Source organism: Manduca sexta, chromosome 2, assembly GCF_014839805.1.
Source record: "Manduca sexta isolate Smith_Timp_Sample1 chromosome 2, JHU_Msex_v1.0, whole genome shotgun sequence".
Lineage (NCBI taxonomy): Eukaryota > Metazoa > Arthropoda > Insecta > Lepidoptera > Sphingidae > Manduca > Manduca sexta.
The window spans coordinates 3,391,556-3,648,062 of record NC_051116.1 but is presented as its reverse complement, the minus strand read 5'-3'; the positions used below and the strand labels follow the sequence as shown (position 1 = coordinate 3,648,062).

Below are 256,507 nucleotides of genomic sequence, written 5' to 3'. Positions count from 1 at the left end.
ATAAATTAAGCTCTGTATTCATTTTTATTACTTATCCTCAAAACCATTAACTATGGCTCTTATTAAGGAAAATTTAATTTGAGAAGGAGAACAGGAACAAGAACCCTTAGTGCTTGATTTTTTAACTTTTTAACTATATGCGATGTTGGCTCTTTGTATAAATATTTAATTACTTAAAGTTGTTCATAAGTGTTTATATATAATACATACACGCATGACATCACGCATTTTCTCTTATCAGAGTGAGCAGAGGTGTAACACTCCAACATTTCGCCAGCTTTGTTCGGTTCTATGTAATATGAAGCGAGTCGTAGCACCATTTATCGGGAACAATTGCACACTCTGGAGTGATACTGAGTAAAATACCCAATATCCCTTTGACCGACCTGGGATTTGAACCCGAGACTACAGCGGAGTAGACATATCGCGCACACAATACAATTACGCCATTAGACCGTGCAAGTGTCAATTAGTTTTTTTTTATGTTTTTGATACTACCCTTTCTTTATTTTATTTCTGCCTACCTTCCTTTAACCCACTTCAATGTGAGGAGCAACACACATGTTACAGTGTACAGTAAGGCTTAGTGTTTACGACTAGCCGTCCACCACACCTCCTCTGAGGATTCCAGTTCTAAAATGATGTCAAAATAAAATAAAAGGACCTAGCGAGGACACCATAGTCAGTACCCTTGGGAGTTATAGTAATAAACGTTTTGCTACAAAGCAGAACTACTGCCTGAAGTATTCTTAACCCGGCGAGCGTGTGGCGGGGTATGTCATACCCCCCATGTTAATTACTGGCGTATATTTTTTGTGCCTGACTTTCAAACTTATAGTCTCTTTGAGTAGCTGGAGTTACAGGGTTGCGGAAGGTAATAGTGGGGTGATCACAGTGTCGCGGCAACCTGCATTCGAGTTACACGCTTGCAAACTGAGTTCGGGTACGTGATACCCCGCCTCATAGCTGGTGTGACAAAAACTAAAATTGCTTTTTCTGCTATTTTAACCTATTTTCTTTGTTTAATTGTAGATTTTAATAGAAAATGGATGTTGAAAATAGAAAAACAACTTCGGTCTATGATAGAAGATGTACTTACTAGAACAGGGTTTCGCAAACTTTTATTTAGTGCGGACCACTAATGCCACCTTATGCGACCTTTTGCGACCAAAGTCGTAATGTTTGGGTTGATGTTGTTCAGTTGGATTCTTAAATTTGTTTTACTAGCAGTTTACTTCTGTATTTATTTTTAGATATACAAGAGTGCAAAAGCGTGCACTTTATAGTTTTTCTTTAACTTTTATTTTACTTGCGGATCCCCTGAGAGGGGCCCACGGGCCCCAGGGGTCCTATGTTTCGTGAAAATCAGGGCAAAGACACTAAATGGACCGATTTCATCCGTAACTTAGGCTTGGCTTTAGTTTACGAACACGTGAAGATGTGAAATGACAAAAAATATATATTTCGATTTATATACGTCAGAGAATTTCTTCCCAGATCAACGAATCACTTTCATCGACTCAAAATGTTCCTGGTCATTTTATTAGATGTAGAGATTACCCCAACAAAAATAATCATAAGACAAAATACTCATGAACAAGCTGAGGAAAGGCTATTAGTGTGGAGCATGCAATGTTTTTTGCAAAAACTGCACAGATTTTATCTCCAGTTCCTAAGATGTTCTTAAATTGTTTTGTGATTTTTTTAGTTTATAAAGATAATTATTTCATATTCTATCATACGATTAAGTTTTTTTTTTATCATAAAACTGGTTTTACTTTAGTTCCTTTTAGTTTTTAAGAGACTGAAAGTGTTTGTTTGAAATTCAAAGTGACTTATACTATTACTTAGTAAAAAAATAAAATTGTTAAAATGGCGCGATTGTTTTATTTCCAATGCGTTATGATGGTATTGTCTTATTATACCAAAAAATAAATAGTATAATACTTCTTCAGAAACAAGTTTTATAGCCAATTTTTTTAAGTGGTATGTCATACCCTGCCTCATACTTCTTGTTACATTTTTTCACCACATGCTCGCCGGGTTAAGGAGCTTTAGATTACGTTGTAAGTCGTCCTTGAACGGTAGACACATCATCCAACACCTTGAATTACAAAGTATTGTTTAGTATTCCAATGCGCTCGCCATCCTGAGACATGAGATGTTAAATCTTATTATGTCCAGTAATTACACTGGCTACATGTCCTTCAAATCAGAACACAACAGTGACTTCATACTATTGCTTGGCGGCAGAAATAGACATTGCGGTGGTACGTACCCAGGCAGACTCTCACATATAAGAGACCTATCACCAGTAAAACTAACTTAATAACTTTAGGTAGCGAGTATATATACTTGTTTAGTATATATTTGGACTATGTTGTACTTCAAATACTTCAACATCAGTTCTGCGCAATAAACATACCATACCATTTTAAACTCTAATACATACTGATAGAGTCGCTACTATCTACTGTCCTTAAACCATTTGAAATGCTGTTCAAACTGTCCGTCCGTATGTATCACAAGATAAGGTACATCTGCAGAACGTCGGCCCGGCGGCTTTGTGTGCTTTGCACTGCATAATTTATTTGATATCTACCATTATACAGGGACATGACTCTAGCCAGTGTTGTTTGACCTAACGTCAAATGTAATGAAACCTTTTAACTGGATTACGACACGAGCATTGATTGAAGGCCCTATAGATAAGCTGAGCTTTGTAAAACTGCATTTCAGTAGCTCTAGAATATCGAATGTTAAGTCTCCTAATGCACGCTATATATAGTGATATGTGTAAATGTTAAATTTGACTTTATTAACCGCGACGAGAAAGCGGTGTTTTATAAGTTTAACCTGTGTTTCTGTGTTTTTATATGTCTCTCTGTGTCCTCTTAATTCCTAAATGAATTTACCTTATGATATTTTTTCTCGTTATTACTAAATATAATATTTTGTGAAAGATTTGTGACCATGTCTGGATTTTCGGTCAAAGGAAATACAAATATGCTATGTTAAATATATATAAGTAATCTTAATCCCTGAAAATACACGGCTAATCTTTTTTATAGGAAAAGAATTTGATGTACAAGAAGCTGCCAACAACAAATAGACTAATAAGATTATTCAATCTCTGTTTACTTTAGGAGTACACAAAAACAAAAAAATGAATTTACGACTTAAAAAATAACGTCAATTTTAGCAACCTCTTCCTTTTTTGCACACATTCACGTTTTATATCCACGAGGTGGTAAGTAGAGATCAACTTTACCACTTTTCGACGTGTGTCTTTCGGTCCATAATATAATAAGGGGAAGCATAGCGCCATATCAGGCAATTTAAGACACCGAGTCTATTCCAAGCAAATCTAATATTATTCCTTTTTTTAAATTGGTTAAAAGCTGCCAGACGATCAAGAGACAAGATAGCGCTCTACTTAATTCAAATAGTAATGAAGTCAAATCGCTAAGGAAGTACAAAACATTTCGACTACGACGCAGGAACACATATAGAGCTGATACAACTAACTGCTTTGTAACACGCGGGTCATTCGTACTAATAGAGTGTTTGTAGAGTTGGTTTGTTCTATTACGTAAGATCGAAGGGGTATTTGGTTTATGGGTTGAAAATATTAAAATTAAGCAAGTGTTGGTTCAAAAAATGATTGATCGCTGTATTCTAGGAAGATAATTTACGTGGTCTAGTACCCAAGTAACAAATAATATGAAAATAAATATACCAATTATTACAAACACATAATTTTCGACACCTAAAAGCAGAAACGGAGAGATTTTGTGCTTAGCGACTGATACGGAGACGTCTTGGTTATAATAATAATATGTTCATTGTAATTATATTATAATATGAATTCATCATACTTTCAATCAGATTCCCTGGAGACATTTTTTTAAAGTAAAACTCTATATCAAAATGAAAAGAAAACGTGAGTTAATTTTAAAAATGAATTCAAAGAGCTCTTTAAGCACGTTAAAATGAAAAAAAAATAATTATCGTCCAACGACCTAAGGGTAAAGAATTAGGGTTTACGCAGACTATCCAAGATTTAGTGCAAAATTGAATTATTTTAAGAACAACAAATAAAAAAAGGAATAATTTATTCTTATGTAAAGTAGTATGAAAAGTCGTACTCGTAAAAGTAATAGGAATGCATTTTCATTGAAATAGGTTTTTTTTTCCACTGGAAAATTAGATAGACATATTTAATTCGTACAGAAATAAAATCTACATTGAAAGTAGATAGTTTAAATGAGAACGTAAAGAGTAATATGCTTACTTGATAGTAAGTAGAATCACTAACCGTAATAGAAGTAATTAATAAAACTTCGGACTATAAAGTATATGTACTGCGCTAACCCGCCTGAGACGGCCTTTTGGTTGTAAAGGACATTATAAAATTAAATTAATAGGTAGAGTTGTTATTAAATATATTATATTTATTAAATTCTGTATGAGTGGTTCACTATTACATTCAATTGTAAAAAATAAAATAAAATGCGTGTTCGAACCGTCAAACAAAAGAAACGTATGCGGCATCTCTTAACTCCAATATTATTTTAGTCGGCTAATTTCATTTGGGACTGATATTCCTTCACTTAAATTTCAATTTGACGTTAGTTTTATGACATCATAATAGTTTAAATTGAAAAATTACGAACAAAAGCTTTTGAAATTGGTTTTAATTTTCTTTTGAAGTACAAAATTATTTTAGAGACCTTTTAAAATCAAAAAGAAAAGGTTATTTTATAATTTGTTTATCTTACATGGACGTTTTGATTACTAAGCATAATAAATCCGCCGTTTTGCACCACGTGAATGATGTATTTGGTATAGTAAAATAATTTATTAACTCCATATATTTTATTTTTTATCGTAATATTAGATATAAAGTTTTTATACCCCTTTTGTGACCCCATCAACAACATAAAACTATTTTAACTTAATATTGTGGAATGTTCTTATCTGCCCCTGACAATAATATTTTTACTTTTTGTTTCAGGTATGAAAACCTTTCATCTCCAACGGTTCGTATAAAAACAAGAGAAATGGCCAAAAATAGATTGAGTGGTAAAAAGCTACGTCAAATGACAAATTGAGTACACTTCAAAGAAATAAGATTTGATAAAATCGTGATATGCGCCTAGACGAAAACTGCGAGCAAAGTTGCTTCTAGGTTTATTTGCTAAGATTCTTGAAACGGCTCTACAGATTGAGGGATAGAGCCATTGTTACGCTGAAGGAGTGATTATATTCCTCTCTCGAGAATTGTTTCTTTTCTTCGGACAAAAACTATCTGCTTTAGTGTCAGTTTGTTCAAAATCTCGTGTCAGAATGTCCAATCCACTCAATTTTATTAAATGATTGCTTATCGAGTACCATTGGGAGAGATGGCGTACAATATTTTAGATTATAAATTGGATAATTCACTCGATTCAAATAGACATCATGCCAATTGGGGGTTCAAATAAGTAATTTTATGATTGACGGTGATGCGTGTTCAACTTTGTTATTATTATAACTTTTAATTTAGTTTATTGGGATTGATGGTTTGTAGTGTGGTTCAAATATTAAAGACTAGAGACATACCGAGATAGTCGCTAGGACGATGCCGGCCTTTGACTCCGGAGATTTTTATATAGTAACTGACGAATTTTCCATTTATACTGTCACTCCAGGTACATATTACACCCTCCAGTTTCCAGGTGTTTCAAAATTGCCAACCGTTTCGCCAGTATTTTTAAATAAAATCCAAATAAAGCTGGAACTGCAAAATCTACCTAAAGCGCCGTATATTGTTTTATTTTTTTCATATGTACGGAATTTTGCACTGTAATAGAATCTAGCGCGCCGAATTCAATGTTCTATATGGCGCCAATGAGAATGGTATAACAATTTTGTTGAATTCAACTAAAGCTTTTGTGTTTCGTAAAAATATTCGATATTGTTCTATTGAATGAGCTTTGTAAGTTTAGATTTTAGTGTAATTGGTCGTAAACAAAGAAAATATCTCAATTTTCGATTTAAAAAACAATAGGTTCTGCATTTGTCAAATTATACTACAATTTTTATTCATAATGCTCGGTTATATCCAAACAGATGTTTGATAAAAAAATACCTATGAGTAGAAATGCAGTCCTTTGCAGAGATCCATTTGTAATTCAAAATTGTAGTTTTCTACTTAGTTAGTGGCAGTGTATATGGGGTTTCAACGGGATGGCATATGAGATAGCAATACAGTTATGGGATATTCTTACTTGCCTGGAATTGAACTAGCTATAAGAAACTAACATCAATTAGGCCGGTTGTATTTAAACCAAATCATTTCTACAACATGCTTAAATTATGATTTCTTATGTTAACGCGTATATTAGACATTAAGATAAAGATATTTTACGGATTTTATCATTAATCAATTTTATATAATTGTAAAATGTAGGTAAATATCGTAACTGACTTTTCGGATGACCAAACACCCCAGTCCTCCCCGTGAGCATGAAGACTGCAAAGTCTTCGAAACGTCGGAAGAAAATTATAACATAAAACCGCAACAAAATCCGTACAATAGTTTTATTTCAATATTTTAAATTAAATGTGTCATCCCACATCAGAGTGGGATAAATGAGGCAAAAAAAAGATGATGTAAGATGTTTATTATTTAGGTTAGTGTTTATTGAAAATCGTATAGCATACCATCATATATGGCACCTCACTTAAAAAAGCATCTCTATCTAGCCTCTACATAACTAATCTTAAAAATTACATCTTTGTACGCCAAAATATCTCCGAAACTGGGTCACATGCCCACTCTAGCCTTTAAAAAAGCGTTGCATAATGTCCAACACTCGACATTTCGTCGACTCTACATATATTTTTAAACATAACGATACTGGGGAGCAATTCTCGCGAAGTTGATTTTTATATCAAATTATATTTTTTATTTCACACGTGAGGGGCAAAGGCCTCACTGCAGTTAATGGTGATTGGAATGGGATCCAATAGTATATCGACTGATGAGAGATGGTTACCCCTTGAGTCGACACAATTATGCCCGGCAGTCGACACAAGAAGGCCGGACTGTTGAAACCAGATATACACATGCTGATCCCGGAACGCGTCACTTTCGTGGGCCACTATGGCCGGTTTTAACACCATATGTATAGTGGTCACTATCCAGGCGGATATAAAATATATCCTACCACCAGCAACTCTTGAGAGTCGACAAAATTATGCTTGTTGGAACCGGATACGCACAAGCTGATCCCGGAACGCGACACACTTACGTGGGCCACTATGGTGGGTTTTAACACCTTGTATACAGTGACCGCTATCCAGGCGGATATAAAATATATCCTACCACCAGCAAATATAATGGAAATATGTTTCATACATGAATTATTAAGGCAAATGAATGTTGTTATTGTTCATATAATTACAGACCGGGAAATAAATACTGCCTCGGTGGTTTAGTTGCATTACGTACGCTGTACGACTACCGAGGTTTCGGGTTCAAATTTCGCGTCAGGCAAAGCGGTATTAGAGTTACTGCACAGTATCAGTTTAAAGTCTTGAATTAATACGATCTATGACGATTGGGACGGGGTACCCATGTCGAAAAGTGATTATACTAGTTACACCTTTGCTTACCTCTTCGGAGGTAAAAGACGCGGATATATGTAACAAAAGCCTCATACGATATATTAATATAAGGTATCAGTTAATAAAAATGCCTACCATTTCATTCGTCTTAATACCGATGACATAAATATCTAAGTTGTGAGAATTGTCTCTGATGAAATATGTAAGGATGGTAATTTATGTGTACTAGTGTCTCTGAAAACAGTTTTTTTAACTGCTTTTCACTGGAGCCTTATATATCAGACATGTCTAACACATCAAGCTAAATTAAGCATTAAACCGTCTCTCACCTTAATAAATAAAATTACCTGTCTGTAATTTATAAATTTTTAAGAAGATATAATTTCAGATAGCTTTATATTATGTATATTAATAAATTAAATCTATACTATTATATAAAGCTGAAGAGTTTGTTTGTTTGTTTGTTTGTTTGAACGCGCTAATCTCAGGAACTACCGGTCCAAACTGAAAAATTATATTTGCGGTGGATAGCCTTTTGTTCGTGGAGTGCTATAGGCTATATATCATCACGCTATACCCAATAGGAGCGGAGCAGTAATGTCTTATCTCAGGAACTACCGGTTCGAACTGAAAAAATCTTTTTGTGTTGGATAGCCCTTTGTTTGTGGAGTGCTATAGGCTATATATCATCACGCTATACCCACTAGGAGCGGAGCAGTAATGGCTAAACTCAGGAACTACCGGTCCCAACAGAAAAAATATTTTTGCGTTGGATAGCCTTTTGTTCGTGGAGTGCTATAGGCTATATATCATCACGCTATGACCAATAGGAGCGGAGCAGTAATGTCTAATCTCAGGAACTACCGGTTTCAACTGAAAAATTCGTTTTGTGTTGGATAGCCCTTTATTTGTGGAGCGCTATAGGCTATATATCATCACGCTATGACCAATAGGAGCGGAACAGTAATGAAACATGTTGCAAATCGAGGAAAAATATTAGTTTTGAGAGCTTCCGTTGCGTGCGCTGCGTAAACGGTTAAAGTTATGCAACAATGATGTATGACAGGATTGTTCCTCTTAAAAGTTCTAAAAATATATTATAAAACAAAGTCCCCCGCTGCATCTGTCTGCCTGAACGTGTTAAACTCAAAAACTACCCAACGTATTAAGATGAAATTTGGTATGGAGACAGTTTGAGTCCCTGGGAAGAACATAGGCTCCCGGGAAACTACTACTTTTATAACGCAAAACTTTAGCCTGAAAAACTTTATAACGCGGGCGGAGCCGCGGGCAAAAGCTAGTAATTAATATAATAAATTCATAAATGAATTAATATACATTTTACAGAAACTAAAAAATTTTTTTTTTTGAAAGGATTGTATTTATGTCTAGATTAACCACCGAAATAGTTAAACTAATTTCACGAGCCTCTCATGCAGAGATAAAGGACTTTTCAGACAATGACTTAATATTTTACTTTGAAAAAAAAAAGACAATGCGTGGATAACCTTATGGTTATTTTTATTTAAATTGGTAGCTTTTGTAAATTTAAATACAAGCAATTAAAAAAGAATGTAACTATATAAAGAAAATGCCTTAATCCTATTTTCTCATTTAAACAAAATGTGGAATTCTCAGAAAAGGCAACGTAATATGGTATCGGAGTTACGTTAAGTGGATTCGGAGGATTTGTTTCGATACGAAAATTCTTATTACTATTTCAATATCACTTAGTTTACGTTTTTTTCAACCATGGCAATGACCCTACTTATTATAGGGTTTGGAGTGTCGACTGACGAGAGACTGTCCTCGTCAGTTGATATAATTATGCCGGCCTGAAAGCAGGTATATACAACATGATTCATGACACTTCTGTGAGCCTCTGTTGTGGGTATAACACGTTTTATATGTTGGTCGCTATCCGAACGGCAATAGCTGTTTAGATTATTTTTACTTGGCTAGCCTAATCGTCTTTGATTTATCATAAATAGTGAAAAAGGAATAAAACACAACACTGCGTAACATAGCACTGCACTAAGACATACGATGTTATGTCTTATTGCGTAGTAATTCGCTACAATATTCTACAAACACACAAATACTTACACACGTTGCTTGGTGGCAGAAATAGTCCTCGTTAAACAGCTTCTATTTTTTAAAATATTTTAATTAATTATCACGAATAAAGCTTTTATATATTTAACTAGCTTTTGTTCAAAGTTTTTTTCGCATGAAAGAGTTTTTCTGGGATAAAAGTCCTGTGTTATATTTTCTTGGGATAATAAGTAGCCTATGTCCTTCCCAGGGTCTCAGACTATCTCCATACCAAATTTCATAAAATTCCATTCTGTAATTTTTTAGTTTACGCATACAGACGCGGGGAGCTTTGTTTTATAATATGGAAGGATAAATAATATCACTGCTTATTAAATGCTTATATAACAAATTACATTAATAACATGCAACACACTACCAATTTATGGAATCCAAAACCTATGACAAGATTATTAAAGTCAAATTTCAAACACTCTGTTATAAACTTGATTCAGATTTAAATAAACATGAATTAATCATACAATACCACTCACACTCAACGCCTAATTTAATATTAAATCTAAGCAACTCGTGACAGCTAATTAAGTGAATTTTGTCGCCTCCAGGCCCTTAGATTAAGGGTCCTTAATGTCTAGCTGAGAGGGGCAAATTAAAGGTTTCGAGGTTTAGTATTTAGAGGGAAGCGTTGTTATATTAGGAATGGAAGATTGTTTTAAGTAGTGTAGTTGTACTGCGCAGTACGGCAGCGCTGTGAGGTCCTGGGTTGGAATCCCGGATCGGGCAATATGATATTTGGGTGTTTCTGCTCAATATCCTACCGAAGTCTGGAATTGGTGCCTGATACGGCACTGCCCCTATCACATCATAGGACGGAACACACTTGGCGAAAAGTGGGTGCCCTGATTTCGCCCCTGGATACCCCTTCGGTGATAAATGCGTGATGTGTGTGTGGAAGGTATTTAAGTTACGGTAGGTTGGTAGTCAACATAGTTTTAAGCCCATTATCGGTCTTTCAGAAGAAGTATTTTATAGAAATAGCATCACGCCTTTGTTCCTTTTTAGGGGTAGGCAAATGTGACCCCAATTCACCTGCTACGTTAGGTCCGACGTTATAAGAATATCGCAATTTACTAGACCAAATTCCAAATGCAAAACAATAATGTAAATAAGCTGAAACTGTGAAGCAATATTCACTATATTTATGACGCTATTAATAAATCATTTAATATTTCATATCTATTGTACCGACTTGTCCCTGAAGAGGTAAACTGAAGCGTAACTAATGCAGCCACTTTTCACCATGTGTTTTGTCGTTGATGTGATAAATTTACTGTTATCAATGAATTTAACTTCAAACGAATAATCAACAATCATTTAATTTTAAACAAAGTCTCTCATCTCGCCTCTGAAGGGTCATGGTAGCTGTCACCGGCAGGATGGTAAAAATACGCGATTCGATCGTCATTGTACGACGGTTTGTTTGAAGTGTTGTGGGAATGAAAGCTATTTTGCTTTAATTTACAATGAGTTTGAATGATGAGACGTGTGAGCTTTTTAATATTGGTACGGCAAAATGATCCCAATGCACCTGATAATAAATTTGTTTGATATTCAGTGATATGACAGACTCTAGTCTGTGTACAGTGATGTGTAATGTTGACCAGCAAGAAACTGCGTACCAGTTGCTAGAATTATGTCGGGCTGGCAGGTAATGCGAGGTGATTTAGGACTTGCATAACATGCTGTTGCTTTAGAGCAGCATATTACCCGTCCTTTTCTATTTTACAGTCCATGTCTTGGAGCAAAATAATTAAAGTACTTAAGATGCCGTTTAGCTATTTATCAAAGAGTGAATCTTATAACTGGTTCAATACTATAGTTAGTACAAAATATTCAAACTTCGCCTCATTAGACACATAATTTCGAAACCGCCAACCCGTATCTTTTCATAACCTAATGCGTCAATATGCCAAGTAACTCATAACCCTTTTCGTCTTAATCTCAACTTCCATGTGAGATCGCTTCATAACCCTGAGGAGAGGAAGGTGGAAGGGGGGGGGGGGGTTATACGGGATTAAAACTGCATAATCCGGGCTCGGTTTAACGGATTACATTTCGACTACACGCGAGCATCGACTTTCCGCGAGCATCTAGATGTGGCTTCTTTTGTACTAGAATAGATTTGGGTCGAGGCATCGCTCGTAGGTAGTTTTTCTGGGATAAAAGGCCCACTATATATTTCCTCGGGCTTAAAAGTAGCCTACGTCTTTTCCGACGTCTTAAACTATTTCCATAACAAATTTAATCGATATTCGTTTGGTAGTTTCGTGGAATTGGCAGGGAATTTTGTTTTATAATATGTAAGGATAGTAAATACTAGGTTTTTTGGGGTTTGCCAGGATTTAGATGAGAAGGTTGGAGTTAAATCAGTAGATTAACTGATGGTAAAATACATTGAGATCTTATGCAATATGGCGTCTTATTAAACGATAAGATTCCTTTATACTTAGTCTGGCCATAAATACTGTTACACTTAATTATAAAAAAATATTACATTTGAATTTCGAATCTGTCATTTTTATACGATTGTTCATTGTGTTTTCTCATTTTGGCGCCAATACATTGTAAAATATTTTGCGATATTAAAATGGTGTGGGGTGATAAAGAGAACCGAATCGCTGTGATAGCATTACACAAAGTAGGTATGGAGCCAAATGCAATTTTTAAAACTCTCCATACACTTGGTATTAGTAAAATGTTTGTGTACCGGGCTATTAATAGGTACAATGAGACCTCCTCTGTTTGTGACAGAAAAAGATCTGGCCGTCCACGTAGTGTTCGTACGAAAAAGGTGGTCAAAGCAGTAAGGGAAAGAATTCGAAGAAATCCTGTCCGAAAGCAAAAGATTTTATCTCGGGAAATGAAGATAGCACCTAGAACCATGTCGCGTATTTTAAAAGATGACTTAGGACTTGCAGCCTATAAGAGACGCACTGGCCATTTCTTAACTGATAATTTAAAGAAGAATAGGGTGGTAAAATCGAAACAACTACTGAAGCGGTACGCAAAGGGAGGTCACAGAAAAATTTTGTTTACGGATGAGAAAATTTTTACAATTGAGCAACATTTTAACAAACAAAATGACCGTATTTATGCTCAAAGCTCTAAGGAAGCTTCCCAATTAGTCGACAGAGTGCAACGTGGACATTATCCGACTTCAGTGATGGTTTGGTGGGGTGTTAGCTATGAAGGAGTGACTGAGCCATATTTTTGTGAAAAGGTATCAAAACATCGGCACAAGTGTATCAAGATACCATTCTTGAGAAGGTAGTTAAGCCCCTTAACATCACCATGTTCAATAACCAAGTATGGTCCTTCCAGCAAGACTCGGCGCCGGGTCATAAAGCTCGGTCCACGCAGTCTTGGTTGGAATCGAACGTTTCGGACTTCATCAGAGCTGAAGACTGGCCGTCGTCTAGTCCCGATCTTAATCCGCTGGATTATGATTTGTGGTCAGTTTTAGAGAGTACAGCTTGCTCTAAACGCCATGATAATTTGGAGTCCCTAAAACAATCTATACGATTGGCAGTGAAGAATTTTCCCATGGAAAGAGTGCGTGCTTCTATTGATAACTGGCCTCATCGTTTAAAGGACTGTATTGCAGCCAATGGAGACCACTTCGAATAAGCTTTTATATTTTTAATTGTTTTATATTTATGTATTAAACTGACACACTGTAAAAGTAATAAATGTTATTTGCAGTTAACAATTTTCTTTTTTCTTTATTACAATATTTATGGCAAGACTAGGTATAATATTATAATGATAAAATGTGTTTCCATCAGTCACAAGAACCAAAACCATTAACTGCTATTTAATTGTGATAAATCTCTTAAACTTTCCCAAACTTCTGTTTACATTAAACGTTTGCTATTAGAACAATTAAAATCGGCGACCGCAATCAGCCCGGAGCGAGCCGCCGCGCCGACCGCAACCGGCCTCTTCACAACGCTCTAACTCCTCGAGCACCAGCCTGCTCCCCTTCGCTATAGATTTATTAAATTTCAGACACTTACTCCCGGCTTTGTTGCCGCAACTCGCTCGGTTTATGTTCTGGTAATAAACTAACTTTTCAGCATAAAACATGCTTTATACAACAAGCTTCGAGTCAAACATAAAAGAGTACGCGACTCAAACTAAGCCGTCTGCACGCCCGCGAGCGCCCGTCTGTGCCACTTTACATAACTCTACAGACACTTGACGGTCGTCTACCACGTGACGACGCGACTCGCGCTCGACTACTAGCACGGGGCTGTACATGTCAGTGATACAGCGCGACTCAGAGCCCTCGTCTACTGCACCACACGCGACAGCACGCGCTGCACGCGCCGGTGACACAGCGCGACACAGAGCGCTCGTCTACTGTACCACACGCGACAGCACGCGGCTTTACGCGCCGGTGACACAGCGCGACACAGGGCGCTCGTCTACTGCACCACACGCGACAGCACGCGCTGTACGCGCCAGTGACACAAAGCGTATGCCAGCCTGGTGACAAAGCCCGCGCACCGCAGATTTAATCTACCAACAAGAGTTTAAATCGTCGCAGTCCAATAAAGCTCTGTTGCAGGCCAGTAATGGGCCGTTGGGCCATTTTCGCGGAAATTGCCTCTATCTCGACTAGTCCACTTACATACATTACCACGCGATCGATACGGGTCAACAGTTGACCCACTGCAGCTTGCATACGTAATCGCTAGCTTGCTTTATTTTACTTAAAATATGGAGAGATCATATACGTCGTTTGCTGACCGAGTTAGAGTTCGTGATGCACCCGAGGAGGTGAATAAAAATGAGCTTTGCGAAGATGTTTTAGGAGCGAAAATCGGTCTCGTGGTTGTTTATTTTCTTGAAGTTGGAGTGTTGACTTATAGAGATGATGACGTCACTGACACGCTGTCCATGTAAAAACACTTTGTTGCCGACAACAGTTTCTTCTTGCGTGATTTTCAAATAATGTTTAGTTTTGCCTTATAATTATCGCTTTATGATGGGTCTGCTACAAATAACATAGCTCTTGACTAGAGCTTTGAACATTTTTTATCCAATTAGAACACACTTTTATAGATGTGTAGCAAATTTCGTTTCCAATATTAAACAGCTCATGGTTCAAAATAAGACGATATTAAGTATTTGTAATTCCAATTCCCGGTACTATGAAAATGGACGTTTATTTTCGTTATTTCACAAATTGTTACTTCAGAGAATTCATTAACTATATCCTGAAATGTAAAAGTGAATCCCAAATGATGGCGCTACATTATTAATTTAATTTTAATAACCTTTGCTCGCGGCTTCGTCTACATTGATTTCGGCTAGTGGAAATAATAAAAAAATTATCTATGTCTTTAATAGGTGGTCAAGGTTAGTCGTTGAAAAAAAAATTTAATGGGACCAGTTGTTGCCGCGAAAGCCCAACAGACAAATAAACTTATTTTAACAATTAGAGAATTAAAATTTCCTTAATCCAGCATGAAGTTAGGTCTTGACATTGGCACTTTTAGTATGAAAGAAAGCTCGCACGTTAAAGCTGTAACGATCTAGCCAATAAGAATATAGGCATTCGTCACCTCGATAAATATTAGGTATTGTTTGGGTATATAAAATTTGCAATTTAGAAGACAGCGGGCAACTGTCGCTCGCAATCTGCCTAATTGATTAGTAAGTAAAATTCTATCTAATAACTTAATATAGTTACTTGAATGTAGACTACACCTATCGGTTCTCAACAATGTTTTACGATAATATCTTCTGCATACAAAGATTCTAATTTAGTTTTATACTATCACAAATTTATTACATTTTCAACTTTATTCTCATGACATAACGTAAAACAAATGACAAAATCTTTTAAGTTATGCATTTTCAGACACATAAAATAGTCAGTAATTATATCGACTGATTTTATGAAACGCTTTAATGTTTTTTGAATAATGATAATATTTTGTCAAAAGTAAAATAACAAAGAAATTAAAAACGTAACACTAAAACTCACGATCGTTTTTTATCAAAGAATAAATGACAAAAAAGAATTCATAAAAGAAACAAACGTTAAGCAAATAAAATTATATTAAAATTAATAATATTTTTGTGTGTGAAACGTCACGCCACGTTAAACTGATTAACGTAATATTTTCATTTGAACACGCACGACGTGACGCCGGAATCAATTAACACTTTTTATGTAGAAACGTGTTCGGTTACAGCGTGCCACACGAACCTGATCTATGCTTATTGCTTTGGATTTTCACGTTGTCACTTTATATAGCAAACATTGTGAACAGGAAATATTAAGTGTTCTATTAAAACTGTAAGTAGAAGCGTATTGAACTATATGTTTGTTTATGACTTATTATCGTAAATAAAAAGTTGCTACCTTACCCTGAAATGACTTAATTATATTGATACCCGTTTTTTATATGCTTATTTGAATTTGACTATGAAACGACTTCTAAATCAGGCATCGCTCCTCTATGCCTGTTTTAGAGACAGACCTACATTACATGATAAGTAATACCTTCATCGATATTTAAATGCGCAAGATGAACCTATGCTTACAGCTCGTGTTTAAAGGCTTGAGTAATTCTTTATGTAAAAAAAATATATATTTTACAAAGCATCTCACTATCATTATTACAATCACGTAAACTCTACACACATTCTTATCAAAAGAAATATATTTAAAAAATTTACAGACAAAGTTTGCCACGCTTGGCATGTCACGCGCGCGTGACGCGGTCGCCGCGCGGATTTCATTGTGGCACGTACGCGGGACATTGTTGAATGTGTTATGACGTGACAATTGTATTATATCGTGCTGTATTGCATTGATGTGTGAGTTTTTCATTATTTTTTATACCTCTGGGCTTTTACACCTAACTCGAGTGACGTGCAGTAAAAGAATTGTATGGTCAACGAGATTGCTGTCAAAATATGAACTTGTATGTAAATGTGAGCGGTTGTCAACATCAGAGGTTTTACACTACTTATAAAATACTTTATAAGATACGCCGAACTTATTACCACTTACTGACAAAAACCAATAATACTATGATATTTAAAAAGTAAAGCCGTTGTATAATTGATCGTCCTGGGATATAAGCCGATTTTTTTAATTCATAACTACGGCACCACTTAACCGCTGAAGCTTAACCACATACGCTAAAATCATTATTTGCCAACAATTAAACCGCAAAACCCTTTAAACCCAAAATAAATGAATGCAATAACCAAACATTCAATTTACATGTAAAATAAGCCAATATGCAGCGCTCTTGATTCAGGCGAATCGTTCAGTGCTTACTGACACTCGAAACCGTTAACTATCAGTCCGAACTGTCAGTCACCAGCACTGTTGAGCTTTTAACATTAATTGAGCTTGCGACGCGACGTGCTCAATTGGAGGGAGCTTTTTTTAGAACTTAACGCAGTTGACGTCACAGTTTACAGGAAACGGCCTATTGTGACTGCCTGATTGAACTGTCAAATTAAATCTAGACTCTGTAGGATAGTTGAGTTTCATAAATAACTCAGTATTTCGTTTTTGTTAATTTGTTATTGATGATATTGAGATTTTTTTTTTATTGAGTAGAAAATATTTTTTTCTTTATGCATCCCACAGGGTACAAAAAATATTTATTTATTTATTTGGAAAGACAGCCGTTGTTCTAAATAATATAATCATCCCATTTCAATGGTAATGTAACGTTAAATTGTAAGGTTGTGGATTGTGCACGGCAAATCGTCCCCTCTGCACGTGATGGTAAGTGGAGTGAGGTCCAATAGAATGCCGACTGACGAGAGAAGATTGCTTCTCAACAGTCGACACAATTATGCCGGCCCGTTGAAACCGGATATACACAGGCTGATCACGGAATGCGACACTTACGTGGGCCACTATGGCGAGTTTTAACACCTTGTGCACGGTGGTCACTATCCGGGCGGATATAAAATATATCCAACACCAGCAAGCCTGACATCAAAATAATATTATATAAGAATAGAGGATGCAAATCGAGACGTAGAAAAATAAATAACTGTAATAAGGGCTAATTTCGCAAGGTTCAAGTTTTTATCCACCAGTCAACGTATAAGACTATTAAAGCCAAATGCACTCTTTGTTACCATTAATTTGTGAGTGTAACTTATTTCACATGTATTTAATATGGTACCTTACCAAACTTATAGTGTGATATAGTGCCTGTATTACAATAATGTTAATTGTAGACAACAAACATTATATTATATAAGTATTAAAATCTTAAGGTTCATGAGGGTAGATTGTCCATTGTTGTTCAATTACCCCGGTTTTTAAGATATGTCTGTCAATCTGTGAATAAATGGTAAACGTAACGGATGTATTTTATTTATCTTAAATCGTAATACATACTTAATAGCTTGCTTGATGCTATGACCAAATTAGACGAGACCAGAAGCATCCACGATTCTATAAAAACTAATAAAAACAAACAACCATAAAGTTTTCGCTAAAACAGTTTACCGCGATCTGTCAACGCGGTACAAAACTAGTTCTACCACTACAGGAAATGTCAAACTATACCGAATTGTCGTGACAGTTTTGCCGATGATGTCCTTATGTTTAGAAGTCTGATTTATTTAGTCTGTGAGCGTTTAGACTGAAATTAGAGGACTTTATAGGATTTTTAATTTCAACCAGTTTTAATGTTCAAAGTAGGGGAAGTATGTAAGTATTTAATATGATTTTTAAATAGATGGTGCTGACATTGTATAGGTGACGGTATGGATCGCTGTTATATTGTGAATTTTAATTTTTTTGTAGTGGGAATGGTTTTATACGCTGACGAAGCCGTTTGCAACACTTAGTATCAGTCCTGTATTATACACTGTCCCTCTACTGCGCACGGGCCTCCTCTACTACTAAAGGGATTAGTGAGGCCTAGTGCGAATTGGTAGACTTCACACATCCTCAAAATTCCTATAGAGAGCTTCTCAGGTATGCAGGTATCCTCACGATGTTTTCCTTCACCGTTAAAACAAGCGATAATTCACAAAGAATTCACACATCATTTTTAGAAAAGTCATAGCCCTTGGTTTTGGACCTGCGGACATTCGTCTCGGCAATCTGTTCCACGCCCAACTAGGCTATCGCCGCTAATAGTGCAAAACTTAGTAGGAATTAAAACGAGAACATTTTTTTGGGACTCGAAAATTCACTCATTATACGAAACACAAGATCTCGCTTTGCTTAGATTCTCTCTGATACAGTACTTCTCCAGTTAGTCTATTTATTTTATAGAGAAGCTTTTATATGTTATTGTAATATCATTTTTGTTAATAAACATTTCGGTTTATCGGTTTTTAATGAGATCTATTCAACGCAAATCCCGCAAGGAATTGATTAATATTTTGTTTGCAATTAACGATCTGAAGTAAACAACTTTAATCACGATCATGTTAGTCTCGACACTAATGCAGTATTATCTGTTTAATGCTGTATTAATCAAAGTAAAATTATGTTTGAGTAAACGCCAAATGTCGAATATAATGTGACCAAATATAAAAGTCATGCTCTGAAATAAATAGTAAAAAAACAGTGCTTTCAGATTGAACTGCCTTATACGTTATTAATGGAAAATATTTACTTGAACATTGTAAAACAGGCCCTAAGCTAGGCCCTAGGCCCTAGCTTTTTTATTCGTGACCCCATTTCACCAGAAGTGAAGTTCAATTTAAATAAAATGTTGATTTGGGTTGATGACTCGCAAACTAGCACGCGTGATTATGACCAGGAAACTTTAGTATGGGATGACGTTAACCAAACAGAGCAATGATTCGTGAAATTCATTGAACTATTAAAACCAAAAACTATGATAACCGGCTCTTTAGGAAGTGATAAAAAAGTGCAACATTAAAAACACAACCTCAATACAAGTTCATTTAACTCCACAGGCTATTAATATAGAAGACAGTCCCAATATATCAACCAGTCCCCCGCCCCGCCCCGCACCGCGCCGCTCCGCACCCCGCGCCCAGCGACCCAGCGTATCATGCTCGGACATCATATGAGGCGCAATCTTCGTGAAAAATCACCCTCTCGGCGAAATCGTCGCTGGGAGTGCCGATTTGTCGACTTTTTTGTCGCGCCGTGTCGTGTCGCCGAGCGAGGGGAGAGAACCGAGTGCCGCCATAAATTATACCAAATGGGTGCCAGGGTGTGGGAAATTTGCTATTTGAAATGTTTGAAGAGCTGTAGTGGATAGGGAACCACTTCATGCAGGAATGGCTGGGGAATTTGTAGTTCCGAGTGGGTGATTCGGGACTGTAATGTATGTACGGTCGAACGGAACGCTAACTGAACACAGCAGACTGTGAGCGCTTTAATGAGCGAGTGCGGTGACCGAACGCGTCACGCGAATAGTATGAGAGAGAGAGAGAGACCAGAGATATGATAGGCTAGGAGCGAGTGTGTAACCACGTTCAGGGAGCGTGGTGTGACGCGCGGGCTGGTGGAGCGATGAGCTGATGGCAGTGTATGAGAGCTCAGGAGCGAGTGTGAGATCACCTAGGTACAGGGAGCGCGGTCACGCCGCAGTGGAGCGACGTAATAAACGAGTGTTTGAACACTCATTACCGGGAATTATAAAGCTTTATACAAAGTGCTTAGTTTAAGGGTGTCTCACTTCACAAAGCAATCCCTTTCATGTAAACATCGTCACAGGTCGGCGATCAAACACAAATTCCCTTGGTTCAAGTTCAAGTGATACGAGTACTTAGCGTGAAAACTCACGTCAGGGATCGTGAGTTATGTTTTGCTACAGCCTGTATATTATGCAAATGAGTAAAGGGTTAAGTGCTAGTATGTTTTAAGTTTCAAGTAGTTGCTAAGTTTACTTGCGTTAGAGCCAAACTTATGGGTCGGAGTTGCACGGCAACATAAATTGTGTTTGACGACATCTAGGGGATTATCGGAGTACTATTAAAGGGGTAATTGCAAAATCCAACCGGTGTTAAAGTTTCCTTGTTAGTACTTGAAAAACTCATGATATTTCTGGTCTGGTGAGCCTCGGTTGGTTGTTATGGTTGCTTTAGAATTTGAAGTTAATTTCGTATAGGAACAAGTTTGTTTTATTTCGGTAGTACATCGTTAGGCACAGCGCAGCCGCAATGTAATGTTCAACAACCGAAAGAAGTTGTTTATTTTTTAGAAAACTTAACTAAATGTATACTGCCTAACTGGTTAATTGCGACGCGATCGTTCGAAGTCAATTTACGAAATTCTTACCCATGGTCTGATATAAATCTCCTAATGGCGAATAACTCCTTGACGGTGTTTAGACCTAATGGTCATCAACCAAATAATTAATCAAAGGGATTCACATTAAACCCAAAAAATGCCGCTAAATCTAACTTAATCATATAACAGATATTAATACCCTAGATTAGTCTAATCAAGACGAAAAGCAGCTCAAAGGACGATGAATCAGAACCAGACAAATAGTTCTAATAGTTTAAAACTATCAGGTAAATTAATATAGTCGCTCGAGCAAAAGGACTCTGTGCCAGGATTTACTCTCTGAATACCTCCCGATTCAATTAATATCCCATTTGGGATTTGCGATTTTGCTGATTTTCGTTTGCTTATTGGTAAGATGCTGTTTATTTGTATTATTAGGCGGTACGTATTTACTGATGGTAGATCTCATATATTTGAGAGTCTGCCTGGGTAGGTACCACTGCAATGTCTGTTTCTGCCGCCAAGCAACAGTGTATAATCAATGTTGTGTTCCGGTTTGAAGGACATTGTAGCCAGTGTACCTACTGGACGTAATAAGACTTAACATCTCATGTCTTAGCATCGGGCGAACGGTAAGCTCGTCTCGTCATTCAAAGCAATAAAAAAAATGCAGATGCTGTTTTGCTGCGAAAAAAATAATTGAAGTTATTGATGCAATTTTCCGTTTCATAGTAGTGTAATTTGTCGGCAACAAGTTGACAACGTCTATTGTCCATCGTACGCCTTATTTCTTGATAGCAGCATACTTGGGTTGGAATCTGTGAGTTATAAAAACCTTACGTCAGGTTTTGTTTCAGATTTTGGGTTTGAGTTTAGTGACTTTTTTATGTAGTATGAGAAGAAGAAGTGTATTTTAGAGATCATTTTATAATTAAGTTGGATTATACAATCCTCATTATATAGATCGATTATTATCGATATTTAAATTTATAGATTTCCTTTAATCATAAATCCATTTCGAAATCTAACATTCGCCAACAAACAACTAGCCTCATCTAAAGAAAATGTAACTGAAAGAAACATTTTCCACGAGCTTGATTTATCGAAATGTTCCTTTGATAGTATTCTATTTGAGACGTCAGGACGGGAAATATTACTAAAAGAAAGCATTGATAGACAAGATGAGATGAAGTAATGATGAGCTATACAACGGAACAGGATATACACAAAGAACTTTGAATTACTACGCGCTTTGAACTACTGACTATGGTGTCGTATTACGGGCGCGATGAGATTACCGCTCTGGGGCCTTGGGTTCGAATCCCGGAGTTTTCTCAGTATCATTCCAGAATTATATCTGAAATGGCTATAGGTTTGTCGCCTATCATATTATGGGATGGAACCCACATGGCAAAACATGGGTGCATGAGTTGTGCCTCTACCTAGCCCTTCAGGTTAAAAGGTGTGTCTACGTTTATTACTGTCGAACTATAATTGTTAATACTCACCTAAAATGGTACTTGTTTTTAGAATAGTATGCAAATATTTACAAGAAAAGACTTTTTTTATAGAAGTTTAGGAACATGAAAGCCAGTGTTAATTTTATTATAATTTTAGAGTATGAATATACAAAAAAATAAATACCAAAAAATCTTTTGTTAATGATTAAAAAAATCTGTAAAGAAAGTTTCAAACCACCCCAATTAGAACTCTACATACACACTATCAAAAGTACCGCTAACTCAAAACTTCAATTTTGCGAAAACAAAATATTTGTTTAAAACAATCAAAAAGTTCAATTGCATTCGGCCGCTCGTTTGGGAACTTTTAATTCGCTGCAACGCAAACGGATTTGTTGATGCTTCGCCTTTACAAGTGTTCACAGATTACACTATGTTTCTCGCGGTTTCGCCCGCATGAAGCGGCTCTTTGGCTACAAATCTTGAAAACACTAAAGTAAGACTCCAGCGGTATTTATTTAATTTTTTTTAATTTACATTCTTTTCCATAAAAACAATTACCAGGATAAAGAGTGGAATATGTGTAAATCCAAGACAAGATATACTCGTGTGCCAAATTTCATTCACAGACATGTCGGATTTTTATTTAGAACTATTTAAAACAAACAATCCTCCGGTACATCATCTTTGTCTAACTCCAAAGGTTTAGGCAGCGTACGCCAAGATAGCAATTTATTTCCCCAACTTTCTTGATATTTATCGTTATATTATAACCAAATTACACAAAATCATTACATATTGTAGCATATGTGTTTTTTGATGTATAACCAATATGACTGTAAAGTTTCATCTAAATCCGTTCAGTAGTTTATTCGTGAAAGAGGAACAAACATACATGCATACATGTACAACCATACATTCAACCTCACAAATTATTGCATTTATAATATAAGTAGGATTATATTCCATACGTTTGAACATTCTTTCCAAATCTATACAACAAAAGACCTCAATCAAGATGACAAAAAATAACAAATTACATTCAATCTATCATTCCGAGATCCGTGGTGTTTTTTTCTGAGGAAGCACCCCCTTCACCGCGCTGTGCCATTACCTCACCGCGGTAATGGAAGAATTCCTGTGACGTCATGGGTCCCGGATTTTTCGGCATGTGTGTTTAGGATGTTTGATAAATAGGGATGATATTAGGATATGATTTTAACAAAATTGGTATGGCTTACTGGCTTTGTTTTGTGGTTTGTTTAAATTAAGATGGTGCTTGATTCGTTGATTTAAATTAAGAAATGCTTTGGATAATTCCACTGAGATTTTATTTGCTAGAGCGAGATGTCAATAAAGCTGATGGTACATAAGTCCCGTTCCTTTATATAACTACCTATATATCTGATAATAAGTAGAGTCTAGTCCAATTATAATGTCTACCAACGAGAGATATTCGCAAATAATATCAGTCAGTCAATTTGTTACACTAACTGACGTACCGCTACTGAAAACATCATGGCGTATTTTGTGTTATAAGTAAGATTTATTTATTAATTTTCGACTGTCGAGGGGAAATCATCTCCCGTCGGTCGTTATTCTATTGGACCTCACTTCACTTACCATCAGGTGCAATGGGCTCACTGCCATGCTGGTATAAAAAACAAAGAAAAAAAATGTAACCAGAGGTACCAAGCCAAATATATTCACATAATATAAACGAAACAAACTAGTATGTAAAAATAAAAAATATCTATAATTATTATAACATTCTCATAAAGAGTACCGTCTCGACATATATCTAGATTTATGAGCGTTCATAACAGAAAACAGTAATATTCCATTTCACGCCGATCAGTCATAGTAATGTTTATAAACGCTGAAATATTTCGAATTGATGTTTTTATAAATACATTTGTTTTATAAAGAAATATAGAAAAAATATTTAAAATGACCGTTGTTTACTATGTGCTTGTATAAATAAATTACGTTCCATTCCATGCACCATTAATGTACTGACGTAACTCGACTCATCGTTTACGTGAAACGGAACGTTGCTTCTGATTAATTCTGATGTAAAATTTATTACTAAGTATTAGTGTAAAAATATATTACTTTCATAGTTGATAAATGGCTTGCGTTGCGCGTACCACGAAAAATGCTGATTTATTTGTAAATATTTGTTTCTTTTTAAACGACGTTCCATTTTACGTTGTCGATTTATAATCAAAGCGTTAAAGTGATTTATGGTTTGTAATTTGGTTTGTAACTAGCATTTGCCTGCGGTTTTATGTGCCTGGAATCTGGATGTCTACTGTTTGATGTAAATGCAATTAAAGAGCAGTTCTGAGTTTCATGACACCAATCATCTTCAAATCAATACAATTTGAGTAAAGCGTTTCGTTTCACGCAGCAGAGCTGTGTCGCATCGCTTGGAGGGCAAAACGGAACGTCCTGATTAATTCCACTGGCAAATTTGAAATATAGACATTTGGAAGTTACGTTCCGTAAGCCGTGTGCTCGTGAATTTTGCTGAGCAGCGCTTATGCCTGTTTCGGTTTAGGGATGGGCAGGGATTGTTGTCGATTTATTTATTTTTTATCATTATTCAAGTTATCTGTCATTTGCATTTCTTATTTAACAAATTAATAAGCATTGTAAGGTTAAGAGTATGGTTCACAGTTTCTGAGTACATGCTATTCGTCACATAAATGTATAACCCGATCAAATACAAAAGTCACGCTCGAATTAATGCGACCAAATAAATGGTAATGAAATGTGTATTATCTACATTGGCTGTTTAATACGATTACTGTCAAACTTACTTGAAATTTATGAAACAGGCCGTTAATATTTAATTTCAAAGTTATGATTTACGCTTATATCTATTTTCATGCAATGAGGTTGCAATAAAACCATTAAATCGTTATACAACAATTTGTTTTTTTTTATTCAATAAGAATTTAACTACGCATTGTACCTGTAAACACGTGTTTCTCAATTAAATTTGAATATTAATAAGATAATTATTTACCCTCATTAATATTATTTTTGTAATAAAATAACAATGAACAAAATATTCTCAAATTCTTATATGTCTCGACAATGTAAGAAATATTAATAAATTATTATTAATGCCTATCAGCTGTTATATCAGATGTTGGCGTTTGATTCATGGAAACTTAATTAATATTAAATGTTCCACAATATGAAATTATTGTTTTATTGATAAATATAGAAGTATTGAACCAATGCATCGCGGGAGAAATCTTTCAACTGAAAATAAAGCTGTTAATATATTTTGAAATAGCTTTTGCTCGCAGCTTCGCCCGCGTCAAGTTTTCCGGGATAAAAGTCCCGCTATATATTTTCCCGGGATAGAAAGTAGCCTAGACCTTATGGGGGTCTTGAACTATCTCCATTCATTAAAACTGTTCAGTAGAATTTGAAAAAAATGATAACATACAGTCAGACATAAAAGAAGACTTTGTTTTGTAATATGTATATTTTACATGTAACAATTAAAACAAGAATACTCGTTATTAAACACAACTACTAAATAAGAAAAGCTACTCTCCTGATGGTTAGCAATACAACCGCCCATTAACAGTGGAACACCATTCAGAAGAGGTATTCCACTGCGCTCGTTACCCTAAAACATAAGACGTTAAGTATCAATACTCAGTAATTACACTGGCTAATTATATTCATGCAAATGGGAACACAATGGTAGATTCCTTGGCGACAAAAATAGATAATGCGGTACTCAGGAGGATTTCATCGTACAAGGGACTTAACAACTTTGTACAGTACATACATATATTTTTATACGTGCATGCACCTGATGGTAAGTGGAGTGGGATCCAATAGAATGTCGACTGACAAGAGATGATTACCTCTCGACAGTTGACAAAATAATGCCGGCCTATTGGTACTGAATATACACATGAACCCGGGACGCAACACACTTACGTTACACTACATATATTTTATATATTTTACCGACAGTCGAAAGAACGCCTCTATTAACAAATATTTGCACTTTTCCCAGTTTCTTAAACATCGATAGTGTCCCATCTCTACTGAGATTAATGTAAGTCCGCATGAATGCCAAACGCTGTTTGCGTACCAATTAGGGCGCGTACGCACGGACATAAAGGTCGGCAAACTGTCGCGGGCTTCTTACACACGGCCTGCACGGATGGCACACATCGGATTACTGTGTTTGAACAAGTTTTAAATATTTTTCGGTATTTTGTTGTTTGCTCTTTATTGTTTGTTATTACAACATGTATTCAATTAGGGTTGAATTTTAATATCATTGTATATGACCGGGATTTACAATTTTAAACAATATTAGTTATTTTAATATTAATATCATAAAGCTTATAATGATTTATCAAAATTATAAAATTATGCTTGTGTCCCTAAAAGGTAGGCAGAGCTATTGAGTATCCACTTCGTTCCTCTCGACGAGATTTATAAACTTTCATTTTTAATTGTATACATTATGCTCGGTTTGAGGTCTTCGTGATCTGTTACTAACAATAAAATATAATTCCTCACAATTAAGCGTGAAATAGTAATGTGACTATTAAATCCAACATTTATTAAGGTTTTACCCTTCTAAAGTATTTTACTGACTAGGGAATAAACTTATTACCGTATTAAAAAAACATTTCAATATAACACTAGATTAATTATTTAAATGATTACCACATCTGGTCTCAAACCCACTAACAAACGACTCTTAAATACACCGACAATAAACCATTGAAGTATTTATACATTATAATTGTGAGATAAAACTTAAAGTAAATTCTTCAAAGTAAAACACTCAAGACTTCAAAACAATTGATACTAAGAACAGATTAACATTAAGTAGTTTTAAAATGTTCATTTCACACAAAAACACTCATTATTTTTATAGTTACAGTGAAACAATTCCGAGAATGCAAACAGGATTGTAGCGTCGCGGAAAATGAATGAACGAATTGAATGAAATAAATGAACTATTTTGTTCTAGATTTAAATATTGTTTAAGATGAAAATAAGAAATATATTAAAAACTGAATGCTTTATGAATTCAATGTTTTAGCGGAATAAAGGTAGGAGAATTTTGAAGAATATTATGGTTAATCTTTTTTTCCTATTTATTTAAGGGGTTTTTTTAAATATTTATATGTCACCGCCATTATTGCTTCTAAGATTAACCGTAAAAGTAACAGTAATAAAAACACATAAATAACAAATACAATTATAGGCAACAATGTTAGCGCAACTTTAGACATTTGATGATTAATAGTTACTGTAATAAATATATGGAAAGGCGGGCAGTAGATCGGCAACTGTGTGACGAATAACTTTAAAATGGAATTCTAGTTTTATTTTGTCTTTTCATCAGTTGATGATTACTCTAATATAATGAATTAAAACATTCGAAGCAATACAATAAAAATACAAAAATACTGGAGGGAACTTACTTGGCTCAAAATAACTATTCGTTTATTAAAATTATTTATTTATAAAGCGATTTTTATTGTTACCCATAAACCATGACTAAAAATAGCCACAACATTGTCCATTTGTGTTAACAGTGTGTAGAATATTTAAATCTAGAAAATAGTTTTTGCAACGCTGCTCATTCTTCACGACAGTGTGTCTCAAGGCCTTCAACTTTTTGCTGGCCATCCAGTAAGTGCCGATACGTGTTACACTAAAGCGATAAAAAAATTTAATGCCCTTCGTGGATATTTTAGGGGCACTAATGGCAAAGGTTTTATTCAAACCCTTAGAATCTTTTATGTAAGTAAAGTGTTGACCGTTCTATTTGGAATGTTATAATAAGTTTTATTAAGAAAGAAAGAAAAAGATTTATTAGTCACAGTCACAGTGAAAAAACATAATGGTAGGCAACGGCTTGGCTGTGCCTCTGGCATTGCTTTAGTCCATGGGCGGCGGATGCTGTGTCCTAGGGAATGCGAACTCGATCTCGCGGGACCGGGATCTCGCGAGATCTATGGCCATAGGGCCACTATGGCGAGTTTAACACCTTGTGCACAATGGTCACTATTTCGGATATAAAATATATACGAAATTTTATCCACTATAATTTATTACATAATGAAATTGGACCATTCAGATTGCTTTGGTCGGAAACCAGTGCGACCAGATAAAGCTGCGCTGAACAAATTTTATGCGCAGACGCATACGTTCGCCATTCAAATGACGCGATTGTCAAAAAATGCGGACGCGTTACTAAGACTGGTGTGCAACTTTTGATTCTACAAAAGATATTTCACGCGCCGTAAGCAATTGCAAAATAAATCTCATACTTAACACTAATAAATACAATTATAATGAAAACAGAAATTAAAAATTTAAAACACATTTCAAACAAGCTCCCCGGCAATCCGGGAACGTCATTTAGTTATTAAAAACAAGGCGCAATAATTTTACAATTTGCGAGCAAAAAGGGCGAATGATTAAACACTCCGCGAAACAATTAAATGCGTCATCTCGTCTGAAAGCTGTAATTTGCTGGAGAACGAATTAAGTTGAGGAATCTCATCTATTATTGAAACTAGGTTACGACGCGGCTTTGGTTGTGTTGTTTTATACGAGTGTAGTAATTCTTGATAGTAACAAGAGAGTCCGAGTATCGCCTGACGACGGATCCTCGCAAGGCCGAGAGTTAAAAAAAGATATCAACTTGGGACCTGGTGGTAGTGTTGCCAACAATTCTTCGGTGAAATTTAGTATTTTTCAAGGCAAGGTATAAAAAAATATAGTACACTTATTTAGTATTTCATGAAAAAAGCAAAAAAATGAGAAATATATATTTGTTACTGATTTATTTCTATAAAAGTTCGCATACGTGCTGTCCCATCACTCAAAAGTTAATGTAAAGGAAAGTTCATATATTTTTAAAATGAGGGATTTTTATTAGGTTGTGGTGTTGAAAATATTGTTTGTTTTTTGCTTACTATATATTTCTTCAACAGTATATACTTCGCAGACCCAAAATATAGTACAAAACTATATATTATAGTACGGTTGGAAATCCTGCCTGGTGGTAAAGGGAGAAGGGTCTAAATAGAGAGCCGACTAAACAGGTTGAAGACTGCTCACCAGTCAAAATATGATGGCCTTTTTAAAGCCGGTTATACACATACTGTTCTCGGAACGCGACACATTTACATTGACCAGTGTGGCGGATTTTACACCTTGTAAATCGTGATATAAAGGCCAATTTTGATTAACCTCTAGTCTTTGTATCAAAACTTGACCGCAAAGGAAAACTGTATAAGACCGTATAACTAATATAATCAGTCCTGTGCCCGCGTGGTTCTAAACCAAAGTCGGCGGAAATTCATTGCGCGGTTTAATCGCGAAATTTCCGTTCGTTCGAAGCAATTGGGTGATGCTACTAGAGGCATTCACTAAGGACTATGAACTAATTATCAGAAATTTATGGCTTATTTTTGAGACTTACACTCACTACTTTTACCCCAAAAGGATAGGTAGGGACGCAACGAGCGCACTCACTTTTCACCGTGTATATTCCGACTCATGATGTGATAGGGAACGGGCTTAGAAATTATCACTATATCGAGCAATTTCAGACCCCGGCCTGATACTAATAATTTAATAATATCAGCCCTGTATTATATACTGTCCCACTGCTAGGCACGGGCCTCCTCTACTACTGAGAGGCATTAGGTCTTAGTCTAACTAAGAGAGGTTAAGTTCTCACACCCTCAAAATTTCTATAGAGAACTTCGTAGGTTTCCTCACAATGTTTTCCTTCACCGTTAAAACAAGTGATTGTTCACAAAGAAAAGAATTCTGGGCTGATATTAATTATATAATTTAACAACAGTTTTATTGATTTGTATAGCGAGAACCTTATTATAATAGCAAGCCCATTTTTTATATGATTTAAGCATTACTCATCTTTTTGATTAGTAAATATAATAAACAATGCGATACTATCTTTATAAGGTAAAACATTAAAAGTTGTTCAAAATGCCAAATTTCTAATTAACGAAACAGAGAGATCAAGATATTATTTTATGGGCTGAACATAAAAGAGTATCTTTTGTTTTATTAAATATTTGTTTACTTTTAGATTTGTTATTAAGGATGCTTTTCTTTTATCGGCTATGTTTCTTTTGGTAAGCGCGATAAAGTTCAAATACATTATTGAATGGCAACAAATGGCTATCTCATTTTTTTATTGCTTTGAATAACAAGACGAGCTTGCCGTTCGCCTGATGGTAAGCGATACGACCGCCCATAAACAGTACAAACACCCAACACCTTGAATTATAAAGTATTGTTCGGTATCCCACTGCGTTCGCCATCACATGAGATGTTAAGTCTCATTACGTCGAGTTACACTGGCCACACACATGCATATAGTAATTACAGTTGACATAATCATCCTAGTGGATTATAGGAAAGAAGACGCACGTCGACAAATTATTTCAATACCTGATGTTATAACCCCGGTTAGTGACTACTGTAACCAGGTTTAAAACCCGCCATAGTAGCCTATGGAAGCGTGACGCGTTCCGGGATCAGCTTGTGTATATCGGTGTCAACAGGCCGGCATAGTTGTGTCGACTCTCAAGGGGTAATTATCTCTCGGTAGTGCACATTCTATTGGCCCCAACCTCATTTACCATCAGGTGCCGGGTCACTTTGCCTTACTCGCATATAAAAAGAGACAATACTTAAGATACAAAATCTATATCGAAATGTATTCATAACTTATTAATAACTAGCTTTTGCTTGGTTTCGCTCGCGTGAAGGAGTTTTTCGGGATAAAAGTCCTTCTATATATTTTCCCGGGATAGAACGTAGCCCATATCATACCCAGGGTCTTAAACTATCTCTATACCAAATTCATAGCAACCCGTTTAGTAGTTTTGAGAGAATCGATAACATACAGATAGATAGAGAAAGAGACTTTGTTTTATAATATGTATAGATAAATCTGAGAATAACGCAACTCTGAACTTGACTTGTCTAAGCGCTCTAACTAGTCAACTTAATTAAGCGACGAGCAAGTTCTGAGCGTTAACTAGTCGTGTACCGCGGAGTCACGCGAGTCTCTCACGCGAAAACTTCTCTAATAAAAAGTTGTTAACAAAAAGGTCTGTGTTCATATTTATGTAGTGGATTTATTGGTTTGTATTGAGTACTTTGGGTTACAGTTAGTAATAATACTTGTTAATAAAAGAATGAAAAGTATATATTATACTTAATAATTATTAAAAGAAGTAGAAATACAATATGTGTTAAGACGCGATATTTTTTTATGTGTTGTTTTGGCTTGCTCATACCCAAAGCAGTAGGGCACGCCACTGATAGATATGCGGATTTTAAAATGTAAAAATTCACAAGTATTCAACCTGATAATCAAACCTAGAACGCCACGGATCATAGTTCACAATGCTGCCTGCCAACCTTTGTATATATTATACGTATATAATATTTATAGTTAAAACTGTGGAAAAGAGTAGAAATTCATATAAAATGTTTTAAATAGTCAAACGAAATCATTTTATGTGCTCAAATCAGTTATCAAAGGCTCTTTACCTTCTCTTGAAATTGGCTACAAGCAATATTACTAAGTTAACTATTCGTAAATCAACCCATTACTTCCAAACAGTTCTAAGACAAAAGTTGGGCATTAGCAGAAACGTCCGCCCACACATTATACGCTACATTAAGAGTTTAACCGCTACATAAATTGGCCGGTTATTACGCAAAGTTGCCAGTTTTGGCAATCGTCGCGACTTCGCGTTATGATTTAACGTTTGATGTCGTTCTGTTACGATGTTTTTAACGCTTTAACGTTTTAGCTAATGTGTAATGATCACAATAATATTGTTTTATATGTCTATTTAAATAAAAACGAAGACACATCACGCATTTATCTCCGAAGGGGTATGCAGAGGCGCAACTAGGGCAGCACCTTTTCGCTAAGTGTGTTCCGTCCCATGATGTGGTAGGGTATAAGTCTATCGCCATATCGGGCACAAATTCTAGACCCCGGGCTGATACTGAGCAGAAAAACCTAAATCACTTTGCTCGACACGAAATTCGAGCCCCGTACATTAATGCGTTACCGCACCGCGCATACAGTACAACTACGCCACCGAAGTAGTCTCTTGAATATAAGAGTAATATATAAAACTGAAGAGTTTTTTTGAACACGCTAATCTTATAAACTACTAAACCGAATTTGATTGTTTTTCACTTATAAAAAGCTATATTGCTCCTAAGTGTTATAGATTATTTTTATCCCGTAAAAGCTTTTTCACGCAGACGGAGCCGCATGTGAACTATCATTGATATATAATTTTTACAACTTCTTAGTAATTGCATGAGAGCGGAGTGTAAAAAACAACTGGGCTGATATAGTTGTACCGATGTCAAGTGACATGTCTTGCCGGTCGACTATTTCTTAGGCTTCACTACACATTACATCAGAATGAAAATAATTTCCCATAGTAAACGGAACAAAATCACACTATCTAAAGGGGTACTGGATTTATTTCTGACACCAAACACAATTTTTCTGCCTCAAACAGTGGCGAAGAGTGAAAGCTTACGAAAAGGAATTCGATACATTATATAAGCACTAATATATAAATGTGGTCTGCAAATCGATCTAATGATAATTAGATTTTAAGTAAATTTCTAATAGGAAGCAGGTACGAATCAGATTATATTCTCAGCCACTGGCATCTAGTTAGAAATATCTTGGTCAATGTTCGTATTTATAGGAGCAGTCCCATAAAGTACTTTAATTTAAATCTATGCGTTACTGTTTATATCTACAGCTCTGGGTTAGTTTATAGTAATTTGTGGTCGCCTAAGTAGGCCCTAAAAAGCGGTGATAGCCTAGTTGGTTGCCGAGACGAATGTTCCCTTCCACCTTTTGTTCAAATGCCAAGGGCACACACCTATGACTTTTCTTAAAAATATGTGTGTATTCTCTGTGAATTATCGCTTGCTTTAATGGTGAAAGAAAATATCGTGAGGCAACCTGCACATCTGAGAAGTTCTCTATAGGAATTTCGAGGGTGTGTGAAGTCTACCAATCCGCACTAGGCCAGCGTGGTGGACTAAGGCCTAATCCCTCTCAGTAGTAACGGAGGCCCGTGCCCAACAGTGAGACAGTATATAATATAGGGCTGATGATGATGATGAAGTTGGCCCTTATTTTTTAACACATAGAACTACAATTGGATAAAATACTCATGAATTTACATTGGCTGTAGAAAAAGTAGCATTGATTTCGTAGACCGTTGCCTCCGTTACCCATATCTATGTGAGGATTTGTCGATGACGTTTCAATTATCTATCTACGGCTAGATTAATGTGCGTGAATTTCATCAAGATTCGTTCAGCGATTTTTGCACTGACTTGGAACAAACATCGTAACCTTGAATCTATACTATTATTTAAATCTGGAGAGTTTGTTTGAACGGTATTATCTCAACAAATATTGGTTCGAATTGAAAAAGTCTTTTAGTACTGGATAGCCCATTTATTAAGGAATGCTAGGGGCTATATATAATCATGCTATGGCCAATAGGAGAAGTAATAAAAAATGTTGCAAAAACGGGGGAAAATTATTTCTTTTGAGAGTTTCCGTTGCGTGCGTTGCGTAAACAATTAAAGTTACGCAACAAATATGTAAAACAGAATTGTTCCTCTTAAAGAATTCTAAAATATATTCATAAGCATTGATAATAGAATAGCGAAATTCAAAATAATTCGCAATATTCCACAAAACCAATCTGTTTGAAATCGAATTGCAGTTCCAAACATTATCAGGTGGAAACTATAGCAAGCGAACCGCGTAACCACTTTTTAATATTGCAACCTTATTTAGATATTAATTGAACACATTGCGGGTGTTTCGCACTATAACCAACCATTATTATCCGAGTGGAATTTTAGCCATTTTATTTGTTTTTGACAATGTTAATTTTGACATCGTTAGGGATGATACAATATATCATAATTGATGAAAATTGCCAATTTGGATCTTCTTCTTCCTTACATAATACAACGAACTCAAAAGTACCGAAAGGATTTTGATGAAATTTAGTGTGAACATAGTTTGACACCCTTAGAAGGACATGATATTTTTATCTCGGGAAAATATATAACGGGATTTTTATACCCGAAAAACCATATCACGCGCGCGAAGCCGCTAGCAAAAAATAATTTGATTATCATCTTAATATTATTTAGTTTAAACCAAAGACTTTCCAAACTTTTTTTTACTCATAGACCCCTTTCAAAATTTTACAGGTTCCAGACCTTTTACTATCGAACCAAATATATGTTTGTGGACCGCCCTAACAATTTTTTTGGTCACGCCAACGTGGACCCCCGTCAAGTGTCCCGTGGACTCATGGGAGCAATCAGTGGTTTAAACTATCCCCTATAAAAACAATATCACCCGTAAGCTTCATAAGGAATTTAAAAACATTTAAAAGGATGTATTTTATACTTACACTCTTTTACTAATTGATCCCACTGCACCTGATGGTAAGTGAAGTGACGGCTAAATAGTGTGGAATGACGAGAGATGATTACCCTCGCTAGTCGACACAATGCCGGCCTGTTTGGAACCGATATGCATAGGCTGATCCGAGAACGTATTTACGTGGTCCACTATGGCTTTTAGACCTTTTGTACGTTGGCGACTATCCGGGCGGATATAATAGTACCCTTATAACTAAAGTGACCTAACTCAAAATTTATATATTTTCAGATTTTTTCAAAAACCGACCTTTCAAAACGTGCTCTATAACCTCATGACGATAAAAAGACAAAATAGAATAGAAACAGAGATTCTCACTTCGACGACGACCGCCCATTTTACTACCTTTTATTTTGTTTTCAAATCTTTTTTTTGTTACCTACAAATCATCTTTTTAAGTTAAAACACCTTAGTTTTAAGGGTGCGAATAATAATCTACCATTATTATTTGGTCACTAAGCAATTTTTAAACATATTTTCAGCCACACATGCAAAATAATAACAATTCATCATTTTATCGGTGCGTCATAGCACAGTTTGTAAATTGTGCCAATAATTTGCAGTTATTTAGTTTCTTCTCTCTCCATGGGAAAATTTTAAGACAAACAGATGCCGTCAAACTCAAAGCATTAATCCCGAAGTGAAAGTTGCAAATTCGCAATAAACCCTTTAGACGCAAAAAGTTAAGACAAACAACACGGACGCTAAACAAAATGTATTACGGTTGTAATTTGCAAAAGGTCGCTGTATAAAGATATTACAGGTTGTAATCTGTAATCCTTCGAGGCGACCGCAGGTCTACCCTTTTTGTTATTCAATTTGGGAAATTGTTATGCGAAGGTGTCGGATAGTACAGTTGTTTATCACTTTCAGTGAAGTTTCGGGTTGATACATTGTCAATTTGGTGTTATGATTTTAAATTATATAAATTTTCTTTAATTTTATTTGTGACACCATTTTTGACCGTCCTGCCTGGCGATCAACTGTCCAAGACTCGACTAAGTGACAGGGGTCATGATCCTCAGCTAGAAGGAACGATAAGAGAGAGAGAGAGATTGTTTTTATTTCATTCTGACACAGCGCCTAATAGTGTGAAAGAGTTCGTTTAAGTACTTGCAAAGTAAAGATAAAAGCATAACCAACAGAAAACATAAAATAATTTAATTATCTAAAATTTGAACAAAATATCAATTATTAGTACTAAGACATAGTAAGCAAAATGGGCAGACCCGTCCACACAAGCAACACCCGTTCCCGAGTATGACGCATGTGTTCCTATACCCAGACTCTCCCATACCACCTGACCCCAATTCTATTAGTAATTACCATGCTTCTCTCTGTATCGCAATAAAAATACACTAAAACATAACATCAATTCCAACCAATTTAACATCTCTTCAAAGTTAGAGCATAAAAACAGTATATTTCCGATTTCACCCGACGGCGCCCGAATGTGCCCGAACGCATAAATTTTCAGCCAATTACAGACTTACACGTTTATTGTCTAACTTCGGGCCTTAAATATAACTTTTTTATTGCTTTAGTTTTTAAAAGGTTGGATGTCAGAATATATAGTTGAACTATTTGAGGGGCATTAAAGTTATCGTTGGAGACTAATTTTATGGAGGGGGCGCTTGGAGACCAAATGATTCTTAATTTTATTGAGCATCACTTATATCTACTTTTTTTTGTTGTATTGCTTTAAATGACGAAAAGAGCTTATCGTTCGCCTGATGATAAGTTTTACCGCCCATAAACAGTAGAAGCACCATCAAACACCTTGAATTACAAAGTGTTGTTTGGTATTCCACTGCGCTCGCTATCCTGAGACATGAGATGTTAAGTCTCATTATGTCCAGTAGTTACACTGGCTACAATGTATATACTTCTATTACGAAGGTGCGTTTTGTGATGTCAATGCCCCGGTTTGACCAGAGAAACTATCAGTTAAAGTAAAAAACCCCAGTTTAAAAATGGTGTTACCCCAGTCGCAACTGCTAATCATGTTAAAAAAAATCCCATCCCACCATTTATGAAGACTCAAATTGAAAACAGCGCTAAATTGGGTATTTGACAAATTTTTGTAAAGTACTTTAAAATGTTCTAGAGTCTCTAAAGATACGCTTTACAATTATTTTTTTTATATTTAGAGCCATTTTAATAGCAAAAAGACAGTTTTAATAAATACATTTTGTGTTTCCCGCTGAAACGCTAAGTCACGTGACAAATAAATGGTGTGACGTCATGATGTAATAGTCTCAATGTAAACAATACGTGAGATTCGTTTATTATTCAAGATTATAAAAAGGCCAATACAATAAAATACCTTATAAGTAGCACACCTGATGGTATTATTAACTACATTTCTCCTGGTTATGGTGGCAGGATTAGCGATGTATGTTTGGTTGAAAATTGCAACTTTTTAGATCATTGGGAACCTGGTGCGATTATACTAGCTGATAGAGGATTCAAGCATATTGAGCAACTGTTATTACAAAAGAGATGTAGTTTAGTGAGACCGCCAAGTGTATCAGTTAAGTCCAATTAAACCAAAGTTGAAGTTCGAAAAACTAAGGAGATAACAAGTTTACTGATACACATTGAAAGAGTCATCCGACGTCTAAGGGAGTTTTCAATGTTAAGACCTTATTCAGTTGTCAATACAAATTTAATTAAGTTTTTGTACGATTGCATTGTTATTGCATGTGCCTTAATTAATTTACAAGGCTCCTTAATTAAAAACATTTGACGAATAAAAACAAAATTTAGAATAAAATGTTTTATTTTCCTATATTAAGTTATAAAAATAAGTTTTTACAATAGATTGTAAACATTATTCTTCCAAAACATTACAACTTTAGATAAAATACCATTTACTTTGATCTCATCATACTCTATTGATATTACATGGACTATTATTTATGATACATATATAATATATAAAACTTTTTTGGCTCATTGGACATTTAATTTCAATAACTGTGTCACTCTTTAAAATACCATCTGGCGATGCAGCTACCATTGGGAATTTTTGGCTGATAATAAAACCACATTCTGCAATCTTGCCATATTTTTTTTCCAACTCCTTTCTTACTACTTCTACCAATGATTTTCCTCTTTTTATGGTTGGAGTATCTGGTACTTTAGCTCCCATTATTAAGGCAACCAAGGATCCAACAGTTGTTTTGCATCGTGAAACATCAAATGCTTTTGATGCTTTTATTCCTGAAAAGAAAATTCATTTTTTTTAAATGTTAAACTAATGACTGCCTGGTGGCCACATATACATTTATATCCCCACTAGAATGCCCTGTAGAATGGGTGCCCAACACATATGAATGTGAATACAAACATCAAAGACTAGTAAAGCTACAAGACTAATTTACATTTTGAGATTGCATCTCAAATGGAAACATATAATTCCAATATATATTACTCTAAGACAGCATTTTCCAACCTTTCTTAGCTGTGGACCACTAAATGAGCAAAGATGATCACCACAGACCTCCTTAAATCACAATAAAATGCTTCTCTTAAGCACAACCTGAAACTTCATATAGCTTTAACATTGAAATCAGCCGACTCTAGATATGTCCACCGACCCCAAGTTAGGAATTTTGCTCTAGAACATTGATTTTAAATATCTTATTAGTTCAATCCTTACAGTATGAAATCACATTTAAAAGGGCAACATCACATTTAAAATACAATCAAATACCTATAAATAAATAATACCTAACTCATGCCATGCTTGAATTTTGTGTTGTGCTCGAGTCAGACTTTCCACAAAATTTATATTTTCTTGTGTAAAAACACCATTAATTTTGGCTAAAAACGTTTCACAGTCACTTCCTTTCTTATACTTGATGCTCTAATAATGTATCGAGAACTGAAGAATGTTGGGCACTTTGTAATCAGCTTGATGTTTTAGGATTTGAGTTAGCATATGAATTAGCATCATCACCATACAACTGTCTTGATGATCTGTAAAAATAGAAATAAAGCATCACAGATAGCCACAATACGAGAAACTTTTCGTTGAAAAGATTTTGCACAAATAACAGGTACCTAATCAGAGTAAGATTCCTCATAAGTTATGATTTTATTGGTAACGTAATAATGCATTATTTGTATTTATAGTCTACAAAGTAAACATGTACCTATCAAATGCATGACACAAAGGTTATTTTATAGCAAAAAAAAGGCTAAGTACATAAATCAGACTGTAATCTATTGTGAATTGAACAAAATATCAGAAAAGGACAGTTTTGTACTTACAATGAAGTTTCCGCGTTCCTAAATTCTGCCGAACAAAAGTCCGGGTTTGAGGCAAAGAAATTTGCGATCATAAAAGACTTAATTTTTGGCAAATTTGCACTGTCAGCTTTAATAAAACCAATTTCCATGTGTTTTTTCGGTAAAGTGCACCTTGGACACGAATTAATCATATAAATATTAATGAAACCTGTGAATGAAACGCGCCAAAATCTTTTTCGGAATGACAAGACCAAAAGACAAGACATTACATATAATACATCGTGACGTCACGTTCTCTAGTCTTGGTCGTTTGAGACGTTTCTTGTAAATGATGCACAGATTCAAAAACTCTTATTTTTATTTAGGAAAATAAAATATTTAATAATTTTTATTTGTAATTTAAGTCAAATATTCTTAATTAACACCTTAAATTATATAATCTTCAATACCAAATTTATTTATTTCTTTACTATGTCAAATACCCAATTAGCCTCAAAAGCGCCGCTCGCACAAAAGGATTGAATATTTTGATTTCGTTTTTGCAAACATACTTAAAGAGTTTTCGAGCTAAAATCTGTGAAATTAAGCTAAAATATTCAGCCAGGTTGTACGGCGGAGGCGCGGATTACGGTGCATTTTTCTCGCAACAAAATTACTAGTTGTTTCTGTGTAGCTTTAGACTTAAGCGTTGGAGAGAGGACAGGGTGGGAGCGGTTTATAATAATATATATTATTTCTAGATAAAGTAGGAGTGTGTTATATGTTCTCGAGTAAAAAATATCAGTTGGAAATGTAAAATTTCGTATAAAACACCTGATTAATTAGGTAACAAAAGCTGTTTTACAAGTATTATCTTAATAATTCTAAAAAATGAAAATAGAGAAAGAAAGAGTCAGCTTGGGTTAATTAACATTTTAGCAGTTGTATTAATTTTTTTTTCTTTTTTTTTTTTAACAGCCAACAATACATACTAGTGATGTAACGAATATTCGCATTCGCATTCGCGAATATTCGCATATTTTTGGATATTCGCATTCGCATTCGCATTCGCAAAATTTCTGCGAATGTTTTGCGAATGTCAATATCAGAAAAAAAAATATTTGACGATAATAGTAGACTGCCTCGGTCGCATAGTTCTACTGCATGTGCGGTACGGCAGCGCTCTGAGGTCCTGGGTTCGAATCCCGGATCGGGCAAAGTGATATTTGGGTTTTTCTGCTCAGTATCAGCCCGGAGTGTGAAATTTGTGCCCGACATGGCGATAGGCTCGCCCCTGTCACACTATTAGACGGAACACACTTGGCGAAAAGTGGGTGCCCTGGTTGCGCCTCTGCATACCCCTTCCGAGATAATATTCGTAATACTGTGTGTGTGTAATAGTAGGTTAATAAAATCAAAATCTAAACTAAAATAATATTCTTCTACAATAAACTATAAATATAGTCTAAACAAACAAACAAAAAATTATAGACTCTCAAAGAAAAATACCTCTCTTTCTGAAAACATACCAATTAATTAACTATTTTTACCATGTTTTTAAGTTAGTAATTAAACTTGAGTAGAGGAATATTAAACTTTAAAAATAAACAAAATTATTTCGTTTACTTTAATAAAGCTTAAAAATGTAATTCTCATTAGAACTTGTAACTTGTAAAAAATCTATTATACAACTGTTTATTAAAAAAAAAATGAAAGTTGTGAATTTTCTAAAAAAAATCTATCCATGACAAAAAATATAAAATTTTCCGCTATACGCTATCAACGCGTCGTCTATCTTAGAATCGTATTAACGCAAGCACACACGCCACGTGACGAGATAGTTATATTAGGATTATGCAACTAATAGCGGCTCACAACACGACACTTGCTTCTACAAAAAACAGGAAAATGTAGCATTTAAAATGTTTTGTACACATAATAGCTCGCGGCTGTACGCTCCGGTGACAGCGCTATACTACCTCTAATTTGATACAACCGGATTATTGTAAAATACCGGCCGGATATCCGGGTTTAATATTTGACACCCGATTATAATCAAAGGCACATTGTTCCTGGCCGTTCGGTAAACAATGGGATCCGCAGAGCTTTAAATAAAGCCGGTTCAGTAGTTAATTGAAGGGGATAATATTCTTTTTGGATTATTTAAAACGACGGGCTGGGGCGATGTTATCCCTAAGCTAGGTCGTCCAATAGACGAACGTTAACCAGGGTGTACACAATAATAAATGTTAATGATTAAGAAATAAGAGCATAAATCATTTGTCGCGACTTGTGAACTGTAAGCGCAGTTAAAATCTAGGGGAAAATGAGCGCCTCTCAAGCGCCTATGCCTCGCTTGAGCTTCGACCATCCGTCTGTTAGCGAACGGCCTAATGTAAAAACTTAAGCCCGCGTCGCGCCGTACGCCCGCTTCGCCCGGTTTTAAAGCGGGCTTTATTTTATTATCCGGATATCATTTTGCAGTCTTTACATGCCCATGACTGGTTGGTGTTTTTCACCAATTATCGTGTATTTTTTGCTTTACTCGGGTTGTTTTTATTCGGTTTTGTAAATTGATATGTAAATTAATATTTTTACCGGTTATTGAGTGTTTGCCTTGAATTTTCAAATGTAAAGTATAAATAATGACAATATATTCTTAAAAGATTTTTTGTCATTGCTATTTGTGGTTCTAAAGATCTGTTCTTTAATTATTAATAAGTCATAAATCAAACTTGTTTTTTAATTAATATATTTGTAAAGCTTTTTTATAGCTAAGTGACAAATACTTTATAGCCATGTCCGACAAACGCCATCTGGCTTATTGTCAATAGAAAGGTCAGTCCGCTGCAATTCGCTGGATAGGACAATGACCATGAAGACGCTAGCGTTAGCAAAACAAGACTCAGACTGTATGAATAAAAACAAATAACGTTTATTTAAACGGGACTTTCATTGTTTTGTATTGGATAATCTAGTTATTGCAATTACTTACATTAAAATTATATATTTAACATAAAAAAATAAATATTTTTTGACATCAACTAAATCTAGCAATACTAGTATTGTCACTGCTCTTCCACATACATTATAGATTATTATTGTATTTTAAAATTATTTATTGGATTTTTTTGCTCCGTGTCAAACAGTAGTCTGGAATTTGCATCTGATATGGCGATAGTCTCGTCACCTATTGAATGAATCCCTCCTAGCCGAATTTCGGCCACGGCGGTCAATCTCAACGGAGATCAGCCAGGTGCGCAAGATAATTATAGTGCACAAGAGTGTGTGCAATACACAGGTGTACTCTCTGTTACTTCATTCTCATAGTTCGGTGAGACGGCGATACGGCCTGACCGGAGAGAGATCAGGCACAGGACCAACGGCTTTACGTGCTTCCCGAGGTATCACACCGTCAACTTCCTGACTCTGAGCTGCGACTGAGTAATGTTTTAAGATGGAAAAACCCAGTCACAATTATTTTTGGCCCGACCCGGGATTCGAACCCAGGACCTGAGCGCGGTAGTCGTACTTGTATTGTGTACAATTACAACTACGCCACCGAGGCAGTCCCCTCTTACATGAGATGGAACTTACTTGACGAAGAGTGTGTATAGATCCTTGATGCGTGATTATTTTTTCCTAAACAATACTAAACCACCATACCCCTTGAAATATTCTTACATATTACCGATGAAAACAAAAAAAGTTTCACTCACCAAGCGGGTGAATGAAAATTAAAAGAGAATATGAGATTAAATGATATTTGTTTATTTCAGAGCACGCATCAGCGTTAGTGGGTAACACGGCGCGTCTCCGATGCCGCATCGACGGCAAGTCTTGCGGAGAGATGCACAGCATCAAGTGGTACAAGGCTGACTCCAGGGTGTACGTGTACTCTGCCTCCAAGGACTCGCCGATCAACCGGCCTGAGGGAGACATGATGGACAGGTGAGTGCTTTATAGTTCAATGAGCCGCTTTTGTTTTTAAATCACCATCATCAGTCGCAGGATGTCCACTGCTGAACAAGGGCCTCTCCCAAAGATTTTCAGATCGACTTATGAAAGCGGCCCGTGTCCAGCGACCTTCTGCGACTTATATGAGGAGATCTGTCCACCTCGTAGGTGGAAATCAGATGCTACACTTGCCAGTTCGTGGCCCCTACTCCAGAACCTTTGTGCCCCATCGGCTATCCGTTTTGCGAGTTATGTGTTGTGCCCACTATCACTTGTTTTCTTTAAAATTATATGGTTTAAAGAGTATAAAATGGCCTGATATTTTTAAGTTAACTGTTATATTTTGAGATGAATTCCTGCTAGAGTGGAGTTGTAAGTTAAGTATTAATTGTAAGTTCAGAATTACGAAACTACGACAATTTATTTTAATAGTGATGTTTAATATGTTCCAAATTCAGACATTTTGATCCCTTCGTTAAAATTTGTAGAAGTTATCACGCAAAATATTGTTAGTATATTTTTTAATGAGACTTAAATATTTGCCAGATTCGATAACGAATTTCCTTTGACGTTTTTGAGCCAACTATGAAAAAGTTTCAGTTCAATTTCACGTAGGTAATCATACACTGCATTAGATGATAAATGCAGTACTTCAAAATAAGGTATCAACTATCGAATTAAGAAAGATGATTATCTCTCGCCAATCGATACCATTATACCTACCGGCCTGTTCGAAAACACGAATACTATAGCAGGTTTTACATAACGTTTATCACCCTCTCTATAGAATAAGATTGTTCTTCACCTAGTAGACTAAATATATCAACCTAAAAATTAATACACTGTAATCCCAGCCTTATCATGAAAGGTGTAAATTCTTAAATAATAAAGCAGGTGATAAATTAACCCCATTCACAATAAACCACGATACAAGGAGACATTGTTACGTAATGTGCCAACATCTATGCCGTTCGTTGTAGGCGCTTACATACTGTGGCCTTTGTGTCTTGTGACAAGTGTAATTTACGCTTTATTGTTCTAAAAAGAGACAAAGAAATATTTTTATGAAGAAAATGGTGTAGTTTTTTATTATTATGGCACTGTAGTAGTAGTCGACGGTATTGTGCGAGGATTGTAGGCAAATACTACTTTGTTGGTTTATAATTCGCACTCTTAATAAAATAATGACCTATTTCAAAATTGTTAATTTGTGGCAGTCGTCGGAAAACTAATTTTTATTTGCTACCTTTTTTATGTTGCTCTAAAATTGAGCTTATTAAAAATAGGTAAAAAATTAAACCTATAGAATAAAAAAAAAGGGAAAAAACTAAAAGGTCACAAACAGAAATTGGTTGTTTGACGATTCCCACAAATTGGCAATTTTGGAATGGGTCATTATTTTACTAAGAGTGCGAATTATATTTGTTATAATCCTGATAATTATTGTAATATATTTCCGTTGTTTTACATAAATACTCCTACTACTAGTGGTAGGTCTCTCATATGTGAGAGTCCGCCTGGGTAGGTACCAACGCAATGTCTATTTCTGCTGCCACTGTTGTGTTCCGGTTTGTAGGATATTGTACCCAGTGTAATTACTGGACATAAGACTTAACATATCACGTCTCAGGATGGCGAGTGCAGTGGAATACCAAACAATACTTTGTAATTCAAGGTGTTGGTGTTTCTACTGTTTATGTGCGGTCGTATCTACTATCTGGCGAGTAACAAACTCGTCTCGTCAATGAAAGCAATAAAAAATAAAATAGTTGTCATAGATGGTAGAAAATCAGATGACACTCCAAATGTATAATATTTGAAAACAGTGTATAACTAACTAATATAATAAATAGTTATTATTAATTTTATATTATTATTTTCCGATTGCTTTTTGATTGAACTATCTTATTTATGTATTTTTGGCTTTTTTCTCACATACACTAAAATACCCTATTACAATTACGCTACCGTGGCAGTCAGTACGAAAAAATACATATTATGATATATAATAACCTAAAAAACAAATGCATACCTAATACCTTTCTTAAAAATAATCGTAAGGACAATTTATAGTTTTTTTTTCACGAAGGATTTATTTCTTTAGGATTTTTTTCACGAAGTTTCCATTACTGTTAAAGCTAACTTTAAGGTCAAAAATAGTCGGTTATTTACGACGAAAATAAATATTTTATTTTATTTGAATTTAAACAACCAAATACCCGTTTTAAAGAATTATTCCATTTTAAATGTGTATAAAAGCAGTTTCGTATTCAGCGAAATTGTTGAATTTAAATTGGTTTACTATTCGTGGTAGCATTTGTGAAATACCCGGGTATATGTTTTCAACTCTAATGATGTATTTAATGTGAAATTTATATGAAATTGGAAAATATATATCTATAAGTTATTTAATAATTTCTAAGAAGGTTTTGCATTTTTAAACGAATTCAAAAATTATTATTTAATTAATAGAAAACGAAATATAACTTTTTTTGTATGATATATTTTTTTTTCATACCGACGCGTCAAAATGATCCCTCTACACCTGATGGTAAGTAGAGTGGGGTCCAATAGAATGTCTACTGACGAGAGACAATTATCCCTGGGCAGTCGCCGCTATTATGCCGGCCTGTTGGAGTCGGATATACACGAGCTGATCCCAGAACGCGACACACTTACGTGGGCCACTATGGCAGGTTTTAACACCTTGTTTGCGGTGGTCGCTATCCGGGCGGATATAAAATATACCACCAGCATTATTCAACTGTTTCAGACTTCGTTCTGCAACACGTCTGTTGTTTTCCTTGCAATTACCTGGGAATTCCTTATTAGCCGTAAAGGCTAACTTGTAATGTTTTGTGAAGAACCCACTTTATAGCAAAGGGTAAATACGTTTCCGCGGTTATTTCAAAGACATCGTAACAATTTCTATGTCATTTTCTTGTGCATAATTTCGTAGGTATTTTATTAGGTGCATTTACACATATTTTGACAATAAATTGTTGATGAAGGACACAAGGAAATTAGCTGTATAGTTGCATAACTTTAATATTACTGATAAATGCTAGCACGTTGGAAAAGAGACATTTCATTAATAAATTTACAGAAATAGTTACTATTACTTATTCAATCGAGATAAGAATGTTTTAAAAATGTACCTAAATACTGATTTTTTTTTATTTTATATAACTTTGACCAAGACGGTGATGCTTTGCAGGCTTGCCCGAATTTGTATCATTGACGGTGAATGTACTGTATCAAAATTAGCTCATGCAAATGGATTGCTTTTTCTTTCTGGAAATTTTAAGGCAAGACGCACTGCGTTCTGGCCGGCCAGTCGGTCAAAACTATGAAATTTTATAAGTAGATTTTAGACATCGGTCAATGTCTCCATGTTCACTGTAATTAGCGTAGATCCATCGTAATTTGTCATAATCTGTCAAGGTAAGATTATTAGATTGACGGTATATGATCGCGTCATACTTCGCCATATTTTCATGTATTAATTGCATGTGGTTGGCTATAATCCCATTAGGTTAGGTTGATTTTACTGATTCAATATATTTTGTCTTAGGCCACTCCTTTGTAATGAAACATTGACCATAAAATAGTTTTGAACCATTTACATTACTACACGAATTATTTTTGAAAAAGACTATTTCCTCGTCCTATTTCGTAATCAAATTGAAAACTTATGGTTTACAAATAAGGAACAATTTCACTAAACCAAGATTGTCCAAGGAATAACTAAAATAATATGTTTTTTATTCTGAAATTGCATGACCATGTGCACTGACTGTCAAGACTAGAATATGTAATGCAATGAGCCGATAAAATCCCTCAGCGCTTCCCCGGGAAGCGAACCTGCACTAATAGCTTATATTATGTGGGATCGGAGACAGCGGCCGACTCGACATTAAACTAATAGAATGCTAAATGTACGTAGTGGGTATTACGTTTGGTCACATTGAATGTGTCGTTTTATTAAGAAAGATCATCCATTGGGCTAATCTCAATAATAATAAAATGTGTAATATAATAACATCAGCCCTTTATTATGGACTGGCCCACTGCTTGGCACCGGCCTCCTCTACTCAAAGATATAAAGCCTTAGTCCACCACGCTGGCCTAGTGCGGATTGGTAGACTTCACACACTCTCAAAATTTCTGTAGAGAATTTCTCAGGTATGCAGGTTTCACCGTAAACACCGATAACATATATTTTTTTAAAAAGTCAGGTGTGTGCCCTTCGGTTTTGGACCTGCGGACATTCGTCTCGGCAGTCCGTTCCACAACCAACTATGCTATCGCCGTTTTTCCATGAAAGGATAGATCATGTCCGTGATTAACATATTGGCTAACTTCTATCCCGGTAATTTTCTGCTGTAGGAAATAAATCAATTTTTAATCAGATTTTTAAGTAGTTAGGGACTTTTATAGCGAAAAAGGTTTTTACACGAGCGAAGCCGCGTGCAACGTACAGTTTATCATAAAATTACCCAAAGTATTTAATTTTATACGAATGAGTGACGAAATCTTGTCTACTTCGCAAGAAACCGTAAGAACACATAAAAGGAAAATAAAACGTCCCTAATTAAGTTAATTACTACAAGGTTCCTTTGAAACATTCTTCATTACGAGCGTTTCTAGAATGTACACGATGTTTTCTTTAATAATGTGATAAGGTTTTTATAGGAGACAAGATTCTCGTCTGATAGCTTTGGCTATCCATAAAAAACGTAAAAAAAACTGAGAATTTCGTATAAAGTAAGCTATTTTAAGCGATGATTGCCTAGGATGTGGAACGGACTGCCGACGAATAGTCGCAGGTTCAAAACTCAAAGGCACGCACCTCTGACTGTTCTAAAATTATGTGTGTATTTTTTGTGAATTATCGCTTGCTTTAACGGTGAAAGAAAACATCGTGAAGAAACCTGTCAACTTGAGAAGTTCTCTATAAGAATGTTGAAGGTATGTGAAGTCTACCAGTATGGTAGACTAAGGCCTAATCCCTCTCAGTAGTAGAGGAGGCTCATACCTAGCATTGGGATAGTATATAATACAGGGATAAGATTATGAAGAAGCCCGTACCCAACAGTGGGACAGTATATACTACAGAACTGATACTATTAAGGTATTTAAATAGCACACATTATCATACCAAACGGTGCAGGAAAATTTCAAATATTTATCTATCTGTCACGCAACCAAATTCCCGTAAAAAAACAAATAAGGAGTTGGAAGTTAGAAGCTAAACTGTCTCATAGGATGGATGGCTTGAAAACGATTTATTGGAAAGATTTATTAACCATGTCTATAGACGATATGTAGCCAATATTTTTTCCAAATTTTTTCCATCAGCAAAGTATAGTTTGTAACTTTAACTATCTTTCTTTTATTATTTTTAATATTTTTATTAAATATATCTATTAAAAGCAATCGCCATCAGTCAGTTCACACGTAATCCGACCCTCGCCGATTGGACATGTCTGGTATAATAAGTTCGCCGGGATTTATTAACGAGTGGTAATGGAAACGTATAGAGGTTTTTATCCATTGACATTCATGACACGTCATTTGAGGATCTTTTTTTTATTGATTTGAATAACAATTGAGTTTCCACTGTTTATTCATAGACGATTAGGCTAGCGAAAAAAACCCTCAACTTTTGTTTTTTATTATTGCTTTGAATAACGAGACGAGCTTGTCGTTCGCCTGATGGTAAGCGATTCGACCGCCTATTAACAGTAGAAACACCATCCAATAAATTAAATTACAAAGTATTGTTTAGTATTCCACTGCGCTCGCCATCTTGAGACATGAGATGTTAAGTCTTATTATGTCTAGTAGTCAACCGGTTACAAAATAACAGTAATGCAAGAGAAAGTGTTATTGACTACCGTAATGTTCATCTTTCATGTCAAGCCTTACTTTTCTTTATGAAAACTAATTTGATTTTTGTTACTTAAAAAAAGATGCGATAGCCTAGTTGGGTGTGGAACGGACTGCCAAGACGAATGTCCGCAGGTTCAAATCCCAAGTATGAACACCTCTGACTTTTCTAAAAAATCATGTGTGTATTCTTTGCGAATTTATCGTTCGCTTTAACGGTGAAGGAAAACATCGTGAAGAAACCTGCACATCTGAAAAGTTCTCTATAGGAATTTCGAGGGTGTGTGAAGTCTACCAATCCGAACTAGGCCAGCGTGGTGGACTAAGGCCTAATCCCTCTCAGTAGTAGAGGAGGCCCGTGCTCAGCAGTGGGCAAAAGTATAGAATACAGGGCTCATATTATTATTTATTATTATTACTTAAAGAAATAAAATCGTGTGCGAACGGAAACAGCCCTAAAACCCCCACACTTATAATTTCCAGTCCAAGATTGCATGAGGTTGTCTATTTGAAGCCTCCATTGTTTGAAACGTATGAGTTTATTAAATTTTCATGGAAACGACTCACGGCTTCTTATTACGGCTGTAATTCAGGATATGTCGGGAATAAATGAGGGACATTAGATTTTTTACCTTATGTTTTAAGGTCGTTGCTCTCAGGGGGGTGGGGTCGTTGGCCAGGGAACGTATGAAACGTGATCATTATTTTTTATTAACCTTTAAAATATGAAAGAATGTGTTCGCGGCTTCGCCCGTGTGATGCTCTTTTTTTAGCATAAGATTTTGATTGTGTATCTTTCCTAGCATACAAAAAGGCTATAAATTAATGCAAGACACAGATAGATAGACCTATCGCCAAATTCTATTTAATTTCGTTCAGATGTTAATTTCTAAATGTTTAACATTTAAAACAGTCGCATTTATAATATTAGGAAGATAAGATGTGGTAAGGAATTGCGCAGACGCTATCAATACAAAGAAACAACTAGTAAAACTGCCAGTTGCGTTGATTCAACTGTTGTCCTGGAAACAGCGTATCACGGCAGGGAAGTCGTATCACCTACTACGCGATAAAAATAGATTTAGAAATGAAAATCGCTGAAAATATACCCACTTTGTGCTTATTACATACAGCATACACATACACACACATGCGCCTACACATACATACACACGCACATGTGCGTACACATACGCACACACATACGTTTTATCACCAAAGGGGTAGGCAGAGATGTATCTAGTGCAACCACTTCGTCATGTGCACTTTGTCCCATGATGCGATAGCTCACCATATTGGGCACAAATTCCATACCCCGATGCTTAACAGAAAAACCGAATATCTAAAAAAATAAACATTAAATAGGTGCTAGACGCATCTCTTGCGTGTATCACGTATTAAATTGGCTTGTCGGTCCGCGTCGCACGCAAATAAGACAAAGATAAGTCGATTTGACTCGATTGTTATTTATTCGTCTGAAGAGGTTTGTGTTTATTCTTGGTAATGTGGAATTTGAACGATAAGGGACATGGTTTAAGGTTCTTTTTATAATAAAACTGGATTAATAAAGCATTGAACCACGCGTGCTGGCTTGCGGAACCACAGATTGCTGGTGGTTTCCATCTCGGCGCGAACCAAAAGATTCCGAAACTCATGCCTGTGCCGCACCATCAGGCTGTGGTATGGTTTGCCAGCATACGTGTTCCCTCCTTCCTATAACTTGGGATCCTTAAAGCGGAGCGTGAAGAAGCAATTATGCAGGCCGGCATGAATGTACCGACCGTCCAGAGATGCTTGTATCGTTGGACGGTCGTCACTTTCTATGAGCTTAAGTTCGCTTAACATCAGGTGCAGGGAAGCCACTTTGCCAAGCCACAATAATAAAAACCCTGAATGGTATTACGGTCTTTATTAATTTTTCTTTTTTTATGCCGAGACGAGAATCCTGCTTGACTGATGGTTAGCGATACGACCGCCTATACACAGTAACATCACCACAGAGACCTTTTAAATACAAACTGCGTGATACTGCGCTCGTCGCGAGACAGGAGATGTTAAGACTTATAATGTCGAATAATTAATTGGCTTTAACATCCATAATACATCGAATACCAGAGAATTGTTTGTTGTGTATTGTCCCACTGCTGGGCACGGGCCGCCTCTTCTGAGAAAGATTATGCCTTATTCCACCACTCTGGTCTTATGCGGATTGGTAGACTTTACATATCCTCAAAACTATTATAGAGAACTTCTAAGGTATAGAGGTTTCCTCGCGATGTTTTCCTTCATCATTAACCAGCATATTGTATCAACTGCCGAGAGGTAATCATCTCTCGTCAGTCGTCATTCTATTGGACCCTACTACTTACCATCAGTTGCAGTGGGATCATTGCCGAGTCCGAATAAAAAAAATAATTTCAAGAAGATATTAGTAGCCAGAATAACTACTGGACATAATTATAAGACTTAACATCTCGTGTCTCAGAATGCCAAACGATATTTTGTAATTCAAGGTGTTGGATGGTGTTTCTTCTGTTTATGTTCGTATCGCTTACCATCAGGCGAACGGCAAGCTCGTCTCGTCATTCAAAGCAATAAAAAAGGATAATATATGGTTTAATTTAGTAACGCAATGTCAAACAGACCCTGTGCAAGCAGAAACGCTGACTCGCTCGGCAGTCTCGAGCGTACGTGGCTCGGTTGAGCGTCACGTATCGCGAATTATCACCTAATGTGGCGATAGAGGCAGTTCACTAACGCTGCGGTTTACTTATTGTTTTAACACCGATGTAATATTATTGTGTAATCGTTGTTTGATTTAGGGCTGTTTCACAACTTCTAAATGCCACTCGTCACATTGTATAAGGCGACTAAATACAAAAGCCACTGTAATCTACGCTACCAAATAGATAAGTACTATTTACGTTAACTGTTTAATAAAATAACTGACAAATAAACTTATTTGAAACTTGTAAAACAATATACATTTTACTCACGGAAAAAGTACCCCACTGCACCTGACGGTAAATAGAGACCAGATAGAGTCGACTGATGAGAGAGAAGCCCTCGCCACTTCGATCAACAATACCACTTCGCTAGTTAACACTCTATCTGAAAAAATACCTCACATGTCTCCCATGTCATTGATCCCAATCCGTCAGTTTCACAACCTTCATCGCAACACGAAAGCCCTATCGTAAAGCTCTATGAAGAACCAGAAACATCATCAACATCCTGTTATCAACAGTACCTTCGAAATTAGTCCAAACAATAACTACAGTGGGCTTACCTACAAATTATTACACTGCTAATTTCATATCCCCGGAACGACACAACTTTGGGAAGCTTTTACCACAACATAGTACGTAGAGAAGGTTTACAACGAAAATTGTGTTTATATTATATGGTAGCGCTTAAGTAGAGACTAGCACAAACATAGAGCTCTGTTGTAGAGATTGTTATTTCGGGAAAATGTTTGAATCGTCAGATAAAAGTAATTCTTCAAATTAATTATAACCTGACTGAATATAGAAGTTGGAGAAATTGACAACTTTATGCATGCGACTGTCTTTTTTTATTCGTTTGTATTTTACTTTATCCTTCCAGGCTTAAAAGTTTTGTGCCAACTGCCGATCCATTTTAAAGTGGAGGAAAGATTCAGAATAGAAGAAGAGTCCTCTATATTTATATAGCTACTGGATATACAAAACTGTCAAAACGCGTATAAACAAATTAGATCCGAGTGCACTCGTGGAGTGCCCCATCTCTAACAATTCGCTTTTGCTACGCCGGGTTCAAACGGAGTTTTAACTGCGCGCCAGAGTCGCTAATTAGCTAGTAGTTAACCGGAAGTGGGCCAATTTCGCGCGAAACACACAGTTATTGTCCGCACCACTGGCGATGGGTTTATTTTCCGTGAAATTTGTATCGGTCGACCCGATAACTGGCTCTACCGGTTCTGCTAATGTAGAGGTTGACTCTATGAATTTGTATTGTGTTGATGGAGAATATATTGAAATTTTTGTGGGGAGAATGTATTTTTTTATTATATTACTTTACTAGTTTTTTCTCCTGTCTCTACTTTTGTGAAAGTCTTTACAAATAATCAACTTTTATTTTAAATTTTTCCGGAATAAATTAGCGTATATCATCATCATCAAGAAATCCACTGCTATACATACATAGGCCTTGCCTAAAGATTCCCAGGCGGCCGGTCATACACGATTCGCATCCAATGTGTTCCTGTGACTTTAATCAAGTCGTCTGTCCACCTTATAGGTGGACGTTTACTAATCTTCAAATTGATTCAAACTAATTAGCAAAATATCCAGATATGTTCACGTATAGTATAGAGTAGGAATAAATATATCAAAAGAAAAGTGCCAGATATATTTAACCATAGCAGTTGCGAAGGTTGATATTTTTCAAAAGGTAACCAAAGGCAAAAAATTAGCTTAGTTAACATATCGCGATCAGTTTGATAAAAAACAAAAACTAAAACGAACGTAAATAAACCTAAAAGGGAAGCCGGTAGGAATCTGTTTATATGGACGTCTCGCCACTGAAGCATAGTATTTGGTGTTACATAGTCTCTACGTATCCCCATAGAAAATGGATGTTCATTTGTTATATCTCAACAAATAAAAATAAAAGAACAATTTTCATCTTCATGTCTGGTCATCTAATTCGCCTTCAATGTTATTCTAAACACGCTCTTTTAGATTTACTCTAGACATATTTACTGAATTTATCTTTAGCTCTGATTGGAAATTGTTTAGATTCAATAAATAAATTATTTTTAACTGAATTGAATGGTTCTGAACATGTTTACTCACTTTGATCGAGAATAACTAGAAAAATACTGATTCACGAGCGTAGGATGAAAATTAAATGGGGGTGTCTTCGGCGCAGTAATCGACAAGTTTGAGACGAAAGGCAGTTCGATATATCGAGGTAAATTGTTTTGTTCATAATATTTTGTTTTGTGTGCATAATAGATGTCACCCTTATGTCTACTTATTGGATATGTACCGGTAGTACTTGTTGAACTCATTAAAATTTACTCACATAAACCAATGAAACGAGATTCACAATTGAGTAAGATCGCGTGTTTAGTCATTTAAAACTATATAATAAATAAATAAAACTAATTTTCGGATTTTATTACGGTTTTAATATTTTTATTTTCATCCGACGTTTCGAAGACTACTGCCTTCATGGTCAGGGGCGAACGGAACGAAAACTAATTTTATTTCAATGCCTAACATTCGCGTAAAAATAAGTCATAATCACCTAGTTATAAACCCTGACGTTGGTCTCTCTAACATTTATAATCTCAAATATACATTGAGCTAATATAGCAAACCTTTCCGGAACATAACGCTGACGAAGTGAAGTCAGCATTCTTAATATTAGCTCTCGCGTCAATGGCAGTTTCAATTATGTTATTGACAGACCGCCAGGTGGCGCTAGTGGTAATAAAATTAGAATTTTACGAGGGACGCGACCGACTTTCTGTGGGGGATTTTTAGAGATTTATAGGAAGGTTGGGGATTTTGGTTTCATATAGTTTTTTGTAGAGACAGTAACGTAGTGCTATCTATTGTCTTTCTCATGTAACGGTTAGGTTCTGTAACCGTCTAATGGGGTATATCATGAATATTTAATTGTAAGTATGAAACGTCCATTACCTGGCTATAGGCTCATATTTTTTTTAATAACGAAGTAAATCCATCACTAAGTTACTTTTTATACGTGCAGAACAAAGTGACTCCGCTGCACCTGATGGTAAGTGGTAGATGGTACAATAGAATGGCAACTGACGAGAGATGTTTAGCCCTCCACGGTAAAGACAATTATACCGGCCTGGTATTATCTTATCTTACTAATATTATAGATGTGAATGTTTGTTACAAGTATACGCAGGAAAAACTACACGGATTTGGATGTAATTTGGTGCCTGGCTAGACCATATCCTGGATAATACATAAACTACGTTGCATTCCGGTAGTTCGCTACGAAATAACGGTTTTTTAATATGTTGAAAGATAACGTGTACAGTGTTTTAGGGAATTTTGTAGTGGACAAATACTTTCACGCGAGCAAAGCCGCGACCAATACCTAGTAAGGCATAAAAGAATTTTATTTAAATCAAATTCTAAACGTCAATATCAGTCAGCTATTATTGATTAATATTACAAAGTTTTCAAATCCATGTCATGTTATAAACAACAAAAAAACTTTTAAGGTAAACATTGGAACATTATTACATTAGTATGCAGGTAACATCGTGATGTTTTCCTTCACTCAAAGCGGGCGATAATTAACAATGAATACAAGTTGGAAAAGTTAGGGGTGTGTACCTCAGGTCGGAAGCTCCCTTCGCATCGACAACCTATACTGCATGTTGTTGCTTGTATATTGGAAAGTTAAATTACCGGATGTATGCTTCTTTATTTACTTGCTTTTGCTAGTAGATTGGCGCCCGTGGAAATACAAAAAATATCAAAAAGGACCCTATTACTTCTTTGGATTTCAAGCATCGAAATTGATTCAGACTTCAGTGGATTGAAAGTGCAGACAGAATTACTTTCGCTTTATATTATTACTTTGAATATTGTCTTAGATAGCGTAATTTCTTGGTTTTACAATATGGTGTTAGACTCGCCCCTACCACGTTATGGGACGGAGTCCAAATAGTGTAAAGAAGGTCTAGTAGGTGTGCCTCTACATATCCGTGCAGGGTAAAAAATATACGTGCATGTCTCTCTCTCTCTCTCTCCCTCTCTCGTGCGTGTGTGTGCGCATATACGTGTGTAACAGTAACAAAACCAATTTTGGCACCTTTTATTGCAGTTCAATAACTAGCGTTCCGCTCGCCTGATGGTGAGCGATACGACCGCCCATAAACAGTACCAACTAGCAACATCATACTGTGCATTACAAAGTACTGCGTGGCACTCAACTGCGCTCGTCACCCTTAAGCAGATGATAAATCTCATAATTTCCAGCAAGTACCTCAATATCCGTCAAACTGGAATACAACAGCACATTCACACTATTATCTGCAGATAAAACTAAAATTGCGGTGGTACCCAAACTGCGCCTCGGATACAAGAGACTAACCATACATTCAATGTGCTTGTTGTCAAACTACCCACGCAAAAAACCACACAATTTTATTTTTTGTACAATTGAAGAATCAAAAGAAATAGTTTTGAATTTGAATTTGAAAAATCAGAAATATATCAGATTTGTTCGATACAATATTTATCCGAGAGTAACATTGATCAACGAAAATGGAATATATATTTTATACAAAAAATATATTAAAACAATGCAATTGACACGCTGACCTTACAAATGGTACGGATTGGCCATTTTTATTTTCCATTGGAGAGTCCGTCGGTTTAATTTATTGCCTTAATTGTCGCAAATCCCCGCGAGAGATTCGATTCTTGCTTCCGGGAAATATTAATATACGGCAGGAAAAGTTTTAAATAGGAAATTGGGAATTTGAACTCAGTGATGAAACGTCCAAGACTGTTTATTTAATGGATTAGGAATCAGTGTTTCATTTACGTAATGACCTTCATTCGATATAATATATATCCAATCCTGATGTAATTATGTTATATCAACAGGTAAATTCTATTTCGTCTAAATTGACAGAGAGTAATGGCCTCTTTCTATCGGAATACACTATTGAGTTATTTAAACTACAAAACTCGACATTCAATCCATTCTAGATCCTGCGGTGTCGATTTAATTAATTAAATCCTTCCAATACTAGTATTGATTGCGACTAATGAATTAACTAAATAGCTCCAATTCACTAGCAGATAGTAAGACAATGCAGCAATCGTCTCCAATTATATAGTGCACTAATACAAATGGACTGCTGGAGAGCGGCCTGTCCAGCCGGGATTAATTGCCGGCGTTCAACGGACCGATGTACAGTCCTACAGGAATACAGGGAATGTACTGTGACGGTCAAGTGAGCGACGAACAGGGAGTGTCGTGTGTGACGAGCTGACGGGAGTGTATGAAAGCTCAGGAGCGAGTGTGGGACCACGTGCAGAGAGCGTGGTGTGACGCGCGGGCCGGTGGAGCGTCCAGCTGATGGAAGTGTATGAGAGCTCTGGAGCCAGTGTGAGACCACTTACAGAGAGCGTGGTGTGACGCGCGGGTCGGTGGAGCGACGAGCTGACGGGATTGTATGAGAGCTCAGGAGCGAGTGTGAGACCACGTACAGGGAGCGTGGTGTGAAGCGTGGGCCGGTGGAGCGACCAGCTGACGGGAGTGTGTGAGAGCTCAGGAGCGAGTGTGAGACCACGTACAGGGAGCGTGAAGTGACTCAACGACGAGGTTTTCGAACGAGTTCAATAAATGAACTATTTTTCAAGTTGATTAGCCGGATGCCGGTGGGGCCGGGACATAAATCAGCGGCAAATCCCGCAGACTCGGCCGCCGGTTCTGCGCCGGTACTGTGCGCCACTTTGATTTGTACCGACCGTTACTGTTTTTAGGATGTCGGTTGGATTTTATTCACTGCAATAGTTTATGGGTTTAATTTTTATTTCTATTTGATTTGCTTTTGTTTGAATTTTTAGCGTTTTCTATGTTAATTGGTTTGATTAGAACAAAAATGTTTTTTCAAATAAATGTAATATTCAGTTTGAAACGAAACCCTTGCATAGATATTGTAAAATGGATTATTGGTTCAGTCTCAGAATCGAAAATGATATTGTATGATCGGGAAACCTATTTGTTTCTTTCTTTAAAAATAAAAATGCTTTATTCATCACGTAGGCGAACATAGTTGCACTTATGATAAGTCAAGGTACATGAGAATATTTAATTATTACTTAAATAAAGTACCTTATATAAACAAAGACAATTTATATTGAAAATAAAATAAATGAAAAATATACTTAGTAAACAAAGAAGCCAGCTCGGACTTTTCGGGTTTCATACTAACAACATATAATTGCACTTATGTTACTATAATTTTGTTTGCAAATAAATTATTATTATATTCGGAACCGAATCTCCTAGAACTCAAAACATACACTGAATACATAATTTAGTATAGGATGATAGCAAGTGGTAGCCTTATAATAAGATACAAGTTTTATCTGTTACTACAAAGACTGTTTCGGGCGTTTTGAAGACTTTATTTCTCATTAAGAATAACAAATTAATTCACCCACTGAGAAATTACATTATAACAAGAATTTTGCGGGCGTACAACAGATTATGCATTGAAAACGGGTAGATACAACATTTAATCCCAAAAAATATGGTGTATGAGTCTTAAACATTTGATAAAACAACGAAACCCCACAAGCTGCTAGGAAAATCCAATTCGGCATCAACATTTGCAAAATAAAATAAAAACTTCAAACAATTTCACAACTCAATTTGAATAAAGCGTGCAATCGATGTATCGCGGATTGTGGCGAATATCATTTGGTATAATATCGGTTTAGACGAGATTCCATATGCGGTCGGAATGTACAGATGTCAGTACGTCTGTTGCATCGTTTTTATATTTGAACATTTTATTATTTATTATTTGTATTTTTTATTTAACTCTGCAACACGAATTTTTAATAAAATCAACACACACATCACGCCTTTATCCTCGAAAGGGTAAGCAGCAGAATAACTAAAGCACCCACGTATTGTTGTGTGTGTACCCAGAATGTCATACGGGGCGAGTGTATCGCCATATTGGGCATAAACTCCAGTCTCCTGACTGATACTGAGCAGAAAACTTACGTAACATTTGACCCGACCCATATTTCGTACCCGGGACCTGACCAGTGTCGTACCGCCCACGCAACACTATCACCAAGGCAACATTTTCAGTTCATTTGAAGATAAATATTGATAGTGATATATGATAATTTCATGGTTATAATTCCTTCTTCGCGTTTTATTATGCTACCGATTAATAAGACGATCATTTTGCTCCCTGCTGATAAACTTCATGACGGCGAGTAATCATTATGCTCGTCTTTGTCGTCGTCGCGACGCGTCGTCTCGCTTGACGGTAAAAATAGACAATGCGGTGGTACCTGCCCAAACCGCCCATTTCCTTCTTTCTTTTCTTTCTAAATACACTTCTAAAAGCACCTACCACATATATTACGTACCCAATTCACCCAAAACCAAGAGCCATGCGTTTTTCACGCACCACTCATAAACGTACCACGGCCGTTTACGCAAGTAAATAATAACATTACTTGGCCCCAGTGACCCCAATTGCTGTGGAGCGGCCGAGCGGAAAATGTAGGGTTGGGCAGCGTCCGGCCGGTACAGCGGACCGATGCTGTAACCTCTGTATGAATTGTTCATTGCGGGCTTCAAGTGTATGTAGAATTGAGAGGTTATATAAAGAATATAGATTTTTTTTATGAGCACGCCTAATTGACCCCACTGCGCCTGATGGTAAGTGAAGTCCGATAGAATGTCGACTGATGAGAAATGATTACCCATCGGCAATCGTTATTATTATGCCGGCCTATTATATATTTACTAAGGGGTATTAAAAATTGCAGGCTACTAAATGGTCTTATGTAAATTTTTAGTAAACTTGCAAAAAATTTATGTTTGTAAAAATTTAAGTAGACAATAATTCATGGTTCCCACTTTATTTATTGTTCGGGATTAATGAAATTTTTCACTAAAATGACATAGATAGGATCAACCTGTATATATCCGGTTACAGGCCGGCATAATTGTGTCGCATGCCGAAGGGTAACCATCTTTCGTCACTCAAAACTCTATTGGAGTCCACTCCATTTACCATCAGGTGCTGTACATATTAAATAATGCACATATAAAATAATGAAATAAAAAATCTTCAATTCCATACTAAAGCTAACATCAAACTATAAACAGTCAATGCAATTGTAAAATTCCATATACTTCATACAAATATAAAGTCAAACAAAATGTCATATCGTTCTGTTAACACAGCGCATATCAATAGGTTTTGTAATAAAGTTCCAATAATGCGAGTCTACGGCAAATATGAAACGCAGCGATACTGCGACCTACATACGAGCAGGGTCTGCAATACATCGAGTGTGAAATTACACATATTTGAAACATTTGAATATATATTCTACCAGAAGTGGTAGAATGCGTCAGTGGAAGGCAGGTAAGAAGATACCTCTCTATCTTGTGATGAGAACAATTGGTCTAGAATGGTTATGAATGAGGATTCGAGTTCCAAGTCGGACAATATAAAATGCGAAGTTTTGGAGAAAGCAATCTTAGTTAGCCGGAATTTAATTTTGGAGGCAGGATAATTAGGGTCAAGCAGCCCTATTACATCTAATGGGTAAATCCGTCTATATGCAATAAAGAACTCTCTAATCGAAGGACAGCTTCCATAGACATTTAGGTAAATAACAGCGTATGTATAACAGTAACGTCTATGAAAGACAAAGATGGACTTTCCCCCGTAGAATAGGCCCCTATCTTACTAATAATATACTAGCCCACTCCTATGAAACTGCCCGGCTCTACGTACTACAGCTGTAGTATGTTATAGCTACAAACGCAACGTAGCTACACCCCTTATGCCAAGCAATATGCATCAGTCCATTTAAATATCATAGCTACATGTATTTTCTATTTCAAACACTATTGTGTTCCGATTTAAAGAATACTGGGAAGATAAGTGGGTAGTGGATAACTGGGTAACAGTTTTAAATTTATGTGACATATTTTATTTTATATTGACTCATTGAATTATCAATGTATAATAGACGACCGACCGATCATTTTGTTGCACCAGCCTTAAAATTTATAATCTTAATTATATTGACCAAGATCTGCGACAAAATATGAAATGAAAATATTATGTTTGTAAATGTAGGCGTATGCACGCTGTACACTGACTGTTTCATAGTTTTTATAATTTTTTAGTATTATTGTTTTTTCGTTAGTTTTAGTTATTGCTAAATACTTTTATGTGGATTTTCTCCGCAATTTTACGGTGATGTGCGTGTATTAGCTTATATAATTAATCAGACTTTGTATAGAAAAGACTTATTAAAAAATATATATATATTTAATAATTATATTATAAATGATTAGACAATTGATGACAATAAATAAAGCCCGGAGTTTCTTTCTGCCTTTCTTCTTCGGGTAGTCATCGCTTAGGTAGTTAGTGAAAGGCTGGTAGGTTAGCTAGGTTAGGGCTTTTATTGTCCTCACCGGTGAGGATCGCGACGCGTTTCTCCCTTATTGCTTATTTAAAAATACATACATACATAATTTTATTTTCTTCTTCCCTGCACAGCCCGAGCTGGCTTCTTTGTTTACTAAGTATATTTTTCATTTATTTTATTGTCTTTGTTTATATAAGCTAATCTAATTAAGTAATAATTGAATATTCTCATGTACCTTGACTTATCATAAGTGCAACTATGTTCGCCTACGTGATGAATAAAGCATTTTTATTTTTTTTTTTTTTAGTGGACATAATGAGACCCAATCTAGTTATGTGTTTTAATGATAAGTAAAGATAAAAATAATTCGTTTTTATTTTTATAAATATAGATTAACATTTTATTTTTTTTTGATAATGTGTACTTTATTTGATGTACTAACAAGCCTAAACGTTATCATTTGAATAATGTAGTTCAAGTTAAGGATGTTATATATTATTCTATTTATGGGTATATTATATGCTACCTACTATAACTGCCTCTATTACTAAAAGGATCTAAGCCTTAGTTCACCACGCAAGCCTACTGCGAGCAGACTTCACATACCTTCCAAATTCTTGTGGAAAATTCTTAGGTATGTAAGTTCCCGCATGATTTTTCTTTACCATTAAAGCAAATGATAATTGATAAACAAGACGCAAAATGTTTTTATAACCAACTTTAACATTACATCTATGAGTAAACAACAGCAACGCAAAATTTTCTAAAACCACAAATCACTTGAAAACAATAAAGGGACGTTTTAAATGGTGTCGGTATAAAAACCGTTCGTCTATTCTGACCGCGTTGACCAAACAGCTCGGCGGGTGGACGCGAGCCTGTTTATTGTCACCCAAGGGCGCGCCTAAATAAACCGACAGGGGCGTGAGGCATGAGCGAATATCCAAGACGAGAGGTAGACCGGTCGCACTTTCAATGCATTATATATATATTTTTTTTAATTCTTTTGAATGGCGAGATGAGCTTGCCGTTCGCCTGATGGTGAGCGAAACGCACATAAACAACAGAAACACCATCCTACACCTTGAATTACAAAGTATTATTTGCTATTCCATTGCGCTCGCCATCCTGAGACATGAGATGTAGTCGTATTAAATCCAGTAGTTACACTGGCTACAATGTCTTTCAAACCGGAACACAACAGTGACTACACACTGCTGCTTGGAGGCCGAAATAGATATTGCGGTGGTACCTACCCAGGAGGAACAATAAAATTCCTTTCATTGACAAAGTATTTTTTGGTTCAGAGTTGTAAATTTTTATTATGAAGTACAGTCAGCAACAAAAGCAACAAAACAAATGCAATATATCAATTTGACTAAACTTATGTCCGTATTCACAAGCCTTTTTTCTTTACTCAAACAAACTTCATAGGATTTACTTTATTTTAGATAAAGAAAAATAATTTTGATTAAAGTTAATTTGGAAAAACATTTAATTTTTTTTTAATGTATTCAGCTTTTTGTGGCAGACTGTATACACAGTAAAAATTAGATGAACTGCACAATAGAGTGTATAGGGATAAAACTGAAACTAAAAAAAATACATTACAAACTTGTTTATCTTAAATCCTCGTAATTCATTCCACTTTACGTTAACTTATTTGATCTATAAGGTACGGCAACCACCTTTATTTTCAACGCAACACGAGTCACTCATGATCACGTGACCAACTTTGTTTCCTACAAAAAACAGTAAACGTTCCTCTTCTCTTCCTCAACGATACTAGTAAAACACGCGTTATTACCCGGAAAACATGTAGTATATTTATTAAGTAAAACATATTTTCGTTCCTCATGACTTATATTAGCAGCACGTATACGCTATACAATAAACCTTCGCTTTCATAAGGCAGCCATAATGCTGTAACTTGCGGCGCGGGAACAGAACCTAAATAAATACCTATCCGCCTACTGAATACAGAGCCGCACTGTATTGTGCCGTGAAATACTGCTCTTTACCATATTTTTTGTCGACGTTTATATTGATATGGGCGGCTTTAGGCGCGTTATTACAAATGGATTTTTCGATATTGGTTCCTTCCATTTCTGTGTTATGAATAGCAAAAGTCGGCGGGTCGCGTGCGGGGAATTGTGAGTGGAAATGTGTAGGGGAACGATGAGACTACGTATAGTGAGCATGGTGTGATGCGAGGGCCGGTGGAGCGACGAGCTGACGGGAGTGTATGAGAGCTCAGGAGCGAGTGTGAGACCACGTACAGGGAGCGTGGTGTGACGCGCGGGCCGGTGGAGCGACGAGCTGACGGGAGTGTATGAGAGCTCAGGAGCGAGTGTGAGACCACGTACAGGGAGCGTGGTCTCACACTCGCGCGGGCCGGTGGAGCGACGAGCTGACGGAAGTGTATGAGAGCTCAGGAGCGAGTGTGAGACCACGTACAGGGAGCGTGGTGTGACGCGCGGGCCGGTGGAGCGACGAGCTGACGAAAGTGTATCAGAGCTCAGGAGCGAGTGTGAGACCACGTACAGGGAGCGTGGTGTGACGCGCGGGCCGGTGGAGCGACGAGCTGACGACAGTGTATCAGAGCTCAGGAGCGAGTGTAAGACTACGTACAGGGAGCGTGTACAGGCACGCAAGCCGGGGAAGTGACTCAATTCTGACATTCCTGTAGGACTATTCATCCCACGGGATCTTGGAGGCAGATAGTTTTCACATTATAAAATGTAAATACCTTATTGAATTTACCAAGTCAATATAAACTTTTAATATATTCGATGGAAAAAGTTGTCGTACAAAAAGGGCTGGTTTAACAACGGCGGGGCTAAGCACTTGAGCCGCGAATGTTCCTTAAATACCTTATCATTTATTCATGATATTTCATTACAGTTCTAATATCTTATATGATAATTGAATATACATCTCTGTTTCGCTTTGTCCTTTTCCGCAACTGGATTGAGTGGCTAGCCTGTGCGATAGTCGCATCTCCTACTTCAAGGAAATACTTAAAAGGTATAATATAATTATAATATTATACCTGATTGTATATCGAAAAACCACAAAAATAAACAAACAATCGAATGGCGTCCTATTAGCGAGAAATAAGTTTGGCCGCGTTAGGGAAGCAAATAACGTCTCTCATTGACTTATATTTTAAAGTTGCAAACACTAAAAAACTTCAAAGTGGAGTACATTAAACATCCATCTTAATATAAGCCTGCCTCGTTGGCGAAGTTATATTGCATGCAAGGTACAACAGCGCTCCGAGGTCCTGGGTTCGAATACCAGGTCGGGCTAAGTTATGTTTGAGTTGCTTAGTATCAGCCCGGAGTCTGAAATTTGTGCCCAATATGGCAATAGACGAAACACCTTTGGCGAAAAGTGGGTGCCCTGGTTGTGCCTCTACATACCCCTTCAGTGATAAATGATGTTTGTCATAAAAATAAGCTTGAATATTAACTTATACCTTACCAAACTAAGCTCACAGACGAAGTACTCGTAAAATAACCTCCCGTACAATTTTATTATGTATTTCAGAACAATACTTGCCGACTGTATAAGAAAAGGTTGCATTTTCTATCAGAGCACGTACAACATACAACTTTATCGCATTAACGCATACATATTCCATTGTGGCACCTTATATATTTGGGTCAATGTAGGCAAATGTTTGTTCAATTGTTTTTGTATTTGTGGATACTGACAAATATTTGATCGAATATTTGTTTAGGCTTATTGAATTTTCTTTGTAGGAATAAAACCAGATAGCTTTTGTTAAAACGTCAAAATCGACTATCCTATGTTTTGCTGGTATTTAAAAAGAGAAATTCTTCACATGTGACTGATGCAAACTGCCATTTTACTTTATAAAAGACAGTGGGACTACCTCAGTCGAGCTGTAGTTAAAACTGGCTATGATATCAGCACGATTACTATACAAATCTTAATTACATATTACTTAAATATTATAGACGATATTCATATTAATACCATCAAAGTAAATCATCATAAAGATGAACGGAAATATCCTAATATTGATGAAGGACAGAATCACGTCCAAATATTTGCACAAACATTGGCCCAATTATTTGATCAACATGGAGGTGGACGCGGCGACCGGAAGTAGATAAAAATGTTACGTGACTACGTTGGATGGCTTGGACTATACTAGGAATGGAATGATGAATTGTTTATACTATTATAGGAGATATCGTTTACGAACCAACATAATTTAGTTTCTGTTTTATGAGTTTAATAAAAAATTTATTAGTTTTAAATAAAAGAAAGCGTTACTTATTTTTTTTATAGTTTGAAAGATACAATTCTAAACTCTATGGTTTACTTTTAAGTTTTTTTTATAGTAAAAAATTGTAAAATATGTTATCGTATATAAAGATGATATTTTAGAGAATACATTTCCCCGGTTTACCCTCGATATTCAATTTTACTTTAGGTGAGAGTACGACGAAACAGAAGACTATGGAAGATTTTCTCATAATTCTGTAATAATAGTACATACTGCGAAGACAAAATTCTTTGTCACCTTCTTTACCAAAATCATAATCCCAAAAATTCAAATTAATTTATTTAAACCAAAAAAAAATTACGTGATCCGGAAATCGATTCCGCGAACCAACTAAAAATAACCACTAACCCACTGGCGGAAAATAAATAGACCTAGATATTTTTAGGCCTAACATACAATATCGTCGAACATCGGAATAGAGCTGCCAATCTAAATGCCAGATTGAACAGTGTGCCGCGGGATTAAAATTCATGACTGGCACAACTAGCTTTGTTCTCGATTAGATATGCTATAAAAAAATTGTCAATTCATTAAAAAAATGCTTTATTCATCACATAGGGAAATATAGTTGCACGTATGATAAGGTACAAGAGTATATTTAATTATTACTTAAATAAAGTCGCTTATGTAACGAGACTTAACATTTCATTTTATATTGGGCATAAATAAATGAAAGATTAACTAAAAAGGCATCATGGCTTTAAATATCTTCCAATACGTAGGTACTGATTACCAATGTAAAATATCTCTTGGTCTGAATGCATTTTTCTTGTTTACCATACATTTGGGAGTTTGACTTTTGAATTTGGTGTCTTTATATTAAATTCAACGATTAGCATTAGACATCCTGGAACAGGCTGTTTAAATCATAAGATGTTTTAATACATGTACAGTCAACAATAAAAGTAGCTGAATAAATTCAAAACTACAAATCACCCATACATGTTTCATTGGAACAAAAAACAGTGTGAATTAAAATAAAACAAATTTATTATTTTTATGTGAAAAAAGAAATTTGTTCAAGCTGTTATCCCTGAAGAGTTAGATAGAAATAATACTGGCACATACTTCACCATTATGTTCATCCCATGATGTGATAGAAGACGATATCATATCACGCAGTTTTAATTCCCAGCAGCTTAGATGCTATTTAGATTTCAAAACTCAAATACTTTTCCTACTTAAAACCCAAAACCACTCAGAAGCACATTCCTCCTAAACCAACATTATCATTTGCAGTTATCTACTTCACGTTAACCATCAATTCAACCCTATTGATCTAGACGAAGGCATTATCAATAGTTAGGCAAAAACGTCCAGCGAGCAGACGCGACGAGATTTATACTGGGTTTATCTTATCTCGTGCTTGGAGTTGCAGGTTATCGGTGAAATGGGTTTGGATTTCTAGTTAAATTTGAACTGGTTTTTCTGTTTAATCTGGGTAATGAAATAATAGTTTTGGTAGTAGAAGAAATTTGTACCCGATATGGCGAAAGGCTGCCATCACATCATAGGACGCAATAAACAAGGTGAAAAGTGGGTGACCTGGTTTCACCTTTCTCTAAACCTTCGGGAATTAAGGCGTGGCATTTGTTTGTTTTTTGGTTCTTTAAATAGACTTATTGATTTTACATACATAACATCACACATTTTATCCCCGAAGGGGTATGCAGAGGCGCAACTAGGGCACCCACTTTTCGCCAAGTATGTTCCGTCCCATGATGTGATAGGGGGCGAGCCTATCGCCATATCGGGCACAAATTCCAGACTCCGGGCTGATACTGAGCAGAAAAACCCAAATATCACTTATTGATTTTGTGATAGATATAATTGGATCGCTCGGAGTGAAGATTGCAGATTTAAAACCGAAAGCATATTCCTTACCTTTTGAAGTTACGTTACAATTCTTTATCCATAATTGCTTAATGGTAAAGAAAATCATTGCGAGAAAAACTTCTTAACAAGAATTTCAAGGGTATTTTAAATCTTTCTAGGCCAACGTCATAGAAGAAGGCCTAAACCCTCTCAGTAGTAAAGTCTCATGCCCAGCAGTGGGGCAATTTATAATTCAGGACTTGTAGTTTCTATAGTTAGATAAACTTCTATCACACTATGGGACGTATATGCATTCGATGTAAATGAATAACGAACAAGCCTTTATGAGATAGTAGGGTACTTATGAATAAAAACACATTATCAAACAAACTCCAATTCTTACTTAACTAAATCCGATAAGACTTAGATTTGTAACAATAACTAGATTCTTAATGCGCACTTACAAACGTAACATCTAAATGGGATCTAAAAGAAGCTGCAATCGGATCCTGGATTACGTAACGGAATCTAGATTGTGGTAGCAGTATTACTAACAAACAAGCGTGTGGGCCATCTGATGATAAATGATCGCTACTGCTCATAAAACAGGATCATGGATGATGCTGTACCGTCATTAAATGAAAGGAAATGTTTAATGTTTATGTTTCTTTTTATTTCTTTAAACACACATCACGCATTCATTCCCCAACGGGTATGCAGAAGCGTAACCAGGGCACCCACTTTTCGCCAAGTGTGTTCCGTTCTGTGATGTGATAGGGGGCGAGGCACAAATTCCAGACTCAGGGCTGATACTGAGCAAAAAAACTCAAATATCACTTTGCCCGACCCGGGATTCGAACCACAGACTTCAGAGCGCTGCCATACCGCGCAAGCAGTACAACTACACCACCGAGGCGTTTTATTTCTTTAAATACCTGTATTAGTTTATGTCTTTAACAAATTTTCATATTTTTTATCTTTTTACTATAAGAAAGGAACAGAAGATTCGTCTCACGAATCATTCAACCAATAGCAAGCTTTTGTCACTTAGATCGTCTGCTTTCAGCAGCAATAAAAAGAAGACTGTAGTACTACCAACTAAGCTGGACTGTCCCAGCGTCCATGCTGTAACAAAAACTACAGCTCCACCGTCACTATCCATTAGAACGACGTTCCAAATTTTAAAATGCTGATTCGATTAGCATGCCGGAGTGTCTTTAATTGTCCGAAAATAGCCGCGTCCCAGGAGAGGTCCGGGCGACGTGAAATCCATAATAGTCCACTGAAACGGGAATAAAAAATGTAAGCCTTTGACATGACCCGTTTAGAGCTCACGACTTTTCAATTGTTTTGGCTCATAGGTTCAAAACCCAAGGCATACAGCGATGAGTTTTTGAAGTGACGTTTATATTGTTTAGCTTATCTTTGTTTTAATGATGAAGCTGAAACGACAGCCTTGAAAGAATAATATTGACGCAAAAAGTGGAGGGTTAGCGCCCTTGTAGGAAACCACCGGCTAAATGAAGTAAATAAATCACTAAACGTCTGCAACTCAAGCTGCATGATGCAATTCACGCCGCCGATGATAGAACCAGATGAAGGGCGTTTATAGACTCAGCCTACTGCGGTCACGATCCTCAGCATTGAGGGAACTAGTGGATGGATGGATGGAACGGTGAAGGAAAACATTAGGAAATCTACATACCTAAGAATTTCTAAGGTATTTGAAGTCTGCCAATCCGGATTAGACCAGCGTGGTCGCTTTAGGTAGCTACGGCATAAACCCTCTCAGTAGTAATGGAGGCCCGTGCCCAGCACAGTATATATTACTGAGCTGATATTATTATTGGTGGATTTTATTTTCGTAGTATTAAGTAAATTTTAATGCGCCGCGCAGACTTTGTTGCGTTCTTACCGACAAACTATTATAAAACTGACAGTTGCAAAATTTCATTCAACTTCCCCAACAATAGTTTTGATACAAAACCCAATGTAACGATCCATCATAAAAACCTACTTATAGTTTTTAGGGTTAGTGTGACCTTGTTAACTTCGCCTGAACCAGTTCGGACGCCATTGTTCAGGACACAAAAGATGACCCGCTTCATCTCAAGCTGTATAAAACGAAGACTACAGTTAATAAGATAACAAAACTTATCAAAATATATGGAGAGATTTATTGATATTTTTTGAGCAGAAAAAATAATTTTGAAAGATTTGTTTTTGTTTGAAGTTTCATGGTAGCATTTACACATATACACATCACGCGTTTATCCCCAAAGGGGTTAAGAGATGTGCAATCAGGGTATCCACTTTTCGGCATGCCTGTTCCATCCCATGATATGACAAAGGGCGAGCCTATCGCCATATCGAGCACATATACCAGACTCCGGTCTGGCACTGAGCAGAAAAACCAATAACACTATGCCCAACCCGGGACCTTAAAGCGGTACCATACTGCCCACGCAATATGACTATGCCACCGAAAAAGTCATTTGTCGTAGCGTTCTCCATATAAAGGAGCAAAGCCATAGACATTTTTGTCTGTAGTTTGATTAAGCTAGCCAGACGAATACAATGTGCTGCCATAATAAAACCGTGACTTAAACGGTGTGGCTTCTTGTGCTCAAAAATATATTCAATGTAAACTTAATTTATTTATTTGGAGACATGCAAAGCACAGGCACAACGTTGGCACACATTACGCGTTTATCTACGAAAGGGGTATGCAGAGGCGCAAACAGGGTACTCACTTTACGCCAAGTGTGTTCCGTCATATAATATGTTAGGGGGCGAGCCTACCGCCATATCAGACGTTCCAGACTCCGGACTGATACTAAGCAGAAAAATCCAATATCACTTTGCCTGACCCGGGATTCGAACCCAGGATCTCAAAGCGCTGCTGTAACACGCATGCATTACAACTACGCCACCGAGCGAACATTATAATGTTTTACAAAATTTTGAATTGAAATCTTATTAATAATGTGCAACCTTTCGGTGGATGTCTACAGCACGATTTTACCATAATCGTGTCGTATGCTATAAAGGCAGATCAGTTGTTACGTGTTCGAACACTCGTCCGTAATTACACTCACTGTGTACCGATAGCAAAACAAACACGACTGCAATATTGATCTATTTAGAAAAAAAAGTCATCAAGCTCTCGACTGTATTTATTTCTGCCAATGCATGTTACTCACGTATTGTTTTGTTTTGCTTTCGTGGTAAGAATTGTGAGATGAGTACTCGATAGTTTTGTTGTAAATTGGGATTTTGAAACGCTGGAGGCATGGGTGTTATCCATGGGCGTAGTCGGTTTTCAACAAGAGGATAGTGGCAGATCTCAAATTTTGATCTGGGGTGGGCAAAGCGGAAAATTTTATATAGGTAGTGCCAATAATTCAATACAAGAACTTACATACCAAACTATCTACTTTTGTCGAATCCATGGGCAGGACGGCTGACGCTTACAATCAGACGAGCTGCTTGCTCGTCTTGTCATCCAGTGTCATGAAAGACCAGATGATGCCACTCGGTAATGAAGTTTAAAACAGGCACGTAAATACTGGTAGTAGGTCTCTCATATGTGAGAGTCCGCCTGTGTAGGTACGACCGCAATGTCTATTTCTGCCGCCAAGCAGCAGTGTGTAGTCACTGTTGTGTTCCGGTTTGATGGACTTGTAGCCAGAGTAACTACTGGACATAATGAGACTTAACATCTCATGTCTCAGGATGGCGAGCGCAGTGGAATACCAAACAATACTTTGTAATTCAAGGTTTTGGATGGTGTTTCTACTGTTTACGGGCGGTCGTATCGTGTACCATTAGGCGAACGACAAGCTCGTCTCGTCATTAACAGCAAAAAACGTACCCCACCTCATCGCGTTTATTAAAATAGAAATTGGGATTCAAAACATAATTCCACAAATATTTTAAGCCGGCTAATTTCAACAAGATAACGTAACACGGCCGTGTTATTTACACTGTTTTAAAGAATACAGCCTCAGCTAAAAAAAGGTTACAAAACGCCTTCTTTGCTGTCGGTACCTGATACCAATTGCAATTGATACGTCACAGTCACGTGCTAATTGTCTGGACTGAAGAATGTCGCTCGCAGCAGTCGAATCGCCGCTATTATGTCGCCACCGATCGACGTTTTTCAAAAGCCCATTGAGGAACTAGGCTTACAAATCCAGTGACTTTAGTATTTTAGGCATTTGAAGGTAAGAGATAACAACAAAGATTACTCTATGTTCAGAGGCTCACGACCCTCAGCTATGAGGAAAACGATGCAAGGAGGAGGAAGGTAGAAGCAGTGGTTTGAGGTAAGGTAGAAGATAGAAGATAGAACACTCTTTAATATGTTAGACATTATTTTTACGGTCTTTGTAATGTTCAAAGATGCTTATTAAGGTATTTGTTTTGATGTTTGTTAACGTTTAAAACAATGAATTTAGTATAGAGTTAATCCTAATATCTTACAGCCTTTTTGATTTATGAAAAATTTTAATTTTTGATTTTTATACCAAGGATTTACACGTAGGTATTTGCAGTTTCGCTAGAAAACCTATTAATAAAATATTTCGTCTTCTGAAATAAGAGGTATAATTGCTTGCACAATGTCAACCTAAAGAAAAATACCCTACAATTTTCAAAACATTAAACATACATAACCCAATTCCAAATCTTATACCAAACAATCTAAACAAACTCCAAACCGGAACAGTAACAACTGAGCCACGAGTGAAAGATATGAAACTAACAAGAAGACTTGCTAATCCCTGGTAGAGGCAAAAAGTTGGATGTGCGAGGAGAGGTGGGGATGCCTGGATTCCTTCCACGCGGAAAACTAGTTCACCGGGACGGAGTTACTATGAGTCGTCGTTCGTAACTCGAAATGTAAAAAAATATATTTTGATATGTAAATAAATTAAGGTTATTGAAATAAAGCAATTTATTAATGTGATCTTATGAAGCGGCGATAGCCTAGTTGGGTCTGGAACGGACTGCCAAGACGAATGTCCGCAGGTTCAAATCCCAAGGGCACATACCTCTGACTTTTCTTAAATCATGTGTGTATTTTTTGTGAATTTATCGTTCGCTTTAACGGAAAAGGAAAACATCGTGAGGAAACCTGCACATCTGAGAAATTCTCTATAGAAATTTCGAAGGTGTGTGAAATTTACCAATCCGCACTAGACCAGCGTGGTGGACTAAGACTTAATCCCTCTCAGTAGTAGAAGAGGCCCGTGCTCAGCAGTGGGCAAGTATATAATACAGGGCTGATATTATGATATTACATAAAAACTTTCTATTTATAGGCACAGATTTGGTTTTTAATTTATTTGCGCGAAAAATTAAAATAAAATGATACAAACAACATAGCCCTTAAAAAATATGAATTAAAGCAAAAATAAGCCTTCATATGAGATGCCCTGGCATAGCAAAAAACATGGCCGTCAACAATACTTACATGTGGGTTCTCAACTCATCTGCCCACACTCCGTAAGCATAAAAACCTTTGTAGTTAATATTTACAAAGGTATTAATTAACTCTACGCAAATAAACAAGTTGAATAACCAGATTCTAAATTTAAATACTAACGCAAACTAATTTATTACAATATTTAAATTCTTTTGTTAAGAGAATTATTAATTAAATAAAACGGCCAGGTCTATTTAGTTTTTAATGAAAATTAAATATGCGAAGACCATATCAAATATTATTATATGGGTTTGTTTGTTCGAGCTTTTGGTTTCAGGTTTGGAAGCGTTTTAAATTAAATCTCCTGAAATTATATTAATTAATAATAATTTTTATCCCACTGCTAGCAGTGAAGAAGAACAAGGCTTGTACCTGGGTACAAGCCTTCTCTACTGAGAAGTGGGGGCTTTAATCCGCGTACTTTCGAAATTCATATGAATATTCTTATTCGTTTATTATTCTTATATACACCCATTTATTATTGCATATAAATAGAGCCTCTTTCCCTTTTCAGGGGTAGGCAGAATACCACATTTTATTTGTTAGATTCCATATAGGAAGCGGAGATTTGGGGTGTACAATATTCATAGATCGCATATAATTCTGATTTCTAAAATTTCTACATATTACAATTTCTCAATATAATTTTATTGATACAAAACTTTCTAGTGAGTCTTGGTACCATGGTAGTCCCCTTGACAACTCAATCCGTACCAGGCAGAATACACCTAGTTACCAGTTTCCTTATTAACTACACAACATTTGTGTATAGAAATGTAATTAACAGCACACACGTGGGAAGGGAGCTTATTAACTACGTTAGGAAGTAGTACCTAGAGAAGAAAGGTTTTGAGCTTGAGAGCTTTGCTGACAAATTATTAATGTCAAGTCCAAATTTAAACCTTTTTACAAGGAGTTAAGGTCCCTTTTCGTAAGCTTCAATTTTTTTGAGTCAAATGTAATGGATTTTCTCGAGAATTAATGGCTTATTGTTGTCTTGTTATTGATATAATAAAAGGAAAACAAAATTTTTAAATATAAGTATATTCTGTTACATCAAAGTGGAATACCTAGTTTTCACGACTAATATAGATCGTTCAAGTTCAGCAGACGGGTAAATCTCTGTAAGATACGGTCACACTAAATAACAGTGACTTAGGGTCGACGCACATTAAGAAAATCACAAACTAAGCGTTATATCTTGAAGAATTTTATAACCATTGATACTAAGGGAGTTGTGTTCAGTTTCCTAAAATATCCTCGATTTCATAGCAACTACGATTATTCACTACAATGGTATATTTAATAATTCCTTGTACTCGTAAAGTTTCTTGTCAAGTGCGACTGGTAAGTGACTGCTTATATATAACACCACCATTAATTAGAAAGCAATACATTATATAATAATAATATCTGTCCTGTATTATATACTGTCCCACTGTTGGGCACGGACCTCCTCTACTACTGAGAGGGATTAGGCCTTAGTCCACCACGCTGGCCTAGTGCGGATTGGCAGACTTCACACAGCCTCGAAAATTCCTTCAGAGAATTTCCCAGGTATACAAGTTTCCTCACGATGTTATCCTTCACCGTAAAGCAAGCGATAATTCACAAATATATTCGTCATAAATTATCTAAAATAGACATGATTTAAAACCTAAATCTCTTTCCTTCTATTCAAATTACAACTCTCCAAATTTCACGGCTCAATGCAGTGTGCGTCGACCCTTAGCAACACACCAAGGACTGAGACCGCGCGCGTGCCGCGGTCTCTCAGCACGTATTACTTGCGAACTATTATCCCGTTAAAACTCCATCGAATACGGCTTAGCTTACATTGTTCCGAACATTGTACGCATGTTGCATGGGAATATAGACAGCTTAATCTTATCAACTTTTATTTGGAGTGATTTGGTTAGATTGATGTGTTTGTTATGGAGTCGATTCCTGGTCGGTTTTTTTGGTACAATTTGACAGCAGCAACACTGCTGGAGTAAGTTAATTATGACTAAAGATCTTAAATATATCAGTAAATGGATTTCATCACATCGGAATCGATTTTAACATACATAAACACGACTTCCTTTTAAGGGGTAGGCAAGGGTGTAAATTACTCGAATTGAGCCAGTTTTCAGTCTTGATGAAACAGAGGGCCAGCGTATTGCCATTTAGCATCTACAATTCCAGACTCCGAGCTGATATTAAGCAGAAAATATCACTTTCTCTACCCGGAGATCGAACCCTAAACAGCGCGGTAATCAGACTCCACACAACTACAAAAGTTAGGCACAAAGTTATAAGCCCTTCATAATCACTAATAAATTTAATGAATGCGGTTGCCGTGGCTTTCCGCCCACTGACCCGAGGGCCCGGGTTCAATTCAAATTGAAAACCAAACCGCGTGGAAATCGCAAATTTTGCGAATCATTTGATAAAAACTTGAACGAAGTCGGTATCCTTATTTATAGGAATTTTGTTTGTGGAAGTGTTTGAATTTTACAGTGATGGGGCGGATTGTCTTTTTAACTGTCTCGGTGGCGTAGTTGTATTGCGGTACCACGCACTGAGGTCCCATATTCGAATCTTAGGGCAAAGTGATATTGGTTTTTTTTTAGTATCAGCCTGAAGTCTAAAATTGTTCGTTATGGCGATAGACTCGTCCGCTATCATGAGACGGAACATGGTGGAGTGAGTGCCCTGGTTACACCTCTGCCTACCCCTTTGGGGATAAAGTTACGATATATGTTTTCGCCCCCTATGATGGATGGGACGAAACATGGTGAAAAGTATGTGACCTGGTTGCACCTCTGCCTACCTTTTTAGGGATAAAGGTGCGATATCTGTTTTAGTCTCGTTTACGTATTAGAGACATAAAAATTTATCTACAGAATTTATTTATTGACTAACCAACTAATACTACTCACAAGAACATTACCTCAATTCTATAGTATCAATAAATTTACAAGTTTAATATTTATTTTTTTATAACATGACATAAGCGGCATAAGCGGCGATAGCCCAGTTGGGTGTGGAACGGACTGCCAAGACGAATGTCCGCAGGTTCAAATCCCAACGGCACACACCTCTGACTTTTCTAAAAATCATGTGTGTATTCTTTGTGAATTTATCGTTCGCTTTAACGGTGAAGGAAAACATCGTGAGGCAACCTGCACACCTGAGAAGTTCTCTATAGGAATTTCGAAGATGTGTGAAGTCTACCAATCCGCACTAGGCCAGCGTGGTGCACTAAGGCCTAATCCCTCTCAGTAGTAGAGGAGGCCCGTGCTCAGCAGTGGGCAAGTATATAATACAGGGCTGATATTATTATTATTATAACATGACATGTTAAGTCTCATAATGCCCAGTAATTACACTGGATACAATGTCCTTTAAACCTGAACACAGTTCATGCACACTGTTGCCAGGAGATCGAAATAGATACTGCGGTATCTTCTCAGACGAAGCCTTACATACAAAAGATCTACCAACGAGAAGAGACCTACCATCGTTCACTAGTCTGAAAAAAATATATCCACAGTTATGAAAGAATTAAAGCAAAAAGCCCGTTCTAGTTAAAAGCTCAACGATAAGAATAAACTTTGAAATGAATTAGTAAAGCCTTAATCGTTTGCGTTCAAGAAAAGTTTTTAAATTAGAAAAATGTTATCTTCAAACAAATAATTTGAGTTTCATTTTGAAAATTTAATTTTACAATTTATTATCTTTGGTAATGGGTATTGTAGTGTAACAAGGCACTTTGTGATGAACTGAATACAGTGGTATGCAATGCAATGTAAAATATGTTTTAGATATAATTTTTTTTACGTGCGAGACAAAGTGATCCTACTGCACCGGATGGTAAGTCGAGTGCGGTCCAATAGAATGTAGACTAACGAGAGATGATTACCCCTCGACAGTCGACACAATTATGCCGACCTATTCGAACTGGATATACACCGGCTGATCCCGGAACGCGACACTTACGTGCGCCACTATGGCGGGTTTTAACACCTTGTGTACGGTGGTCGCTATCCGGGCGGATATAAAATATATCCTACCACCATAAAACTGTTTTTTTACTTAAAAGCGAAAGTCTTTTAAGACGTTTGAATGTTTATCTAATTAAGTTGAAACATTATCATAAACATTTGCATTAATAATACGATAAAATTCGTCTATAATGATAATGAAATTAAAATCACTTTATACTAAACAAACGTCATACAAAGCATAGAGATTTCGTAATATCTTTTAGTCCTATAGTACACATAAATAAACTGTTGTCTTATTTGAAAAGTGATAAGATTTCACAGCGTCTTTTGATAATTATTAATACAAAAATAACATAATTACAGAAAATAGGTTTAACGCTTTAAAAAGTGCAAATCACGATATGGAAAAATTTAAAATATATTACATTGGTGTTGGGCGCAATTTTTTTGTATAACAATCTTCCCAATGTCCGCAATATATTATAATCTTAGAGATCATTGTAAGATATAAAAGGAAATAACTAACATCGGTTACCTAACACAAATCAACCAGCCACCACTTATTACCTCCGCTCTAAACATTTCAAGGCTTTCCCAACTCTCGATTCCTTTCAAAAGTTATAATCCTCAAATTCCTAATAATTCCAATAGGACAGCAGTGAGAATAAAAGAGTATTTCAACACAATTTAGCGCTAACTTCGTCCCCTCGACTCAGAACAGTTTTCGAGTGACGTCTTTAATATTTGGCTATTAAACACCCCGGCCGTCTGTCACACTGACGCGTAATAACATATTTCTTTCTTGGTTTCTTTCTAATATTTATTAAAATACTAGTTGACCCGACAGACGTTGTCCCGCCTTAACTATGAATTTGTAGCGCGCATTCTGTCAATCGCTGACAGTTATTTCAAACTATTGACAGTTATATAAAATTAATATTTTGGTTGTTTTCTTAAATTTTCTAATTTTACGCGCAATTTTTTGAATTTTTTCTTTTATAAGAACCTTCTCCTGGCAATAACAAACACAATAAAAAAATAGGGGAATAGGGATTCATTATAATCGTAGAAAAATATCATTTTAAACAAAAAGCCTGTCACCCCTCGAAGCTATTTTGGTTCTTACATGTTTAACATTATAGAGGATAAATACTATTAATTATGCATTCTGCAGGGTCTATCAGCATATTGTTAAACAAATGTATTCAAATTATATTTTTGATTCATGACATCACAAGGGTGAATATTACATAATGCATTATAAAATTAACACAATTAATTTTAATAATATACTCAATAAAAAGTATCAAACATAAGCTTGTCAAACATTTTAATTTGGCATCTATGTCGAGCCATTTTTAATGAATTATATCCCTCGTAATACCACGGAGACTGTCTCACACCAATCACTTTGAAAACGAAATTTATTACCTCCAATAAAGATTTAACAAAGGAGAAAAAGTCATTTTAAAATCTTCAAATAACACTTATAATAACATCTGAAGATTAGATTCTTTAATGTCAGGTCCACACTAATTTAATATCGAACCTCCTTTATTCCAATGAATAATAAAAATACTACAATATCAAAATCTAATATCTAATCCTTAATGCTTGAAAATTACAATCAATTCGTACACTTCATGTCATTACAATATTCAAAGGGCCATGATTTAAAAATTTCATGAGTTTAAAAAATGTCTTTCTAATACTTATTAACAATGTTTACTTTATTTTGAAATGATCAAGTTAGAATTTAAGACAGTATTCAACAAAATAACGATGGTTTTGTAACAGATAAAATATAGCTTATTTAATTTATAAACTCATTGATCATGTAATTCTTAAAAAATGTGCGTAAAGTCTTAGTTCTTAGGACTAAACGTCTGATAGTCTGTAATACCCATAACTGAAGACTTATATTCGTCTGAGGTTTAATGTGACTGTTAATCGGCAAACGAGCATGCGGTTCCCTTGATGGTGAGCAACTTCCGCCGCCCATTGACTTTGCAATACCATTGCTTCTTATCTCGTTTCTTTTCACGAGTTTTATTAACCTCGTTTAATCGATAGTTGTTTCTTGTAATATATTAGAACCCAAAAAGTAAGCTGGGCATATTTGCATCCTTATTGCCTACCCTTTTAAAACAGAGGCTTGTTCATGTACAAACGGCAAAGAAAACTAGGTAACTAGTGCTAAACAAAAAAAGTGTTATTTTAATCATTCAGGCAGACGCCTTTGTGTCGCGTCGGTGTGAGAGAAGCAAAGAGGACAAACTCAGCGGTATTAAAAACTTTTTGATTTTTTTTTTATAAGAAAGATTTTGTGGGAAAATTTATTTTTTTAATATTAGTTCGCTGGCTATCTGAGACATGGTCTGGTTGGGAATATTTTTATAAATTTGGATATTAGTTTGTTCGAAAATCAGATTTGATTAAAGCGCCATCTTTTTTCATATACTGACATCAGTAAAGAGCAATACAAATGGTATATACGGTTTTTTAATCTCGTAGTAACTTGTTTTCTTTAGTCTATATCTATACTATTATATAAAGCTGAAGAATTTGTTTGTAGCGGAACATCAATGATAAATGTTGCAAAAACGGGGAAAATTTATTCCTTTGAAAGTTTCCGTTGCGTGCGATGCGTAAACGGATAAAGTTGCGCAACAAAAATGTAAAAAGTCTCTAAAAAGTTCTAAAAATATATTATAAAACAACGTCCCCCGCTGCATCTGTCTGCCTGTCTTACATGATATACTCAAAAGCTACCCAACGGATTTCGATGTTTGGTATGCAGCTGATGGTTTGAGATCCCGGGAAGAAATACAGTGGGACTTTCATCCCTAAAAACTAACGCGAGCGGAGCTGCGAGCAAAAGCTAGTTGGTTGTATAGAATACCTAGCTCTTACCTGCGGCTTCACTCGTGTGAATGAGTTTTAGTGTAAATATTTACCCGGGATAAAAAATAGTCTTTAGCATCCAGGAATAGATTAGCCAGCTATTTATCAAAAATCAAAATCGGTTAATTGATTTCTGAGCTTAGCGCGTTCATCAAACCCTTCATTACTATATAATAAAATTAAAATAAGCCCCCACATGACAAGTTTTAGATTTTTTTGCTTTGAATGACGATACGAGCATTCCGCTCGCCTGATGGTAAGCGATACAACCGCCCATAATTAATAGCAATACCATCCAAGTATTACAAAGTATTGTTTGATATTCCACTGCGCTCGCCATCCTGAGGCATGAGATGTTAAGTCTTATTATGTCCAGTAGTTACACAGGGTACAATGTCCTTAAAGCGAAACACAACTGTGACTATACACTGCTGCTTGGCGGCAGAAATAGACATTACGTTGGTACCCACCAGACAGACTCTCACATATGAGAGACCTACCACCAGTAAGATAGACCCTTCGATTAGTACTTGCACATAATTATTATTTAATTCGAAATCACACATACTTCCCAAGACCCTACAAAAATCTATAGCTAAAAAGACAATCTCGAAAATACAATATTCCCATTGATTTCTGTTACCGCCCTGCCCTGGGGCGAAGTCGATGACGTCACGAAACAACCCCCAATTTTGAACTGTAATCGAAAACATAATGGGATACGTGACTTTAAGAACAAACTTACTGAACCAATAATTTTGCTAAAATCAATCTTATTACGTCAAGGATAGGGGTGATTGAGACCGCGCGTGTGCTGTGCTGCAGACGGCTTGCATTACCAGTTTAGTTTGACCTACTGAGTTCTGTACAAGGGCTTGAACGTGGTTCTATTTGCGTTAGTATTTATACTGAAAAATTCTATAGCTGTTTAATACGAGTCGTACAATATTAAGTTATGAAACAATACGTTGTATTTTGAATTCCTTTATCTATACAGTTTTGAGTCCTAATGTTGTGGAATTCTGGTGATAGGATATATTTTATATCCGCCCAGATAGCGACCACCAAGGTGTTAAAACCCGCCATAGTGGCACCGCAAGTGTCGCGTTCCGGAATCAGCGTATATCCGGTTCCAATAAGCCGGCATAATTGTGTCGACTGCTGAGGGGTAATTATGTCTTTTCAGTCGAAATTCTATTCGACTCCACTCCACTTACCATCAAGTGCAGCGGAGTCACTTTTCTGTGTACATATAAAAAAATAAACCTTAACTGAATAGTTGTGTTGTCGCTCGGTAGCCTGGTTGTTTCGTTTGGGTAGCTACCGTCTCTTAAGTCTAAACCGTCAAGCAATATATGAAAATATTGTTGTTTCGATTAAAATTGAATTGTAGTTAATAAAATTATTGAGTTGCATAAAAATAATTGAGATGTATTTATAACAAACACACAATAATATCCGACATGTAAATCAAAATCTATACCTTATTTACACTTCAAGTCAAACTCTCCACGATGGCAAGGGTCATGACATTCTGGTCGCTACACCATAAACGCTATCCCTTCATGTTATTTACACTGATTAGATCGCTATGAGACGAGATGTCTATGAATATTTGATGCGATTATTAATATCAAATTCGTAACTTCTTACAACCATTTTTTTACAAAGGCATGGCAATATGACCCTACTTGATGGTAAGTGAAGTGATGTCCAACACAATATCGACTGACGAGAGATGATTACCTCTCAACAGTCGACAAAATTATGCCGGCATGTTGGATTAATATATACATAGGCTGATCCGGGAACGCGACACACTTACGTGGGCCACTATGGCGGGTTTCTTGTGGTGGTCGAAATCCGAGTGGATATAAAATATATCAACTTATTGCTTGCTCGACGAGCCTTGAGTTTCATAGCTATCCATAGCGTATTAGCGAATTTAATTCCATAGGATGTCAGTTTAATTCCTGTGTCGGGTAGTGATATTGGGCTTTTCTTCTCAGCTCGGAGTGTGGAATTTGTGACTAGCCTCTTTCACATAATGGTACGAAGTACATGGCAGAAGCGGCGACAGTATTTCCGCGACGCGCTGTATATATGCTACCTCCGAATGGCAATTGTCGAAGGGCTCGCGGCCGGTCATGCACAACATCTACCTGACGAGAGATCTTCTCCTTTAGAGGAACGCAACCATCTGTTTCTCTACAACCTATCTACAAGTTACAACAGATTCCTGCCCTTGACATAAAGGATGACTTTATACTCAACAATAAATCACTCACACATCTAACCAAAATATAAGATAATACTGTAAAAAGTTTTCGAACATTGAAAACACTCACGCGTGAAAGTTGAGAAACACCCTTAGTACACCCCCCTCCTTCCCCTACAATTGGCACGCGGCATAAATCACACGTACTGACACATTCCCAACGAATCGAAGGGACTCAATGATGGGACGGAGTTAGAAGGGCGGTGGGGGACAAATTATTATGTTATGATGTAATTTGAATAATCCTGAATACAAATTACAGGAATTTTACGCAGATCTTGTCGTCGACAAAAGCTACTTCATATTATTTGTAGGTAGGGTTGTAGGTCTTAACTCGTTTACTGATTTTATAAATTAACTAAACCATTTATTATAATTACAAGTTTGACTTTCTCACAGCTGAAAGAAACCACAGAACCAATTATTTGATATAAATTTCAAGTTAATAACCCCTGAATAAAAGGGGTCTAGACAGACAGACGAACAGATGGCTAGAGTCTAGACGGACAGCAACAAAGTGATGCTATAAGGATTCCTTTTGATGCACGGAACATTAAAAAATACTTCATTTTTTTTATTGTTGCCGAAGGCAGACGAGCTGACGGTCCAGCTGTTGTAAGTGGTTACCGTTGCCCATGAACGTCGGCAGTGCCAGGGGCACAACCAACCTACCGCCTACCGTGAAAAACTTATTTAAACTTCGTTTGAAAAAGGACCAATCAAATGTCGAGAAAACACGACGAACGAACGATGAAGTTCATTCCCGAGTGTACAAGTTCGTGGTAAAAATGATCTCTGAAAACGCACAGTGCTGGCATTTATGACAGTTATTTCACGAGAAGAAAATTAGTCGAATCGAAGAGCGTGCAATAACTTTAAATATATACACTAAGGACTTAAAAGCACTTTCAATACTTCAAAAGACTTTACTAGAACACTTTTAAAACCACTCTAGAAGTTTATCGCGTCAGTAAACTATTACTACTTACGTCTCCATTAGAAGAACGTAATCCCATCGTAAAAAAATAACTAACTATAAACTCTAAGTTAACTCATAAACACTAACTTCTGAAGTTAGTTATCGAAGATAAGTTACTGGAGGTGTCGATAGTTAAGAGCATAAATGAACTGGTAGTTCACGCATCTATTCTTAAGTTCGATGGGAACTACAAAGCTAAAGTTTTAGTGACTAAGAAATGTACGTATATAAAAATAATAAAGTTTAATACTTGACGAATGCGAAAAGTGTCTTATAATAAGCGTCGCAATTCTTAAAAGAAGGATTATAACACGAGCAAAATATAAAAAAGTAATGCGTGGTACTAAACTACTCTTACTAATTTCCAAAATTAGGCTTCAAGTCTATGGTATTCTCCAAACTGGATAACAACAGTAATACTTTGCTGCAAAAGTAATCCATGATAAATTCCCACCTTAGTCGGTGGTAGGATATCCGTAACCATTTGAATCGCGTTTAGTGTACACAAAGTGAAAAAACCCGCCACAGTGGCCCACGTACGCGTCGCGTTGAGATCCGCCTGTGTATACCCGGATTCGAACAGGCCGGCATAATTATTTCGACTGGCTAGGAGTGATAATCTCTCACCAAACGATACTCTATCTGGACCCACTTAAGTTACCATCAGGTGAAAGTCACTGCTGTTTCCGTAAAAAAATTTAGATATATTCTTGCTTAAAGGAATGTACCATCGAAATTTCTAATTTTACATTTTCCTCCAACCACAGCATAGAAATCAACATTGCTCAGAAACTACGCTCCACGCTATATGATTTAATTCATATGGAGCAACATAAGTTCGCGAACTATTCGCCGAGTGTGTACCGGGACCGCGCAAAACTTGTGGAGCATGATTTAGGACATGTTCAAATGTTTTACTGCTTTCATAATATAAACTTTTTGGTGAAGTCTGGTTATATCTTTATGGTAGTTTGTTAGGTGGTGGTAGAGATTTATAATATAAAAAAGGTTTATACAATGCTTGAACCCTAGATAAATATCTACAGCGTGAAAGGACCGCTCGGAGTAGTACCACTGTACTGCCGTGCTAAGCGCAATAGCGGAATATCAGGGAAACTTTATTTCGAGATAATCGAAGTTTTGTAAATATAGTTTTATAGTTTTGTATGCAAAACTGAGATAGAGAATAAATCTTTTAAGGTTTTTTTTAACCAGTTCTAAACAAGATACCGTTATTTAGGTAAGTTCATTGGATGGGTATTTCTTTAAGCTATTTGACGACATAACAATCAAGATTTTGATTTTTTTTGAGATACCTTTTTTGAGCTTAGCACGGCAGTGTATCCTTGCCATGGAGATCTTTGTAATTCAAAGTTTGATCAGCTAACCATTAGGTCAACAGATTAAGCATTTTATATATTCTTTACAAAAGAGCTGTCTTCGCTAATCCATTATCCAAACACAGTCCACAAAATTTGACGAGGCATTGCGGGTCAAGCCCCCACTGAGCCCGGCCTGTCAAGTAAAATTCCCACAATGTACGCGATAACCTGGTCGTAATTCATCGTCGGCCGATATTAGGCGCCGGATTTACATAGCACATTTCACGCGGACCTGCTCGCTGATTTATACCGCCTTTTCTCGCTCACAGTACACGCCGCAAGTTTGGAGATTTTGGCGGTTAAGTTTTTATATAGTACGTGTTTTAGTACCCATAATTCCAGATTGTGAATGTGCTGTCGGAATCAGAATAAGACTTGGTTAGGAGAAGGAAGGTTATAGGTTTTGATTCACTGCGATTTTTTTCTGATACACCAGAACTTCACTGATGAAGCCAGCCCTTTCATGCTATAAACAAATATGTGCAGTGTATCAAATAAAAAAATTATACCGCCTTCAAAAACCACTAGTTTACCGATTTTGGAGTAGGTGCATAATAAAAATTAAACATTGTTTTCCTATTATTGTTAATGTATTTATCTAGCGTAATTAGCAATTTTAATTACTAATGTTGTGTGTTATACAAAAAAAAACCCTAATCCTTCCCTAAAATCAGACATACATTGTAGCCAGTGTAACTCGTGGACACAATAAGACTTAACATCTCACGTCTCAGGATGGCAAGCGCAGTGGAATACCAAACAATACTTTGTAATTCAAAGTATTGGATAGTGTTTCTACTGTTTATGGGCGGTCGTATCTCTTACCAACGAACAGCAAGCTCGTCTCGTCATTCAAAGCAATAAAAGTATACAAATGCTCTAAAATCTTCCCTCTCGCACCAGCCCCTAAATCTTCCAGCGCCGGGCGCCGCGAGGGGATAAATTTTATTATTTTTTCTCCGCCGGCTCGCGTTCGATTGTCGCACGATTTATTCCACTCTCCATTGCATTTCAGTTGAATTCGCAGCGTCGGCCACTTCAGCGGACCTTGGAGATTCGGATACGCAAATTTATATGTGGATTTTATACTGGACTATACTTTGACATGATGTTCACTAGGTAGTTAGTAATATCTATTTCAGCCGTCAGTAGTCAATACGTATTGATGTTTCAATTTGATATTGTGTCCAGTGTACTGGGTAATATGTGACTAAATGTCTCAGAGTGATGAGTGGTTCGTAATAATTTTAAATTCAAAGTTGTGCTTAACGTTGCTTATTGTTTGTGAACTGAAATGTTATTAACTGGCTAACGGTTTCTCGTCCTATCATTCAATTGGTTTGGTTTAGTTTTTCTATCTTAATTATCTGACTTCTTCGTGGGGTCTAGACTAAGACAGATCAAACATAAAGTTACAACATTTTTTCCAACTAGGAATCGAACCCAGAATCCCACTCCATAGCTCATACAACGGGGCCAAGGAAACTCTATAAGCGTAACAAGAAACTATTATAATCCACGTTTACGTTATCCATTCTTTCATTGTTCCAGTTCTAGCAAACATCAAAATAAATCGAGTGCAGCTCTCGCGGGATTGCACTCGTTCCCGGGACAAAATGGATCCCATTTTCCCGCGCCGGGAACATATTTTCGTGCTGATTCGTTCGGTTCCTTTAATCCTTTTAATGGGACCAAAAAAGAAAATTAGTCCCACTCTGAGTAATGGATGTTACCTTACACATGGCCCGTGTGGTCCCCAAATTACTTCTTTTGGGAGCAATTATACTCGCGGCTTACTGAGTTTATGTCCATTGTAGAGGGAAATACAAAAAGTTAATAGGTGTCGAAAAAATGAACATTGTGTCACAAAAAAACAATGCGATGTGACTGCTTGTAAAGGTTACTTTTTTTGTAATATGCGCACGGCAAAGTAACGCTACTTCACCTGATAGTAAGTGGAGTGGCGAGAGATTACCCCTTGATAGTCGTCACAACTATGCCGGCCTGTTATGTATATTTTATTTACAGACCCACGCGCGACATGTGCAATACACAATACGTGCCAGCTTTAATTATCGATTTATAACACTGGGTTAGAAGCCTCTGCTTACCCTTCTAAAAATAGGGATGATAATCTAAATTGAATACTAATATGAAAACATTTACAAGTCTAAATTAATAACCAAACCCCGCACGTTATGAAAGTTTTTAATAATGATTAATTGTTCTCGCAGTCGCGGTTAGTGATTAACAGCAGGTTCAAAACTACTTCGTCATAACCTGTCTAGTTTAGTTGAAATGTGTGGATGTGGTATTGCTTCCATCACTTCGGGTTTTCTGTGAGATATTCGTATAAATATATCAACACAAACTCTCATCACACCTTTATCCCCGAATGGGTAAACAGAAGTTTAACCAGCTATAAATTTTTCGCTAAATGTGACCTCGGCAAGCCTATCACAATATCGTCTACATCTTCTAAACCCAGCTAATATTGAGTGGAAATCGGGCATATCTGCTAAATTCTGGGCTGATATTGAGCAGAAAAACCCAATATCACTTCGCTCGACTTAGGATTCGTACCCGAGATCTCAGAGTGGTGACGTACCGCGCACGCAATATGATACCACCGAGTCAAGCTCATTTATGTTATACACAATTAATATGTTTTTACCAAAAGATAGTGGCGATAGCCTAGTTGAGTGTGGAAGCAACTAACGAGATGAATCTCCGCAGGTTCAAATCTCAAGGCACCACATCTCTGACTTTTCTAAATATGTGTGTTTTCTTTAGAAGAAAAACAACGTGCGGAAACCTGCATACATGAGAAGTGCCCTATGAGAATTTCGAAGGTGTGTGAAATCTGTCAATCCGCACTAGGCCAGCGTGGTGGGCTAAGGCCTAATCTCTCTCAGTAGTAGAGGAGGCCCGTACCCAGCTGGGAAAGTATATAATACAGAGCTGATATAAATATACTAAAAGACTTTCAAGCCGTTTGAAAGACAACACTAAATTACAACATTTATAAAAACTTGACATAATAGTATAACATAAATTTAATACTCAAGCCTTATATTCCAGTTTAATTTTAAACACATAATGAGCTTTTACGCGGTGCTTAAAGCGTTTTGATATTTAATTTCACCTTTATTGTAGGTCTTATGAGAAATACTTCTTGAATATTAAATCAAAAATGAATAATGTTTGAAGTAATTCATTGTTAAGATTGTAATAGACTAGTAGCAGTTTTTAGTTCGTCAGAGATATTATGTATATATCTGTTTTGTGTCATGCTGCCGCTTAGCAGTAGTACGTATAAGCATTGTTATCCTCTGCTTTCAATGATATTATTATTAGTGTTATTTCTGATTTTATAATATCTAATATCTCGTCAGGCAATTTTCTATTCGAACCTACTTACTATCAAGTTCAGTGTATTCAACTTGACGAACCCGAATAAAAAAACATTTTAGTTGACTACTTAGGAGTCATTCAAGTATTACGTAACTCAATTTGGGGACGAAGGGGATCTTGTAAAACGTTACGATGCGTTACAGACGCGGGAGAGGGGGTTCGTACAAAGCGTTATGTAACATTAGTTTTTTTCATTTTAAAACAATAACAAAGATATTTTAGCGACTTTCCGGTTTTTTGCGTAAAATAATAGCAAATATTAGAAAAAAATTGTAAATTTAACGTTACATAACTTTTGGAGGGGGGGGGGAGTACTGGAAAATGTTACGACGCGTTACATGAGGGGGTGGGGGATTCAAAAATCTTCAAAAATTGCGTTATGTAATACTTGAGCAGACCCTTACTTGAATATACAAGTCCAGTATAGTAACTTGCCAGCGCAATCATGAGTTACAGCCCAACTGACCCAGTGAAGCATACCGCGTCCAATATTCGTACACGTTGGTCCGAATCAGTAATAATTCAAATTTTGGCGAGCTCACCGCGCCCTTGTTCCGCCCAGTGTCGCGCCGCGCTCATATTTATACACGGCTCGTGAAAACCGCAAGGATGGTTTGATTCCTGATATTTGTATATAGCAAATACTTCAATTTATACTTTTAGTACAACGTTTGTGGATTTTTAATGTTTATTATAAGAAATAAATGGATTTATGTCAGTTAGTTTCGCACTAAGATAAATCAATGCCAGATTAATGTATATTAATTAAATGCCAATTTAGAATTTTAGATTCTTTTACCTATTGTAACAAAGGGCGCATACTGGAGGAGGCCTATGTCCAGCAGTGGACAAAGATATAGGCTGATGATAATGATGATGATTGTAACAAAGTATTGTGAATTTATATTTTTCTATTTTCACATGGTTCTGTAATTAAGCCATAAACAAATAAAATAAAAAAATGTATTCCGGGACCATAATTTGGATTTTATTCCGATAAAGACTAGGCATAAGGACGAAGCCGTATGGATATAGAAAAGTCAGCTCAAAAATCTCAAGGTAATCAGTGTACCTAAATAATATAAAAACATACGAATTAAAAACCTCCTTTTTTCGAAGTTGGTCAAAAGTAACTATGAGTACCTCCTTTTTTGAAAGTCGGTTAAAGTAAATAATTATTTACATTTGTCATTCAAGACGTCACACTTATATAAGCACCTTCAATTACTGAAGCAAGTGTCAGTTTCATAGTAATTTCCCGTCTGCGCGGTGACTACAGTATATTAAACTAAATAAAGCGGGCGCGTTTTAATTCGGTGCGGTTACACGCCGAGATAAGCTCCCATGTAAACAGTTAGCTGGTTATTAAAAGCTGCGGTTTAGTAACGAAGCTATGTTGTGCGTATCAGTTGTGTTTCCTAATGTGTGCTTTATATGTTAGCAAATTATGGTAGTAGTAAGCATTTTTATTTTTAGTATTCAACTAGCTTCCGCTCGCAGCTTCGCCCGCGTGGATTTCGGACTTCAAAAATGGAGCCGGTCGCGAACGTTCGAGAATGTTCGTTTTACGAAGCTACTCGCTAGGTGATTCGCTAGCCTCTAGGTGCCAAGCAAGCCGTCTGCCTGTGCGTTCGCGACCTTATATATATACAAAAATAATCCTTATAGCATGATTCAGTATTCACGCATGATGGCTTATTATTAGCGTATTTCATGTATAACTTTGGTGTTTCTATACCGATTTCTATGATTCTTTTTATGGAATATTTAATAATGTTAACTTTTTTTAATTAGGGGATGACTGAGAGTGTTATAAACGTAAGAGTGGACAAATATAATGAGAAAGCTTCGAACTGCTAAGCTATCGGGAGTTACACGCGTTATTGTGAGTCAACCATAAAAGATAGACATATGCTGTCGTGGGATATTTTTTACATAATTTTAAGGAGAACATTTCCGTCATACATGATTTCTGTGTAGCTTTAACCATTAAGGTTGCACACGCGACGGAAGCTTAAAAAATTGAGTAACTTCTCCCGTTTTCCCAACATTTCCCTTCACTGCTCTGCTCCTATTAATTGTAGCGTGATGAAAAGTATACTATAACCAGCTCAGGAGTATGACAAATAATCGTACCAAGTTTCGTTAAAATGCGTCGAGTAGTTTTTGTTTCTATAACGGTTATAAAGACAGACAGACAGACAAAAATTTTACTAATTGCATTTTTGGCATCAGTATCGATCCCTAATCACCCGCTGATAGTTATTTTGGAAATATATTTCATGTACAGAATTGACCTCTCTACAGATTTATTATAAGTATAGATAGATTAGTTTTTGCTCGCGGCTTCGCGTAAATGAGTTTTTAGAGATAAAAGTCCTGCTATATATTTTTCCGGGATAGAAAGTAGTCTATAACCTTTCCAGGGTCTTAAGCTATCTCCATACGAAATTTCATAAAAATCCGTTTAATAGATTTTGAGCAAATCGATAACATACAGACAGACAGAAAAGGGGTGTTTGTTTTATAATATGTATAGATATCATACATTTTAATTTATTTCTTAGTAATTAACTACCTTTCCATGTAGGTTCGAATATATACTTTTTTTCATAGTAGAGTGATCTCACTCTATCCAATAGGGTATCGGACTCATTTTTGTTCTTTACTTTTATCAAATATTTACATAATATAAATTATAACACAGAAGGAATTTTTAAAATCCGGTAAAAATCAACAAGTTATAAGTCTTTGAATTTCGGTGGAAGGGGTAATTAACAAGAAACAGAAAAGAGACGAAATATCCACATGTGACGTCATCGGGAATTACGACGCGTGCGAAAGAAAGAGATGTAGCGATATCCCCACATCGCGCCCACTTCTGCACATTACAATATTTTAAATATGAATTACTCGCTCATTTTTAACCAATTTTTATGCAGTTTTCGCAGGAGTACTTCTTTTTCATATTATTAACCATTATATATAGAATAATGGAAAAAATCAAGCATAGGCCGGTCCCCTATTGTAAGAGAAGTAAAGTCCAGATAGAGTATTGATAAACGAGTGATATTTAACCCTCGCCAGTTAACACAATTATGCCGGCCTGTTTAAAACCGGATGTATACAGGCTGATCCCGGAACGCGACACTTAAGTTCACTATGGCGAATTTTAACAAAATACAAATACATACGTTTTCTATGGGTTCGCGCAAAGTTCATCTAATTCAAATATCATCATAATGATTTCTTATGTTTACACGCATGTTAGACATTGAAATAAAAATATTTTTCGGGTTTTATCGCGATTTATTTTATAATTTTCTCCCTCTCTCCTTTAAGGATATAAAATCTGAAAAATTGTTTTATTTCAATGTCAAATATTTTTCATTATAATGTTATTTTCACTCGTTGGCATATTAACGTAATAATTTGATAACATTAGACATTTCGATTTGATTTTTATTCTCACTAAATCTTCAGTATAATCCCAGTTTGAGAAATCAGTACAAATCACAGTTTCTCGTACAAGTATGTAAAACATTCCCGGAGTGTAGGGCCCGGGGTCCCGCGCGTGACGTCACAAACTTTTCCAATTAAAACACCTTCCACTAGTCAACGGGATTCGACACTGAATACATTATACGGATTAACTTTATACGCTTTGTTACAACGGATTTGCTTTGTTGGAGTTATTTTTAATGAAATTAGGTGAAGCGAAATAAGCCGCTTATGATGTGGTAAGCGTAATACTAATTTATCTATATTAAATATAAAATGTATTTAATAGCTGTAATTATAAATTTAATTAGTATCCTAAGGTCTACTCGACACTATATTTGGACAAAAACACACTATCCTCCATCACATGCAGTGGGGGCAGTTTATAAAGTAAAATAAGTACAAAAAGAACATCAACTTCTGGCAAATTGCTCACCGCCACGAGTATACTGATTACATCTCTGCTTAACATTTCAAACATAAACTTATGTAAATTCTATAAAAACCCCACAATCAATCCACGCATAACCAATTCGAAAAACAAATTACAAAGTTCCAATTTCAAAATATTACCATAACTGAAAAGTTTTGTTACTCCACGTAAACTCGCAGGAGATTTAGTTTTGCAAATGGCGGATTTAGGCCGTGTTTGCACAAAAATGCGCTCAAACAAAAAGGCACACACGCAATTCTTAAAGAGATAATCCTTAGATAAAGCGTCGTATTTATTTTGGCGGGCCGCGAGAATGGAGACAGCGGGCGGTGGATTAATAACGGTTTTTTTGGCAATTTTGTATGACCTTTTTACTACTCTAGGATATTATTATTAGTGGCAGATTATGTAGGTTTCAAAATGTATTATAGAGAAGTAATGTTTGTGACAGTGTTTATTAACTACTAAACAGCTTCCAATTAAATTCAATGAAAGCATAGGTTATATAATTTTATTGAGATATTTATTTAATTGAACATAAATAAAGATTAATTTTGAACGTCACTTTAATAGATTCCCCTCACGATTTTTTTTATAGTGATTATCTATAACATTACATTATTTTAAGACACATCTTCAACACCTCAAAGATACACTCTTCAATACTTCATCTTTCATCTCTTTCTAAGTGTACTTTTAATCAAGGTACTTAACCTTACCAGTACCCACATTCCCCTAGTCTATCGTTATACTTTTTAATTTTTATCTACATTCGAAATTCAAATGTATCTTTATGCTTATATTCTAATTTCAAAATTCAGTTAGATGTTAGTTAGGTTCAGAATTTCAAATTAGAATAATTTTAAAATTCTAAACCGTTCCCGCTTCTCTCCTGGCCCGCGAGCGAGGTTAATCCCCGACAGCGGGCGATAAGTGTGCCCCCCCCCCCCTCCCAAACCGGCAATCCTTAAAAATTACTCCTCCGTGTCTTCACAACGGTTTTGTCATATTAGGGGAAGATGATTTTTTTGGATTACCGCTCTTTTTATAGTGTTACAAGCGGATTTATTCCGTTTTATAAAAGTTTTTATGCTTTTTCGTACAACTGAATAAGCACGTTTGGGTTATTGCTCCTTTAGTTTACATTATAGCAGCAAAACTTGAATATTTGCATCAACTTTGTACCTGGTAATGGAGGTACTTTCTTCATTTGATTACATACCGCACTTTGCTCAGGTTACGGTAGATATGCGATAATGGCTTGCTTCAAGGAGTTTTGGGGTTAGATGATGTTTATTTTATTTTATTGCTTTGAATGACGAGACGTGCTTTCCATTCGCCTGATGGTAAGCGATACGACCGCCCATAAACAGTAGAAACACCATCCAACACCTTGAATTATAAAGTATTGTTTGGTATTTCACTGCGCTCGCCATCCTGTGACATGTGATGTTAAGTCTTATTATGTCCAGTTACACTGGCTACAATGTCCTTCTAACCGGAACACAACAGTGACTACACACTGCTACTTGCCGGCAGAAATAGACATTGCGGTGGTACCTAACCAGGCGAACTCTCACATATGAGAAACCTACCACCACCACCCTTTATGTTTACGTCTATTTTAATTCTAGCGATCTTCGAGCAACGTTCCTTCAACCTTTACGAATTCGTGTAAAATACTATTTCTACGTCCTGATAGTTCTAATCATTAGTTTTTCTACAACACAGTGACTAATTTTCTTTTTTCTCTTTTCAGGTAAACACCATACTTATTTAGGTGAGGAATTTTATCTTCATATCTTGATCATCAAATTTAATAAGTAAGGTAAGATAAGGCAATTGAGTAATGAGGTCGTAATCACTAAACGATTTCTATGCTCAGAGAAATTAATAGATCTCTTATGAAAAATATCAAGATATTTTCAGTTTTGCAACACTTACAACTAAAATATATCTGCAGATTACGTCTGTCGCCAGAGCAAGAGACGAACCCGTGGTCGGAAAATTCTATCCGACTCACCGCTTACAGAGCATACATAGCTTAAGACCCACGATCATTCCCAATGATAACAAATATATACCAGTAAAATAATAAAGTATGAACATCGAAAAAGTAATCACAAAACCAAACAGAATAAACGTGAAATAATTGAAATAATACTGAGCTAAAATTTCGCTTCGCTGTAACTTTATTTTTTGCGCAAATTTTTTGCCATTAGCAATAACAATTCAAATTAAAACAAATTAAGTAATAACAATATACAATAAAGAATGTTCCTTTTTCAAAATATTATTGCCAGCGCCAAAAATTCTTTTCTCGGGCATTTGCGACAAAAGTTTTAAGAGCCAGCTCATTAGTAAGAATTAGTGTTGCCAGGGACTGTGTATTTTGTTCTCCGTGTCGCGTAGTTTCGGCATTTAATTAGGCTAACATTTTTTTAAGTTGGTAATTATTTGACATTGTAATTATTCCGACATAAATGCCGTTAAAATTCATTTAATTTGGTAAATTGTGTTAAACAAACTGAACAATCTAGGACATTTTTTACAGATAATAATACACGTTTCATGTTGTTAATTAATATTTTGCGGGATTTAATATTATTTATAATACAACGACCTCTTTAAATAATTTTAAGTGAAACGTCTTTACGTATCATGTTTACTTTACAAACTTATAATCATACGTCACGCTACGACAGACTACACAGTAGAAATATCTTCGAAATCTTTTCTAGAATTTTTAGATTGTAGGTTTCGTTAAGCAGCGATAGCCTAGTTGGGTATGGAACGGACTGCCGAGACGAATGTCCGCAGGTTCAAATCCTAAGGGCACACACCTCTGACTTTTCTAAAAAATCATGTGTGTATTCTTTGTGAATTTATCGTTCGCTTTAACGGTGAAGGAAAACATCGTAAGGAAAACTGGACATCTGAGAAGTTCTCTATAGGAATTCCGAAGGTGTGTGAAGTCTACCAACCCACACTAGGCACCAGCATATTGGACTAAGGCCTAATCCCTCTCAGTAGTAGAGGAGGCCCGTGCTCAGCAGTGGGCAAGTATATAATACAGGGCTGATATTATTATTATTATTATTATTACTAGGTTTCGTTATGATATTTTCTTCGCTGTTAGCGAAAGTCGAGCGATAACCAATCACACATTACTGCGCAAAATCAAAGACGTATGACTAGAGTTTTGAACCTGCGGACCTGACAGCCAGTATCTTACCACATTAGACTATCTCCGCTAATAACAGCAGCAATATTGAAATATATTTTTTTATTATTTTATTTGCCCGAATGAATCCGTAAAATTGCAATACTGAGTAAATATTACTTCTAGGTACTCTATGCGTCGAACAAAATATAAGGAATAGTAACTCTTACAATCAGATCCGTTCGAACGAAAAAGTATTTCTAGATAAAAGTATCGCTATTTATTTTCCCGTGAAACAAAGTAGCCTTTTTCCTATAATACCTATGTCCTTTCCGAGGATTCAAACTTCTCTATACCAAATTTCATTGAGATCGGTTTAAATTACAGGCTGTTTTTTTGCAATCTCTCATTGGTTTAGGTTAGGTTTAGGCCACTGGTCGTGTGACATACATCGGCTTGGGGCACTTTCTTTTATTTTGCATCAAGACCCTTGGTTACCAATGCAATGTGTGTGCAATTCCACTACCAGCCATGATGTAAAAGCCGTGTGCGCTTAAACTTTTAGTCTGTTAATTAATTACAATGATAAAAAACTCTCAATAACTAGAATGTAAATAAAAATAAATATAAAATGGATTGATAAATTTCGTTACATCTTCTGCAATGATAAATTGGTTTGTCAAATCACTTTATGTCCTGCTTCACCCCACAGGATCTTTTATGAGCGACACTCGTCCCGTACGTGATATGAGGGGTTGTAAAACTCCAGCGAATTCGGAGGTCAATGGAACTATTCTACAACTGAATGATCGGTCGATGATCAAATTCTTTGATCAGCGTGTTATAGACCAAAAGGTCATGAATACGATTCCCAAGTCAAGCAACATAACATTTATAACATTAATCATTTTTTTTTTGTACGTGCATGACAAAGCGACCCCACTGCATCTGATGGTAAGTCGAGAGGAGTCCAATAGAACGTCGACTGACGAGAGATGATTACCCCTCGGCAGTTGACATAATTATGCCGGCCTGTTGGAGCCGAATATACACAGACCGATCCCAGAACGTGACACTCTTTCGTGATTATGGCGGGTTTTAACTCTTTGTGCACGGTGGTCGCTATGCGGGCGAATTTAAAATAAATCCTAGTAGATTCACATTGAGCGAATGATTAGATAAGCTATACGATCGGCTGTTTAATTATTGAAGAAGCTTTATCCTCTAAAACTCAAATATTTAAACATCATTTCCAGCATCTAATAAATAATTTAGATGCTCTGCCTGAATCTACATATGTATTAATAAACCTCCGTTATAATGGTAATATTTAAAACTTGAGCATTGGCTTTCATACTAGGTAAAACAAACGTATCGATAACCTTTTATCGTGATTTTTTTTGGAAATTACAACAATATAATCGATCTTAACGTTAAAAGTGAAAACCAGACAACCAGAACTCATTACCAGACTAATTAATACAGACTGAAGCAAGGAGTCATAATAGTTAAAAACAAAACAATCATCCTTATGCGATTCCTTTTACAGGTCAAGCAAAGCAAACTGCTTAATCGGCTCACTAAAACTTATAATCAAATTCGAGTCAAAATCAGCCGTTAGGACCCCTATAAATATGAAATCTGTATTGGAAAACGGGATCAGCGTGGGACGTAGTTTATTAAGTTATAAACAGACGTGTACTAAGGGGCGAAACAACGTGATTTTATATTACCATAAGGGATGAAAACCTTTCTTTATGGCGTATGACGATATTGCTGTTTGAGTTAAGGAGCAGATCTTACTTACAATGTGAAAAGTATTTAAGATGTTTGCAGATTTTTTGAAGAATGAAACTATTCTGGATTAACAAGGCTTCTCGAGAAGTGATCTTTATTTAAGGTCGCTCAGTCAGCAGTGGCGAAACGTGAAATATTTCGAAAGGAAACTCGACACAACATATAGGTGCTGTAGGTCTAAAAGTCATTTTAATGATAGTTAGATTCTACAATCTACATACAGGGAAACCGACAGGATTGGGTATGGACCCTCCGTTAATGTCAGGCAGTCACCACCAATACTTAGTTAATTATGATTTTATTGGCATTCTTACTTTTGACCAGATTAAAGAGTTTACAAATTAATAGGTTTGAGCAGTTCCTTTGCTTCTTACTGCCTCTAAATATAGTTCAAGCAAAGCTGTATTCCACTTTAAAGTATGTTAATATCAATGTAATTTTTAGGCATCGGATTATAGATCTAATGTCCCGATTCAGCTTAGTAACTTACAGAATCTGTAATGTAAAAATCTGAAGAGTGTTGCTATAGTTCATACCAATGTTAGTAGTTGGTGGTTACCTTCAGGCTCGTATAGATTTAAGTAAAATATTAGGAATATTAAAAAGAAGTTGATCAAAATTATAAAAAGTATTTTTAACTACACAAATCTTGAGAAGCATAACGTCCTTAAACAGTTGACATTATTACACTATATCTCCTTAATTAAAACATCCGTATTTACCATCAAGTATACGCATCCCCTGCCCGATATTATACTAATAATTACACCACACATCACCAAGAGAAAGCCACATTCCTCCTTCAGTACAAAAACCCACCGAGATCTCTTGCCTTCCCCTTAAGCGAGGTCGCGACGGTTAACCGTTTATGATCTGTTATACGGAATGTCTTGGAGTTTCATAAATTGTGCAGCTATCGGGGGCCGCGGGGCGCAAACACCGCACTTAACTCAGGGTTAACTGCCGGTTATACGGTTAATCGCAGTTCACTATGTTTGACAGGATGTGATTAGCTAATATATATGCTTTAGTGTCCTTTGAATTACCCACTGCAGTAAGGGTCTAGGGAAAGCTTCGATAGACTTCCTTGTGACTCCTACTTGCGTCAATGTCCTCGATGCTGAAGGTCGTGAACTACACTAATCACTGAATTCCGGACTATACTGCCGATGGTGCCGGTTGTGACTAGCCATTTTTTTTTAGTAGAAAGGAAAATTGATGCCCTCTCATGTAGGTTTCTGCATTGTGGGTACGATCGCAGTTTGACTGCCTCTGTGGCGTAGTTGTGAAAATAATTGTGACTGGTTTTTTTTCATCTTAAAAATTACTCAGTCGCAGCTCGAAGTGAGGAAATTGGTGGTGTGATACCCCCGTGCCTCGGAAAGCACGTAAAGCCGTTGGTCCTGCGCCTGATTTCTCTCCGGTCATGTCAGATTGCCGCCTCACCGGACTGTGAGAGTGAAGGGACAGAGAGCGCGTCCGTGCATTGCGCATACACTCGGGACTACGATATCTCGTGCTTACTTGACCGATCTCCGTTGAGATTCGTCACGTCGAAATTCGGTTTGAAAAGAATTAAATCAAACCATCGTATATACATACAAATATATTCATCTAAGATAAACAATAACTAACAAGAAGTAGCAGAAACGCGCACAAATCGATAAAGAGCCTTCAAACCAAAAATATAATATAAGCCCTAAATCTCATAAAAATACCGTATAAAATTGTTTACGACACCGTCATTAAACGTTCGGTTATGACGTTAATAAACGTCATAAAAGTGATTGAAAATAGGACGTGATACTTCGTCCTTTAGGATGGAATTTTTCGTCACGTTTAACGATTTCACGCTTGTGTCCGGTGGCTATAAACATTTTACATGGGACGCATTAATGGTGCGGGTTTGGGTGTAGGCGAGTCGGAGGCGAGAGCGGGAGACAGGAACTTTAAATCTTACTTGTGGTAGGTCTCTCATATGTGAGAGTCCGCTTGGGTAAGTACCACTGCGATGTATATTTATGTCGCCAAGTAGCAATGTTAGTTACTGTTGTGGTCCGCTTTGAAGAACATTGTAGTGTAACTGCTGGACATAATAAGACTTAACATCTCATGTCTAAGGATGGCGAGCGCAGTGGAATACCAGACATTCTTTGTAATTCAATGTATTGGATGGTGTTTCAACTCTTTATGGGCGGTCGTATCGCTTACCATCAGAAGGGCAAGCTCGTCTCGGCATCCAAAGATTATTCATGACAATTTACTTGGATACCTATTTTAAAAATCGAGTGGAATTTGTATACCAAATATTGAGTACGGTATATTCAAATTATTTTACAACGACCAAGACGATACGTTGCGGTATTCGTTTTTCTAAACCATTCCAGCCTATTTCATATTATAATTATTTTGTTTCATGTTTTTTTTGCTAGCTTCGCCTGCATGAAAGTTTTTTTGGGATAAAAATCCTGCTATATATTTTTACAGAATAATAAGTCCTTTCCAAAATCCCAACTATTTCTAAACCAATTGTCGTCGAAATACTTTCAGTATTCTTAGTTCATCGCGTTCAGATGCAGGCGCGGTGGAGGACTTTGTTTTATTATACGTAAAGATATTAAATTCTATCTATCCACCAAAAAAATACATAATGAAATTTAACAACATTCATAAGTAAGAACGCGTTATTGGCATTAAAATTGTTTTTTGAGGCTGTATCATAAAATTTTAATGTTCCTATTCCCGCTCCCGCTACCTCTCATCACTTAGCAACCCCCTTAAGCATGTAACACGCAGGGTTTTTCCATTAAAACTGTATAGTGTGCGGGCCCGGCGACCTCAGGGCGAATTGAACAATTTTTATTTTCCCAAATTGTTGAATTTTTGCTACATTTTTTTTTTAAATCCGCCTTCGGGTTACATTGTTTTAAACTCTAATGAAAGACTTTATTTGTATCTTTCATGTCTTTATGCTTTGTTAATTTTGCCTCAAATGTAAATGAAGGATTTATGAGTTAATATTTTAAAGTAATTAACTTTGAAATTTGTTTTTTGTATTGCGTGCTCCTGACATTATTTGTGGTTAACATTTCATTTGAATTTATTATTCCCTTTTGTTATAATTTTACTTTGCAATAAATCAGTGCGCAGTAATTGAATAACTCGGCAGGACTGGGTGGTCTTGGGTTCGAATCCTAGATCGGCCAATACTTTATAGGATCATAACCGATCCCACATTGACATACGAATAAGAGAAGATGCATACAATTATTTTATATTTAAGCCCTTCGTGATATTTCTTATTTGAAATAAATTATAAGAAATATTTCACTAATTCAGTTAACTGTTAAAAATATTTATCTCCAAGCCTCCGAGGACTTTTGGTTCTATAAAGCAACTAGCTTCGCAATGAATAATCATTCCGTATTCCGTGAAAAGCGAGCTTACTCGTGTTATTTCCGCAAACCAAGCCTTTGATACGAGCTTACAGAGAAACAAACAAACAGAATAAACAACTACAAAGTTACAGCTAAATCTATCGTATTATTAGCTATAGTATTGTTTGATTACTCTCGTACTAAACAGAGATGTTAACGTACTAAAGGTGACCAGTTTTAAATAAGTTAAAGTGCTCTGAGGAACTGTTAAACATTTTTCCACTGCACCACTCGACACCGTAATGGAATTCATTATACTACACGTGGCAGAATATGGATCCACGGATCCTATCCGCAGTGGCACGGTGTGTTTCATGTTTCCTTTTTGACGAACACGTGCAAATTTTGGAATAAACTCCTTGCATCGGTGTTCTCCGAGTGCTATGACTTGCCCTTCTTTAAGCGAGGCTTAAAAAAAGTGATCACTTCCCGGTAGGCAACGGCTTGCTGTGTCTCTGGTAGTGCAAGGTCCATGGGCAGCAGATGCTGCTTACCATCAGGCGTATCATTTCCTCGTTTACCTATTAAGGCAAAAAAACAATCTTAATTTTACACCTTTACCAAGACAGCCCTAATTGTAATACAATTTTAATTATTTAATCTTATTAATTTAGGAGTTAACTCAGAAGAACCTGAACGGATTTGAATGTTATTTTTCACACGCATAGTCCATATTCGGGATCGAAATATGGGTATTTATCCTTATAATTTACTCGTGTAAGAAATATTTTCAATTTTAAACAAATTTTTAAAATACATGGCGCTGAAGTCGTCCATACGCCGCTAGTCGCTTTAGTGATTTAGGGACTCCTGTAGCAAGAAAGGCTCTTCACTCTAAAAGCCCCTAGAATATAATACAAGATGTTGTTCACAACTCCGCCTGCAATACAAGTCCTATAGACTTTTAGGTACAACACACAGTCTCGCACGAAATAGAACCCACGCTCTTCAGTCTTCAAGCGACACTCATTGATTTCTCCATTGAAAGTGACACGTCGGTATAAACTGTCAAGTGAAGCGGTGACGCGAACTCGAAGCAATTGGAAAAGTTTCCAGTTGCCGTCTTGGGATAAGTGCTCCTACAGGCATGGGAGAACGGTATGGCATTAAGGAATAAACATTTTTGAAAAAAAAAATAACAATGCCGAGTGATAAAAAATATTCTGTTTTTATGGCATAGGTGAACATGGGGTCCTTGATGTAAAGTGATAGACACTGGCCGTTTAAAATGCCATCATTTATTTAAAAAAAAATAATTCGGTCTGTCATGTAAAGTAGAAAATGATATAAACAAAGAAAGATTAGTTACAATTGCATAACATTTCAATTATGCGACGTCAATCATTGTGAAGTTCTGTAAACAGATTGATCTTAAGCGACAGATATATAAAAGTGTAATAAAAAAGACCCAATTTTCTTCAATAATAAAATGAATGTATAATTGATGATAAACTCCGACTTAAAAACTTTAAACTTTCGGATTCACAGTCAAAATTAAAGGAAAGGAAAAGAGGTTAGGTTAGGTTTACGAAAAGCATCAAGAAAATAATCACCCATGAAGTTATAACTTCTTATTTTTAACAATTTTGCTACATAAAACTAACCAACTCACTGACACCACGTATAACTGATAAAGACATCGTAAGTCAACTCCATAATACTCCCTTGCCCTACCGATTCTCCCGTGACTGCGTCAGATTTCCCGCCCCACTGAACCGGGAACATGCCTTTATTTCGACGGATTTCGGTCACCGGCTCTCCATTGTTTTTTTGTTTTCTTTATCGCCATCGTGCAAGGCGCGGGGGAGGGGAGGGGAGGGGAGGTTGGGGGGGGGGGGGCAAACGGTTACTTCCAGCCTGCATATAAGCGGTGAGCGGTTCATTGAACATATCCATGTTGCTTTTATTAAGATGATTCTTTTATATTTAAAAATATTTTGCCCCATTAAAAATAATGGGCGGAATTGATCTCATTAGGAAAAGGAAGCTATTACATAAAATTTTGTAAGATTTTATTTTTGATTACGAAAATGTATTTAGGTTAATTTTGAAAAAAAATGTTTGCTACATTTTTTAATCATTAAGACTATTTTTCATATTACAACTCCACTCCAATGGCGAAGTATCAATACAATCCGATTCCTACCGGCTAGTTTTTTACGTTTATCTTAATGTTTGTTTACTGTTGAATAGGTCTCGATAGTAACTAAAGCATTTTTTTATCGGGTTAATTTTTTACAAATGTAACCCTTCACCACTGCTTTACTGATTTGAAAAGCTTTTCCTAATACAAACGTCTATATAATTCTTTCTGGACATACTTCTTTAGTACCCGATAATTCAAAATATTGTTCATCTACGTGCTAAATAAATTCTGCGGTTTTCATTCATCTCAAGATACGCGACGTTGTACCACTAGGCTGGTAATAAAGGCGTTACATATTATAAGGTGACATAAATTTCAGCCCCTCCTCCCTCCCAGACATCCTTTTTACCCCCCTTTCATAACTCACACGTAAATAACTTTAAACACTGCTTAAGATAAGCAACGGTTACAAACTACCTGTCGACAGGGATGGATGTGCGGTCACACCCAGCCCACAACTCACGGGTGCAGCAAAATTACACAAGTTTCGAATTTGAAGTACAATTTTGGCGGAATTTAAGGAAAAGTGCATGCTGTTGAATTATTTCGGTGGTTGAAAATATTTGTGTTTTTTCGATAAACGCAATTTTTTTTGTTCGTTCATTTCTTTAATTGGTGTTTAAATACCATTGTTGGTTGTACTAGCTTTTACTTCCAGCTTTGCCTACATTAAGGTAGTTAAAAAGTACTTTATAGCACTCGGGGATAATGAAGTTATAAGTAATAGAATTTTCAGACGTACAGTTGTAATTTTAGAGAAAATTCTTTAAAGATTTTTATTATATTAGTATTTTATTAATTACACTCAATATTCAGACTATACTTTATTATAAGTTTTGTACTTTACTAATAATTTTATTATTTATTTTTGTTTTTTTTGTAATGATTTCATGTTAACACGTAGATTAGATATATTGAAATAAAACTATTTTACGGATTTTATCGCGGTTTTTTATATTATATTTTCGTCCCAACGTTAGTTTTTTGTTTAATAATAGTGCATTTTGTACGATAACTAATCTTAAAGATAACACTAAAATTGTGTAATTATAATACCAACAGCAATTTGTGGGTGCATTATTATATTGTAACTAAATAACGTGGCGAGCAAGCCGATGCCCTAAATGAAAATCATAATCCACCTCAAGTATACACTATAGGAGCAATTTGCAGACAACTTTCGACTCGGTCCAGGTTCGAACCAACGACGTTCCACTTCACGCATCACGTTGTCAACACTAATAAAAGGTCCCTCTTCATGATACTCTATCACCCTTTTCCCTTCCCCTAGGAACGGTCGTGTTGGTTTTACAAGCGAGTTTATTGTTCAGTCGAAGTTTTATAACTGGCTTGCGGTCACACCGTAGTGTGTTTGATTCCCGGTGGCTATCTCGCATAGAGAAGAAACTGTGTGGTCAACTTTGACTCGTTTTGACACGAAGTAGTGTGTTTATTGCTCAGGTTTATTGTATTGTGGTTTTAATGACATTAAAATGATTGGACATGAAGGTTAAGTTTATATCAACCTTTTTTATTTAAAAAAAAAGATTTATTATACTTCACATAAGAAAAAAAGTTTCATTTAAACTTATCACGTATTGGTGATTTAAAGTTTTTCTTATGTTTACGCTAATGTTAGAAATTTAAATTGAAAAAAGAAAAAATTTAAAACGTTGTATATTTATAAAATTTAGGTAGATATTGTAACTCTAACTTTGCGGATGAATAACACCTCAGTCCCCCCTGTGACCATGAAGGCTGATAAGTCTTCGAAACATCGGGAGAAAAGTAAAATATTAAAACCGCGATAAAATCCATAAAATAGTTCAATTTAAAGTTTTTAATTTATAAAGATACTTTTTGGCTGACTTCACACATTTACTGTACTATACACTGTACAACTTTAGTATATTAAATTGTATCCTAAAATCCAGTTTTTACAAATACAATCTCTCAAACCAAAAAACATCAGTACCTATTTCAAAATACTGTTACGTTCAAATTTCCATTTTTTAACAAAAAAATATTTAAACAAATCCATAATTTAAAGTATGTTTATTGCAACACACAAGTGAATACTAACTGGTCAATACTTACAATGCTTCACCGCGACAATGCGATAGCAGATCAATTCATATACGAAGGATCTTCATAATAGCCTCGTTTATCCACTTTATCAACCCAAAAAACCCCAATTTTCTTTTAACAAAGACATATTTGTACATAAATCAGCTTTTCCGGTTAGATAGCAATCGTTTTGAGATACAAATTCTGATTTATTTAAAACAGAAGATACGAGTTCGTATCACATGACATAAGTCATAGTTTGACAAGGGTCCGCTCTGTAGTCTGATGTTCAAGTATTAATTTTGTACTCCTACAATAGTCTAATACTTGTATCTAAAGCAGTGAGTAGAGATGCACTTTTATCTAACAACTATTCTATGGAAGAGAAAATAAATTTTATTTATTTGTGGTAGGTCTCTCATATGCGAGTCTGTCTGCCTAGATATCACCGCAATGTCTATTTCTGCCGCCAAGTAGCCGTGTGTAGTCACTGTTGTGTTCCGGTTTGAAGGATATTGTAGGCAGTGTAACTACTGGACATAATAAGACTTAACATCTCATGTCTCAGGATGGCGAGCGCAGTGGAATATCAAACAATACTTTGTAATTCAAGTTGTTGGAAAGCGTTTCTATTGTTTATGGGCGGTCATATCGCTGACCATCAGGCGAACGGCAAGCTCGTCTTGTCATTCAAAGCAATAAAAAAATATCTTTATTTCGGAACAAAATATGCAGATATAAAGAGATTTAAAATTACAAAAAAATTCAGTTCGACGTCTTATTGTCAGTTTTTACTAAGCACACTTGACTCCCAACTCCTTAATTATACTTTACATTATCTAGTTTTAGGGTCAGTTTCTAAACTTATAATAATGCTACTCGTCGCTTTAATGTAAAAGCCGACCAAATACAAAAGTCAGACTCTAACCTATGCTCCCAAAATAATGCTAATAAAATGAATACTATCTACATTAGCTGTTTAATAAATTTACTTGAACTTATCAAACAGTCCCTTAGGTTTTTTATATTGAAGATCCAGTTATAGAGAAACTAGTAGATTAATATAACTTGTAGAACAAATAACAATCTAAAATTGATGAAAATAATAATCCAAGGTATTTACTGTGTGAATGCGCCCTTCCCAGCCCAGTTTTTACCTCGGCTTTATTGTGAGTCCAGTGTAATAGCGCTCGGAACCTCGGCTCAACTATTAAACATGTTGCGGGGCTCAAACAACACCCACCTTCACGCTAATTGGGCTTTTAGAATTTTTCGATATTTAATTTTTATTGCAGGTTTTATAGAGGATTGTAATAGAACTTATCGAATACTCAATGTACAGCGAAGAGAAAGCTATTTCTAACGTGTTTTGAATGCAATGATATTCATCGTAATTTTCATAGCTACGTCGGAAAACACTAGAAACTTTGTTTTGTTAGCAGTTTGACTTAATTACATGTATATGGTGATCACATAAATACGTTTTCAGTTTATTGTAAAACAATATTGTAGGTGTTTACCTATATTAGTGAATCATACTAACTAACTTATTAATTTTATGTTTGGAAGCAATGGTATGATAAAGGCTGGTAAGGCGAATCAAAAAAAATCATTCACCGTCATTTCAGAATCTTTAGGTGTACTTTAGTTGGCAGCGTGTAGGCGAAGTCTGAACATAAAGGTTAGCCTCTCACTAATTGCTGGATATTAAGTACACAGAAACAGTAGTAACATCATCAAGAAATTCGGGCGGAAAAGCTTTCATGACCCTCCAGTATTTGTTGTACTGAAACATCAATGTAATTACTGGGCAAGAAGCACTACCTCCTTGATAAATTGATTACTTAAAATTCCATAGCTTTAACAATATAGGTTTTTGATTTTTCCAATATAAATGTTATAAGAATAACTTACGTTATTCAAGGTCACAATAACTTCTCAATAAATTGTTTTGACGGTTCCGTAGTTTCCAAAATAAACTTTAAAAATTCCCTCTTTATAATATGAGGGTATATTACAAACCCACGAAAAAAACATGGAAAATAATTTGAAAAATGTTCATGATTTATTTCAACCATTCAAACGCAAAGAGAATTAATGAGGCGTGGGCAAAACCTAAATAGTTTTAAAAGGGTTAAGTATGTGAAAAAGTTCGCGTTTACAGAAAACGCACGAGTCCGATTAAAACTTATCGCGTTTAATTTCACGTTCTTTGAATTAGGTCACGAGAAATTCCGAAATAGCCGAGCAATTTTAAAAGTTATACGCTTTTGTGAGACGGCATTAATTTTTAAATTTTCCTTTCCTTTCGGAACCTCAATTACACATTACATTAATTACTTCCGAACAGGTCAGTTGCGATCAGCTCTGAGATACGCTGAGAATCGCACCATCCAAAAACACGTTCCAAATCCCACGGGTCGCATCAAATTTTTCACGTTCCACAAAATCCACGCGAAATGACGAAAAAAGTGGAATAAACAGGCTCATTTGTATGCGAGCATTATCCACTCAGCGCAGCGGCAGGCGGCGAGTGCAGCTCGAGTTACACCCATTAGGCCTCTCCATTGTGGCCGGACAATAGACAAAGTTTGTTGCGGACGCTTTGTCCGCGCTGGACGACACGCGTGTGTGGGAGCATGTGACACGAGCACGGGCCGAGAACGCATACACGTGCGAGCGGGGAGCGACGATCTGACGGGAGAGTATGGGAGCTCAGAGGCCAATGTGAAACTATGTGTAGAGAGCGTGGTGTGACGCACGGGTCGGTGGAGCGACGAGTTGACAGGAGTGTATGAGAACTCAGGGACGAATATAAGACCATGTATAGAGAGCTTGGTGAGACGCGCGGGCCAGTAGGGCGACGACTTGATGGAAGTGTAAGAGAGCATAGGGGCCAATGTGAGACCATGTACAGAGAGCGTGGTGTGACGCGCGGGCCAGTAGAGCGACGAGTTGACGGTAGTGTATGAGAGATTAGGGGCCAATATGAGACCATGTACAGAGAGCGTAGTGTGACGCGCAGGCCAGTAGAGCGACGACTTGATGGAAGTGTAAGAGAGCTTAGGGGCCAATGTGAGATAATGTACAGAGAGCGTGGAGTGAAGGGCGGGTCGGTGGAGCGACGAGCTGACAGGAGTGTATGAAAGCTTGAACAGTTACTATACACACGGTGCTATACCGAGCGGTCAAGTGGGTTGAAGGCTCAATATCACGGTTACAAAAGGCTAAACAAATTGAAAACACAACAAAGGCAGCCACGATAATTAAAACGCTCGTTTTAAGTGAATAAAAACGTGCAGTTGGCATCGACAAATTAACTGCCGCCCGAAGAAAGGGCACCGTGTTGGTTTCTTTTTTATTTTGTCCAGGTATGCAGCGAGACAATTTATTAGAACAATTTATCACGGGGTTATGCCTCGTCGGCGCGGACGGGACGCTTTATTCAGCGGTAAACATTTTCTATATTGTTTTAGCGAGGGTTTTAATGTAGACATTACACATTTGTTTGAGTAAATAGACAAAGGTGTGGAACGGGATTACATTAAGCTTTTCACAAACGTGGCGCCACAAAAACGGAATTTTGTTTCAGTATTTTTTGTCGCGTGCTAACGAGTAGCTCGGTTTAAGGAAAAGATTGTAAAGAGATCGGCTTACGGCCCCTCTGGAACATTTCCGTAATACGCGAAGTTTATCAATCCGCATTAGGTTAGTGATAAACACAAGACTTAAAAGTTGTTAAATTATATTTTAGAGGATTTTACAGTTTAGCAATTGTATAATGTACTAATTTATCTAATAATTATTTAATGAGTGTTTGTTAGCTGAGGGCTTTTGTTCTAAATTTATTCTTTAAATACTCACACAATACACTACGTAAGAATCTAGAATTCTAATAATCCAATAAGTTCGCCCCATTACTATGGACATCAAATGCATATGAAATACAGGTATGTCACACTGCCTTAGCACCTTATGAAAATAGACATAATGGTATGAATGTATATATAATTAATTACAGTTTCAATCAATCCAGAGCCCGTATTTTTCTGACCCGCCAGAGGGGCCCCCATTCGAGCTAATTAACTGACCCCTTGCAATAGATTGATAGTGGTAATTTTCAGTGACGTCATGAAGACCCTTGTTGGCGTTAATTAGGGGATGGTGAAATATGCGCTCTCGGAAAAATATTTTATGGGGCTATAATGTTTCATTTAGACTTGGCTTATATTTAAATATACCATTATTGATCTTTGAATATTTTTGGACTATATTTCCTCACAATAGTTCAATACCAGTTAGTGGGTAGTCAGAATTTCATGCATAAAATTAATAATTTATTTTCTATCGCTTTTTCACAAATCCTCAACACTTTAAGTGTCCATCGCATGATTTTGTAAAATTCATAATTAATGGCTGGTAATAGGATGTATTTTATATCCGCCCAGATAGCGACCACCATACACAAGTTGTTAAAACCCGCCATAGTAGCCCACGTAAGAGTGTCGCGTTCCTGGATCAACTTGTGTATATCCAGTTCCAACAGGCTGGCATAATTATGTTGACTGCCGCGGGGTAATCATCTCTCGTCCGTCGTAATTCTATTGAACCCCACTTCGCTTACCGTGAAGTATGCTATATGTTGAGTTGTCAAGAAATATCACAATTTACGTTATATAATAATTACGTTATACAATTCATCAGTACATATTATATTTACATTTATTGTATACTACCTTCACAGCGGAAAAGGTGTCCCTCCCTTATAACTAATATTCAAATACAATTTATTCAATAGTAACATCTCTACCGACTCTATCTAAATAAAGTTTATCATACATCGCGGTAGAGTCCCTCGGGAGGCGGGAATGAGCACTTAGATTCGTAGCATAAAGGGTTGAGGGGAATAATAATAATATGTAACGACTGTTGCTCTGCGACGTATTTCGTTATTATCTTTATATGTAGAGTTCAAGGTTTGTAGCGCTGGCTTCAATGGCTGTACATATATTCTAAGGAGGTATCATTTTGATTGAATTAAGTTTGTTTTATATAAAAGATAAACAAGTTAATTTTGGTGGTTAGTGTAAAGATTTTAAAAATAAAAAATAGCAAAAACACTCAAAGTTATAAAATCTATATCCTAACGTATAAAGCCCGCCACAGTAGCCCACGTAAGTGTGTCGCGGTCTGTAAACAGCAGTGGCGAAGGGTGAAATTTTTCAAAAGGTAACCCGGTGTAAAAAAAATTGGCTTCAGTTAAGATATCGGGACAATTTATTGGAAAACAAAAACGAAGACAACGAATTAGTCTTGAATATAAATCGACAAACATTGACATGCCTACTAAATTACCTATTATGCGTAAATAATTGAAACATCCATAAAATCGAACAATAAACGTAAATAATTCTCCTTCCATTAATCACAAATATAAGTACTTACCTATTAATTTATTATAACAGCAACAAAAGTAAGTATTAAGATAATAACCACACTACCTACCTAAAAGTATCTGTTTATTTTCAAAATAAAACTGTAAATGTAATAGAAATAGGTATCACGATCGCCAAACAGACCAACTGTTTAAGTCTACCTACATGATAAACATATATAATTATCAATTTAAATTATAATCAAGAAAGGTTATTCGTTAACTTTTGCTTGTATCGTGGTGATATATAAAATTCGGTAAAATATAATATTTATTTTCTTCTTATTTTGTGTCTGAAATCAAAAACTTTCAGATCTACTTCAAATATTTAACCATCTATATACTAATATGTGAAATCACATACTAATAATATACTTCGTAAAGGTAGACATTATCTGATCACAAAGTAGTTAGTTATTTCCATTATAATACAATTTTATTTGTAGTTTCTAAATAAAGCGCTGGTAACTAAATATCACAGAACTATCAAAAATAAAATGAATATGACAATTTACAAACACCGCAACTTGGTAGCATAATAAATTATGTCGTTTCAAGGACGTAAAAGCGACAACTATACAAAGTCGGTTAACGTGAAGCCGAACTAGCGCGGGTTACCTTTGCCCATATCTTCCGCGCGATTTCGACAAATACTGGCATAGAAAGTCATAGAAAGTGCTGCCATCTATATTAAAAACATGCTACGACATTAAGCCGCTTGACAGCGGGTTACCTTGCGCCTGTGGCGTCACAATTTCACTTTGGTAACGGAATTTTTGGGGAACTAAATACAAGGTGCGCCATCTAATGTTATTTAGAATAAGTAATCGATATCGATTAAATTTAATAAACATCGGGTTAATGGCCGATAGATGTCATTATTAAGTTATCATTAATTAATAATTTAAGCTATTATAATTATTGTTCATTGTCTGATATGTTTTAAATTTAAATTTTCCTACTATATATATTGTTTAGTATCACCGAAAACCTAAAAGGGAAGCCGGTGGGAATCGGCTTGTATGGACGCTTCGCCACTGGTAAACAGATTAGATATATCCGGCTAGAAACAGGCCGGCATAATTAAGTCGACTGGCGAAGATCTCTCGTGAGTCGACCCTCTATTTGGCACCCATTCCATTTACCATGAAGTTCAATGGGATCACCTTTCTTTGCAGTAAACAACAAAACTCTACGTATAACTACAGCTCATTTCCCAGTCTAAGACGTTGTATTAACGACGCCATTTTTAATGTGTCACGAAATACTCGATATTACATATTATTTTCATCTATTATTCAATTTCGGGTAAACTGTGTTAAAAACAGAATGTTTTTCAAAGCCTGGGATTCAAACACAGACTCTACCTGTATATAAAATGCGCTATACCAAAGAGGATTGTCAATAAATATTTAAATAATAAAAACGACATCCCTATCGTTGCATTCATGTTTTTGTTCAAGTATCGACCTCCCTTTTACAATGCGCGGGGTAATTGGATTGCTTTTGTTAATTTTTACGAACATTCCGTTCAATAGACAGTGTACATTGTACATTGTTTCTCTTCTGGTTGATTAGACGAATTCGCTGCATTGGAGTATTTTATGATATGTTTTTGTTTGTGGTACATTGATTGGAGAATTTTAATTGACACAAATCTATTGTTGGAGACAATGGTAGAGCTCTAAAATATGTAGAGTGTAGAGAATACTAGGCTACAAAGCCAGTTTTAGTAGCAAATAAATATGAATTTACTAATAACCACATTTGCTTATAATAATAGTATCAGTGCTTAGTATATATAACACACGAACAGTGTTTTTATCTTATTTAACTCTAAGAAAGTATTGCCAGAATTAGTAGTACGCCCCGCTTGATTGTAAGCGACTTCCAGTGACTATAGCAGTGCCAGGACCACAACCTAGCTGATGCTTACCGAATTATCATGCCCTGTCTGGGAAAATAACGAACCTCGCCATGTTGTGGTAGAATATGGAACTAATTTCTTGTGCAGACATCAACCTTAAAACAAAAAGCAAAAATACCGCTCCTACTGCAGGTTTTTTAATTCCCTAGTCAAGCTATAGAAACAAATCTAGTATTCTGTATCTGTAGTTTAGTTAGTTGTAGTTTGCTGGTAGTAGGATATTTTTTATCCGCCCGGATAGCCACCACAGTACACAAGGTATTAAAAGGGATGTAAGTGTGTCGCGTTCCGGGATCAGCCTGTGTATATCCCGTCAAACAGGCCGGCATAATTGTGTCGACTGCCGAAGGTTAATCATCTCTCGTCAGTCGACATTCTATTGGACCCCACTCCACTTACCATCAGGTGCAGTGGGGGCTCTTTGACGTGCCGGTATACAAACATCATTATCGAATACAACACTGAATTAATATTATATCAATTTGTTCCAGAATTTCGATCTCCCACGAGCCGAACGCAACTTTCGCGGAGCTGGTGATCTCGAACGTGAAGGCTGATGACGAGGGCGTGTTCCGCTGCGAGATCACGTACCTGCAGGTCGGCGAGGACTGCAACACTGTGCAAGTCACCGACTTCCACACATACAGTGAGTAATACATATACTTATATAATATCAGCCCTGTATTAGTGGCGAAGTGTCCATAGAACCCGATTCCTACCGGCTTCCCTTTTAGGTTTATTTATGTTTGTCTTCGTTTTTGATTTCTGTTAAATTGGCCTCGAAATCATTACTAGGGCATTTTTTCTCACATCGGCTTACCTTTGGAAAATGACACTCTTCGCCACTGTCCTGTATTATATACTGTCCCACTGTTACACGGGCCTCCTCTACTACTGAGAGGAATTAGGCTTTAGTCAACCACGCTGTCCCAGTGCGGATTGGTAGACTTCACACACCCTCAAAATTCCTATAGAGATTTTTTTTTTAGAAAAGTCAGAGATATACTTATATATAGGCTCATATTGACATTGTTATTAAATGAAACCACATGCTCGTATTCTTGAAAATAACATAAACAACCGATTAAAAATAAATGTGTATTTTCAAACAAAATAAAAGTGGTAGTGATTCGAAATGTAATATAGTTCCTGATGGAAATATCTCTTTTATTATTTTTTCTCTCGGTCGTTTTTTTCGTTCTCGTCCTCTTCAAACTTTGTCATTCATTCTCCTCTCTTTCATCTCGCTCACGCACTGTATGTTCAGTTCTATCCAGCAAACTATATTACATTCTCACATAAGTAATTGTCTTTATACTGGCACGCTAAAGGGACTTCTGCACCTGATGGTAAGTGGAGTGGGATCCCATAGAATGTCGACTGACGACAGATAACTACCGCTCGACAGTCGACACAATCATACCGGCCTACTGGAACCGGATATACACATGTTGACTCCGAAACGCGACACACTTACGTGGGCCACTATGGCGAGTTTTGAATATATCCTACCATCAGTAACATAACAACAAACCGGGATTTTACGCACCCTAATGTCCCTTCTACTACTCTTAATAGAATTCGTCGTAGCGGTAACATTACACCGTCAGCCAAAAATATTAAACTATACATTGATAGAAAAATCAGGAATCAATGATTTTTGCCGTAAATATTCCTTATTCATGAATAAATTATTGCACAATATTAGCAAAGGTAAAGACGATAATGTGGTTTCATTAAGTAAAGAAATGTAAATATACAGTTTTAGTTGTATATTTAATAAATATTTAGAATTAATTTGATGCCAGTGTTCTAAATAAACTTGTCTAAACGAAAGTTATGTAAATTGCTATGAATAATTACATTCCGCTTGAGTTAATGTCACAAGAAATACCTCAGGAATAACAATATTCGGAAAAACACTGTCTAAGTGCTATTAAAAATAAATAATACATAACGAACTTACATAGTATTTGGTTAAATGATGCGTAAATGGAATCATTTTTATATCTATCGTTATATGATAAAAAACATAAAAAAACGGTTTTTTATATTAAAAAAAATACGTTCCATACGTTATTTTTTATAAATGAATGATGAGACGAGCTTGCCGTTTGCCTGGTGGTAAGTGATATGACCGCCCATAATCAGTAGAAACGCTATCCACACTTTGAATTACTAAGTATTGTTTGGTATTCCACTGAGCTCGCCATCCTGAGACATGAGATGTTAAGTCTCATTATGTCCAGTAGCTACACTGGCTACAATGTTCTTCAAACCGGAACACATAGGTGACTACACACTGCTGCTTGGCGGCAGAAATATATATATTGCATTTTACATATTTCAAACGTTACAAAAATATTATTATTAAACTTTCGGTTACTTTCTTTCGTCATTAATTCTAATTTAAAATTAATAAATTAAACGTATATTGATATTTAATACCAAAAATAAAAAATAAATAATAATTAACTAAAATATCTAAAATTCATTTCCTACTATCGATAATATAAAATCAAATCCCTTTGTATAACTCATATTATCAAACTTTAGAAATGAACCATAAACCAAACTAGAGATTAATTAATGTAGAAATTTCCGTACTTTACCAAATAAACGAAATTATACGAATAGAGAGATCCATCATTTGTAATTAACTGCGCTGTAAAATACCTCGGATGTGTGTGGATTATTTGCTTTCCTAAATATATATATCGTATAAGTATTAAGTTATGAATTGATTTGGATGTTTAGCTATAAATGAAGATCATTTTCAGAAATCACATCTTTTTGAACAAGAATTTTCTATGAAAAGTATAATTCGCACAGAAAAGGTAGAAAAATATTTCTCAATTAGACGAGAAGTTAGAGAGGGAGACCCTCTATCACCTAATTTTATTTTGCAACCCTAGAACACATTTCGACAGCTAGAATGGAATGAATGTGGTATAAGCTGTCCGCAATTTGGAAAAAATATTTGTGGAAACTGTTTGGCTTATGTTAAAATTATTGTGTTTAATTCATATGTTATAAATATGTGCTGTTTATTTTCCTAAATAAAATAAAAATAAAATATATGACAATGGAGTATTATTAAACCATCTAAGATTTGCCGACGACCTTAAAATTATATTGATGATTGGTAAATGAAAGCGAAAAAGTAGGACTATCGATATTAGGAAAAATAGTATGAAATAAATTTCAACCGTTGATCCATTTGCGGTGGCTCCACGAGCGAAACGTATTGAAATAAATCCGATATTCTGCTAAAAATATGATCGAAGTATGCAACTAAAAGCCACGATAAATAATTCCGCCGTAACCGCACAATTGAACCGCCTTTGAAGTTAAATGTAGTACAATGGAACTTGGCGAGTTAAAGTCGACCCCGCAGCGACTGTAAATACACCGTTATCATTGTTGCTTCTACCTCCGCTGATCCTTATTCTAACTTCAAACGATTGTATCCCCAATTGATTTTATTTAGCGGCGCTTTTTTGTTTGCACTTTTAAATTGAAGAATGAATGACGAAAAGAATGAATAAAGTGACCCTTATATTAAATGGAATTATATAGAACTGATTCAGACGTCCATGATTATTCATGAGTTGTCATAATGATGGGCTGTAATTTTCTTCAAATCGGAACAAGACGATTTATATTGAGATTGCAGATTTTATCTCAGTTTTTTATATTATAATTGTCACCCAACGGTTGACTTTGACAATACACAAAAAATAAAAAATACTAGCTTAAAATCAATAGATTTAAGTCAAATCTTATTTATGTATGTTACAGGTTACATTTTACATAGTGCCTATAATTTTACAATTAATTCAGATCAATTTTAATGATCTGATATGAAAATGAAACTAACTTCAGGTTTGAAATCTGTAACTCTCTAATGGACTTCGGCATGAGAATAACTCGTCAAACAATAGCTGCACATTTTTTTTAAATCTTTATTTAAGAAGTTTGGTCGTTATTTCACGACTATGTCATTCCGTACATCCACTTTTACCCGTGCCTACTCACTTTTGATGATACCAAATATTTTTTTTAATAAAGCCCTAGCCTCTGCCGATACAGAAACAAAAAACTATTTATACTGCCGACATTGCTGCTCTAATTACATCACCACCTACCCCGTCGTGGGTGCAGGTGTGATGTTATTTACTCATATATTTTATTTGTCTCTCCATTCAGACAATAAGCGGAGGTGTAGCCGAGACAAGCGCCTTATGTACCGACACGCTACAATCATTCGAAGACTTATCACTGTTAGGGTTGCTACGATATCGATATCGAATGAGATAGGGTTGTTAATCTGGTAAATAATTATGGTATTTAAATATATTGCAAATGGAGCTATAAAAAAAGATAAATCCGTTGTTAAATTAATGACTTTTATCTTTTTAAGAAACATGGTTATTTTGGTATAAATATAACTGTTAACGAAACAAAATTTGTTTTACTTGATAACACAACTTTGGATATGATTTTGTTTAAACACATACTTAATAGCAATTTAAATTAAATGCTCTGTAATATGGCAAGTAATAGAAAGGATTAGTTTTTTCGACCAGCGGGAAACCCGACGTCCAGTCACCTCTGGGGAGTTCATTTCTGGTGAATTGTTGATTTAAAAAAAATGGAAGGAGGTTCTTAATGCGCGTTTTTATATTTTATTGTTAAATAATCATTTAAAATGTTGTTCGATCTGGGATGCAAACCCAAGACCTCTCAGCCTACAGACCGAATAATTTGTTACTAGAGAATTTTTAATCGACAATATTTCAGTATATCGATACTCTCTTCCCTACAGCGGTCGTCCGTCCCGTCTGTGTGACATTATTACGTTTGTATCGCCTCGGGCTTCTCACCTCTCTTTCTAACGTGAACTGATTTTATATCCGTCTCACTCGCGCGAAGATGGTGTTTTATTCCTTGCATCTTCAGCGAATTGGTGGTATTATGTAGTGAGGCAAATTGAGCTAATATGCCTTAGTTTTGCGGTAGATTTATATAGTAACACTAACTTTTGCCTGCGGTTTCGACGAGTGTTATTCATAAATATTTTCCCGAAATAAAAAGCAGCCTATAGCTCTCAGAAGTAATGTAGCTTCCTATTAGTGAATAAAAAATCAAAATCGGTTTTGTAGTTCCTAAGGTTAGCGCGTTCAAACAAAGAAACTTTATATGTTAGTAGAGGTTATAATTAATATGATTGTTACATAGCATATTATAAGGTCAAGGAATAAGAAATTCATGACCTACTTCTCAACTTATATCTCTCTGTGTAACGACGTCAGCCTATTTACTTAATTAAATATTACTATTATGACTTAAATAAAGTATCGACAAATTATAGATAACTTACTTTATCTTTAAATTCCAAAGAAATGATATTGTCCTTAACAAATTATTTTAAAGGATATTTTGATTTCTTAGGTTGAAGCGAATGTTATAAATTAAAATAAAACTATTTTCGGATTTTACCGCGGTTTTACATTATAATTTTCTCCCGAAGTTTCGAATACTTTGCAATTTTCGTGGTCCGCCCCGTGTCAGTACAACGTAAGGAAAAAAAAACAAGGCGCAAAGTAGTTTTATTTTAATGTTTAAAGTGAATGTTAAATTACCTAACTGAACCGAAAACACCTCCCTGCCCACCTCTAATTAAAAACGCTCACAAGATTGAACATAAAAAATCCTAACAAACATCCATCAGCCCATTTCAATTTTTCAATCTTTACAATACTTTTAAAAGGGGTGAATTCGGCCGCGTGGCCCCCGGCTACCCAAATTGTTCCCTTAATTCCTATACTAAAATATTAATTAAGGCTGGATTGGGTAATGTTTTAGACCCTTTTTTATATTAAATAAGGTCCGCTCTTGCCTCGGCGCGACGGCGTAGTTTTTATTTAATGCGCGTATACACTGCTCCGAGGTTCGAATCCGTTTCGGGAAAAGTTGTAATGGGTTTTCTGCTCAATAACAGCTAGAAGACTAGTATGTGCCTGATGAAAGTAAGTGCACTTTGGGCATTCTTCATACGACCATGGCCCTGCTCTGATCCGGAGTGTATAATTAAGAAGGGACACGGATATGCGCACAGTAGTGTAAGATGCGTCTTCTTCCATGAATTATTTTACAAGATTCCGTACATGGTTGTTGGAACTTATTTCGCGAATAATTTGAACTTCTTTATTAGGCTAGTAAGTGAATGAGACGGCGCGGCGGTTAAAATTCTTCTCATGAAAGTGTAACGTGGATTATTACCAACCATCATAAATAGGTTATAACTCTAACATTTTGGTTGCCATTTTAGTTCAGGGTTTCAACAAACAGTTTATATGGACGTTCGTGTCTATAGACTACACGTCAATGTTACAAACTATGTAGGCACATCCAGATTGCTTTGCTCTACTAATTTCTAAATATAGTCAAACATAATTGCATTCAAATTCATTAGGCCATGTATACAACAGTATGATTAAGGAATAGCCTTTGTAACTTGGACCCTGTACGGTGTTTTCACTATCATATAGGTCGAAAATATGCACCCTTTTCGCCCTACCTACCCATTATAGGTTCAGACGCGTTCATATGAATGTTTAATTTGCAATTCTTAATTATCTGCCTGATGGAGACCGTGTGTTGGTCCTGATGTTAAATATAAATTTTAATTACATTATCGTTATTACAAAAAGGCGGATATATAAAATATATTTTAATATTTGTCGGTTTGGTGAAACGCGTTTATTTTATACTGCTAGCTCACAATACATTCTCCATCACCTATAAACACCAATATCCAAAGAATTATGGATGTGTTGTCGATTCAATAAAACTAGAGATTAGGAAAGGCACGGGTCCGTTGTTATCTAAACCTCCTGAAATTATTCATTAGCAATTAATTCTAACTAGTAATCCGATTAGCGAAAATATATTTAAGGCAAATTGAAATTTGGTTTTTCTACTCATGAGTTTGGAGTCTAAATTTGTGCACAATATGGCGATATTCTCTCGCTCTCTATCATGTCAAGCGACATACACAAGGCAGAAATTGAATGCCCTTGCACCTTCGCCTGCCTTCGGGGATAAATGCGAGTGCGTGAGAAAATGAATTGTATTATCAAATGTTTGTAATGAGCAGTTATGTTTAGTGACCATTTCCTAGCGTTTTTGTAAGGATTCAGTACAAACGATTGGTTGTAGTCACTGTTTCTTTGAATAGTAGTCACAGCAAAAAACCCACAACACAAGCCATTGAAACTATTTCTAAAGCCTGAATTTCAACTTTAATATCAATTTTGAAATTAAACCACCAAAAGCGCAGTTTCGGCCGAAAATCTTTGAAAAGACATATTTGTGTGTGGATTTTAATCCTACTCCTCTTTGAGTGCAAGTTTTCGGCTTTGATGAGGAGCGGCTATTTAAAAGAATGAAAGATATTATTCGAGTTCTTATAGTAACAAAATAATAAAAAAAAAAAAACAAAATGGTGGAATGCACCTTGTACAGCGCTGATTACGGCTAAAATAGCTTCAAATACAATTATTATTTTAATTTAATTGTTCATTACAAGGGCTTGGGTTCAAATTCTAGTCCGGAGAATATTTTGTGTGGAGTTTTCAAATACGATTGGACCGCGACGGTTTCCTCTTGGGAAAACTCAAACTCAGACTGCAAGCGTCAGCACAATAAATGACATATTTATGCCTTGTTTTTGCTTCATACTTGAAAGCGTAGGTTGTTCACCAGTCTTAAGTAAAGACTGAGGGAAGAAAATGATAATATTTCTCCTATGGTCGGAAGACCGTTCTTTGTAAAATTTTCTAGTATTTTCAATTACAAGGCTCACAATCTTTCAATGATTAACAATCTAGTAAATAGCGTAAAAAGTCGTACCGATAAATCTTACGCAATGACGCATTACGTAAAACATCGTAAAGCCGAAATGTCCATTGGCCCGTGACGCGACCGGTACTCAGCAATCAATACATTTATTTCACCAATTAATATATTTTACGTACATTGCTGCCATTTAATGCGTCGCCATTAATCGGACGCGTTCGTTGCGCGTAATGTAATTTCAAAATATGCGATGAAACGAAACCAATAATTTGGATAGTTTTAATGGTTTGCGTGTGGTTTATGGGATTGTAATGGGTTTAAAATGACATTGCGACTGATGGAAAAGACGTATACTATAAGTCAATAAGCTGATGAAATAGGTAGCTGTTTATTCTCTTTGCGAGTATTATAATGTTATATAATTTTGTATTTTATATTTAATACGCTTCAATCAAATCTCTGTCTAATTTCTGTTCGTATAAAACTGATATTTGATTTACGAGGCTTTAATCATTCGTATGCGAGAGTGTCACCGCATTATCTAATACTGCAATCAAAAAGTCTTGTGCAAGCCCTGTTCTAGTTGGCCATTGTAGCTATTGTAATAACGGGGCATTATTAGACAACACCTTATGTGTAAGAGTGATGAACCCAATACTGAACCACGTAGGATATATTTTATATTCGCCCGAATAACGACCACCGTACACAAGGTGTTACAACCCGCCATAGTGGTCCACGTAAGTGTGTCGCGTTCCGGGATCAGCTTGTGTATATTCGGTTTAACAGGCCGGCATAATTGTGTCGACTGCCGAGGGGTAATCATCTCTCGTCAGTCGACATTCTATTGGACTCCATTGAACTTACCATCAGGTGCAGAGACCCTTTGCCTTGCCCGTTTAAAAAAATGCTTTAATTTGTTACTCAAAGTTCGTGTGATTTTGCAAGTGTTTAGTTAGTTATGCCACTTGTACAGGCGAGTAATCGTTTCATCATTCCGATGTATTATTATTAGCAAAGGTCATATTAAAATTAAACTATTTTTCGGATTTTATCGCGGTTTTAATATTTTACTTTTCTCCCGACGTTTCGAAGACTTTGCAGCCTTGTCTGTTTGCAGGTGTTGTTCATCCGCAAAGTCAAAGTTACAATATCTCAAAAGGTCATATACTCGCCAACCAAAACTGTTTGTATATGATCAGTAGTAATCACTAAAACACATGTATTTTAATTATAGTAATTTAAAGTAATGAGAATCGTTAATCATAGCTATTTTCAGGCTGCGGTTTCGTTCACATTACACACGGTGTAATCAATTTGTTAAAATAAGCGAATAGATACCACAATCAGGCAGACGGGAGTGCAATTGTTTGACCGTTTTTATATGTCATCACAGAGCAACGGCATTGCGTATATACTGCCAATTTGTTCCGAGAAATACAAAATAATTGTAAAACAGAATTACCAATGTTGCTGATATTTCTAAAGCTACTATCAGTTTTTCCAGTCTTAGAGCCTACCAGTGGCGAAGGGTGAAATTTTTCAAAAGGTGAACAGAGGCAAAAAGTATTTAGCCTTAGTCAACATATCGGGCCCAATTTAACAGAAAACACAAACTAAGACAGTTGGAAATAAACCTAAAAGGTAAGCTTGTATGGACGCTTCGCCACTGGCGCCTACACAGAAAACGTTAATAAACTGATGCACTTCAAAGCAACTAAAATGCGCAATAATCGCTATACAGTAAGAATTTCGTTTACTAAATGTTCGGAGTGAAGGCACGCGTCATTGGCGCGTAAAAAAACGTCGTCTGCGTAACTCCTTACTAGTAGGTATATTGTTTTTGACAGTCATTTCTTCAGTAATTGAAAAGCGGCGATAGTCTAGTTGGGTGTTGAACGGACTGCCGAGAAGAATGTCCGCAGGTTCGAAGACTTAGGAACACCTCTGATTTTTCTAAAATGATGTGTGTATTCTTTGTGAATTATTGCTGTAACGGCGAAGGAAAACGTCATGAGGAAACCTGCATAACTAAGAAATTGTCTATAGGAATTTTGAGGGTTTGTGAAATAAATAAAATAAAATAAAATGCTTTATTCATCACGTAGGCGAACATAGTTGCACTTATGATAAGTCAAGGTGCATGAGAACATTTAATTATTACTTAATTAAATTAGCTTATATATTGAAGTCTACCAATCCGCACTAGGCCAACTTGGTGGACTAAGGTCTAATCCTTCTCAGTAGTAGAGGAGGTATTATCATTTCTTTGGTTACTTTTCGAAATAATAGCCAAACAAGTGAGATTTTTACGTTTATTATTCCAAACAAGAATTTCAATTCCCTTAAGCAAAAACTACTTGATATTTTAAGCCTCATGTAATGCCCTAGATTCTGTAAAATAAATATTGTAAAACTAGTTAAGTTGCGCCAAGAAGCCGTCTCGGACTGGAGAGATAAGGGGCCGGGTTATCTGCACTTCAGGAGCTGACAGGAACAGTTGATATCGCGTTCTACTCGCAAAATCTTTTCTGAATACTTTTAGCATAATTGTAATCTTTCAACTAGTTTTATTTTAATACTTTTGTTAAAATAGACGATGGGTTAATCTTAAAAGAAGGTATCGATTTCTTATGATGGCAAATAGTTTTATACGCATGATATCTTTGGTTGAATCAAAATGCTATAGACCTCATGCATGAAAAAGTGTATTGCGCTGATCCGAAATTTAAGTGCGCAAAGCCAAAGAAGATAATTGTTTCGTCAAACGTCAATTTATTACCTACTAAGCGTTGTTCGTGGCTTCCGCTGTGAAAGGCTTATCCCGCTACAAAAATGCCCAAAATATTGTAAAGATTCAAAGCGTTACTTATACGAAGCATGATATTTAAAAATCAATTAATTCCCATTAAATCCCTTGATTAAAAAGTAGCATATATGTTAATTTATGGTCTACTTTTGTGCCAATTTTCTTCTAATTCCGTTCACCTGTTGCCTAAATTTACTTTTCAATCTTTAGCATTTATGGTATTAATTAAACAGGGTAATATTTAACCCGGACGTATCCGGTAGCAAAAGCTAGTAACAAACATCATTAATATATGTAAAGTTGATAGAGCCTCCGAACTTACATCTGACACTCTCATTACTATCCGAACAAGGCTTTGATCTCAATAGTGTAACTAAATACTGAGTGATTCATTAATGAGTGACCTTGGGTGACATTATCGGCTTCACGTAGAGCATGATCAAAGCCGTGCATTGAAGGATTATGCGGTTTGCTTGAGACTTAGCCCTGAATACAATTTGTAATGTTAGACTAGCTTTCGCTCAATGCTTTGTTTGCAAATAAGCTTCCGGGAAAGTCCCACAAGAACGGTTTTAAAAAATACACACACATCACGCCTGTCTCTCAGGAGGGGTATGTAGAGGTGCATCCAGGGTACTAATTTTTCACCTGTATCTCCCGTCACATGATGTAATACTGCGAGCCTATCGCTATAATATCGAGAATAAATTTCGGACTACAGGCCTATAGAGCATAGGTTTTTTGTCTACCCTGAGTTTGCACCCGAGACCTTAGTGTTCTCGTACAATGCATATAGTACAAATAAGCTTCTGAGGCAGTCTAAAAACTTACGTCACTAAATATCTGTACGGAGATAACTATGTTAGTGGTTTGCTTGATGTTTGCGTAAATACAAAAAACATACCGATAAGTAATTAACAGTTCTACCTAATATGGTGTTTTACTTGTAAAATGTATAATATTTTTGTAGCAGATTAATTGGTGAAAAACTCGCATCTATGATATATTGGAAATAAACTTGGTATACGATTACATTAGTCTATTTTTGAGTAACATTTCGTATATTTTTAAGTGATATAAACAAGACTTTTTAAAATTCCTTTATATTCCAAGAAATATTTTTAAATATTTCTTAAACCCCAAACTAAGCTGTGATAGATGAGCCAGCGTGTGGTGTTTTGAACGAGTGCAGGAAGGAAACGTCGTACATATCACGCGGTTCAGAAAAATGCACTTTTATACGAACGATTTATTTGGAACGCGCGCGGCAGGGTCGCCACCAACACTACAGCGGGCTATATCGTAGACCATTTATTCGAACATTTTCTTTTGTGTATAGGTTATTTGTTAATTTATGACTAGGCCTTTTGTAGTTGCCATGTAATCAGAAGGATAATCAACTCTTTATTATAGAAGATGTAAATAGGATTAGCGAAAAATGAACTTTAATTTGTAGTGGTAAGATATATTTTATATCCGCCCGGATCATCGTACACAAGTTGTTTAAACCCGTAACAGTGACCCAAGTAACTATAATCAGTCAACATTCTATTGGACCATACTCCACTTACTCTCAGGTGCAATGGGGTCACTTTCCCAAGAAAGAGACAAAAGCTTAAAGTCCATTTGAAATTTTAACTTTATTCAGCTTCTTTTGTGACTAACGGTTCGTAGTACATATATACAACTATGCTTTTTATTTGCATGGTATAGAGGGTAAACGAGCATACGATTCACCTGATGGTAAATGATCACCAACCCCCATTTCCATTAGATGAGAATGCCTTTATGTTTTTGCTACAAAAAGGGTCCAACAGAGCATGTGTTGGCAATAGCTAGCGCTGGTCTTCCCTTGAGCTGTTTTACTGTTGGTGACGTCATGGGCCGTAGCGATGGCCTCACGCGACAAACTAGTTCGCAGGATTTACTTGTATAATACAAGTTTAACTAACTCTAGAATACTTAAACAGAATCGCTCGTTCTTTATTTACTTTTTCTCGATTAAAGGAAAACTTGTTGCCTCGGCGAGGAAACTTACTCTTTGAGCTCATTTCAAATGCAAATCCTTATATTCCAATAGCGATGAAAAAGCATCATAATCTTAAGCCTGTTTTCTCGAATAAGTAGGCAGGTATGTCTCTAGAATCAACAAAACAAGGGTGCCTAGTGTAGGTATTATTTATCAATATTTTCTTTAACTATTCTTTAATTTTTTCGGAAGTCGCTTTAGTATGATAGGTATATGTACGGATAACGCTGATTTATTTGGGTTATAATTTAAAAAATAAAACCTATAAATTTACACACCGCTATCCCAATTAAGCCTGCCAGTCTCAATAATTATCGATGAACAAGATACTCTAATTATAGCGAGTAAATTACGAGTCATCAGGGAGTCTACAGATTCGACAGGAGACAACCCTAGTAATACATCGGCGGTTGTGTGTGGAGCGGAAACGCCTGTGCCGGAACTGGACGTACAATGGTTATGATACATTGTATTTCGCGCGATAACACTAAAGTGATGTATTGTGCGAGGAAGGATTCATGCCTGAAGAAGACTTGTAGATCACGCGGTAATGTGGAGCCACCACACGTGAGACTGATCAGTCGCGTGTGGTGCAGTAGACGAGCGCTCTGTGTCGCGCTGTGTCACCGGCGCGTACAGCCGCGTGCTGTCGCGTGTGGTGCAGTAGACGAGCGCTCTGTGCCGCGCTGTGTCACCGGCGCGTACAGCCGCGTGCTGTCGCGTTTGGTGCAGTAGACGATCGGTAATAAGAGCGAGGGCGCGTTTTGTCGGTAATAATATACGGGAGATATGAAATAGAATTCACGTCATTATATTCTTTTATTGTATAAATCGGGCCGGCCGGCGCGCCCCACACCAATTATTGTATCGTTTGCTTTTCTAATGTTTTCGTCGGAGCTCTCGGTGTAAAGCGAGGAATACACTGCGCTGACGATTTTATTTTTTTATTATACAATAATTTCAAGTTAACGATCGTTTTTATTTCCTATTAAAAACATTTTTTTTTAATGTTTATTGCTATAAGAATTCGTTAAGTTATTAGTAAAAATGAAACAACTCCACGCCGTAGATGACATTCTCGCTCTCACAAATTTATAGACCATATATTACAGATCCAATGTTCTTAACACAAAGTAAGTAAGCAAGAATGTGATGAGTAACCACCGTCACATCAAATCAAAGGAATTGTTAGGGCGTTTCAGAGGCCAATTTGAGATATTTTTAACTGCATACCATCGTAAAATATCAGTGTAGACACACCTTTACAGTTGAATCAAAATATGATTTGTGATTGAAATCGGTTCGATATGATCACGGCAGGTGGCGCGACGGTCGACGGTCGACCTACCACTCGCCTCGGTTTTTCTTTTCTGTCATTCATTATTTATGTTTGATTTGTTAGGAAAATGTAAATTTGAATGCCTTTCTTTATATTTGTTTATGGAAACAAAACGTATTTCCTTGTGTTATTTTTGAGGTTTAATAAGATCAGTTCTGTTGGCTGTAATTTTGTTTATGGTTCGGTAAATAATTTAGAATAATCGTGCCGTAGGCATTGTGAGGTCTATCCCTGTCGTATCAAGTAGTATTTTTTTGTTTATATCTGTAAATGACGAGACGACCTTGCCGTTCGCCTGATGGTAAGCGATACGACCGCCCATAAACAGTAAAAACAGCAACCAACACCTTGAATTACAAAGCACTGTTTGGTATTCCACTGCGCTCTCTATCCTGAGACATGAGATGTTAAGTCTCACTATGTCCAGCAGTTATACTGGCTAAAATGTTCTTAAATCCAGAACACCACAGTGATTACACACTGCTGACTGGCGGCAGAAATAGACATTACTTTAGTACCTACCCAGGCGGACCCTCACATATGAGAGATCTTCCACCAGTTACCACAAGTTATGTTGCTATTCCAAGAACATTCAAACTAGTTGCTGTGTCGTCATAGTGCGGAGTAAGAGTACATTTTCTATTTGATTGTAGCTACTGCAGAGTTAATAGTTCTGGGTAATATTTGATTTCGAGTAGATGCCTAATCAGACGGGCGATTCACTCGCATCATCATACATTTTGATTCTTATTCGAATAGCATATAGCAGCGTTGATTATAATATAAAAAAGCAAACATGCATGTCGCCTATGTTCACGAAGGGTAAGCAGAGGCACAGCCAACAACCCACCTTCTATCATATGTCCACGATATTCGGATAAGTCTATCGCTATATCGGGAACAAATGCCAAACTCTAAACTGATATTGAACAGAAAAGCAATATCACCTTTCTCGACCCAAGAGCCTACCTGAGAGACCTAAGAGCCGTGTACCACAATACAACTACACCACTGAGGTAGTTGATTATAATAAGTCATCAAAATAGTCCCAACTACCTTTCGCCCGTGGTAAGCCGCTAACTTCAGCACTAAGCGTAAAGATTCTATTTCTATAATAACTCGAGGTGCGCAACTCTCATACATTTTTTATGTGTTGAAATCCCGGGCGTTACGGGAACACGTCTACGCTCTGAAACGTTGTTGGCAAAGAAAGCGAGCCGTTATAATAAAAACGACTAGCAATCAGATTATATTTGAGTTTCGATTTTATGTTTTGAGACTTGAAATATGTCTCACAGACGAATGTAGTCGATATATAGTTCTCTCCAGTATTTTGTAATTGAAAGTAAAACCAGTCATCAAGTGAACGGTTGTATCACTCATTTGTAAAAGAAATCATAAGATTGCAAAATGATTTGTATGTTTGGCTACCTTTTATACCAAAAAACTGCGCAGCAGAAATTTTATTCCAAAAAGGACTTTCATGCAGCCACCTTTTTCGTATAGCCAGGCAAAATAGCTTCACTGCAGAGGAAAATGTCAACCGGTAAGAGATGAATACATCCCGATGGGCAGCTGCAGTAGTTGAATAACACTGCAAACCTGTTTCATACACTCCAAGTATTTTTCGTTACAGTTATCGTCTTAATCAAATAATGTGTATAGTACCAACTTATTTTATTAACATTTGGCATCATGGATAAGAGACTTTTGTATTTGGTCGGCTTATACTTATGTAAGCGGCGATAGCCTAGTTGGGTGTGGAACGGACTGCCGAGACGAATGTCCGCAGGTTCAAATCCCAAAGGCACACACCTCTGACTTTTTCTAAAAAATCATGTGTGTATTCTTTGTGAATTTATCGTTCGCTTAAACGGTGAAGGAAAACATCGTGAGGAAACCTGCACATCTGATAAGTTCTCTATAGGAATTTCGAAGTTGTGTGAAGTCTACCAATCCGCACTAGGCCAGCGTGGTGGACTAAGGCCTAATCCCTCTCAGTAGTAGAGGAGGCCCGTGCTCAGCAGTGGGCAAGTATATAATACAGGGCTGATATTATTATTATTATTTATATTTATGTGAGGTGTGAAACAGATCCTTACTATAAAGTGAACCTACTTCCTGTAATGTAGTAACGGTGCGTGACGCGCCCGCGACCGCTCGTCACCGCACCGCCGCCGCGCGCCGGTCAGCGTCTAATGTCACGTGAAATCACTCGCTCGCTCAGTCACTTAGGGAGGGATAGATGTCGATACTTATTCCAGTTTTGGTGGGTTTAAAACACACACATCACGTCTTAATTCCCTTAGGCAGGGGTGCAACTAGGCTACTCCATTTTCACCTGTGTGATCCGTCCGAGCTAGCCTATCACCATATCGGGTACAAATTCCAGATTTCAGGCTGATACTGAGCAGAAAAACCCAATATGACTTTGCCCAATTCGAAATTCCAAACCAAATTCTAACTTTTAAATTCGATGATAATTGAAACCTGCTTAAGTGGAAAGCGTTTTATCCCTAGATGTTAAGGTATTACTAATAAATCCACGATCCGTACAGCAAACTTTATTAGAACAACGCATTGAGGCAAACTCATTTTCATATCAGTAATTCATTTACTTACTTTCGTAACTTATTAGATTCGTGAACTTGTGTGCAATCTCTCAAACGTGTTATGAAGACAACCTGCTCGATTTGTGACCGCTACGGTTGCCTAAACAGCAGATAGAAAGCCGGCAAACAACTTGAGAATACATACAAAAATATGCATCCACCACACAGTAGTTAACTCAAGTTGTGTGCCAACTATTATACCACTCGAAATTTTGAATAAAGAATTTAATTCTGCACTCCTCTGCTATACACTCGAGCTCCTGAGACACCAGAAGTCTCTAAGAATAGCATGGGCTACTACGTCTTCAAATCAAAACTTAACAGTATTTGTACCCAATTCCACAATACAGGTAGACAATAATATGAAATGTACAGACTCTCGAATACGAGGTACTCCAGTAATCGAGTGGTTGAAACCTATTTTTGAATAAGTGGTCTGTATTGATTTTACATTTTACATGCACATCGTAAAATGAATAATCGTAAACCGAGTGATAAAATCATATCGAACGGCGACCGTTTAATATAACGCGTTCATAATTTATGACGTTGATGTATAATGTTTCATATTCTGTCCGTACGTAACTCGATGCTGGTACTTTTCATTTGAGCATAATGGATAATGGATATGTTTTGTCAATGAAAAGTGCAGCTCGGATGTCTGGAGGCGAGATAATTCAACATTCACAGAAAAGAACTTTGTAAATAAAGTTTTAAATTTGTATTTTACTTAAAAAGTGTTCCTGTTTGAGCCCTGCACCTACAACAAAATTAATTAAAAGTGAATAGGTGTTGAAAAATTAATTATAATGAACGTCTCTGTGATGTTTATTTAACTATCAATAAATTTCAAACACTCGTAAAATTAATATGAAAACTAATTTACGTCAGAGAAATCAAACATGCTGAGTTATTTTGAATTCGGAATTCGTTCGCAATACCAAGTTCGTTGCTCTCGAAACTAAAAAAATGTGAAAGTATATTCGTTTGGAATGCGAACGTCTTTTAAAATATAACAATTTTTTATGACTTTTATTTAAAATCGCGACAGAATCAGTTTTTAATTTCAGCAGTAATTTTGTTTTATTCTAGAGTAGCTTGGGCTTGCGATTCCGCCCGCGTTAACACCTGGTTTAAAAAGCTACCTATAGTAAGAATAATATTGGTTCTTATTAATGACGAATATTTTGAAATCAATTAAGTAGTTTTGAGTTTGTTCATCACAAGAAATCTTACGAAAACCCTATTCTTTTCTATTCATAATATCAGTTTAGTTTATAACTTTTATCTAAAGAAATGGAAATACACCATTGAATTGTTTACAATAAAGATAGATCAGCTGGATTTGACCCATACCACTCAGCTCATAAAACTTCCATTAAGTTTTATGTTACACTAGCTTTTGCCCGCGGCTCTGCCCGCGATATAAGATTTATCAGGATAAAATTTCCGCTTTATATTTTCCTTGGATAAAAGTAGTACACTCGAGAGTAATGTAGGTTCCTATTAGTGAAAGAATTTTCGAAATCGGTTGAGTAGTTCTAGCGATTAGCCCCTACAAACAAGGTTTGCCTTTTTATAATATTAGTATAGATTTTGCGTCAATTAAATTGTCGAGAATTGAAAAGATACAGCTTTCTTCTTTATATCCCATTATTATAATAATTGAATTATCTATTACTTATATTCACGTCCGCCCCGTGACCATGAAGGCTGTAAAGTCTTTGAAACGTCAGCAGAAAATTATAATATACAAACCGCGATAAAATTTACAAAATACTTTTATTTTAATCACGTATTTACGATAAAAAAGGAAGAGAAGGATAATGAATATGACAATAATTGTAGCGGGATAAAAAGTAATTCGCTCTTAACATTAATAAACAGTTTTTGTTTTGTTTGTATAAATTTCAAATCGTTTATCGACTGCACCCCATCCCTAGTGGCCAGGTAATGTTGAAATTCCCCGACGCGATGGGCCCTAACGCGCTACCCTAACGAGCGTCACTATTGCGGCGCGGACTTAGAGAGCCGCAAACGCATCACATTACACCAATGAATGGGATGAAATCTTAAGCCAAATAACGTATATGTATGAGTGTGTGAGTATATCTGTGTAACCTATTTGGAGTTTCGTAGAGAGTCTGGGCTTGTGGGATATTTCTTAGAAATATTTTGATTAAGAAGGTTGATATAATTGTACTTTTTTTTTTCTTTGAATGATGATACGAGCTTGCCGTTCGCTTAATGGTAAGCGATACGAACGCCCATAAACAGTAGAAATACCAACACCTTGAATTACAAAGTATTGTTTGGTATTCCACTGCGCTCGCCATCCTGAGACTTGAGATGTTAAGTCTCACTATGTCCAGTAGCTAAGTGACTACAATGTCCTTCAATCCGGAATACCACAATGACTACACACTGCTGCTTGCGGTGTTAACTACCCAGGCGGACTCTCACATATTAAAGACCTAACACCAATAAAGTAGTAATCTATAATCTCTGATTCGTGATTAGGCCTTTCTATAGAGTTCTATAACATGAGAAATTTATGACATTACGATAAGTAGGTAAATTTATATAATATTGTACTAATTCATACTCGGTCAAGAGCTAAGAAAGTAGCATCAACCCTAGAGAACAGATACAAAACGAATATTCTTCTACTCGAAGTTTATACAATTTAATATTAAGTGCGAAGTTTTATTTATCCCAGCTTAGGCCAAAGTGAACTGAAGGTCAAAGGACATTAACTTTGACCTTTAGCAACAAATATCAGGATTACTAACTATTCATCGCATTCCGTACAAATTACTAACTCGTTAGACCTCATTCAGGGGAGCGATTTATATTTTCACGTGTTATTGAGTTTGGATGGCAACAGACGATATGGTTGTATTGTTTTGTATATTATCTAAACGTCTGTGTCGTTAGTACATACAAGGTGCATCAAGAGTTATGAATAGATAATAAAATTGTTTTTTTTTTATATTTTCAGTAGAAAGCAATATTTTTTTGAAATAACTACTTTATTCCTTAATAATATGTAACTGATCTCTAGGTTTTATATTGGCTATTATTATTTAAACTCATAGTTTTATTCCGAAAAAAATGCGGACGGTACTGCAGAACATCACAGCCGTATGCGTTTATAAGTAAATGCATTTTATACATTATAAATATTAGTTTATTATAATGAATACAAGTAATAAATTCAATATCCAGTTTAAAAAATATCTTTTATATTTTTCATATTGTAAACCATTTTAAAAGGTTAAAAGCGATTTTTCAAATACACTTTTGAAAGAAACGACCGCACTATTATTATTCACAAGGAAACATTTAATATAACTACTAACGTTAAATCGCCGACAATTGCGCCCCCTCCCTTCCCGCACCCCACCAGGCACTACGGAATATTTCACGACGGCTAATGTGATGCTACTTCATAATAGAAATTTCTATCCGCGCAATTGTCTCGCTCCAAGGTGTGCGACGAGCGCGTGAGGGATGGCTTGGTTCCCACCGTGGGATGAGGGATTGGTCTATTATGTCACGCTGAGATAGTTGGAGCTTTAATAACAAACGAAGGTGGAATAGACATTTTAATATAAACTAATATGAGTGGCTCAGGTAGTCGAATTAGTATGATTGTAATTTAGTGCTTAAGTATTGTTTATTGTGTTCTGTACTATGCCTTTTGTTAAATAAGAAAAAAAAGATTGCCTTGCCTTTGATTCAATGCCCGAGTCTGGTAGTTTTGGTTTGAGTTCCATATCATTTTGGCGTCAGAAAGTCGTTCCCGATATGACTATAGAGTGGCATCCTATTTCATTGTATGACAGAGTAAGCATTACGAAAAGTGCAATTACTTTATGCGCGATAGGGTAAGGGTGGCTATTTTATAGTGTGACAGAGTAAACATTACCAAAGGTTGATGTATTTGTTACGTGTCTGCCTATATCTTCGGGGACAAAAGGCATCAGTTTATTTATGTATTAAATAGTCAGACCTAATTACAGATGCACCTATCTTGTTTATCTCTGCACCACCTCAAGGTCGACTGGTAGAAAATGCCTCTGGCATTAAATCCGCCTATATGTATCTACTTTTCTGTATATAAAGTATATAAATAAATAAATAATTGTATCGTCTGGCGAGGGGCAATCGTCTCTAGACAGTCGACACTATTTGGACCATACTCCATTTATGATCAAGTTCAATGGGATCACTGACGTCTCAATATGTCATACTATCTCTCTTTTGTGAGTCCTCCCACTGATAATACTATACCAAAATCTTACTTCTACATCTATCTTTACGATAAAAGGCATCAGATTCGTTTGAAATCGTGGCTTGCAAAACAATTGGATAACATTCGTCTCAAAGCCAGAGGAATCAACTTCGATAACTTCGCAATACACGTCACAAACGACAAACACCACAATAACTAGGTTAACAGAAACTATACACTCGCATACCGAACAGAAATAGCGCGCTGATGTCACCTCTGAATTCGTAATAACATGCTTTCAATACCGTTTGCACATTACTCGTGTAATATTCATGCGGCGTTTATTTGGAGAATAAATCTTTTTGATTGACATTTCTGGTCTTTATTTGTAATATTGTTGTCTTGATGGCGTAGGATATTACGGTACAACTTCAGTGCTAGGATTTTTTTTTTATTGCAAATGAATGTCGAGTTGAACATATCACGCTTGATGGTAAACGATACGACCGCCCATAAACAGTAGTAATGCTCGTACACGCCATATTCTCATAAAATAATTTAAACTATTTAGAAAATTAAAATTGGGATTTTACGTGAAAACAGCACAATGTTAATAGACAAAAACGAGTTTGGGGTTTCATTAATTAACGCAATGTTAAAATGATCCCGATATGCAATAACACGTGATGCAGTAGGCCTTTCATTCTTTTGGTACATGAAAACTCTGATACATACACTCATCAGTTCGTCGCTCCACCGCGTACCACAAAACGCTCCTGCCTGACTCAAAATTCCTAAGCTCTCACCAATACATATCTGTCGCAACGATCGCTCACAAATCTCAAAAACGAGGGTCGGATTAAGGGCGAAAAAACTGAAACCACACGATCCGGGGCCAATAAAATCGATGTCGAAACGTTCCTGATAGGGTTGTAAGAACCGTTCGGTAAATGGGTGTCGATCGGACTTATCGGAGAAGAGAAATCCCCTTCACAGCCTCACCGTTATGAGACTTTAATTGTGATAAATTCGAAGGAAGGATTTCGCTGCACTCGCCGCGATGACAACCCTTTTAAAAGCCCTTTATGGCATTGGCGCGGTATTTATGTGCGCTGGTGTCCTTCTCGCAGTTTTATTGTGGGAGATACGTCAATGTAGATCCTCGGCTCGAGGGATTTAGTTTGAATCCCAACAATGTTTGAATAATCGGAAGCTTCTCGAAAGTCACGCTGACCAAATATGTTCCAGATTTTCGACGGTTTATCTGAAGTTGTGGTTACCTACGTACGTATTCATGAAATATAATTTACTGATAGTGTTCTTACTTCTTACACTATGGTCTTTTTGGGAATCATATTTGTTGTTTAAGCATTATATTAGACAATTTTTATTGTTTAGTTTATTTCACACTAAATAGTAAATACTTCTGAAGATATTTTTTGACGGAACGATGTATAAAATTAAGAAAAGAATAATCTAGAAACCAATGTTAGTCCGAAAAAAGACTTCTACGAGCAGAACTGTGAGCTAACAACGAGTAACTAGTTTCAGAACAGAAACCAAACACCCGACACATTGTACCGCGCGCAGATTCGTTTGCGATATCGCTCCAAAGAGAAGTAATCAGCTTACTGACTGCGCTCTGTTCCACGACGCTTTGTCTATTAATACACTCGTGCCTTTTGTCTCCCAGGGTTGGTAGAGAGGTAACTATGATATCAACTTCACTGAGATCTTTTCTGTTCTGAAATAGGGTGCGCTAAGTAGGACATTAGTGCAAATTCTAGGGAATTTAGGGGTGTTTTAGATTGGTAAACTCACTCAGATTTTAATTGCTCGGCCTGGATATTGAACCCAGAACTTTAGGATTCACAACTGCAGTGTGTTTGCAGTGTGTGTTATTTTTGTCAATGAATTAATAAGATTTATACATGAATGTCTTTTTTACGAATAGTATCTTATCTAACTTCTTTCCAATATTATATTTGCGAAAGTTGTTTATCAGAAAAGTACGTAAAAACAGCTGAATAGTTTTCAATTAAATTTGGTACAAGAATAGACCATATCTTCGATTAATATATAAGCTACTTTTTATACGGGCCATTTTCTCTCATAGGAAATATTGATTTTTTTATCTGATTTATAAAGTAGATGGGGCCTACTTCCTACAGGTAGCAATATAAATTAGACATTATGAAACTTCTAATACCATAAAGTGGCTAGCCGCGTGCTACATTGTAATTCAATATGCCAGTGTCTTGCAGTTCATGGCGAGGCGTGGCTTGCCGTCAGCAATAAATATTGTTCCAATTAGCGAAATGTAAATGCACTTACATATTTATAGACATTACTCATGTGGTATCATCTCACACCTATATTCTTGGGGTTAGCTACTACTGATTCATAGAGCTCATTTTCCTAATAAGAGCAAGATCTATGACCATAATAATGTTGACAAAAAAATAGACAAATATAATTAGTATTTAACTTTTAAATTATATTTGTGGTAGCTTGTAATTCACTTATTGTATTAGGTTTTTTATGTTTAATGTTATAAACAACCAAAATAAATATTGTACTAAATATGAATATCATTCTGTATTAGTTATACTGCCTATTGCTGAACACGGGCCTTCTCTACTTCTGAGAGGCTTTAAGCCGTAGTACATCACGCTAGCTTAGTGTGGGCTCGCAAATTTTATCTTCAAATTTTTTGTGGATACTTAGGTATGCAGGTTTCCTCACGATGTGTTCTACCGCTAAAGCGAGCGATAATTGATAAAAATATAGGTATAACTTCACAAATTCAGTGGTGTATGCATTGAGTTTTGAATCTACCTTGTCTTAGCAGTTACATTCTCAACTGGGCTAACATGCATTATATACTAGGCATGTAATATGTGTTTTTCTATTTACCTTAAACATCGTCAAGTGAAGTCCCGATAGCAGTGTAGCAACCTATTCTTCTATATGTTTGGTTACAATGAAAACTCAGTTTAAACAGTTCTACATCATATAAGATTACATCGCTAGTGGATGCCGTGTGCTCAACGTGACCGCAAAAGCTCGGAACGGATATCGGTACTTAGAGCGGGGGGTACCTTATGTACAAAATGAAGGAGTAGTTTAACAAATGGCGTCTAGAAAGTAGAAGGGTTTTTAATATAATACCACAATGTTGAGTCTCTTTCCGAAGCAAGGCATATAAGGATACATAATTTTGTTAATACCGCAATGTTGAGTTTGTTTCCGAAGCAAGGCATATACGGATACATAATTTTGTTATTTTTATGCTTGCTCTAATAAATCCTAATAGTGACTACTGATGAAAGATGGTTGCCAGTCGACACAATCATGTCGGGCTGTTTAAAACCGCATATACAGACTGATCAATGAACATGTCGCAAAATTGAATAAAAAATTGAGTCGCGACAGACTGACTTTGTCGGCTATGGCCCTACACCTTGTGTACGACGGTCACTGGATAGTGAAGGTGGTTGCGGGTGGTAGTATTACCACTGGCTAACCCTGCATGAGTAGTAAACAGTAGCACTCAATTCTAAATTTAGCTTTGAACAGCATTGAGTCCTTAAGATATTAGAGCTTTATAATGCACAAGCTTTTACCCGTGGCTCCGCCCCATTAAAAGAGCTTCTCTGGGATATATATTTTTCTGGAATAAAAGTAGCCTATAACACTCACGAATAATGTATCATTCTACTAGTGAAAAAAAAATCAAAATCTGATTAGTAGTTCGTGAGATTAGCACGTTCAAACAAATTTCAGCTTTATAATATTAGTATAGATTTGTAAATGTCAAACGATCCTAAATAAACAAGAAGATGATGAGATGAGCAAGGTCGCATACAAGCAATGACATAACAGCAACAAAACACAGAATAAAATCCAGTTTAGTCGAATTCCAAAAATATTAAATTCTCTTATTCCATTTTCAAAATCAAATCTGTATCCTCAGCCAAATACTCATCTGCTATCATTAAACACAAATAAAAATCAAGTACCGCAGTACAGTTTAGAAAATCCCAAATATCAAATAGTAATAAATAAAGTGCACATTTAATCTTTCGAATGTATCGAATAATAGATGGGTAGTGCGTTTGGCATTCAGCCAGTGCTGCGGCCGACACCAATGTCAGACACCACGATACAGTCTCAGACACCGACATAACGTGAGAAAATAATCAGTGGGTTTGGCAACAACTTTGGGTTGTTTTTCACTTATAGCTTAGTGCTGTTTATTATATATTGCAATGTATCGTCATGCATATCCCCTTGAGGGATAGCCAAAGGCTCAATTTGTGTAATACTGTTATTTGGTGCGATTTTAATACCATATACGGCAAATCCAAAATTAGAATTCAGTGTTTTCCTAAGTTGAACATAAAATTAACATTTGCTGTCAGATATTATAGAAAGGTATCATTATAGTTATGTTATTTTGAGTTACATATTGTCTGTCCATAAATGGTAGAAACATCATCTAATCTTTGAATTACGAAAACCAACGAGCCACGGTAATGCCTGCGTCATACTGACATATATTAATATATTAAGTCTTATACCCTGTACCCTAATCAAATTCAAGCCTATCAAGTCTTTTTTTATTGCTTTGAATCATAAGACGCGCTTGCCATTCGCCTGATGGTAAGCGAGAAAACCGCCCATAAACAGCAGAAACAACGTCCCAGGCCTTGGATTACAAAGTATTATTTGGTATTATACTAGGCTCGCCATCCTGAGATATGAGATATTAAGTCTTATTATATCCAGTAGTTACATCGGCTACAATGTTCTTTAAACTAGAACACAACAGTGACTAACACTGCTGCTTGGCGGCAGAAATAGACCTACCCAGGCGTAGACGTAGACTCTCGCATATAAGAGACCTACCATCAGTAGTATTCTTCAAATTGACTGTTACTACCAACATCACTCCAATCGACACGACGCTATAGTCTAACCCGTCAGCTCTACCACTTACAAAATTCGTACGTCGAAAACAGACCAAATAAAATTTCACTTTAAAATCATTGATTTTATTCGTACCAAATGCAACGTCTATTTCTTTGCACTTCCTTCCGCCGTATTTCGTTGCGGTTTCGACATTGAGTAAAATAGAATACTTTTAGCCTGTTTACAACCTTCGTACTGGTTGCGAGCAAAAAGGACAAGTTTATATACACTGCATGTAAATATTCACTCGGTGCGGTTCGTAGGTGAGACGGGACGAGAGCTTTTAGTTCTACCATGCAGCGATACAACTGTTTAATTTAAAGAAGGAGCCTGTTTAATCGCTGGACAATTTTAAATCTTATGTCCAAAGATGACGAGTGCAGCAATATTATTTATTTATTGAGCAACAACCCACACACAGCCATTACAGCAGCCAATTCGAACTGGCGGGACTATTAACAAAAATACAACTGTTTATAATGTATTACTTTATATACCAAAATTCTGGTGTAGCTGTTTTTGGCGGCTATGGAATTTATAAAAAGTATTTCTTGTGCGAGTTAATACTTCTGGTTCGTTTATTGTTTCCAAGCAAGTATATAATGAATACAGTGCTGTACTTTACCTGTTTTATTTTATTTTATCTAGTTTTATGTAGAATTGTTGTAACTACCATTATAAATATATAAAGTGCGTTAGGATAATACCGGATCATGAGGTAGTTCCGTTGTTTCAGGATTATTGCTACACCCGACAAAATTAACTAATACTGACAACATAGCTTGATGTGCTATGTTTTAATGTATCACAATTGTTTGCTACGTTATTACTCCTAGTTACAGTTTAGTAGTAATCTTAAAATACCGGGATTACCCCATATCCGGTATTATCCCTAAGCACCCTAAAACATATCTTGTAAAATATACTTACCATCTTAATCCTAAAGCAAACAACATGGCGCCGTATGTTTAAATTTAAATAACAGCGTGCGTGTAGAGTGTCGATGTTGATATATCGGGGGGCGGGGGGTGTGGCCCACTTGTTATGGAGCCGCTGGCCCGCGTCCAGGCACTGTACCGAATGCGGACCTGTCTTTATTTTGTACCAAGAATATTGTGTATTTTTTAGGATTAGAAATCTAGATCTAGATACGTATATTAAAGTTAGTGATTGTTTCATAAATACTATTATAGTACTAGCTACTTTTGAATCTTCATAATATGAAAAATGACATTTTATTAATAATAATATTATAAGCCTTATGTCCTGATACTAAATAGTTTCTACTATTGTTTATGGGTTGATGATGCTTTCTGCTCATTAGAAACTGTAAAAAGCAAAAGATCCAGAAACTGTCTGATGAAGATCTGCATAGGATTGCATCTTCCTCATCATGCATAAGTTAAGCCTCATAATGCCCTATGTGCTTCAAACAATAACACAAGACCGCTTGCATAGTGTTAGAAATAGACAAAGCGGTATTGCCTACTACATTATTACACCTAGTAAAAACACATACATACAACACTTTACTCGTCAATATTACAGCAAACATGGACTGATAGTAGAATGAAGTTTCGCTTCAAAATACCATCTGATGTTAATTACAATTCGTTTAAATTTTGCCTTTAATGCATAAACAGCAGAGTCAAAATGTTGGTTTTACTCGAGTGACGACACTGGCCACGGTACATTTATAATTTAGTTGGGATGTTGCTCTCGCGGGATTGTTTTGATAATGTAAGAGTGCTTGTAGTTTAAATGTGTGGACGAAAATTATGTTTAGTCTGTTTATGTACAGTCAGCCGCTAAAGTATTATAAATTACTTTTTTACAGCACAGCTAAGTAACCTTACTGCACCTGATGGTACGAAGAGTGGGGCCAATGAAATGTTTGGTGACGAGAGATGATTACCCCTCGGCAGTCGAAAAAATATGCTGGTCTATTGGAACCGGATATACACAGGCTGATCTTGGAACGCGACACACGTGGGCCACTATGGCGGGTTTTAACTCCTTGTGTACGGTGATCGCTATCCGGGCGGATATAAAATATATCCTACCATCAGCAATTAGTAAACAAATTCAAAATTTCAAAAGGCTTCTACACATTAACTTCAATCAAAATATTAATATTCTTTATTTAAAATAAACGCTATGAAGTTTATTTGAGTGCTGAAAAAACGCTGATAGGGAGATAAAAGTTTAAAGGCAATTTAAAAATTTGTTACACTACTTTCCTGGCTGACTGTACAACAGTGCGCTGCTTGTCTGATGATCGTCTTTTTTATTTATTAGAGATACCATTAGATAATACATACAGTACATATTTTAATACAAAGATATTCAGTATAGGAGTGTATATTTACCTTTTGAAGATATCTACAGCTTACAAAGTGTTCTTCAAAATATAACTGTTCCACTCATCCATTCAATGACGGTTGCCAATAAAGTGGTTGCCATAAAAAAAATATACACTGTAAAAGAAATTTGACTTAGTTCTTACGAGACACTTATATAATAATAACCATGTCTAGAGAAACCCAGGCCCGAGGATATTATGTTAAAAACACACTGTTACCCTGCCGCTGTGCTGACAAAAAAAAATAAAAAAAACAATATCGAAGTTATGTGAAGTTTCTCCTCACTAGGCTAGCAGGAGTCTAAGGTCTAAACCCTCTCAGTAAAGCAGGCCAGTTGATGACAATGAGACACTATTATACACAGGTATTATTATTATAAACATATGAATACAGGCTTAAAACTTTGAGCTCTTTTGTAAGAACGTGAATGTTTGATCCGTCGCACCTTAATTTGCAAACTTCACGTATTTGTAACGTTCAGTTATAACTCATTTAGAAGTTTGAGCCGATTGTCTACAAAGCGTTTTACTGATATCAAAGAATAAACATGTTTTGTACAAACCTTTGTTCTTACATGTTAATTACTGTCATGAATTTATTTAATAACTCCTTCTTCCCCAACCCTACTCCTGTATGGGGTTGGCGTATTTTAGCAAGCAAGCAAGCGGAACTTACACCAATACTAACATTAAAATAAAATACTCATATGCTAGAAAATATATGCAAATTAAAATGTAAAATATGAATCGAAAGAAAGAAAAAAATACAAAAAATCTAATTATTACAAATTAACGAAATACCGAAAGGTAATTCCAATCGTTTGTTTAATAAAGCTTACTACCATTAAGTTTTATTATCACTTATTCGCTGTTTGACCTCTGATCGCTTCTCTGAAAAAGCTACTGTCATATGTTAGATATTTGACTACACGTGTCATTTTCCGGTTTCGTACAAAACTTTTCACTCCTACCTTAATATTTGTGATTTGAATCTTCTCAAAGCTCTAGAAACATCTTAAGAAAGTTAATTCAGACCAGACAAATAACAAGTCAAAGAGGTAAAGTAATACCGGTATTCCGGAAAACCGGTATACCGGAATCATAACCGACCTGTGCAAATAAGAAACGCATTAAAGTTGTACACTATAGCAACGGATACATAATTATGCTGCCTTTGAAAACTTGAGTGCAAGCATCTCATTACAGGGGCTCGTTCGCGGCGGACGACACGACTTGGCGACTCGGCCATTTTGTTTTTTAAAGTTTGTCTGACGTTTTTTATAGAACTAGACGTGATATCGATAGGTGATGTCGACTACTAATATGCTGTTAAAGGAATTATGTGCTGATCTTAAAGAAGGAGGATTGAGAATTGTTAAAAAAATTATTGGGATTATAGCCATCGTAGGAATTGGATTTGTCGTCGTTTTTCTCGAATTTTCTATTCATTAATAGTCATTCAGGCCCTTCACGCAAGTGACTCAGAGTCACCGAAAAAGCAGAAGTACGACCAATGTGCTAAGTACAGTAAATATTGATTTGTAATCGTTACGATAAATCGTACTACATCGTCCGATAATCGTGTCGTCTCGTGCAAACTCCCCGTAGTTATCCAGTAAGCGGGCACCGATCGGGGCGCATCGAATCATTATCATAAATAACGAGATGGCTACAAGTGGCGACTAACGATGTCACCCCGACCTCCTCGCGCCGCCCCGCGACTCCTACAGCGGTTTTAAATTAGTGAAAACCTAGGTTCTATACTAGCTTAGATATCAGACGTTTAATCTGTGTCTCTTCGTATTTAAATCTCTCATATGTGAGGATCCCCCTGGGTAGGTAACACCTTAATGTCTATCCCTGCCGCCAAGCAGCAGTGTGTAGTCACTGTTGTGTTCCGGTTTGAAGAACATTGTAGCCAGTGTAACTACTGGACATAATAATACTAAATATCTCATATCTTAGGATGTCAAGCGCAGTGCAATACAAAACAATACTTTATAATTCAAGGTGTTGTATGGTGTTTCTACTGTTGGAAGATCGTATCGCTTACCATCACGCGAACGGCAAGTTCGTCTCGTCATGCAAAGCAAAGATTTAATAGAGCTTCTTATAAGAAAACTTTTCAAACCGGAGCAGTGTTCCGCAAATAATCACTTTTCAATAACACTACAATTATAATAATGTAAACAAACTTGGCAAGCACAGATAGAAATAATTTACTTTATTCGACATACATGCCGTTATATAAAATGTCTACTTCGCGAGAATAGCGTCACAGACGATATACTTCGAAAATAACAATAAGCGGTCGAAACAAACACCGCTCCGAGGTGAAATAGATTCAAAACAATGAGCGAGCGACATTCGTGAAATTTCCCTCATTATACCAAATGAGCGAGGGACTCAAACTTTTCAATGATCGCTGAGTTTTTCCTTCAAAACGTCATTTATATTTTTCCTTCAGGTTAACTCGGAATTTTTAAGCTTTATGTGCTGGTGTTGTGGATACGGCATTTTTTATTGATTATACGCTTACTTTGCTATCGGTAGGATATATTTTTTATCCGCCCGGATATCGACTGCCTTACACAAGGTTAATACCCGCTATTATAGTGGCTTAGGTAAGTGTGTCGCGTCCCAAGATCAGCCTGTGTATATCCGGTTCCAACAGGCCGGCATAATTGTGTCGACTGCCGAGGGGTAATCATCACTCGTCAGTCGACGTTCTATTGACACCCCACTCCACTTACCATTAAGTGCATTAAGGTCACTTTTCCGTGCACTTACGCTTTTTATCCCCGAAGGAGCAGACAAAGTCGCAACTAATGCACACAATTTCTACCATATGTCCCATGATGTGATAGGAAGCGAGAGTCTATTCCATATCGGGCACAAATTTTAGACTCCGGGCTAATAGCGAGCAAAAAAATAAATATCACTGCCCGACCCGAGAATGGAACCCGAGACCTGAGCACCGCAGTCTTACCGTAATACAACGACGTCACCGAGACCGTTATTGATTATAATTTATTGAAATATAAGTTATAGTGCATTTTGATGTTCAGTAGTAGAGCTTTTTCGGTATTTTTTTTAAAGTTATTCTTTATTGTACATATCTTTTTTATCGACTTCACAGTAAAACCCCAGTTTGTAGATTCGAAAGGTGATTAAAAAAAGAAAAAAATAAATAAACAATACGACTTACTATGTTATTCCATAGTTGGACATGGGCTTTCTACACTAGTGGTATAGCTACCTTGGTTTATCTAACCCGATAGCGAATTTGAAAAAACTATTTATTGTAAAGGTAAAATAATATCTCTCCTATCTCGATTTAAATCCATTATCCTTAGCTAACTGTGCCAATTCCTTCCTTTAATAAAAAACTTTGAAGGTAGCCCGAACTGTTTTATTACAATATCAATTCAAAAGTTTAAAATTAGTTCCGAACAGGATTGGGTTAGTGTCCGAAGGAATTGGATTATCAAATTCAAATTATGGAGTCGGACCTTTTGGGTGAAAATCCGTTTAATAATTTGGTCGTATTAAGTTTTATTAGTGGTGAAGTTTGTGGTGTTGAAACGAACTGTGGACGCAGATGTCCCGTCTTTGATTGCTAGTTTGGGTAATACTTCACTGTAAGCTTATATTCGATTTTAAATATAAGTTTTCTTATATATCTATCTATATATATATAAAAATGAATACCTATTTCCCTTGGTCACGCCATCACGCGTGAACGGCTGCACCGATTTCACTAATTTATTTTTGTTGTGTTTGTTATTGTCAGGAGAAGGTTCTTATGACGGAAAAAAATCAAAAATTTGCGTGGAAAATTAAAAAATTTAAGAAAACTTAACGAAAAATGCGCGCGTGCATACATAGTTAAGACAGGACAACGTCTGTTTGGTCAGCTAGGTGTTGATGAAAATAGAGATGTTAACTGTCTTCGACGATCGGTTGAACCGCCTTTAAATCTTCACTGTAATAGGATTTAAGGAAATGGTAAAGTAATGGTAAGTTATTTGTATCTACTCGGATAGCGACCACTCCACACAAGGGGCCTTATGCTCTATTACAGTGTGACACGACTGTATTACGTTATCTTTGTGAAATTAGCGGGCAATGGTGTTCTGTATGTCATTTTCTATTGTTTTAAACGCGACGTACGTACTTGTACGCACTATCAAAACGTGTGGCATCTCTAATAAGGCCTAAGGTTTAAAAACCGACATTTTTAACCAATGCTGTTACCATTAGGTGCAATACTAAGAGTAGTTACTTTGCAATGGCGATGAAAAATATAAAAAAAATAACAGAACGCTACACTAAAACTATTTGTTTTCAATGAAGATGTAACAAATTGAAAACTCAACAAATACAGTAGACATCATCTCGGTATTATTCCAAGTGGTCGGTTAAGAAACACCCCCCCCCCCCCGCCCGCCCCGCCCGCCTCTCGCGCCGTCGCCTATGCCAATGACAGCTCGTGTGTTTGCCAGCGCTAGTGGTGCGAAATAAATTTATCGACACCGGTGTCGATAAATTGTCTTTACTGCTGCATTTTGATTGTTTATGCGGCGCTATTGAAACTCGGTTTAAACTGGGTAACGTGTAAGCCTGCGGCGGCACAGATATTGGAAATATTGTGATTCGTATCTTTATAGTTTTGATATTAATTTTAAACTGTTATACTGGTTTCTTTTACAGGCCTGTTTTTTTAATAAGTCAAATACAAATCTATAGAATATTTGTAATGTGTAGGTATACTCTCCTACTTTCGGGTATAGGCCTTTTCGACTAATAAGAAGGGAAACGTTTTCGCTAATGTAGATTGGAATACGTATCTTCAGAATACAATTAATTTATTAAATTTCAATTTTTGGCATAAAGTAATATGCTATGGACTTTTCGTCTTGGCAATCCGTTACGTTAACTGCTGATCTGTCGCTATTAATAAAAAGAACATTTTATCTATTAATATAAAAGACTGATAAAAATCCTACGACTGATTAATGCCCTTAAATAATATTTCTTTATGATTTCTTTACTACTGTGCCCTTTATAAGTGATATTGTTTGTTTCATATTAAGTTTATGGATTTTTAAGAAACTAATTTGGAAAATAAAATATTTAACACTGAAATGTGCTTTGTTTAGGACTTTGAAACGCTGGAATTTGAGCTTTGTAACTTCACTTAATAAGCATACATTTTATTTGTACAATCCGAAATATATTAATATACTATAAAGAAGTCTTTGTATGTTCATTACAATAGACTGAATTTAATTTTCGTTGAATAAAGGCTCCGATATATGGATTTAAACGAAAATAAGTCAATTGTAATAATTCCTTCAGACTGCGATATTCCGACATTAATTTTTGAATATTTAATCAATTGTTAAGCTGTTCGAGATTACTTCATTGTTTATTTATAATATAATATGTATTGTTCACTTAATCCCACTTTAATCACATGTTCTATCAGTTTCCATTTAAGATTACTGGAGATATAAATTTATCTTTATAAATCCTTGTTCCTTTTCAAATATCAAGAATGCAAGTGTATATTATATGGCCTTGTAGGTGTTTAAGTATCGGTACGAAAGCTTATATGATATCTTCAACAAAAAAAAAACAAAGAAATGCAAAGGCGAAATGTAACTATGTAAATAATATACTTGTTATGAACCACCGGTGCATGTAATACTTTTCTTAATCTGTTTAAGTTAACTCATGTAAAATTAATATTCTAATAAATTTTTTGCTTTTCCTTCGAGAAAAGATTCTCGTAAGGCATCCTCAATGGATTTAATATCTTTCAGGCACAAATAATAAAAAATAGCATATTTACACATGGAAATAAACATAAATTTAATTGAAGTTTATTCTATACTAAAACTCGTAGAAAAATCTCAAGTTTTGGGCAAAATATAGTATGCATAAAAATTATATGTAGTTAAAGAACATTAATTTGCAAAAAGGTCTATATTCAAATATGCGTGAAGTGTTTGTAACAATTATAATAACCATCACTATTATATAAATTTCATGCTTTGACATTTAATATATTTCATTTATGACGGCATGTCACATAAAGTCGAAAACCAATTATTTATAACAGACGTCCATAATATGAACAAACTAAATATAAATGATTACAATAACGTGGCGAATCGTCAAAATATGTGCGATAGTGTATCGATATCGATAAAGTTTATCGACACATTCCCGTCACTAGCGTCTCGAGTTATCGATACATTAAGCGACTAATCGACGCCATCGTACCGCGCGACTTATCGCGAGTTACCGCTGTTAGCTCGCGACAAATCGCGTGGTATCGATATATGGTTAATACTAGCACTAGTTGGGCGCGTTAACTTTATTTATATTTGATAATGCCTGGTTTTTGGGTATACTCACACACACATACCTTGTCCGATATAAAATAATGGAGAGATTAGAATGGTATAGAGCTTTTACTTTCTTATTATTTGCTAATCTTGTGTTGATGTTTATTGTTTTTATTTAAATTTTGTTTTCATAATTATATTATAAATAAGACTGCACTGTGCCCATCTTTCAATGAATTTTATATTTTTGTATATGAAGAGCTTACAAACAGACATCATGCCCCCGAAGTTGTAGGCAGAAGTGCAACTGTGGCACCCATTTTTCGCCATATTACTTCCGTCCTAAGATGTAATAGGGGGCGAGTTTATCCTCATAACGGGTAGAAATTCTAGACTTCGATTCGCTGATACTCAGTGGATAAATCCAATACCACTTTGCACAACTCGGGATTCAAATCTGAGAGCTCAATGCAAACGCAACAAAAACCTAGTTTTTTTTTATAAAATGCGTTTACGTTTGGTCTCACTAAACCGCTTCTGAAAATTCGTTTACTAATATAAAGTTACATTGTCTTTTAGTACTATAAGCTACTCTTTGCCTAAAAGATTAAGTGCCAAAAAGAATGAGGAACGGACCGGGATCTAATATTTCATACCCAACAAAATTATTCTGGTTATAATATCTTGCTTTATTTCTTTTTATTTTTTTTATTTAAAAAAAGGCATAGCACGGATCACAATCATTATAAACAATACTTAAGCACTAAATTACATTAAGACTTTCAAACTACATATATCAGTGCTTACATACTTAAGGCATAAATATGCAGACACGGACTTCTCCATACAAACTATGTCTCTAAAATATTTTGTTATGATCCTACCTAGGTATGACATTTCCGAGCGACATACATTGGTCGTTAATTAGCGTCGGAATACATTGACCCGTGACTACGCGGATAACAAAACGTAAAGCTCGCACGGCGCGTAATGTATCGATTGTATAGTTATCGGTCGCCCGCACACACATTGATATCGCTTGGACGTTCGTAGATACCATGATTCTAGATGTGGTTGGAAGTTAAGAGCGTACTCGGAGTCTTTATCCTATAAAACATAATGGTAAATTGTACTTACCACTTCTTTTAGCATACAATATTGTTCCGTTTGTTTCCCTAATATTTATAAATAAACTCGCTAAAGACATACATTTCTACCTTATTACTCTACCAGTTTTGGCTTATTACTTATAGTAGTTTTTCCAGTACTTATTTAATTAACATTTAATTAATCGAGTTCCCATAGATTATTCGTGTTTCGTATTGTATTATTTGGAGGAGGCCCATGTTCAACAGTGGACGTACTGTTGTTAATGATGATGTTGATGATTCGTGTTTTATTAATCGGAGTTACCAAGACATGACACGTTTGATGGCTTATGGTAGGCATACACTATTAAGTTGTTTTGCAATGTGTCGCGTCAAAAGTAAATAGACTATCTAACCTCAATGGCAACAGAATGGTGGTGGTTCTACCGCGTTACAACACAATACACAGCACAAGCAAAGCTCTAGCACTTTCGGGGTAGCTGTAGCGGCAGTATGGTCTCTAGCCACAATAAAATCATGTCGTATCCAGTATCTTTGCATCGAGGGCGTACAGCAAGCCGCGCGACCGAATAGTTGGCCCGCGCTGATTACCTACAGATTACACTGCTTTAATTAGCTCGGCACGACATCCCCTAAACCCCCCCTCCATCACCTCTCCCCCCGCCCCGTGCGATTGTTCAACTCGTCCACAGATAACAAATATTGGGAGTCGAGTTTCTAATTCAATACACTAGGGATTTTATTGTCCAGGTGTTTCGTAGTTCAAAGGAGGTTCTTAATACTGTCAACCGGTGTGGATTAATTATCTCTCGTCATTCGACACTATTTGGACCCTACTCCAGTTACCATTAGGTGCAGTGGGTCACCATGCAGTCCCCATGTCAAAAAGCAAGAAAAGAAAAATGTTAAGTCGGAATACATACGCAGACCGACGAGAGATTTTCCTTGTTCGATATGTTAAAAAAAACGAAATAGGCTAATATATTTTCAATCTCCCCGTAGGTACTTAAGTTAGGACAAAAATCGCAAAAAAATGTTTAAGGTTTGAAGGCGACGATGCAAGCGTCTTCTTCAGCTTTTAATTCAATGGTCTAGATGATCCTATGGGAATTCATTACCCTTACAATCAGTCGAGCGAGTTCTTTGTCTCGTAATTTCACACATTTTTTTTATTGCTTTGAATGAGAGACAATCTTGCCGTTCAGCTGATATTAAGCGATACGACCGCCCATAAATAGTAGAAACACCATCCAACACCTTGAATTACAAAGCATTGTTAGGTATTCCACGGCGCTCGCCATCACATGAGATGTTAAGTCTCATCATGACCAGTAGTTACACTGGCTACAATGTCCTCAAACCGGAACACAACAGTGACTACACACTGCTGCTTGACGGCAGAAATAAACATTGCGGTAGTATCTACCGAGGCGGACTCTCATATATGAGAGACCTACCACCAGTAGTAGTCACATCATGTGATATAATTGTAGAAACGAGCTAATTTCACTTCTTCCCCTTAGAAGCGCTATGCACAAACTCACGACATAACAGTATTTCAGAAAAGCAAACATTTCCTCCAGTTAAACGTCGAGTCCACAGCTTAGCACACATTTATCCTGTAGTTTAAATATCGCCCACCGTCGACGATATCGACCGAGCCCGCATGCAGATAGCAAACAGTGACCAGACCGTGGTCTGTGGTGCGCCATGCCCTTAGTAAACGGTATAGCATAGGCTTACAAGTGGGTCACCTGGTGAATAAATACAAAAAATATTAATTAGGGTTAAAAAAAGTTAATATTGGAACGATAAATTTAATTATGTTATAATGAAACAAGGTTTTGTTAAGTCCCAAAGTAAATGCTATTTGTATTGTAAGTTTAGTGGCGTGGAATGGTATGTGTATTTACCCATAAAGAAGAGTCACGGATACACCCCGTATTTTTTTTTTATATAAATATGTACACGAGTGTGTCCCCTGATGGTAGTACCTCAGCTAGCCATCGACAAGCCATAGGAATCGTAGCTATAGAGCTGGATTAAAAGGAGAAAAATCAAGGTTAGGAAGCAGAGTGGGTTCTTCGAGTTTCTATAAATCTCATTCACCATGCTCAGTGAGTCAGTAGTACTATCACAGTTGATTCGGTTCATTCGTGCTGCAGAATAATCATTTTTACGATGTAGCACTCCTACTGACTAATATGCACCTAATTTACTAAGCATCTTAATCTAAATAGATACAATAACAAAATAAAAGAAAGTTTATAAGCCTTCCTCATTTCTAAGGATTACATTAATACAGTAAGTGTTCCCCAAGTCGTAGTTATACCAAAAAAAAAACATTTTACAGTAGGACGACAAAAGTGGTTCACAAGCTACTCCAACAACACTTTAAATTAATGTACTACATTTTACTGAGACATATTGTAGGCAGACGACTTGATAAAGGTTGTAGGAATACGTTGGATACAGGCACTTGTCACAGGTCCGTCTGGAAATCTTTAGGAAAGGTCAATGTTCAGCACTGGACTCTATGTGTCTGATGATGATTGTACTGAGAAGCGCTTGTCACCCTCAGCCATTAGACGTTGGGTTACTCAATAAAAATAAAAATACCGAAGTCCTTCAAATCAACACAATTAGTGTATAATTATAACGTAACAAACTTAACACTTGTAACAACAAAACGAGGCCACACACTACCTAAATTTAAGCCACTTGCCACATAATTACACATTAATAGCGTAAACAAAATTGTCTCATATTCTGAATCCTCTATTCTACACGCAGCCGTAATCTCAGGCGTAATATATTCTCCACTTGGCACTAAGCCTCGTGCGGGTACAATGCGCGGTGCATACCGACTACAACGACACACACGCTAGCAAAGCCGGCGATGTAATTAATGCAATTTCATTTCCACGTCTACACAATAAACAGATCTGCAAGGTTAGGTTAGGTTTGCGTGATTTGAGGTTTTTGCTTACAAATTATTTCTACGAGCGCTTACTCTACATAGCTAAGTTTATACTTTTAGAGAAAAACATGCACTTAAGTTTCACACAGCTTACTACTGTTCCGAAGCTTATTGTGCAAACCTATCGGTTAGACGGTTACAAATCTAAACTCACCAAGTCTATTTTTCCCTATCGAGAATAAACGATTTTTTATATCTCCAACAAATAATCGACTCTACCTCACGAGTTTATGAACCGAAAGGACGGACCACTTGAATAATAAATTATAATTAAACCGGTTATGTAATCCACACCACATAATAACGATACTCCACGTAATCCCGCGAGCCGTGGGAGTTAACCCGCACTAAATTAAATGTAAACACGTAAAACTAATCAGCATATTGTTTTGAGTATCCATAAAATATAACTCAATAGCTCGTGGAGACGGGCCGACGAGGGTCCGGCGGCAAACACTAGCGGGTTATTAGCAGCAGTGATGGGTGTCACGCTGACGCGGGTCCGACTCGATATCACTCGTGAATATTACACGCTTGATTAATATTACCTCTTACTGTGATTAGGGACATAACTGAGATACTCGCACTAGGCTAGCGTCACACCATGCACGCGGTCTCACTCCTTCCTGGACTCAACTTATACACTCCTGTCAGTTCATTACTTTACCAGTCCGCGCGCCACACCACGCTTCCGACACGTGGTCTAACTAGTTCCTGAGCTCTAATGCAATCCCGTCAGCTTGTAGCCAACCGCGGCGCGTCATACCACCTTACCTGCACGTGGTCTCACATCCGCTCGTTATCTCTCATACACTCCCGTCAGCTCGTCGCTCCACCGGCCCGCGCGTCACACCATGCTCCATGTCCGTGGTCTCACACTTGCTTCTGTTCTCTCACGCACTCCCATCAGCTCGTCGCTCCGCCAGCCCGCGTGTCGCACTCCACTGTACTGGGTCTCACAACACCTACACTATTAGTTTACAACTATGCGGCGTGTGCTCGAGTTTCTTTATATTGGATTAGTTTTGTCTCGTTACGCGCTTGCCTAAACAGTTTACCTAACAACTATTCGCGAAAAGGTTCAATAAGATTACGGAGCGGTGTGTGAGCGAGACGGAAAACGCACGCTTAATTAAATTCAGCAATATTGAAGCGGTGTAAGCAAAACATGAAACTTGGCGGTAAGTTGGGGCAATAACATCGGATGGTTCACTCGGAGTGCATCGAGTTATGTCCGCCAAATGAAGCGACGAACTTACTGCGGCGGCCAAACACTCCGCGGAATACAATTCGCTACCGCTCGTGGAAATGCTAAGCTTAATAATAACGCGGATTTAGTATTACCAAGACAACCTACGTTCTAATTTTCTATTTAGAGATTAGTCGAAAATGTATGTTTCAAGATAATTCAGTAACGTTGAATTTCTATTAACGTAAAACGAAAGTTTTGGCTTCTGGGAATGACAGTAGAAGACAATCTAGACTACTTGTCTCCACTAATTCGTTAACTTTGATTTAAAACATTGTTGGATTGAAATATCCGTCCGAGTAAAACTAAAGTTTAACTAATTGACATGTTGAAACTTTTCGCTGTCAATGTTCAATGAAAGTGTGTTTAATTGTATTCTACGAGGCAAGTTTGTCATACCGTCTACTCAATTTGATACTCATAGATTTTTTATTTCCTCCCAGCCTATATGGCATCTAAAAATCAATATTGCCTTATAAAAAAACTTTATACTAAAAAAGAACCAGATCCTGTGTTCCATTGCGAGGGTACTGGATACATATCATAGTTTAATATTATCAGTAAATGCCATTTAATTTATTTTATTTATTCAATAAATTTACAACGAGCTTGTGCGAGATTATCACAAAATAGAAATAAGGAGTCTATTTACAAGTTTTCGCAAGTAACTTACATGTTACTAATTATGTAAAAGATTGAGGTCAGTTGAAAGAGTCAAAAAAATATGATAAATAAAATAATATAAAATTTACGGCTTAATATTGCACTTTACTTCTTACAAACATCCAAATATTACTTATACGCTGGTGGTAGGATAATTGTAGTCCAAATAGCGACCACCGTCCACATAAGTATGGCACGTTTCAGTATCAGCTTGTGTAAGTCCAGTTCCAAACAGGCCAGTATTGTGTCGACTGGTGAGCGGTGTCATTTCTCGTCACTGGACATTCTGTCTGGGCCCTACTCAGTCAGTTAGTCTATCTTCAGATGCAGTGGAGTCGCTTTGCGAAGCCCGTAAATAGAACTTTTAACATATTAGTAGCATACCTATTCCATATCCCCAAACTATGAACACTGAACACAATAGGGTACCGGACTCATTTTTGTTCTTTACTATTATCAAATATTTACATAATATAAATTATAACACAGAAGGAATTATTAAAATCCGGTAAAAAATCAACAAGTTATAAGTCTTTGAATTTCGGTGGAAGGGGTAATTAACAAGAAACAGAAAAGAGACGAAATATCCACATGTGACGTCATCGGGAATTACGACGCGTGCGAAAAAAAGAGATGAAGCGATATCCCCACATCGCGCCCACTTCTGCACGTTACAATATTTTAAATATGAATTACTCGCTCATTTTTTAACCAATTGTTATGCAGTTTTCGCAGGAGTGCTTCTTTTTCGTATTATTAACCATTACATATAGAATAATGTACAAAATCAAGCATAGGCCGGTCCCCTATTCCGAACATGTCGGAGTCGGCCCGCGGACGCAGGGGCCTCGCACTAATTTTAGTTTTCATTACTGACCGGGCAGTGCGCCGCCGAAAATTGTTGTATGCAGTTTCACAAATAATTTGCAGTTATGATTATTGTAAACAGTTGCTGTGTTTGTACAATTTGATTTACTTCGTTGTTGTGGCCTATAAACCGACTAATGTTGAATGAGCATTGTACAAAATTTATTCTTTTGATATTGGATGGTACAATCATTAAATGGGTGATATTGTTTTAGTAAGATAATAACATTAGCTTTAATTACGACGTCGCATGTCTATAAAAACGTTCTTGATACTATAATCTAAGCATAAGTGGCAGTAAGGTCTTATATTTTGACAGTTAATAGATTAATTCGTTCATTTACAGTAAGACAACATGAGTCGTAATTATATCCAAAATTACCAAAGGTTCCCAAACTACGCAAGACCTGTAACTTAGAAAACAAATACTAGACTAAAATAACATTAAGAAACTTTATTTGACTATATACCTAAATGTACGAAATAAGCATTTACTAAAATATATAATAATATATAAATTTATCGGCTTTTTCAGTACAATAGCGTTTTTATAATTCACGAGCTCACGATAGATTCGGTAACATTGTAATTAGTATTTCGAAACAAGTTCGTGAGTTTTTTGGAGCAGCCATACATTAAGCAGTTAGTTCTTGATTGGACGTACTCTATAAAGTAGAAACATGTTGTATATTGAGCGGTATGCATATCTAAAATAAGGTATTTGACTATGTTTGATTTTATGCATTTTTTGTATGTAACAGCAATTAATACAAAAAATAAATCCTTCTGTGAAAACAGCATTAAAATTTTATAAGAAATGAGGCTGTAATTGAAATTTCATATATTGCTACATAAAGGAGTGGGCGTGTAATGGGGATATTGCTCCATCTCTTTCTTTCGCACGCATCGTAATGCCCACTGACGTCACGTCACTATATTATATTCCGCAAAACTAGTGTTATTTCAACATCTAATACTCGCGCAGTGTATACTACTCAGATATAGTATATTTCACCTGCTCCTTAGAGATTTCGTCGCGATCTTAAGTTACTGTTCGAGTACAAGTGGACAAGTCTCTCACGGCCCAAAGTGCTCATAACAAGTAAGTTACAAGACGGGTGCGTCGTAAAGTGCCTTTCCGGACCGCGCCGGGTAATTACTGAAGTGGGAGTGAGGGCACACTTTATACTAATTAAATGGAAGGTTTATTGACGTAAGACGTCCACGTCGAGTTTCTTCGACAGCTCTGTAGTTAAGATGTTTTGTTAATAATACATTATACCATTATATAATTATAATGCACACACCAGTGGCGAAGAGTGAAATTTTCCGAAAAGAGACCCGGCATTACGTATAAATACTAATAATATGCTTAAAAGCGGTTTAAATTAAAATTAGATTTTCCTGAAATTACGAAAGGGATGCCGGTAGGAATCGAATTGTATGGTCTCTTGGACACTGACACAAACACATCACGACTTTATTCCCGAAGGCGTTGGCAGAGGTGCAGCCAAGATTTACTACCTTACTACCGAGGCTTACTTTTTGCCACGTGTGTTCCTACCCATGATGAGATAGAGGGCGAGCTTATTATGAATGCGAAAGTTTTTGAAGATGTCTGGATATTTCTTTGAAGAAAATACAAAGTGGTTCATGGATTTGGATTAAATTTTCCACACAAATAGACCAGGTGAATTTATTACAGATTATAGGTTCATTTTATCCCACAAAATACTTAAGTCTTATTTCAGGAAGGTTTTTCTCCCGGGCGATATCGTGGGACACCAAGTTATAAATAAATACAGCAATAATTATCGATTAGTTTGTTTACAGCATGTATGAGCTCGAGCGGTGCCGTAAACCATTGACTCAAAGGCGAGTTACTGAGATTGTCAGAGTTCATACCTACATTTGCGACCCCTGCACTGGTTGCATCTCTGACTACATTCAAACAACGTTACCTATTTAGAATTGGAAATATTAATTTAAAAATAGAGAAATTAAATACTAACTGCCAGCGAAGTTAGTTAAACGATTTCATTTCCTTTTTTAATGTATTTTAACCTACATTCAAACATAACTGAAACATTATGTTTTACACTTTTTCAGTTGTTTTATTTAATGTTTGTATTAAATGTTGACATATTTGACAGTGGCGCGCAGTGGGTGATGAGAATATGTTAATAAGTCGCAGGTTCGAAACTGGCCAGAAAATGTATGATGTGTATTTCGCATGTTCTTAAGTTTTTAATATTACCCAAGACGATATTCAGAGTGAGAGTAATTGACAATAAGAATAAAGTAAAAATAAAAAACACATAGATTCACACTCTTCATACTAAATGTATTATTGTCAGTGAAAGTCCATTAATATTTCACAATAAATTGCCCTACCCGGGAAACGAATCCCTTTACTGACGTTACGTAGTAAAATCACTCTTTATACTAAAGCGAAAACCTATTGGATAATTCTTACTTTTTACCCTTTCAATGATAAAATCGTAATGTTACAAATATGGAATTTTTTCATATCCCCACATCGGCATAACTTATTTCACCTTCGAAATCTGAGTTTACCAAAGTTTCTCGAATATTCGTCGATTTCCGCTGAATACGCGTTATATTGGTATCGATTACTCGGTTAATGCTTCGTGAATATCTTCACGCCTATGTGGAGAGGAATGTCGATAGTAGAACCGTATGCTGTACGAAATAAAAGCTATAGTCACACATTTAATATTTAATCATTATCATGTCAGTAGAAACATTAAGTAATGTATAGTATACTTTATACTATAAATAGGTACGTCTATCTAGGGAGGTAGTAAAAATTTAAATATCCTATGTTTTTACCTTGACCAGGGAAGTAAAAAACGTGCTTTGGAGCACCACTTACCGTTTTCAGTACCAGAAACTAGGTCCATATTTTACCACATTGCGCGGTTTTTTTTTTTCCTTTTCAAGCTATACATTTCTGGAACATAGCAAGTGCATACCTCAGCTATCAGTTATTTGTCAGTGCATATATAGTGGCACCCGGGCCTGCCCGCGTATGAGCGTGTAAAGCCATGTTTTATTCAGCCTTCCGCAATATCCGCGGCGCGGTACATACGCCGTACGTACGCTCTGTACGACGTATACCCCTCATTCCGCATTCGCAACTTCGCACAGTAAATCACTCAAGTTTCGATATTCCTACAAGTTTGAAAATATTTCGTTTTGCCGATAAAATTTCAACTTTTGTCAAGTTGTACACGCGAGTGAGTTATAGATATACTGCGCTGCAAACTCGAAATGGACTTTGTTGTCGAGTGTTAAAGTTTGGTTTTGAGTGGCCGGTCATGCACTTTGCATTTTGGAACCGTGCCTGGGACAAATGCAGCGAAATCGTCCTGAAACGTACTATCTAAGAAAAAGTTTGGTTGTTTTTTTTCCGAGCGCTATCTTGTGGCGGAGTTTGTTTGCGCAAACATATTAAAGTTTTATATTAAATCTCCGGCTATCATGGACATTACAGACGGCTCTCAGAATATGAATTGTAGACTGCGTAGTAATAAGTAATTTATAACAAACACATGCCCCGCCTTAATCCCCGAAGTGGTAGGCAGAGGTGTAACCAGGACACCCGTTGTAAACGAAACCATGTGTTGAAAACAATACTTTGCCATAATAACATGTTATCGTAATCATAGATGTAAATTTAAAATAAAAAGTGTAAATTACGAACAAAATATTTATTTTTGTTCGAAATATTTACATATTAGATAATAATTATCATTTTACATGCCCTAAGCACACTACTTCTACTTAAAGAGAATTTTTCGGAACGGCAACATCAAAGTCAGAAATAAACTAACACACACCATATTCGCAATAAATTAGCAAACGATAAAAAATCCGAAAATAACACCAGAATTTTTTGATGAAAATATTTATTATTCGTGCATGATTTTTGGCATAATGTTAGCAGAGGTAAAGACTAATGTGTGGTTTTATTTAGTAAGGCAATGACAAAATGACCCTGTACAGGAGAGATACAAAAGTTGACCTACATAAACTCTTAATCCCGTATTTAGAAAGTGTCGACCTACATCCGGATTCACGCGTCAACAGTTTACATAAGTCTTACTAAAATACTTGCACAAATATTAGATGTTTGGCAAATCCTCGTGTGGTGCAATATCGCATGCCGCCGTCCACTCTCAATATCGGACTCTCAGTTTACTGCGCAAATAAAACCGAACTTGTGAGAAATTCGCCACTTATTGAGCAGCCTTGAGCTGAGACTTAGTCAATGTGAAAGTACTGGGAGAGTTCAATCAATACTGAATTATACTTACTGCAAGGTGTTGCTCGCGGCTTAGCTTGCTTGTACCGCCTTCGGAACACAAAAGTCTCTAAAACATGTTCCTGCGCTACCTATTAAAAATATATAAATAAATTCTATTATTTCCCACAGGAGCAAATAACTGGGATAAAAAGTAGCTTCTGTGTTAGGTTGAGGATATCATCTACCCGTGTTCCAAAGTTCATTGAAATCGGTTCAACTGTTTCTGTGTTTACTTTTTATATACAAACGTTTTCACTTTACGCATTTATAATATTAAATAAGGTAAGATAGGACTAGCTCTGTTCTCGGTTCCGTCTTCAAAGTACGTTTATAGTATAATAAGTGTATATTATAAGGTTGAACGCTCGGGATACGTAATCAAAGATTGTTCTGCATGAGTAAATGTTTATTACTTCTTTAATATGACAACATACATGGTTTTATATAAGAAAAACATACATACAATATAATAAGATAGATGGATTACAACAATATCTAATACCCCTCAAGTAACTCCTTATTAGTTTAACAATTTTCAGAATCAAAGCAATAATTACAAAGATTAATATCAAATAATGTTCAAACAAAAAATAAATAATACTGTACAGCATTGATCGAGTCTACTTAATATTTGCTTATTAAAGACAATGAAACATCAGTATTATTGAGTGCATCGCATCTCGCAAGTCGCAGAATAAAAGGGCTAACAAATGCATGAAGAAATAACTGTACCAGGCCCGCATCTACAACCGTATGTTAAAATGTAAGGGGGTCGTGACTCCCAGTGATTTAATATATAATACAAATGTACTTGTTGGTATTAGAGGCGCAATCTAACACAGTAACATAAGATCATAAAAACATGTGTAATCATTGTATGACTACTAGTAATTTTTATAACTACGAAATTTAGAAAAAGTAGTTTTCGTCTTAAACGGTATGTTAAATCATGAAGTAAATAGTAGAATGACTTTACTTTTCATAATATTAAGTACTATAATAAAGGTTTGTCTGTTACTGTTTGTGTGTGTATTTTCCGAATTTGAGATTGTAATAAGTTATATATTTATTGATTTCTAATTTATTTGTAATCCATTGTAGATCCATCGTTTATTATATTATTTATAGCCAGTTGAGTACATTTCAGATATTATGAATGACCGCTAAAGCATTATTACTAATTTAGTTCAGTATTTTTACCCGATTTATCCCTCTAACTCCGTCCCCGCGTAACAAGCGCCGAGCACTGAGTACTCGCGCGTCGACTTTGTTGTTACTCGGAAACTGTAAAGAAATTCAGAGCTGAGAGATTTTGCATTTATGTAGAATTAAAACTTGTGTAATTTTTACTGAAAGAATAATTGGTTTCTTATGATTATGAAAAGCTTTGTTTAGTAGTGGTGGAGTTTTGATATGGGTAAAGTCTCTGGCGATTTAGAAACTCTACGCAATGATTAGTAATGAGGATAAAGTAATTGAAATAGATGAATGAAAAGCTTGTATGCTAGTAAATATAAAAAAAAAATATATTAACATTAGAAGTGTATTTTCATTTATTAATTTATTCAATCTTTTTTGCATATAAATAAAGCAATTAAATTTAAAAATAGGTAAATTAAACACCGAGTAAAAATGGCGGTCTTATCGCTCAAGGAAATAATGTACTGCACGGATTTTTATGAAATTTGCTATGGAGATAATTTAAGACCGTAGGAAGGTATAGGCTACTTTCTGTCCTGGAAAAATATATAGCAGGCCTTTTATCCTGAAAACTCCTGAAAACTCACGCGGGCGAAGCCACGAACAAAAGCTAGTTTATTATATAATCCTCTAAGATTATATTACTTAGTCCATATCCAATTTGAATGTTTATTCTGAGGCGTCACTCTCGCGTGAGCTGTCGCCGCTCTTAGTTCCAACTGATCTCCTAATGTACGCCGTAGCTGATTACAACTGTCGACCGGTTTAATATTAGCGAGACGACAGCTGAGCCATTCATAACCACTCTCCACGATTAGATAAACTATCTTAGTATGTACGTTAACTACAAATGACTTAGAAACGATACCTTCAAATCGTGCTAGGCCATATCGACTGAGGACTGAAGTTGTGATATCTATTCTTATGTGGGACAATTCTGTAAAGTTCTGATACCATGGTCTCCTTTTGGAACCAGTTAACATAATGCCACGTAAACCCAGACTCGAGACAAACATTTGTAGTTATACAAACAATTGTCTCTGTCACCGCACATTTTATATTTAACTCGCGTGTTTTATTCGTGGTACTTACTGCTCTACTAACGCAAGTCTAATTCAATTTAACCGTTGAGTTTATCAAATGCTATTCAAATCACTAGTTATAATACCTTTTTAAAGAAAGTGGTAAATAACCGGGATAAAAATTAGCTTGTAGGTCAATCCAAGACATAGTATATCCATGTGTCAAATTCATCTAAATCTGTTCAGCTGTTTGTTTCCTTCTAATAAACATACCATACAAACATTTTGACATACATTTTTTTTATGACTCTTACTGTAGTACGCTGACTCCACATACCTTGGAACACGTTACTATAGCTTTTCTCTGCACGGTCTTACTCGCTATCCAGGTACGAAATACCCCGAACTATCTCGCATCATACGCGACACTTTTCTTTGAATGAATGTTCTGGAATTTTATTAGAGTAACAAAGTAGGAATTTTATTTGGTGGAGTGTCATGCGAGTTTCTCACTCATTTTACTATCGTGTTTTATGAACGTAAGGTGACTCAAATTGTTAAATTTAAACTTTATATAAGTTAATATACGTTCAAGCCTTTATCGAAGGGTGGGTAGAACTGCAAATTTACTATTAGCTGATTTTTTTAATGTTGTGTATGCCATTATTGCGGGTTTTGCACCTTGTAGTCGCTAACCGCGAGGACACAAATAATCTACCATTAACGATTTACATTATTTCCATCCCTTATACTGGAAGTTATCGCACAAAAATTGCAGCTCCATGCGTCTCCGATGTCTTTATTTAACTGAAAAGACCTGAATTTCCTATTAAAGTTAAAGATTTTAAAAAACATCGTCTCTAATGCCCAAGAATAACGTAATTTCTTACTAATAAAACAATTTTCAAAACCTAACCATTAGGTTCAGAAGTTTGCAAAAAATAAACTTCAGTTATAGAGATCAAAACTGAAACGCCTCCGATTTACCAGTGGGTTGAACAGTGCTGTCACCACACTGTCACAATTACCTTGTAAACATGACAAGGGACCCCGCCCGGGGTTACTCGTGTTACCTTAATTGCTGCTGATCGACGCTTACGTGACTTACGAGCCAATGTTATGGGAAATTAAGTTGATTTTTGGATGACTCGTGTATTTAGTTACTTTATTTTTAGGGGTTGAAACTGCGATACATATACACGGTACTGGTTTTATCTGTGATAGGATAAATAGAGGCTCAAGTAATTAAATCACACTATTATCGTTCCAATATTTAACAGATTGAAAATTAATGGTATTACATTTTTATTAGAAAGTCACTCAGTTTTTATGTCGGATTGGTTACTTATAATCTGTCTTAAAATAAACGCAATACGACACAGTATTCTTTAAAATAGCGTTTAATTTTTTGACTGACTGCCTCGGTGGCGTATTTGTACTGCATGCGCGGTACGGCAGCGCTCTGAGGTCCTGGGTTCGATTCCCCGGTTGGGCAGTATTATTTGGGTTTTTCTGCTGAGTATCAACATGGCGCCTTGAATTTGTGCCCGATATGGCGATAGACTCGCCTCCTATCACATCACGGGACGGAACACACTTGGCGAAAACTGAATGCCCTAGTTGCGTCTCTGCATACCCCTTCCGTGATAAATGCGTGACGTGTGTGTGTGTGTGTGTGTGTCTTAATTTATTACCATAAATGATGCAACACACAACAAAAAAAACTATAAATAAAAATACCCACCCGTCAACCTGCCCGTCATTACAATTCAATAAAACATCGCGACCGAGTCATTCGCTACGAAACACACAAGCGAAATTATCGAAAATATCCAATGAAAGCGCATTAATTTTTAACGCAGTCTGCGGGCGGTGGCGGTGGGGTGCGGGAGGAGCGGCGGGGGGGGGGGTTGACATTGGATGACGTACGGACAGTTTTCGTATCGTAATGAGCCGACGATAATATTGAATCTGTCGCACAAACAATTTGGAAGCCGATGATCATTTATGATGGCTTTGTTATGACAGATTTATACTTAGTTTATATTCAAGTTAATATATTAGCGATACAATTACAATATAGAGATGTCATTTGTGTCCTATAAGTGCCCTTCGCCTTGTTAATATTAAAATATATTACCGAAAAACTTATACATGTTTTGAAAATAAAAAAAAATGATTATCCGTCCTGAGGAAATCTCAACTACAGTAGTCAATCTTAAATACATTCCTAGCCGAGTATTTTAAGTATTTATACTGTTCCACTACCGGATACTGGCTTATATAACAAACACGTCAGAAAAGAAAAAGTCGTGTAAAACCCTCATATAAGCATTTTTTTTAAATGTTTAGAACCGATGACAAAACTCGATATTGAAAGCATATTAAATAGCAACCCCGGTGTCCATCGTCTTTAGAAAAATGTAATTACTAGGGCTTAGCGTTTAAAAAATGTACAGAAAAAGCAAAGGTTTCGTAGACAAAGAAAAATACGGCGCGACCAAAGGCGGAACACTCTGCAATTTACTCTATTACACTTTGAAGCGCTGATAGTAATTAATAGGGCAGCGCCGGTATCGATAGATTGTGTCGATGTTACATTATATTACACAAAAATAGTTCTCAATAGCTAAACTGAAGTGGAACTTATTTATTTGAGAACTGATACATTTTCTTTGCGAAAAGAATTATCAATTGAATTGAACGAGATTTCCCTTATATAAAGAATAAACACAGCTTTGGAAGTTTATAATACAATTCCTCGTCTCACTGTAGTTACCAGTCTCGCCAGTTTCCTACCGGTCATAATAAAGATTCACTTATCTACTTCTTAATTATAATAATTGTACAACAATCCCGCACCGCACTCGCTAAAGTTTCTTCAACTAGTCTTTTATTATTGTGAAACCTTCGCTCACTTTGTTGTCTATGATTAGAGATATAACTTCAAAAAAAGTTATAAATTTTTCTTTATAGAACAAGGACAAAATGTGCTGACATTTATTGAAATGAGAAATAAGAATTCTAAAAGGGTTTGTGAGGCTGTCATGTTTCCTCATAGGTTTGTACCTCACCAATCACTTACCAGTTACCACCATACAACTGATATCGACATTTTTATAAATACCGGATTAGTACCATCGACAACGACACAAGCACATCACTAACGCCGATAAGTATCTGATGCACAAAGTTAATTAAAAGTCAGCGGTCCGTATTTTTAAATTAATTAGATGTGATAGAGCTCACACTCCGGAGATCAGATCGCCGGCGGGACTCAATGCATTTGTTTCTTTATATCCTACGAATAAAAATATAAATGTGGCTTCCCTGAGTCTCATTAGTTTGCTTTTTTATTTGTATATGCAATTGAACTACGTCGAGTGGGAATACTCAATATATCGGCAACTATTTCTAATACATTTGCTGAAATAATGCGGGTGAGGATATTTGTGTGTGCCTAGTATATCTCATGATATATGTTCATTCATAAACGGCACATACGTCTTACCTTAATGTGTCAGATATTCATATTTCCCACGTATCGTTTGAGACAAAATATTATCGTCTTCTACATAATTAGCGCTTTTATTACCCCTATAACATCAAGCTTAGATATAATAATACTATAATCTATATATATAAAAATGAATTGCTGTTCGTTAGTCTCGCTAAAACTCGAGAACGGCTGAACGGATTTATCTTATCTTGGTCTTGAATTATTCGTGGAGGTCTAGGGAAGGTTTAAAAGGTGAGAAAAATTCGAATAATTGCCGGGAAAATCCTCAAAACAGCATTTTTCTATTTCCCATACAAACGTTTTCTAACTAATACGTAGAGTCAATTTGAGCTTTATTGCTATTGTATAAAGTTCACTGTTGTCTAAGCAATGTAGGTGTGTTCCTAACATCAAAGCAGTGTGCGTTGGAGCACAGAATATAATAATGTAATGTCGCGTTCTGAAACTCAACAAAAGTGATATGGCGGACCCGACTAAATTGAACAGTCACAAAATTTAATATATCATTAGTTATTTGGTTGGCTTCACGATATTATTTCTTTTGTTTTTTTTGGATGGAGATTTGGAATGATAGTGCGAGTGCAAAGTGCAAAGACATAATAAATGGAGAAACAGACATTAGAATTGAAATTGAAAATCTCCTTCTCTTAGTTAATCTATCTATACTTATAATAAATCTGTAGAGAGGTCAATTCTGTACATGAAATATATTTCCAAAATAACTGGGGGTGATTAGGGATCGATACTGATGCCAAAAATGCAATTAGTAAAATTTTTGTCTATCTGTCTGTATAACCGTTATAGAAACAAAAACTACTCGACGGATTTTAACTTAACTTGGTACAATTATTTTTCATACTCCTGAGCTGGTTATAGTATACTTTTCATCACGCTACAATTAATAGGAGCATAGCAGTGATGGAAAATGTTGGGAAAAACGGAAGAAGTTACTCCATTTTTTAAGCTTCCGTCATTTCGTGTGCAACCTTAATGGTTAAAAGTTCCTTCGATTTCACCAGGATCCCATAATCAGACCCTGACCGGACAATCGGACCACCTGCATACCACCATAAATTAAAAAAACATCCCGACAAATTGAGCACCTTCTCCATTTTTGAAACCCGAAATCCACGCGGGCGAAGCTGCGGGCGGAAGCTAGTAATATATTAAAAACTGGAAGTTGCAAAATCTAAATTACCCATGGAACACTCAGAAGGATTTGGATGAAGAAAAACTCATGATATACATTCACTATTTATTTAGCACCAAGATTACAACGAATGTATTGCACGAATAATTATATTCCAATGGCAGACCGAGCTGTTCTTGTGTTGGTAAGGTAGATACCGCAATTGTCAGTTGCTACACCTCAATACAAACATGTCAGTGTTGCTACACTCGAGATGGTATAATTAAAACATTTTCCAATCCAAGAATCAAACCCACGACTTCTATAATTCAATACTTAAAGTAGCCATTGCAGCTCAAACTCGCGGTTGTTACACAGCTATATTTCTATTTACAAACATTTTAGACGGTCGACGATTAGTGGCATCGGGACCTTTCCCAGAGGGTCCGCGGTTTAATGCCCCAGTTAACTACAATTAGTATTTAAAGGCCGATCCGACACGATTATGGGCTGAGTAACGGCTGATATCATTTCATTCTAATCTGCGGTCTAGACAGAATAAGTAATACGTAACTGATGCTGAATTTCACTGAAATATAAACGTCTATTGTCTAAAATTTAGAAGAGACTTTAAAGTTGTGCTTAAAAAAACTAATATTATATACTTGAAACCTTGTTTGAACGCTGTGATCTGTATAAAACTACACGTATAACTACATTCAAAAAGCTACACAACTATTTTGATTCCAAACATTCTTCGGAATACGTGGTAGCGGCGTATATTACATACGAATGTTATCTAATAACAGTCATAATAATATGCTCTGTTTGATGCCAGTTGTCAGAATTTGTATTCACTCCGTACACAGCTCAGTGAGGCAAATTCAATTCAATAAAAACTCAGACGAAATCCTGTACCTTTACACATAAATTGTATACGAGTAATTATATTGGTCGAGTTGTGAGCGCGACTGTACATATTGAAATCTGCTATAATAATGAAAAAGGTTCATTTCAGTCAACAAGCCTTTAAGCTCGTTAACAGAACTGTCCTGTCCCCCGACATACGCGGCGCCGCGCGTAATGAGACCCGTGATAATGAAGTCTCTCAATACGAACAGGTTTTTACTTTGTTTGACTTAATGTGACATTTAATTATAGCCACTTGCGCATGTTTGACTTCACTCATTCACTCACTCGTTCACTCACTTGGTATGTTAATGAACGCGCCGACGTTGCTATTGTTGGTTTTATAAACGAATTTTAAATGTGTTTTCGAACATCACAGCCTGCGCTGTAATTAAAAATTGATAATTAGATGGAAGTGTAGGTAATGAGTGCGCTGTGCTCATACATTCTCTATTGGATTTACATTTACTGGAGGTGACGTATTGTAATTATGAAATACTAGTTGTGTAGCTCAATAATACGTATAGGTTAGATCTGCAATGCGTAGCTCTGTTACATTACCGTAGCGCGCTACGAATGTGCTACGTACGCGTCTACGGCAACGCGTGTATGATTTCTGCGCGGTACAGAAAAAATCATTTTCAAGTTAAACGATTAAAGTTGCAAGGTTGTTTAAGACAGTGCTTCTCTTCAGTCATTGTTTATTTCGCAGTAAACATACCATGAGCAAAAGAGTAATAGTTGGTATAATGACACAAACCCCAAAAAAATACTTATCCATTTTTCATTTTGTCCACAGTAAAACCCAAGTCAGTGGAAGTGGTGACGGGAGATGGCAAGGTGTTGGCCGACGGGGAGGTCCTCGGCCCTCTCTACGAGAGGACCAAGATCAACGTGAGCTGCATCGTGCGCGAGGGCAAGCCGCAGCCGAAGGTCGTGTGGTACTTCAACGGAGAAGAGAGACTTGACGGTGAGTTTAGAATAGCACCAACTATAGTGTTTTAAAATAAAACTATTTTGCGAATTTTATTGCGGTTTTTATATTATATTTCTCGTCGGACATTTCGAAGACTTTGCTGCCTTCGTGGTCACGGGGCGGACTGTGTTGGCATCCGAAAAGTTAAAGTTACAATATCTACCTACATTTTACAATTCTACAGTTTTTTTTAAACTTAGCTGTTAGTGGTTATAGTGTTGTTATAGTTTTCTCTTATGCAGTAAAATGGTCAACAGTAAACTCTCCTATTAAAAATCATTCCTGCGCCGGCCACGTCGACAACCCACTATATGCGAGCTACACATATATTATGTAGAGCGCGAACGGACCAATTTTATTATGCCAGTACTAACAGCTCTTAGAAAACATACCTTCCGTATATAAGTGTTATTACTGAAACTAATTCGCCTATCCTAAAGCCTGTGTATCTCCTTTAAGCGTACTTGAGAAGTTCTAGGAATTTAATATAGTTTTTTCCTACGCACTCTTTTCCACTACTGCCATATAAAAACCTATTAATAATAGGTTTTTATAATTAAGCAATGTCATAATGTAAAAAAAAATAAAAACTATCACATCATGGGACGGAACACACCCTAGTTGCGCCTCTGCATACACCTTCTGGCATAAATGCGTGATGTATGTGTGTGAGCTTCTGAAATAGAGATATTTTAAACAGATATTTGTAATAAAACACAGGTGATATCAGTCCATTACATTCACTGTAATTAGAAACTGGGGAATATTCAGATTAGTGGAATCATTAATTTGGACAATTAGGAAAATTCTACCAATTAATTATAACCAGTTAGACGTCGCGGTCATTAACTACTGTTATTTGGATTTGCATTGTATCGTCCAAGAGATAAGTGACAATTTCAATTGATTAATTTCGGTAATAATGCGCTCGTGTATATTTTGTGTCTAATTTGTCATACAATACAACAGCGGTGTACCTGATGTGATTGTGTCCTCTTTAGGGTGCATCGTTTTAAATATTCATAACGTTGTATAATCTATTTATCTACATGTATTATAAAACAAAGTTTCCAAAAGATGTCAGTCTGCATATGATCAATTTTGTTAAAATGTACTGAACGGGTTTCTGTACAGTTTTAACTAAAAGATAGTGCAATTCTTGAGGAAGGTTTAGGTTCATAGTACATTACGGTTTTATTTTAAGTGACTGAAATACGCGTAGCTAGAGCCCCACTTTTCGCCGTGTGTATTCTGTCCTATGACGTGAAAGGAGCGCGACTATAGGCATATTGGGTACAAAATCCAGACTCCGGATTGATACTGAACGAAAAATAATATCACTTTGTCCGACACGAGACATGGAATGCCGACTGACGAGAGATGATTCCTGATGATCGACGCTATGCCGGCCTGTTGAAACCGGATATACACAGGCTGATCCCGAAACACAACACACTTATGTGAGCCTCAGCAAACACAATTGCAAATCTCCAAACATTCGTCCCTGTACGAGAATCTATCACACGCCTTTCGTTTCACGCACCCCAGAGACTGTTACAATAAATAATCTTCAAACATAACTAAGTTTTAAACAGATTCAACAACCTTCAATTAAGCTCCCAAGAACGAACTTAAAGCTCAAATAAGACCTAGAAAACCAAAATATTCCTCTCATATGAGAGTACTAGGACATTAAGTGCCCATATCGGAGCGGTATGGTAATTGGGCACATTTCAGAAAAGGGGAGGGGGGGGATAGAGGGCGTCCTAATTGGGTGGTGTATGTGTTATTACTGTATAAAGGCGTCGGCGGTAAATCTTAAAGATGGCGGTGCGTGGAGATAAATTGGGAGCCTGCGAGGAGATATGAGTAACTGAGTATTACAATATTCTGACTTAAATTTAAATATAAAGTTGCTTTCGCAAATGCTTGTTATTATTGGGGATTATAAAGATGGCTAAGTAATCGAGCATCACAGATATTTGTTTGTAAATAATCATTAATATCTAAGATGTACAGGAGAAAAGTACATCGCTGATCTTCCATTAAAACTATGTGCAGTCACCCGCATAAGCAGCTAAACAAACTTAAAACTTTAAATTGCCTATATGCTTTTGTGTTCATATAAAAAAAAACTTCACAAAAAATGGCGTTAAAAAAAAGCTCAATGAAAGTTAACGTGTATAAGCGATTTTTGCTCGCCTCGTCCAGCAAATAAACTCTCAGACGTAAATATTCGTCTCACTATAGAAGAATTGTAGAATAGCGTCAGGTCAGCGCTATCTCGTCCGATGTCCGCTTTGACTCCTTTTAAAAAGCTGGTTCGTCTTGAAACGAAAGTAATTTATGTTCTAAAATGTTTGTTTTATGTTGGTTCGGATCGTAAGCTCGCTAGTTTATTTTGTTGATTCTTCATTTTAAATGTCCTAGATTATGTTAATACGGTTAGTTTATTGCCGAGATTTTGAAGGTTTTTCAGAGATAAGTTACTGGCAAATATTATAATACTGTAATTATTTGTACTTAGTTATTTATGTATTTCTAAAGATGTTTTTATTCTTTGTAGATTCATTGACCCTGAATATAAAGTTTTGTTATGTTTAAAAGTGCATTGAAGTAGCATTTCCGACAAAATATACGGAGGATTTTTTGTGGATTTTCTGACCTTAAAAGTACTTAAACTTCAAGTAGTCCCATAGAGTCTTTTCAACCTTATAAGCAACAGGTTGATTGGTATCAAAAGAAGTTTTTACATAATTTGCGCATTTTCTTATATATTTTTTTATCTCTGAATGCAGATCTAAATGTTTTTAAGAATGACAGACAGTTTTCTCAGAATTTTTTCTTGTATTTGCAGCGGTTAAGGCAGCTGCCCTTGCTGCTCCATTGCAATAATCCACCCTGTATACCTACCCTAACATATTTAATTCGAGAAATAATAATAACATGAGATAAAGGACCTTATGGACTCTCCTTCGTTGTTAACTTGTCTTAATTTTAATATTAATTACAGGTGTCGGAAACCAGATCAGAATCAGATATATATCAAAATACTATCAATACTTACAAAAGAGAGATCCTTAATATCTTCAATTAATCAATTACTCAAGATTTATATGTTTTTATTTTTGTGTTTTGTCACATTAACACTTGTCATGGTGGTTAATGTCATCTTACTCATTTTTAGTCGGTAAAATATTTACTACTACTTACATTTAGTGTCTACAGTTAAAATAACTTTAATATTCATAATAATAACGTAACATTTCTATCTACTTTGTAATATTGTAAACTCGTCCGCTATAATTAACTTTTCTTTATACACAAGTTTTGGGTTGCGATTAGAAGTAAGCATATTTTGTAATCAATAATTGGTGTATTTTTAGTTGTAACCTGTTTTGTGTTAAATAAATAAATAAAATAAATATAAAGGGGTAGTCAGGAAAGCAGTAGGACACGTTCATTTTTTCAATATTATTAACTGCTTCATGACGTGATAAAAGGCAACCTGACGGCCATATCGAGCGCATAACTCTATAGTTTAAATGAATGTTACAGTTTGCATGCAGTTATATTTGTTATTTATGAAATATCATAAAAGTCCGCAATTTGTCGCATGAAGCAATAACAATTTTTAATAAATCGCAACTATTTTGTTCTAAGCCAATAGATAGAATGTAAATTACGTTCAAATCGCTTGACAAATAGTTGAACTAAAATCGAACCAAAGCGCATGAAACTATAAAAAACACATTAAGCCGCATGGAGAGCGTAAATCACCGACGGCCACAAATTTCAGGATACACTTGATTTAAAGTCCGCTGACAAAGCCACAAATCGCGCTCGATATGCTAATGCCGTCAGATCGCGGGGCCCGCGCCCCCGGCCCCCGACCCACGGCCCGAGACCCCCCGCGATAGGGTTCACAGTCATCAACGTGTTTGTAAATACGTGTCTTACTTTACGGCGCAGTCTTCGTTGTGTAAATGGAGTAGAAAGCCTCTTGTATGTTTGAGTCGAAATAGATACCATTGTTTATCTCACGCGTTTATCCCCAAAGGGTTAAGATCCGCCCCATGATGTGATTAAACACGAATTCCAGACTCCGATTTAACGACAAGAAAAACATAATATGACTGGCTCATCTGGGATACGAACTAGGAACCTCAAAGCTGTGGTCGTCCACACTCGTAATAAAACTACGCCGTAGAGGCATTAGAGACGTTAGCAATGAAATTATTGGTAATTTCTCCACTTTTGAGATATGGTTGAGTATGGTAATACCATATTCGTGATGCAAATTCTCATTATTGTTATGTTTGTATAGGCGTAATACTTACCCTACAACGAGAGAGTTCCTCGGCGCATCATTTAAGTTTACATAAAAAAATACAATCATAAAAATTGAGATCCCTGCTTTTTCAGAAGTCGGTTAAAATTGAGGTATTAATGAGTGAGTTAACATGACCCACTAAGCTATAGTCTCCCCTTTCTATTCTAGGGGGATATAGTTTCAAACCCATAATATACAAGACTATTAAAAGTTACTTTATTAGCAACAGCTAGTGTTGACTAGTTATGCTGTTCTCTAATGATCGGAAAATCGCCTCAGTTTACAGGTTTACTGAACTGCGAAGTTTTGGGTTTGATTGTCTGGTCTCCTAAGTAAGGCAAAAATTGTTTCGAACAGCTAAGTTCTCGATGTACAATATACTTTAGAAACGTTTGTTACCATCATATCATGAAGTGCGTACTAGTTGAATGTCTGCTAACCCTCCCAGGGTGTCGTCGTGATGTTACTGTGAGTCCTGATGCGTTACATGAAGCCTGGGTGTACTCACGATCCATCACCCCATTTAGAATTCAAGAGAATAAATAATGTTCAAAGATCACTTGCTAAGATACGCATTACTTGTTCTCCTTATGAATAACAAAATATATAGAAATACGCGAATTCTATATTTAAGTGATTGTTTACGATGTTATCATATTGTAATTTTAGATAAGGCGTCGAGTAGACGTCAAATTATTGCTCAGAAGCTACGGTACAATGAAACTGACATTTGCTAAAATATTTTCAATTTAAACAAAAACGTTACTATTAATTTTGGACTGCCTCGGTGGCGAAGTTGGACTGCATGTGCGGTACAAGAGCGCTGTGAGGTCCTGGATTCAAATCCCGGGTCGGGCAAAGTGATATTTGGGTTCTTCTGCTCAGTAGCCCGGAGTCTGGAATTTGAGCCCGATATGGCGATAGGCTCGCCCCTTATCACATCATAGGACGGAACACAGTTAGCAAAAAGTGGGTTTTCTGGTTGCGCCTCTGCATATCCCTTCGGGGATAAATGCTTTATTATGTGTGTGAGTGTGTGTGTGTGTAATTACCATTAATGATTGATATTGAATTAAACTCCTGATTAATTAAATATAATGACTGGCAGTAACTAGACATTGTATCCAAATCATGAGATTGGAACATCTAATATCACTGCGAGGTTTATAGGTGAATTGATCCGAAGCGTCACCCCTAGTGCAGTCGCGGGCCATCGCTCGCCGCTGTTCGCTCCGAGTCCGCATCGGCGACTCGCGGGCTGCGGTCGCGCCGCTCTAATCTGATGCACTACTGGCACACTGCGCAGTGTAATATTGTTATTGTGGACTGGTATTGGGGTACTAATAGCTCTGTATGCGAGAGTTCATCAGTAAGTTGTGTTGTTGGGTCTATTTATCGTGTTACGTTTGTGTAACATAAATTGCGTTAATTCTATGACGAGTGTAATTAAATATTAGGCAGTTTCTTTTAAAGTTCTATCAATTTTAGACACATATACACAAGAGCCAAGTGGCAGTATGCGTGCACTGTTATGTTTTGAAAAACATTTGGGCTAGCGTAATTAGGGGGCATTATGAGGCTTACCACCTTATGTCTCAGAGCGCGCGCAGTGGAGAGCCTCGCCGTACTTTATAATTAAAAATTCTATATGATGCTGCTACTGGTTATGGGCGGACGTATCACTTACCACCCAACGAGTAGGATGGTTGTCTCATCATTATACTGCAATGAAAAAGACACCTAATCACAGTCTACACTTTAAATCTAAATAAACTACTTTTAACCCTTCAACGTATTACGACCAACATTAACTCAGGCTCAAAAAATTGTATATCAAAGCATACGATACAAGAAACAATAGCAAGAGTAGCGTTATCGCATTCTCTTGACAGTTCCCCGACGCACGTTAACTTCATTCAGAAATAACAACAAATTAAAACAAAAATAATTCAATAAGATTCTAATTCAATTAGCAGATAGTGCCGAAGCGCAGCTCTGTAATGATTAGCACTAACAATGACGTCACGAACAATGGCCTCTGATTGGAATAGGAAAAAATGACAATGTTACATCTATCCGCTTTTCAATCATTTCTATTGTATTTGTAATATCTATTTGAATAGAAATTTCATAATTTATGCAAACTGATGATTTTTTATTTACTTATGTCTAAACTTCATGATAGATGTGGGTTTTACTTCTTAATAATGTTGTAACCACAAAATTTTGTGAAGATGTTTGCTAAAAGTAAACTTCAGAAACTCCTCAAGAGATTTGCATGAATTTTGTTACACCGATAGTCCTGGATTAACATGTAGGCTCCTTTAAACTTTGTCTGCGGCGGTGGCCTATTTGTATTGTGGTATGACTGCCGTGCTGCGATCTAAGTTCGATTCTCGGGTTGGGTAAAGTAATGTTAGGTTTTTCTGCTAAAACAGGAATCTATTACCGTGGCTGATGTGTTGATAGCTCGCTCCCTATCACATCATGGGAACACACCTGACGATCGGTGCGTTAATTGCGCCTCTGCCTGTCCCTACAGGCCTAAAAGGCTTGAATAAAAGAGTATTTCACAATGTTCTAGTAACTGTTATCGTCCAGTTAACAAGACAATTCTGAGTGCACTGTTTTGCCATTTAATTGAGAGGTTGGCTTTTTTATTTTGTCGCTTTATATTATTTTCGGCGGTTAGCGTTTACTTAGACATCATGGAACAGGTTCTGTTCGTTATTGTGAGTAGGACTTGTAAGATACTTATCATCTCTTATCCAGTGTCACATCGTTGGAACTGCATCGGATTGTAAGTACGGTGTCGTTCGGAAACGATTTCAATAATGTATCGAGTCACTTCGACGTGGATTCATCGGAGATTTCGCGCGCGTCACTCGCTTGCAGCTTTAATGTATTTTAAAAACATAGTGTTTTTATAATTGAATATTTTATATATATTAAAGGTCGCATTTCTTATTTACGTTTTTTACTTATCCATCACTTTATTAAATGCTAAAGTCAAAATTATATTCATTTAAATAGACCTTCACAAGCATTTTCGAATCACGAACGTACCACTGCTTCGGAACGTTTTTTTGTGAAGAAGAAAATGCGCAAGAAAGCACCAGTAAAACCATTTGTCAAAATAATAGAATATTTCAACATTACCAAATGTTGAAGAGATATCTAATAGTAAATACAAGATGAAACAGTGCTAAGCAATGATGAAGCGATATTTCACTAAAGTCCCTATAAGGAGTCCTATTCGTAATGTTTTTTTTTTCAAGCTGATACTTAGTAATGTACAGCTTGCTTGAATCTTCCAATAAAATATTCTTTTAATGGTATTATTATATATCTGTAATAATACGACTTAATACAAATAATAAGTTTACAAATAATACCTTAGTACTGCTCTTACCAAACAAAACAGATATATTAAAAAAGTTAACACCTATGTTTTCAGTGTTCCACCTCCATGATAATATTTCCTCTTCCTCCTAAGGAATTTCAAAAATCAAACCGCTTGTGTTAAAATAGCTCGTCACACGGAAATCCCATTTGCGAACGTCGCCGGATGCTGTGAAATCTCAATGCACACGGCGCGCCTCGTGTCTCACGCCGCGTATCACGGCGCCTCATGATACAATCAATTTATCTCGCGATTGAGCTGAGACCTGAAAAAGCGGATTTCTATTGAGCAGAGTGCGGCAGTGAGCCTGTCGCGCGGTATTACACAATATTGGAGATGCATTTCAAGTGTTATTGTTATTATTTCTTACATCTGTGCATTTACAATATAAATATTAATAATATAGACATTAAAATAAAACTGCTTACGGATTTTATCACGGTTATTTATATTATTATTTTCTCCCGACATTTCCAAGAATTTGTAGCTTTATGGTCACGGGGCGGACTGAAGTTCGGACGATTATTTATGTTCGATTGAATTGATGAATTAATTTATACATTTTGCAATAGTTTACGTTGGTAATATGTTGTTTAAAAACATTATTTACAATAAAAACAACAAAATAAAAATGTTAAAATAAGAATTGAAGTGTTAGATTAAGGAAGAGCCGGTAGGGGTCGACCGCACCGAATCTTCGAATGTCAGATATCTGACGTTCTTAGTAAAGTCCAGGTCAAAAGTACCCTGAACCGGCGGGAATGCATGAAAAGATTGATTTAGGTGCAGGAAGCGAGATAAGTATGCCAGAATTGCGCAAAGTAGAAACCTTTGTCTGTGCCTACCTCTATGGGATAGTGGCGTGATACTATGTATGTATGTAAAATAAGAATTGAAATATTATTCTAAATTGTTATTTCATAGGCGTAACTTAAAATGTTAAGAAGTTTCATAAATAAATCGGTAGAATTTCAAATGAAAATCTCCTAAACTTCGCTGACAGGTGTTTAACAACTCATTCACAAGCCTCGCCGCGACATCCATAAAACATTTAATTTAGCTAATTTACGTACATTATCATACGTCCCACTCCGAACTTCAAAGTGTCTTGTAATGTTATTCTGATACGTACAGACCCCCGCCCCTTCCCGCCTGCACCGTCCTTCCCCCGCCTCACAATGCTCAAGGTTACTTCAGAGTGCGCCATACTATTCTAAAACAGTATAGTGTTCTTTTTTGTATCGGACTCCGCATTTAACATCGGGGGAAAGATGCGAATGGAAATCTGAAAACCCCCGGCTTAGAGACTGCAGGAGCCCGAAGGAAAGTTGAAAGAGGATACCTGGAAAGATAGTGTGGGAGAAGGATAAGGAAATCTCTTAGGGGGAAAGGCCAGGAACTGTTTGGGAGCCCTTATACGCCTCAATGTGAATTGGCAACCATGAGGTTTACACACTTAAATGTGTGCCTAGGGCTGGGACAAATGTCGCTCCGTACACGGGCGTGCATTCGGTGTGAATACCGTGTGCACAAGAATTGCCCCGGGGGGTACCAGTATAGTGTTATAAGCTATAGAATGAAATGACAAACTTAATCAAGAATTAATCAAACTATATCGGTGGCGTAGCTGTATTGCAAGCGTGGTACGACTAAGGTCTCGGGTTCGAATCCCGGCCCGTAAAGTGATATTGGGTTTTTCTGCTCAGTATCAGGTCGGTGTCTAGAATTTGTGCCTACTATGGCAAGAAACTCACCCCAAGTCATATTTTCGTACGGAATACACACGGCAAAAAATAAGAACCCTGTTTGCACCTTTGCCTACATCTTCGGGGTTAAAGACGGGACGCATGTATTTTCTGTTATTAATTACCGCACCATATAGAATAGTAATATTATTAAGATTAAATGCGATTAAGAGCTAAATGTAAATCTATTCTGTAGTGCCATATTTCTTAATGCCCACATAGTTTGAACGCGCCGTCAGTCGAGAAGTTGCCGCGGTGGGTATTGTTTCGCGAGTCTATGTGTCTCTCTGAGCCACTGGGTTACTAGGACTTGGAGATCGATTAACGACACCCAGTTTAATGCATTCTATAAATTTTTGTATTTTAAAATTACCATTATTGCACAGGCACAGGGCACAGTTTCCGTCTCAAAACCTATAATTGAAAGAAAAATTTGTATGAACACAATCATATCTCTGATAATCGAACTCGTGTTCTCTCGCCTCATAGCCAAATATCCCAGGCAGTTCCAATAACGCCACTCTCATTAGATTAACAAACATTTTTGGTAATGTTTCTAAAAGCGTAAACATTTTTTAAACCACAAAGTATAGTTTGAAATGAATTGTTTGCATTACGGCACGCATCGCAATATTTGCACGCGGCTTGTTTACTGCTCATCGACTAACTGCCGCTGTCGTGTTGATGGTTAACTAAAACCGCTCGTTCGCGCAGTAAAATATATTTACTTTAGTTTTTATCCAATGAAATGCACGTGTTTTATATTTCAATATCACATTTTATGTACTAAGGCCCGGTACTTAATTTTCACTGACATCGAAGTAACTTAATAACTAAAATGTAATGAAAATATCATGATTATTCTTAAAAAGCGGCGATAGCCTAGTTGGGTGTGGAACGGACTGCGAAGACGAATGTCCGCAGGTTCAAAACCCAAGGGCACACACCTCTGACTTTTCTAAAAATCATGTGTGTATTCTTTGTGAATTTATCGTTCGCTTTAACGGTGAAGGAAAACATCGTGAGGAAACCTGCACATCTAAGAAGTTCTCTATAGGAATTTCGAAGGTGTGTGAAGTCTACCAATCCGCACTAGGCCAGCGTGGTGGACTAAGGCCTAATCCCTCTCAGTAGTAGAGGAGGCCCGTGCTCAGCAGTGGGCAAGTATATAATACAGGGCTGATATTATTATTATTATTATATTCTTACAACAGTCTAGATTATATATAAAATTATTGCGGAAACGATTTGAAGAACTTATGAAGAAGTTTTCATAATTTTACTCATCGTAACAATTCTTTCGAACATATTTTAAGGATTGCAGTTTGGTTGAAACTTTATTCGGATTCTATGTTTACCTCTTTAAAGTAGGTAGGTATTTCTAACATTAGGAAATACAGTTTATTTATAAAAAATCTTATCTTATCTTACTTTTTATATTATAAATGCGAGAGTTTGTGAAAATATTTGGATGTTTGAAAATTTTTTTAGATAAAGGATTACAGATTTGGATACAGCTGAACGCATTTGGATGAAATTTGGCACACACATACACCGTGTCCTTGATAAACACACAGGCTTTTTATCCTAAGAATTTGTTCCCGGGGAAAATAATTGAACTAATTAATATCATATTTCAAATACATAGCGCTGGCGTCGTATTAATGGTGCGATGGATTTATAATATTATAATATTTAGACCCTTCCGTAGAGGGAAAAGGGTTTCAATCACTTACTGTCTAATATAAAGCAAATAATTTATAAAAAAAGTAGAACTGGTGCCTCCATAGGATCCCAAATACTTTCGACATACTTGACAACTATGTTGCGCCGACCCCACATTGTAGTGGGATAAATACAAGCGGAGGAGGTAAATGCGAACGTGTTGAACTATATAAAGATAATTAAAGAAATTCGTTTAATTAAGACAGGAATGGCTGACGCGCGACACATTCCGCCGCCGCGCCGGTAATTCACTATTTAAAACTTTAAAATTATTTATAGAAAAATATTTTATTTCTATTTTCTCTAACAAGCTAGAATTTTCTTTTTTCTTTGAAACAAGCGATAATTTTATGATTAATATTTTTTAACCATTCCTCGTACGTACCCACAATACCTTTAGAAGAATAAATTCCTCGGTAGAGAGTGATCACATGAACTTAAATCAATTTCTGACGTTATCCATTTTTTAAGAGTTGAGGGAGAAGATTTATGCTTTCTTATTTGATGGTCACGCTACGCTTGTGGCTTACCCATTAACTACTTTACAAATAAAATGGCCCATAAATATCGTAAACGTAGAAGTTATACCAGTGAGTTGTCAAGAGTTTCAGCTACCATTGTAAGTCATGCGGCGTAAAGTTTTTACACACGACCTGCACGTCTATCCCTCCCTTTCCCCGCCACTTCCCCTCGCACCCCTTCACCGCTCTCGATCTGAATGCGCGCCGAGGCTCCAGCCCCGCCGTACATCACCTGGCGTACCGTTGCTGCATACTAAGCAAGCCGAGATAGCGCGGTGAGGGACTGGATTGGTTGGGTTCGATTCTCGCTCTATATTCTTCGTTATAAATATAATAAAAATTGACAATAATGACAAAATCTTTCAAGGTCCTGCTCAACGTTAAAGCGCCACGTTACTAAATCTAAGCATGTTATTTTTTTTTCATGGTTCGTTCGTATTCTCATCGCTTCACTGAATAATTAATACCACTGCTCGTCACGCGACCATCACTATAGCTCCAGTTAGTCAGTAGCCTCTTATTACAATATGTTAGAATTCTGTATACGATCCCAATCAACAGGAGATTCAATCGTCGTACATTTGTTTATGTCAATCACTTGTAACTATTCCATTCACACTTACATAGTTAGAAAACCCGCAGCCTAGGTTCACGTCAGGTGGCGGGCGAAACAACTACGCCAAATTGTTTGGCCATGCATAGTTTCCACAATTAAATGGGCGTTGTGCCACAATCGAATGGCATAAAGGTGGCAGATACAACTACTGTAGAATTCAGATAGCATTAAAGGTAGCTTACTCAAGATGGTCTCTCTAGATAGGCAATGTATCCACTTAATCTAAAGCGCCAACCAGTATTCATCATGTTTGGATCCCGCCTGAACATTAACCATACAACCTGGGTGGGTAAAACATTGTAGGTAAAATTGACTAGGCTCTGAAGACTTCATGTTTAAACATGTCGTAATGTCGTTATAGCCTTTTGTTATTCGAACTTCTGGTGTTCTTCTGTTCACGAAAATATTCGTGATAATTACCATCTCGACTGGACCCAAGACTAGGGGGTTAATTTTCAATCATCAAATCAAATTTGTAAGATAAAGTACAAACCAAACAAATTAAAAATGACAGTTGTGTGTATAAAGTTGTCAATTTGCCTCACTTTTATATTCAGTCGAGTTAAAAATTATTTGATAGATAATTTTTATTTGACGATTGAAAAGTCAGCCCAAATTGAATATTTACTATACAATAATTTTAATGACTACACTAAAGTTGAATTACATTCGCTGTGTACGAGCGCTGCGTGGTAGAATATTACGATGTCATGACAAAATGTGTTTATATTAATTTTGCGCATAAATTGTAATTTTATATTGGGTGTGTCAATAAATGGAAAATTCCCTGTACTATTTATATATGTGAGAGTCCGCCTGGGTAGGTACCACCGCAACGTCTATTTCTGCCGCCGAGCAGCAGTGTGTAGTCACTGTTGTGTTCTGGTGATCTGGTTTGAAGGACATTGTAGCCAGTGTTACTACTGGACTTAAGACTTAACATATACCACCACCAGACCAAACAATACTTCGTAATCAAGGTTTCGGATGGTGTTTCTACTGTTTATGGGCGGTCGTATCGCTTACCATCAGGCGAATGGCAAGCTCATTTCGTCGTTCATAGCAGTAGAAAAACTTTTTGCTGTAAGTATAATAAAATCCCACGCAGTTTGGTTCTACAAACTTAAGATATCGTCGCTGTCATTCCCCGTCAAGTTCTGCAGACTAAAACAACGTTCAAAGAAAACCTTCAAACGTTTAATCAAAGTTTTATAAACCTCTCCAGATATTATAAACAGTGGAAGAAATTGTAAAACTGTTTGCGTTAGACAGCTCCGCAACTAGGTCGAGAATGGTATAATACATTCACTTAAATATTGGATGCACCTCAAAACTCGTAATATTTAGGAACCTCGGTGCAACGCGAGTGTCTTTCTCTCTCGCTCTCGTCTACTTAATGTATTTTTGTTTCACGTGTTATTGTGACATGTATAAGATATTTATAGTAGCACATATCTAGATTGGTCCTTTATTATTAATCAGGTTTGCATTAAATTGTCTCACGGCCGATGAACCGCAATAATTAAGAGTTGACTTTGGCCTACCACGATGAGCTACATTGACGGAAATTCATATTAAGTACCATGAACTATACCCGTTTCTGTATATTTTCCTCCCTTATAAAGTAAGTCGTTGTTTTATAAAAAAAATACATATTATGTTATATAAGATTGCACCAGAAGTATGACTCAGCATCAAAGATAATAATAACCGCCCACCGATCCGTTCCACTTCTACTTAGTTTGTTTCCTACATGTATATAACGGATACAATCATCCCCCATAATACAATAATTTTACAATAACATCAAATAAATCGCCAGCGACAATAGAAAAACATTGTGGAGAGTATTGTGTTTCGGATAGTAACTGAGCAAATGACCTCTACTTCAATATTTGTCTCTATTACGTATAAATTTCTGGAGACATTTATCCGAATCCGCAATATCCGAATGAGTATTGGAATATAATATACTATTTGTAGGATCGATAGTTTCTGAGAGACCGTACAAGGAACTTATAGATGAATACTGCCGCCAACCAGCAGTGTTCTAACACTGTCGTATTTCGCCTTCCGCTTTTACAAACGACCATAGCCAATAAAATAATCGGGTACTAATCAAACATTGTCTAAACATGAATACGATATATTTAAAAGTTTAGTAAAATAAATAATCCTTTTTAATAGAACTGAGAGTTCGATCAATGACTTATAATTGAAATTGACTTTGTTTTTAATATAAAACGTAATGAGATATAAGACAATTTACTGAACAGAAAACTTATGTCATTAGTAGAACAACAAACATTGACACCATAGAAATAAATATGGAATAATAGGAAAAACCTTTTCGAACCAACCATCATGTCCAATTGGATCGAAGAGGAGATTATTTCTGTATGAACACATTAAAGCGTCTTAGTGAGCGGAGTCGGGTCGGAAATTGTGCGCCCAAACCATTCGATACATACGGCCCTGTCTTATCGACTCGAGATTATTCAACAGATACGACAGCGTATATTTGATTTTACTAATCTATACATATTATAAAATAAAATCTACAAAAGCTATCTGTCTGTAGTGATCGATTTTCGCAAAAGCTACTAGACGGATTTTTGTACGGTTTTTACTAAAAGATGTGCGAAGTGCAATTCTTGACGAAGGTTTAGGTTAATAGTACATTACGGTTTTATGTAAATTGACTGAAATATATTAACTTATCACACAGTTATACTGATTAATCACACTTGTTCTTGATTTGATAGTTATATTTCATCACACAGTACACAAATAACAATCTGTCGAACAATCTGTCAACTCTTAATCTATCGAGCGATTAACTCCCCATAGCAGGCTGCATCGCTTTTATAGCATTACACCCCACTATTACAATGCCACTAGCAATATGTTTGACAGTATCGAACTACCGACAAGGATCAAAAACTAATTATAACAAGTTAAAAAATGTTAATTATTATTCTTCTACCGCGGCAACAACAAATATAACGGTTACGTGGGTTACGTGGTTGTAAAAAATCTCGTGGGTCGGGATTTACGCGGGAAAAACTTTGTGACACACTGATTTCCTCGCGGGCGAAGCCGCGGGCACAGCTAGTATTATATATGTGAAAGTTTGTTCAGATGTTTGAATGTTTAAAGTCAACACCTAAACCGTAACAACCATATCAAATAACACGCAATAATTTATACTAATACAAAATTATTTTCAGATGCTATAATATGTTTAATTTATGCGTTATTTTCTTTGTAAGTGTTTAGTTTTGCTCTGAACATAACTCTTGCAAATAAATATCCCCAACCTGGATTAACGTACAGTCTACATATTATAGTCCATTGATACTGGAAAAGTTCCACAGAATTTATGTACCTCCAAGATCTTTTGAGCAAGTGGAGCCGGCAACGTCTAGTTGTAGATATTAGCAATGTTTTAAAAGTCTATACATACCTTAAAGGCTATAAGTACCATCTACTATTTTCGAACCACTAGTGCACTTATTCCACACTCATAATCCATTGAATTATAAAACGTCTGTTCTTCGGTAACCCTTATATTCTTTGCGCTAATACACAGTTAGCTATATCGGAAACGACACCTATGAATATCTGATGGCGGGCGGGGTGGTGGGGGGGGGGTGTGGGGTGCACACGTATCATATCGTCTTGACCCCCTCCCGGAGGTGTAATTGACCCAATTTTTCAGAATACGAGACAAGCGGCGGTTACCATTCATACACGTAAAGTTTTATTGTGGTGAGCGGGTTACTTTGATCTGTAAGAAATTGATGTGAAGTGATTTTTGATTAGTGTGCAGTATATTGTTCGCCATTAGCACTGCGTTAAATTTTGAGTGTTACACCCGTATTCACAAACAATACTATGAGGAGGCACAGTGTACCTACCCGAATACATAGTGTCATCAATTTGATAGTTTTCTTTGGCTTTGTTTATCTAACAACACAAGAAAAGTTGTATATCAATATAAGCTAATTGCAGCGTCTCTATGCCTACGCACTACGGCGGATGCTATGCAGTAAGTACTGAGAAACAGACTTATTAACACAGCTCCATACTTAGCTAAGTAACCTTCGTGAATACGCGATAAATGTAAATGTCGGTGCTTGATTACTACTTGACAGAAGGTATAGCCAATGCAGTTATACGTACTTACCAAACGAGAGATTTAGCCTCTTGTAAAATATTTCTTTGCATAGAATAATTATGTTATCATAATATCGTCCATTAATAAATCTTGCAATATTCAACCGGAGAATCAAACCCCAAACCCCAGAAGTTTCACAACAACACTGCCACTAAACCAACGAACAAGCCTCTCATTAACGCCGGCCGATATCCATTCCGACTGCATTTCGACAAAGTCTATTGTAGTTGGCCAAACACGGCGCATTAGGCCCGGCCTGGTGTCGCGTCACGTCGCGTCACGTCGCACGTCGGGTCACGTGACACACGGCGCTCGACACGACGCTACGGTACGTTGACATGTGCAGGGATGTTTGCATAACTTTGTTTAAGATACAGTTTTACATATGTAGGTATCATATGTAACAAAGTATTTGGAACTTTTGTGTATATTTGCGAGCGTTATTGCTATACTTTATTGTTGCTCAATGTATCTCAAATTACTTCATTTGAGTATGAAAAAAAATTTTTTTAGTATATATTTGTTAACGTTTCGATGCAACGTAACCCTTGCTCAATTTGCAGAATAATCCTTCATCTCAGTATAAGCTCGCGTCTGGGTATCTGTATTTATTATTTACAACTAGGTCCAAATCCCAAAGGAAACGGCCACACAAGCCAAAATCCAACATCGGAAGCAATTGAAATGGATACTGTAATTGTCCGGGCCGTGAACAGTGCGCTCCGGCTGTAATTGCGGTAGTTAGCTGTATTGTGACGTACAAACCGACGGGAGGGTCATGTGTGAGATGAATTTAGTTTTGACAATGGCAAACTGAACGAGCTTGTAGCTCTGCGGTTAAGGATCGTTACGATTAGGCATGACGGGTCCATTTTGCTAGTAGGATATTTGTATCCGCCCGAATAAGGACCAGCATTCACAAGGTTTAAACTTTAGTAGCTCACGTGAAGGGATCAGCCTATGTATATGTAGTGCCAACAGGCCTGCATAATTGTACCGACTGGCGAGGGATTATCATATCTCATTAGTCAACATTCTATCTCGACTCTACTCCATCACTATCTGATGAAGTAGGGTCAATTTGTCGAGTCCATATCAAAAGATAATCAAATTATGGAACGCGACTCGTCGGAGGAGATAGATATACCAAAGACAAGTATCAGGCTCGATGCATACACTGTTATGTTCCAGTATGAAAGTCATTGTACTCATTGTAATTATTGAACTTTCTGGGAATTACAATATAGTCGTACAGAGTCAGTATGACGAGATGATGATTTGTAATTCAAAATAAGAGTTATGACTACTGCTTGTGGACTATCTTATGACTCACCACCAGCCCAAGGGCTTGTTTATTTCATTGTCGTGTTATATAAAACAACAGCTTTCCTGACAAATCTTTTATCATCTATGAAAAAACAAGATCACCTATGACGTTCAATAGTCTCTGCCTATACCTATGGGATAAGGGCATAAGGATGGATGTATAAAAAAAAATATTTTTGGCAAACTCTTCACCCACTCTCCAATGGCCTAGTCAGGTACAAAATATGCTACCCAGCCCTAAAATATTTCATATTAGTCCATTCTCTACACTCGACAAATAGCTGACAAACCGCGCGGCTGTCGATCTATTGAAACTGCCCAAACTACTAGCTTCTACTAACAAATATAAATACTCCGTCGGTCGGTATGTCCGCCGCTATTTTTCACTGTCCGCGGAACCAGGCCGATGCTACTGGTTTTCGGCAACTATTAGACTCAAACTTTGGAAATGAGTGCGGCGGGACATACGCGTGTTTCATGGGTGGGGTTTAAAGTATTGCTTTAGTTTAGTGATTTATTTCGTGATATTTATAACAAGGGTAGGTATAAATAACGGATAGCAAGATCAAAGGCGACTTTTAGAATATTCTTACGTATAAATGGTGTAGAACTAGGTGTTGTTTGTGTGTTGTTCTTTCATTATAGGTGTTTTACTACGGTATGAAAAATTTTAAATAAATCAGAAACTTTGAAATTTTCTCAGTTAACTAAATTGTAGCTTCCACCCTCGTGGGACCCCAGATACACGTCTGAATCGATCTACATACATTAAACAAAGATATTTCACGCTGTCTGTCTGTCTGCGCATTATTGATACACTCGAGCAGGAACTCGCGCCGAATGATTATTTGTTTCGAGAAGTTTCCGTTGCATCTGATCGATCTGTTCGCTGCAATCAGTTTGTGATTTATGAATGTAATATTTACTGCGATTCCTTAAACTTGATATTGCTCGCACCTTTGGCTGTGAAACACTTTATGGAGGTATGGAATTATTTATAAAAGCCAACAAAAAAGTAGCTGAGACATACAAGTTAAATTCGCATGTTTAGTTCTGTGTACTTTATTAAACTATTATTTTTTACTTAAAGTGAAAGGTTTTGTTGTACATACGTGCTCGGTAAAGTCACTCCATTGCACCGAATAGTAAATGGAGTGAGATCCAATAGAATGCCGACTGACGATTGATGATGACCCGTCGCCAGTCGACACAATTATGCCGGCATGTTTTGGAACCAGAAACACTGGCTAATCCCAGAACGCGACATACGAAGTCGACTAACTTTTAGGGCATTTTAGTGTAGTCAGAAATGCGAATACCTATTCTCGTAAATAGTATTTCCAACGCATTCGTTTTAGAATATGCCCGTCACTACAGTTAGTCCGCGTAATAACTAATTCCAAATCTGTCCCATACATGTATGATTCCACACACGTGTGTACATTACACGTAACAATAGTTTAATTAATGCGCGACACTCGTTTGTGTGTAAGCTCATTAAGTTTATTGTTACAATAATTGCGTCAGCTTACATATAGGACTTGATTTTATGTATACGAACGTAGCTGCACTGATTCTGAACTTATATAAGTACGTTAAATGTATTTTTGTAGATTATTGTATACTATTCTTTAAAGGTATGTTAGTTTAAAATTCAAAATAATCTTACTCAAGAAATGATCTCAAGACGTTTACAACAATGGAGACGGCACATGTTTCCGGCATATAAATACAAGGGGCACGTCTCGCCACATCTCTCCCCTCCCTCTGCCACTCCCGCACCAGTACCTCTCAACAACACACAACACAAAGCGAGATTTTTCAATAACATTACCTAAGGAGCGAGTTCATCCAACGCGCCAATCTTCGGCGGAATCCTTTCAAGCAAATCTGTGCAGGGCCGCATTTAGACGGGGGGTCATTTATATAAATTTTATTGCCAGTTTGTTTATGATACCGAAATATGTTGTTTTACACACCATTTCAGTAACGGATGATATCAATTTCTGTGTGAAGTTTATGGTCCGGATGGTCTACATGTGCTACATTTTATCTCAAATGAATACACGGTTGCCGCGGAATTGTCAGGGAAATACTTTCGCGTTGAAGTTACCTCAAGCTAAAGCAATTATCAATAAACATAGTATCGGTTCATATTGTTTTACAATAAAAAATATAATTTAACAATACGATATAACACAACAATAATATGGTTGTCTGTAAGAGATTGCCTTGTGCGATAAGACCACCATTTGTACTTTATTCTCTTTTTTGTACTATTATTTTTGTCTCTGGTGTACAATAAGGTATAAAATAAATTATATAAATAAAAATATCAAACTTTTAGAAAAATCACGACGGCTCTTAACCTTGCGTAATAAACTTTTTTTAATTCCCTGTAACGGGTTAGCGTGCTTCAGTTATTGTTTATTACGTAATGTTCTATATTACAATGCTTAGTCGTCTGGCAGTCCAATAAAATAAAAAAGTAAATATATATTATATATTTTTCACAATTTACATTTTCCTTGAGGCATTACTAATAATCATTGCTGAAGTTCAGTGTTCTTTGAAAAGCAAAATTGTCTGGCGGATTTAAAATTCTTTTAACACAAACAACACTTAAACAAAATATATAATATATGTTATAGGTCTTTCGTGTCAGGTCAGTCTAGGAAGATACTACCGCATTATCTATTTATGCCTAAAATAAATAGGCACGAACTGTTAAATTCCGGTTTGAAAAACATTGAAGTCAAAGTAATTAACTGGCGATTATGACTCAATCCAAAGTTCTAAGTTTTTCTATCATTTTATGGGCAATGATTCACCATCAGGCAAGGATATTCATATTATCATAGTCATATAAAAACTCATTACGTAATCAGTCTGAAGTCAGTTAAAGATGAGCTTCGCCAACTCCGTCCCATATAAAGATAGTTTGGGAAAAAGGACGGAAAGGGTTCGACGTAATGCGAAAACTTCTGACATGTGTAAGTGGATTTAACAAAAAGGAAAAATTAACTTACAAGTGTTTCGGATTGCCTTGCTTATGGTAATAGTAGAGAATCTGAATGTTTCACATCGGTTTGCTAAACGAGTGTGTGACGATATTGATAGATGAACTGTGATGCCTTATTGATGTTTAAGGAAAATAATGGGAAATTAAAGTGAAATGTCTTTCTGGGCTTCTGTATTCATTTATCGTTCCGTGCCAGTCACGTCATTTTTGTTTTCTCTATACAGGGATATCATCTCCTACTTTATCTGACCTATTAATATGGAACACAAAATAGGTGAATATTAACCCTAGATGAAAATTTACTCTATCAGCATAAAGGGATTGAAAATGTGTAAATTGAGGTGGCATCTAACCCACCCTTCATCACTTCAATATTTAATAAACATATGAGTTTTTTTTTATTGGACACATATTTTTTCAATAATTTAAGTGGTATTCAGCACAGCGGTAATAATCATGTGTTATTGCCAAACAAAGTTCTATTGAGTATTACCAACATTATTTTTAAATTTTATTTTGTGGTGCATTGGTCCCGCTCAGCGTCCAGAGTGCGGTCCAATGTAACTTCGCAGCGCCCGCCGGAGCGCCTCTCAAGGATTTCAAACTATTTCTCAAATATTTAACGTGGCTAAACGCTCAAATATAAATATTTCTAGTCTCCAATGCAATGTGCATTTTATATGTTGTGTTAGAAAGCAATTCTTTATTGAAATTCGAGTATTTGTTTGTGTTTGGACATATTAAAGTAAATAAACATTCGTATTTTTTTCAGTTTCTCAAATAAGTAATAATGTTGATATGATAAAATATCACTTTACAAGTTTAATAAAACGTTTTGTTTTGATGTAGAAATATAGGGATGGAATATTTATTACTTTTTTTTAATCTATTATATTAATAATATTATAAAAAAACAATAAACGAAACAAGAATTAGGATCATTACTATAATATATTATATTTATTATTTTTCATCGGAATTCTTGTATAGCGTGCTGGTAGAAAATTATCCTGTATGTATTCTATAGATAACCATTATACGTAGGGAAAACCGGCCACAGTTTCTACCATGTTTCCGTCAAGTTGTATGCTGAGATTAACCAAAATACATTTAATCAAACCGGCACAATTCTCATAACCATCAGGGGACGCTAAGTCGCTTTTATCAGTTTTCTTATCAAGTGTTTGTAATAAATTCGTGCAAATTAAAGAGTTAGTTACTCTGGCCACATCGCAAACTGGAATAACTAAACTTGTGTCCGATCTCACCTTAGCCGTACAACTTGGACGAGTGTTTACAAAGACCCCCCCCCCCTCCCGCGTCATTGCTGCTACGTGCAACAAACAAAATAATGAAGATTTTAGTTATATTGTTTCAAATTGTCATTGTCAGGGGCTGTTCCTTGATGCTAGTTGAATTTTTGCTATTAATTTATGGCAAGATGTAATGAGACACGAGATGGTATTTGGTCTGATTTATTCTATGTACAAATGGTGCTTATATACTAATGTGTACTTGTCGTACGTGAGTTAACACTCATCCAAGCATCTACGTGGTTCTATGTGCGACGCTGTCGCTACAAATTCAGAAAACCACTGCAACCACTTTTTTCCAAGTGTGTTCCGTCTCATGACGTGATACGGGGCGTACCTATCGCCATATAAGGCAGAAATTACAAACTCCGGGCTGATTTAGAGCAAAAAATCCCAAATATCATTTTGCTACACCCGGATTTCGAACCCAGGACGTCAGAGCGCTACCGTACCACGCATCCAGTACAATTACACCACCGAGGCACTGAGAGTCTACAGCCAGCATTTAAAAACACCTTTTGTGACTTGCGAATAGTCATATTAGTACTGTACGCTAAAATACACCTTGTGATTTCCTACCCGATAGCACAGATGCATTACTACCTATCTCGAGATACAAACATGAATAAATTCATACTGTGAACAACAATCGTTTTCCGTTCTTGCTGATCACAGCGACACCTATCTATAAATGAAACAACTAAAATCACCGGCGACATATGACTCGTCTCTATAAGACAAAGTCAACAGGACGCGCTGCCCCAGTTAGTTTCCGCGTCACCGGCTCACGGCTGGCGCACTGAGCACGACTTATCGAACTATTGACGAACTACTATTATATAACTATTCCCGTCAATAAAATCTGCAGATTTTATTGACGGGAATTCATTTATTATTCGTTTAAAAAAAGGTAGCGCCGGCTTGAGCCACTCGTCTACATTTATGGTTTTTTGAATGGCGAGACGAGCCTGCCGTTCGCTTGATGGTATGCGATACGATCACTCGTAAACATTAGAAACACCATCCAACATCTTGAATTGCAAAGTATTCCCCTGCGCTCGCCATCCTGAGACATGAGATGTTAAGTCTCATTATAGCCAGTAGTCACACTGGCTACTATGTCCTACAAACCGGAACACAACAGTGACTACATACTGCTGCTTGTCGGCAGAATTAGACATGAGAGACATACTACCGGTCGATGGTTCACCATGGTCCGATTTGATCAAGATAGGTCTTTTTATACATGCTCAATAAAGTGACTTGCCGCATCTGATGTTAAGTGGAGTAAGGTCCAGATAGAGAGTCGACTAATGAGAGCCAATTAACCGTCGCCAATCGTCAATTTTGCCGGCCTGTTTGAAACCGACTATACGTAGGCAGATGCAAGATCGGGACATACTTACATGGGCCACTATGGCTGGTTTTACACCGTGTGTATGGCGGTCCCTATCGGGGCGGAAACAAATATCATTCCTACTGGCCTTTACATTTCGTGTGGCGAATGGAATTCCCGGAGACGTAACTAATAAATATGTCACAGCATGGAAATATAGTGAAGTGCAATGCGGTTCTATATGATTAAATTATGACATTGCTATAGTTATGCATAACGGTTACAATTTTTATTATTTTATTGCGCGATATTCAGTATAAAATAAAGTACTTTCCATTTAATTTTGGATGAAATCGCACCACAGATAGAGCGTTATTTTCATCATTTTTCGTCACGTCGGAGTGTCGTGGTGACGTCACTCACGAGGCTCGTTCCCGTGACGTCACTCGCAGGGTCTCGTTACCGTCGCCACGTGTCTGCAGCCGCACGCCACACGTCACGCGTCGCGTGGAGATACAGTCGAGAATGCATTTCTTTGCTGTCGACTCTAAATTGACGCGGATTGTTAAATGTTATTTTTAGTTGAATTGTTTTTAAATTTGAAATTGAGTTATATTTTTTTTTATTATATATTATGGTATTATTTTTTTATTTTCTATTTGGAATAAGCAAGACACGAAATTAACTTTCACATTTTTTTAATTTACATAAAAGGCATATTTAACCTTGATCCTCTCGAATGACATATTCTTATAATATTACAACATAAAATTCCCTATCCCTTTTGCCACGCTAATACTACTCCCACGCAAAAACCACCAAGCATTGTATTGCGCTCACAATACTTCCGTAATGGGTAGCAATAATGACAAAAATCCCCAAATTGTATACTTAAATATCAACCATACTCGGTACCTACAACACTTCACTTAGTTATGAGTTCAACATACACCCAGCAACACACATCGGCATCATGTTGTTGACCATTATAAATAACAAATTTTCGTTGATCTATATTATATTGGACTACACCGTACAGTGTACTCATTCTATTGTATCAGGTTGTAAAACAGTAATACCCACTCTAACTCAGATATTTCTTCACAATGTACGACAATATATAGCAATAAATTATAATCATAATATTATAGATCAGTGATTTCTTATGTTTACGCGAATATTAGACATTAAAATTAAACTATTTTTCGAATTTTGTCGCGGTTTAGGTCACGTCAGTCCTCGGTCAGTCCCCCCCGTGACCACAAAGTGCCACTGCAGTCATTGAAACGCCGGGAGAAAATTGAAATATAAAAACCGCGATAAAATCTGAAAAATAATTTAATTTCAATTATAGATCAGCCTAGCTAAGTGCGATTGTAATTATATAAAATAATTTCCTTAAATTTAAAACATATGGATCAATGCAGTTTCCCCCAAAGCTTCTGCACGAGACATGCGACAAATCCAAAACTGCTTTAATCCAGCGAGCGGTTGGAATCGATACACGTTTGTAAAGCTCTGAAGAAAACCATCCGTCACTGTCGCAGCACAGATAAATACGTTACTTGCAGCGCGGACCGCTACACGGATTACAGAGTGCTCTACATTCATACTGTAAGCCAATACTTTGAATTACAAATCACTTGGCACTGTGCTCGTCAACCGAAATTAGACACTTACACCGCCTTAATGTTTTTTAAACTGGAACGCAATAGCGCACATTTTGGCATGACTGCAGAAATGGGGAATAATGGCAGAGGTTCTTTTTTATTCATTCGGGAAAACAATCTTTTACAAATTGCAAAACCCCATAATGTAATGTTTATAGTAGTGATGTCACTTGTTAATTAAATTAACATTATTTTACAATTTTACAAAGATCATGAAATAAAAAACAAAACATAATATGTACTCAATAAACAATGGCAATAAAAATGTTTCCTGAGTACAATAATAACAATATTAAACTAGACAACAATGTTTGTTGTTACTCAATATCAAGCGCCTGTGCTTTAAATGAAATTACTTTTATGACTTGTCCTTTAAGATTTAAGTTTATAACATAAAAAGATTTTATAGCTTTATTTTTATATTTTTAACTAAAAGGTATCTATAATTTATTTTAAACTCAATTAGGTATTAATTATTTTAAAACCATCACCTTCCTTTGTGGAATTATTCTTCCTTTCAAAATACCCGAAGCAGTTTTTTTCATTAAATCACATCATACACACTTACAGTTCCTTAAATATTTAAGGAAAAAAATGTATACTCTTATATAAGAGTATACATTTTCGACAAATTATAAATCGAATCCTAACCCTCGGTTTAGCTGAAGTAAACCCCTAGCCCATCGCGACGAGTGTCACCGTAGAGAGAGACGCGCGGCTCGCACCGCTCGGCGCTGAATAATACATGCCGTGCACAACAAGTTGCAACATTTTTCTATTTTTTAATATCTCGCGTGTTGTTTTGTCAATTTTCCACGACGCGATCGGTGGCGAGTCTGAAATGAATTTTCCATCGCACATTTCTGGGAAAAACGACGAGTGCCGAAACTACGTTATGTGATGCGTTTCGCCGAAAGCACTCGCCTATCGCGATACACGGTGCCGTCCACTCTACGGGTCTTTCGGGAGATTATTAGATCGCGAAATGTACGGAATAATCTGGGCCCTGATTTTGTTGCAGCGTGTTACTTTAGACACTTCTTAACAAGCATATAACTCATCGCGTTTATGCCAATGGACATTGAAATATAGAATATTTTTACTATACTTTACGAAAATATCGTAAGATGACCGAATTAAAAGTTTATATTCAAATGGAGAATAGGGCCACTGGTATATTAAATGCGACATCATAGCCAAGCTGGTAATTACGCCAGTCGGCAATCCTAGATCGTAATGTTTTCATACAGGTACCGCGACTGCATCTGGTGGTACGTGGAGTGACGTCCAACGTATTTCATGTCTACAGAATATACTATAAGAAAATAAGTGACTGTGAAAATGAATACTAGAGGAATCATGAATACATTATCTGTTAAAGCGAGAAACGTACAATTTTGATCTTAGCCCGTCAAATTTCAATAACCACATGAAACCCAACAGAGCTAATAAAGGAATTCTGTAAGGCAGTAACCGTTATCAAGCCATCTCTGATAGCCCTGGCAACGCATCTGTATAACAGAGTCGCAGACGCTCGGCGACACAGGGAAGGTGCGAGGGGGCGCCGGGGGAGGGAGGGTATGTGTTTTCCGCTCGCTTTACTTGATCGCCGCACAAAAAGCCCGAACAAACTGCAAGAGCGCCACGTAACGAAATGCAAACTTCATCCTGCTTTGTATTGTAAAACGATACGGAACCGCGCAGTGTACACACCGCACCGCACGCCGCTGTACCGTGTGGACATACCTTTATTTATTTGCCAAAACATACACGTAGGCTTGTGGACTAATGAATTTAATTTACTGACTTTTAATAATAAATTATTATTAACATCGAATAAATTAAACGGGATTAAAAGTATTAAAACCAAAAAGTCGTATCGTGGATGCTCATCGAGATATTACCAAATTGTTCACTTCAGCCTTTTCTCAAACTGTAGTCTCTATTGACTGCCGGTTTGAATAATCATTGCCAACGACAGACACAATGAGACTTAAACATCTGATGCCCCACAAGCCCCCTCATTGTATATTTGTCCAACTTTTATTTCACAAACCATCAGCACTCACACAAAGGTGGACTCTGGATGCTGGAAGCACAACGTAGGGATATAAAACCACAAGTTTTTCTATTTGAACTTCCCTCGAGTGCACGTCAATTTCAATCCGCGGCCAGCAATGTAAATAAAATGCCCGATGTTGATAGCACCGGGGTGAGCGGGGCGTGCGGCGCGTGCGGGGCGTGCGGGGCGAGGGGCGCGGGGGCTTCCGATCCATCGGCACTCGCGACCGATGGAGCCTGTCAAAATTTCGTTGAATCGGAATTCGATGCGAGGGAAATAAAAGCAACGCCGCCGCGTCTGTCTTGTTTCATATTGAAACAGCGGCGCTCAAACTTTCAACAGTTTTCAATGGGATCAAAATGTGTACTATGCAATAATGTTTTATAAATAATATTTATTCTTAACGTATCCTCTACTAAAAATGATATAATGTAAGCAGCCTTAATTGTAATATTCCTATTACTTTACATAGTTACAATTTCGATATTATAACAAAATGTAAAGGTGTATTACATTAAGACTCTGTAATGTAACTCATGATAATACAATAATCGATCATATTATGTCTATACAGTTTTAGCCCTTAGTAATAAAAATAATAAAATCTTTTATATCGAGATATCAAAACAATCGCAGAATATAGGTCATGTTCGTCTCAGAAAACACATTTCAAATACCACGTTGTATTTTCACGTCACAAGCTTATTGTTTCTATAAACGCCCCCAATTCCCGTGGGTCGGGAGGCGCGGAGGACGCGGGAGGCGAGGGTGGAGGGAGCATGTTGAGAGGATCTGTCCCGCAGCGACCCGCAGCTGACCACCGTATATTCCAGCAGTTTTTCGGATGAGCCGCGACACGCGATTGGATTACAACGGACATTTTTTTTTGTTTTTCACCTGCAGTTTTTTTCTATCAAATATTTCGATGCATATTTTAGCACTAGAAAAACGTGTTCCGTTGAAATGGAAAATACGAAACTATGAACCGCGCTCGTCATTGTTCGCAACAGTTCTTATGAAATGTGCGCTGCATGCGTACATCGGCATGTTGCGCGGATTTGTGAACGCGTTCGTGTTTACTGTTTGTTTATGGAGATAGTTTAACAGATTGGATAATGGACAGCTTACGTCTCAGGATGGGTCGAATGCTCTATGAGGCGACAAGTTCGATTCAGATACTAAGATTGCGTGTTCTTGCAATTCGTTACCATGTTTGTATATCGTTACTTGCTTATAACTGATACCGTTTAAACCCAAGACTATATTGATTTTGATTACTGAGTGTCCATTTTAAACTCGATTAAATCATATACTTAACCTCTTAAGTGACTCTCAGAAAATGCCTCAGGCATTAAGTCCACCTGTATACATATACTGCAGTGGCGAAAGGTCCATATAATCCGTTTCCTGCCAGCCTCCGTTTATGTAGAATTTATGTAGTATCTAATTATCATTAGAATAATTTGTAGACTACATGCATGCATATTAGTACCTACATTCTATGTCGGGTTCTCTTTCGGAAAATTTCACCTTTCTCTACTGATATACTATATATACAGTTTAAACAAATAAATAAATAACTCAGGTCCCCACATTTCTCAGCAAGTTCGTCCGCCAAGCCACAGAGATAGAGATCTTATTTACACATCTTGATTCACAACTCATAACACTGCAGAGTGCTCGAGTGCGGTGAAACTCCACGTCTATAAATACAGCTCGATTGCTCTGAGAGGCCGCATACATTATGCCACACTAATTTACTTTACTACTGTTAGCTCGTAACATCAACATATCTTCTAGTTCTAACAATAGATCGTGGCTCATGTTCTGAAACTTGTAAGACAAGTCTTACTACAGTTGAAGATGTTACCTTCAACTTGTTGCAGCGCATATCAGTGGCGAAGTGGAAATTTTAAAAAGATAACCCAGCCGAAAGAATGCCTTAGTTTACATATCGCGGCCAATTTAACAGAAAACGAAGACAAACATAAATAAACCTAAAAGGGAAGCCGCAGGAATCGGGTTGTACGTCGCTTTGCTACTGCCGCATATACGACACAAAATGGCGGCAACGAGCTGCAAATATTTATTTTTACAATTATGAAAAAGAATTTTGCTTCTAATGACTAAAATAATCTAATTTATACCGTCTGTACGACGACTAAGTGCACTCATTAGAATCTGTTCGTGGGAGATGACAAATCAATACGTATAGTATTGTATGATATTACATTCGCCACGGTTCCGCACTGGCAGCAAAGCATATATACCAATTTTTTTTCTATAATACAAAATAAAATATGAATTATACACTTCCTCTTGAATTCCTGCGTCTATTGGTGAAAACCATATGAAAATCAGTTCGGCAATTTTTAAATTCATCGCGTTCAGACACGTTCGCGTCGGAGGGACTTTGTTTTATAACATGTAAGGGTCAATGTGGTTTGCAATTTAACATCTGATGTCTGACAGTACAATGCCACGAAGTTTATCGTCATTTTTAGTTTTGGCGTTTAGTCTACACCATGCTCGTCTTAACTAATATGCAGTCAAGGCACTTAAGCCTAGACCGGACTGCACAAGTATTTCAGTCGAATATCGAGTAACTAAACGTATCTGAACACCAACAGTTTTCTCAAGTTGATTTGTACAGAAAGGTTTAGTTACTAAATTACTCGCTATTTAACTAAAATACCAGTGCAGTACGAAACAGGCTTCACTGTCGACAGAGTGACTCACTCTTACTGATATTATGAATGCGAATGTGAGTGACAATTTTTGGATGTTTCTATGTTTGTTAGAATTAACCTCAGAAACCGCTGAACGAATTTGGATGAAATTTGGCCCATCGATAGACCACATACTTGATTAATATATTGTCTACTTTAGTAATTGGTTTCTATCAAAATATAACCACATGTTTAATATTTAGATTGCGCTTGCGTCGTTCTAATGGCGAAATGGATAGCTACAGTAAGTAAGGGACCTTTCGCGTGGGCGATGCCACGAGCAACACCTAGTGTTATAGGTAATTGAAACTGTACATACATACGAGACGAATGAATGACGTCACTTAAGTACACGGTGAACTAATTTGTAAACTACCCACATAGTTACAATACCGCCTTGTTAAACTACACGAGGGTCGAAACTGTAGCTCTACATTGTTTATACCGTTTACTGTACAGGTAATATTGAATGTACGACAAGTTAAATTTAGATAACAAAAGAGAAATTAATAATCAATATCGCGTACGTTCTAAAAATACATATATTCTCGTTTGAAATATTGTACACACACTACTTTAGATTTATGTTATCCTGGTACGGTAGTGTACCTATTGACTTGATACTCTGTAATCCAAATTATGTATCGACCAACGAGGAATGTTCCATCAAAGCTGGTACTATCTCCGCATGCCTTACTACGATGAGCCATTGGGTTATTCGTTATGAATGGCGATATCAAATAAAATTACAAATATGTTTTACGGAATCTTACTACTAGTAATATACGTCCATTCTTTGAACAAATACATTCTTGCGTTGTATGCGCTCGAAAATATAGAACTTAAAAATTCGTCTCACTCCGTGGCGGTATAAAGGAAAAAGTGCATTTATTGGTCGCAGCTATATTTGGACAATACTATGATATTTACAAGATTGAACTTTGCTTTTCCAGTGTACAAAGGACTAACCATTAACCCCATTAGCATTGCCTTAAATTCCAACTTAGTTAATTTCATTCATAGACACTCTTCTTTGACGGGACTTGAGTTAGTTACACCGCGCTCCCCCCCCCCCCCGCGCGTCTGCCTCCACCCACCCCCCGGCGGACCGACTCACTGATAAGGAAACTTTGTTAATTTAATAACAACTACAGATTTAGAATCCGGAGCACAATTAAGGAAGGAGTCGTCACAAGGTCCCGCGGCACGTCTATTTGCATTGCGCAAGGCTGTCGCGGGAAATTTTTCATAATTTAGTTGTGTCGCCTTTTGTGCCGCTACAACTTGTGGCGCGTCGGCTTAGTCGCTTCTTTTATTGCACTTTAAATTCCACCTTTCCTGGGAAATATCTGGTCCTGTTTCTGAATAGAATTAAAGATAAATCAATGTTTGTGTCTGAAGTATTTTAGACTGTACGGCACTTGAATAAGGTATAAGTTGTGAATAATATTATGATACAAGTGGTGCTGTATACTTATCTAAAAGGAGCATACTTTTTTTTATTAAAAAACAACCTTATTTGTCTATTCATAGTTTATAACTTGTATCAATTGGCCATATATATTTCTAAAGCTTGATAACAGAGTATAATAATAGAATATGGCGACAGCTACTCTTGTCTACAAATAAGTTTAACATGAAAATCATCTTATTTAAATGTAATGTTGAGTATGGGTAGCGTTCCCCGGGACTATGCCACCGCCTCGAGCCAGTCCGGGGCGAGGTGTTAGCGCGAGGAGATTTAATTAAAATTCCAAATTAAAGCATGATTCCTTGCGACGGAAACACACGACCTCTGGGCTCGTCCCGGTCGTGGTCAGTTGTATTATACATTCTCTTACGTCAGGAAGATATTATTAGCAAATTATATGATAAGTTATCTCTTAATCTATCTATATATATAAACATGAATCCTTATTTCCCTTGGTCACGCCAACACGCGTGAACGGCTGGACCGATTTCACAATATTTTTTGTTATGTTTGTTATTGTCAGAAGAAGGTTCTTATGAAAAAAACTGTCAATTGTTTGAAATAACTGTTAGCGATTGACAGAATGCGCGCTGCAAATTCATAGTTAAGACGAGACAACGTCTGTCGGGTCAACTAGTGTAAGTATAAATAGTAATTAAAACGAGCCAAACACGCAATTGTTTGAGTGAGTACCAGTTGCGAGGAATGAAGTTTTTCAATAGATAACCCGAGGCAAAAAACAATTGCCGTAATCAACATATGGTGGTAAATTTAACCGAAAACAAAAACCTAAGACAAACGTATATAGACCTAAAAGGGAAGCCGGTAGGAATCGGGCTGTATGGACGATACGCCACTAGTGAGTACATTTATAAATTAGTCGAAACTTCTAATTCATCCAGTAGTAATGTAGCTAATGCAGGTCCAGACTTCACTTCACACTCCCGAATGAGTATTTTGCTAACAGTTCATACAAATGGGCAGCGAATTTAAATGACAAAAGCTCTGGATTGTGGGTTGAAATATTTTGATGCATAATTTCGAGAATGTACAAATAATTTTATTGCTAACAATAATAATAACATATTTCTCGTGAATTCTTGATATATATATTAATGTGGGCTAAAAAATAAAAATTGTTTTATTTTATTATGGGTTGAAGTAAATCAATAACACGTTAATAATTTAAGCGACTACTTTAATCAGCAAACTATATAAAATAAAATATTTTATATATTACTAATGCGAGCTACCGTGTAAGAGACTGCATGGTATGAGACAGAGCGATATCGTTATGGTACTTCGCGCTAAGTGTGGTCCAACCCTTATCGCTCGCCGCTCGTCGCTCGTCGCTCGTCGCTCGCTGGTGGTGGCTCGCCGTGCTCCGCTTGCCGCTTCGCTCGGCGTTTGTTTAATTTAAAGCGCAACGTTTCACAATAACGCGCTCCACAAACTAAAACTAGGGAGTGGATACCAGCGCTCGGCGTCGGTGCGAGGCGACGCGGGAATCAGAATGTCCTGAGCGATTCATTAAAATTAATTAAAATTCTTAATTAAATCGCAAAACGTCCAACGGATACTTTTCCAACTATGTTTCCGTTTGCGACTTCCGGAAATTGATATTTCCACCTCGCTCTTATTGTGCGCAGTGTCTCTGTCGCGCGTTGCTTTGCGTTCTCGTTTTAATTGCTTTCATTGAAGAAGTTTTTGAGACGGAAATGAGAAACTATTAATTGATTTTGTGTTTCCAACGCTTATTTATACGCTCACCGCTATTTCCGAGTTTGACGTTTTTGCTATTAAGCGTTGCTGCCACAACTACAAAAACTGTATTATAATACACCTGAGCTACTGCACTAGAAACCGATACATATAAGAATATTAATAATTTAATTTATAACATTAAACAGGTACGTCGTAGCGAGCACTCGGGTTGGTTGCTACGACCCAGTCTGTAGGTGCACAGCTCGCTACGCCGTAGCTAAGGTTGACGTAGATCTGACAGACGAAGCTCATTACACCGTAGCTCCAAGTTATGACCACAGTCAATTCATCCGGTCCGTCATCGAACATGTCTACACACTAGATATACGTCCAACCATACGTCCAGCGCGGGATATGGGCGACAACTACATGATTTACACCTTAGCAATAATATTACTCAGGCAATTCAATTGCTCTATCTCACCGTAATTATCGCATCACTATGGCATATTCATAATACATTGCTTCACTATCTACTTCGTTGGCCTAAAAACAGAGTATTTAAATTGTGAACCATAAGTGTCTGCTTTCGACCTACGGGCTAAAAATTTGATATTTTTTTAATTATGTATTTTTCTTGGGATTTGTATCTTATATGGCGATAAAAAGATATAATAGGAAAAATATAATGTTATTCACAAATGCACTAATTGCGTCTCTACCAGTACCTTAGATAAAGGCGTGAACATATGTGAATCTTTATACCGTGCTACGAATACCGTAGCACCGCCACGTGGCGTTTCGTAGGCGTCACAATTAAGTTAAGTGCTACATCTGCATGTAGAGACGAGTCGTGCATATATTTGCGCTCACGACAAATAATGCAATACACGTTACTAACAATTACATAACGCCGCAGTTACGTAAATGGGATTAATATATGTATATAACATATCGTATGATAGTTGTGATAGTGAAATGTTTAAAACGGAAAATGTGGAAGTATTATTTTATTTACAACTAGCTTCCGCTCGCAGCTTCGCCCGCGTGGATTTCGGACTTCAAAAATGGAGGAGGTGCTCAATTTGTCGGGATGTTTTTTTAAGTATGGTGGTATGCAGGTGGTCCGATTGTCCTGTCAGGGTCTGATGATGGGATCCTGGTGAAATCGAAGGAAGCTTAGAGAATGATTCAGTATTCACGCGTGATGGCTTATTATTAGCGTATTTCATGTATAACTTTGGTGTTTCTATACCGATTTCTATGATTCTTTTTTATGGAATATTTAATAATGTTAACTTTTTTAATTAAGGATGACTGAGAGTGTTATAAACGTAAGAGTAGACAAATATAATGAGAAAGCTTCGAACTGCTAAGCTATCGGGAGTTACACGTGTTATTGTGAGTCAACCATAAAAGATAGACATATGCTGTCGTGGGATATTTTTTACATAATTTTAAGGAGAACATTTCCGTCATACATGATTTCTGCGTAGCTTTAACCATTAGGCTTGCACACGCGACGGAAGCTTAAAAAATGGAGTAACTTCTCCCGTTTTCCCAACATTTCCCTTCACTGCTCTGCTCCTATTAATTGTAGCGTGATGAAAAGTATACTATAACCAGCACAGGAGTATGACAAATAATTGTACCAAGTTTCGTTAAAATCCGTCGAGTAGTTTTTGTTTCTATAACGGTTATACAGACAGACAGGCAGACAGACAGACAGACAGACAGACAGACAGAAAGACAGACAGACAGACAGACAGACAAAAATTTTACTAATTGCATTTTTGGCATCAGTATCGATCCCTAATCACCCCCTGATAGTTATTTTGGAAATATATTTAATGTACAGAATTGACCTCTCTACAGATTTATTATAAGTATAGATTAATGTCGATGTCTGTTTGATATATATATATGCATATCATGCAATTTACCCTTATTTAGGGCTAGACAGAGGGCCTTACAAAGACAAGCTTAGAGTAATCGAATTATACAGACCTGTCACCATTTATACATACATTAATAATACACGTAATCTACGAAGGTACAAAGGTGTCATCGCGTGTGGACGAACTACGAGTGAGTTTACCACAACACCCACGTCGGGGACAAATGTTTGTGGATCACACGAACTTTTACACCAGCGCAGAGGACGTGCCCGCTCACTGTCATAGTCAAACAGTAACAAAGTAGAATATATTAGACATGTGAAGTAAAATGATCTATACATATAAGTGTTTTTGTATTTTCCCTAATCACTCTCCTCAAGCTGTTTCAGATATTTGGCTATATATCCCATATATGCTGCCACTTTTGACATAGATATTCATATTTAAAATACAAGTTATTTCCAACATAACTATAGTGGCATTTTCAGCCAATGCTTTCACGTTAATTTTATATATCTATCACTAAGATAAAACACAGGGCAGCTGCGAGCGATCAGTCACGGTGGGTGAATGCGGCGCGGGAGCCGGGGGGGGGGGGGTACAGTAACTAGTGCCACGCCATTAGTCATATTGGTGACTGGTTAGTGAGGACAGTTGTGAGACGAGTTACAGAACTCGATGCAGTTGCCGGCGTATTGACGCTGGACACGTGTGTTTGTCGAGGCTTCCATTAAGCTCGATTAGCGCGCGAGTAAAGGCAAACTTCGATTCGACAAACATTAGTTACGGAGTGGAATTGTGCCCGATATAAACTCTCACATTACCAATTTAATAAGCTTAGCGATTGTGAGTTAGAAACAACTCTATCTACTCCTTCGGGGTACAGACGTGAACATATTTTCATGACTGCACATTAAACACAATAATACAGGTTAAATAATTTATGTTCATTAAAAATCTATGCTATATAAACTCAACTATGAAATATAAATCCAACTTTACCTCTCGCAAACGCCGGTGACTAACTAAGCCTATATAAATTGTTGGGACGAGACTATCAGCGCGTAAGATTGCGGGCTCAGGGGCCAAGGTCGCTCAAAAAAGCCGATCTCGGCGACTCATAAGATAAAATCCTTACAAGAAGTTTCATAACTCAACCGGTCTGCGAGTGCTCGAGATTGCGGGGATGTATTACGCGGCTTACTCGGGATGGAACTAAAATTGGGGAATACTATCATGCTCGGGTCATGCGACGTAAATTAAAATATGTGAAGTAAGATATAAATTAATGCAATCTTATTTATAAAATTTTACTGTGCCAATTATTGGTATGTATTTTTTTACTAATGCTATGAATAGTGTCAATTATTATTAAATGGAAAGGCAAAAACAGCTGTATGAATTCGGATGGATTTTGCCACAGACAAATAATGTCAAGGTAATATAAGCGTAGTAGAATTGATATTCCAAGAAAGGTTTTCACTCAAGCGGAGACGTGGACTATAATTATTGTTAAACACGTACGCGTGAATCTAGGGGATAGACAGAAGTGCAATTAATTCTACAATATGCGGCCGCATGATTACACAACCGTACTGTAACTATACATACATAATCGGCCGACCTATCGCCATGTCAACAACTAATTCCCGTTATAGGTGATTAAATATTGAATATTCCACGCAGTTTTGATAACCTAAATTATTTTTACGGGATATAATTATTCATCTAAACCCGGCACGCGACACACTTATATGGCCTTCTTGGGCAGTTTTTCGTCATATGTAGGACATTGCGACACGCAAGATAAAACTTCATGGGTGCTGCACGGTCTTCCAGGCGGAGCTGCTCGCCATCCAACACGCGTGCCGGTGGGCTCTTGACCACAGATATAAACAAACATACATACACTCTGACTCACAATCAGCCTTACTATCACTAAAAATCCGCAGCAACACTCATTCAATTGTAACACACATTCACCGCATGGTGCATGAATATCAGAAGATAGGCACCATAAATTTCTCCTGGGTCAGGGGCCACGCGGGCATCGCGGGCAATGAGATGGCGGACGGGGCGGCCAGGGAGGCCTGCAACTTGCACAAATCCCCAGACTACTGTCGCTTTTCGCTGTCTTACGCCAAAGGACTGGCGCGTGGCTCCTCCAGGGAGGCCTGGCAAGCGAGGTACGACCAAGCCGAACAGGGCAGACGCACGTGGGCGCTCCTGCCTAGCCTAGAACAAATCCGTGAATTATGGCGGAAAACTAAGCCAACATTCAATTTTACACAATTTTTAACTGGACACGGATACCACAGGGCATATTTACATAGATTCAAAATAACCAGCACAGATACCTGTGTATGTGACAACAACTCAACTCAAACAATTGAACACTTGATGCGACACTGTAACATATTTATGTCAGACAGACACAGACACGAGGCAATATGCGACAGATACGATGTTGATCCATATAATTTAAATAGCATACTGAGAACAAATAGCACAATTGAGTCATTTTTGGAGCTAATAGACAACATATTCGGAAGGATTAAGGATATAAACACAAGAAACACACACGGAAACAACGACACCCAATAAGCTCGCACACCTCACCCTAATGTAACATCTTATACTAGAGAAAGCCGCGAAAGTGCTGATGCACCCTGCTCACTAAACACTGTAGCCGCTGTCGTCCAAGATCTGTTAATCGGAGAGGGGTGGGCATAATAATAGTCTCCGCGACCGTAATTAGCGGCTTTTGAACACTATCTCGTCTTACTGGGGCCGCGGACGGAATATTAATCATAGTATTACGTTTTGTGAACCGTAGGAACTGCGTGGATACAGGCATTCCGCCTGCACTGTGTTCGACGCGTAGGTCGGGATTAGGTAGTAAAGCAGAGTTTGAGCAAAGGGTGGGTCAACACAGAAGCAGCTAACTCGAAACACTCATAAAGCGCCAAATGATAAAAGGGTATTAATTGATACAATTTACGTATATAGTAGAGTTAAGCACTTACAACAATTAATCGAACAACAGTTATGTAAGATTGTTAATGATAATGTTATAAACACTCGAACGAAATGTAATATATATAGATAGTAAGAACTAAATTAGAATAACCACTGCGTGGGCTGTCGTGTGTCAATATCAATATCAATATCAAAAAAAAAAAAAAAAAAAAAAAATATCCTATCACATGGGGAGATTACGTATTAAAGAACGAAACCACGTTCCCCCCTTCCTCACCCTATAAGAAACAATGTTTGTATAACATAAGTTATATTAATGTTAAATAAATACTTGAGCAATTAATAAATATAATTCAGCAGTGACGATAGCCTAGTTGGGTGTGGAACGGACTGCCAAGACGAATGTCCGCAGGTTCAAATGCCAAGGGCACACACCTCTGATTTTTCTAAAATCATGTGTGTATTCTTTGTGAATTTATCGTTCGCTTTAACGGTGAAGGAAAACATCGTGAGGAAACCTGCACATCTGAGAAGTTCTCTATAGGAATTTCGAAGGTGTGTGAAGTCTACCAATCCGCACTAGGCCAGCGTGGTGGACTAAGGCCTAATCCCTCTCAGTAGTGGAGGAGGCCCGTGCTCAGCAGTGGGCAAGTATATAATACAGGGCTGATATTATTATTATTATTATTATTATTATTATTAAATACTATTTGTAAAATCATTGAAAAGAAAAAATATATCCGACCACAAACGTAAAATTCTAACTAACTAACAATATCCTTGGGAATGAGATATACAAGTGTAGGTGCTAGAGAATATGATATTACGGCGAGTAAGGTTACCGCAGGAACCAATCGGCGGCGCTCGCAAACCGCATTCCTGTCCTTATGGTCGCATCTAACCACAATTCCCACGTACCGTCCGACGCGCACACTCGTTACACTCCGCAATAAAAAATGTACCTTAGTCGAGGTAATATGGTGTATGTATGCATAGTCGCTTCGTGAGCTAGGGGAGCGTCCCGCGGGAGTGCCGTCCGGCCGGCTCGCTGTCCCGCGATGGCTGCAGGAATATTCCAGTAATGCTATTTCTCTAACTATTCCATTGCTTAGTGACGGTATTTTGTAGTAGAAAAGTTAATTTATTTTATTTTATTTTATTTAGGAAAACAAACAGCACACATTAATAACATTTGAATTAAACATAATAATTTTTACAATAGCCAAACAGTTTCCACAAATATTTTTTTCCAGATTGAGGACAGTTTTTAGGTTTTCGATGTTAGAATAAATAAAAATTACACAAGAGCTAGTACCAGAAAAAAAACACCAAATTAACTTACACAGAATATAAAAAAAATCAAAAAAAATACAGAAAATAAAAATAAGTCAGTTAACTTTTCTAACAAGCGTTTTGTATCCACCAAGTCTACTTTTAAACAAATCAATGTGATAGTAACGATTATTGTGTGTACTACATGCTCTTACCAGAAATCGATTTGTGGCATAATTTGTTTTACAAAAAGGAACTGAGAAAATAGCGTTAGAACGAGCACTCAATGCGGTAAAGGACCTTTAAATTTATGTTTCAATCTATTCAAAAATTTGTATTGGATTCTTTCTATTTGCTCTTTATAAGTAGAATAAAATGGATTCCACACAGTGGATGCATATTCAAGATGACTTTTAACTAATGAATTATATAACAAAATATAGGTGTTAATGTTATTAAAGTCTTTACTTTGATGCAAAACAAAGCCAAGCATTTTGTAAGCTTTAGTAGTAACATTGTGGAAAACATTAAAAACATTAAATTTAAAAACATTAGTCTAATTTGTAGTTACATTCTAAATAATTATAAGCGAATAGAATTTTCTTACATTTTCTTTATCTGTCCTTACATATATATAACTAGTCCTCCTGCCGTGTTTGTCTGAACGCGATACACTCAAAAACTACTGAACGGATTTTCATATGGTTTTCGCGAAGTGTTTCAGGAGAAGGTTTATGTGTATAATTCATGAACGTTTTGTAGGACAGAAAAACATTTAGGCATATATGCAACTTGTACGAAGCCGGGTTAAAGAGATAGTTCAAATATACAATGCTGTCCCACACAACTATGTATATTTAGATTATTTTTAATCGATCTTAAAGCCCTCGTCTTGTATTTTCTTTACACGATCGACTGTAATTTTTATTATGTTTTACATATTATATTATTTTAAAAGTGAGCGTATAGGCAGGTTTTCATTACGCGCGGGTCCTGCGGGGGCGGCTCGCCTAACTCAATATTTATACTACACTAAATTATAACTGAGATTATATACAAATAGAACCTCTATTTCATTTGTTATCTTTCGTAGAGGACCTTTTAATAGCGCTGTAATGTGAAGACAAATATTTATTTGAACTGTACGCAATTTAATTATCTCGGGATAAAATATGCAAAGTAATATATTTTGTTGTGGATTGTGAATATCATTGTTTTAATACGATCTGATGTTTTATCTTACATCGATAGCGGCACAAAACTATACTGCCCTCATTGTCTTAATATAGATATTATCACATATATTAAGTTTCATAACACTATAATTTGACTAGATTCATTTTATAGTAACGGGTAAAAAAAATATTATTATTTATTAGGAGCAAGTTGTTTTCCAGAGCAAGACGGTTCATTTAGCAGTGAGCCTCCTACGGCTGATGATTATAATGATGATTATGATGTAGTTGTTTGACACCATATCTAATTATTATTATAGTATGGTATGTAACAGAATCACGGTAATTTTAAACGTTATTGGTACAAATGCGTCTGCTAATACTATTTTGTAACTTAGACTTATAAATGTGTTAATTAAGCCGTACCCCATACTTTGAATGCTATTTTTCCTTTCTCTGCTTTCAATTACAAAAGTACTTAGCGATATCAATAATGTGATAACTATTTTAATTAGTAAAAGTGACATTAGATCTCTGGCGGAGTCCGGCGGTCGCGTAGGGGGCGATAAAAGCGGTGTTAGACCGCCGCGCCGACTTGAAAAAAACTGGACGAATAATTTTACGCGAAGTAACTAAAACACAAGGCATAGGTCTGTTCTACTGCTGAGAGCGTTTAAGTCTTAGTAGATAGTCTTCCACCACGATACCTTAATGCGAATTGGCAAACTTAACAAACTTTTGAAATGTAATGTAGAAATCAAAGATAATAATTATAGTGATATTTTAAAACAATGGTATTTAAATTGTATTTTTTTGGAAATTTTACTCACAAATCAAATAACTCTTACAAGCTTTTGATTAGGATTATGTCGTCAATGTTATCTTACACACGTCAGAACTATCACATCGGTCAGTACACGAGTTACAAGTGTAAGTAACTTAACATGTGGCACTTGACACGTGCGGTCCGGAGTGGACAGGGTTCATAATTGAACGTAATTAGAGACGGCCAGGCTCGCTCACTGTGCACACACCACGGAACAATGAGGTTAGGTTAAGGGAGTAATAGCCAAGATGAATGTTGACTTACTTTTACCTCAGTTGTAGGTAATATTGATCAAATTAAAAATATTTTTCTTTAAAATTATAGTTCTTTTTTATTTTAGAATTTATAAATATAATTATAATTTAAATAATATTTTTTCAGATATTATAAACATGGAACGGTCTGCCGGGACAAATGTCCGCAAGTTCTAAACGCAAGGACACACCCCTCTAACTTTTCCAAAGTTATGTGTGTATTATTTGTGAATTATCACTTATTTTAATGGTTGCTCTAAGAAGTTTTCTATAAGAACTTTTAGGGTATGTGAAGTCTGCTATTCCGCTCTACGTAGCGTGGTGGACTAAGACCTAAACCCTTTCAGAAGTAGAGGAGGTCCGTGCCCAGCAGTGGGATAAAATACAGGGCTAATATTATTATATTATAAACAGATTACCACATTCAAATATATTCTCCTTTATACCATATTTTCCATCATAGTTGTCTAAATTTCAATTATAGTAATATTTGAGTTTACTATATTATTTGAAATTTCTAGTTTAATAGAACCACGCAGTATCCCTGTGACTTCAGTTTAAATTTCTAATTATTCTATTCAACACAAAGAACCTATATTGTGGTTTATAACTTATCAATTAGGACAGCGCGTTATAGCCGAACTATGTAATTTAACGAAATGTACCGTAGCTGTGATGTGAGGAAATTATTTATTATATTTCGGAATTTGTAACGAATTAAAATATAAATACGTATGCGGATTTAATATTGTTACATGCAAATAGTAAAACTTATAAATAACTAATAGACGTTAGGCAAACATGTTGCCGTCTATTGCCGTTTTTGTGTTACAGTTATTTTTAATTTATGGGTAAAAAGGCGATAAATATATTATTTATTGAAGTATAATTTATTACGTGCAATTAATTTTATATAATTCACTTAAATCCGACTGCCTTGGTGGCGTAGTTGTACTACACGCGCGGGACGACAGCGCTCTGAAGTCCTGGGTTCGAAACCCGGATCGGGCAAAGTGGTATATGAGTTTTTCTGCTCAGTATCAGCGCCGAGTTTGGAATTTGTACCCGATATGGCGATAGGCTCGCCCCCTATCACATCATGAGACGGAACACACTTGGCAAAAAGTGGGTGCCTTGGTTGCGCCTCTGCATACCCCTTCGGGGATAAATGCGTGATATTGTGTGTGCACTTAAGCCCATTAAATATCAGTTACCTATTAGTTATAATATTATGTAGGTTTAATACCAAAGGAGTGTTACACGTCTTCAAACATATCTCTTACACAGCTTGAAGCGCTTAAAGCAACTGGACACAGCTTACTGTGACGCTGAATTTACTAATTCTATTAATACACATATTGTATTGTAAGAAATCCTACATCTGGTCGCCAAAACGCATTATTATCAATAAACTATTTAAATCGTGTAATGAATGTTGATGTAATGTTTTCGATTGCGCATTTGCAACTTCCCGTTAAAGATTAAAGCTGTAGTGAAATCACCATGGCGATGCGTTTTGCGGACATTAATTTATTTCATTTATTATAAACAACCAACAGCTTTATTAAAAATTTTCATTGTGGTACCTCGATATGCCAATATCACGTGTAAATATTACAATGCCACTGATTATAAAATATGGTCATTGCTATTCAAATAATGTATCTCTCTGATTGTACAATGCGTAATAGTAATTATAGGTTAAAAGCTATTAATCCAAAAATTTTCAATGGTAATTTTACTTTACTACAAACATTAGCAAAATCACTGACAAGACTTTGGAGCCATTGAGCCTCAAAAGAAGAAGATATGGTCAAAATCCGGCGCTTCATAGTAACCAATTAACGATCTATTCAGCATTGAAGGGCAGCGGCTGGAGCCCGCGCTCGGCGACGCTCGAGCCAATTTGCTAAGTGTGCCTCGAGTGACGCGTCTCAGCTTTGTGGACCCATGGTCGGGTAAAAATACCGTCGCCTCTACTAAAATACATATATATTCCTCTTGAATGTGTTTCAGTTTGTTTATAAACTGAAACACATTCAAGAGTGTATAGTCTTGTTTGTTGAAGTTTTAAACAACATTGATTATTGAGGTAAACCGTTTATTATCTACATAAAATATTTCAAATTACAGCAACGGACCAGTGTTGCCAGAGGAAAAAAAAGTTACAAGTTAAATATAATAATATTGACCTTTTATAACAGTATTTTAAATCTTTTGTTAGCATAGTGTCAGCGTATTGCTACTGAGCTACTAGTTCTAATAAATTTCGATTTATATTTTATAAATTATTATACTATTGCTTGCTTTAGAAAAATGAGTAAGAGGGAAAAATGAAGCAGTAAATAGTCAATACGATGCACCATAGTATAAACCTGTATGGCTAGTTCGATATCACTCAGATTATAGAGTTAAAATTAATCAACTAACTTTACTACAGTGACTAAATATATAATTTGTACAGTATGTAAGTGAACTGGTTCTTAGAACCCATTACGCGAACATACAACGCAAGTTATCAAAGAGCGGCCCTAACTCGTCGAGTAAGATAGTTGTTGTGCAAATTGGCCGGCGCGGAGCCTCGCGGAGCGCGCGACGTCGTTACCGCTCGCCGTGGGGCCCTCACACAGGACCCACACAGGGCAAGTGACAAAACAGGAAAAACGGTGGTGTACACTGTACGTAGAACACTTTGAATACTAATATACGCCTAGTGCGTCACCTCAGTAACTTGTCGCGATTGTGTTCCGGGTCCCACTGAGGTAGTCTCAATATAGACATATTCAGTGAAGCAGGTGGTAGTTATAGTGATTTTCAAAGGATGTAAGTATTTAACATTGAACTTTTTATGTATTATACATGCACATTAAAAGAATGTCACTGCAACTGTCAGTGAGTGGAATGACTTCTACCTCATGTCGACTGACGAGAGATGCTTATCTAGCAGAATTTCGATAGACAACGTGTGATCGTCTTCTGTTCAGCAGTGGTCATCCTGCGGCTTATGATGATGGTCGTGTTCACAATATATAATGCGACAAAATTATGACACGTTCTTTAAGTCGCTGACAGTATGCGTCTCCCGCCCTTGCACGCTCGTACATGCTGCCCTAACTCAATGTAAAGTTCGAGCAAACGAGCCGAGCGATACGTTTGTTGTCTAGGCGCTTGTCATTACACATGTTACGGGGCAAGTCGACGAGCGAGTTAGCGGGCGAGTGCAGACGAGCAACTTGCTGAGTTACGCTCACTTGCTAATTGAGTTGCGGCCGAAACGGCTTTGTTCAGGATTGCGATGGATCACCGGGAAGAGCGTGGTGTAATGTATAGGCGCGGGCAGGTTAGGTATTTAATAACATGCGATAAAATAGTAAGTTTAACAATACCAGAATAGTTATTAATACGCTGTCGACCTCCAAAGAGAGGAATAGAGCTTAAGAAAGGAGGATTGTTTGAGATTGTGGAATGTTATTTAGCAACCTTTTTTCATGGGATAGCTATATTCGACGAACCACTCAATTGATATTATATACCTGTGTCTTCAGCATCTACCTACAGTCAACCACTTTATTTAATTTGTCTTCCATATTGTAGTTGAAAGACTAGAAAAGCAAGAATGTATATAGATCTCTAGACATGTTCCATAAGCGGAAAAAATAATTATAATCGCATATACTAATAAGTTATTCCTTTATTCGCGATAGAGGCAATCACTGAATTTCGAAGTAGTGTCTTCAGATTGGTCTACTACTACTAGTTGATCACGTGATCTCGCTAACTGTACTCCTAATTGGTCCTTTTCTTTCCCGCTGCCTCTTGCACCTCGGGCCGCCGACAGCAATAGATTCGGCAGTCAAACAAGTTAGAGTTGTCCATCGACGCGTGTTATCCTGCGCGACGTCGCGTCCTCTCCGCATTCGCTCGGAGCCATCCGCATCGCTCCCCTCCGCACCGCTTCTCTCCGCAGTGCCCCGCGAGTTAAAGCACACACCGCAATGAAAACACGTGTAATGTTATGACTACTCATCACTCACGGTGATGGGCTGTAGAGAGTAATTGACAAGTCCTGAAGGGACGGAACTCATGTTAGACTCATTAAATTACGCTTGTCTCTGGTATAGAGGCTGCTAATGTTTTGTCTGTTTCACACAACAAACTGAAAGCTTTCTTTTGCTTTAAATTTAAAGAGCTTTGTAATTATTGGTATTAATTCATGTTGATACAAACTGCAGGGTCGGTTTGGACTTGTATCACAACTTACATTCTTGGACCACAATTGTATATTTTATAAATATCCATACAATAGAGTATTCGGAGCCAGGTGTCCCCGCGGTAAATAACTCTGAAGTTCGGACAGCGGCGACTGCATAAAATCTACCGAACGGACAGATTCTAAAGAAACAAACTCCGGGGAGCTACTTAGTTGTAAAGTTGCTTCGAAATGCAACACAATTCGAGGAGGGTGGAAAAATTGGAACACAATAAGTCGGGAAACTTGTCACTTAACGTACAAAGCGGTCCTCACGACCGCCCCCTCCCTCCCCCGCGCACCACCCCGCCCGACCCGCCACATACCTGCACTGAAATACTTTGAGATTTCTGAACGAATATTGGAAACTTACAGCACAAGTGTTGCACTATAGTACCAAAACAACTTGCAGTAATCATGCAACGTCTGATAGACTTCGTTGTTAACGATAACTACTACTTCAAGGTACAGTTTTGCGCGTAATTGTCCTTTGCTGAACATAAAGATTAACTAACAAAACGCTATATTAGTCTATCTTAGTCCTTTACCGCGTCATCTCACGTCGTGATCCAATCGCGGGCTAATCGATTTAAAAAACCAACAGAAAGTGTTAACTTTTTTTTTGTTTTCGCGGGGAAAGTGTCCTATGAATAAAGCCGCTCAAAGGTTATGTTGGATTCACCTTACCTTACGACCCATCGTTAATACGCCCGGAATTATGGTAAACATCAGGCGACCGAGTCCCTAACACTACACGCTGACTTGTAATAAGAACCCAAGATTTTCCACTTTACACCAAGCAGTACATTGCCGCTCTAAAGTGCGAAATATTAAGTATTTGAAAAAATATTAACAATTAATAAGCTATATGTAAGTGCAACAAAACATCGGTTTTACTATTCACTAAGTAGTTAAGTAATGCCAACCACGACAGGCTCGACACGCCAGGTGAGGCTGTGGCGCGGCCAGGGCACGGGGGGCGCGGTGGCGGCGCGGCAACACCGAAACTACGGCCATTCATCATTAATCGCGTCAAGTGATTGCGTGCGGCCGTGACAATCCACACTGAGATTATAAATGTGAAGGTTTGTTACCACTTAGACTGTCCACACGACTGGATACATGGAGTCGCAGGATAATAAGTACATGCCTGGTTATATGAAACTATTTCCATACTGTGATGAAGTAGCCAGTATTCTTGGCAAAACAAACCACCTCCATTAAAATTATGTTTGTGGCTTAGAATAACTCACGCGACGGATGCTTAGGGTCCGGCTTGACACGCTTCAAAGCGGAAGTAAGCAATGAGGCGCGCCATTTGAGGATGTGTCCGAGTGTGGCCATGCGTACTCTGAGGAGCCAGGTGTAGGGACCGGCCGCCCTGCCAGGACCCACGTGACACGCTCCGGCGGCGCCTCACGCCTGCCCGCACATAGATATCATTCTGTTCAACTGTATCTCATGCGTGGTGATATTATGTCTCTCATATGCGAGACCGTCTATATATCGCTGGTTTCAACAACATATTTCCGTTGCAAGTGATAATTAAATAAAAATATGTTACCAGTGTCAGGCGATATTGGGTTTTCTGCTCAGTATCAGCTGTGAATCTAGAATTTGTGCCCAGTATGGCGATATAACAATATAGCATCGAACACACTGATGAAAAGTGAGTTACACCTCTGCTTGCTCCTTCTAGGGATAAAGGGGTAGCTGGATAAAGGCGTTATGTGTATTTGATTTATTTTGTGTATATTTATTGCCATGCAGACTTAACATATTTTAATTTCGCAGCGCTAATCTATGGTAGAATTTATAATCAACCAACAAAATCGCAGAAGTAAAACGCCAGACACGCACTGTTATTCGATAGCCAACGTAAATATAGTCCGCGCGCCAGCTCCGAGGAACCACGGGTCGAGGAATGGGACGAGTGCGCGGCACCTACGATCGTCTCACACACTCTCTTTATTTATTTTTTTAACTTTGTCGGATGGTAATTATCCAATACACTTAGTCACCATGTCAACATTCGTTAAAATTCCTCTGAGCTCGCACGCGAACTGAACCATTTCCTCGTTTGCAATTCATAGTAACAATCATTATATTCCACGCTTAGACAACTGAGCATTGTTTGAAAGCTACCTCAGGTATTAGCAGCCGCGGCGCGTCGCTTCAGCGCTCATTACCCGCGCCAATAACAATCGAGACTCATGAGTCTCGCCTCGCGCCTCATTCCTCGCAAACCCCATGCGTCACGATTTGCTAACCACACTTCAACTATATAAGCTATCATTTAGGGGATCGTTGAATAAGTGAAGTGTACGCATATACACAGAGTGCAAAGTGGCGTCGACTTCGTTGCGTCGACTGGCGCTTATAGTAAGTTATGTGAAATTATTCGATACCCATCATTAGCCGCCATACTCTAATTCTTACTACTTAACATTCTTGGATGTAAGCAAAGAGTCGTAATCAACATCCTAGACGACATATCATATACATGAATTGTTGATACATTCGACCTTGAACTTTGGAGTTTGGACTTTGTCGTTATTTAAGATGGAAATAAACTGTATGTGAACTTACAACTAAATTCTTTTGACGATATAGGTAAAGCTAACGTTATTCATATTCATTTGTTATTGTCTCAATACAATGCACGGACTCAAACATAGTGTATACAAGGACAGATTGAACAGCAAACCACTCCCGAGAGTGGGCCGCGTGACGTAGCGTCAGCTCTGACAGGTATACGGATTTGTCCGTATTTATACATATTTTGCCCATTTACATGTGCTTAGGGCTCCGAACTAGAAGATAGCTGTTCCAAAGGAAAATATTAGTACCTGCTGCGACCTAAAAGGGTCACTAGAAAACTGTACTGATGCGTGCCCGTGTCCGCGGAGTGGCGGTAAGTTCGGGAAATAGGTTAAACAGGATTTATCGAAGGGCTGTACATTAATAGCGGAGGATCACTAATTGTGAGTTACTGTCCGCGCCCGTACACTATCGAAAGCCGCGGCCGCGTGACGAGACAAAGTAAATATTGTGCTGTCATCTAATTGGACACAAATAATTATCTCATAAAACGTTTTCTAATAATAAATCCAATTTGTGTCTACAGCTTAAGTTGAAAGGTAAATATTAACACAAGATATAATCACTAGATACAAGATTAGTATCGCGAGTATCAACTACTAATAATATTCGGACCCACAACCCTCTACCTTGGAAATCATTCGTCACTCCATCACTCCGTGAGACTCGAACCCGCGACTTCTTATTCCACGGTGATATACTTGCTTCACGAGTGACGAAATTACGTGGTCGAGCCTATCACCAAATCGAACAAAAATTCCAGGCTAATACTGAATAGAACCCAATATCACTAGCCCGACCCGGGATACAAAACCCAAAACCTCAGCGCGGTAGTTATACTACATTACACCTAAGCCAACGATGCAGTCCAAAAATATAGCCTTTGACAGATATCGACCTACACGATATCAAAAACGACAAAAAGTTTGATCCCACTAGGCAGTGCGTAGCGCAGTTTGTCCAGCGCAAACATTTACCTCGGCGTGTAAACTATGCCGAGAACATTTCTTTTCACATTCCACCATCAAACTTCCAACCATAACGTACAATTGGAAACAAACTTAGGCGCAGCTACACTGACAGCATTGCGACCGTCACATAGGAAACTGTCGTGAAATTGCGGTACATAAATAAACACTCACGCATCATAAATAGGAAATATGACGGCAAACGACTTATCAAATAAATTATGAATAAAGTTTCAACCCACCCAAACAGACAACAAATCTGAAACTTCATATTATTTTTAAAAGGTTTTTTTCAAAAAATTGATTGCAGCTGAAAGCTTGTTCCACGTTTTGTAAATAGCCCCTGCTGCGGTTTCATCCCTTGGACCAATAAGTTGTTTCCCTTCTCTCGGCGGAGAGCGGTGAGCGGTATACAATGAGCTGTGTGGTTGTACTCACTGTCTGTTTGTCCTAATGTGTATATCATTGAGATGTATTCGGACGCGAGTATCCTCGGGGACGTCCCGCGTATGTTAAGTTTTCTGGTTCTGTGTATTTGGTGATATATTATGTGGGCGTTATAATGAACTTTATAAAATATTTATTTATTATTATACGTATATAACACCATAACTGTTACAGTACTGATGAGATGTTATACTGGCAAAGAAATTATTTATTAATCTTAACAATTGCTTTCAATATGATTGAAGATACTATTCCTAACGTTAAAGCCAACCATACTTTACGGCACAATGGGCGTCACTAACCTGTTACTACAAGATAACTCATTTATTTTTAATTTTACAACTTTTCTACGTCATTTTTCTTTATACCAAATAGAGTAACCAAACTGGGTACTAAGTAGCTTTATTTTGGAAATTAAGCTCAAGCGAAACGGAATACACCACTTCACCAATAAGGCTACAAAAACGATATAAGCTAATATCAAGAATCAGTACACATATCTACTTGATTCTAATAACTATACCATTGAAAGCAACAAGTATGGTGTCCAGTGCATTGTGTCATCGATAGTGTCGTGAAACTGACGCGACGCGACAAGGGGCGGTGTCGCGGGGACGCCACGACAATGGACTAGACTCAAGGTCGTCTCGAGCGAATGCAGGCTCACAACCGAGGAAGGACACAATACCGCTTATTTGTTGACGGCTACTGGTGATATTTATTACTTAATGTGACTGAATATATCTGAGCTGTCTCGTACATTTACGGTTGTACGACTCAAAGCAGGAAGAGATGACAAATTCACGCCTGCATTTCGATAGAGATAGTTTACTAGCGATGAGTTTGAGAATACAATCAATGCACGTGTAATGAAGACAAGTCTAATTCTAAAATACGCGAAGAGATTTAATAAAAACAAGTGTACCAATTTATTATAGCGTTAATTATACAGTTAATATAATGTGTCTTCGTGCCTTATATAAAAGAAAATCTAAAGACTTTGTGCAGTAAATATGCGCAGAATACGTATTTATGTCTCCGTTAAGGAAGTGAAAATAGACACGCTCGCATATTTTTCCACTTAAAACACACTGACCTTTCAAATGTAAGCAAAATGTATTTTGTTCACATCGTAATTGTACAAGCTAAGACCCAGCTTTGCCTTCTGAGAAGTATACAATTCGACTTCAGCCAAAAGCGCCAACTACATAGTATGTTTTAAAACCCGTTGCTTTGACGATTTTATAGTTTCTGGAACCAGTAACAAACCGTGTGCAATATTTGAAGGTCCACGAGCGTTGCACAAGCTGTCTCAAAAAGAGAACTGAAGCAAAAGGCGCGTGTCGTCGACACCGCTGACATTAGCGTTAATGTTACCGAGAGCACTTCATCACGAGCGCCGCTCTCGGCGAGCGCTGTGAGTGTCTACACTGCGAACGATCCGATTAAATGTGTTTAAAATCCTTTCATTTAATCTTTGCTTGTTTTCGCGTACTACTTTTTGCAGTAGAGTATGACTAAGTAGGTCAACTTTTAATGTGGTCTCTAGCTCTTTTTTAGTAAAATGTTTTAGACTTGCTATTACCGCACCGACCTATGGAACAGTCCGCCATGATGTGTTAGTGACAATAATATTTTTATAGGATTTGGTTTTTAAAACTGACAGTTAAGATTCTATAGTTTAAGCACTGCTATATTTTTAGAGATCTCTAAATTTGATTCCATTTACGCAGCAAATGGAATACTATACAAAAACGTAACATTCTAAAACTATTATGACCTGAAATAGATATTGTACATACTTGTTGTATGGCATTTTATTAAATGTTTATTAATTATTCTATATTTTCATACCATGACGGTATTTAAACACGCTATAATGACGGAACTGGAATTAAACAACTCTGTGTTGTGGCAACTGAAAGCGTTATTTGATATTTTTGTTTGAACACTGACTATTGACAACTGTTTCTCGACACTCATCTACACGTTTCTGTCACATTTTATACAAAACTTAAGAGGAGACAAGCAGAGCTAGTATTAGTACTTATAACTCCCTTGCTCGTAGTAATAGTTAAATCGTTATCGTTTCGTTACGTTTATATTCTATACTTAGATTACATATTATAATTTTACACAGAGGCAAAATATTTAATAATGTCATTGGTGTGTTTAAGTGACTGAAATCCTTGTATCCGATCCTAAACTTCGGTATCATTTCTTTTAGATTGATCAGAAAAATATAAAACCTTTTCATGTTGTGGTATAATATGGAACTAATTTCTCGTACGAACAACATTACCAGAAAAAAGTATAAATAGCGATCCCACAGAAGGTTTTTTATATTCCTGGCCAAGCTACACAATCATTAATTATTTGACACGTATCTCATATCTGTGTGCAAGTCCATCTGTTCGCTCGCAGGAGGTAACGTGTGCTCGTTGTGTGTCGCTCTCTTTACATTTGTCATTAGCGTCGGTGTGCGGTGTCGCGCGAGCGTAATAGCGCGCGGCGTGATATATGAGGGCGCGCGACACGCGGCAACTGTCTCGCGGCGACACGTGACAACGCGCGGGCCCGCGGGACAGCCGGGAGATGGGTTGTGGATACGGGCGCAAACAAAACGAATTTTATATTTTCTAAACTATGATTAGCCGATAAGGGGGAGGAGTACAATATGTATTATCACATTTTAGGGAGAATAGCTAATAACTAGACTTACGTTATTTTTTTAGCAACACAAGCATTTATTCTGGTAATAAATTAATTAAGACATTACTTTTACTCTATAAAATGTTTCCACCGTTGTTTTGGAAATACCCATCGGACTTATAAATGTGACAGTGCCTGCCTCCTATACTGTAAAAAAACACAAAATGGAAATCGTATACTATTTAAAATATTATTTGTATTTCAATATATTACTTTGATAAGGTTCCAAACCCCAGTACATGCGCTACAGCTTTCATTTCTGCAGTGCGCATCATATTATTATGTTGTGAATTGTTATACATGATGGAATTTAATTACTTGTACAGTAAATGACAGAATACAGTTCTGGAGCATTTAGAAGGCATAATGATTTCTTATGGTTACGCGAATGATAGACATAATAACAGGTCATAATAACTAACATTCTCTTAAACGCAAGAATTAATTATTTAGAAAGCAAAATAAAAATAACAATCACCAAAGTCAGACTTCTTTGTATGGTGTGAAATTTATTTCGTCTCGTATTTTTTTATCTTTTTTTCATATTTGCATTCTAGATCTATGGTGTCATTGACTGAACGCATACGTTTTGTAAAAAAAATGAATAAAAAGTGTCCACCGTGTATAATAGTGGTTGTGTTGTGTTGCAGCGGCGACGTGGACGGACGCGCGCACGGTGGTGCACTCGCTGGCGCTGACGGTGACGCGCGGCGAGCTGGCAGCGCGGCTGCTGTGCGCGGTCTCCTCCGCAGCGTTGGAGGAGCCCGTGCAGAGGAAACTCTCGCTCGACGTCAGAGGTATGTACCCAACAACACTTCATAATAACCTAAGTGTAGCGTATGAGTAACTGGATATAGGCGAGGACGGCCAGATTCGAAACTCACACTGAGACAAAGTAAAATTATGTATGATATGAAAGCCGCCTGCAGTTTATATTCCTTGAACCATCATAATACACGAATAGACATATTCTCCAATATATCTATCGAAGTATATTGTTTTCCCAAACCGCTGCGTCTGAAAGCCCCTCTCAGTCGACTCACGTCGGTGTCACGGAGCCATTCATTACGCGCTATCGGCCACTCTAATGAAAATTTATTCTTGCGCCAAATTAAATGGGAAAAAGTCGCCGATGTCACCCAAATTAATGTTCGGATTAGACGGCTGAGCGTCAAGCGTCGCGACTGCCGACCGACCAGCCGGGCCGGAGCTCGTCTCCGCCACTGAGTAATAGTAACTGGCTCTGCTAAATCCTCGGCTTTGTGGCTGATTCTCTACTCCACCGTCTCGGCGCGCGCCCGCACTTACCTACACAACTGCACTTTGTTACGATTGCTTTAGAGAACGTAACCGATAGTATTTGTATCTGACCGAATGGCGGCTTTACACGTAGTGAGGGATGCCAAGGCGCGTAGTCAGCTGGTGTATATTAATAAAACTGGATTAAAATTGAAAAGATCTACCACCTATTTATCAGAAATAATTTTACATCACCAACCAATTGACTGGTAGATACGAGTCAATGAACAATTATTGTCTTGATTTCAACTTTTGTAGCTGAAAATGCATTTCACCAATACCTATACATAAATATTTTTGTCCTAACCATATAATATAACATTATATAGGTAGACCAATTCAATATAATTCTGGCAATTACGGAGTGATTGTCATTTGGTAAATCAATTACAGTACGAAGTTATATATCGCACGCCGTACGCTATGAAAGCCGAAATGTCTTGGCTGGCTAACAGGTAACAGCTCCCATAGAGCGTTATATCTGTAGCAGTTGTTTACCTCGTGCCGCGTGTAGAGCGAGTCGCGGCGCGCGGCGTCACGTGACCACACGGCTCTGCGTGGCGACTCGCTGCTGGAATACTAATGTTGATGCAGGTGCACCAGATTTGTATACGTGACTGTGAGCACTTGGAGTGTAACGTTTGACACGTCTTAACAGAATTTGTTTACAGTACGAAATTTCTTTGTAGCCGTGCGAAGAGGGTACAGTATTATGTGACGTGCTGGTAAATGATAAATACAGACACTACAGACATTGTAGTATTCATACTTCAGGACAATAGATGCTTCGATCATTTCCTAACATATTTACTCCCCTCAATACGACGCGACGGTATGATAGATGACAAAAATGAACAATCTTACATATACTATGGAGAAAGTGTTGATTCGCCTTAGTTTTTTGTCTCCTGACAATTGTGTAGGTACAGTGTGGTTGTACGTCCTATATTGATAACAAAATGTGAAGTAATCTTGTGGTAGATCTAGTACACAATGTTATCCGAGTGTCCGAACATTTAATCAGTGAGTAAAAGTGTCCGCCGGGCCGGCCCGCCTGCAACTTGAAAGAGCGACACATGCGCCGAGCCCCTCTCATTAAAGTTTATCTATTACTCGGACCGTCTGGCCAGCGGACCCTCCACGTGCCACTTTCTATTAATTACATTACATTTTATGTATCGGCTGACCCGTCCGCTCCCCGGCGATAGCTTGAGTGGACTTGTTAGTTTACATCGCCTATGCTAATTCGGAAGGGAGCATCGACTCTACTCGATTAATACTCGCATCACGCGCACTCCTGACTTTTCATTATACAGCGTCGTGGGTGGCAACTCTTAGGGACTTTACTCACTCACCAACCTGATACAGTTACTTCTCAGTTGGGTTGTTGCCCACCCGAACTCTATCTACTTACATACTGACCCATATTTCGAGAACTGGGGCGTCTCGTCAGTCTTTGGATTAGTTTCATCTGTAGTAACCGAAACTTACTTCATGCACTGATGCATGAAGTAAGTTTTCAATGACATTGCAATTGATTCGGTGGACTTGCAAGGTTTTTCAAAACGTGCACTATCCTTTCCTCCAGAATTTACACCAATTAAAAGCCAATTTAGGTTCTCGAAGCTCAACCTTATCCTTAAACATCAACAATATATTATGTTAAGACTGTTTGCACTACATGTTGTTGTGTCTAACGTCCTAAGCTAGGCGATATTAATGCCGGATAGCGAAGCATCTATAATTATTATTATTTACGCTGCAGTCACACGCACTAGCTATCTTCAAAACGACTAACCTTTTACGTTAAATCGAATTTAGTGCTGTATGTATACGTAGATGTAAGTGCATATGTGGTGCAATAGAGTTTCCAATATCGCTGAAAGCTCTCAAGTGGCTTGCAGTAAGGCAACGCTCGAGCGATGCGCCGCCTCCAATATTTTGCACGGCTGCCTCGCCCGCGTCTAATGAGTGGCCAGACATACTCGCCCCTCCTCCGCTCGCTCCGCACCACAACCACACATCCACCACTCGAATCTGTAAGTTGTAACTATTACAGACAATCGATAGTTCTTTCACTCGAACTACATGTTCATTGTCATAAGGAATGCGTGCCGCGTATGTCATTCACTCTTACTTAATTCATTTTCATGAAATATGAGGCACTACATCTGCCTGCGAGCCGCGATGCTTTTGTTTGTAGGTACGGAACTATAAATTTAAATGAGCAAATCTTAAGTCTTTGTCTACCATTATGTGATGTTGCTACATACTAATGAAACAATGACGTAAAAGCTGGTGGACAACTGATATATTAAAATCATTATAATGTATGTATATGCCACTAAAGGCTTTTACATACATCAATTATTCTACTATGAACACTATCGGCGATATATGTATATAAAGTCTTACAGTACCGCATGTAGTGTTGATTGAGTGAGCCTCTTTACTTTTCAAATGTTTCAATGATTAACAATGTCTGGGATCAAACTGCCAACCTCCAGGGAAATGAATAAGAAGATTGCAGGTCTATACTTGTGGATCTCGCAATCCCATCTACCGTATGAAACGTAGCGGCTGTTACTTCACGTAAGGTTGAAGACTGATAGTATCTCATTGATTCGAACTGTTCTTGATATAATTGCTCATCACAAACTCCACCCAGAGCCAAAGCAATACTGCCTTCGTGTAGTTATATTGCGACATGTTGCCGTGCTATCTCACGGTTGGTTCCCAGAAAAGAAAAGTGATATTGGATTTTGCTTCTTTTTGTCTACACAGAGTCCAATATTGTGCCTAGTCAATAGGCTCGCTCCTTATTCCATGAGCACTGTGGATGTGTTACACTTCTACCTACCTCTGTAAAGGGAAAAAAGCGTGTTATTATGTATCTATATAGAAACAACTCAAACAGCCCCGCCAATAGAGATGTGTACACACTAACTGCGCCCCTGTATTGATAACCAGTAATAAGCGGGCGGATAGGCGCCGCGTAAACTGATCAGCGGGTAATTACCAACGACTCACGCTGGTAACGAAGTGAGGTCACAGGGTCCGTGAGGGGGGCGAAGGGGGGTTTCACGTGGACACGCAACTCGCCCTGATAGATCATTAGCCGCGGTGATCGCGTTGTAATTGGCTCCAATACATCGACGCGTATACAACTCCCTACTAATGTCGGTGGAGTGATCCTCGAAATACGTTAGCGGCTATAAGATATGACACATTCGGAGCAATGTAATGATTGTTCGTGATACATATTTATTTTACTATCGTAATAACAGTTACAATTTATCGTTGATTGAAGCCTCATTTCTAAAGTTATGTGTACATATTCTTTGTGAAATATTGGTTGCTCTAACAGTGAAGGGAAACATCGTCAAGAAATCTACATAATTGAGATTTTTTTAAAAATGTCAAAGATATGCGAAGTTAGCCAATCCGCACTATGCTAGCGTGGTGGACTAAGGCCTAATCCCTCCCAGTAGGAGAGGAGGCCCGTGCCTAGCAGTGGACAGTATTTAATAGTGGGCTGATATTATTATAAATAAGGCTTTACTGATAGTTTTAACCATAATCCAATCCTTTGTCATCAAGAGTACTACTGACTGCTGTAATGTGGTGTTGTGTGTTCCAGTATCCGCGAACAAGACGTACATCACGGGCATGGGCGCGCACGCGACGCAGGGCACGCTACTGACGCTGGAGTGCAGCGCGGGCGGCGCGCGCCCCGCCGCCTCGCTGCGGTGGTACAACGGCACCACGCTGCTCGACCCCAAGGAAAACAATATACACGTGAGTCACTTCTGAGTATAATACACCTCGTACTACCAACAAATATACGCTAGAGTCACAACTACGCATCATATATTTGAGTTATTGCAACACATGACTTTACATCGCTCCAAGTCAATGTGGGTACCAAAAATAATGTCTTAAGAGAATCACCTCGAGCTATCTGATACGTTTGAATGTAACCGCCCACGAAACTAAGGCACTTCAGGCGATTATTGACCTACTAGCTTCCGCTCGCAGCTTCGCCCGCGTGGATTTCGGACTTCAAAAATGGAGCCGGTCGCGAACATTCGAGTATGTTCGTTTTACGAAGCTACTCGCTAGGTGATTCGCTAGCCTCTAGGTGCCAAGCAAGCCGCCTGCCTGTGCGTTCGCGACCTTATATATATACAAAAATAATCCTTATAGCATGATTCAGTATTCACGCGTGATGGCTTATTATTAGCGTATTTCATGTATAACATTGGTGTTTCTATACCGATTTCTATGATTCTTTTTTTATGGAATATTTAATCATGTTAACTTTTTTAATTAAGGATGACTGAGAGTGTTATAAACGTAAGAGTAGACAAATATAATGAGAAAGCTTCGAACTGCTAAGCTATCGGGAGTTACACGTGTTATTGTGAGTCAACCATAAAAGATATACATATGCTGTCATGTGAACATTTCCGTCATACATGATTTCTGTGTAGCTTTAACCATTAAGGTTGCACACGCGATGGAAGCTTAAAAAATGGAGTAACTTCTCCCGTTTTCCCAACATTTCCCATCACTGCTCTGCTCCTATTAATTGTAGCGTGATGAAAAGTATACTATAACCAGCACAGAAGTATGACAAATAATTGTACCAAGTTTCGTTAAAATCCTTCGAGTAGTTTTTGTTTCTATAACGGTTATACAGACAGACAGACAGACAGACAAAAATTTTACTAATTGCATTTTTGGCATCAGTATCGATCCCTAATCACCCCCTGATAGTTATTATTTTGTAAATATATTTCATGTACAGAATTGACCTCTATACTGATTTATTATAAGTATAGATAGATATAGATGAGGAAAACAAATACAATGAAGACATTAGTTTTTCGGGTCCGAACATCTTACATGTTCAAGCAATACTTACTGCACGGTGTTGTGTAAACCTCATTATCAATGGCATCTGTACATTTCCGCAAACAAAATGGTATCTGACTGTATCCTTTAAGAAATAGACTTAAAGTTGTTGGTAATTTATGACGCTATTACTGGGCGCCGCGCGGCGACGGCCGCTGCAGCTCTGCACACCTGCGCCGGGACTCCCGCCCGGGGCTCGCGGGGGAGGCGGGGTCAGGGGGAGGGTGTATTTAATTACCTATAATACCGTCGCGCTTTACTTATGCTAATGTGCCATTATGAGCAGTTTAACGGCGCGACGGTGCGCGTGCAGCAGCGCGAGGTCCCGCACAGCGTTTTGTTGTATGTATTGTACCTACTTTGTATATTATCTTAGTTTAGACGTACCCAAGCTGTGAAGTCGATGGGGTTTGGGCATTAAATGGATCTGTCGATAATTGTGAGGGAGTCTCTACACAGTACACGAGATGTGCAGTTCCGATCTAAGTCGTGTTGTACAATTCTTTCTCCGAGGTGTTGTCTCGCTTGTTATTTACTATTACTACATATTGTGACGTCACGCGAATACATTTTCATTGTGACGCTACATCCCAGCTCATTCCGACTGCGTTAGTCCGATAAGGAGAAACCTCAGCCGCGGAAGCCGCACCCAGGCCCACGTAGCGGCAGTAAAAACGCCGAAAAGGAATTAATTCGAGCCATTCTTCACTGTCACTCGGTTTTACATAAAAAAAGCGTCGACTTGGGCTCCGCTACCCATCCGCCCCGCTCCCTCCCGCGCACCACCCCGCGCGCGCCTTCAGACGGGAATTATTTGATCATCAATCCACCGACACCGCGCATTATATTATAATAAGTTGAGGCACACGCCGAAGACAGACGCACATCAGAGAAGACATAGTCACACACAAATATAGGAAATTTGTATGTTCCTAATCACATCACTAGTAGAGGCCGTCGGAATAAGCACATGTTGCAGCATTGTTAAACTAAGCGGTACTGTGAACCGCTGTTTCATGTTGTAATACATTGTTACTTGTCTTATTACTGGGTTTTATAACGTTACATGTCCATGTCCATGTCTATGTTTGAGTATGATGTATGCATTTCAGTGCTATTGAAATTACCGCTCACTATCAGATGACTGCACAATTACTCATCTCGACATTTAATTTAATACGCAATACACAATAATTTCAGTTCTGTTACATATAGCTTTTAAAATTTTATTTGAATGTAGCTTGTTACAGTGTCTAATTATTTTCCTTATTAGTAACTAGCTTTTGCTCGCGGCTCCGCCCGCGTTATAAAGTTTTTCAGGCTAAAGTTTTCCATTATAAAAGTAGTAGTTTCCCGGGAGCCTATGTTCTTCCCAGGGTTTCAAACTGTCTCCATACCAAATTTCATCTTAATACGTTGGGTAGTTTTTGAGTTTAAGACGTTCAGGCAGACGGATGCAGCGGGGGACTTTGTTTTTATAATATATTTTTTAGAACTTTTTTAAGAGGGATAATCCCGTCATACATCATTGTTGCATAACTTTAACCGTTTACGCAGCGCACGCAACGGAAGCTCTCAAAACTAATAAATTGTCCCCGTATTTACAACATGTTTCATTACTGCTCCGCTCCTATTGGTCATAGCGTGATGATATACAGCCTATAGCACCCCGCAAATAAAGGGCTATGCAACACAACGAATTTTTCAGTTCAAACTGGTAGTTCCTGAGATTAGCCATTACTGCTCCGCTCCTATTGGTCATAGCGTGATGATATATAACTTAGAGCACTCCACGAACAAAGGGCTATCCAACGCAAAAAGAATTTTTCAGTTTGGACCGGTAGTTCCAGAGATTAGCCATTACTGCTCCGCTCCTATTGGGTATAGCGTGATGATATATAGCATATAGCAATCCACGAATATAGGGCTATCTAACGCAAAAAGAATTTTTCAGTTTGGACTGGTAGTTCCTGAGATTAGCCTTTACTGCTCCGCTCCTATTGGGTATAGCGTGATGATATATAGCCTATAGCACTCCATGAACAAAGGGCTATCCAACGCAAAAAGAATTTTTCAGTTTGGACTGGTAGTTCCTGAGATTAGCGCGTTCAAACAAACAAACAAACAAACTCTTCAGCTTTATATAATAGTACTAGCTTTTGCCCGCGGCTCCGCCCGCGTTATAAAGTTTTTCGGGCTAAAGTTTTCCGTTATAAAAGTCACGCTGTATAATTTCCTGGGAGAAATACATTATTGTTGAATTATTTTAACCGTTTACGCAGCGCACACAGCGGATGCTCTAAAAACTAATTAATACATTTTCCCCGTTTTTGCAACATGTTTCATTACTGCTACGCTCCTATCGGTCATAGCGTGATGATATATAGCCTATAGCACTCCAGGAACAAAGGTCTATCCAACACAAAAATATTTTTTCAGTTCAAACCGGTTGTTCCTGAGATTAGCCATTACTGCTCCGCTCCTATTAGTCATAGCGTGATGATATATAGCCTATAGCACTCCAGGAACAAAGGTCTATCCAACACAAAAATAATTTTTCAGTTCGAACCGGTAGTTCCTGAGATTAGCTACCACTGCTCCGCTCCCATTGGGTATAGCGTGATGATATATAGCCTATAGCACTCCATGACCACAGGGCTATTTAACACAAAAAGAATTTTTCAATTTGAACCGGTAGTTCCTGAGATTAGCTATTACTGCTCCGCTCCCATTGGGTATAGCGTGATGATATATAGCCTATAGCACTCCACGAACATAGGGCTATCCAACGCAAAAAGAATTTTTCAGTTTGGACCGGTAGTTCCTGAGATTAGCGCGTTCAAACAAACAAACAAACAAACAAACAAACAAACAAACTCTTCAGCTTTATATAATAGTATAGAAGTATAGATATAGAAGTATAGATAGTACAGAGTATAGATGTCGCAGTAGTCAAAGTTGCGTTAATTAAAAATATATTTCATGTACAGAATTGACCTCTCTACAGATTTATTATAAGTATAGATAGATTATTGCCTCCCGCACTAATTACATAACAACATATTGACATATCTCCGCACGTAGTGTATTGACAGTAGGCGCACCCAACAGCGGTGCAACAGGGCGCTGTGTCACTGTGTCACCGAGTCAGTGCGGGGTGCGCGCCGGGCCCGCGGCGGAGTGGGGCGGGGAGGTGAGGGACGGTCCGGGGAGCGGCGGGGGCGGCGGGGCGAGCCGGCACAACTCACAAACTGTCGCGCTGTTATTGTAATAGAGCACACTCCGCGCCCTATCTTATTCTTTCGCTTGTTTAGCGAACAACGAGCGCCGCGTGACGCGAGCCATAAGTTACCCGCGTGTGAAGCCGAGGAATATACTCACTACGAGCTCTCGATTTTATCTCATTGTATGTCTTGTGACGTGTCTTATGGTAAACATTAATGTTCCTGTGAGATCCTTAGCACTTTATTGTACTTATATCATCGGAAACAATACACACGTTTATATCGCTTAACTTAATGGTGTTATACCTAAAATGTGGTGTTTTCGCGCGCTGTCTAGGGTAATGGCTGAGATACATCTCGCTGCCAGTCATTCATTGATAGTAAGTATCGTAGGAGCCCCGTCGGACGCGACTTTACAGTACGCTTACCGGCGCGTGCAGTGAAGTCATTATTCTGCCAGGTGATGTAAACAAAAACATTATTGTTTATGTTACATTATTTAGGTTTGAATGCGTGGAAACGACCCGTCGTCTCCATTAATTTGCGCCAGAGACGATCTTTTGTGCCGGAGTGGAGAAAATTGCTCGTTTCACGTTTTTTTTCAGCGATAAGAGGGCGAGGTCGAGCCTGAGGTGGTGGAGGGTGTGGTGCGGGGGGGGGGGTGCTCCCGGTCGGTGATGGAACGCATTACAATGGCCATTCGCGGGCTCATCACCGCCGCATTACAAATGAACCGGTATTTGTACCGACCTCGGGACCATAGTAACCGGGGAATGTTGTTACCGTGAGATTCCGGACAATACCATTTATTATTAAACAATCAATGTTTCTTAAAAGGCCTCTGTCCTGCAAACCCATAAACATTTGATACATATTAAATATAATAATAGGGTGAAAAGCAAGAAACAGACAAACAAAAATAACTTTTTCTGAACATACAATCAGTCTTTCCATGTAAAATTATCTAAAATCTAGTTGACCATCTAATACACTAGATCTTCGCGACTCAGACAAAGTCAAGTGTTCAACAGCGCATTGCCGAGATTTAAAGAGAGGACTAAGGCACAGATCTAATCAATGGATTCTTGATAAGAAATGTCGTTTCGGTATTCAACAACAGTGCCATCTAGCGTCTGCCCACCGTGCTGATACCATATGGTTCTAACATAAAAATACAAAATTGTTACAGCGTAGTTACAGTTCCATAGTCGGTGCGTTACGCGTGTCACGTGACACATCGCCGCCGCGTCATTAACGACGGTGTGTAGGTGTCGCGGGCGGAGGTCGACGGAGGGGGCGAGGGGGGAAGTACATCAACACGCCATCAATCGCCGGCTCTTTTAATTAAAACATGCGTCTCCTTACGACGCTCTTTCGATGTAGCCACGTCACTGACATGGTACAGACCTGGATGTGACAAGATATATTATTGTTAAAGTAATTAACAAGATTATAAATATAGCTTTTAGCTAGCATTAGTGGAAAAAGGGACAGAGAGAAAGAAGTGATCAAACAATACATGCTTTCAGAGTTGAGAGACTAGCTCTGTTCTAAATGGAAAATTATTTTTCTAGTACTTATTTGATGAAATTTTAGCACTAAAAATCGTCAAGCATTGTATTGTCATTACACAAGTCGACAATTCTGTAAATCAAGACTTACACGTTGCTACAATTCCAATCCATCCTCGCGGAAACTGTGAATGGCAGCAATCATACGCGTTGAATATGCAGTGACCTGTAAAAATGGACTCCATGCAGCGCCGTCTGCAGATACATAGCGCCTGTCATCGCAGCGATCGGATGCGCGGTACCTACCGAGGCGTTTTGTAAAGAGAACGTTACTCGAGTGAGTGTGACTTTTCCTAGACAGTACGATACCGGTTTTTTCCTCGAATATGGTGATTTATTTTTACTGCACACAATGTTTCTCTTCTAACATATTAGTCACATCCCAGGCTAAGTTACGGATATTATTAAACTGGATTCGATTGGCTGTAAAGTCGCTTGCAGTTCGCAGTATAATAGAAGCATTAATTTTACCTGACCGATGATGAAACACCCCGGCCGGGCCTGAGTCTCAACGCCAGTGGTGGTAACAACGTTCCGTTCGCAACAATATCATCTTGCTCGTACCATGCTGTGCCAGTCGTTTCCAGCGCACTATAACTGCGCGCTTGGTTTTTCCCGCGTCACGGACACGCGTCGCACCGCATATATACACGCACATATACGCACACTTTTATTAAAATTAGGAGTCGCGCATTAATCTCGCTTACTTTATTTATAAATCAGTGTGTAATGACACGCACTGGTAATAAATTATAAAAACATGACGCAGTCTGTATTGCAATCAAAAACCTTATGATAAATAGTCAACGCGCCGCTGCCGTGGATTCTCGGTGTCGCAGTCGACGCTCGCTGTCTCGAGAGCAATGAGCCGACAAACCTCACTAAACACTAAGAGCGGTGTGTTTTGTGTAGCGTTACACTCGTCTGCGGCGGGGGCTGTGTGCTCGGCGCGAGATATCTCGTCGAGTCGCGACTCGTCAGCCACTAATTAAATGTCAACCGGTGTTTACGCACCTAATGAAAGCACAAACGTACTTCAAACAGAAGCGTTTGCTGTAGTGCTCCACGACAGACGAAAATAAACATAAATATTATATCATAGGATTGCCGAGTGCAACTTTACGTTGCTTGTTTTTAACGCTGACAATTTTCGTATAAATAGCTTATGGGAAATAGGTTGGTTTACTCTTTGAGTCTGTGCTATATGAAAATATAGCACAGACCGGTTTAAAAACGAATGTAAATATTTAAAATTATTGTCAAAGAGATTCTAAAATTGTTAGTTTACATTATCCTTTAATTCAATATCAAAGAGAATTATATGATTCAATATGTTCTCTGCAAATGTGTACGAACGATTTATTTAATTTAGTGAATATCTTCCCATAAACTATTTCTTTGCAAACCATTTTATGCAACTAGCAAGCTACATATATTATGTCTTATGAAGATAAATCATTCCAACAGGCGTATTGCAAAATCAAACCAAAGAGTTCTAAAATTATATTATACTGTTTCATTTCTTTGACTATGACTATAAGCAGTAAAAACAGCGTCATTCTGGCGTCGGTCGAGAACCGTTACACCTTAGTTGACATATTGGTTGGCAAGTCGGTGTATCGTCATCCGTGTAGGAACCTAAACACAAAATTTCCTGTGTGGCGCATAACTTAGATATGATACAGTATTGTGCTGAATGTTTACTCGGCACGCGCTCATCGCACTCGAGTAGTGCGGTGGCTGTACAGTACACACCGCAAGCTATCGATATTATTGCGCGTCACTCGGCCGGGAGACGTCGCTGTTGACGCTAGGGATGTCCGTGTTCGATGTCGATTGTGACCCGTGTCGCAATCAATAACAATCACGGCGGACAACTCGCTCAAACAACGATACATTGTTCTTTCAATATGACATGTAAAGAAATATTAGTAAGAGATAAAGTGTGCAAGTTTGTGGGTTTGTTTTTGGGAACTTTGTTTAGGACTAGTAAATCTATTAAGACACCTTTTACTAACACGGAGACACATGACCCTGAGTGACAATGTAAGAAGCATCGACATCACTTTGTATTTTTATTCCCTGAAAATACATCCACTCGAGCAGCGATGTGAATAAAGCTAGTCCAATATCGTAATATATCCTATAATAACAAACGTTTAAATGACCATAGCAACAGTAGTAATGCCATTATCACTCGCACGTCCGCGTGACGCTACAAACAAACATAACTCCTACTCGTCGAGCCACATCGTGTTAAATGCGCAAACCGAAGCACTCTGCATTACATCAAAACGTAAACATTTCGGTAAACGTTCGCCGAGCGCTGGAGCGGTGCCAGCGGCTATCAGGCGCCTGTACATCGACTCAGCGACAGGCGCTAGCAATCGCTTCCCACTAATTAAAGCGGTAAACGGAAAAATGGAAACAAATATTGCTTTCATAAACACGTTTTCAGTAATCGTAACCCTGTATTCATACTGTATTTTGTTTTTTTACATGTGGTGTGAGTAGCAGCGGCAGGTTGAGATGGTAAGTGGACTTTATCAAGGAATGTGTAAATAAGGTTTAAATTGAATGAAGTTCGACGTCGTAAAAAAAGTATACTATGGCATGATCAACTCTACAATAATAATTTTAGCGCACAATAATACCATTAATCTTAATAAACGGCAAGTCGAATTATCATATTTAAAAGGGCACAAAGTAATTAAAATCAGTTGCCATGTTTATAGTAAAATACCATAATACAGGCACTGAGCGTTTGTATAAGAATTTAATTACGTAGTTATAATATTATGTCTTATTCTTTAGAGAGCACACGAGCCCTAACTTATTTGTTTGAACATTGTGTTTGTCACGGTTCCAGAGCGACACGACGTTCGAAACGTCGTCAAACCTGACGTTCGAGGCGACGCGCTTCGAGAACGGACAAAAGTTCCACTGCGAGGCGACCAACGAGGTCACCGAACACACCAACGACCATCCCATGCACGCCACCAGGGAGCTAGAGATATGGTGTACGTAGCTTTAGAACTTTTGGCTTTCCTTCAAGTCTGCTAATGAAAAGGTATTCGCTAAAAACTTTAGAGGAATAAAGTTGGTCTGAAGTGATTCATACTTCTTTAGCGATTTTATTCACCAGACGACACCCAATTAATACCTAAACTGTTTCATATACAATATTTATGAACTAGTGCCATCAAAGATGTATTAAATATTCGATCTTGTCGCTACGATAGTATACGTCTGAATTGGTGATGTGTGTTGCAGATCCGCCGGTGGTGCGTGTGGAGCCGACCAACATCACTGTGATCGAGGGCGCCAAGCTGCTGCTCAAGTGCGAGTACGAGAGTAACCCCTCCTCCCTCAACGAGGTCACCTGGTGAGTCCCCGTTACACTGGTCTGGTCAGGTAGAATATGAATCCTTGTTGAGTCCGGGAACTTCAAAAACTTGATAATTTATTATATATGTTGTTAGAAACTGAAGCGAGTTGATTAAAAAATAAAAATAACTTCACTGGCTACAGAAATGCTTTCGCCAATAATTCACCATCCAGCCGATCGCTACGACTGTCCATGACCAACTTCCTCGGTCTGTCAAACGCTCAGTGTTTTTATAGCAAAAGATTGTCACAAATACCCTCACAATATTTTTATTGTAACAATATCATATTACAAAAAGGTAGCTCATTTAGCATAGACGGTAAGGACTCGGAGGTGGACGAAGAGTCTGAGTACAAACGCCGGATTCGACAAATATTTAGAATTAATGAACTAGTGACAATTGAATGTGTGTCCAGGTTCCGCGACGGCGAGCGTGTGAATGTGAATGAAACAGATCACTACGAGGGCGGCACCACCGAGCAGCAGTCGCTGATCATCGTGGCGGCGCGCGGCACCGACATGGGCAACTACACCTGCCTGCTCGCCAACCAGGTCGGCAACGGCACCAGCGACCACGCCGTGCGCGTCAACGTGCTCTGTGAGTACACACTACATACAATACCCTCATATACCATGCACCAGATACCAGAGATAGAGGACCAGGGTTATATTGCAATATGATTTCGTTCGTATTGCGAAATTTAAAATAGTATTTTTCAATTGCTTCGTCAGAATAAATGAAGTCTGTCAAGAAATAGTTTATCAGGAATCATCAAAATATTGATTTTAAAAGTAATGTAACTGGTTCAGGTTTAAAAAATTGTTTCTAGTTAGTAAATAGTGTAACACAGTAGTGCCAGTAGTGATGAAGTACTACGCATGTGGTGTGCGTTCAGTCGTCCCGCAGGTGCGGCTGACGATGAGTGCGCCGAGCCCCGTGCTGGAGAAGGAGCACCAGAACGTGACGCTGGCATGCGAGGTACAGTCCGGCAACCCACCGACCCTCGACGAGGTCGTGTGGTACCTGGACGGCGAGCTGCTCAAGCACCTACCCGATTGCAACAACACCGACGCTGAAGGTTTGCTACACCAAAATTATTACGAAAGTATTAGATCGTTCTTTGGAACTCGGTGATCAAGTAATATTACAATGTACAACATTTTACAACATTAAAATTTAACAAAACTTTGATGTCAAAAAGGTATAAGATTGTTTAATGACATAATAACCGGTTATTTATGAAGCCTGAATGTTCTTCAAATTGAAACTCAATATTTCCTGTATATTCCTTAAACGCGTTTATTGGTAGTTATCGCAAAATTTATACATAGAATGTGTATTAAAAAACCTGATGATTATTTCAGAGAACTTATGCAACGAGGTAGACCCATCGATGCTGCTGCTACAGGATACCACCAAGAGCTTCCACGGGAACTATTCGTGCAAGGGCAAAAACTTCGCCGGCTGGGGCAACGAGAGCGCCAAGACAGAGCTCATCGTTAACTGTGAGTAACTGAGTACGGCATTAGGTACCCACAGCTGCTAATGCTGTAGTTAAACAACTTAGAAAAAAATTAAGGAAGCATTGGCAAATCCACTATTAAAGGAGCAAACTAGAAGGGAAATTATAATTTGTTACTTCTTTAGTGGTGTCGAAAAATTTTACTAAACATAATATATTTTCATTTCAAATATTAGTAGACTTCATAGCAACAAGATTTTGTTGTTTAAAATTGTAGAAGAATGATATGTATTAATGTTTATGTAGATATTTTGATGTTATGGTTTCGTGTTTCAGACCCACCCGGTCCGGCGAAGTTGACGTACTCGCCGTGGCGCGTGGTGAAGGGCAAGTCGCTGGTGCTGAGCTGCAGCGTGGCGGAGAAGGGCAGGCCCGAGGCGAACCGGTTCCGCTGGCTGCGCGGCGGCCGCACCGTCAGCGACATCGTGTCGCAGAACTGGACCATCGACCCGGTCACGCTCGACCACCGCACCAACTTCTCCTGCCGCGCCTTCAGCGCCGCCGGCGACGGCGCGCCCGCCACGCTCGCCATCAACGTGCTCGGTACGACACTCCCTGCTCACTACTCCCAACAACGATCGTATATAGCTCCACTGCGACCTCTCATGAAACTTAGTCATACCTTTACTAAAGCATTAGCATCATTTTAAAAGAAAACGCTTCATTAAAAAGCGATGGCACACCATACAGTTGATACTTAATGATGTGATATTCGTTTGTGTCTCAGCGCCGCCCAGCTTCAAATACGCGATGAACCACTACAGCGGCGCCCTCTACAAGTCGCAGGTAACGCACAATAAAACTTTGTACTTCATACACGCAATTCAGTAATTAGTACCGTAAAAGTTCCGCTGTGAAAATACTTTTTGTCCCAAATTATATATATATTTTTAAAATAACAGTTACGGAAAAGTTTCGCTTGTTTATAAGAGCACATCTCAGAAATATCGTTAACGTTAACATTATTGTAGATTCACTCCCAGCAGTATGCGGACATGATAGTATAAAGGGTGTAAAAGACAGCCTACCGAAAACTGATACCAGGTGTTCAGTACATGATTCTGTAACCCTTAGCGTTTGAATTTTTCGTCGGTCTTGTCATGATATTTTTTTTCAAGGATAACGCAATAAAATATAATATTCTATTCACTAACACCACCCCACTTTCATTTAAATAAGGAACAGTAAATTATTTTCATAATAACAGAAATGTATGTGGAAAACATAAAATGTGCGCACGCGCCCCCAATCAGCTGTTTTTGCGTGCAATGTCCTCGCTGCTCCGGGCGGCCGCACAAAGGCGCGTCGCCGCGCGCGACTTCCTTTGATTACGATCGACGAGCGCTGCGAATTTCAGATTATAGAAAATGTGGATTGGGTTTATTTCATTCCACTCGTCAATTCATTAATTATGAACCCGAAGTTGTGTTTTTTATGAAATAAGGTAGAATACTAAAATAAACGTTTTTTTGTAATATTTTATTTATTTAACATAAAAAAATATTTACTACGCTCATCAGTTGTAGGTTTAAAAAAAATAAAGATTTCGTTAGCTTATTGCTAACTGTGAAGGAATATCACAATTTTTCAAAACTCGTAAATGTGACCACATACCATACCACATCTTTACAAAACTTGGGTGCACTAAGCAATAAAATCTTTGCATTTGTGACTTAACAGTGAATCTTATTTAGTGAACGTCCAAACATGAATCCAGCAGATGATTCATTAGTAGGTACTTTACGACACAAATAAATTTAATGCAAATGACCGTTCCAAATGTTATTATAGGTCTAAGTAATTTCATTGAGCGACGCGTGCGACTCGCAAGTAGCTTACTTTTGGCCATTAGCGGGTGGCTGTCACTGTAGGTAGATTTCGATATCTACGCAATGGATCGCATACATGGCTGTCTCAAGAATTATGAAATTGTTATACGAACATATCCGGTACAATCGGATATCTTTATTTTAATATAAGCATAAAAAACAACTATACTTTAAAAAAAATCGGTAGGCTGTCTTATACACGCTGTATAATTGTTGTAATACCCTAAGTCAGTGGATCGTATCCAATATTATTTGTGTATTACAGAACATCTCGCTGTCGTGCACGGTGGAGTGCGCGCCGCTGTGCAGCGTGCAGTGGCTGAAGAACGGGCAGGTGATCCCTGCGAACGACACGCGGTACTACGTGCACGAGCGGCACATCGAGCCGCAGGGCAACCGCAACGACTTCGAGGCGACCGAGTCGACGCTGCACTGGAACATGTCGGCGTGGCCCGGCGGCGTGCTGGACCGCGCCGCCGACACCGCCTCCTACACCTGCCGCTCCTCGCGCAACCTCGCCGGCCCGCCCGTCAACAGCACCACGCAGTTCGCTGTCGAGTGTGCGTGCATCACTATTTAGTCTAACCGCATGAAATTTTAAACACATATTGTGCGAAATACTGAGCGTGTATAGACAGTGATGATGACCATCTGACTCGTTTGCTCGATTATACATTAGGGGTCGCAATACCGGACCATTTTTCAAAACCGGTATTTTCGGTATTGACCTAAACTAAATTCCGGTATTCCGGTATTTTCGGTATTTCCGGTATTTGAAGAAATATTAGAAAAATAGGAAATATACTTACATTTAAGTTAGTAATTAAATGTCAAATTTTAATGACAGCTTAGTGGTTAGTTAAAGTCTGAATGAAAATAGATTATTTTCGTAAGCCAACGTTCATGCCGTTCTGATTTCTGAGAGTTGGCTCAAACCTCACCTTCCTTCTACCCTTTACCCCATCCCTGGTTTCATTCTGATTAGAAATGATCGAGTTGACAGGATAGGGGGCGGAGTCGCTATATATTTACGTAGCGATTTTGCTTATGCGAAATTTCTGTTTCTTGAGGTTTGGGTTAAGAGTGAGTGAAAACCTTACTAGGTGATATTTATTGTCCCCCATCTCTTGATTACTTCTCCAGTCTGGAAACAGTTCTAGAATCTATAAGATCAGAATATGCTCATCACATCATCATGGGTGATTTAAATACTGATCTCCTTGCCAGCCACTCTTCCCGATCTCGTAAACTCCTTACTGTCCTTGACTCTGCTAAACTGCATGTCCTACCACCGCAAGCCACCCACCATAATATGGATGGTCAAGACACTTGGCTTGACATTATCCTCACCTTTGCTCCTTCCCCTGTTTTCTCCCACGGTCAATTTCCCACTCCTGGCTTCTCTCACCTTGATCTCATCTACATGTCTTACGCCCTAAAACCTGTCAAGTTCCCCTCTAAGATATTGCACTTGCGTAGTTTTGGTCGCATTGATGTGGATAAGCTGAAAGGAGGCGCTGCTAACTTTAACCGGGATCACCTATTGGCAGCCACCTCTGTTGACGATAAAGTCGCAATTTTTAGCCGCGCTGTCATTTCACTCTTTGATACCTTTAAAAAAAAATTAAATTAAAACGTCCTCTTGCACCATGGATTACACATGGGGTTAGGATGGCGATGAGACGAAGGGATCGGGCTTTTCGCCAGTACAGAAGGGATCGTTCGGAGGAGAACTGGTGCCTTTTTAAGGCTGCAAGGAATCGTTGTAACCAGATGGTACGTAATGCTAAACGCCGACACATTCTCAGTAATATTTCTTCTTCCTCGCCAGCCAGTATCTAGAGATTCCTCGGAACTCTGGGTATTGGCAAAGTTAAAAACATAGATCTCCACGGTGCGACTATTGGTTTGGATGACATTAATCAACATTTCACATCCGTTACCATGATTGATCACCAAACTAGGCATCGTACCATGGATTTCTTAATGGGTTTATCCAGGCCTAACATGAATACTTTTTATTTTTCTTCTGTGCCGTTGGGTGAAATTAGAAAAGTCATCTTGTCCATTAAATCCAATGCCACTAGTTGTGACAATATCAGTCGATATAGACGATTCTTCGTCTAGCTGGCGCGATATAGGCTGTGGCGTCCCTCAAGGCGGCATACTCTCCCCATCATTGTTCCCTATCTTCATAAACCTCTTAACACAAAATCTTCAATGTGCGTACCATCTGTATGCTGATGACTTGCAAATTTATTCTCAGGAGCAAGATGATTGTGTGTCCGCAGCTGTAGATAGGGTAAATAAGGACAATTTCGGCCTTTCGGTAAACGCCGCGAAATTGCCATGAAATACCAGGCCATTATTGTAGGCAGCTCAAGGCTTTTAAACAGGTTGTATTTTATATCTATTCCCCCTGTTATGTTTCTCAGCTTTGTTTATCTGACAGCTTGCTGTTTGTTCAGCTTTGTTAATCTAACAGTCAACTAGATTCAAGTTATATCACAATATTAGCCAATCACAACGGCCCTACGTCTACGCATTGCGAAGGCTGCCATACCGTCAACACTGAGAAACAGACTTGTTATCATAGCAATGCTCCGTCCTTAGATAAATAACGTCTATGATTAATGATGATAGACTTTAAAGAACAAAAAATATTTCTAATAAGTTCTAATAAAAATAACAATTAACAGTTAACACCGCTATGCTTAGAACAAAACAAAAGTAGCAATATAGGCATAAGCCGTGTATTTTGCTCGCTCTTTATAGAATATACGCCTATATGAATGACCGAAATTGCAAGTAGCTTAAATTTTTGCGATTTAAAACTCGAGAAATTAATAATTATACACAAATTTTGTACTGAATTTTATTTTTATAAAATACCGAAAATCCCGGTTTTTGTAAAATCAATACCGGTATTTTGAAGTTCTTAATTTGGTCCGGTATTCCGGTATTTTCGAAATCCGGGATACCGGTTTGCGACCCCTATTATACATACAAATGTTTCTCACTGGTGTATCAACCGATCAAAATAATAACTGTCTTTATGTATTTTTACAGACGAACCGGAGAATATCACCGTCACGCCGAAAGTCGTGTCCGTCGTAGAGAACGAGATACCAGCGAGGGTGGTCTGCTCGGCCAAGTAAGAGTGTTCGGTTGTAGAGGCAGTAGAGTAGAGTGGTTGCTGTCGGTGCTGGACGAGCGTGTTGTTGCAGAGGGTTCCCGAAGCCGTCGTACTCGTGGCGGCGCGTGTCGGCGAGCAAGTCGCGCGCGAAGGCGGGCGGCGGCGTGCTGTCGGCGTCGAGCGCGCTGCACCTGCCCGCGGCGGCGCGCGCGCTCGCGGGGCTGTACGCCTGCGAGGCCTACAACCGGCACGGCGCCGTCAACACCACCGTGCTGCTTGACGTCATGTGTACGTCTGCCTCGTTCACTACTTTACTAACTACCTCTCCGGACGGACTACCTACCAGATGGAATATTATACCAAGATATTGCATTGCATATAGCATTCCTTATTCATCATTTTATTGGTATACTTAACGATCTTCTAACGAATAGTGTTATTGCAGATGCACCAGAATGCGGCATCAAACAGACAGAGATCGACGGTCATCAGGTGCTTGTCTGCTCGGCACACGCCAACCCCGCTGAGGTACGATTCTGTGAATAGGTTTCCCGTTGTGAATTCTTTTTCTACTTGCACGGCCTCTCGAAAACTTAGCGACCCTTCACCATCACTTTTAAATGGCGATGATAAACTCTGAATTCTACCAATATTATAGGCTTTCGTTGAAGGTTTGCGTTTAATTCGTGATTCTCGTTATAATATAGGATGTATGTTGCGTGTGTGTCAGGTGTCATTCACGTGGAAGCTGAAGAACGACAACGACTCACTGACGGATGAGTCGATCTGGCAGAGTGGCGCTCAGAGCTTCCTGCGGCTGAGTGCGGCCGTGGACGCGCACCGCACCTACCTGTGCTTCGCCAACAACTCCGTCGGCGTGTCGCGCGCCTGCGAGCGGGACGTCGTCGGTCAGTACGCACACGCACATGCACGTGCACACACACACAGACACACACACACACAGACACACGCGCGCACCGCACCTACATGTGCAAATTAACCCTATTTCTTGTTTCGCTCCTTCAATTTTAGATTCCTTTCATCAATACCAGAAATGGACCCAAGTTTTATTTGTAAGTTTTAATCAGCAATCACAATCTTGGTTCCTATTTGATTATCAAACACACAAATACTCCTAACTATGTTTATAACATGAACCGCAAGCTGGTGCAAGTGTCTATATATAGAATTTGGTTTGCAGCCAACCTGGAGACCCTCAGTGAGTACCGTCCTATGTCAGTTATTACATAAATATTGTTTATTATCGATTACTTATTTTGTTTGGGTACTCTTTGAAAACCTGACGCCCAACTGCCCCATACCGGAATACACAAATAAACAAACATATTTTTTATTTCAATGTTCTATCCAAAAATCCGCTATAAACCAAGTAGGTATACAGTACCGCGGTATCTCACCAGATAATTACTTTCTCACTGGATTAATCGTAGATGGTAACTTTGCAGGCACAAAGGTATGGTGGCGCGATCCGCAGAAGCTGATTTTGCTGGGGTGCGCGGCGCTGGCGGTGCTGCTTGTGGCCGTGGTGCTCTGCATCATCATCATCTGCATCTGCCGCCGCATGCGAGCCAAGTCCAAGTGTGAGTACTCTCGCGCACCCCTAACATTAACGCTACTCTACTGCGCAACAATTGCCGCGCATTGCGTTGCACAACTTGTAGCCGAACATGTTTCTCGTCTACATCTGCTCTCTGTTGTTTTTGATTATGTTGAGCATTCCATGTTGCGCGTCATATGTTGCTTATCGTGTTACTGTGCGTGTGAACTAACCGAGTATTTCATTTCGTTCCCGGGTGCCGCCCGCCGACTAACGCACGCGATTTACTAACGCCGTGTAGACAATAACCCCGTCGAACTAGAGGAGCGAGAGAAGTAAGTGCACTTACTCATACACTAGCGTAGTCGAGTAGCCACTGGTCCCGTTAGTTACTCGCCCCACTACTCCTCGTATATGTGCAGTAGAGACGTGGGCGATGACCACGCGCTTTCCCCAGGGAGTCTGTCCACCAAAGCGGAGCATGGAGACGATGCGGACTTAGGAAAATTGTCAATCACTATTACAGTTATAGTGAGGGAGTGAGAGAGAGAGAGAGAGTGTTACATTAAATACCGATCTACACTTTTTTGCATGATGTTCACTGAAACGGAACTTTCTTGGATAATAAATGTTATAATACCGCATCGCTTTGGTGGATTGACACCTTGATCCCTCGCCCCGAAGCCCTCCCCCGCGCTCACTGTGTGAGTGAACACACACAGCCGTCCCCTACTCCGTGCCGCACCGCGCGTGTGTGTGTGCGTGTGTTTATACTTATCTATCATATTATATTTATTTTTATTATATGTTATTCTATGTATTATATTACTATATTCTTGCGTCTTACACATAATTATGATGTTCCATGTGCGGTCTACGTTGAATATAAATATTATACAATTTCAGCGTCGCCGTTGGTCCGAGCAGACTCGTGGCACACGTTGTCAATGCCCCCGTCACGGTCGCCCCTAATAGTGCCAATGCCGAGGTCGTGACCTCCGCGGAGGTCTCGGCCGTGTGCCAAGGTGACAGTGTGCGATGAGTTTGACCGCCTGTACATGCTTGGACCAACGGCTGCCCGTTTGAGAGACGGTTCATACTAACAGCGTCGCGGGCGCCCTGAGCGCGTCCCGACGTGTCCCGGCGTGCACTAACAGTTTGGTTGTTGCGTAGGTTCCTAACCGCACTAACCCCCGACGTCCTCAGACTGACCACCATCAACGCGGCAGGTACACCTCATCATAGACACTAGTCGAGAATGCTTTCTTCTTTTTGTTCGCTGTATTTTGGATCGTTTTCTTTTACGACTTGCAGTTTAGTAGTTCGGCTCAGTAGACTTTCGATACATCGGCGCCGCATCAGCACCGCATGCCGCCGGACTGTGAAAGCATTCTTCTCGTACTCGTTACACGCACACCGTATTATATGTACTCGTATGTATAGCCGTACACCGCCATCACGATACACACCGCGACCCCCCCCCCCCCTGCCTTCCATCTCCCTCCCCCGCTCGCTCCCAGTCCCCCCGCGCGTCGCGCACCGCCCGCGTCTTCGGTAACGCGTGTGTCCCATGCAGCCCGGATGGCAGCTGCATCAGCGAGGTGTCGATCGCGCAGTCGATCATCGCCCAAGCTCTACCAGCTCTATCGCCGCGCGTGGCCGCCGACCGCGCACGCCTTGTGGCCCCCGCCTCCCCCGCCGCGCCCGCCGCCTCCGCTGCGCCCGGCGCACACGCCACGCAGCCCGAGCCAGCGCCCAAGGCGCAGGCGGTGGTGTCGCCCAACAAGTGGCCGCTGAAGCCGGGCGTGTTGGTGCACGTGAACTCGAGCCACTCGCTCAGCCCCAAGAACCAGGCGCGCCTTGCCGCCGCGCAGAGGAGCGACGACGTGAACCTCGGCCTACTGGAGCGTCGCGCTGCCGATGAGGACAAAAGGCCCACGCCGCCGCGCGGCCGTCTCGTGGCGGGCCTGCTGGGGACCCTGCGCGCACGCGCCCGCGCGCCGCACGACTACAAGAAGATGGGCAAGCCGGGCGGCGCGCGCTTACGCTCTCTGTTCCGCAGCGACGCGCCCGCCGTGCGCCACACCCGCGGAGGTATACACGCTACACTACAACACTCACTCCCGCCCCGACCCCTCGCCCTCGCGAGTCTCCCCCGCGCCGGCGCACGCCAAACAGATCAATCACCACCACACTATTGTTAACCCTACAGCGTCTAAAGCCAAAGTGACGGCGAGGAAATAGTTCATAATAAGACAATAATTTAAATTCAAATTTGTGTCTTGTCTTCATAAGATTAAAATTAATACAACATAAACTTTTGCTCCCGACCCTCAATCTTTTACACTTTTTATTTTAGTATATACCGCTATAATATTTAAGACTAAGTTCATTTGTTACCTCGTATCTTGTCGCACTCCACCGGTGGTGTCGATCGGTCCCCGGCGCGGCGCGTCTCGCGGAGTCACCGCACACACCCACCCGCTCGTACATAGCGCTTTTTACGTTGCTTGTTGCACGAGTTTTGTTGCATTTAGTGTTACTTGTGGCATGTTTCTAGTGGTATCATTCAAAAGGCCTGAGCGTGTCGCCGCGCCGCCCCCCGCTGACGTGCCCCGCGCTCTCCGCAAGAGGAAAAAGCCCGGCGACAGTGAGTACTCGCGCACACATACGCCCTGTACGTGTGTACGCGCGTTCGCATCGGTACAGGAAGCTGCGAGTTCCATCACAGCTCTCTGAACATTGCTATTCCTTAAAGCATTCAGTATACACACTCACAACAACGTTCTGTGACTAACCGGGCGGTTACAGTAACCAGTGTAGTCGTGAGACGAGCTCACGGCTCGACACTGACGAGCACCGGTTACTGTAACAGTTCTATCACTGTCACAGTTAGCTACCGTGTAAAGTAAATATTTGCAAATAAGTTAGCGCTGGCAAAGAAAATTTAGGTGACCTGATTAAATCAGATGGCACTTGAAAATCAATTTATTTTCATACGCGTTAAGTATTACTAAAGCGAAAAATGTACATTTTATGGTTATGTTAGTATAATTATGTGAATACCTATATAAATAGGTGGGTATTTAAAAAGAATGACACTTATATTTAACTGCCATCAAAATTGTTTCAACTACCGTGGTCCGGTCCTCAACTCGGACCCACATTTACAATGTTTATTAAAGGCTTCTTTATGAGCAGGATGGGCCGTATGGTGGTGGTACGTAGTGGTGGATACGACTCCCTCGCCATGTGTTTACCTGTGTCATGTCTGCAGGTCCGCCCACCAACGGCATAGATAACGCGGCGAACGGCGCGCTCGGCGTGGACGGGCCGGGCCTCTACGAGAACCTGCCCTTCCACGGGCTGCAGCAGCCGCCCAACAAGGTAACAAGCCGCCATCATAACCCTCTGTACTTACATCACCGTCACTTTTCGTTAACTAGTTTTGCTTTTTATGTTCGCGCTGTCGCCGCTTGTGTGGTCTAGAGATGATGTGCACCGAACGAGCCGAGAGTGGGGCCGCGGTGAGGCGGTGCACGTCGCTCTGGGCCCAACGTCGCAGTACGCGCCGCCTTATGTGTTGCATGTAACGTTTTGTTTGGTTATTTCCATGTTGCTTGCATGCCCAGCCCGTGCAGGCCATTCCGCCGCGAGTGGTGGCGAGCGCACTCCGGCCGCGCACCGGCGACGCGCCGCGACACGTGTGCGCGCCCTACGTGCCCGACGCACCCGCCGCGCACCCCGCGCACCCCGCACACTCAGCCGACATGTACGCCACACCGCTCCCGCCGAAGCAGCGACCTCCCCCCGCACCCCACGTACTGCTCAACCCACACTTGCCGCCGATGGAGCCGACGCACCTCTCGCCGCGTCCCGCTGCCTCCGCCGACTCCACCACTCGATTTAGCTCGTTAAACACTCGGCCCCAGCGCCGCCCGCCACTGTTCCACTCTATGAGAGCACTGCGCAAGAGAAACATGGAGCGATTCTACCCCAATACAGAATACGGGGAGGATTTTGACGAGATAAACAATAACAAGCAAGAGTCCGACAACGATGCCGATGCGCTGTACGCCAACTGTGCCACGCTGCCGCGAGATACCGACATGCGCTTCGAGAACCTGACCGATTCCATACAGATCTGCGAGGAGAGCGGACCGGGCGTCGGTGAGGCGGTGACGCCGGCGCGGCCGGTGCCCGCGCCCCGCACCCGTGCAGTCCCCGCGCCTGCGCTCGCCCGCGACCACGTCTACATCAACCTGTCCATGCCGCTCATCAACACGCGCCTCTCCAAGTACACGGACACGGTGGACGTGCCGCTCCGCGCCACCAGCTCCGCGGCAGACCTCAGGCATCACACGGAGACTGATGATGGCACTGACGTTGTCGATTTTACAAAACCAAATATAGTGGCTGCAACGCCCAAGAAGAATACGGCAATGACATTACCATCCACGTCACTGGTGAAATCAGTGCTGGAACAGTTTGGTGGTTATGAGGGTGCGGGGAAGACGCAAAAGGCGTTACAAGGGATGCGGGGAGTGCGGGTGGCCATCGCTCCGGAGGGCACGCTGCACATCCCGCCGCTCAGCGAGAAGCCGGTGCGCCGCAGTCATTCGATCGCCGGCGACGGTCAGGTAACGGCGCGAGTGGCGTCTCTCTCTCTCATATCGCGCGTCTCTCGGTCGCCGGGCGCTTCACTAACGCACTAACCCACTAATGTTTCGTTGTTCACAGAATACTAACATCCTGCAGCAACAGTACATGCAGAAACGTAACCATTTCACTAACCTCAGCTCCAAAGGGAAAAACAAGAAAAACTTTCAAATACCGCTTCAAAAGCACCACAGCTTCTGCTACTTCCAACCGATACGAGTGGACAAGCGCGGTGCGGCAACTTACGAGGCGGCCACCGCACCACCGCTGTACCGTGAGCCGCGCCACGACCCGCAACATGCAACTCAACACGCAACACGATACACAAAGACGTTAAACCGCACGCGAGACAAAGGCGGACACAAACTGCACACACTCAAGAAGTCAGAGAGCCTGCGTGAGAAGCTGTCGTGCGTGGGCGTGGAGTACGAGCGGCCCGACTACCCCGAGCCGCGCGACGAGCACAAGTCGTACCTGCACATACTGCGCGCCTCGTACGAGCACGACGCGGCGCCAAAGGACGAGCGCCCGCGCCACAAAAAGCTCGTTTACGCCGACCTGGCGCTCGGCAACCACAACCTCAAGTTCAAGAACACGGTCAACTCGAACAGGCACCTGTACGACACGTACAGCGCGCCCTCCACTGCAGCCGCGTCCGGCGCGAGTCCCGCGGAGGCGCCGCACCTGCGCACCGACTATGCCACGCTCAGGTTCAACGAGATCGACGTGTGAGGTGAGGTCCCCGCCCCGTGCCCCGCGCCCACCTCCCCCCGCGCCCCGAACCGCATTCAGTGCGCCCACACGCAGCATGACGTCCGCGTCTCGCCTTACTAAGCCATTTAACTGTGTCTGTCCTAGTGTGTGCGCATGCGCACGCCTCTCCTCGTGCATTATTACGTCTCTTGCAAATATACTTACAGGAAAATTGTGCATTCTTTGGTAAACCTTTATTAGCCACATACATAAATAACATATTTCATAATAAGTAGATCCATTGTGTCTGAAAATATAGCAAGAGCCGTAGTAATAACCCGTCCCGCGCCGCCTGCCGCCGCGCGCACGCGCACACACACATGCGCACCCGCGCGTAGTGGAGTGTGAGAGCATGGAACCGCCGCCGTGTTGTGACCTTTGTATTTCTCTTTCTAGGAGCGCTTTGCCAAGAGCGACACGTACATATATTAGAACAAGGTAATCCCCTCATACATTTACATTGTAATATTCTGAGCACGCGACACACTCACACTAACACAAGCAATTACACTATAAAGAATTTATACTTACCTACAATTCTGAAGCAATAATATTGTCACAAACCTCATCTCACTTTAATTAGTTAATTAATTAATGTGATGAAAATAAAGCCAACTAGGTTTCGTAGCAGAAATCATAGTGAAGTCAGTTATAGCGGAGATCTGAAATAAACATAATAATATAATTTGATATAAATTAGGTTGTTATGGAAATGTTACAAATGCGTCACTTTTTGAACGAGTTACAAGTGTAATCTGCAAAAGACCACTTATACAACATTATTACACGTTTTCGTGTCTACTGAGATTGAAGTTACACAATCACCTTAAAAAAATAACAAAAGTAGCGCAACGAGTGTAATATCGGTAGGCATCTATGTATAGGCATAATGCAACTGCTATTGTTATGTTCGTACGGGAAGCTGGCGCCTTAGCGTTACATAATTATTGTACAACTACTTACGCCAGTGTAACAGAACACTCCACGCGGCGTGTGCGTGTGTGTGTTTGTGTGTAAACGAGTCACAAGCACACACATGCATGCGCACCAGACTCACACTAACACGTACGTTGTCCTGCAGCCGTTCCGCCCTGAAGACCAGTTTATATACGCGGACGCCGAGATGAAGGACTACGGCCCCATCGACTACAAGGGCGCCTCCATCTACGCGCAGATGAAGAAGATAAAGGGCCAGCAGCGCTTGCAGCAGCTGCGCGACGAGCGCGACAGCCCCGACATGCTGTGACGCACCGTGTCACCCCCCGCGTCCCCGCCCTGCGCCACCCCCCGCGTCACCATCGGACGGCCCTTGCGTGGTGTCGTGCGCTCTAGTGCGTGTACATACGTGTAAATATGTACAGTTGTGGAAGGTGCGACGAACTTGTGTTGAACCTGCACGACTCCTGTGCTTGTGTTGGCGAGCCCGCAGTTTGTTCGTGAGCCGCGCGTCGCCCGCGTGTGTCGCACTCACGCCACACGCACTGCCCCCGCGTTGCTCTTGTAGTTGTCGCGGTATCCGTCCAAGCGGCGCTGACTCACGCCAGCTCCTGCATGACACAACTTCTGCCTGTCGACCTATCTGTTAATAATACAATTAAAACCATACCTACTGAATGGAATTTTTATAAATAAAAAGTTTGTCGTACGACATCACGTTTATTTTGTTTATTCCTTGCTAATGTGAGAATAATAATGCGAAATGGACAAAGATTTTCGAACCACTTTGAATATGAGATAATCCAGACAATCCCGTCTCGAAATCCTCCATTTCTAAATGCTGACTAAGCCAGGTCCAACTCATCTCCTCTTCAAAAATGCCTTGGTTAAGGTGTTATATTTTACAAACAATAAACTAAATTCCTTTGCAGTAAATTCTCATGCACTAGGTATCATGTGCCGCGGGTGGAGGTAGCGTGTGGCACTTGCGCTCACGCACCAACGAGACGTTAACAATCGCTCGCACGCGTATACTGTGCCATGCAATCAGGACATTGCACGAAGTATGTAATATTATGTTTATTTGCGAGGGATCTTCCGATCTTATTGATGTTAACACATGGCCCGCGCCAGCGATTCATTGAGAGCAGCATTGTGAGTGCGACAGAGGCGGGCGCTCGAGTGGTCGCGGGCGGCGCCGCCACGGGACTAGTGCACGCACGCGGCGCCGCCCGCCGCTACACCCACTAGCGACAAATTAATACTAAACATAGTGAAGTTTTGTACATAAACAACTTGTTATTGTCAAATAGTGTTAATAAATTAATTTATGGATTTTTATACATCTTTGTTTTATTTCATGCCCATCGACAACTACTAATAAGAATAGGGTGTTTGACTGGTGTAACCAAAAAATATAAAACTGATCCAGGAGAAAGAATAGTGGGCGACAATATTTATCAAATAGATTTTTTTATTTTAAACGTATTGTAAATTTTTTATATATGTCATTAAAATTTAGAATTTTAAATCTGTATCCCTCTCGGCCTAAAACGACGCGATGCCGGCCGCCATTCCTAGTGACGTCATCTCTCATAAACATTGCATCATTCAATACAATAAATATATAGTAACGACTGCATGACACATAGAACAACAGATGGCACGCACTCATGACTTAAAAAAACCGAAGTTACAAAAACCATAGTTTATATTTGACACTTATATTAAAACATTATTTTTTTGGTGACAACATTTATAACATAATATACAACTATAAACTTACATTGAAATGAACTTCACAAAAATAACTCGCAGATTTATCCGACGTATATTTTGGATCTCGTTGTGCTAAAGTCACCACTTCTTTCTTAAATCTTTTGATTTCGGCACATGAATGAACAATTTATCAGGAGTATGTGGTGTTGAGTTATTACGTAAAGGCACTGAACAATATTTATATGCATATTCTTTTTTTGTGGGAAAAGTTACAACTAACAGATATAAATCGTAGACAATTTGTTTTGTTGTAAGGTGCAGGTTAGGTGTCACAACTGTCACGAATGATTGTATATGGGCGATGACATCACACAGGGAAAACGCCACGCGACAACGCGTTTTAGCGCGAAATTATAAATGACAAAAGAAAATCAAGGATATTTAATAAATTGAGCATATTTTAACAATAAAAATATAATTCATGCTATAAGTGAATAGTCCTCTATCGTAGTACAAACATTTTAAAAAATTGTCAAACATCCTATACAGTACATACTACATTAATCTTGAATAAATTAATCTGCTCTATTATAAAATTCCTGTCGATCTCTAAAGGCTCTCGTTTTATATCATGTAACTGAAAGAAAGGGGTAAGGTAAGGGTACCATTTCCCATAAATAACGAACAAAAAAAGTACAACATCCAAACTACTTTGATTAATAACAGGTACATTGCACGACACTGAGCCATCAAACTTATGTACCTGTGACGTAGTGATTAAGAGAGTACTTATAATGTGTCTCTTTGTATTGAAGGCATTAATAAACGTACCATATATAAAGTGTACTCTTTTATTCACCTTAGGCCCGTTCTTACATACCAATTACTTGAATAAAATCGATATCTATACCTATCTCATATCTATTGTAGTTTATGTTGTTATATTATGGGAGTCTGAACTCTAACGTGATATTAAACTCCAAGGATGGCTCTGAGTAAGCATGTATTTCCAAAGTTCCAGAGCACGTTAATACACAGCGGCGTACCTAGATGGTAACAAATTAGCAGACGTACTGAATTAACAAAGGCGCTCGTCGCTTTTATGTGGGAGGCATGGTGTGACCGGCGTGCCCGCGCAACTACAGTACAATACAGTTACAATTGTCACGATATATATTTTCCGGGATAGAAAGTAAAGCCTTTCCAGGTTCTCAAATTATCTCTATTCCATATTTCATGTAAATCCATTGGGAAGTTTTTGAGTTTATCATATTCAAAAAGGCAAACAGATGCGGCGGGGCACTTTCCTTTACATATATTTTATAGAACCTTTTAAAAAGAATAATTCCGTCATACATATTAGCTGCGTAACTTCAACCGTTTACTTGGCGCACGCAAAGGAAGCTCTCAAAAGTAATAAAATTTCCCCGTTTTTGCAACATTTTTCATTACTGCTCCACTCCTATTGGTCATAGCGTGATGATATACTTATAGCCGTCTTCTCTGTGTCAACGCAATCAAAAGAAACAGCAATCTAGGCCGCATATTTTCAAACTCGCAACTACTCGCAAGGGAATCAAAACCTAAAGGGTACTTCCTGTCGACCTAGAATCTTGAAATTTGGCAAGACGCAGTGTTTTATAGCACATATAAAGAAAAAATTCCGAAAACCTCATTTTTTCGATAATAACATAATAAACTCGATACTATTCTAGTGAATAATATCGAGTTTAGTTTAGGAATGTTAGTTCACAATTTCACTTTCATTGAAATAACAAAAAGTAAACTATTTTCATAACATAATGTATGTGGAAAAGATAAAATGTGCGCATGCCCTTCCGATCAGCTGTGTTTGCGTGCAATGTCCTCGCTGCGTCAGACGATCGGCCTAAAGGCGCGTCGCCGCGCGCGGCTTCCTTTGACTACGAGTGACGAGCGCTGCAAATTTCCGATTATAGAAAATGTGGATTGGGTTTATTTAAGGTGGTAGCTCAAGGTCCATTTTCATACATTTTGTTTCGGCTTTAATCTGGGTAACTAAACAAGTATTGGCAAGTAAAGAATTTAAATTCACGTCTAGTTAGTGATTAGTTCTCGCAGTTGAAGAAAAACGTAAAATAATTAATAATCATGGATATTTCTGCCTTTAAAATTTCGTCATATTAAATTTTAAAGGCCGAAATATCCATGATTATTAATTATTTTACGTTTTTCTTCAACTGCGAGAACTAATCACTAACTAGACGTGAATTTAAATTCTTTACTTGCCAATACTTGTTTAGTTACCCAGATTAAAGCCGAAACAAAATGTATGAAAATGGACCTTGAGCTACCACCTTAATTCCACTCGTTAATTCATTAATTATCAACGGGAAGGTGTGTTTTTTACGAAACAAGAATGAAATGGGAAACGATTTTTATTATTTTTACTAAAGTAAAGCTTGTTTTAATTACTTTTTTTATTTAACATTATTTAGTATTTACTGTGCTTATCAGTTGTAGTCATTAAAAAAAAAGATTTTGTAAGCTAATTGCTAAGCGTGAAGGAATATTACAATTTTCCAAAACATTTACGAAATGTGACCAAATCGATGCAGTTATCTCGGAGTTTATCGAATATACATATTATCCTATTACTCATTTCTTCGTCATTAAAACACGCCCCATCGAACCATCTTTCTTTTACGTACCTCTACAAAAATAAGTCTAAGGGCGTTAGGTTGAGTTAGTTGCATAAAAAGTAGTTAGTAGACAAAGCCAGTGTCACGAATTTGTTAGTTATTACTTAGGCGGGCACTAAAAATCGCGCTCGTCAGCCGCATTGGTATTGCGGTACGTACTGGGTACATACTACAAAGGAAATGTCGACTGAGCGGTGACGGCCGCGCCGCGCCTATCTGAGCCTGCGCCGCCCGGCCCGGCCCACTGTGCGCGATAGTGGTCCCATTAGCTGACGTACGCTACGAAGTTACGACTTTTTTTTTAAATATTGACCTTTTTATTAATTTCTTTTAAATAGTAGTTTCATTTGTGTATCGGAATGTGATACAGTACAGAATATTAAGAATAAAAATAATTTTAACAAAAAATTAAACCGCCTTCAAAAACAAATCAAAATCAAAAAATAATTTCACATAACAGGTTTATATTGGATACCAATTTTGGAGTCAGTGCCTAAATTTTTAAATTCACAACATCAATTTGGTGTCTACGCATTCATAATTCATTAAATCAGTTTCTTCTCTTTTTATCTCAGACATAATAAATCCATTACCTTTGTAAAACATGTTACCATATACTCTATGTTTAAAATGCCTAACATATATTATTTAGCCCACCAGAAAATATTGTGGGCACACTGTCCTTTTTTTACTGGATTCGTGAAACATTTCTAATAAAATAATCCTTTAAAATGTTTAGACCTATGTATGTTCGGAAACCAATTGCCAAACTTCATATTTCTCAGCCATAGTCTCAGTTATGGGTATTTGAGTCAGTTGGAAACCGGGAACAATACAACACATGTAATATAATTTTTACTTTAAATGAATACTGGTGTTAGGTCTCTCGTATTATGTGAGTCCACCTGATTAGGTACCACCACCATGGCTATTACGGCCGCCAAGCAGCAGTATGTAGTTCCTGTTGCGACTTTGGTAGATATGTAGTCACCAGTGTTTACGCACAACATAATAAAGTAGGGCTTGGTAATATTAATTTATTTACGTTTTCCTTTGGTTACAATTACATATAAGTTCGGCAAGGTTTTTGGGTGTGCCAAGCCGCGCGGTGTTATCGTGCGGGCGTTCGTGGGCGAGTGGCGAGGCGGCGCGGCCGGGCGAGCGCTGTAGCAGGCGCCCGCACCCCTCGCGGCGCGCTCTCTCCCCGCCGCCGGGCCGCATCCCCGCGAGCCCCCTCGGCAGCGAGCCGCGGCGCTGGCGCGTCACGCGACAACCAGTTTGAAGGACATTGTAGCCAGTGTAACTACTGGACATAATAAGACTTAACATCTCATGTCTCAGGATGGCGAGCGCAGTGGAATACCAAACAATACTTTGTAATTCAAGATGTTGGATGGTGTTTCAAAAGCAATATATATGTAAATATATATTTCTTCTCCCGAAGACAATATCCTGAAGTAGTCAGAGTAAAAGAAATAAATTATCGTATTATTGTACGTTTAATTTGAGTTACGATTTCCTTTTAAATGATAATGTTATTTTCTCAATATCTAATGTCTACATAAAAAGCTAAAAGATGAAACAAATTTACTTACTTGTGAAATGTTACTTTACTCCGTTTGGTAACGGGTTTTACAATAGACACAAATTCTCATTGTGGATTATTACTAAAACCACACACAAATAACATTTTAAATACACATTTCACCGTAATATTTCATTCAAATACACTGACTAAATAAAGACAGTGAAATCAATACGACGACTAATAAAATGCTACCACACACGTATATCAGTTTTATACACCGTGACTTTATAGTCGTTTTCGAACCGAAAATTTTGAATTCTATATCAATAATAGAAGTGAATAAAAAGAATTTTAACAAAAAATTAAACCGCCTTCAAAAATCACTCAAAACCAAAAAATAATTTCACATAACAGTTATATATTGGATACCAATTTTGGAGTCGGTGCCTAATTAAAATTGCTAGTTAAGCTATATTTATTGCATAGTCCATATATAAGCTACATTTCTATCAAATCAATTAAAAGGAGTAGGTTCGCGTTTATTACTAACAAACATATATAGTGAAAGGTGTAATACCAAGCACATGTATGGTGTTTCATCTTTTTCTTTCCTCTTTTTTCGGGACAGGGTGTGTAATATACCGACGTTTGACCAGCTATATGTAACTGGGGAAGAATTTAGGTAGTGTACAGTTCACAAATTTAAATATTTCCTTAATAGCTTCCATTTGCTGTGCTGCGGCGGTGCGTTCATCTCCAGTGACGATCTGACTTGTTGACTTTGTACGCTGGCAGCACATTGTTTTCGTATATTTGTTAATATATTTATCTAGCTTAACTAGCAATTTTAATTAGGCACCGACTCCAAAATTGGTATCCAATATATAACTGTAATGTGAAATATTTATTTGGTTTTGAGTGGTTTTTGAAGGCGGTTAAATTTTTTGTTAAAATTATTTTTATTTTTTGCTTTTTTGTGTTAGTAAAAAATAGACCGTCACAATGGCATAATTGTGTTTCGCTCACGATACGACTATCACGCTGAGGAGTTGTACCTCTGAGTACCACTGAAAAGGGGAAAAGGTGTGATGCTATATATATGTATGTAAGAAGTAGATTCAAGCAAACCTAACGTAAAACACTACTGATATATTTGGCTCACAGTACAATTATCGCGCTGTGGTGTTACACCTCTGCCTACCCCTGAAAAGGGGAAAAGGTGTGATGCTATATACATGAATGTATGTAAGAAGTAGAATCAACTAAACCCAACGCAAAAACACAACTAATGTGTTTCGCTCGCAGTACGACTATCGCGGTGAAATGTTACGCCTCTGCCTACCCCTGAAAAGGGGAAAAGGTGTTATACTATATGTATAAGTATATGAGAAGTACAGTCAACCAAACTCAATGCAAAAACATAACTAAATACGTCACAGGAAAGCTAAATTCGCAATTTCGTTTTCTTGGACGACATAATTATTCTAGTTTTTCTAATTTTAAAACCATACTACCGAAGCGATGTTGAATTAATGTTATGAGACCAATCTGGAGAGAAATTCTTTCGAATAAAAAAAGAATTTTCCAAATCGGTTCATAAATGTGCGAATTCTGAGGTAACATACAAAAAAAAATCTCGTCGAATTGATAACCTCCTCCATTTTCTGAAGTCGGTTAAAAAATATCAGTTTAATAAAATTAAAACTTTTTTTATCATTAAAATGAATACTCGTTTCCTAATAATAAATGAGAACTCGTGGTAATGCCACTACACACCCTACGATCCGTGCCATGGATAACTAAATGGCCAAAAATAGGTACAAAGAGACCGCCACGTTGTAGCCAATCACGCGCACCCCCCTGATGTACCTATACTTCAGAACGCCGAGCGCATACACTCCCGCGTACCTCCGCCAACCGCGCCGTAGTTCAATTAGTAGTGCGACAACACGCGCGCGATTAGGCTGTTTTGAGACGTTGCCACGCGAAAATGAGTCGTACTCGTCAGTATTATATTCAATATATTCATCCGCGGAGTATTTGTCAATGGTTCAGCTACACGCTGTAGCTAAGTAAGTACAATTTGGAAGAGGCTAGGCGGTTATATTCTTAGCCGGATCATTTGAATGCGCTGCGATTTCACGGGATCGAAATTCCTCAAGTTCCATCTACTCCCACTACCTTGGCTGCCACCCAGCGCCTCCTAGACCACGAATAATTCCGCTCGCCGGCTCATGTGCAAGGCTGAGGACGGGTGAATGACTCGCCGGATAACGAAGTGGACATTTTAGAGTACTTTGAGCGGGATCCCCGGCGGAGCACGAGAATTGCGGCACGGGAATTTTATGTTAGTATTTGTGTAGAAAACATTAAGTACCTACGGATTTCACCCGTATCATTTCCATCGGGCGCACGCAATTCACGACAACAATGGACTGATAATGAACATTACTGGACTATGGATTGGCCGCGGCGGCCCCGTGACTTGGTCGGCGAGAAGCCCGTACTTATTTTGTGAGACTTTTCGGAGATAAAAAGACTCGTGTACGTAACACGAAACACCTGACGAGTTATCTAGTGCGATAGTGGACTTATTTAATCGAGTGAAAAGTGACAGAGACACATTGCGAAAGCTTAAATACAATAACTTAAAACGTGCACGTGTGCATCGAACGCGGTGGACTCCATTTCGAGCAGTTGCTTCGTTACAGGAAAGTGTAAATACGTAATTTATAAATAAACTGTTTAGGAATGTAAGTTAATTATTTCGTATATAGGTCAATTTTTAAATACGCTAGAAATACTCATAGTTCGTTCGCGCTAGTTATTTTTTTTTTTTTTTTTTTTTTTATTACTTAGACGACAATAAATGAAGTAGGTACTTTATCGGAAAGTAGTACTTAATTAAAGTAGGTATTTCCGACGGTCCTAAGCCCGTGTGGAGTATGAAGGAGACAATGGATTTCATTTTTCTATTTTTTT

At 37.7% G+C, this 256,507-nt stretch overlaps 1 protein-coding gene across 3 annotated transcripts; it reads left to right on the top strand.

The window, feature by feature from the left end:
- Window positions 1–42,997: 42,997 nt before the first annotated feature.
- LOC115453931 (hemicentin-1) lies at window positions 42,998–250,157 on the top strand. Of its 3 annotated transcripts, XM_037437735.1 has the most exons (27): window positions 42,998–43,165; window positions 112,224–112,378; window positions 166,091–166,261; window positions 219,455–219,601; window positions 223,744–223,901; window positions 232,330–232,347; window positions 232,685–232,835; window positions 233,089–233,200; window positions 233,620–233,801; window positions 234,100–234,282; window positions 234,569–234,709; window positions 235,003–235,269; window positions 235,454–235,512; window positions 236,821–237,115; window positions 239,625–239,709; window positions 239,783–239,979; window positions 240,137–240,219; window positions 240,422–240,599; window positions 241,158–241,292; window positions 241,551–241,584; window positions 242,826–243,343; window positions 243,810–243,899; window positions 244,527–244,636; window positions 244,882–245,889; window positions 245,990–246,641; window positions 247,058–247,099; window positions 247,743–247,850. In XM_037437735.1, the coding sequence occupies exons 1-25, from the start codon at window positions 43,065–43,067 to the stop codon at window positions 246,638–246,640; spliced, it is 5,229 nt and encodes a 1,742-aa protein (XP_037293632.1). In that variant the 5' UTR covers window positions 42,998–43,064; the 3' UTR covers window position 246,641; window positions 247,058–247,099; window positions 247,743–247,850. The 3 variants fall into 3 exon arrangements, with proteins under 3 accessions (XP_037293632.1, XP_037293637.1, XP_037293639.1); XM_037437740.1 differs by lacking the exons at window positions 241,551–241,584; window positions 242,826–243,343; window positions 243,810–243,899; XM_037437742.1 differs by lacking the exons at window positions 241,551–241,584; window positions 242,826–243,343; window positions 243,810–243,899; window positions 245,990–246,641 and having other exon boundaries at window positions 247,743–250,157.
- The last annotated feature ends 6,350 nt before the right edge of the window (window positions 250,158–256,507 follow it).

What these genes read in the sequence shown, in the direction of transcription:
- LOC115453931 (XM_037437735.1), top strand. Translation starts at nt 43,065, where the DNA reads ATGCACAGCATCAAGTGGTACAAGGCTGACTCCAGGGTGTACGTGTAC. An exon ending in CACGCAGTTCGCTGTCGAGT is followed by an intron (nt 237,116 to 239,624) that starts GTGCGTGCATCA and finishes GTATTTTTACAG; the next exon opens with ACGAACCGGAGAATATCACC. An exon ending in GAGGAAAAAGCCCGGCGACA is followed by an intron (nt 243,900 to 244,526) that starts GTGAGTACTCGC and finishes TCATGTCTGCAG; the next exon opens with GTCCGCCCACCAACGGCATA.